Source organism: Etheostoma spectabile, chromosome 8 (genome assembly GCF_008692095.1).
Source record: "Etheostoma spectabile isolate EspeVRDwgs_2016 chromosome 8, UIUC_Espe_1.0, whole genome shotgun sequence".
Taxonomy (NCBI): Eukaryota; Metazoa; Chordata; class Actinopteri; order Perciformes; family Percidae; genus Etheostoma; species Etheostoma spectabile.
Window position 1 is genome coordinate 23,201,906 of NC_045740.1, and position 288,358 is coordinate 23,490,263.

At 40.3% G+C, this 288,358-nt stretch overlaps 7 protein-coding genes, 4 long non-coding RNA genes and 8 pseudogenes across 15 annotated transcripts; 15 read left to right on the plus strand and 4 right to left on the minus strand.

Annotated features, from left to right (window-relative positions):
* The first annotated feature begins 17,164 nt into the window (after nucleotides 1-17,164).
* LOC116694430 (cytochrome P450 2F2) lies at nucleotides 17,165-31,130 on the plus strand. Its single transcript, XM_032524163.1, has 11 exons — nucleotides 17,165-17,341; nucleotides 20,828-20,987; nucleotides 22,534-22,686; nucleotides 23,051-23,211; nucleotides 24,921-24,989; nucleotides 25,244-25,348; nucleotides 25,531-25,669; nucleotides 27,248-27,333; nucleotides 27,671-27,772; nucleotides 28,868-29,009; nucleotides 30,101-31,130. The coding sequence occupies exons 1-11, from the start codon at nucleotides 17,180-17,182 to the stop codon at nucleotides 30,286-30,288; spliced, it is 1,467 nt and encodes a 488-aa protein (XP_032380054.1). The 5' UTR covers nucleotides 17,165-17,179; the 3' UTR covers nucleotides 30,289-31,130.
* A 9,956-nt stretch (nucleotides 31,131-41,086) lies between these two features.
* On the plus strand, nucleotides 41,087-51,417 carry psme3ip1 (proteasome activator subunit 3 interacting protein 1). Of its 3 annotated transcripts, XR_004333149.1 has the most exons (7): nucleotides 41,087-41,145; nucleotides 43,814-43,935; nucleotides 46,715-46,854; nucleotides 47,355-47,434; nucleotides 49,981-50,187; nucleotides 50,805-51,060; nucleotides 51,308-51,417. XR_004333149.1 is itself a non-coding variant. In XM_032524170.1 (6 exons), the coding sequence occupies exons 2-6, from the start codon at nucleotides 43,819-43,821 to the stop codon at nucleotides 50,807-50,809; spliced, it is 549 nt and encodes a 182-aa protein (XP_032380061.1). In that variant the 5' UTR covers nucleotides 41,087-41,145; nucleotides 43,814-43,818; the 3' UTR covers nucleotides 50,810-51,317. The 3 variants fall into 3 exon arrangements, 2 of the variants coding, with proteins under 2 accessions (XP_032380061.1, XP_032380060.1); XM_032524170.1 differs by having other exon boundaries at nucleotides 50,805-51,317; XM_032524169.1 differs by lacking the exons at nucleotides 50,805-51,060; nucleotides 51,308-51,417 and having other exon boundaries at nucleotides 49,981-50,289.
* Nucleotides 51,418-54,549: 3,132 nt separating this feature from the next.
* Nucleotides 54,550-126,597, minus strand: cpne2 (copine II). 2 transcript variants are annotated; one of them, XM_032524148.1, is made up of 17 exons: nucleotides 126,331-126,593; nucleotides 125,758-125,816; nucleotides 113,004-113,204; nucleotides 97,844-98,023; nucleotides 97,477-97,551; nucleotides 97,097-97,168; nucleotides 95,914-95,997; nucleotides 95,610-95,699; nucleotides 94,343-94,441; nucleotides 91,939-92,025; nucleotides 90,327-90,386; nucleotides 74,813-74,946; nucleotides 73,985-74,039; nucleotides 73,460-73,511; nucleotides 66,751-66,884; nucleotides 59,496-59,732; nucleotides 54,550-55,943 (listed from the first exon to the last, which is right to left on the minus strand). In XM_032524148.1, exons 3-17 carry the CDS (start codon nucleotides 113,178-113,180, stop codon nucleotides 55,836-55,838), a joined length of 1,644 nt encoding a protein of 547 aa, XP_032380039.1. In that variant the 5' UTR covers nucleotides 113,181-113,204; nucleotides 125,758-125,816; nucleotides 126,331-126,593; the 3' UTR covers nucleotides 54,550-55,835. The 2 variants fall into 2 exon arrangements, with proteins under 2 accessions (XP_032380039.1, XP_032380038.1); XM_032524147.1 differs by lacking the exon at nucleotides 125,758-125,816 and having other exon boundaries at nucleotides 126,331-126,597.
* LOC116694457 (uncharacterized) lies at nucleotides 57,901-69,298 on the plus strand. Its single transcript, XR_004333164.1, has 3 exons — nucleotides 57,901-57,913; nucleotides 65,170-65,175; nucleotides 69,189-69,298. It is a non-coding gene; the product is annotated as an uncharacterized LOC116694457 (long non-coding RNA).
* Nucleotides 126,598-128,177: 1,580 nt separating the features above from the next.
* On the minus strand, nucleotides 128,178-179,979 carry nlrc5 (NLR family, CARD domain containing 5). Of its 2 annotated transcripts, XM_032524130.1 has the most exons (54): nucleotides 179,628-179,979; nucleotides 176,422-176,771; nucleotides 172,317-172,406; nucleotides 169,284-169,469; nucleotides 168,897-169,049; nucleotides 168,302-168,435; nucleotides 167,166-167,481; nucleotides 164,802-165,258; nucleotides 164,277-164,400; nucleotides 162,180-162,310; nucleotides 158,927-159,158; nucleotides 158,592-158,833; nucleotides 155,360-155,443; nucleotides 154,507-154,590; nucleotides 154,212-154,295; nucleotides 154,003-154,092; nucleotides 153,847-153,897; nucleotides 153,710-153,739; nucleotides 153,410-153,493; nucleotides 152,864-152,947; nucleotides 152,506-152,595; nucleotides 151,490-151,570; nucleotides 150,882-150,965; nucleotides 150,101-150,184; nucleotides 149,616-149,705; nucleotides 149,328-149,375; nucleotides 149,199-149,228; nucleotides 149,027-149,110; nucleotides 148,852-148,935; nucleotides 147,763-147,852; nucleotides 147,570-147,629; nucleotides 146,908-146,991; nucleotides 146,685-146,768; nucleotides 146,404-146,493; nucleotides 145,823-145,888; nucleotides 145,063-145,146; nucleotides 144,404-144,487; nucleotides 143,625-143,711; nucleotides 142,986-143,045; nucleotides 142,475-142,558; nucleotides 140,399-140,482; nucleotides 140,228-140,311; nucleotides 139,773-139,847; nucleotides 139,579-139,662; nucleotides 139,359-139,442; nucleotides 138,589-138,687; nucleotides 138,398-138,481; nucleotides 135,629-135,712; nucleotides 134,676-134,759; nucleotides 134,512-134,595; nucleotides 134,338-134,415; nucleotides 131,127-131,210; nucleotides 129,595-129,670; nucleotides 128,178-129,413 (listed from the first exon to the last, which is right to left on the minus strand). In XM_032524130.1, exons 2-54 carry the CDS (start codon nucleotides 176,753-176,755, stop codon nucleotides 129,375-129,377), a joined length of 5,661 nt encoding a protein of 1,886 aa, XP_032380021.1. In that variant the 5' UTR covers nucleotides 176,756-176,771; nucleotides 179,628-179,979; the 3' UTR covers nucleotides 128,178-129,374. The 2 variants fall into 2 exon arrangements, with proteins under 2 accessions (XP_032380021.1, XP_032380022.1); XM_032524131.1 differs by lacking the exons at nucleotides 150,882-150,965; nucleotides 151,490-151,570; nucleotides 152,506-152,595; nucleotides 152,864-152,947 and having other exon boundaries at nucleotides 179,628-179,977.
* LOC116694459 (uncharacterized) lies at nucleotides 154,274-178,537 on the plus strand. Its single transcript, XR_004333166.1, has 3 exons — nucleotides 154,274-154,285; nucleotides 168,253-168,256; nucleotides 178,425-178,537. It is a non-coding gene; the product is annotated as an uncharacterized LOC116694459 (long non-coding RNA).
* Nucleotides 179,980-185,675: 5,696 nt separating the features above from the next.
* On the plus strand, nucleotides 185,676-190,514 carry LOC116694409 (myosin heavy chain, fast skeletal muscle). The gene is made up of 20 exons (XM_032524140.1): nucleotides 185,676-185,897; nucleotides 185,973-186,116; nucleotides 186,213-186,369; nucleotides 186,457-186,484; nucleotides 186,573-186,669; nucleotides 186,776-186,868; nucleotides 186,958-187,021; nucleotides 187,103-187,201; nucleotides 187,289-187,392; nucleotides 187,530-187,668; nucleotides 187,780-187,898; nucleotides 188,081-188,230; nucleotides 188,331-188,501; nucleotides 188,592-188,892; nucleotides 189,026-189,096; nucleotides 189,198-189,285; nucleotides 189,403-189,520; nucleotides 189,599-189,722; nucleotides 190,222-190,358; nucleotides 190,448-190,514. Exons 1-20 carry the CDS (start codon nucleotides 185,691-185,693, stop codon nucleotides 190,512-190,514), a joined length of 2,478 nt encoding a protein of 825 aa, XP_032380031.1. The 5' UTR covers nucleotides 185,676-185,690.
* A 651-nt stretch (nucleotides 190,515-191,165) lies between these two features.
* On the plus strand, nucleotides 191,166-191,503 carry LOC116694455 (uncharacterized). Its single transcript, XR_004333163.1, has 2 exons — nucleotides 191,166-191,279; nucleotides 191,361-191,503. It is a non-coding gene; the product is annotated as an uncharacterized LOC116694455 (long non-coding RNA).
* Nucleotides 191,504-191,626: 123 nt separating this feature from the next.
* On the plus strand, nucleotides 191,627-192,362 carry LOC116693516 (myosin heavy chain, skeletal muscle-like; annotated as a pseudogene).
* An 878-nt stretch (nucleotides 192,363-193,240) lies between these two features.
* LOC116694422 (myosin-7-like) lies at nucleotides 193,241-201,897 on the plus strand (annotated as a pseudogene).
* Nucleotides 201,898-205,050: 3,153 nt separating this feature from the next.
* LOC116694400 (myosin heavy chain, fast skeletal muscle-like) lies at nucleotides 205,051-236,397 on the plus strand (annotated as a pseudogene).
* On the plus strand, nucleotides 210,542-218,782 carry LOC116694407 (myosin heavy chain, fast skeletal muscle-like; annotated as a pseudogene).
* On the plus strand, nucleotides 219,825-221,049 carry LOC116694439 (myosin-8). The gene is made up of 4 exons (XM_032524177.1): nucleotides 219,825-220,018; nucleotides 220,326-220,547; nucleotides 220,624-220,767; nucleotides 220,861-221,049. Exons 2-4 carry the CDS (start codon nucleotides 220,341-220,343, stop codon nucleotides 221,032-221,034), a joined length of 525 nt encoding a protein of 174 aa, XP_032380068.1. The 5' UTR covers nucleotides 219,825-220,018; nucleotides 220,326-220,340; the 3' UTR covers nucleotides 221,035-221,049.
* A 2,564-nt stretch (nucleotides 236,398-238,961) lies between the features above and the next one.
* Nucleotides 238,962-239,202, plus strand: LOC116694444 (uncharacterized). The gene is made up of 2 exons (XR_004333151.1): nucleotides 238,962-239,031; nucleotides 239,131-239,202. It is a non-coding gene; the product is annotated as an uncharacterized LOC116694444 (long non-coding RNA).
* A 628-nt stretch (nucleotides 239,203-239,830) lies between these two features.
* LOC116693517 (myosin-7-like) lies at nucleotides 239,831-240,915 on the plus strand (annotated as a pseudogene).
* Nucleotides 240,916-244,398: 3,483 nt separating this feature from the next.
* LOC116693518 (myosin heavy chain, fast skeletal muscle) lies at nucleotides 244,399-249,323 on the plus strand. Its single transcript, XM_032522495.1, has 4 exons — nucleotides 244,399-244,486; nucleotides 246,076-246,281; nucleotides 246,395-246,468; nucleotides 249,305-249,323. The coding sequence occupies exons 1-4, from the start codon at nucleotides 244,399-244,401 to the stop codon at nucleotides 249,321-249,323; spliced, it is 387 nt and encodes a 128-aa protein (XP_032378386.1).
* A 2,686-nt stretch (nucleotides 249,324-252,009) lies between these two features.
* Nucleotides 252,010-270,568, plus strand: LOC116693519 (myosin heavy chain, fast skeletal muscle-like; annotated as a pseudogene).
* A 15,760-nt stretch (nucleotides 270,569-286,328) lies between these two features.
* On the minus strand, nucleotides 286,329-287,013 carry LOC116693521 (myosin-7-like; annotated as a pseudogene).
* A 65-nt stretch (nucleotides 287,014-287,078) lies between these two features.
* The window catches only part of LOC116693522 (myosin heavy chain, fast skeletal muscle-like), a 7,354-nt pseudogene continuing 6,074 nt past the window's right edge, over nucleotides 287,079-288,358 (minus strand).

Genomic DNA, 288,358 nt, shown 5'->3' on the forward strand with positions numbered 1-288,358 from the left:
ACTAGAATAGCGAGAAAAACAGCAATAGATGTCAAACAAGCAGTGATAAGATTCTTCCATTTGCCAAAAAAGGTTGTCATCCACCCCTCCAATGGATTTGATACACCTGAGGCGTCATGCATCTCCTGGGAAAGGCTCGAAGTTGGTTCAAAGCCCTGGTGACCTTCCCATCCGGGGCAGTGTTGTTAGGGATGACCGTACAGCACATCTCTCCGAACATGGAACAGACTCCTCCTTTTTCAGCCAACAGCATGTCCAGCGCCATCCTATTCTGGAGCGCCATGAGGGACGTTGGGGCCATCTGCTCGGCCAGGCCTTCGATGGCATCCCTAGTTGCATTGCTCAAGCGTAAAACATTATAATGCACAAAATTTATCCTATCTACATTTTTGCTGGGAGTGACGGGGAAGATGGCTGAAAGCAGTGGTATACTCTCAAATCCTGCGGCTATTTGATCTGCCAATTTGTATTCATTCGGGACACCCCTAGGAACTCCTATGCTGTCTATATAGGTTGGGGTTCCCGCCCATGGATCAAAAGCCGGGCCTTGCATACTACGGGCCCTGCGCCTTCTCTTTACGGTCAGTTGCACAGCCTTATGGTGGGTATAGTGGACTCTACTCCCCACCAAAGATATGGGCATAGCTAATCTAACCATAGCACAAACTCCTGACGTTTGATTTGGGAACTTTATCTGGGAGTACAACCTAAGACCACCACAATAGTAGAATAGTCCTATTCTAGCCACTGGGCCTAGGGCTGTTTTGTTTTGTACAGTTGTATTACACCAGTCTGGGGTATATCACCTAGTTTGATTGTGGGCTTGCTTGATCCGGTGAGATTGAAACAGTGATATCTTGCACCCTCCCCTTTATGGCGGTAAAATACCCTGGTTTTTCAAAGCCTGGGGGAAAGAGGGATGCTAGGGTAGTACAATTGCGGGAAGCTGTCTTAGAGTGTGTGAAGTTCAACATGCATGCATATCCTGCTGGGTCCTCATTAGGAAACAACGGGGCCGGGTTAGTGAACATGACTGGTCTAGCTGTGGCACAGGCCACGCACCCTTCCATGTGTTGTTCTTTGGCATTCTGTATTAGCCACCTGATCCATAAATTGTCCTGGCCTGCACCTGCTGATAACTCTAACACATCTTCCACCCTCATTTTAGAGAAGTCCTGAACTATTACGTCTTCCTCCTTCAGGGGGGGTTTTACTGTAGTCTCTGCCATGTCAGTGTCATTCTGTGTGTGCGTGAGGGGATCCAAAATATTTATCTGCAGGGGGGTTATCTGGTCACTTCCTGCTATCCATACACCTATGGCTAACATCCACACATCCTGACCGTTCCTGCTCCCAATTGCTCTATTTACTGACAGGGTTATGGGATTTTTCGTGGGGTCTGAACTATAGTCCCGCTGTATAGATAATATCTCCCATTCATCTTGTTGTACCCACCAATCTCTTTTGTCTGTCAACCTCGCCCATGGTTTCCACCCTCCTGTTGTCCAACCCGCGTCATACCAGCTGTTACAGAGACTACCTTTCACCTGTCCGGAAGCGCTCCTTTCACAGTCCTCTACCTTTTGATAGTCGTCACAGATGTACACATCTGTGTTTTTGTAGAAACTATTATACCCCCGCAGTCTATAGCCTGACACAAATCAAAGGTAAATGACGTGGTTGAGTCTCTCACATAGGGGAGAGTCAATCTGGCACCGCACCTTGGGGATGGGCCCTTAGTGTGTTGCTTCACTACTGCCCAAACTGCTCTTCTTTTCTCTCGTCTAGTTTCATTTCCTTTGTTACTGAGAGGTGGTTGGACACTACCGGGTGATTGTTCTTTGTGGTCTCGGTCCCCATACGCATGTTCCAACCCCAGAATTAATGCTGCAACTCCCACTACTACTACTACTGCTAGGACAACTGTTGTCTTTTTCCCAAACCCCATTGCCTTCCAAGTTATGGGTGTACTACGCGGGGGCTGTTCCCCGCCAAAACATCTCTTCCATCTATACATTTTGGATTGCTTTTCTAATTTCTGCCAATGGGCGGCTAGGAGGTGCGGCTGGGGCACAATGTGTCAGGTGGTGCCAAGGTGCTCCTTTTTTACCTTTAACCTGGACCGAGTGTGAAGTAACCTCCCTCACTTCGTACGGCCCGGACCACCTGGGGTCAGTCCACTTCCTCTTGTGAACTTTGACCCTGACCCAGTCGCCTACCTTGACAGGTAGTGTTGCTTCCTCCTGCGGTTTCCTGTTCGCCAACTGGACCTGCGTAGAAAGGGCTGAAACCAGAGATGTTAGCTTTTTCATATAGTCTGTCATTTCTATTTGCTGAACATCTAACATTGGCATGTGGCCTCCATCTAGTGGAGGTCCTGGCATTTTTCTCCCTGTCATTATTTCGTGTGGGGTCAAATGTGTTTCTCGTCCTTCTGAGGACCTCATAGCCATGAGGGCCAATGGGAGCGCTTCTACCCATGTTAACTTGCTTCCTGCACATGCCTTGGCTATCTTAGCCTTCAATGTCTGGTTTGCTCTTTCCACCATTCCCTGTGACTGTGGATGATAAACTGATCCGAAGGCATGAGTGATTCCCAGGGCCTGTTCTACTTCTCTTAGTAGTTTGTTGTTAAAATGTGTGCCATTATCTGACCTTATTTGCCTGGGGACCCCATACCTCGGGATGAGTTCAGTTTTGAGCCATTTCACCACTGTTTTTGCGTCCTCTTTTCTGGTGGGAATGGCTTCTACCCACCTAGAGAACCTGTCTACCATCACCAGAAGATACCTTTTTCCCCCTACCACATTTTCTGCGCCCATATCAGTATAATCTATACTGATATCTTGAAAACAAGCTGTGGGGACTGGGTACGCTCCTTTTAGTGTGGTGTATGGTTTCTGAACATTATGCTCTCCACACACCCTGCATTCCTGACAAAAATGTGTCACCATGTCCCTCAAATTGGGGTGCCACCACAGCTCAGACAGATTCAGGAGAGTCTGTTTTCTTCCTTCATGTGTTGGTCTGTGTGCCTCAGGTAGCAACATTCTGCACATCTCGGCTGATGCTGCTATCTTTCCTTGATGAGACCTCCATATCCCATCTTTGTCTTTTGTGGCGCCGCTCCGCTGCCACTGATTCCATTCATAGGCTCCTGCCTTTTTCTGCATTTCTAGAATGTCTTTAGGCTCCAGTGCCATTGGTTGTGATTCTATCTCTTTCGATAGTACCATCTGTTTTGGGGAGTGTCCTCCCGCTCTTTTGGCTGCAGAATCTGCTGCCTCGTTTCCTGCACTTACTCTTCCTTGCCCTGCGTCATGTCCTTTGCATTTCATTATGGACACCTTTAGTGGAGCGGCAATAGCCTCCACTAGCTCCATTATCTCCTTCTGATGTTTTATGGGCATTCCTGCAGAGGTGACGTATCCTCGCCTTTTCCACATGATCGCGTCCAAGTGTGCTGTTCCATGAGCATAAGCAGAGTCTGTAAAAATGTTCACTGTTCTTCCTTTGGCTAGCAGAAGGGCTGCGATCAGAGCTTTTATTTCTGCTTTCTGTGCTGACGCTGGTTGGTTTATTATTCCTGCTTCCAATGTCTGATGTGTTCCATCTGGGTGTTGTTGGACTACTGCATATGATGCTTTGTTAGTCCCATCCTTTGTTTTGTAGCAACATCCGTCTGTGTAGAGCCACATGTCAGCCGACATGTCTGGTACGTTTTCCAGATCTGACCTTATTCTGCTTTCTTGGGCTGCTTCTTCCTCGCAAACATGTGGCACTCCCTGTCTACTCATACTGTTGGCCATGTTTATTCCTTCTGATGAGTAGGTGATGTGCGGTTGGGTACAGGCAGTCTGCAGTTTTGTTCTCCTTGTGGCACTGTATGCAAATTCCTTGCTGGCCAAAAAAGCTGTGACACCATGTGTGGTGTGGATTGTTATTGGATGGCACATTACAATATGTGCTGTTTTGTCAATGGATTTTGCCAGCGCCGCTACATAGCGGGCACAGGTTGTCTGTCCTTTTTCCACTGTATCCAGCCTTGATGAGTGGTACATCAGTACATGTCTGTCTCCCCCTTTTTTCTGAAATAAAATGGCATTGAGAAAGCCATTGTTTTCAGAGAACTTCAGGCAATGTTTTCTCTGTTGTGTGAGGCCCTTTAAAGCACCACATGTCTTCAGCGTCAGTGTCAGCTTTTAGAAGGCCAGGTGTGGAGGTGGGGAGCCATTTAAATGTTAGTGCACGTTTTATCATAGGGCCCAGGGATCTGGCCTGCTGGCCAAATCCTACTGCGAGTGTGACATGCGGGGAAGAAGAGTCCCAGAGTGTGTACCAGTCTTCAGAGGAGTGCGTTAAGACCACAGAAGCAGCCACCCCTTCTTTACCACAATATATGCCTCTGCATAAGAGAAGTGGGTGCTGTCCTTGCATGTTTGTCTCCCAGTCATCTTGATATGGGGTGTCCAGGTCGTCAGCTACATGTAGAGTACAGTGTACTTGTGGGAGTGGGGACATGTAGGGGTGCAGTCTGTATATGGCTGGTTTCAGGATGTTGAATGCATGTTGAATGGAGGGTGTGTCAGGGCCTGTGGGAAGCAGGCGTAACCAATATACATATTGGTGTAGTTCTGACACTGGGGTTGGTGTGAGGGAGAGAATGGTGACTGGGGAATCAGGAGTGGATACTGGAGGAACAGGAGTGACATGAATGCCATCCACATTCATCCATATGCACAGATTCAATTTACACATAAGATCTCTTCCTAATAAATTTACTGGGCATGCAGGGGAAAGCAAAAAAGAATGTGTGTGTGTTTGTGAGTTAAATTCGGTTAACAATGGCTGTGTGAAGTGCTGTAAGATAGGGGTCCCACTGACTCCCATAACTGACTGAGTTTGAGCTGAAGGAGGGAAGTAGGTGGAATTTAGACAGGAGAACGTTGCTCCTGTGTCTGCCAGCATTACATGTGGTTTACCTTGAATAGTGAGGGTAATGAGGGGTTCTGTGGTCAGACCAAAATGAAAATCAGTGGGAGGACACCTTCATTGTGGACCCTGTTGGTCATACCATTGCTGTTGTAGGGCCTGATTAGCGGGGGACAGTGGCCATGGCTCACCGGGGTATGGTTGGGGTGAGGGATTTCTCCCTGGCCCTCTAGGGGGCTGTGCTGGGGGCTCTTGGCATTCTCTTGCATAGTGGCCTTGCTGACCACAGTTGTAGCAAAGGAAGTAGGGCTGAGAGGTCCTTCCTCCAGGCCTGGACCTAGTCATTCCTCCTCCTCTCTGAAAACCTCGCCCTCTTCCTCTTGTGGGCCAATTTTGCTGGCTCGTGTTCGCTGGCCATGGTGGTTGTGGGGGTGGTGGCCAGGAAGCTTGTGCTCTCTGTAAGAGTTGAGTGACTGCTTCCAACACTGGGGCTTCTGACTGTTGGGGGTTCTGTGAGACTGTCATTTGTTTAGCTTTGCTGGGCTTGGGCTTGTTTAATTCTTCCAGTTGTTTCTTCAACAATTGAGTTTGTAGTCTTTTAATTCATCTTCTTGTTGCTCTGCTCCTTTTTGGTGTTTTGACAGGAAATGACGCACATTCTCGCCCCATGTTGCATCGGTCATTGTTTGCAGGCCTACTACTCCTCCTAACTGTGTCTGAACTGCTGTGGGTAATCCCCCTAGTACCCCATGGCGGAACAGCGCCACTGTGGCGGCGGACTGGTCCCACGGTTCCCTCATAGCACGCTGCCAAATCTTTTTTGCTCTATCTGCATAGGCATCAAAATTTTCATCACTTAGTCTTTTAAATCATGCCATGCTGCATGATCCCCAACTGTGGGATACATGCGGTGCAGCTCAGCCCAAATGCCAGGGGTTACTGCTGATGCAGGCACTGATGCGGGAACAGTGGGTCCAGCTCCCCCTCTGGTGAGGGCAGCACTAGCTTCATCTGCTCCCATTACTCTACCCAATACTGCTCTGAGATCTCCCAAACACAGCTGCACTCCTGCTGTAAGACTATTGAAAGCTGTGAGGAAATGCTCAGCCCCTCCTGTCAGGGAGGGGAGTTTTGCACACAGAGCATCTAAGTCACCAAAACTGTAAGGGGTGTACATCAACAGTCCTCCTCCTCCTCCTACTGGGCGGAGTGGGCATTGTAGCCCCGCCTCTGGTGTGTGGCGCGTCTGCTCTTCCTCACTGAGCTCATTCACTGTTCGACGCAGCTGCTCTTGCTGCTCTTTTATCTCTCTGAACTCTTTGTTAGTCTTTCCTTATTCTAGTTGATCTTCGCAGCATAACTTCGTCAGGGTCCTCGTTGGTAAATTTACCTTTAAATGTGCCTGCTACAAAAACGTCTTGAGGACTTTGTGATCTAGATCTGGGCCTGCGTTTATGTCGTTTTTTAGTCCTTTCCCTAGAGCTAGAGCTTCTGTCTGTTTGCTCACTTTCCCTGCTGCTGTCTGACTGTTCGCTATCTTCCTTACTTCCTGAGTCTTGTGGGGTACTATGGTGAGGTGGACTGGGTCCTTTTACTGACATGTGAAAATGCTCTGGATTTTGTTGGCAAAAAGACGCTGAATATGGGGTACTAGCTTTGCTTGGGCCGGCTGGGACTGTGGCCGCTGGTTGTGGTGGAGCCGCTGCTGCTCTTCCTGACGCTGACTGTACCATTAAATTTAGATAACATTCTAAATCCTGTACGCGGCCCTCTAATGCCGGTATCAATGGGTCCTGTGGTACGTCTATTTGTAATGCATTTGGCTGTAAATGGGCAGTTACCACTGGGGCTTGGACTGTGGGTTTTGATGCCGTTGGACCTGTATACGGCGGCGGTGGAGCGGAAATTCTTAGGTTTCTTATGTCTGGATAAAAAGGGTTTGTTGGCGGGGGCGCCTCAGCGGGCAGCGGCGTTCTCTCTGCGCTAGCGTTTTATTCTGTTCAGCTTCTGTCTCAGTTTTTGGTGAACTTTTGTCATCTTGTTTTGTCAATCCCAATTGTTTCTGTATTGCATTTGTCATTTTCAACCCCACCCCATATTTCTCTTTCTGCGCTTTATACTCCTTCTGCTTTGGTTTAGTCAATTTAAACCATTTTCTTTTCTTTTCCTCCTCTGCCTGCCTTTCCGCATACTCCAACTTACTTTTTTCATACTTCACTATTTCATTCACTTTCTCCGGGGACGGCGCCCCTTCTCCCTCAATCCATCCTCCTCTCTCCCATTCTTTCACAATCTCTTTTGCTACTTTCTCCTCTCCTTTATTGCCATACTTTTTCACTGCCCCTACTAACACTTTACCATAAGGGGTCGTCATTTTACAACAAATAAGCAGTGAGAAAAAATCCAACAAGCCAAACCACAACAAAAATCACACATGCAACAACAAACAACTTTTTCATTAAGACTCCATCTAGAGCCTTTTTATGTACATCTCTATAATCTTTACAACTTAAAAAGTGACCTCTCACTCCTTTGCACAAATACACTCGCGGTGGACTCGTAATATTACAATGATAATCTGTTAACTGCAATTCTTTTTCAGGTTGTTCACACAGAACCAAGGGTGGCAATTCACAATCACTCATCTGAACTATCTGTCCTTAGCAGTCTCCTACCTCGTCAACCATCTGGACGTATTTTCCTCTGACTATTTGTCCCTTTTCCTCTCCTACCGCCACCCGTATTATTCAACAATTCTCTCACAACTCTCTAGTTGTTTTTCTCTGTTTAATCACATCACATGCCCCAACATTTCATCTGTTTATATCCCTTTAATTACAGCACATTCAATCAATACTTTTCGCTTAAAACAACACTTACGACAGTTGAAATGTGATCACATCAATTTAGTTTTCAGCCAATAACAGAATTTTGATTTTAAACAGGCTTCTGCTTACCTTTTTTTGTTGAGAGCTCTCAGTGATCACACCAACGAATCGCAGTATCGCCGCTCAGTCCCCTTCACGGGCTGCGGGATGTCAGTCCGGTGGCTGAGCTGAACCGGACCGTGGACACAATGCCAAGGTCCAGTTGGATTCTCCTGTCCAATTACGTTATCACGTCAGGGTCACCAAATTTGTTGGAGAAATCCTTCTATAAACTGACAACTGACTCCATGATGAATTAACACAGCGTTTATTCTTGTGGTCAACAGATGAAATGCGTTTCCGGGCAGTTTTACGTGCACGGACCTGATGGAAACTTGTCTAGTACAGAGGTTCCCCAAAAAGGCACTTTAACAATAGCGTGCTCAGGGTTATATTGGTTCCCCTTGTGGGGCCTGATTGGTCAGCTATACTGTTGCTGGGGCACACTCCCTGCTCTGCCTCTTCCCTCTTCCTTCTTGCCTGTCTATTATTTTCAGTTATCATTTACTTCACAAGACAGCTATGTTCACTCCCTTCTTAGTTTGTACGTCCTGTTCTCTGAGTTATCAGACCGTCCTCGAACTTCGTGCCCTTTGGCCTCACCATCCCCTCTTTGGGCTCACTGTCTTATTGAAAAAGATAGCCCCCCTTTTCCCTTCCCCCTAGCTGTACCCAGCTGCAAAGCATAATGTATAATATGTCACACATACACACACTCTTATTTAGTCTTTGGTTAATTCATATATACTTTAAGCCAGCTTTTACGTGGCCGTTCCTGAGTGCCCTGTTCATCACCACCTCAGTCATTGTATTATTTTCCCACACAAGCCACCAGCGGATAGCCTATCCAGGCTGGACTGACGGACATTACGGGCAAGTAGAACTGAAACAGTAAGGTGGACAGTCAGAGTGATTACGTCCACATTGTTTACAGGAGCTGCAGCACCTTGAAATTACACCTCACGTTTGTTTATTTTAGACGAGGGTCTTAGTTGAATACTGCTGCTTAATGCTTGGATAATGTTATTCTGAAGTGGGTTATGGTGACACTGCACTTTGAGTCTAAGTTCTGGGTTATGATATAAGCGTACTGATAAACAGTGAGGACTATAGTATATATTAAAGGGACGAAGGGTGACCCTTATAAGCCAGTAATGCAAAAATGCTCCTGCTGTGGTGGTACTCATCTGCAGAAAATTACAATTTAGATGACCTTTCTGATTTTGAATTTAATTAATTGCCCATGCATGATGTTATTTTGAATCTTGTTCTAAGTTAAGAAATGGGCTCCTCTATAAAGGTCTAGGTAAAGTTAAAGGACAGAAGATGGTGGCTATATCTCAGTAGTTTCTGCATTCACTTTTAGACTCAGTTACAGAGGAAGAGATACAGTTGATGATGTTTGGGGGGGGGGGGGGGGGCGTTCAACTGGCCAGGGACTTTGAGTTTCACGGACGTACTATTTTGTTGTTTCGTTTGAGAGTGAAGGTTGTAGAGAGCCGTCCTGTTCCTCGATGGTTACTACATTTGTGTATTTGTGTTTTATTTCTGTATTTTTTTTTTTTTTTTTTTGTCTGGGTTTCATGTAGGTACATTTACAGCACGGGGAGGCATCTGCGGCGGGGTGCAAAGCATGGTTGCACGCTTAGTCACGAACACTTTGAGATCAGACCAGAAAGGACCAGGGACAAATCAGAAAAGATGAAGAATAATGGCAGACATGATTAAAGTGATTTCATGGAATATAAGGGGGGCAAATCTTGCTATAAAAAGGAAGAAGCTTCTTTTGTATCTAAAACAGAAGAGGGCAGATATCTGCTTCCTACAGGAGACTCATTTAGATAACGAAGAGTCTACTAAATTACGAAGAGACTGGGTTGGTAAAACATTCTTTAGTGCCTATTCATCCAGACAGCGGGGCGTTAGCATTCTGATCCGTAGGAATCTCAATATTATTATACACAAACAACTCACGGACAGGGAAGGCAGGTGGGTGGCGATAGATGTAGACCTTTGTGGTATTAGGTGCTCCCTTGTTAATATTTATGCCCCTAATATAGATTGCCCAGTTTTTTTCACTGACATTTGTAACATTGTGACAAAAATGGGGAATTCATATGTAATAATTGGGGGGGATTTTAATCAGGTAAGAAACCCAGCATTGGACAAGTCAAATATCTCGAATACAAAACAGGTTCAGAAATCCCAATTAGCAATTGATACGTTGGAGGAGGAACTGGGCTTAGTCGACATCTGGAGGCTATTACACCCCCAAGATAGGGAGTATACTTTTTACTCTAACCCACATGCCACATACTCAAGGATAGATTATTTTTTAATATCGAAACAATTAGTGGGCATGACCGTGAATGCATCAATTGGTAATATTGTGTTGTCTGATCACGCACCGGTAGAAGCAGTGTTAAGTTTTAGGCCTATATCTGAAACCCCTAGAACCCGATGGAGGCTCAATACCTCTCTACTCCAAAATGAGAAGTCCCGTGACTTTATTAAAAAGGAAATTCTAGAATATTGGGAATTTAATGAAGGGTCAACTTCTAACCATAGTGTAGAGTGGGATGCATTTAAAGCCTTTTTGAGGGGTCGTCTGATACAACACTGCTCTTATTTGAAAAAACAAACTATTAGACGTGTAGATGAATTAGAGGGAAAAATTAAAGGTCTGGAAAGAGTGAATGCATCCCAGCCAAATGCTGTGGTATTTTTGCAGTTAAACAAACTTAAGTTTGAACTGGACACTATACTACAGAAGAAGGCAGAATTTGCACTGTTTCGATGCAGACAGAAGTACTATGAGCAGGGGGAGGCAGCGGGGAGATTCTTGGCCCATAGGGTAAAACAACAATATGATCGTACATTAATAACTGCAGTAGAGAATGAGAATGGGGTCTTAGTATCAGACAAGGTGGAGATTAATGAAGTGTTTACAGCATTTTACCAAAAGTTGTATACATCACAATGTACCACAGACCAGACGAACATAGATAATTTTTTGTCTCAGGTACACTTACCGACTCTGTCTGAGGAAACACAAAGGGTGATTGGGGGAGATATCTCATTGGAGGAGGTCCAACGAGCTATAAAGAGACTGAGTTCTGGGAAATCCCCTGGGGACGACGGTTTTCCGGCAGATTTTTACAAGGAGTTTTCAGACATATTAGCACCAAAGTTACTTACTGTATTTCGGGACGCCCTGAAAAGAGGGAGCATGCCTCAAAGTATGCAGACTGCTGTAATAACACTTATACATAAAAAAGGCAAGAACCCCCAACAGTGTGGAAGTTATCGCCCAGTTTCTTTGATAAATGTAGATAACAAAATATTGGCTAAGATTCTGGCTATGAGACTAGAGACACATCTACCAAGTCTGATTCACTCAGATCAAGTGGGTTTTATCAAGGGGCGTTCTTCTGCAGATAACGTTCGCAGGTTATTGCATTTGATTTGGAGGGAAAGAAATAGTACGGAACCCACGGTTGCTTTCTCCCTCGACGCCGAGAAGGCGTTCGATAGGGTAGAATGGGGATACTTATTTAGGTTTGGATTAGGCTCCATGTTTATAAATTGGGTTAAACTTCTGTACTGTGACCCAAAGGCTTCAGTATTAACAAATGGGAGGATGTCCCCTACTTTTTCCCTTTACAGGGGTACAAGGCAGGGATGCCCCCTGAGCCCACTAATCTTTGCATTGGCTCTGGAACCATTAGCCGCTGCCATCAGAGATAACGTTAATATCAAGGGCATTCATGCAGGAAAGACGGAACACAAATTGTTGTTGTACGCGGATGATGTCTTGGTGCTAACTGCAAATCCAGAGACAGCTGTCCCTCATATGTTATCACTGATTGACTCCTTCTCTCTTATCTCAGGGTATAAAGTAAATTGGGGGAAGTCGGAGGCAATGCCATTGTCTAACCTGTGTCCACCAAATATTAGGGAAAATTGGCAGTTTAAATGGCTCCCTTCAGGTCTGGTATATTTAGGCATAAAGCTTACCACAGGCTTAAAAAACATAATGTCAGAAAATCTTCTCCCACTTATTCAGAAAATTGAGAGTACATTACAGAACTGGGCCAAATTAGGGCTATCTCTGCTGGGTAAAATAAACATCCTAAAAATGGTAGTAATCCCACAAATTAATTATATCACATATTTATTACCTTTGAGTTTTCCTCCTCTGCTATTGAAAAGGTATCGCAAGACGATACATACCTTTTTATGGGCAAGCAAAAGACCTCTTTTCAACAAAACAAAATTATGGGCAGCAAGGGAGGATGGGGGTCTTAGCTTAACAAGAGTGGATTGGTTTCACTATGCCTTTTCTCTTAATCAGTTATCCAAGAGTTATATGGTAGAAAATCAAGCTCCAGGATGGGTCTCAATTGAAAAAGAGCTCGTTGAGCCTCTTCCAATACAGGCTTTTATTTCACAGACAGGGGGAGAAGTTCCGATTAGAAATCCAGTGTTGATGTTTGCGAGAGAAACTTGGAGAGTATCACACCAGGTTGTAGGGTCAAAACCTCTCTGTACCATGAAGTCATCTCTTTGGAATAACAATCTAATAAAAGTGGATAAAAAAACTCTTTATTGGAGGACTTGGGTCCAGGCAGGTATTATCTTTTTTGAGGATCTTTTCAAGGATGATATTTTTATGTCTTTTGAAGAGCTGATGGCTAAATACAAACTTCCTAAGAGAGATTTTTGGAAATATCTTCAATTGAGGAGCTGTATAATGGCAGTACAAAGGGAACACTCTCTAATCCCTCACACAGTGATACAGGAATTGTTTCAGAGCAATTTGGTGGTTAAGGGCAGGACATCCAGGTTTTACAGTCTAATGAGACAATCTCACCCTCCAATGCTTGATGGTCTCAAGAGAGTTTGGGAGGAGGATCTGCGGGTGGGGATAGCTGTGGAGACGTGGAGAGGAATTGTTGGGTCCTGGTTTAAGACATCGAGGGAAGTTCAGACACAGTTAATCACATATAGGATCCTGCATAGGAGCTACTGGACTCCCTGCAAAATGGCCAGATTGAAATTGAGGGAATCAGATATGTGTTGGCGATGTGATAGGAATAGAGGTACACTTATTCACATGTTGTACGAATGCCAAATGACTTGGAATCTTTGGGAAAATATAATAATATTGCTCAATAAAATATTCAAAATAGAGCTATCACGATGCCCTGCGCTCTGTATATTAGGGATAATAACGGAAGGGGTAAAGTTGACAGCTCAGCAAACTTTATGGTGTAGACTTGCCCTTACCACAGGCTGCAGGATTGTCCTTAGGCATTGGAAAACAAAAAACAACATCCCATTTAATGAATGGCTGGGGGAGATGACCAAGGTTGCTAATTATGAACAGCTGATTTCTAAAATGAATAATAGACAGGAAGTATTTTTGAAAGTATGGGGCCCTTACATTGACACAGTTCTGAACGATTAATCCGTGAAAGACTGAAGCTACCACTTTGTGTTTAAGAGTATGGTTCTGCCTGATCTGAATGATATGTCATGTTTTTGTGGTGTCTGATGTAGAAAAGATATGGATTATGATGGGAGGATGCTGAAAGACTGAAAGAGATGGGCGTTGCTGCCAGGTGGCCATCCGAACTGCTGATGCTTAACCTATGTGTGTGTATATATATGTATCTGTTGAAATGTACCTTTTTTTTTTTTTTTTTTTTTTTTTTTTTTTCTTTTCTTCGATGTAAAGTTGTTGCTGTAACCTGTTGGAAAGGCAATAAAAAGAAAGTTACAAAAAAAAAAGATATACAGAGAGTGTGTGGATTAAATGAAGAACAGGAACAGAAACTACAACACTATCAAGTAGTGCAGGCGTTGTAGAGTCTGACAGCGGCCGGGATGAATGACCTGCGGTACCTCTCCTTCTTACACCGGTGGTGTATCAGTCTGCTGCAGAAGGAGCTGCTCAGGGACCCCACAGTGTCATGTAGGGGGTGCGAGGTGTTGTCCATGATGGATGTCAGCTTGGCTAACATCCTCCTCTCCCCTACTTCCTCTATGGGGTCCAGAGGACAGTCCAGGACAGAGCTCGCTCTCCTGATCAGTCTATTGAGCGTGCTCCTGTCTTGGTCCGAGCTGCCCCCCCTCCAGCAGACCACAGCATAAAGGATGGCAGAGGCCACCACAGAGTCATAGAAAGTCCTGAGGAGAGTCCTGCACACTCCAAAGGACCTGAGTCTCCTCAGCAGATGGAGGCAACTCTGGCACTTTTGTAGAGTGCATTGGTGTTATCAGTCCAGTTCACTTTATTGTTTAGGTGAACACTCAGGAATCTGTAGCTCTCCACTACCTCAATGTCCAATCCCTGGATGCTCACCGGTGAGAAGTGGAATGTTTTCCTTCTGAAGTCGACGATCATCTCCTTTGTCTTGCTGGTGTTGAGCTGAAGCTGGTTGAGCTCACACCAGCTGACAAAGTCCCTGATGACCGACCTGTATTCCAGATCGTTCCCCTCAGAAACACAACCAACAACGGCTGTGTCATCGGAGAACTTCTAGATGTGGCAGTGGGTGGTGTTGTGTGTGTAGTCTGAGGTATAGAGGGTGAAAAGGAAGGGGGAGAGTACCGTACCCTGAGGGGCACCTTTGCTGCAGTGTACCACGTCAGACACACCGTGATGGAGCCTCACATACTGTGGTCTGTTGGTGAGGTAGTCCGTAGTCCATGCAGCCAGGTGTTGGTCCCCTCCGTCACTCTCCATCTTCACTTTGAGCAGCGAAGGCTGGATGGTGTTAAAAGCACTGGAGAAGTCAAAAACATGACTCTCACAGTGCTCCCGCTGTCCTCCAGGTGGAGCAGCGATCTGTGCAGCAGGTAGATTACTGCGTCGTCCACCCCAATCCCAGGCTGGTAAGCAAACTGCAGGGGGTCCAGCTGTGTGCCCACCAGGGGTCGAAGGTGACGCAGGATAATCCTCTCCATGGTCTTCATCAGGTGAGAAGTCAGGGCAACAGGCCTGAAGTGGTTTGGCTCCCTGGGGCGCGGTGACTTTGGTACCGGGACCACACAGGAGGTCTTCCACAGGGCTGGGACCTTCTCCAGGCTCAGGCTCAGCTGGAATAAGTGCCTGAACACACCACAGAGCTGGTCAGCACAGTCCCTGAGGAGACTTGGGCTGATGCCGTCTGGGCCCTGGGCCTTCCTTGCCTTGATCTTCTTCAGTTGACTTCTCACCTGATCATCTGTTATGGAGAAGGGGGTGGAGGATGACTGGGGTGTGGGGATGGTGGGAGGTGAGGGTCTCAGGGAGGGGGAGAGGGGGGTGGTAAACTGATGAGCGGGGAGAGGGGGGACGAGCGGGCTGGTGGGTTCATTGTTGATGCGGGTCGTTGAAGGTGGCAGGCTGAGGAGGGGAGGTGTGAAAGAGGGGGCTGGGGGGTGTGAAGATGGAGGCGAGGAGGCAGAGTCAATGATGCTAGACGTCATGTCTACATCATATCTGTTAAGGTTACAGGCTACAATGTTATTTTAATTTAGTTTGTGTTTAATTAAGCAGATATAGACTAGATACTTTGGAAATGAGAATGTTCTCCCAGGGAGAATGAGAGCATCAGTCGTTTGATATGTAATTGATTCAATTTGGATGGATATGATGTAGGCCATTTTGGCTAATCTATCTTTTTATTCTGGAGTGCGACATGTATTGCAATAGCATTTTAATGTGCATTTATGAGTTAAAAAATAAATGGCATTATTAACCAAATCTAATCATTCTCTGTAAAGAAATATGTGTGTGTGTGTGTGTGTGTGTGTGTGTGTGTGTGTGTGTGTGTGTGTGTACTGGATTAGATAATCAATAATGTTTTTTGCAATACGTGTGCAAGCTTGTTTAAATCCTTACCCTCCCTGTTGACACATGATGAGCTAGTATTGACAGGTTACATCACTATGGGACAGTTGAAAAGTACAAAATACCCAAAGACAGGATGAGAAACAGGTTGTGAAACAGGTCATGTAAGAAGTCATGTAAGAGTTACATGAATCATAGGTACGCGCCTCAGTGTTTTCCACAGGTTGGTGGTGGGTGGGGTAAGGTCGTCATACTGCCCAATACTAGAGCTCCTTCTATACGTGCTAGATTGTAGTGCCTTTAAGGGTATTTCTGTATTTTCTGTATTTTTCCCATGCATTACATAGTATATATGATATTATTATTATTACTCATGAATTAATATATTAAGCATTCTTTATTTTTTCCAACTAAAAGTCCAAACCTCAAAATGATTGAAAATTAATAAAAATGTAAATAAGTTAATTCTCATATTTCAGAAGCTGGAACTGAAATGTTTGGCATCTTTTTGCCTAATTGCTTAATCCGTTGTGTTTCAGCTTTATTTACTGTTGGGTATTTTTATTTGGAAAAAAACATATTTGTAAGCTGTTAGTATGTTTTGTATGTAAACGTCTTAATTTGTAAAGTAACTCAAGCTGTCAAATAATTGAAGTAGAGTTCAAAAGTACTACATTTTCCTCTGAATGAGCACAAGTAGAAATATTATGATTTGATTTAAGCTCTGTTTGGAGTTGATGAACAGGTGGGATGGCTATCCAGGTGGAAGGTGATCTGGCATCTTGTGGCGGGGGACTGGTGCAGGCTGGCAGGTTATGGCAGGTGGCAGGCCTCAGCTCAGGTTCTGGCAGGTACTGGAGGTGGAAGAGACAACGGGTGAGAATATTTTTAGCGCAATCGCCTGGAGTTTCCACATAGAGAGCAGAAAAATCTGGTGATGAGTGAGTGGAGAGCCGGTGTTCTGATACTGAGCTTGATGGTTGATAAGAGTCAGGTGTGCCATGTAAAGATTGCTGAGTCAAGCACCTGCTGAGACGCATGCGAACAGACACACACAAACACACACACATACACACAGACACACACACAGACACGCACACACACAAAGAGGAGGGGACAGGAAAAGACAGGCAGGGAAACAAACAGGAAACTGGGGAAGTCTAGAGGTCACAAAAACAGTTGTCTAGAACTCATTGATTTCTTTCACTTTTGACAAGCCATGCCATTAGCTAAATTTGCTTGTTTAAAACTAATTTAGCAATATATAAACTGAGTATAGTGTTTATAGTGGACAATTCAAACCAGACTGTTTCAACTGTGCCTCTAAAAGTGTGTGACCTGTTTCTGTTGGATGTTCCCATTCACCTTTAATACAGAGGAGCAAGGTACACAACCAGGAGGGGCCGGACTAGGAACTGAGCTACACTTTGATAGCAAGTCATTCAGCTTTCCTCTTCAGATTAGCCACATCCATTTAATCATGTTTGCCTCTATCATCCTGCTATGTCTCTGTGTTGTTTTTCTCAATCTTCTACTCAAATCCCGGAGGCCTAAGAACTTTCCACCAGGACCCCCTATTCTGCCGATACTAGGGAACATTTTGAACCTGAGCCTAGAGAACCCGCTGAAGGACTTTGAGAGGGTAAGAACAAACATTAGAATGAATGACGTGTTGCTCTTCCAATACCTGAAATTAGTAGCTACTTAAAATGCATCTACTATGGTTGAATATTTACACTTGTGGCAACTCTGCTGCTGTTCTTAAAAATACTAGTTTCAAAACTACTGTGGCACTGCACACATAAACACATGGAAAAATAACTAAAATCTTTGCACATACAATATGCTTCTGTGGGTAAAGGTTACTCACAGCAGGTTGTCTGTACAAAGTTGACTGCTTGTGCACTTGGACTATAGCCAAGCCATACAGTACAGTTATGGGGTTACTGTAGCAACAATTTTCCAAACGTGTAGAGAACAACTGTATGTGTAGACAAATCTGTAGATGCATACATGGATATTATTGGCTGAAAAGTCAATAAGACCTTTGGCAACACGGTCACTGACATTTCAACGCTTATCGGTCAACCTTTTCACCATGACTGGAAAAAAATAACAAGAAATATGAGCCCAATCAGCCCCATGGTGGCACTGTAGTTAACGCCCAAAATGCCTCACCTTTTACACTGTAAGTGCGTTTTACTGGAATTTTCTCACACATATCCAGCTCACTCTATTCTACAGAAAAAAAAACTATCTTGGACCGTAAAAGTCCCGCTATGATTATTTCTTTTGCTGATTTGCATTATGGAAAAACTGAAATATGAAACAACTTTAAACTGTACAGACTCACAAATCTCAATACATATTTAGAGAGGCTTTTATACAAACCGGATAAGGCACACGCGGACTGACATGCAGGGTAACATTCTATAATAACTTGCCAATGAATTATAAATTGATGGCTTAGTAAGCTTAAGTTAATAGTTATTTTACTGTAAACTAACAATCAAATGATCATTATTAAAGTTGATTATTTATTATATAATGCTATATTTTGTTATTTTAACAGTTTATTGTTGCCTAAATCACAACATCTTATATATTATATTAAGTATTTGTTAATGATTAAGAAATTGTTCACAACATGATTTGGATGGCTATTGGAAAGTTGCATTTGATGAATAGTATACCTTGGTAACAGTTAATTAAGACTATGTAAATCATTTATGAAGATTGAGATGGCAATTATCAGTGCACAAATAATCATCTCTTGTGTAGATTGCCAAAAAAAGATTCAATGGGGCTAAATTATTCATTGTTAGCTATATATTATGAGCATTAGTTAATTTTATAATAGCATCCAAATAATGTTTTAGATGGTTTATAAAACCATTATTAAACATTGACAAAATATTAACTATTTATGTTATACTAAACTAATAATGACACAACATAAATTATAACCTTACTAATAATTAGTAAACATTAATCATTATATCATAACAATAAAATAACAAAAGATTCCTAAACTATCAATTTACCATTTATTAACGATGGTTATTATAAAGTGTTACCAGATTCAGTTGCACAACTCTGCACACACATTTGCAAATGGTTTTGCTACAAAAATGGGACTATATACAGGCCATACACATTGGGTGTTGTCTGACATACACATCAGTAGAATACATGTGAAGTATACATTTATCTCCACTGCTGACATCTCAATACAATTTAGGTAAAAGGGGTTTTATTCATTAAGCACTTTTTATAGTACCTATAGACACTTTACAATAAAACCAGCACATTAAATACCGTAAAAAAAGAGTGAATCAGTGACACCAGCAAATAACATTAGATTAAGTGTGATATCATTTTAGGATGAAGGTTTATCAAAAGAGGTATATTTTGATAAGTGATTTGAAGATGTATGGACAGAAACTTCCAGAGGGAGGGGGCTACAATGGTGAAAATTCTGTCAACCCAGGTACGCTGCTTGGTCCTTGTGGTGTGGAGAGGGGGTTTCTGTTGGAAGAGCGGAGGTTATAGGGGAGATTGTGGCGGTGGAACAGGTCAGTGAGGTAGAAAGGAGCCCAATTCCAGAGGGCTTTGTGGATGAGGAGGAGGACTTTTAACTGAATGAGTTGGAGTACAGAAAACCAATGGAGGTCGGGGGTGAAGTGGTCACAGGAGTGGGTAAGGAGGAGGGCAGCAGAGTTTTTGATGTACTGAAGTGCCTTTAAGGCGTTTGCTGATTAATCGTAGAGGATGCTGTTGCAGTTTTTTTGTGGTGCAAGAAGGCAGTTCAGGTGATTGATTATTTGATGTGATTTTCAAAAGTGAGTTCGCTATCGGAAATTACTCTGAGGTAAGGGATGTGAGGGGATGGAGAGAGGGTGGAGTTTTCGACGGGGAGACTAAAGCTTGGGGTGTTTTTTGTGAGGGATTTGAGGTTGATGATAAACATGACAGATTTATTGTATTGACTTTGAGGAAGTTGGCTTGCATCTATGTTCGCGTATTGGTGAGGCAGTCGGTCAGAGCGGAACTGTGGTCATTGATTTGGTGAAAATGTAGATCTGGAAATCATTGGCGTAGCAGTGGTAGTGGAGACCATGTTTTCATTGATATTTCCAAGTGGCAGGATGTAGAGGATGAACCGGAGAGGACCAAGAACAGAACCTTGGGGGATGCCTTGTGACAGAGCAATGGAGGAGAGGCAGTTGTTGATGTAGATGAACTGTTGTCTGTTAAAATAGGAATGGAGCTGTCTCCCACATGTGGCGTTTAATTTCCCCGTTGTTGCATCCCCCAGAGACAGCCAATCGTGTTCCAGCGTGTGACGTGTCTTTTCCCCGTTCTTCTTTTTCTAAACCCAATCCTTCCGTTGTTGTTGCGCGTCCCCCAGAGACCACTGCCATTTCCAGCATGTGCCATTTCATTTCCCCGTTGTTGTGTTCCCCAGTATCCTTGCACATAAACAAAACAAGATGACCGTGTCCGTGTACACAACTCAATTGATTAAAAATAACGTGACCATCTCATCAACTGCCGTGAGGCCATGTTGACAATAAGCATGACAATATTTCTCGTAAAGAGAAAAAAACTTAAAAAAAAAAAACTTTTCCATCCTTTAAACAAAAATCTACCCTAGAAGTCCAGAAGTGGTGGCTTAAGTCCAGTTATCTCAATGCTTGGCATTCATAACCCAAATTTTTCTGCATGGCTACGTATCACAAGCTGTATCTAGTTAAAGCTGCTTCCTTCAGGTCGGAGGTAGTATGGAGTATGTGCAATGCAATCACTTAATTTGCATTTTGTAGTTAACGATAGTTTTATTAACTTAAACTTATTTTCTGGTTTCACTTTTTAATTTTTTTTTTACCAAATTGTCTTTTCTTAAAATTTCTTAGGGTTTTATAATTATTTTGTGTTACTCTTTTTAAATTATTTATATTTTTCTTAAACTGATGGATGAGTCTGCTTTGTCTGTCGTGCTATGCTACTAGCAAAATTTTCCATGTGAGACAATAGAGAGGGAAAGTAATATCCATTTGAAAATATGTAATATATACTGTATATATGTGTATTTTACACACTGACATGTTGTCTTGTTCTCTCCCAGCTGAGGAAGTCTTATGGAAATGTCTACAGTCTGTTCCTTGGTAGCAGACCAGCTGTAATCATCAATGGGATGAAGGCCATGAAGGAGGCCATGGTGACCAAGGGCACTGATTTTGCTGGACGACCCCAAGACCTGTTTGTCAATGACACCCAGAAGAAAGGTAGAACAGTCATGATGTGTTATAAGGCACGGAATGTATTATCAAACTTTGTTAATTAAGAAAGATAGTACATACCGTAGGACAGTAATGTAACATGTACTGTTTGCAGAGATGGGTCAAGTACCATAACTACTATCTATCTTAAAACATATGGTTTTGCACGTTTTTATTGCCATTATTGCTGTATCACAGTAAATGAAAGTGAGCTCAATCCATGGGCACATGCTGCAGCCTGCTGGGAAATAGTGGAAAGGGAACAACCTGCACCTTGGCTGGAAGGGTTCCCTTTGCCATTCTAAGAAAAACAAAGTGTGCACTAAATGATGTATGTCTTTTTATATTGTGTGAAAATCAGTAATTTTGAAGAGAATGGTGTATTATAAGATAAATATGGCAAACATAATTCATGATATGTCTTAATTTCATTTTTATTTCATAACCAATAGTTAAATACAGAAAATACAGATTACCAACACCACATAATTCAAAAGTAGGGAAACAAGCATATGTTTTTATAACCTATGTAAATTGTTGTCATCTGTTTAGCTTGCCTCTGGACCACCTATATCAGATACGGCTACAAGGGTATAGTTAATGAACAGCATTTCTCGATTGCCAGAGTAACTCGCTGAGCAAATTAAAATTGTGCTCTCGTGAGAACTTAGCCCTTCCTGTTTCAATTGAGTCTGTCAGACCTGGATTACAGTATATGAACTGTGTATGACCCTGAGCATGCCTTCTTTCAAACCCTGTGCCTCACTGTTGCATCAAAGACTCTGATTCCCAGCAATCAAGTCAAGAGTGCCGTAGAAGTTAGTGCTTGTCTGTTTTCCTACTTACAAAAAAGGTAATTAACAACAACAGTGCCAGTCATTACCCCTGCTGGACACTGAATACCTAGTCATGCCCTTTAGTCTGACATCCCCGCCATGTTCCAAGCTCTGATATTGCTGTGTATTCGTCCACCATGTCCAAGTCCTAAGAGGAGCATGTCTACCATGTCCAGTCAGTCTTACTGGAGAACTCTTTCTTCATCAAGGCTGACAAGTGTGAGTTCTACGCCTCATCTCCTTTCTGGGTTATATCGTGGCTCAATGTAATGTGCAGGCAAACCTGGCTAAGGTATTGGCAGTCACCTCCTGGCCAGTTCCAGGTGCTTTTGTTGCAAAATCATAAAATATGCAACAATTATTTTTTTCTGTAACTACTTTTCTCTCAACTTGCAACAAGCATCCCATCCGTAGGACTCGCATCACCTCCGCAGTCTGGCGGGCTTCAGGTCAAGAATAACTTACTATGGACAATGACTATGAATGGACTTAACTGATTTGAATCTTGTGTTGAATCCCTCATAGAGCTGTCTCCGGTTTGAAAGTTAAAAAAGAATATGCTGTGAAGAGTTAATAAAAAAAACAGGTTGGAAAATACATACGCTCTTGAATAGAACAGCATGCTCACACTGGACTGTGATACTTTAAAAAGATTTGACATTATATGACATGTAAGCTAATACTGTGTGCCCTTTGTGTCACTATACTATACCTAGGAGTGATTCTGGCACAGTATGGCTCTAGTTGGAGGGATCATCGTCGCTTTGCTCTGACAACCTTGAGGAACTTTGGTATGGGGAAGAATTCCATGGAGGAGAGGATTCATGGAGAGATAGATTACACCATTGACACATTGGAAAAGAGCATTGGTATGTCATCTGAGGGTCCAGCAATCTTCATGTGGATGGGAGGGTTAACTTTAATCAGGGAAATCTGAGCAGTATAAATACTCTAATATAAAAAGGCCCACCTTGATTGGTCATACATTTTCATACTATAAATTAGTTGCATTGTGCTATGTTTAATTTTCTTTTGTATTCTTGTGCAATGCAATGTTATACTTTGTGTCAACATCCTTCTGCTCATTGTCTGTTGTTTGTTTGTTTGTTGTGTGTTCACTTGTGGGTTTGGTTGTTTTGCTTTTATTGTAGAAAATGCTGCTGTAATAAGGGCATTTCCCCGCTGTGGGATGAATAAAGTATAATCTAATCTAATCTAATTATGTCTTTACAGGCAATACCTTGAATCCTCAAGTATTGTTTCATAATGCGGCCTCCAACATCATCTGCCAGGTTCTGTTTGGTACACGCTACGAGTATGATGATGAGTTCATCAAAGTTATTGTTCATTGCTTTACTGAGAATGCCAAAATATCCAATGGACCATGGGCTATGGTGAGTCAAAACATGTTTTTGCCTTACAACCTGGCTTAGAAATATCAACAAGATTAACGTTCAAATTCACAAAAGAACTGCAAAAATTAGACAAAGACACTGTAAAATTCTTGAAGCACCCCAAAGAGTAAAATGCATGCAAGGCCCAATTTTATTAGTCACGCGTATGTACAAATATATGTATATATACAGTATTTATGTATACATACATACATACATGTAAATGTAAATGTGCTGTATTTATATAGCGCTTTTCTAGTCTTAACAACTTCTCAAAGCGCTTTTTACATCATACAGGATACATTCACCATTCACACACATTCATACACTGTGGCCGAGGCTGCCATACAAGGTGCCACCTGCTCATCAGATAAACACTCACACACATTCACACACCGATGCGCAGTACCGGGGGCAACTCGGGGTTCAGTGTCTTGCTCAAGGACACTTCGACATGGTAGGCAACCGCTCTACCACTGAGCCACAGCCGCCCCATACATACAGACATACAGACCAGACATACATACATACATATATATATATATATATATATATATATATATATATATATATATAATATACATTGTACATATTTCCTAACCTCAACAGGGAGAAAAGGCTGTTTGCCAGGTGGCTTTGGTCTTTAATGATTCTCCTAGCCTTTTCTTGCAACTTCTGGTGTAAATATTTATTTGGCAGGGTAGGGCACCACTGATTGTGCGTTCAGCCAAACAAAACAGTCTTTGCAGCGCTCTCTTGCTTGGTGCCATGTTCATGCAAGGCAGTGATGTTTTCCCATCAGAACGTTCTCATTGATGGAGAGGTACAAATGCTCAGTATTTAAGGGGGTACCCAAAATTTCTTAAACAATCTGTGCTTTGCCTTTTTCACCACTGAGTCAGTATGCAGCACCCAAGTCAGACCCTTTGTAATGCGGACACCAAGGTACTTGAAGCTGTTCACCCTCTCCACCTAATACCTGTTGGTATTGAGGGGGACCAAGTTCCTTTCCAGCTTCTTCCTACCGCGACCATTTTTTTGATCTATCTGAAATTCTTAAGTAGGTTGTTGTCCTGACACCAGCAGGTCTGGTCCTCTACATCTTTCAGGTAGCCTTTTGCATTAATCAGGCCCATCACAGTTGTGAAATTAATAAACTTGATGATGGTGTTTGAGTCGAAAGTGGCTTCCCGGTTGTGTGCAAACAGGAAGTACAGCAGGGGAACACAGACTTAAAACACACTCATGGGGTGCTCCGGTGTTAAGGATTCATGAATATTGCCAATGAATGCCAATTAATATTTATGCATTGAAATTATGTATCTAAATTTTTGGCCTCCTGAATTTTCAACACCTTCTATTTTTCCAAATGTACAAATTCAGAATCAAAATATAATTTATAAAATTCAACTAATATATTTTCAACTTATTCAAATTCAAATAGGCACAATTCAGCTGCAAAATGTATGTATGTATGTATAAGATTCAGTGTTTACATCTCTTTAGGAAAAGCAATCCACGCTCCACCTCTTTCCCCATTTTTGGATTAGCCGAGAGTTAGGCAGCGTAACCCACTGCCAACAGGAGTCCCCCACTTGGAGCTTTATATTGGCTCTTCAGAAACCTATGGCTGACGTTATGGAAACGTCTTGATTATTTTATACAGGCTATGGATTTAAATGAATTAATAAATGTATCTTCTTTTACAGCTCTATGACTCCTTTCCCATTATCCGTGGCCTACCGCTGCCCTTTGCCAAGGCTTTTAAAAATGTTGAGGTATGTTAATTGGATCTAAAGATTTAATGTAAACATCCATATTAAATCATGGGAAAAGTTTAAATTGCATTAAAAAAATTGAATTAAGGATTAAACATAAAACAACGAAAATCATTAATGGTACAATGGATGTTTTTACTAAACACACACATATCCAATGACAACATTTAAAAAATAGCAAGCATTTTGACAATGGAATGGGAAAAAATTGAAATGAATACAAATTATGAATGTTGAACTTGTGTGTTTTTCAGACTTGTCAGAATCTTACAATCCGTTTGATGAAAGAGCACAAGGAGACCCGAGTCCCTGGAGAGCCTCGAGACTTTGTCGACTGCTATCTGGATGAAATGGATAAGGTGTGTGCGTGCATACTTGTGTGTGTGGTGTGTTGAGAGTTCAGCTCACCACCAAATATACACACGTGTCTACAAGCGTGTGTATTTTTCATGCCCCATAGTGTGTATTTGTGTGTATCAGGAAGGAATGATTGCATTCAAATGTCTGTTTGTATTAAAACAATCATTCTCCGTTTTTTAAGAGAGGTGATGATGGTTCTTCCTTTGAAGAAGAACAACTGAGGATGTACACTCTAGATCTTCACTTTGCTGGGACAGACACCACCTCCAACACCCTGCTTACTGGTTTCCTCTACCTTATGACCTACCCACACATACAAGGTAGCACAGGCATCTATTCATTTCATGCTCTTGAATATTTTGTATGAAAGTCATGCAAAAAAAGGCAGTGACAAGACGCAATACCAACCAGTAATACACTTCACTTTTGCTGCAAATATGGACAAAGCTCTTCAGTTATAAAAGCACAGTATTGTTTAAATCACAGCAACAGCTCAGGTGCACCATATTTCTGCAGTAAAGGCACAGTTAAGCACAAATGCGTCCCCTCTGAAATAGTTAATTAAATTGCTCGCTAATCACAATAATGCACTATGCTGTACAAATGAATTGTTGTATGTAAATATGTTCTGGAGGCTCCGCTTTCTAGCCATTCAAGGAATCAGCAGCAACCAGACCTCCCCTGGTCCCAGTGCCCGAGGCAGAATGTGTGCCAGCTCCACGAGCCTCCATTATGGAAGCTTCGTATCATGGGCTGAACATTTGATTCCTTACTTTATACACGGACCTGAGCAAATGTTCACATCCGAAAATAACCCTTGAGAACCTGTTGCTTCCAGATGGGACTAAGCTATTTAACCCTTGTGTTGTCTTTCTGTCAAAATTGAACATCAACAATTTAGTTGACGCTTTTTATCGATTTAAAAAGAAATCTTTTTCTGACATTTTTGTCCCTTTTTTCAACACTTTTGACGCTTTTTTCGACGTTTTCAACCCTAACACTGGCTTATTAACTTTAGTTTTACAGTTATTTTGTGGAATTTATGATCAATAAACCTCAGTTTTAGGAAATTATACCTAATGTTTGAGTTAGAAAAGCAGAATTTGAGAATTCTTTTGACTAAAATTAAAGGAATGCATGTTGATGGATGGACTGGAATATGTCAACTTTTACTCAATACTATTTGGAAACCACTTCATTTTTGTTTTTTCAAATGCTATAAAATTGAATAAGAGTTACCCATCAAAATCACCCAAAGAGCGTTGTGTGGACTCAATCATGTTATTTTGGGTAATTACAATTGGGTAGTTAAAAAGAACATTGATATAGGAAAAACGGGTCAATTTGACCAGAGGACAACATGAGGGTTAAATTCCAGATATTAGTACACCATCTAAAGCTGGAGTAGGTTGTCTGGTGGCTGATGCCTATTTGAACTCTCGTACCACAATGCACACACAATGGCTGCACTGAATGAAAGATGTGCACTTAACAAGATAGCTACAGTGATTCAGCCTTTTCATCTCTACATGATAAGACGACCCAATGTGTATCTAAATACAGTGACTATGACGTGGTTCAGGGACAATGCATTTGACTATGTAACAATTCAGTTTGATTCGTTGCAGCCCAATGACAGACTCCTATGACATGATAGCCAAAGAGTCTTATGGAACTTTTTTGCTAGGGGGACGACGGACAAGCCTTGTGGACCCTAACTCAAAAGCACACCAAAAAATGACTTTATTTCAGTAACAAGAGAAAATGTATTTTTTTATTTCTACAACGGAATCCAGGTTTACCATTCACCAACGCCCAGTCATGTTGTCCATCGTATCATCGTCTTCCCATTTCAATTATATCGCAAATTCTTGTTATCTCTCTGCTGTATCCGTCAGAGCGTTGTCAGCAGGAGATCGATGAGGTGTTGGAAGGGAAGGATCGGGCCAGTTTTGACGACAGACACAACATGCCTTACATGCAGGTAAATCATCAGGCATGTTTGACTTAATAATTTCACTTTTGTTTTATGTGTAAACATGGGTCTAAGTGTTAGGTAGGGGATCATTCGCAAATGTGTTAAAGTCAAACAATAAATCTGGTGAGATAATCTGTTTAGGTTGGGCTCCTTGGGGTAAATCAGTTATAATCACTGCCTTTAAACCACATTTATCATGATCTTGTTTGCCTGGTTGACAACACATTGCTGGCAGGTTCCCATGTTGCAAGTTTATTGGTCTACTTTTACACAAAAGCAATGTTTTTCATCTGCCCCAAGTCCCATAACACATAAGAACATGTTTAAATCTCTCTTGATCCAGGCGGTGATCCATGAAGTGCAGAGGATAGCCAACACTGTTCCACTCAGCGTCCCTCACTGTACTACTAAAGACACAGAGCTCATGGGATATTCCATTCCCAGGGTAAGAAGCACCTGGTAAAGTGAAAACTATAGGGAAATCACTGTACTGGATCAGCAGTAAGTGTAAGAAAAAAGTTTAGTGTCTCTCAATGTTGGGAACAGATTTCCTAGTCAGGATCAAGGAAATACATAACTAGGATAAGCCCCTCCCCTACTGCTATCTTTGTGTCAAAACACCTTTGCTACAGGAAACAACTAGAACAACCCAAAATAGCAATTTGACGCTAAACCGGCAGGTTTTGATGAAATTTTGAATCGTGAAATACGGCAGACCTGTTTTTTTTTAAGTGAACGATGGTAAAGTTTTATAAAGAATATGTTTACGGCATTTAGCCTTCTATCTAACTGGGATATTTTGGGACCGTTTGGGTGGTGAAGGCTATGGACAAAGTACACACAGCGATACACTGGTAAGAGCAAATTATGTTTAACCATGCATCTAGCTAATATACTCACGTTAGTACTCTGAACTACGTTACTACTTACATCATTTAATATTTGATGTGCCTTTTTCTTTTGTGGATTATAATTCAATTCAATTTTATTTATAGTATCAATTCATAACAAGCGTTATCTCAAGACACTTTACAGATAGAGGAGGTCTAGACCACACTCCAGAATTTACAAGGACCCAACTGTTCTAGTAGTTTCCTCCAGAGCAAGCAACAGTGCGACAGTGGCGAGGAAAAACTTCCTTTTAGGCAGAAACCTCGCTCAGACCCAGGCTCTTGGTAGGCGGTGTCTGACGGGCCGGTTGGGGTTAGAATTATAAGCATTCAACAAGACCAAGTTCCTTCCCGAGACTATTATGCAGAGCCACTGCTGCTGCGTGTGATTGGTTTTAGGAAATGCAAACAACCAAGAGAGTTTTTTTCCCGCCTATTCCAGAATGTATGTGTGGTGTAGCCAGACCTTACTCCAGAATAGATCTTCCAATGCATCGTCACTACAGATTTTCCAAACAGATATACTGTTTGTACCTTACTTTAATATTGGTAGGAAAATTGTCTTACTTGGTTTACTTAAATAAATCCTCTAACAAATGTTTTTTGCCTTCCTCTGTGCCCTTTGCTCTTTTGCTTCATTTTCTCCACAGGGCACACTGATCATCCCTAACCTGACCTCAGTGCTGAATGAGGAGGGACAATGGAAATCCCCCAATGAATTCAACCCTGAAAACTTCCTCAATGACCAGGGAGAGTTCGTTAAACCAGAGGCCTTCATGCCTTTCTCTGCAGGTATGAGCACATGACCAAAAACACTCATTATGTATCACACCTTCGGTGGCATGCAGACAGAGGGGGTTTAATCCAACCATTGTTCAGTTAGGAGACTAGTTTAAGTGAACAATTATTTAATTAACACATACACAATAGATTAGATTGGCGATTAGACCCCATTGTGACGGCATCATGTTTTAAAGGGCTTAGAGAAGCCATGAGTAGTGTAAGGTACCCTTGATGGAGTCTAGTGGAGATGGAAAGTAACAGAATACATTTACTCATGCTACTGTATTGAGGAGTTTTGTTGTGTATTTTGTATTTTTCAAGTAGTTTTTAAAATATCAATTTTTTTGTGATTAGAATGTAATCAAAAGGGGAAAATGTAACGGGAAAATTAGATTTCAGCATGATTTCATGTGTCCTTCTATAATATGCATGTGTTGATTATTCATATAATTATTCACAATGCTTTGCAGGGTGTATAACTTGTAAATCTCTCTTTGTGTGTCCTCCCTGAAGGAGAGGACAACTGTTTGTCTTTGCACTTTTCCTCCAAGGACAAATGCCACAAAGTCTAACAGAAACAATTGTCCAGAGCTAAGTTTATCATAGCAGGTCCCAGGTCGAGACCATAGCCTTTCTAAAGACACTAAAAGTTGTTCTTTTCCAGCTAAGACAGAATGACCGGTAGAGAACTTTGAAACACAAAGGGCAGATTCAAAAAGACGTAACAGCTCCAAGTCTGCCTGGGAAGATTAATTGTTATACTAAGATTAGACTGTTTTCCATGCAAGGTATTTTTCTTCTCTAGTGGAAACAGGATATAAGACGGGGATGCTACTGTTTTAATTTCAAGAGACGCTTATCACTCTGTAGCTGATGTGTGCATTGTGAAAACCGTTCTTGTCATTCAATTGTTCCCTGCAGAAAACAATTAAAACTTCACCGAAGACCAAACCTTGATTCAGTTTTGCGGCCTGTCTTTATTTTGTCACACAAACAAATTCCTCTCTTGCTGTACAAGAAACTTCCACGACAGTCTTCGTGATTGAACTTATGCTAAGCTTCATTAGATGACTTTAAAGTCATTTTTTTTTGTGTTCCAGGTCCTCGTATGTGTCTCGGAGAGGGTCTGGCTCGTATGGAGCTCTTCCTCATCATGGTGACCCTGCTGAGGAAGTTTAAGTTCATCTGGCCTGAGGATGCAGGAGAGCCAGACTACACCCCAGTCTATGGGGTCACGCTGACTCCCAAACCTTATCGCATGGAGATCCAACTCAGGGCAACACAGTGAGACTGTCTGCAGACACATGGACTGGAATTTGCTCTTTCCTTATCAGGTGCACTATTCACAGCAGTCCCTATCTAAATGCTAGCTATGACAGCTAACAACACACATAGTGAATTATGCCAGGCGTCTACATCACATCTTTTTAGGTTACAGAGTAAAATGTGCTTTTAATGTACTGTGTGTTCTATTAAGTAGATTTACTAGATACTTTTGACCTGAGACTGTCCTCCCAAGAAGAACAACAGCATCAGTTGATTCAGCAAGTACCCTAAAACAACATGTGTTTACAAGTGACAAAGCCCCCTATCGCCTGTAGAAATTATTATAAGCGCAAAGGAGGATGTCAGGTGGTGTTTTAAAGTGACCAAGTCTCCATTGCATAGGTCCGGGTGAGTGGAATGGTCAACATAACAACAGAGATCCCCTTAATCTTAATAGAACCACGGTGTTTCTGTAGCCTAAACAAAGTATTTATTTTAACCCAAACCATAATGTTTCTCTAAACCAAGATGCTGTTGTGCTTAGATTGAACCAAACCTTAACCATAGCATTGTTAAGTCCTACAAGCGATTTTATTTCCCACCAGTGATTTTTAATTTTTATAAAGAAATAGACAAATGATGTTGGCATGCGTCAAATCAGGAAAACATTTCTGAGTAGTTTGAGTAGGGCTTGGACGAAAAATGTTCTTGCTGTTCATTTTGGAGAACTTGTTGATTCCATGACATGCTTTGATATGTGTCCTTACCACCCGGCCTACCTACGTATTCAAATGACTGTGGACTCAAATAAGGGTCTTTAATAGGGATGATCCGAGTATCCGGCTGAAACGAGTATCCGGTACGGATAAAGCACTTTTGCCGAGTACAAGTATTATACGAGTAATATGAGTCAATATCCGTGCTCGGATTGAATACAACTCCTCAACTGACCGCGCAGCGTTCTGTGATAATCACAGCGCCCCCCCCCACCCCGCCTACACACACGCTCGGCTCTATCACACACACACAGAACACAGAGAAATGCGCTCTCTCTCTCTCTCTCTCTCTCTCTCTCTCTCTCTCTCTCTCTTGTCAGTCAATCGGGTCTGCGGATCTTTTCCCGTTAACGTTTAGGGTTTCTTCGCTTCAGGTTGTTTTTAACTTCGGTTTGTAGTCCTTACATAGTAACCAGTAGATTTCTGGTGAACGTGGGGTTTGTAGTCCTTACTTAGTAACCAGTAGATTTCTGGTAAACATGGGGTTTGTAGTCCTTACATAGTAACCAGTAGATTTCTGGTAAACGGGGGTTTGTAGTCCTTACATAGTAACCCGTAGATTCTCTGGTGAACGTGGGGTTTGTAGTCCTTACATCGTAACCAGTAGATTTCTGGTGAAAGTGGGGTTGTAGTCCTTACATAGTAACCAGTAGATTTCTGGTGAACGTGGGTTTCAGACATGCTGCTTGGTTTAAATGCAACTCCCGTTGCGTCTCTGCCATCGGAGATTTTTTTTTAAAATGCCCCCCCCCCGCCCCTTGCCCCCCTCTCTCTCTTTCTCTCTCTCTCTCTGTGGGCTCTCTCTTACCCCACACACACCACACACACACACCCCACATACACACACACACACACACACACACACACACATATACCTGGTGTGGAAATAAAAAAAATAAAAAGAACCAAAAACAAAAAAAATCACACTGATCATTAAAAATTAAAAGTTAAAAAAAGAAAGTTATATTGAGTATGAAAACTCTTGTTCATTACATTTACTTCATAATTGCAACTGCATGTGTTGTATTCATTGTTTTCAAAACGTTCTGTATATGGTTTGTTTGTTACCATGCCACCACCATTGATCTGAAGCTCGATGCTGTCATGTAAATAGTTTTCTAATCAGCAATAAATTAACATTTCTGATCAACTCATATCAATGCATGCTTAATAACATACCGGTTAAAGCCCCGCACATTTCAAGAAAACCCGACCCCACTTCCGGTTAAATCGGACCACTTCCGGGTTAGGCCCCACCCAGTCCGAGTACGGATCCGAATACAGATAATTCATGTGGTAAACAGATACAGATACAGATACAGATAATGCTGTACTCGCTCATCCCTAGTCTTTAATATTTTGAGCTTGTAAAATGATGTCCAGCTGTTTAATTATTTTGTACATGTGTGGAAAGGTTTTGTGTACACAGATATAATATGCAAATGTGTCAAATGTTTTGTAGCCTAAGAATTATGTTGTGCATGTGTAAATAAAAATTGTGGAAAGTTTGAGCCACAGACATACAAATTTGTTATCTGTGTGTGCGGCCCTTTAGCTACAGACTAAGCTAAAAGTTACAAGCAAAAAAATTGACCCTGAGCTGACTAGCCAATCAGCACATGGCCCACTGACCATCCAATCAGAGGAGAAGTCAAACTATCCAATCAGGGGAAAAAGGTTCTGTTTGGTTTACTTCATCCATCTGGAACATGTTGGAGTCAACACGGAGGAACAAAAATGACACGCTTTGGTAATTGATTGATTTGGGACTGATATGATGGAGGCCATTCTGGCCAATTCTTCATCTTTTTAATCTGGTGTGCCACATTAACGCAATATCATTTTAAGGAAACACAATTATGAGTTAAAAAATAAACAGCATATCAACCAAATCTTATCAGTCTTTCCATTGTGTCTCTGTGTTGTTTGATATGCTGTACGTTAAACACCAAATGCCAAGAAAAGAAGGAAATACAGCACAATTGCATTATGGAATGACTAGATGATTAGAAATACATCTCTCTGTCACAGTGGCAATGGGGATCATGCACACGGTTACAGGCAGTACGGCTGGCAGAGATGTATGGAGTGCTCCATGTACATTTTCTGTTTTTTTCCAGGGTCAATATAAGAGCGCCAGCACCACCAGGTTCAGCTTAATGGTGTACCTGGTGTAGTATTATTTACCTTCATTTAACCTGGAAAAGACGTCTCATTGAGATTAAAATATGTCTTTTTCAAGAGTGTCCTGGCCAATACAAGCAGCACAAATCGCACAAAAACACTAAAAACAAAATCACTGAATTAGCAAATCCCTACTACAATCCTAAACACATCAGACAAAACATCAACAGCCAATTAACATCCTCTAAAAAGCAACCAATGAGACCAGCTCAATAAGTTTCATGGATTTCTGTAATTTGTTCCAGGTAGAGGGACAGCAAACATCTTTCCCCCAGTTCAGTTCTATTCTTTGGAACAGACAGAAGGAAAAGATCCTGGGCGGAAAGATTGCATGTCCCAACACTGACATAGGTCGGAAGGTAGGCTTGAAGTAGACCTAAAATAGCCTTGTATAAGAAGTTATGCCAGTGTTTAAGTCTCTGTGTTGAGGGTTAGGGTTGGCTTTAACATAGTCTGGGAACCATTCACACACATTTATAGTGTTGCTTAGGCTGCCGTACAAGGCGACACCTGCTCATCAGATAAACATTCAAACACTGATGGTGCCACATCAGGAAAAACTCAGGTTTCAATGTCTTGCCAGAGGACACTTTGTTTTAGGACTGCAGAGCCAGGGAATCAAGCCACCGACCTTCTGATTGGTAAACAACAGCAGCACTGCCACCTGAGACACAGCCACCACCTTGGGAGAACCAGCTCTCAGCAGACCTAACAAAAAAGTGTTAATCCCTCCCTGACAGTAGTCACTTGCTGAGCCTGCTTCCCTCTGGATGGAGGTACAGGCAGATATGCTCACAAATGAGTGTTGGATCACCTGATTTATTCCATTCAGTCAGCTCAGAACACTGCATAGCTATACATATATATATATATATAGATATATAGATATGTCTATCTATAGATAGATATGTCTATAGATATATATATCTATATATCTATATATAGATATATGTGTGTATATAAGGAATTCCAAGCATCTACAGTACAGTAATATGTTATTCTGACTCATTTATTTGTTACCATACAGTATCAGCTTTGATTAATTGTTTGGCATGTAATCAGTGTAAACTGACTATTGCAATATGCCAAAAAAAACACCAGGGATGCTTTTCTTTCAAGTTAATAACTGTATTTTGCCTTGTAACATGAATATGAAGTACCGAATCCATGGCCACTGCGTCAAGGACCATGCCTCTGTATATGGGCGTGCTCTACCAAGTGAGCCACCCAAGCACCCTCAATAACTGGAATCTAGTCAGCCAAGTTCCCACTCAGTGAGACGCTCTGGCAAGTATGGAACCAGGGCTTAAAAAACCTCTGAACACCCACACAGGGGATTTCAGTTAAAGGTTTTGAACACTCACACAGGTGTTTTGAGTTAATCTGTCTGATTGGACCTTTTCCCAAGACTGTGTGGCTATGTATAGACTGATAGATTGACACTTTCCTGAGCCTCCTATTTTTTTTTTCTCAAATCTTTATTGTACAAAAGTTCATGTAAAAAGGTACAAACAGATGCATAGAATACACATTGCAAAACAGGAACAAAAGAAAAGCCAGTACCATAAAAAAATACATATACATTTTATAACACCAGAGCTTCATGACAGCTTTATGACATGTGTCATATAACTCAAGGTCCTAATGGCTTCTTTGTTTTTTTATTGCTGAAATTAATTAATAGTAGATGAAGATTCTAGCTCTAGAGGTCTAATCAGCCATAATAACTGAAACCCACTGTGTGGGTGTTCAGCATTACTGCAGGGTTGTTGAGAATGATAAGCCGCTGTGTGAGCACAAAGGCGTCCCGCCTTCGACAGGTTCTGCCTTCTGACCTACTTACACAGACAGGGGAAAGACATACAGGAAACACAGGGCAAAGGGGACACTAGGGACTGGAAGCTGCCCACAACACACTTCTTCCCATCAGAGCACTCAACCATAGGCGTAATTCCTCTGAATCCCCCAGTGTTGAACCCAAAGTTGCAACACACACAAGAACCATTGACTTACCTTCATTGTCACACGTGTGCAATATTGTTAAAATATAATAAATTATGTCGAACATTTCACCTGTCCTTGGTGTCTAATGTCTTCAATTATTCTTGTGTTTGTCTATTCAACCCTTATCTTGTTTTTATCGCTAATGCACCTTCAGTTAGGGCACTCACAGTTCTGTTGTACGGGTCTCTGTGCAATGCCAAAAAAGGCTTGTCTTATCTTAGGGTTGTCTTCCATGTTGGGAAACAGTCAAGTCATTCTGAGGTGTTACCAAGCTACTCTATATTTTACGTGATCCCTCCACCGTGCTCTGGGTATTCAGAAGGTGCATTTTAATGGAAGGTTGAAAACATTAGGCAGGACTGAAGATAAAGGCCTGTCCAGTATGTGACAACTTGAATACCTTTATTTTATTTAGTAGACATGTGTAGAGAAATGTGTCTTCTACACAAGTCTTTCATCTGGTTAGACTGGTTAATATCAAATGATTTAAGGAACAAGCTGACATTCCTTCACCATTTACTGCTTAGAACTAAATTCATATTTGTATAAGCTTCCTCTGTTGTCTTCCTCTAATTGCTCAAACCAAGGTGTGGTTTGAGGCATACTAAAACCTCAAAAGCTCAAGGCTGTTACATATTGATACATATGCAACTATATGTAGATTGCAGATTTATTCATAAACTAACTCATATTATATTGTTTTTTGTTTATTTTTTAAATATTTTCTCCATGTTTTGAACATGGATTATTGGGTTTTAAATTTTGACTCTACAAGTACCCTACACCAGAACGATTAAATGAAAAAAATATCTATATATATATATTTTTCTTTTACACGCTACCTGCTTTCTAATGTCATCACTCGATGGCACGGTTGGCTTGTTTGCATTTCGCATTTAATTTCAGCAACAAACTTCATGAAAAGTAGGTCGGAACTAAAGGCGCACGTTAAAAATAGCGACGGGATATTTTTACCGTTACACAAAACGCCATTGATTTGGAGCCGAGCTTGGTAAGTTTAGCTAAGTGAAACTGAAATTATTCAAAATAATGTGCAATTGTCATAAGCTGAAACTCAATTATGCTCGGTTTTGCAGCTGAAAGTATTGCTTTTCCAACATGACACGATGTTCGGCTACCGACAGCGGTGACAACAGCTAGCTTGAATGCTAATGAAGCTAACGCTTGCCTGGGGTTGCAGCACATAACGTTACTCTTATAAGAGTAGGCATATCTGCGTGTCCACTGCTGTAGCTACCACTCGAGCATCGAAACTACAGCAATAGAAATCCAGTGAGTCGGACTGGTGTACTGCAGATTTATTGCTGTTTTCTATATATCTACATTGTAAAATATAAATTGTATCATTAGCAGAATAAAAGGCTTAGCTACCTTTAGCGGCTAACGTTAATGTTGTTATCGTCGCCGTGAGTGAATCAACAGAGAAACAAACGAGAAGCCTTGGTCCCTTCTAGAAGGAACTCGCATTTGACTCGATTGTGGTCTCATTGTAAATCTGCTGTGCTGTCTTATGGTTTTCTAGAGCTGTCTTCGTGGACGAGAGGGTCTTTAAATTGCTATAATTCTAATTACTTGTGATGATTAAAGATGACCACAAGGGAGCGCCAAATCCTTACAGGTTGAGTTCAGATTAGTAGGCCTACTCTCTTGAAACACAGGTATTAAAAACATTTCAAAAATCTCACATGTGCTGTGATTATCCAGTAGTTAGTGTGTTTCCACCTCGTAAAATGTGTCAAAATGACACCACAAGTTAGCCTAGAAATCCATATTTTTGACTGTTAATCTCTGGTAAATGTGACCGGTGTTCCGGTTTAACGAGAGTCCATGTTAACTGGCGACCGTCAGCCAAAAGCGTCTGTTGTTGTCGTAGTGACGGCAGCTGTTGAAAACGGGAAGAGAATACGTAGCTGTCCGCGTGAATGCCTTTTTGTTAAGTTGTCATTAAGAAGTAACACATAACGACGTGTACGTTACCTCTCTGATTTGTCTTTGGAGTCTAGCCTGAGGAAACTTGTCCGTCGCGTTAGGAACGTGATTTGCTGTTAAGGAAAACAGGAACACAGCGTTGCTCTTCCTGTTAATGTCTAGAATACGTTTTATTAAATACACCTATTCGTCTTCAGAGCCTGTTTGAGTAAACAAATGTCACGTAGAAAAGTATTTAGCCCTTTTAAAAGTAGAAAAAAAATGAATAATGAGTAACAACTTGGATTCGAACTCGTAACTGCCGTTGTGAGAAAATATATAAGGTTCAACGGCCTTACGCAGCGCGCCATAGCATCATATCTGTTAGGCATGACTTCATATCAACTCAAACGTCACACAACGTCTCTTAAAATGAAGAGGCAGCCAGATCAACTGGTGACCACATCACACAGCGTGCAAATATCTCACAAGTCACTCTTGCTCAGAAATTGTCTTTATTTTGTTTGATTCCCACAAAATACACGCCTTGTTAGTTTGTCAATTGTAAGCACGTTCAAATCCACCTGAAACTCAAATGTCCATCTCTGACAAAACAAATAATAAATAAACATGATTTCACATACACGTGTGTGCAGGATGAATAGTAGCCTACAGTGCAAATGCAGAACAGTTAGCATGGACAGCCATCGGACAGGAGCGCAGGCAACCATACTTTAAAGTCAGTAAGTGGGATAAGGGTTATGAATTTCAACGTTTTTTTTGTAGTTCATTTCCGTCATTTGCAGCTGAGAACTGGAAGGAGTGGTGACCAAATGAGGTGTTAAGTAGCCTATAAGCTCAAGGTTGAAGCTACCAACACAAATAAGCCTATATAATTTATTTTAATGTTAGTAGCTTAAGGCTACAGTTGTCACAACTGGATCTGACTGCCTCCTGTTTTAAAGATATGATGTATGAGATAGCTGAGACTTATTATTTGTTTTGTCAGAGATGGACATTTGAGTTTCAGGTGGATTTGAACGTGCTTACAATTGACAAACATACAAGGCGTGTATTTTGTGGGAATCAAACAAAATAAAGACAATTTCTGAGCAAGAGTGACTTGTGAGATATTTGCACGCTGTGTGATGTGGTCACCAGTTGATCTGGCTGCCTCTTCATTTTAAGAGACGTTGTGTGACGTTTGAGTTGATATGAAGTCATGCCTAACAGATATGCTATGGCGCGCTGCGTAAGGCCGTTGAACCTTATATATTTCTCACAACGGCAGTGTACGAGTTCGAATCCAAGTTTTTACTCATTATTCATTTTTTTTCTACTTTTAAAAGGGCTAACCTAAATACTTTTCTACGTGACATTTGTTTACTCAAACAGGCTCTGAAGACGAATAGGTGTATTTAATAAAACGTATTCTAGACATTAACAGGAAGAGCAACGCTGTGTTCCTGTTTTCCTTAACAGCAAATCACGTTCCTAACGCGACGGACAAGTTTCCTCAGGCTAGACTCTAAAGACAAATCAGAGAGGTAACGTACACGTCGTTATGTGTTACTTTTTAATGACAACTTAACAAAAAGGCATTCACGCGGACAGCTACGTATTCTCTTCCCGTTTTCAACAGCTGCCGTCACTACGACAACAACAGACGCTTTTGGCTGACGGTCGCCAGTTAACATGGACTCTCGTTAAACCGGAACACCGGCCAGGTTCAACTAAACTATGTAAGTACACTCTTACAGAAATGGATCCAAAATGTGAAGAATATAGGCCTGGTGGCAAATATCCAGATGTTAAGTAAACGAAAATGTAAAAATTTAGTTTATAGATTTAGTTTAGTGCTCTAGTGTGCTATTATGTTTTGATCATACTCATTACATATAAACTGATTAACATTACTGGGGGGCTAATTAATATTGCAGCGTTGAATATGGTAGTAGTGTGTTATTGACCTTTCCATAGGGGCTTTGCACATGCATGTTGGAACTTTTATTTGCTGCATTTATTCAACAGATGCATCACTGAATTGCAGCCTCAGGTGGTTTTGATCGCGTTAATACTCACAGGTAAGTAAGTGTTGTACTCAGAAGCAATGGTTGTGAAGGGTACGTAGATAAATCATAAATGAATTCAATTCACAAATTGTCAGCGGGGGTCCCCTGAGAAAACCATTGAAAACAACTGCTGATGACTTTTTCAATTAGTAGTCTAGTCCAGTCTTGACATGGGTTTACACTACAGGGTTTCCTCCAGTGTTAGATAGCCCCCCCCACCAGGCCTAAGCCCCTGGGAATAATTCTTTCATGTGTCTTTAAGATGTATCTTTATACTACAGTTTCAGTGGTGTGGCTTTGTTGGAAACTTCATTAGTACTTCACAGTAGGCAAGACAAGGCAGCTTTATTTCTAGTGCACATTTCAGCAACAGGGCAATTCAAAGTGCTTTACATAAAAACGATTAAAATAATAAAAGTCACAGTGCAGTACAAGAAATGAAACAAAGAGCAGTTGAAACAAGTCAAAATAAAATATGAAAATCAAAAGTTACTTTGCAGTATGAGAAATTAAACATTAAAGAGCAGTTAAAACAGTTAAACATATAAAATAGCAGATTTTAGGCTGCGAGTATGGGACAGTCTATAGGCCGCTGCCCCACACACGTTATCGGAGCGCAATAATCATTTTGTGAAAACCCAAACTTTGTTGGCCAATAAGGTCGCTCTAAACAGGCAGAACCATACGTCTTTACACTCTCATCCATCCACCACGGGCCCCGCGGGATCATGGGACTTTGTATTTGGTTACCCATAACCAAGAGTGGAAGTACTTCTCTTTACACTACAATATAATTCAATTCAATTTTATTTATAGTATCAATTCATAACAAGAGTTATCTCAAGACGCTATACAGATAGACCACACTCCAGAATTTAAAGGACCCAACAGTTCTAGTAGTCTCCTCCAGAGCAAGCAACAGTGCGACAGTGGCGAGGAAAAACTTCCTTTTAGGCAGAAACCTCGGACAGACCCAGGCTCTTGGTAGGCGGTGTCTGACGGGCCGGTTGGAGATATATATAAAATATAGTCCTCACTATACGGCTTAGTTCAATCACGGCAAACTTTGCAAAATCCTGAACAGCTCCAACTGTTTCTTGTAGATTTTACCATAAATTTTGTCACACCCACACTGGAGAAATTCTCAGAAATATGTTTGTTTCCACAACCATAATCTTACAAATTGTTAACCGAAACATCCCAAAAGGCACCAAGTTACTCAGTTCCCCTCAATGTATGTTTCAGCCAACAATAATAATACAAAATTTCACTTTTTGTCACTTAATTGTTTAGAAATGTTCATTAGAACAGTCAAATCACTGTCTAATCAAGGCATTTAATTTTTGAATCTGACCCTTGCTGATTGTCATACAGTTTCAACAAAAATCCACTTCAGTATAAGAAATGAGCAACCATTTATAGAAAGGCAACATAAAAAAAAAAAGGTCTTCAGCGTGGATTTAAAAAGAACGAGATGGGGGCAGTTTGCGTTTTCTTACTAGGTGTAAAGAATTTTAAAATCCCCAGGTTATTTTGAAAAACTTAAAAGGGCCCAACGGAATCTGCTTTTGCTTTTTTTTTTTTTTTTATTTGCCATTTGTGGTGTGGGTCATGTAAGGAAGGGGCGGGCCACCGGGGCTTTGACCTCAGCGGGAAATTTTGTGTCGCAAGCTGCTGAATTATAGGAAGAAGAGACAGGGGAATGGAGAAAGTCAGGAAACCTGACGCCCAGGGGTAAACACATTCCTTACCACAAATCCCAAAGTGCCAACTTCAAAAAATGCTTTGCATGTGCTAATCCACGTTTTTTTGTTTCTGCTCAGAGCCCGGGGGGTTATGCCCCGGGTTCCCCTCTTTGAGCGATGCGGAGCAGAAAAAAAAGAAAAAAAGGGAGTTGAGGAGAAATTAAATTCAGTGAGTCTTTTTTCTGTTTCTTTTAACGTTAAAGGACTTTTCCCTCCCTTGTCATAGGATTGCCAGTGGCAAGTGTTATAGAGAATAAACAGTTTAAAAGGGTTTTTTTTTTAGCGTCCTTTTCAGCTAAAAAAAGGGAAAATGGGGCCATTTCACACAAAAAAAAATTTAAAGTCCTTCGCTCGTTGTTTTGCCCCTGTCAAAACTGTAAAAAAAAAAAAAAAAAAAAAATTTAATAGTGCTGCTCAGTACTGTAAATGCCGAAAACCCAGATGAATCTGCCAATTTCATTTTCATTTGAGGGGGCAGTCTCTGGCCCCCTCCTTAAAGTAGATTTCCCCCAAACCGGCCTGGGGGCCAACACAGCGTATATTAATAGGGGGGTTTAGCGAGACTGACAGAGGAAGCATTCCCGTCCTTTAGATCCATCCAGTGCAACTCATCATTTAGGCAGCGCTGATCAAATGTGACTCAAGATTATTTCCCGCCTCAAACGTTTTCATAAAGACGTTTTAGTGTAATGTTTAGCCGTAATGTAAGAAAGTTAATGACCCAGCCGCCATTTCTTTTCCTGCCTGAAAACAGACCAGGCATAGGCCCAACTTGCATGTTTTCCTCAGGTTGGTTGGTTTATTTGTAGGTCTCTCTAATTGTGTCAAGGCTCTCTCTCGTCTCACTCAGTTCATCTATTGAAATCAAAGATGAACTGAATGTTTGTAGATTTCTACACATTTGCAAATTAGTCTGGCGATGTTAGGTTAGTAGCACTTAAACAGCAAAAAATAGCTGTAAAATGTAGCTGCGCGATATGAGGAAAATAGGCTTTAACGTTCTTGAATAACGCGATTATGATACTACTAGCAATAAATAAACCGATTTAAGTGTACTCAGTTCTGCCTGTCTGCTGCTTTCAGTATTCTGCTAAAATATCCAACAATTTGCTTGTTGAATTTGAAACCAAAAAACAGAATGTTTTTTATTGAACAAATTGACCACTAAATTGAATAAAAAAAGAATGCTATTACATTTTAAGATTATTTTTTTTGGGGGGGGGTGGTTTCCCCTTATTGGACAGCGAGACAGTGGACAGACGTGAAAGGGGGAGAGAGATGGGGGACAACACGCAGCAAAGGGCCGCAGGCTGGACCTGAACCCGGGCCGCTGCAGGACCCAGCCAACATGGGGCGAGCGCTCTTACTCAGTGAGCTATAGGCCGCCCCCGCGAGTTACATTTTAAAGTGCAGACTAATCATATTTTCTTTCAACTAACACAAAATCTCTGAGTGTCTAACGCGATATGTCGCAGCCCTGATGCGTTTGTTGCGCCAGTTGACAAGATAAAAGGATGAAATGTTCACAGCCCTTATTAAATGTCTTTTGTGGCTCTTGAGGGTGCTTTCACAACAATGAGTAAGCAAACTATTGACTTGTTCTTCTGATCTGCGGCTAGTGTGCCAGAGTCTACAGTGTCACAGTCTGATGTCAGAGGTTTATGTGGCGAAAAAGGCCGAACCCACTATTTTTGAGAAGACTGGCTGGAAGAATTCAGCTGGCTGAGGTACTATAAGGAGACCAACTCCATGAACTGCGAATGTTGCAGCGGCTAGCCGACAGTGCAGGCACTTCGCAGTTAAAACACTGGTTAAACACAATCTTAGCCTCAAGCATAGAGTATGCCGTGACATGTTAATAAATGAAAAAGCAACGCCACTGCCGGTTGCAAAAGCGAGACCCACGAGTGACTCGCGGGTCCCGTTAGCCCACCTCTCTTTGCCTCACTTTGTTTACGTCTCAACCCGGTCTGCGGCGCTGTGTTGATACACCTGGGCAGGGCTGTAGTGTGTTCACTGACTACTTTGCATGATATTTAAACGTCAGTTTTGAAATTTTCCACACGCTGATGTAATGGAATGTAGGTGAGAGAGGTAGAAATGTGACAGCAGAGAGCTGAGACCGCTCCTATGAAAAAAATAGATATAGGTTGCTAAATACATAACTATTTACGAAGTAAAAACAAATAGTAGTGCTAGGTAGTTAGTTAACCTAGATACTCCCCGTTCCATTGAAGTCTAAACACCTTAGATATGTGTTATTTCAGTGTAAACAAGAAGAGACAGAGGTAGAGTCTGTACTGACAATAATAATACTTTTACAATTCTGAATGTGGATTTGTTAAGCAGCATTCAATTAAAATGTTAACTAAAATAAAACAGCACATTGTAGTTTCTGTATTTATTCCCAAAGCATTTTTCAGTAAAACAGTTAACATGGGGGGAAAAAAATTGCGTTGCATGTCCATTTGAAGTTGTGTGCCCCTACATTTTCTGTCTGTGCTCTGAATTTGTTAGTAAGGGGCTACAGTGCTCTTAGTACAAAAAGTTAGTCGGGAGCCCTGATTCATATATTGTCTTACTGGTATTTTAATAATTAATGTATCAGATGGCAGATTTGTAGCTATGACAATCCATATGCTGTCATTTCTTTATGTAGATTATTCATATCAACAGTAAATGTGTTAACATCTGTTAAAAGTAAACATGCCGGATTTTCTTTAACCATGAAGGTCTATTAGTGTGGATTTATAACAGTCTCTTATCAGTTGTTTTCTTCTTCTTCTTCTTCTTAAAATTGCCATGTGTTGAGAGCATGTTTGTTTCCATGGTGACAGGGAACATGGTAAGGGGATTGGACGAGGAGGAGACCAGCTTCCTGGACGAGGTCTCCAGGCAACAGTGCCTGGTTGAGAAGCAACGCAGGGATGAGGAGAAACAGGAACTGTTGGAATACAGAATATCCTTTTATCACATGTTGGTTTATATATAAAAAAAGCATTTTAATAATCCAGTGTCACTCTGTAGTTATTAGCCTAAATATACTAATGGGTTAGCCCCCATTTTAGTGAGCTGTGTTTCAGGTTTAAGATAAGCACTGAGATGTAGTTGAAGTCACTGCAGTTGAACTTTGTGCGTCTAGTTTATTTTCTTTATGAAATGAGAATTGGAGACTGGTATCAGTGTACTTCAGTGAGATGCATGCTGACACTTATTCACAATGTGTGTGTTTTTTGAATGTTTGCATTATATCAAAACAAGTATCAAGTCAAACAAATTCAATTCAAAGGAAACATTCAAACTGCCTCCAGAGCCAAGACAATCAAGTTTATTTCTAAAGAAGAGGCATGCCTTCAAAGCTTTTTTTAAAGGTCCAATGTGTAGGAACTTCTCCCATCTAGTGTTGAGATCATATAAATCCCAATAAACTCTCTCGCACCACTCACAGTACGTATTACAGCTACGGTAGCCTTCACGCTTCAAAAAGCCGACCTCTTGCTCTTTTCAATGTCCTTTTTTCTTTTTCTGGGCGAAGAAGAAGACTCCTGTTCCTGAAATTTGAATACGTGTGGTCCTCCATGTTTCCTTCTTCCAGCTTGTCCCTTTACCCATTGACCCATTAGCAGATTAGTGAGTTTATCATGTGACAGTGAAAACGCAAAAGGCGGAGCAATATATCCTGTATGTCCCTTATGGCGCATGAATATGGAGCGTCTGTCCCAGTTAATGCAAATGGAAAAGTAAAATTTCAAGCAATTAGGAAACACTTGAAATTGATGGTGGTGGTAAATATTCATGAAAAAGGACAAGTTGGTGAACGGGAAACACTAATTATGATAATGAACAACTAAACACGTTACATACTGGGCCTTTTATATCGAATGCAAAAATGCAATAATTAAAGGCTAAATGTGTCATTCGTAATACTTAATTACGAATAGAGATGCCTTGGTTTTGATTATAAATTAAATTAAAATGATCAAAACAAGCTTTCTATTTTAACAATCAAAATCAGAAGCAGGCTCTGCGAGCCCCCCGGTATTATTTCCTGTCTTTACCTTGACTACTTGCCCACATTTGTGCATCCAGTGTAGCTTGGATACACGACAGCTAAATACATGGGTAACATTAGCTTACTGGTAGCCACGGCAACTGCCACTGCCGGAGTCGCAGCTAACAGAGAAACAACCGAACTGAAAAATCCTCCTGCTTTTTTGCCTTCTCCGTGAGTAAGTTTTCCGATGGGACTCCATGGTGCGTTCATGTGCACCTCTTTAAATGAATGGTGCATTCGGTCGATAATTTTTGAAAAGACAATGTTTAAATCAAAAATTTAATCAAATCGTGATCTTTACATCTAAATGAATTGTGACACTCCTAGTAACAAAAAAAACACTAATGCAAATGAGGCACGATTACTTTGCCTGGGGCTGAGGTTTTTGGTTTACACCTTCCAGTTCGTATGCTATTTTGAAACAAAACATCCAAACATTTTAATACCCAAACTGATGAAGTAGCAGGTTCTGAAATTAACTTTTTTTTTTTTTTTTTTTATTCTGCCACGTTTTAAGTCTACGCGCTGAATGAAGGAATAACATTTAGACATAATTTAATGTAAACAATGTTGTCAGCTGACATGTAGAGAGAGTTCAGCTCTTCTGCAATAAGATATTGACCAACATATCTCTTGTAGCTAACAACTGTAGGAAGATCCATTCTTAATTCTGCTTACGAAGCTCTGATTGGCTGGCTTTCTCCAACTGGAGAAAGCAGCTATGAGTGGGAGCAATCACTGAACAAATCTTAGGTGTGGGCAACGGGTCACAGGTCTGGAACCAGCCTGTTTTGGTTTTGCCAAATAGCATCTGCATCATATCGCTGCATTACATAACCTCAAATTTTAGCCCACGAAAGGAGCAGAAAAGTGTTGTAAATATGTATGCATGTATTATGGACAAGCAATTTAATTCATAAACAGAACTCCTGTAATCCATAGATACTCTGCCTTACATCTCAGTGTAAATACGACACTATATGACACTCTTGCACTTTTAAATACATGTCCAGTAGTTTTGCTTGTTGTTGTGCTCTTTGTCTGCTCCCCTCTGCCACTCTCTTTTTGTCTTTGCCGACAGACAGGTTTCTGACAGACAGGTTTGTGTGCAGATGAAGAAGAGAATGGGTTGTCGTGGAAACTGTATCATAGGCTGGTAACTACGGTGACCGTTTTTATAGCAATTGCTGTGAACAAAAAGTACACGCACGCACACAGGTGCAGACCTTAGTTAATGCAGTAAAAACTCATGACTGCTCGAATGGAGCTCACGTATGCTTAATGCCCCACGTTGTGTCCATGGTTTCCCGTCCATCTGTCCCTTTTTTGTCTTGTGCTTTATCTGTGTGCGTTTCTCAGTCCAATTTTCTGTCTCTGCATCTCGACCCCGATTACATGTCTCCTGAGCTCTGTCCATCTCGTCTCTTCTTTTAGGCTTTATATCTGTGTCAGTGCTCTCTGCTTTGCTGCATTAGTGCGTTTTTAGCCCCTCAGAACTGTGTCACTTTTTCTAGCACACTGATGGAGAGATGTAATGGATACCCCTGAAGGGAGGACAGAACATACCTTGTTGACTGGACCGCTGTTGAATAGGTTGTGCATTTCTACTTGCCCATGAGCCCCACTCTTTGTTCCCTCTCCAAGGCTCCGATATGGTTTATTCACCTTAACTCGGTACTGTCACAGCGCTCTAGTGAAGCAAGTGTCCACGGAAAGCCGCAAAGAGCCGGAAAAGAAGGTGGCTGCTAAACAACCGGGGGCGGAGCAAAGGACCAGCCACCTGTCTCAGGCCCATCTATTGGCTGGAGCTGTCAAGAGGCGCAGGTAGGCACACAGATACACATCCTTTAAAGCTGCATCGGCTGATTTAGATTTTGCTCGGGGGCAGCCGAACATGCTGTGAATACAGCGCTGACCTTTTAAAGTTAATATGAAACTTGTTAGAAAGCGCTTGCCTATTTCCTCATTCAGCAAAACAAAACCACAATATCATTCATTTCAAGTTGTCTGTCAGTCTTTTGAATTAAGGTCAAATATTAACTTTCCTTAAATTGTTTTAATCTTCGTCAACTCCTGAGGGAAATATATTTATTTTTAGCTGCTAAATGCTTCACTATGTGTGTGTGTGTGTGTGTGTGTGTGTGAAGACTGAACCTCTGAGTCAAGGTATGTCTCACAAAAAATGAGCTGAAAGAGGCTGAAATGCTAAGTAGAGCTGAGTGGAACTCCCATGGGTTTGTCACTGTTACTGACCCCGTTGTTGGCATGAAAATCTTTATTAGAGCCGCTTTACATCTTCAAAATCTCTTTGTTCTCTTACCCAGTTCCTCCCAGTCGTCAGACAGCAGTAAGAAGCAGAGGTTAACAACTACAGCAACGACAGGAAACGGAGCCAGACACACAGGTGGGCTGCAGCCTGGGGCCCATATATCAGGAGGAATGTCTGTCTGAAGAGAAATTGAGTAGTGGACTTTCTTGACAATTCCTGGAATTGCTAAATGATAGACCCACCCATCCAACCCAAAAACGCTCGTACTCCGCTCACTGCTTGTGATTGAATGGTGCATACATTGCTTCCAAGGAGTGTGCGTTTTTGTTCTACATGCAGAGCTGGAATTACTTTTATAATTGGACAGGACCAGGGCCTGAAATTAACACCCGGCCACCTGGCAAATGTGGGTGAATTTTGCAATTGGCGGGTAACACTGTCATTCTACCTGCCACATCGGCAGGTAGCCTATGAGAATTGAGTGATTCAGATGCGTAACTATTGGTAAGCAGGGTACACCGTTGCTTACGGGCCCGGACCAATCAGGGGCCCAAATCACTGGAAGACATTGACAGCCGGGGACCCCAATCGCATGAGAATGGGTCAAATTAATTTCCTTGTTTCTGATCTAAATACGAGACGTGTGTGACTCGAACATCTCACATTTTCCAACAAAACGTAGAGCAAAAGATAGCAAACAAAACCTGTCGGACGTCCTGCCAACCTGCATGCATTTTAACATCAATGTACGCTGTAACGGTTTTTCACTATAAAGTTTCTGTGAGTTGCTGTTGTTTCAGTCCTGTCGCCTGGCTGCAGCGGGCAGGGCTGCTGCTCCGTTCCCCCCACGACTGGCGCACACACACTCATAAACGCACATAATCACACACGTGGAAAAACTGCAGATGACACATACATTATTGTAGGTGCAATGATAAGTTAAAGTCCAATAAATACTTTATCAAACCGTATGCATATGTGTCCCAGCCCAGGATAGGAAATTATGCCTTTATGATGGATTAGCAGGGAGGCCCCCCTACTACAGCACGTGATGACGGCGCAATGTCCACAAGTAGGCTACCATGGATAAGACAGGACAGGATAGGATCATAGAGACACAGCAACTACTGTTTTTCATCTTTATGAGGCAAAAAAACTGGCTGGGAAAAAGTGACTGTGGCAGGTAGATTTTTAAATGGATCAAAAACGTTAACTTCAGGCCCTGGACAGAACGACTGACCCTCTTTTGCGAAGCGGAAGCGGTCTGCCTAGTAATGGAAACCCAAGATGGTCAGACAGATCCCAAGGGGACCCCTTTACAATGCTGAGTGTCAATTGCTTTGGTTCAAACCCTGATTGTGGTCTTAACTGTTAAGGTGGTTAAGCTATATATACTCAACAACAAAAAAGCGTCCCTTTTTTAGGACACTGTATTTTAAAGGAACACGCCAACTCATTGAGACTTTAGCTTATTCACCATATCCCGCAGAGTTACATACCCTTCTCATCTCTGTGCATGCTGTAACTCTGTCTGACCAATAGAATAGCCTAGTAAAGATCCTGCAGGTAACAGGTTCCAACTAGCTACTGCTCCCAATAAGTGACAAAATAATGCCAACATGTTCCTATTGTTAGAGAAGTCCTGTGTGTGACTTATTTAACTCTGGAGGATACGGTGAATAAGCTAAAGTCCCAATAAGTTGGCATGTTCCTTTAAAGATACTTTACGAAAATAACTTTAGAGATTTTCATTGTAAAGGGTCTAAACGATGTTTCAATGAACCATAAACAATGAATGAACATGCACCTGCAGCGGTCGAAAAGACAATAACAGCTTGCAGACGGTAGGCAATGAAGGTCCCAGTTACAGTGGCTTGCATGCTGAAGTTGATTAAAAAGAATAATAAAAAAAAAATCTTTTTGAAATTTGTCTTTAATGCCTTAATTCAAAAACATCAGGAAAATCCAACCTTATAAGAACACCAATTTTCTTTGTGAATGAATAATGTAATAAATAAATGTTCTTCCTTTAAAATACAGGGGGCATAAGTATACACACCCCTATGTTAAATTCCCATAGAGGCAGGCACAGTTTTATTTTTAAAGGCCATGGATCCAGTATACTATGCATCCTGATAAAGTTCCCTTGGCCTTTGGAATTAATATAGCCCCACATCATCTCATACCCTTCACCATACCTAGAGATAGGCAGGGGGAACTTTCCATAAGATCATCTCTCAATGCAAATCATACCAGCTATTAAGCTAACTGAAATAACACCAGCCCAGTCTCTAGGTATGGTGAAGGGTATGTGATGATATGGGGTTATTTTAAGTATCCAGCTGCACTCTGGTCTTCCTGTATGTGATTGTCTGCCTGGTTTGAATACGCTCCGTCTCTTGCAAGACATAGAGGAGACGCCGAAACTATCCCTACAGCACTCAGGAAGCGCAAACGCTACACGCCCGGAATGCACAGACAGATTGGATAACATGGGCGCCAAAATAAAAATAGACTTTACACAGTAACACTTAACACAGTAAAAAACATGTATATTGTATTTTTTCTTTTTTTTCTTGGTTACATAATTCACAGTTTCCTACCCTCCAAATTGAAATAGCCTTAGACAGGGATGTCTGCACGTACACCCCCTGAATCTCACCGTGTGTTGTGCTGTTCAGAACAGGAGCATGGAGCAGGAGGAGAACCAGGGGGAGCTGAAGATCAACAAACAATCCCCAACCTGACAGCCAAGGCCCCCCCAGCTGCCCTGGGCTCCGGTCAAGGCGTGTTACACCTGCCGTCAGCGGCCGTGTGCGTCGGCGTTTTACCAGGACTCTGGGTTTATTCCGGCAGCAGCGACTCTGACAGCAGTTCGGACAGCGAAGGTAGCGTGGACGCAATCATGTTGCCGTACCCCCGGCACAGTAGGGCCTACAGATAGACATAAGACAGACAGACAGACACACACACACACACACACACACACCACACACACACACACACAATATATATATACAAAAATGCACTAAGTGAGTCCTTGTACACGTGTACGGACATTCACATAAACCTTTTTGCGTTCTCTCTCTTTTGAATCTGAGATTACCAGGCAACGTGAAGTTTGCATGCCTTCAGAATGGCTAGCAAAGAGAAAAGTTATCCACACACAAAACACACACACACACACACACACACAACAGAGCCAACAGAAGTGTACCTAAAAAGTACATGTTTAGTAGTTGCTTTCCCTATTAGGTATAACACTGGCAGCACACACACCCAGAAAAAAAGGTCAGTATTCCTGTTGTTTTCACAGCTGTGAGTTGAACTGTTGCTCTTTGTCATCAAAGTTCAGCCGAGTAATATAATCTTAAGAACCAGTACATTAAGACCAATTTAAATTCTACTCTGAACTAAATCTGTGTATCTATTTGTGATTTTCTGCTATTGTGGCACTCAAACATGATACCTCGACCCTTCCTTCCCTCAATCACATCTCACGCAGTTTAAGCCGAGCAACCAATCCCGCGCTGCCTACCCCGACGACATCCTCCCCCCCACACCCAACCCTACTCCCAACCCCAGGCACAGTGACTGCAAGCTGTGCGATTGGCTAAGGGAACAGTGATTGACAGCTGTGGAGCAAGGAAGAGACTGCTTTAGACTGTGTCAAATAATTTGCACCTTTTAGCTAGCAGCAGCAGAGGAGAGAGAGCCGGGGCAGGACACACTTCGCTCTCCGTTTGGTTTAAATGCAAAGCGTGAGTGGTTTAAAAACATGTTTTTATCAGTGTGATGTAATGTGTTTCCTCATCAGTGGTTTGTTTTAAGGTTCTGGAACGATGCTGGACTGCTTTTTTGGTCAAAGTCTGATTAGAGAGAAATAAAGAGCTTCCCTTGTACTGTGTGTGTATGTGTGTGGAACTTTTTTGTTAACATCGGGGACTTTTTATGGATTTAAAATATTATGTTGCATTAAATCAGCCTGTTTTTGTCTCCCTTCCTAAGGTCAATGATTTGCTTGTGTTAATGTCTGTATCTCACCACTCATCACAGGTATGGTGTGTGGATATGGATTATGAATTAGAGGTAAACGTACCCAGTACTTAACAAGAAAAGCTAAACTTATAAAAAAAACAAATTGTCAGAACTCCTTATCCCTATCCTTTAAATTAAGTTAATTTAAAATACTGTAATAAATAAATAAAAATACTTGGTACAACCGCTAGTGGTTCTGCATGCACATGGTGAAACCTTTGGTTTTTAGCATCGACTAAAAGGAATACTTGACTGATTTACACTCCTGTAACGTTGTCAGACTCCTGATTCTACAGCTGCGACCAAAATATAAAGCTTTTATTGACCACTGCAATTTTGTGGATGTGTGTATTTTCATTAAACGTGCATAAAGAAGATTTGAGAAAATAAAGACTCCATAAAAAAAAACAGGTGTGAACGATGAAACTGTAATAAAGACGTGGAACGCTCTGCCAGGTTTTTGGGGGTTAAAGATCTGAAGATGTGGTTTATAGTCAGACCTACGTGGGCCATGAAATTTGTAAAATTGGACTAGATCAAAACTAATTTGGGTAATTGGATTCGGGGATGTGTTCACAGCTTGGCAGGAGAACATTGCGTCAGGAGCTGAGCTTAGTAAGCTGATAGAAAACCAGCGTGGTAATCAAGGTGAGATATCATCAAAATGTGCTGAACTCTGTCTTTAACCATAAGCAGCGCAATGCTCGTAATTGTTTTTGTTAGGAAACAAGTCTGTGTAGGAGCTCGTTGCTCCATGTAGCCTCAAGTGCCTCCAAGTCTTGGTAAACAGTGATGATGAGAGTGGGAGATAATGTCAGCTTTTGTTCCTGGTAACAAGCGTTTCAGTTTGTTGGTGTAGCTGTGAAAAGTGGTTGCCATGACAATAAGTCATGTAATAGTTGTCCTGGGTCCCAGACCCTGTGAGTGCTCAGTATTACTTTGGGCCGTTACATTAGGAGACCCACATACGCAGAGCTCTGGGTTTTACTCATACATATTTCCTGATATCAAGAAAAGGCTCATAGGCCGATACTAAACCTAAGGAGGTGTATCTGAAGGTCCTCTCATTTTAGATCAGCATCCTTCGGCCTATCACTCCAGGAGAGTGGTTCACCTCTATAGACCTCAGGGACACCTACTTTCATTTTCTTATTCACCCAGAACTGAAAGTTTCTCCAATTTGCCTTTTTAGGTCAAGCATGTCAGGTCATTTCTATCCTACTGTTAGGCCTGTCCCTGGCTAAGATGCATGAGGGCAGCCTTCACCATAATTAATCACCAGGCCTGAGGGGAGTAAAGACGTACCCTTTTCTCAACAACTGGCTTGTCTGCGCCTCCTCATTCCAGGAGGTACATCTTACGGGCATGTCGGTGAATCGGGAAAAAGCTCGCTTTATCGATAGACTGTCTAAGAAATGGACGGTGTGATGCCGTTGTTTTGAACGGAGACCAGTGAAGGATATTGGAAGCAGTTTTCTGGTGATAGCTGAGCGTTACTGCGCAGCCTCCAACTGAGTTTGACAACATAGATGTGACGTGGGTAACCTGTCTGAAAGTTGTAAGTCTTCTGGTAGCTGTGCCAAGAGAACTCTCAATCATTCATAATCAGCAGAGACGGAGAGCGTAGGTATATGTTAGGAGATAACATAAGCACAGGCTAATTATTGCTAACTAAAATGCTATTTAACATTAGTAATTAAACCTAAAAAGCTAATGTAAGTCGAAACTGCCTGCAAGCTTATCCTGTACTGTTCGGTAATTCCTTTACGATGCAACAGAAAGACGTGTAGTATTAGTCTATTGCTACAAAAACGTCTAATACGAAGCCATAACATGAGCTACAAGGTATTTGAGCTGTCATGGGGCTAGCCTATGCCTTTATTTAAGCCGGTGGTAGAATGTCTTATAATGCTAAGCTAACCTTGGTAGCAAGGGACGGTTAGCGTGAGCATTATCATTAGCATGTGGGCTTAAATCAGTGAAAACATGGCTTGTTTTATTTTATTTCAGTTCATTTAAGTACTAGTCGAAAGACTATAAATTATGGTTGGATAAATACAACACATACACAGTTAATTTCAAGTAATTTATTTTAGTTTAGTTGATTTACCCAAGGTTTCATTCACCTGTTCTCATCTTCAAGCAGGGATCGGGGTCAAAGTGGCCAACAGGATATCTTACTGGGTCTGGAGTAATTTATAGAGGGGAAGATCTGGAATGGTCCAAGTGTCAGCCGGTACAGAGGGGTGTACAGAAGCCATAGAGTTCTGTTTTGAGAAGCTTGTTCAGCATGTCACATTTAATTTTTGATGTTATAGATACGGTGTATTAATGTAGCCAGGAATATTTGGGAATGGTTTATGAACACAATGGTGTTTGATTGATTTCCAGTTAACTTTGGTGTGTCTTGTAGGAGGGGCTTCTGCTATAAAGGAAGGAGGCAGAGGCTCCTCTGGAAGAACAGCGTTGGCCTGGAAGGGTGAAGGTCCTAGGGCTCGATAGTCAGGGCCTAATATAGCCTTTGATCTTTTTTATAATATAAGTTTGTGATGATAATTATTTGAATAGTTAGTATTTAGTTTTCGTGTTTTTTTTTTATTTTTTAAAGTTTTTATGTATTTTTGCAATAAGTCACCCTTGCAATACTGAACTTCCACGTGTTTGATAAAGAAATAAATCGAAGCACCAGGTGAATAACTCCTGAATTCATGCCCCCTTCCACCATGGGGCTAAATATTACAGGAGCCTTTTTACATTGTCGTGTTTCTTTAGAAATGAAGAATGGAAAAATAGAGTCTTTAAATGCTTCAGATGTAAAGTTATTCACTGTGAATGTGGCGCCAAAATCAATGGCAGTCAATGGAATGCTAACAGCAGGTGATGGCTTGTTAGCATCAAAATGGCGCCACAGGAGGTATGCTTTGTTGAGGCGGGCTTACCCCCTTGGCTTTATCTCACACAGCAGACCACTTTCAGCGGCACGTCTCTGGATTCTGTCTCAACGCGGTGCACCTGACTGTGCAGCGGCTGGAGAGGATTCAGGCCCCTCGGGTAGTCAAATGATTTGGGATTGGTACGGGGAAGCCCAGGTAGGTACCTGTTCCCCTCAGAGGTCACAGCTTATGGTCCCCTGTAGGTATGTCATGATACCAGGCAATTTGTAATGGTCTTTGTGGTGCGCTGCTCTCATATGTACAGAGACGGAGGACATGTGACATTTCCTTCAGTTTATTAACCTGAGTGTGGACATAGACACAACTTTATAAAATGAATAGCAACACATTTAGTACAAAGATTCACAGCAATACACAGTAGGATAATTACACAAATCAGCACTGCATAAAAGTAAACATTTGCTTATCAGAACATGAACAGCATCATATAAATATACATTCGATATATATGCATATCAGAAACTCCTCTTCTGCTTCCAATCATTCAAACTGTGACAGTAACAGCCTTCTTTGACACGTCTTTCTTTGCCATAGAACACTTTCTTCCCTTTCAGTGGAATTTCATTAAAATATTTACAAACTCTGATACATAATTTAAAAAATAAACAGAAACGTGCGGTTTGTGATCATCGGCATCAGTTTGTAAACGGTGAGTAGATATTGGCAACATGCAGGATGAACTGAATTCATTAGAAATACAAGGATTTTGCAAAATCTAGGAAAATGGCTCTGTATTTAGCAGCCTAATACAGTCCACACACAGTATCCCACATCTGTCTTGGGTTAGTGCTACAGCTGCCACTAAGGCCTCACCCTCCTCTGGTCCTGTTCTCTTGAATCAAATCAGCATAGACCGGTGATCAAAACGTCAAAATCCCCCCCCCCCCCCCCATGCCGGAGGAGGGGTGAAGAAATAGTGCTCTGTTCAGGCTTAGTCTGAGTCTGCCACACATGAACACAAAAGCAAACCTTCAACTGATCTGCTACCTGAAGAGGATCCATACAACAACGGGACGGGATTCAACCACTGATATACGATATGTCAGCTGAGAAGGGACTTTACACCAAGGAGTTGTACCCATCACATGGTATCAATCACTAGACACACATGCAAGAAGCAACAAAAAAACTACATCCCGATAAATCTGGATATTTTTCATGTCTCTAAAAATAAAAATTAAATAAAAAGGCCAGTGTTTTACCTGCATATTCATATACATCCATATCATTTTCAGACATCTGCCTTCACTGTAGACATGCTAGGTTCTTTACACATCATTATTATGGTTCTCAAGCTTTAAGAAACAGAGAAAAATCACTTCTGATGGATTCACACTGGATACTGACAAAACATTCTCTAACCAGTAACAGCTTTGCAAATATAATGGCAGGGATATCTTCAATGTTTTTTTTTTGTTTTTTTTGTCCACATCTCATGTTTGTTCACAGCTGATGTACACACTTTCCTGTCTTGTTTGCCGCGAACGGGAAGAGAGGTTTCGATGAGCTATTGTACAGCGTGCTGGCTCTCATCTTTGGCCGTCTCATTTTGCCGTCGTGTTGGTGGGCGGTAGGTTCCGCTGTTTAAAGTACTGGGTGACTTGCTGAGGCAGCTCAGCCAGGACCGACTTGGCAAGCGTCTCCTTGGGTGCCTAAGAGAGAAAAGGAGCAAGAGAGCACATTTATGCATAAATGCGGAGCAAAACGAAGGATGGAAAAAGGTAAGATTAGTGGTGATAGTGGTCTATTTCCACACTGGCCCTGGTATCTGCACGTCCAGGGCACCAGTGCTGGCTGATGGTTGCATATGGTTTATGGACACCTATTTCCACATGTGCAACTAATGTAATGCGGAAACACTGTTAGCTACGCAGGTTTTTCAGGGACACCTGATCTGTAGCCCCGCCTTAGCTCTGCAGCTCTGATTGGCGTGCCGTATGTAGCCGAGCTCGGCCTATGGATGTAGTTTTAGTGAGTCAGGGACAGCAGCACTGAGTGGTGCCAACTTAGGGTCTGTGTCACTAGATTTGGCGACTTTTCAGAGACCCTTGTTTTTGGTTTTTGGTTTTTTAAAACGACAAGCAACATATGTATCTGGTGACTTTCAGTAGAAAGTACCCCCCCGCCACTTTGAGTGGTTGGATTAGAACAGTAGAAAGGCACTCTATAAATCCAGTATCTGTTCATTCTCCTTTTCAAGATTTGTTCTTATTGTTTAACCAATTCTTTTAAAGCTAATAAATGTCATTCCCCTCTCTCCCCTAACATGTCTTCATCTGTCCGGTCAAAATAAAGGCCGGAAATGCCCAAAGAAATAATCTTAAAATGTAATGAATTCTATTACAACAATTGCTACTAACGTTCACAGTGTAATAATGTAATAATTGTATGTATGTGTATTTTTATAGTATTTCATTGATATTCTGTGTTATGTGACTGATGTACATGTGCTGCTGTAACACCATAATTTCCCATTTTTTGGGGCTCAATAAATATCTATCTGTCTGTCTGTCTGTCTGTCTGTCTATCTATCTATCTATCTATCTATCTATCTATCTATCTAATCACCACCAGCAGCTCTATAAAGATAATAATTTATAGTAATATCTACCCTGCCAACAAAGTGGCCATTATTACGTTTCCTCTGTCTCAGCTTCATTAGCAGGATTCCCCTGTATCTGTTTTCGCTGCTACATTCCACTAACACACATATCAGACACACTCAGAGACACAGATTAGACTCATCACGCCACGCACCAATTGTAAATTAGGGAAGAGTGCTTTTAACTTGTACCCTCCTGACAGATTGAACTGGCTACAGGATTCTCTCAAATTAGAACAACTTGTTTCCATTGGGACGTTCAAGAAGATGCTTGGAAATGTGTTGCAAGGAGTGAACCTCTATGCACGCGCGCCTGCTCTACCAACTGAGCTAACCCAGCCACAGGACTGCTCTTGTTTTCAAAAACCCTCTTAACCAATTGTTTATGTATTCTTTACATATTGTAATTTTGGTATTGTTTGGTGATCAGATTATTTAATTGTACTGCCATTTTTTAAAGATGTTTTTATTTCCTTTTATTTGGGCTGTAATCAGGGCGTCATTGGAAAAGAGTGCTTGCTCTCAATGGCCCTCCCTGAATGAATAAAGGTTATAATAATAATATCTCCTTCTTCCTCTTTATTATGTCTGTTGCTGTCTCTTACCCTCCCACCAATAAACTGGAACAAAGCCAGCAAACGCTGTGTTCCTCCCACCACAGAGGAAGTCAGCTCCTCCACCACCAGCCCACGCACACACACACAAAATATATATAAGAATATATAATAATGAACAAAAATGCACAAAGTAAGTCCTGTGTGTATGGACACTCACGTCAAACCTGGTACATGAGCTGTATGTAATCAACACACACGGTCCCAGAGACCACCAGGCAGCTCTCTTCATCAAGCAGAGCCTGTATAGTATGTGTGTTGTGTGTAAGCAGCTACAGTCTGAGAAGCAGCAGGCGGCCATTGAATAACACGTTCACATTCAGACAGATTGACATCATGTCACAGGTAAAGCCTCTACCGCAGAACTGAGACGGAGTCAAAGTGGCACCGCAAATCACAGCAGCAAGTCGAAACATTCGCTCACGTGGCATCTCACCAAATGGTGACTGAAAGGTGTCAAACTTCACCGGGAGCTGTTTAGCTGTTAAACATTGTGGATGACTCAGCAGAAACTGTAAATAGACATATTTGTTCTAACTATTCATGTTTCAACATAGTCCACTGAGGACATTCCACAGCTGTAAATTAACATAGTACTTCATTAGTGTAAAGTTTTTAAAATACTCCTGTCAAAGGACAAAAGTGTTTTTCATTGTGTGATGTTATTTTATTTTGCATGGTTTTATTTGGATGTTTTAAGTTAGTTTTTACTGTATTGTGTAGTTTTTCAAAAGTAATGCTTTTTCCTATTGCCCTTAAATTGCTCCTATGGGGGACAATGGACCTGGGAAGCAGCACCACGGCTGCCCGTGGTCCAAGGTGAGGACCAGGTGCGTGCAGTCTTGCATTGCCAGACCTTCCTCCACAGTGCTGCGGAGGAGGGTCTGGCTAGTCTACACTGCATTCTGGGATGGAAGAAAAACGTGCTCTGGTTAACTGGCATTTCTTTAAACCAATCACAATGGTCTGGGCCGGTGCTAAGCGTGGGACTGAGCAACGGCGCCGCTGCAAAATAGCCTCAAGAAGGAACGTGTTTTGGTGGAACATGTGTACATTCAAAGGTTGTTTCAGTCGTGCAACTAAAATCTCAGATTGGACAGACAGTCTAGCTAGCTGTCTGGATTTACCCTGCAGAGATCTGAGGAGCAGTTAACCATAGTCCTCAGAAATCCACCGGAGTTTAAAATGACAAAACACAAAGGCGGAATTTCCGGCGCCACCTGAACAATCCCAGAAATTCAACTTTGTTGATATAGTGTGTGTGGTCAGCGTACTTACGGATGTACCATGACCAGGACGCCTATTGTGGAAAAAAGAGGAAAAGCACAGAGACACAATCCCAGGCCCCTCGACTCACAGCATTCAGCATGTGAGCTTGCCGGCTGGTGAAGTTCCCTGGGCGAGTGCTTTGAGGACAGTCGGACAAGCTGGGAAGAGTGTAGCGGCATCGGAAGGAGCGCCGCAGGGGAACAGCAGCAGGATGTCATTACAATACAACCTTCTTCAAGCTAAGTCCCCGCTCTACACTTTCCACCAAATTGTTTTCAGAAGATCCCTTCTTTTTAATTAAACCTTTTTACCCGTGCTGTGTTTTTATAACTGAAGCGACACCCTTGTTTGTTAATCCCAGGCTGCAGCTGTTGGCAGGACATGGGATGTCGCCAGAACTAAAAATACACTGTATATGAATACATTTTCTGTAAAGTTTTTACCTTGGTTGATGTTTTTTAACTCCGCTCACCCCTGATTTTAAGACGCTGTGCAGCCTTTTTTACAGATTGCTAGGCTCTTTTGAACCTAGGTGGCAATGTCGCTTTATTTTGTCGTTTTAATTTTTTCAATTTTAATTTGCCACACTTGTACTTTAGTTAATTCATCAGATTTTTGGATGTCAACGACTAAACGTACTTGACACTAATCAAAATGGTCATCGTCAATTCCATGTCAACCCCCCCCCCCCCCGCCAGTTTTCTGAGAGCAATACTCACATTTCGGAAATCCCTGAAAGGGACGAACTGCACAATGTCCCGAACAGCCTCCTCTCCTGTGTTGGACCTTAAAACGCTGGCGTCTCCATCTAAGAACTCCATGGCAGCGAAGTCTGCGTTGCCCACGCCAATAATGATGATGGACATGGGTAGCTTCGAAGCCTGTACGATGGCATCCCGAGTCTCGTCCATATCGCTGATGACACCATCCGTTATGATGAGGAGAGTGAAGTACTGCTGCAGAGGGGAAGAGGGATGGTGGAAGGGAAGTTATTGAGAGAGAAATGACAAATCCCATTTTCATGTGGTATCACTGATAAATCTTGAATCTCTTCCAAAGTCACTTGAACAGAAATCTGCATCAAGAAAAAAGACTGAGACAATCAGTTGCAATCATTATGATTATGCTGTCAATAATGCTGAGCAAAGTGACATAATGTTGTGGAGGCGGACAAGTAGGGCTAGGACAAAGACCGAGACCAGGGATAAATAAAAATATGGAAATTTCAGAGAGTGTTAGGTGTGACAGTGAAAAGGAGACAGGAAATAATTTAAGAAGGAGACAGAGAGCTGGACGACACTGCATGACAGAGAGAAAAATAGAAAACAGAATGAAAGCTTTTCTGCGTCACAGCAAGTTGGGCTCCATTCACATAACAGAGCACGCCATCTGTTCCTGGAAAAACATGATGGAAGAAAACAAAAAGAATAAAAAGAATCCACAGATGAACAAGTATAGATGAAAAATGAAAGGAAGAACAAATGATGAATAATTTGCATAGAATCAGAAGGGAAAGCATCAGGTCCTGTAGCAGTTGGAATCCATACATGTTGAAGTTTCTTGTTTTTCTAAAAATGTAACCATAATGAATGCATGGAGAGCACACAGAAATGTGTGTCTGTATAAAGTGGAAAATACAGAATGTTTCATGGCCAGGTCACAAGATGTACTGTGCAGAAAAATGGCACTCATCTTGTCTTATGTCTTATATCTCCTTCTTATTTACTAAACACAAACATAATACAAATGAGTAAAAAAAAGCTCTAAAAGCTGTCTATTAAAGTTGTAGTGCGTAGTTTTGGACTCCCCCGTGAGGAATTCTAAGTAATGACAACAACGCTGTCGGTGGGTGCATCCACACGATGATACCAGCCTTCCGTGATCATGCAACATTACGTTGCAGATAAATAAAAATTCAAATAAATAAATAAAAATAAAATTCAACGCTAGTTGCAGAGACTTTAACAAAGGAAAATCTTGAAGTATTGGGTTTCTTTCCTTTAGTCCAAACCATTCTAAAAGGCGCTACACTTAGTCAAATGAAAACATAATAAAGTGCAAAATGAAAGCACAATATTTTTTGGAGAATAAAGAAGATACTTTCAGAATAAGGTACATATATGTCAACTAAAGAAAATGTTTCTTCAAGTGTAAAAGTTTCTTTACAGTAGTAGGCCTACCATGCCATAGACAGTAAAAAGTGCTAAACAGTGACAGCGCACACTTGTATACCCCAACACACACACACACACACACACACACACACACACACACACACACACACACCACGGCCGTATGTAAGGCTGCCAAGAGTCCAATTGTCCGTTATATAGTGAAATGTCCGGCCAATGAAAGTCTCCAAGCAGCGGCTTAAATCCAAACCCAGTCCAGATAAAAGATATTACAACAGTGTTTTTCACCAGCTCCTCCATTTTCTCTTTTAGCCATGTTTACCCAAGATGACGATGTTGCAGCTCATGGCTCTAAATGTTTGCAGGTAGATTGCGTCATCAACATACATTATGGTGATAGTGCAATATAATTAAAATCTCTATCATAGGCCAATTTTGTATTGTTTATGTTGCATATCGTTCCTGTCGCCCATTACTAATAGTCAGACTGAGAAAGACTGAGACAGCTGTGTGGAGCTGATAGTCTTAATTAGCTTTGTAGCAACTCAATTGACAATAGCTTGAATGTAACGGACGTTCATTAATATCAAAAGGTTACGCACTGAAGCTTTAAAATACGTACATAAATGCTAGCATACCCCACATGCTACCCAATTTACCCCATAGCACCATTAAAAGTGAATCTCTGGCACCGCCACTGTAGTACGGGCCAGTGTTGGCAGAGTAAGAGGACAAAACATTTTATTGAGTTCTGTTTATAGTTATTATAGTTTATAGTTATTATAGTTTAAAAAGAAGTGTGTTTTACGACGCGTTAACAAGGCAATTAAGCTTGTATTTTCAGAAGGTGTTATGTTAAATAAGTAAAAATAGTATACAAATATTTCCTTTTGTCCTTTTTTTTTTTTTTTACATTTTATGAGAATTTACTACATTCAAGAAGGTTTGAAAAAATAGATACTACCCAAGCCTAGCAAACAGTATTTGTTCGGAGATCAGATTGTTTCTAAATTTTATTCACATTGTCTAACCTATTAATTGACTTTTTTTAATGATAGCCACTTTGGGCAGCAATGACCTGCTATGACATGAACTACTACCACTTTTTAGTCACTGTTCCATTTTCTTTGTTGTGATTGTTATTGCCACTGTGCATCACACCCCCAACCGGCACCGTCAGACACCGCCTACCGAGAGACTGGGTCTGACCGAGGTTTCTTCCTAAAAGGGAGGTTTTCCTCGCCACTGCGCATTGTCGCACTGTCGTACCATGCTTGCTCTTGGGGAATTGTTGGGACTTTATAAATTAGAGATCTGAAAAGTGTCTCGAGATAACTGTTGTTATGATTTGAATCTATAAATAAAATTGAATTTAATAGAATCAAATTCAATTCCATTCAATGAGCTAAGGACACATATTTTATGTCACATGTTTATTTTAAAACTGTTAAGGCTAACATGTTACCAAACACTAACCAATAGACATGGAGCAGCATTAGCAATAATTTATTGACGTTTTTACATTTAACTTATGTTTCAAGTCCAATATTCGCTATTATTTAACTGTGTCTTGATCCCCAAAAACTCATGTGGTCTTTTGACCTATTGATGATTAATGAAATTGGATTAGTGCAGCTTTAAAGAAACTGTTGTTATCAGCACCAAAACCAACACCAGAGGCCTGTACCACATGGTGAGATTAGTGGGTTAGCCAGATATTTTTGGGCTTAACTTGGTTTTTCCAGTATCCCAAAACCTACTCTTTTATCCTGGGGAAATCACCATGGTAACATATTCTATCCTGAGCAAGTTAACTTCAGGGGTGTGTTGCACGAAAGTAGAATAAATATATCCAGGATGAGTGAAAAAGCGCAGCTTGACTTAGTGTGAACTGCTCATCGCGGCTTAATCGGTTGCACGTTTGCAGAGCGAGGATGAACAGGTGGAGCTATGTTTAAACACGTTTATTTATTTGGGATCAGACGGCAGCTGATTTGACACGTGAGACTCCAGGATTAATCTTAGCCTGGCTGTTAGCCTGCTCTGGACCAGGCTAGCCGCAAAGAATAAATCTCCATGGTTACTTGGCTGGGTTTAATTCAATCTGGTTTCGTGCAACCGAGTCAAAGCTAAATCCATCCAGGATAACTTGAATGTCCCGGCTTAATCCCTTATCCTAGTTTCGTGCAACAGGCCCCTGGTTTTGTGTAACCAAGTCAAAGCTAAATGAATCCAGGATAACTTGAATATCCCGACTTAATCCCTTATCTTGTTTTTATGCAACAGATCTGCAGATGTTCAGATCAAAATGTGTCAAAAACCTGCCTATAGGTTTTAAGTAGGTGTAACAAAGCAAATATTTTTATGTATCAGTAAATACATTTTGGGATGGTTGGGGTATGGCTGGCCGTGAGTTTTTGTTCTGTTTACTATTTTCTCTTTGGGTTTTTTCTACTGTTAGTTTCTCTGTTGGCCCTGCCTTGTTTGTCTCTACTGTGTCCTTTTTTCCTCTCCTGCCTGCTGCTAACAGCTGATCGCACACACCTGATAATCATCCCATCATCACCGTCTCCCGCCGCTCACACCTGCCTCCCATCTACAATCAAGATCTTCTCTTCAGACCATTGTCGCTTGAATGTTGCTCCAGTCACCCTGGTGAAACTCACAGCAAGCTTTCTAAACGCTTGATTACCAGGGGATGTGGTGCTCAGAAAATCTACTATCGAAATTATTACTAGGGTTGTGTTTTTTAAAACCTGTTTTGCTATAGTTGCAGCACAGGGGGAAAGTAGTTTTAATACACTGATCTGAGCTGAGAATCACCTCAAAAAATTGCTTGGTTTCATAGTTTAGTCAGACACTTAAAGAATTGACCATTTATGGCAAAATGGTTTTACAGTTAGATTTGGCAGACCTAATCCCTCAACGCATTTAGTACATGAACAATACATCTTAGTTAAATCAACAACATGAACTACCATGTAAGGAGGTTGGGGTGGTGATGGGAGATGCAGCAGCAAACGTAGGCATGAGCGGGATCTATGGAGTAAACTGTGAAAGAGTTGGGTTATAACACACACACACACACACACATACATACACACGGAGGGCTCTGAAGCTCTCTTTAATGTGCTGTCAGTAGCGCTCATTAGATCAATCATTATCACACATACACACACAAACTGCTGTCCTGCAGCCTGTGTGTGTGCCTGTAACAGGAGTGTATTCTTACAGTCTGCAGTCACAGGTTTACTTATTATTTAAAGGAACAGGAACACTGAGGCAGAGCAACAGCCAATCTGTGCATCCTACAACCTCCCCCCCCTCCACACAACACACACACACACACACACACACACAACACACCCCAACACACACACCACACACACACACACAACACACACACACACACACACACACACACACACACACACACACACAACACACAGGAGGCTCTGAAGCCTGTCTCTTAATGTGCTAACAGCAGCGCTCATTAGAGAATCATTATCACACATACAGACAGGGTCACTTACACACTGGGACACGCACAAACTGCACTGGCCTGCAGCCTGTGTGTGTGTGTGTGTGTGTGTGTGTGTGTGTGTGTGTGTGTGTTTTAGTATGTCAGTAACAGGAGTGTGTTCTTGCAGTCCCAGGTTCTCTTATTATCTAAAGGAACAGGAACACTGAGCAACAGCCGATCTGTGCAGCCTACAACCTACCCACCCACTTACCCCCCCCCTCCACAGACACACACACACCAAACATACCACACACACTAGTCTAACTACTACCCCAGTATGTGGTCCACACTTCTGCGGCAGCTGTCACATCTCATTTTCTGTCACTCCTATGTTCCACCCCTGTTTGAACTCACTGTAATATGAAACAAGAAAATGGCCTGCAACTATATCCTTACAGAAACAAAAGGATTCTGGCACAAAACAGACTAACGAGTACAATCCTTTGTGTATTTTGCTTGTGTATTTGTTCTCCACAGGGTGACAAGATACAATTAGGGACAAAAAGCACCATGGTGGCATAATGATACCCAGCTACTGCACTCTCTCCAGATTTAGGCAGGCAACATGCCACTGAATACATATAAGACAGGGACATCTTTGTTGAACGTATGTAGATCGGAAGCTCCTGTGAGGTGTCACACAGTTGTAATTTTTTTAGTTTGAATGATCCCAGTGGGAACATGATGTTGAGCTTCACAGGTAATGTAACCCAAGTCTTGCTGCCCTACAGACGTCAGCAACATGTGCGAGACCTGATTTTGTGCCCAAACTCGTCTTGTTGAAAATGTAGTCAAGTGTTTCTTGTTTTTTAAAGGATAGTTCGTTTTTTGTTATAAACTGACTTCTTTTTTTGCATTGCTAGCTCTGAATTAGAAACATGCAATTGGAAATTAAAATAGATTAACTGGCATTACATGATTCTGCTCCGGCACCTTTGGGCCTTACTGGAGTTGAAATCTAGGACCTTAGACCGTGCTAACCCCTGCTGCCTCACACTCAACAAGTCTGTGGCTCAAATGCAAATACTTATCTTATTTGGGTCCCCAAGTGACAGATTTAGAAGCTGTGTTAGAGCAGCAGCAGTGATTGCACATGTAGTTGTGGTGTGAATAGTATCTATGCTCTCCTCACTCTCCTCTTTGATAAAGCTTATAGGTAGGGAGCGAGGAGTTGCAGCATTCGCCTCGACCGGCACAGGGAGGGTGTATAGCTACAGACACAGCACCCCTTCTCTTCTCAGCTTCTCTTTTCACAGACGTCAGACTCATCTATCAACCCTTATAGAACTGGCTTGCCACTGTTCATCACACCCCCAACCGACATTGTCAGACATTGCCTACCAAGAGCCTGAGTCTGTCCAAGGTTTCTCCCTAAAAAGAAGTTTTTCCTCGCCACTGTTGCACTAAATGTTTGTTCTTGGGGGAATTACTGCAATTGTTAGGTCCTTCTAAGTTATAGAGTGTGTTCTACACCTACTCTATCTGTAAAGTGTCTTGAGATAACTCTTGTTATGATCTGATTCTGTAAATAAAACTGAATTGAATTATGCAGCCAAAACAAATAATGTTCATTTGAGACTTAATTTTAATGAGAGCACTACACACCAGGGAGGTGCACGTACGGGATATTGTTGCAACTGCCTGTATGCCCTGATTGGCTTTTCTGCCCCTCTGAAAGAGCTTAAATTAACTTTTATTTCTTTTAAAATTTTTTTTTTTGCTGTCGTGGCTTCATTTTTAGGATAATACGCCAATCAGTACTAAAATTAAATCAAATTTAAATTGCTGTATCATCCTATCTTGTCCTCAGCAATGCCCTCTGCCCCCAGTCACGTGACTTTGTTTATATTCGCACACATGGAGCACTGCAAATGAAAGAGGGAAAGCCAAGCCCTCCTGCCTTCACGTAAGTTTTAAAAGTTATGGAGATTATGACAAATGCCCTGTGAATAGTAACAAAAAACACCCACTTGAGTTTTGAATAACGTGCAGCTTCAGCTTGTAACATTTGCATCACGTCGCGCATCATTGCCTTAGCTATAGTAACGTAAAATGATACTTATCGAGGTGATACTTATTAGCTACACGTTATGGGCAGGTGTGTCCTGACGGATTTCAATTGATTGCTGGCTGCCTTTAGGCATGGAGTTGTAGTGGTTACTGTTTGTAATGGAAACTGGAATACAGTCTGCAATATTTGTTAATGTTTTACATACTGCATTATCTCCTGTTTCTCACCATTCTTGTCTGCAATGTACAGATTAAACTGAAAAATAATTAAAACATAAAAAGTCAGATAAGTAACATGTTGCCACCTACCGCTGCATTCTCTTGTTGAAGTGCCTGGGCAGCAAAACGTGCTACGTGGCTGATGATTGGAGCAAAGTTAGTTGGGCCGTAGAAACGAATGTGAGGGAGACAGGCAGAGTAGGCCTGGGCAATACCCTCCACACCTACACAGAGAGAGAGAAAGAAAGAATTCAAAGTCCAACAAACCTTAAATTGAAAGATGGGTAAGAGGTGGTGAGGGCAGGAGAGAGACAGCAAAAAGAGGAGGAAAAGAGGTTTGTAATGGGGGGGAAATGACGATGGGCCATGTATATGAAAAAGTGTCTTTTACCCATATCTCCCAGCTGAAGTGAGACATTTTCAACTCCATGCCAGAAGCTCATGAAGATGATAGTTTCTCATCAGCAGTGTTATTTCAGACACAGATCAGCTAAATACAACCAGACAATTAAATGTGTCAATGAGTTTATTTGTTGAACACTTGCCTCAGTCCCCAAAATGTCGTCTCTTTCAAAATAGTTTAGGACCTATAGTTTCCAGACGGTTCAGTAAACGTTAGCGTCCTTAGCACAGAGAGTACTGACCAGGCTGGCTGCTAGCTGGCTGGGGGCTGACTGTGGATGTGTACCCGGGGCTGTAATAATAGTGGATGGCTGATAGCTGGCTGGGGGCTGACTGTGGATGTGTCCCCGGGGCTGTAATGATAGTGGATGGCTGCTAGCTGGCTGGGGGATGACTGTGGATGTGTCCCCGGTGCGGGGCTGTAATAATAGTGGATGGCTGATAGCTGGCTGGAGGCTGACTGTGGATGTGTCCCCGGGGCTGTAAAGATAGTGGATGGCTGCTAGCTGGCTGGGGGCTGACTGTGGATGTGTCCCCGGGGCTGTAATGATAGTGGATGGCTGCTAGCTGGCTGGGTGCTGACTGTGGATGTGTCCCCAGGGCTGTAATGATAGTGGATGGCTGCTAGCTGGCTGGGGGCTGACTGTGGATGTGTCCCCGGGGCTGTAATGATAGTGGATGGCTGCTAGCTGGCTGGGGGCTGACTGTGGATGTGTCCTCTGGGCTGTTGTCAGCTCTCATCCCAACTGAAGCCTTGCAGCGCCAGTGGGGCGTGTTGTTGATTTAACTAAGATGTATTGTTCATGTACTAAATGCGTTGAGGGATTAGGTCTGCCAAATCTAACTGTAAAACCATTTTGCCATAAATGGTCAATTCTTTAAGTGTCTGACTAAACTATGAAACCAAGCAATTTTTTGAGGTGATTCTCAGCTCAGATCAGTGTATTAAAACTACTTTCCCCTGTGCTGCAACTATAGCAAAACAGGTTTTAAAAAACACAACCCTAGTAATAATTTCGATAGTAGATTTTCTGATCACCACATCCCCTGGTAATCAAGCGTTTAGAAAGCTTGCTGTGAGTTTCACCAGGGTGACTGGAGCAACATTCAAGCGACAATGGTCTGAAGAGAAGATCTTGATTGTAGATGGGAGGCAGGTGTGAGCGGCGGGAGACGGTGATGATGGGATGATTATCAGGTGTGTGCGATCAGTGGGGCAGGCAGACAGGGGTGTGCTAGTTAGCTAGCTGGCTAAATTACCATTAGATTAGTTGTCTATATATACAGTTAACGTTACTGATGAATTCCTGAGTTAGCCCAGAGTTGTTAACCGTGGTCAAAACAATCATACTGAAAATAACTGAGCGTGTTGAACAATGTCGTAATCTTATGTTACTCACCAAGAATTACATTAGCATTAGCTTCTTGTTAACCAGCACCTTTAGGAACCAAAGCAACTTTCCTCTTTGTTCCCCCTACAGGTTGGGAACGGAGTTGTCCATTACTGTTACCATTACCAGTATTCTTATGTCTCATCCCAACAAGTTAATGAACCACTGAAATGATTTTGAAAACATTATTTTAAGGTACAAAAGAATCTTTGGTGTTGGATTGATCAATATCAAAAAATAAGGTATCTGTTGTATAATTGTGTTGCAAAGTGGGACAAAACAATGCCATGTGGCAGAAAAAAAGTTGTATTACGTTTACTGAGGTGTCAATATGGCCAAAATAACCACTATTTCTCCTGTATTTGTCAGAAAATCAAACATTGTCACATCTGGATTAACAATATCATCAGGAGGAGTAAAAAGCCCGTCGAATTTCACTGCTTTCTTCAAGATGACACGTAGAAATGATTTAAAAGAAAAAATGTAGTTTATTGGAGAATGCACTTTGACAGCATTTTTCCTCTCCACTTTACACATTAATTTGATTTGATCATTAATTTAATGATCAAATAAGGTAGTGTATCCAAACTTACCTCAATTATAACTTGTCTCCTGCTAATAAGTACTACAACACTTACTTTAAAAAAATAAGTTAAATAAATATGTTTATTGTATCTCTTTTCGTTGTTGTAATTTGTAGACGTCCCTAAGCACTCTTACTGCCAGTGGCAGTAGTAGCAGAGAGCAGAAGCCAGCAGGCAAGTGTTATTCAAATAAACTCCTGCTGTACTTACAAACTTTCAAATGCATTGTTTTATGAGTACGTAACCTATTTGTACTACTGTAGAAGTAATTTACGAGATACACAGTTGGTTCCAATAGCACCTGCACTTAGGTATTCAGCTGGATACGCTCGACCAATGTTAGACCCAGGTGAAAAAAGCTTCTGGGTGGTTGTTTGGCTCGAGGTCGTGGTGCAAAGGACCCTAGGGTGAACCTACTCCCAACCAAGGCGATGTGATGTTGAACAGCATGTGCCGATGACACTTAACCCAAATGCCCCAGCAGCAGCACAAGACAGGAGAGACAGAAGAGCTGCATCGTCTAAAGTGAGGGAATCTTGGTCTAATGTTAGACTACACTGCAAAAATTTCACCACTCAATCATAACCTCATGATTCAGAGAGAGTAAGCCCAAAACATCGGAAAGTATGTTTTTGTGACATTTCTTTATTTACATTTTGTCAAAAAAAAAAATCAATAGCAAACTTTGTTCTCCTCGGCTGTGAACCGCTGCTGGCGTGCCCCCTGGATGAATTTTAAAGGGAATGTGAAATAACACTCTGGTTTATTGTGTGTTACGCCCAAACCACACCTATTACTAATGCTACTTCAGACCAACCCATTTTAGATTGGCGTCGGGTGTAAGAGTCATTTATCCCGCGAGTATAATAGCAACAGCGCCTGAGATCCGCCCACAAAGCTACTTGTGTTTGATACTAACATTTCAGATTGTTAAAATAGGGCCCAAAGCGCCTACAGCAGAGATCTTAGCTTCAGGGCACCCTCATTGATTTCATGCAGCCGGCCATTTGAGCAACATCGCTCTTTCTTGTAAAAACACAGCACACGGCACAAGCTTTGTGTTCATGCAAGTGAGCTGTAGTTCTGACTCCCGGCCACTTGCTGTCAATGTTGCAACCATATTGAAAGCTAAATGGTCAATTCACAGGTGTTTGGGCTGACCACAGACTGACTGACAACTAGCGATGTGTTTTGTTGACAGGTCAACATAACGTTGTCCATAGCCAAGAGACAAGTTGATGATAAACACAGACTTTCAGAGGAAGTGGGAGATGGATTATTTTTTGTTGAGTTTAGGGGCCATGCCTATGGCGTCATCTGCGAAAAGATTGCCATGTTGAAGGAAAACAATGTGAAGCAGCATTATTCAACTAAGCATGCACTGGAGTATGGTAAATACCAGAAAGAAGAGCAAATGGGCTGCACAGCTAAAGTAAGGGCTATCCAAGTAAGCCAATGCAGAGTTGAGAACTAGTTTTGTGGTGAGTGGAGTGATTGTCAAAGCGAGAAAGCCGTTTACTGAAGGCATGTTTATATAAAAATGCCGGCTAGAAGTTGCAAGTATCATCTGTCCAGAAGAAAAATTCTAACTTCAGCTACATCAGCATTTCAGACAACACAGTTGAATGCTGAGCTATCAGATGATATTTATGATCAGCTGTGTGACAAAGGAAAAACTTTCAGCGCATATTCTGTGGCTCTGGACAAGAGCACCCCCATAAATGATAATGCTCAACTTGCCATTTCTGTTTGTGGACAAGCAGTTTCAAGTGAATTTCTTTGGGTGAAAACAATGCAAGGCCGTACCACAGTTAAAGATGTTCATGCTGGTTTGTCAAGGAAGTCGCTCCTAGGAATAACAGATGGCGCACCATCAATGATCGGGAGGAGAAACGCAGCGGTAACACTTAATTACTTGCTGAATAAATTGGAAGAAGGAGCAGATATCATCAGTAGTATCCATCAGCAAGTACCGTGCAGCACACACAGTTTGAGAATTTGATGTCTTGTCATTGTCAAATACATAAATTACATCTGATTCTTGTACTCCCAATTTAGACAAACCTTGTAAAAAGTGTAGGTGAAGTGTGAAGGTGTTATTTACTCAGGCTCAGTAAGACACTTATAGAGGAGTACAGCACCTGCTGCTCTCACATGATCTGGAGATGGCATTTTTTTTTTTTTTTCCCAGGGTGTCTTGCATTCTTGTTAAAAGTAAAGACTATTCCAGTTTTTATTGCAATGAGGTTTTAGCTCTTTCTCTGTAGTGTTCCATGTATTTCCACAAAGTCACAATGGAATTGTAGCCTTATGTCAAAATGTTTGTAGAGAAAATGGGACTATATTCTACTATCATTTTAATTGAACTTTATTGTGTTTCAGTGTCTCACACAGTGGTGGCAACCTTTTCGCTGTTGCAATACTAGTCATGTTTTATAAGGGCATGACAGGATATCTATAGACAAATTAGAGAATATTTCTCATCTTCATAAGGAAAGAAAATGCTTAGTAACTCCTATCTTTTAATACTGCTTGTTGGCAGAGGATGTGGGTCCCGGCCACAAAATAGCCAACAATATAAGTATAAACAAGCAAACAGTGTTTTCAGCAGATGTTATTAAAAATGGAATAGTCTGTATGCCGATGGTTCAGATGGTTCTTGTTATTAGCTAAGTAAAGTTTGTTTGTAACAATATCCCATTCAGTGTTGCAATGGGCTTCACTGACCCAGCCCAAGTTTCTATCAATATGTTGGACAATATTACCTTTTTGGGATCTGCATATATATTGGCCAATAAGTAAAAAGATATTATCGTTCAGAAAAGCCAAAGAGTTCTTTGAGGTATTTAAAGATCAGTGAGAACACAACATACTCATACGTTTATGTACACTACAAACTAGGGCTGCTCGGAAAAATCTATCATCACGATTCTTTTGGTCAATATTAAAATCACGACTATTTAACAGAAATACTAATTTTTGGAGAGATGTTGCAATTACTGAATTTAAAAAAAACTGTGAAACAGTTAAACAAAACAGCTTGACCTGTGAAATTCCCCTTAATACTTTTCCTGTTTGAACTTTTTTCATTCAGAACACAAGACAAAAAAAGAGTTATGTGCAATTTAATGTGCAAATTAAAAAAAACTCAATTACTCTGTTTTTGTAATTGTTAAGAGTAATTGCGATTAAAATCGATTAATTGCACAGCACTAATAAAAACTACAGTTTGTTCCAAATGTAAAATGTCCCGTTACTACATTTGTTGTTCAAAAATGAAGGAGATCCTTATCCGATTGTGATTAATGCATTTGCCTCAAAAATACAGTATTGGTCAGGCTAAACGGATTGATACAATAAAATAAAAAATAAATTGAGACATGAGGTAAAAATGTGAATATACAGTTGTGCTCATAAGTTTACATACCCATGCTTAAGTTGACTAAAAAGAGGAATAACAATCATGTTTTGGAAATTTATCTTAATGCCTTTAATTATAAAAATTTGGTAAAATCCAACCTTTAAAGACACCAATTTTCTTTGAGAATGAATAATGTATTGTAAATAAATAAATGTTCTTCTTTAAAATAAAGGGGGCATAAGTATTCACACCCCTATGTTAAATTCCCATAGAGGCAGGCAAATTTATTTTTAAAGGCCAGCTATTTCATGGATCCAGGATACTATACATCCTGATAAAGTTCCCTTGGCCTTTGGAATTAAATTAACCCCACATCATCACATACCCTTCATCATACATAGAGATTGGCATGGGGTACTTTCCATAAAATCATCTCTTTATTAGGATGCATAGTATCCAGGATACTATGCACTGTGATAAGTTCCCTTGGCCTTTGGAATTAAAATAGCCCCATATTATCACATACCCTTCACCATACATAGAGATAGGCATGGGGAACTTTCCATAAAATCCTCTCTCAATGCAAATCAAACCAGCTATTAGTCTAACTGAAATAAAACCATGCCAATCTCTATGTATGATAAAGGGTATGTGATGATATGGGGTTATTTTAATTCCAAAGGCCAAGGGAACTTTATCAGGATGCATAGTATCCTGGATCCATGAAATAGCTGGCCTTTAATAATAAAAACCTGCCTGCCTCTATGGGAATTTCACATAGGGGTATGTATACGTATGACCCCTGTATTTTAAGGAAGAACATTTATTTACAATCCATTATTCATTTACAAAGAAAATTGGTGTCCTTAAAGGTAGGATTTTACCTCATTTTTTAAATTAAGGCATTAAGATGAATTTTCAAAACATGATTTTTTTATTCCTCTTTTTAGTCAACTTAAGTATGGGTATGTAAACTTATGAGCACAACTGTATCATGAACATTTATTAAAGGTAAAAGCAGGGTCATCAGTGGCATCTGGGACTGCTGCACAGTTACTCACCTGAACAGAATGGGTTGGTGGGGTTAAAGTTGATGGCAAACTCGTGTGATACCTGAGCAGACAAGAAACAAAGACAATAAACTTTATATTCTTCAATCACTACAATGTAAAATAATGTTGAGAATTACTGTCCATTTCTCCCACACTTTCTCCCTCCCACCCTCTCTCTCTCCCTCTGTGTACCGCTCTCTCTCCTTTGTCCTTTTCATCAGCTCAGTGCCATGGCAACACAGATGGGTTGACAGTTGCGTAATCATGTGAATATGCATGTATAATGCTAACAGTTTTATCAATGTGTGTGTGTGTGTGTGTGTGTGTGTGTGTGTGTGTGTGTGTGTGTAATATAGGCTCGCTTTAACTGTAAGTTTGCATATGAGAACCCGCTCTCCTCATTTTTTAACACACACACACACACACACACACACACACACACACACACACACACACACACACACACACACACACACACACACACACACACACACACACACACACACACACACACACACACACACCTACACCTACCTTCCAGTCTGGTGGGAGTTGGGCTCCAAATCCCAGGGCAGGAAACATTTTGTCCCTGAGGAGCACAACAACACATTGGAACATTAGTTAAACCTTCTTCAATTTTTTTCAATCAAATTCTACAAGCTGGATTTAGCAGAGGAAATCCTGTTACATTTTAACAAAAAAAACACATTTAAATCCATTTGTAGAGAAACTAACAGAGAGCTGGCAATTACGCAATATTTTAAAATGCCTTCTGTCTTAGAGTAGAAGCACCAGGATACACAAACAATCTGACATTTTCCTTTTGACCAGCAGTGATTTTCACCACACTTTAGAGTAACTGTTGACAGAAAAGAAAAATATTACATTATCTTACAAATGCCATGTAGATCTATTAATGATTGGATGCCTTTACGCTGGCAATCTTTACAACAGTAAAAGAATAGATAGTTATGTGTGTTTTATTGACACCCATTATAAAGCTTACACAGTGGTTCTTGGGTATGATGGGATTAAGATGAATATTAGGGAATTTATAAACCAGGTTTTAGCCACAAGTACATAGAAATTACAAAAACTAACCATTTTGTTGTCACTGTTAAATTTGCAAAATGTTAAAATGATTTCACTTTGTTTGTAGAGACACTCTGCATCCTCATTGTTTCTCATATGGTCAGAAGTCTAGCTCGTCTTACGCTGTAAGTATTTAAGTGGTCTACTGCTTGTATTCTGCCCCTTCCCCCAAAAATGCAGTTTACAACCATCGGACCATGTAAGTGAAGTCAACTATTTCAAGATAACTGTAGTCCTAATAACAAGTGCAACAGCCAATAGGATACTCACGTATCATAGTCCTGTATGATTTGTCCCACAGCTAAAATGGCAGCAAGATACTCGTTGCTGCCCAGTGGGTTAATGTAGTGGAGGGAGGACGGCTCTCGAGGGTTCCCATTAGATGCTGTGAAGTCTATACCAACCTATGGAAATACAGAGAAGTGACAAAGTAGAGGCCATTTTAGAAACCTGCAGCTCTTTTACATTAGTGATATTTTGAGATACTGTAATTGATGTGGGTTGCTAGCTGTTTCCTTTAATTCCATCTCCACTGAAACAGAATCACCTACAATAATGGAATGAAAAAAAGGTTAATATAGACAGCAGCAGCAATCGAAAAAACAGGAATTGTTGAATCTCTTTTGACAATAAAAATATCCAAGAAGGACCCCCCGTTTTGTTTTTCTTCGGTGCAGATTACTCTGATAACCTGATAATCTTAAAGGCAAAATTATTCATCTGGCAACTACACAAGCTGTGCGTTTTAATATGTTTATTCTGATTAACTCTACTGTGCATCTGCTAAATGTGGAATTTAATGTTAGCTCTTAATATGACACATGCCGCTCTCCTTGGTGCCTCAATTACTTAGCTGGAGCCATTGGTGGTTTAGCTATGTTTTCACTAATCGCTGCCTCCAGCTGCTTCTTGTTTGCCCTCGTCAGGCCAGGATAAAAAGAGCCACGCAGACAAAGGCAAGTAAGTCTGTGTTTGCCACTGAAGCTAACTGCATCAATCTTCATGGGAACTTGAGGTGTCCTGTCCCCTCCTTGCCCCACTGCACCGGTGAGCCCCTCTACTGCACCTCGCCTACCCAGCTAAATTCCCCAAGACCTAGCCCAACCCTGCACACTAGCCAAAACACGGGAGCCATGCTGCTGTACTCTTTATGCTTCTGTACAAGAAAAAATAACGAAACCACCTTAGTGGGTTGATTCTGGTCCATTCTTGTCTTCCCACAACATATGATTAAAGTTTTGAAAAACAACTCCATGATAACTTAGATGTCGCTGAAAACATAAAATGTCTGTTATGGGTCCATAATAAAACACAATACAATGTTAACACTTACCATTTTTACCAATCTGACTGAACGCAAACAATCACAGTTTTTATTGTTGCCTTTTAGTGGCATTATACAATGTTGAAACTGGAGTTGCTGGTACTCTAAGTGTTAGAAACTGTGTCTGAGTCGGAACATGATACCTTGGATTAAGAGAAACATTGACAGTGAGAAATATGCACCTCTCACATACCTTGTGCAAGAGCTAATTGCTATGCTATGATTTAATTGAAATTGTGATTCACTTTTCAACTCCACAATGCGTCTTGTTGTTCTTTTTGTATATGATGTGATATGAACAGAAAAATAAAGCAATAGGCCTACTATAAAATGGCCTCTCACTAAAAGAAGAAGCATCTTTTTTTCTCCTGAAAGGCAGGACACACATAATCTAACATATTGTCTTTTTGCCCTAAAGTTATTTTCATCACATTTGAAATTGTTGAAAGAGAAAAAGAATCTTACATTATCTTACAAATGCCATATAAATATGAATTATTAGTGGTCTTCAGTATGTTTAATGTGATACAAACTTAGACCTTTTACTCATAAAATATATTTACTGGGTTTATACCTTCCAACATATCAAAACCATTGTAATTTTAAAACTATAAGGTCCCCAAGCAAGGAATTATTGTCATCTGAGGACAGATAAAGAAACATACTACATCTTACATCAGTGTCCCTGAAAACACACAGAGACATATGTTCAACACAGAAGACCACAGAGTGACAATGCGTTGATATATAGTATATACAAATATGAACACAGATGCTTTAGACACATGTACCCAAACTACAAAGACACACACACACACACACAGCCTAATATGAGATTAAGAGTGACAAGCTATTCCTCAGGCGGTGAATAACAGTTTGTGTGTTGACAAGAATCCGACCCAGAAACTCTGCCTCCCGCCTATCGGCTTAAAGATAGTCTAATGCATCTCCTTCTTTCTCTCTTTGTTTGGAGTGTTATAAAACAACAATATGCTGGTTCAATGGAGTCAGCGACCAAGGAAAGAGAAAATTGAGAAGTAGGAAGTGAGAGCAAAGATGGTCGAGGTACAAGAGAGGAAATTGGGTGAATGAGGTAAATAATGTAATGAGAGATAGGACACAGCATAAAGAGCAACCCACTAAAATTAAATTGTGGCTCTAATTGGATATATACACAGTGGGGCTCGAAGGTTTGGGCACCCTAGGTAAAAATTTGTATTAATGTGCATAAAGAAGCCAAGAAAAGATGGAAAATCACAGATGAAAACGCTTCTTGTAGCCAGCCAAGAGTCTTTGAATTCTTGTTTGAGGTATCTTCGCCCATTCGTCCTTCCAAAAGTCCTCCAGTTCTTTGAGATTTCTGGGCTGTCTGTCACGCACTGCTCTTTTAAGGTCTATCCATAGATTTTCAATTATGCTGAGGTCAGGAGATTGTGAAGGCCATGGCAAAACCTTCAGTTTACGCCTCTTGATGTAATCCACCGTGGATTTTGAGGTGTGTTTAGGATCATTATCCATTTGTAGAAGCCATCCTCTCTTCAACTTCAGCTCTTTCATAGATGGCATCAAGTTAAAGTCCGAAATTTGCTAAAATTTTATTGAATCCATTATTCCTTCTACTCGTGAAATGTTCCCTGTGCCACTGGCTGCAATACAACCCCAAAGCATGATTGATCCCCCCTCCCCATGCTTGACAGTTGGACAGAGGTTCTTTTCATTAAATTCTGTGCCCTTTCTTCTCCAAACATACCTTTGCTCATTCTGGCCCAAAAGTTCTATTTTAACCTCATCAGTCCACAGAACTTGTTCCCACAATGCATCAGGCTTGTCTATATGTTAATTTGCAAACTTCAAACGCTGATTTTTGTGGCGAGGATGTAGAAGAGGTTTTCTTCTGCTGAAGACCATATTTGTACAAGTATCTCTTTATAGTGGAATGGTGTAGCACAACTCCAGTGTCTCCAGGTCTTTCTGGATAGATCGTGTAGTCAAACGTGGGTTTGGACTTGCTTTTCTCACAATCCTGCGAGCTGTTCTGTCTGATATTTTTCTTGGTCTTCCAGATCTTGCTTTAACTTCCACTGTTCCTGATGACTGCCATTTCTTAATTACATTCCGAACAGAGGATATTGGCATCTGAAAACGCTTTGCTATCTTCTTCTAGCCTTCTCCTGCTTTGTGAGCGTGTCAACTATTTTCAGTTTCAGTTTTCTAGACAACTGCTTAGAAGAACCCATGGTGCTGATTGTTGGGGTGAGGTCAGATGAGTCTGGGCATTTAAAACCTTAAGATTGACATCACCTGGTCTTTGCAGATGATGATTACGAACAATCCATGACACTGTCAGGTCTCAGCTTTCCAAAGGGGGCGGTACATGCTATAAACTCTGCAGGGTGCCCAAACTTTTGCAGATGCCATTTTTTTGTTTTCTGTTATTTTGAAAGTGTAAATTATGGAAATAAAATCTTTTTGTGACATATTGTAAGAATGTCTAATCTGTCATTTGATGCCTTTTGGAAATGTTTCCATCTTTTCTTTGCTTCTTTATGCACATTAAAACAAAACTTATTGCCCAAACTGTGTGTGTGTGTGTGTGTGTGTGTGTGTGTGTGTATGTGTGTGTGTACTGTATGTGTGTATATATATATATATATATATATATATATATATATATATATATATATATATATATATACAGTATATATAATCTCATTGGACTATTTAAATTACCAAATTAATCACAAAACAATTTTGTATTGGAAAATTAGTTTTTTCCAGATCCCTAACAATGTACTGTGAGCAGGCCTGCATACATGCTAGTATACAACCCATGAATGTGTACACTGCTATGGAGGACGTTGTTTATATCAGCGATGTTCATTTTGCAGTCCCGGTATCCATTCATTTTGTGTTATTATGAACCTATAAAATATATATGCCCAAACTGACAGTCGATGGCACCCAAACTATTAAAGCATTTTTCATTCCGTGCCTTCTCCAGGTGACAAATATCATTAGTTTGATGGCGGTGAATTTGATGACAGTGGGAGATGACACCATTCTGTTTCTAACTTATGCCTTGCCCCAAGCTATTAGTAATTGCTAGCACGCAAGTAGACTAAACTCAACATGACAAACACACAGTTTCAACAAGCAAGAGCAAAGATTTAAGATGAACGGGGCAACAGAGCGGGATTGCTTTACTGTATATTTCAGTGCAGCAATGTGGCAGAAAACATCTGTGACTGTAAAAATTAGTGGGATTCCACTACTGGCAACTTATTGTCAATTGATTGACATAGTGACATTTACATTGGAGTTTTCACAGCTCTTTCTTGTTGAGTATAAGCCAATTCTCCCGCCAGGACGTTGCATACTTATTTGCAGTTAAACACCCAGAGAGATGGATGGAGGGAAGTGTTGATGGATGAGTATGTGAGAGCCTGTTAGAGCATCTACTGGAGTTACTATGTCTCACTCTGCCCACTGACATCTAGAAGCTGCTGTCCACTGTCATACTTTAACTGTAGGAAAGTTTATTTATAGTAGGGCTGCACAATATGAGGAAAATATGCAAAAACATTGTTGAATATTGCAATAACTATATTACTTGCGATAAATAAACAGATATTAAAGTGTACTCAGTTCTGCTGCTTTCAGTATTCTGCTAAAATGCAAGATAAATTTAAAACAAATGAAAGGAATTCATTTCCAACATTCTTTTATTGAACAAACTGAACAATGAATTGAATTAAAAAAAGCACCACTAAAAAAAAAGTGACAGTTACATTTTAAAGTAAATTATTCTGCTGATATTTTCTTTAACACAAACAAATCTCTGAGTGTTTTTTGGGATATGTCTATTGATGACAATATTGTGCAGCCCTAATTGTTTATTGTGTCCTTCATGACATGTTCTATGCAACACATAACAACCACTGCTGTTGACATCTGTATCTATCTCAAAAACTCAATATGGTACAAGCTATTTATTGTATATTTCCCCAGCACTTCCACAACATAAATACTAGTTAATTCAATTTTCTGTTTTACATTGGTGTTATACTGCTAATGACACACTTCTTGAACAGATTACATGGTTACATACACAGGTTAGCTCAAAAGGCATAATCTCTCCCTTATGTGGTAGGCTTTTAATATGAAACATCTGCAGGAAATGAGTTGATAGAAAGTAGCTTCACACTGATAAAAAAAATGAAGCAGAAGTGACTGAAATCAAATAAGTGAAGACCAACTGCTCACAACAGACACAAAAAAAATGATCACAATCATTAATCTGAGGCTGAAATATCCAGACGTTTATTTTCTGGAATTGGTCAAGTTCCAAAAAAAATTGATGCTACAATTCCCATAATGCAACTCAACTCAAACTCGCATTAGTTAGCCCCTTCTTGCCCTCTAAATGCCCATATCTTTGTAATGCAATTTGTAACTTTAAAAACATATCACAATTCACCACGGTCGGCCGTTGTGTGCAGTGACAGTATAATGCTGATTCATTCATGGCATTACTTTGTCATAAGGTCGTGTGACGTTAGATCATAACCTAGAAAAATCTTGCAGAACAGGCTGCATTTGTCTGCTTGATGATCACGACAAAAGTAACAAATATCAAGCCCATTTATCTAGTTTAAGAAAGTCATTAGTTACATTATTGGTTACTGCCAAAGGTAGTGGAATTACGTCTTACAAACTGGTTTTAACTGATAAAATCTGTCCACATCTTTAGCTGTGAAGATGCTCTCTGTGTTCTCATTCATGAAAGGTTTGTGTTCTACATTAATCCCCAGGGAAAGGGGCAAAATGCTCTACACTGAATAGTATCAACCATAAGTTATTGATAATAGGGTAATTCAGTTGAAAAGAGTCTTTACACAAACAGCCCATCAGCAGTAACAGGCTGTGTGTAACTGAGAGAGTTGCTCTCTCTTCCTGCTCCCACAGCCGTGGGGAGAGACTTTCCCTTCTTAGAGATTAGGATTAGAGCCATACTAAGTCTGATTGAACACTGCAAAACAGCTCTTCTGGCCTGCTTGTGTGTGTGTGTGTGTGTGTGTTTGTGTTTGTATGTAAAATGTGTGTCTATGTGAGAATATGTGTGCTTGTGCATGTCTAAATCAGTAAGTATGCATAAGCAGGGACGGTGCAGGTTTGAAGGTATAGTGTGTGTGTGTGTGTGTGTGTGTGTGTGTGAGAGAGAGAGACACAGTATAAGTATTGTACAGAGTGCAGAGGTACATGCGATAAAATGTATGTATGAAGAAGATACTGTGTTTGGATTTGTGTGTGTGTGTGTGTGTGTGTGTGTGTGTGGTGTGTGTGTGGTGTGTGTGTGTGTGTGTGTGTGTGCGTGTGTGCCAAAGTCATGGTTTGGGAGTTTACATGTAAATTAGTCATTGTATGAAAGCATGAGTGTGACGAGGATATTATATATTTGTGCTCACATGTATGTATGCAAATGAGTTTGTAAGCAGAAGAGAGGAAGTATCTGTGTTAAGACAGAATTAGGTGTGTGTGTGTGTGTGCATCAGTGAAAGTGCTGCAGGTCTGTGACAAAAGGCAAAGATTAGGAGGGAGCAGGGAGGATTTAAGAGTTCCCATTCCGCTTTAAATTTGCTCATCTAACCACCACTAGATAAGGCAAATGTACCCATTGCGGTTAAATTATGCTCATTACAAATGAGCGAGGTCCTGAGTGAAGAATTTATTAAAATACTTACATCTGTCAATAATTACCATTTGCAAATTCCAAAAATTGTAATATTTCTATTTCACCACAGTATGTTCCACGTTTGCCTCTTTAGCAACATCCTGATACACACAGAGCACTTAACTATGTCCATGGCTGAGAGCTGCACAACACTGTCCAACCTTTTACTGAAGCACTCCTCATTCACCTCAGTCATCCAAAAGAGAGCAGACTGGATGTAGTCTGAGTCCTAACACCCATAAACTTTAAAGCACATCTGGAAAAGTCAAAACTTCCCACTCTGGTTTTTAACTGGCCATCAAGAGCTGATCAGAGCATATACAAGAGGAATTACTACTACATCAGATCTTCAGCAATTAGGTGGGATACTAAATCCTGTCTAGTTAAAACTTGGCTGCAATTGGCAGATAGGCAGTTTACAATAACGTATCAGGCATATTTACCATTTAAAAACTCTGTGGGTCAATGATTTCAAACTGAGGTAGACCAATAGTGAACTAGCTTGCAACTAACAATTTTCCTGGCTAAAATAACTTCATCAGCTTAAGATAACTAACTAACTAGCTAATAAAGATAACGTTACCTCCAATACTTGATAAATATTTGATCGTTAAAAATACTTTCTTTAGGTCACATTTTAATGTTCAGCCCATTTAACAATACAGGGGAAAAAGCTTAAAGAATGAGGACTATCTTATGAGTTTGGTAAAAAAAAGTTTTTTAAAGATGATTTTTTGGGCATTTTAGGCCTTTAATTGACAGGACAGTCGAAGATGTGAAAGGGGAGAGAGAGGGGGAGTGACATGCAGCAAAGGGCCGCAGGCCGGATTTGAACCCGGGCCGGCTGCGTCGAGGAGTAAACCTCTATACATGGGCACCCGCTCTACAAACTGAGCTATCCGGGTGCCCCTGAGTTTGGTAAATTTAATGCTAACCAGGTAACATTGCCTTGGCTTACTGGCGTGTAAATGTTACTCTGAACTCAGTGCATCCAGAACCTGCTTCCATACAGTGGGGATACTACATAGTGGTTATGTCAGTCGTGAACAGGTTGTTTCTATAACGTAACCTGTAGCCCCACATACTTAAGTAGCTAATTAGTTGATGATTTGCTTTGTTTCCTTGTAGCACTGAGTTTGCAGCTTGCATTAAGGAAGATAAACTAGGGTTGTCATCATCCATTGGTGATAGCTGGTCACGATGGAGAGCTACACCCCCCACCCTGTCAGACACACGCTAATCCTAGTTGCGGGCGCTGGACGGGAAATTGACAACTGGGTCTGTCTTAAACTAGCAAAGACACTTGCGTCACACTTTGCACAGTGCAAGATAGGGCCCCTTAACTGGAAGCTACTTTTTTTTCCCCCTTACGTGCAACCTATTTGTGAAAAAGACCATCGCTTTGACGCTTTGAGCTTACTGGATTGGCTGTAGTGATACATTCTCTCTCTCTCCCTGTCAGTTGTAGCTCGCTCTACCTGCTAGTAAGTAAGTAAGTAAGTAAGTAAGATTTATTTATATAGCACCTTTCACAGATAAAAATCACAAAGTGCTTCACAGTAAAATGAGTACAATATAATGCAATAGACACTTAAAAACAAATGGAAAACATAAGAACAAAACCATAAAAAACCCCACGTCTAACTAAAAGCCTGTTTGAACAGCAGCGTCTTGAGTTGCTTTTTAAAAGAATCAAAAGAATTAATACACCGTAAAAATGTTGGCAATGCATTCCACAGCCGAGGTGCCACTGCTTGGAATGAACGATCCCCTCTGGATTTAAAATGAGTGTGGGGAACAAACTAACAATCTCTGACCTGATGACCTCAGACTACGGATCGGAGTATGAAGCTGAATCAACTCAGAGATGTAGTAAGGAACTTGACCATGCAGGGCTCTAAAAGTAAGAACCAGGATTTTAAATTGAATTCTATATGGACTGGTAACCAGTGAAGTGCTGCTAAAACAGGTGTGATGTGTGCTCTTTTCTTAATGTGAGTTAAAAGCCTTGCAGCAGAGTTCTGAACAGCCTGGAGACGGTAAAGTCCTTCTTGCTCAAACAAGTAAAAAGACTGTTACAGTAATCTAAGCGAGAGGAAATAAAAGCATGATGATCATCTCTAACTCACCATTTGACACCAGTGCTCTTAATTTGGATATATTCCTTAGTTGGAAGAAACAGTTTCTGACTAATTGCTTTGAGTGGTACTCTAAGGACATCGCTGAATCAAAAACAACACCTAAGCTCCTGAGCCTCGGCTGGACAGACGAGCCTAAGTCAGCAATGTGTTGTTTAATAAGAGGGATTTTACTCTCAGGGGCAATAATCAGCGTTTCTGTTTTATCTGAGTTCAGAAGTAGGAAGTTGTCACATAACCACTGTTTAATACTAGTCAAGCAGTTAGTTAAGGAAGACAATTTATGGAACTCAGTTTCCTTGAACGAGCAGTAAAGTTGAATATCATCCGCATACAGATGGTACGATATGTCACTGAAATGACTAATTATCTGTCCTAGAGGGAGTATATACAAGAGGAACAGGATGGGTCCTAAGACAGAACCCTGAGGTACCCCACATGACAACCCTGCAGTTTCAGACATGATCTGGTTTACAAAAACACTAAAACTTCTACCAGAAAGATAGGATGAAAACCATTTTAAAACTGATCCAGACATCCCAACCAGATCACGAAGTCTATTTATCATAATATTATGATCAACAGAGTCAAAAGCAGATGAAAGGTCCAAGAGAACCAGAACTGTGAATTCTTTAGAATCAGCTGACATCAGAATATCACTAGAAACTTTAAGTAGTGCAGTTTCTGTGGAATGCTTTTTACGAAAACCAGACTGGAATTTGTCAAACAGCTCGTTGTTCTCTAAGAAAAGGGTTAGTTGTTCTGCTACAACTTTTTCTAGAATTTTGACATGAATGGAAGTTTGGATATCGGCCTGTAGCTCTTAGGTTGTAAAGGATCCAGGCTGGGCTTTTTAAGTACAGGCTTAACAACAGCATGTTTAAAAAAACAAGGAACGACACCAGTTAAAAGTGAGGTATTGAGCATTTCCACAATACTAGGGCCAATAGAATCAAATGCTTGTACAAATAGCACAGTAGGGAGAACATCCATAGGACAAGACGTGGGTTTCAATGTATGTAGCAGAGAAGTGATGTCCTGTAATGTCACAGGTTTAAAATACGACCAAGAATGAGCAGAAGACAAATCACATGTAAAGTTCTGAGTAAGTGATGGTGGGATGTTTGTCCTAACATCTCTGATCTTACTTACAAAGAAATGGAGAAATTCATTACAGTCTGATTTAGTGGATACAGTTGCTTGAGGGGCAGAAGGAGAAACTATTGCATTTATAGTGTCAAACAAGATTTTAGGATTTTGCTTGTTTGAGGATATAAGCTGAGAAAAGAAGCGAGTTCTCGCATTTCTTAGCATCTCATGTAAGGTAGCCATTAGTTCTCTCAGATGAAGCCTATGAACCTCGAGTTTAGAAGATTTCCATAGACGTTCAACTTTTCTACAATTTCTCCTAAAACTCTGGATAGTTTCATCAACCCAAGGACAGGGTTTTTTATGGGAGACGATGTTTAATTTCACTGGTGCCACTATATCTAAAAGTGCTAAGCACTGATTATTAAAAGACTGGATAAAAACATCAACATCACTGCCTCCCATCAGTGAACAAGGATCAAACAAGGCAGAGAACCTCTCAACAGCATCATGGGGAATAATTTGCCTTCGGGCCCTAATTCCCAGGGGCTGAGGATCCAGAGGAAAGTTAATGTCAAAGAACACACAGCTAGGATCACTCACATGAACATCTTCTACCCGAGCATTTACTATATCAAGACCAAGAGAGAAGACAAGGTCTAGGGTATGACCCTAATGTGTGTAGGTCCTGTAACATGCTGAGTAAAATTAAAAGAGTCAGTGAGGGATAAGAGATCCGTAGCTGTGTTACACGCAATATCATCAATGTGCAGGTTAAAGTCCCCAATAATTAGGACCCTCTCCAGTTTGATGATCGATGATAAAAAGTCAGTAAAATCTGTAAGAAAAACACCAGCCGGGCCTGGAGGACGGTAAATTAACACACAATACAATGTGTTAAAAACACCAACTTTGAGCATCTGAGATTCAAAAGAGGAAAAACTTTCAGAGTTTATAGCTCTACATGTGAATCTGTCACGATGCACAACAGCAAGCCCACCACCACGGCGTGCCATGCACGTAATGTTGGACACAGCGGTCTCGAGAAAAGGCGTTAACGTGGAACGCTATCCCACTTCTCCCTTCATTGGACTAAGTTTGTCGACATTATTGTGTGTGTGCATCAATATGTCTGATGTGAGGACAATGTTATGTAGGATTTATGAATTTACGTCAGCAACAGAAGGCCAATTCACGAGGGTGCTTTTTTTATGTGAGCTAATATTGTGCATCTGTTCATGTGCCCTGCAAGAGTTTCTGTTCATTGAATTATTCAATAAATATATTCAGTGAAAATAAAACCGAGAATGTAGTTTAATCTCAGTAATGATGGTATATTAGGTTATTACTGTTGCTCTATTAAAGGCAAACGTTCCACTGTGCTGTCATTAAGCAGATCACCGAGCCCTGATTGAGAATAAACTTTCCAGCACCGTAGTTAAGTGAAAGTAGGTCAAGTTGTAATTTACTGCCCCTACCAGCAGGCAGGAGCATAGCCATGTAATACTGTCCATTTACGGAGGGCATTTAAATGTATGTTTAAATGTATGATGACAATATCATCGTCCATTGCGATGTTTTACTGTAAACATCGTCAACTGCCAATTTAGGGGACATCGCCCAACGCTAAGATAAACACAACATTTATTTCACTCCTTATAATTTTGCTCTAGAGTTCTTGGTTTTAATACGTCTAGATAGACACCCATCTCCAAACTCTTTAAATGTTGTCTATCACTCTTACTACATCACCATGTACACTGCTTCAACATTGGGAGAAATCCAAAGCTTGACTGACCTGCCAATTGCAAAAGTATAAATCAACAGTGGCTATTTAATTTTTTTTATACCTTTATTTTTACAGGGGAGGTTCACTGAGAGGAAGCCCCTCTTTTGCCCTGATCACATTCACACAGTTACACATTCATCCCTGGAAGCTGCCCAGTACAACCACAGTCTGATCTGCTGGCCACTGAGCAGCTCCACTGGAGCGGTTGGGGTTAAGGGCCTTGCTCAAGGGCACCTCAGTGGTGGTAATGAGGGAGAGATCTTTCACTTTCCCCACCCAGATGTTATCCTGTCGGTCTGGGGATTGAACTGACGAAATCCTGGTCACCAGTTCGGTTCTCTAACCTTTAGGCCACCACTGCCCTAATTGGTCAATTATTTTTTTGTTTGCATTACAAATTTAAAAATCTCAAAAATGTCGTCACATGATAGTCACTATATAGAAAGTTGTCTTCACTGACAAAAACCTACATACAGAGAAACATGCATTATACCGTTCTGCTTTAATGCTCTTTTTCCATGCTTCCATGCTCAATTTACCAAAGTCACTTTCATAATGATGCAAACATTGTCATCAACAGCTCAACGTAACACTATGGCAATACCATGTGCTCTTTGCTTTAAAACTTAATTTACAACAATAAGATAAGGTGAAAATAACAGGCTGACAGCGCATGGGGGTGCTCCTTAACAATGCCCTACATTTAAGAGAAGATTTAGCAGCTTTATGCCCCCAGGAGTAACAGAACACATCCTCGGACACCAGTGGTGGGAATAACAGCGTTATAAATAACAGCGTTACTTTTTTTCAGTATCAAGTAATCCAACTGATTACTCTTCATATCTCACCGTTACTGCCAAAAAATGCGGCACGTTACTATAATTGAAGCTGTTTTTTTCATCAGACCAACTAGATCTCTGAGCCGAGAGGCAAACTTTTTTTCTTCCTTGGTTAGTGGGCAGTGCACGAGACAAGCGCATAAATGCTGATGATTGGCTGAGGTTGAGTAAAATTTCATGGTAAGCCAATCAGAGGTAGAGTTGGGCGGGTGTTCAAAAGCACGCATAGTCGGACACAACGAACAACACAAGCGAGTCAGTCAACGAGAGACAGGTACGGTTATGAAATCAAGGGGACAGGTAACTTTCCTGCAAAAAATTTCCCACCGTGGTCAAAACATAGGGGAGACACTTTGTTTTGCTCACTCTCTAGAGTGGCCACTCGCTCTGAAGCTAATCGTTGTCACTTTCTCACTTCTCCCTCACTCTATCTCTCACACACACACACACACATACACACGCCGGCTCACAAACACCAGCGCACAAGTATAAACGTCAGGTCACTTACGTTATAGACAGAGTGTATATATTTGTTAATCATTTTTGCTATAGTGCTAACAAGCATTATTTTTTTTGCCCAGTTGTCCTTTGGCCTGTTGAGGCCATGTATTTTAAGTTCCATTACATGTAAATTGGGGAACGGTGGCAGGAAGCAATGCCGGTGTCGTACAGACATCGTGGCAGAGACTAAGACACCAAAGATGTTGAAGGACACAGCTAAGAAGAGTAAAGGAGAGAGTGGCCGAGCAAGAGGCCATCGGACTAGAGTACATCACAGATTGGTTGTTGTGTAGAGCTTCACGAAAGAAAAGGCTGCAAGTTGGCGAGTTGGCCAGGTGGACTAGTAAGTAATATTTGCTGGCTTGCTCTGTCTTATTGCACTTGCTTGATGTTTGGCTATGTTAGCAAAGTGTAACGCTGTAAATTCAGCGGTATACAAGTGAATGCACAAATTACAAATCACAAAAATTCTAATCTTATGCAATGTTGCTTTAAATGGTATTTTACTGTGGAAATAAAAGTCCCATTATAATTTTACATTAAGTCGGTTTCAGTGACATGATGGTCTGGATTCAGTGCTGTTCAGAATATGCAACAGAATAAAGCTTAAAGGAGAATTCCGGTCGATTCCAACACGTAGCTCTGTTGTTTGTAAATTTGGGGTGCTGTCAGTAGAGAGAAAAACAAAACCAATCGGTGCAGCCTACACCATGTTATCCCCCTGCTAGAACTAGCACCCAACAGGCTTAAATTGGGCAAGTATTCAACGTGTTTTTAGCCTCTAAACATGTTGAAAATGTCATTAAACGCGCCTACCCATGTGCAGTGGTTCTTTCCCAGTGAACACAGTGAATCTGACTGCAGTAGATGTGAAAGAAATGCATGAAAGTTGTCCTAATTCAGCTGTGTTTATTTCCTGTGTTGAGACGGCAACTAGAGAGCTTAGGGACCTTCTACAAACTACAACACAGAAAAAGAGATGAAACAAAAAAATGTAGGCTATTAATTTAATGATTAAATAAGGTAGTGTATCCAAACTTATCTCAATTATAACTTGTCTCCTGCTAGTTACTTAGTTAGGTTTGTTACTTGCCCTGTTGATGCCTGTTGGGTGCTAACTCTAGCAGGAGGACAACACGGTGTAGGCAGCACTGATTGTTTAGTTTTTTTCTCCTCTGACAGCACTCTAAATTTACAAAAAGCAGAGCTACGTGTTGGAATTGACTGGAATTCTCCTTTAAGTTATACTTTCTGCACCTTCAATTTTATGTTCTTCTATAATACACAGAATAAATGTCTTAATTGGTTATAATAACCACTTCAAAATGAAATTAATAGAATGGGCTAAAACAATAGTTCTTAGTGTACTATAATTGCTCCACTACATTTTAGCTTTCATTCATTCATTGTTTTACTAAACATCACATTGTAAAATACAAGGAGGTGAACAGGTGTCTGAACCCAGAACACACTTGATCACAAAAGAAATCAAGCATGTAACAGACTACATGATAACAGACTATTATCTGCTGCATCTGGAGCCCGGTTCTAGCTCACAAAGCTGGGAAATTGTTGTAGAGATAGAGAAGAGAAAAAAAAATGGACACTGTGTATGTATAGCTGGCACAGAGTGTGTGTATATGTGTGTGTGTGTGCTCTGATTGTATATGCGCTGTAAGTATGCATTTTTCTTAATGTGCATGTGGTTTTAGAATGTGTATATATTTGTGTGTAGTGTGTGTTACAGTAACAGTGAGCCTGTCTGAATGATCCTGAGATTTATCAGCAGGTCAGCTGTATTTGTTGGACAAATACGCCCCAGAAAATAATAAAACAACTCTGTGTGTGTGTGTGTGTTTGTGTGTTGTGTGTGTGTGTGTGTGTGTGTGTGTGTGTGTGTGTGTGTGTGTGTGTGTGTGTGTGTGTGTGTTTGATTGGCTAATACAAAACAGAACGTGGCAATTTTCTCTCCCTCTCTCTGGTAAAATATCCCTCTTTCTATCTCTTTCTTTGCCTGTCTATCCCCATATCTGAATGTGACAGTTACTTTTGATTCACCATTTTAAAATCTGCATGTCTTGCATTTACCTGTTTTTCCCTGTTCTGCCCTCCTGTTTTCACAATTCAACAAAAGTACCCACATTTCAATGTTTCACAATACACCGATACTCTTCTCCACTCAACTCATTTCTTCTGACGTCACACTTTTCCTCTGCATGTAAGTGAACGCCATCTAACCATAACCCCGGGAGATGAAATTAAAGAGTCTAAGTGTTTTCCATCTGTTTTCGAGACAAAAGCATGCGACTACATGTATCTCATTACCACATCATTGCAGAAGCAGAAAAACAGGCAAGCTAATATTAAACTCACCGTAAACATGAGCTGGCATCCTCCCAGTATGTAATCCAGAAAAGTGTAGTCTCTTGTAATCTAGCAAGACAAGAATCAAAGGGCAAAGTACGAAACCATCAGCTGGAGAAGAGAGTATTGATTTATTGAGAAGAGTAGGAATGCTAAACATTGCATGTACTGTACACCAGACCACATTAGAACGTATAAATCTCACCATTACATACTGTTCAATCTGCTACACATAAGAACACACACTGTTGTTACTCTTTTACTTAAGTTAGTTTCTGACTAATTAAGTCTTAGTTCATTCTAACACCTAGACAATGCAGTACACAACCTAACTAAACACAGCACACTGTTAAAAAATATATTCTGTAACTCTTTTCATAATTGCATCATTTTTTTAAGAACACAGACCGTTGTTACTCTTTTACTTAAGTTACCGTTTATGACTAATTCTGACTGTATACTTAATCATTGTTCATTCTAACACCTAGACTATGAAGTGCACAACCTAACTAAACACAGCACACTGTAAAAATATATTCTGTAACTCTTTTCATAATTGCATAATTGTTTTAAAATGACAAAACAGCCCATGCTTTTCTGTTTCAACGTACCCCCAAATTGAGCACCAATTATTATCTTGTTTGAACAAAATTTCCACTTCAATTCCAATGAATATTAGCATGGATTTTTCTGTCATTAGTCTAATCCTTGCCGTCAGCCAAATATAATTGCATGTGCTATATGTGTGTGTGTGTGTGTGTGTGTGTGTGTGTGTGTGTGTGTGTGTTTGGTGTGTGTGTGTGTGTGGTGTGTACATGTCTGTACAAAGGCTTATTCGTGATTGTGCGCATTATAAAGAGGAAGAAAGAAAATAATTAATTATGAAAGCTTGTCATTATATGCACACAGCTTTAATGTCATTCCAATAGGCATCTAAAGACTGTGACAGTGTTCCAGCTTCATGTGTCTTCTGTGGAGCTCAAAGCTACCATGCTAATTTGTTATTCAGGGGGAGTTATGGACACCCAGTAAGACGTGTGTCAGTTGATCAAAACCACAATGGTTCAATCAAATGTTCCATTGAGTCGAGGGGTAAGATGGGTCATTGTGAGGTGGCAAGACGTGCAGAGATTTTTTTGACAGTCAAGTCAGTTATTTCTTTCTCTCTCCTCCAGCTCAACATTTGAATGGATATAATTTATTCTATTGGTATTCTGAATGATAATTCATCTTCAACACTGAATCTAGGATTGACAATTAGTCAATTAAATGATCAGTCGATCGACAGAGCACGAGTCTGCAACTAAAACGGAAAGCTTGAAACTGCAACAGTCTGTTTTTGTAGTCACTCTACTTTTAATCTAAAAACATCAGTGTATCTCACAGTTTTATTTATCATAAACGACACATTATTAATGCAGCGGTATAATAACTGTCCTAAGACCAATGCAAAAACTCGATTAGGAGAGATGCAAGGAGATTACGTGGGAAATGTCCTTTACATGTGATTCCACAGGTCTATGTGCCAGGCTAATTATAGCCTAACAGTAAGAACCCAACCATTATCATTTAGACGCAAGCATCCAATCATCCATTCAATCATCCATCCATCTTTCCTCACCTTACATAACTTTACTATGATAATGCCAGAGTTTTTATAACTCTTCTTCTTCTTCTGTTTCTTGGGGTTGATGCAGTCAAACTCCACCTGAAGAGACAGAAATACAATTGGAGAGAAAATAGTCAATGACAAGGATCAAAAGGGAAATCGGGGAGAAATTGGTAATAGCAGAGATGACAGCACAGTTGTAAAGAGTGCAAGTTGGTGGAATGGGGGGAAATGCACACAAGACTGTGACTTGGATCTGCAGGTATTCCACACGCCGCCTACAGTTAACATGGAGATGTATTATAAGCAAACTATGCTTCAGTGGTATAGTATACAGTTTATATGACAACCTACACATATATGGAAAAGATAAAAATACTTTATATTAAAAACACTTAATGCATTAATTTTATGTGATGAGCATGAAGATGAAAGACAAATTAAACTTAGCACTATCTTTGATACTGTAAGTCACACCAACACACATTATATAGCAATGTGGTTCATTAAAAGAAACATTTGAAACATGCACACACATACAACGCACGCATGCACGCACAAACACACACACACACACACACTCCACAGGCCTTGAATCAGCTGGTGATTCATATGACAGGTAGCTCTAAATGCCTTGTCGTGTTACTAGGGCTCAGCTAAAGGTTGTTTTACATCTCAAAAGCACCTTTCATTTTCTCATCCTTCTTTTCACGTCTCTTTCTCCATCCCCCATCTTTTCATTTTCTGTGTATGTGTGTGTGTGTGTGTGTGTGTGTGTGTGTGTGTGTGTGTGTTGTGAGTCCACATCATTTCCACACATGAAGAGACTCAGTGGGAGAACAAGTCATGAGGCTGCTTTGGCACACGCACACACACACACACACACACACACACACACACACACACAGTTTCACAAATGAACCCTCACTTACGCACATGCACATGCACACACACACACACACACATATACACACACACACACACACACACACACACACACACACACAAATGCAAACACACACTGAGCTACTAATGAATGAACAGTTTTCTGATCCCTGTCTCTTTACATCTTTAGCAGACCAGAAATGCAAAAGTGAAAAGAATAAATCTGAATAGTATCTATTCATTAGCAGCTCAGACTTAAGACCCAACCTGTCCTTGATGGCCATAATGTGTGAATGCAGCAATGCAAATCAATGCATATTCCTGCTTCCTTGGGTTGTGGCAAATTCTGTATAACTAAAAGGTAAAATAAAACTACTATCCATTGGCTAATGACAGAGCCTGATTCTCATTTATTTTTGTGCAAGATCAGATAAGTGCCCTTTAAATTTAGAAAATAAATGTTTCAAAATATATGATGTAGTGGTTTAAATCCCGGTCATGACCCTTGTACTGTCGCTGTTCACATTCCCTCTCTGTCCCAAATTATCTTATTTTTGTTACTGAAAAAAAGATATTACTAAAGATATAAGAAGTGACAGCTAAGATTTAGGTAATCCAGGATTGACTGCAATAGTACAGTTACATACAGTCACAGTCTGTCTGTGTCCCTCATATCCAGCCACTTCCCTATTCCCCATGCCCCATCATTGGTATTTTCCATCCATCAACCTGATGCCCTCAAACTTTTCTTCCTTTACCTATCACCTGACTGTCCCACCCACTGACACACCTGTTCCCACTTACCCTCATCTGTAGGGCTGGGTACCAAATTTGATGCTTTTTAGGCACTTACTAAATTTCCTATATAATATTGAGTATCAAAAATTCCTCGTCATTCAATACCAAACACTTAAGGAGTAAATCTCCTCAGCCTCAGTGAGCCAATAAGCATGCAGCATGCATCTGCCAAGATCTAATGATGGTGGTGTAGCAAGCTGTTTAAAGTTACGCGTTGCAGAGGCAGGCAGGAAAAATCTATTCACAGAGACGGGGTTCACGTACTAGCAGCTGAGAAATAAATTAAAAGATTTGTGCCGTAATGTGTTGTGTTATAATTTAATTTTTGTGTGATTTTTATAGTTGACGAACACGGTATTGGTATTGGTATCGGTACCTAAAAATAAGAACGATAACTACTACTATCTGCTCTGCTGCTCTGCCTGGCCTTCCCCATGTCCTTACCTGGATCGCATCCCCTCATCAGGTTCTTTCTGTGTACCAGTTTGTTCCCCTGTCTGTTCATCATAGTTGCCATGTGTGTTTTTTTTTTGGTCCCTTCCTAAATTGGACTTGCTTCATGTAAGCCTGTGCCTCTGTCTACCTTAGCAATAAATAACTGATCTGATCCTGTCCGCCTGCTTAGTTTGTGTTTGGGTCGAACCCTTGTCGCTTGAATTCACCCCGTAACAGATTACAGTAATTTGAACTGACAAACACACACCTAATCGCACTAATGTCAAATATGTTTTACCTCCACTGAGTTCTGGGCTTCACTCATCTTGGCAACAGTGGTTTGAAACTCTCCTATGAAGTCGTGGCCTCCATCATTATCATAGTCGTAACACAGGACCTGTCATTGTGTAGAACACATTACATCATTCCATCACCTTTTCAATTTTCAAAAGTGGTAATGTAAAACCTCTCTATTCTAAGATGTTAACTTTTAACAAAATTACTAATTGGTTACATTTTATATGGACAGTAACACTTTGTGGACTTGGACTTAAACAATTTTGTAAATTGCATTGTGGTCCAGACTTTGTGATTATGACAAAACATCATCAAAACAACATGATCAAACTTGTGTGCAATACCAACGGTTAGGCCTGCACGATTAATCGCTATAAAATTGTGAACTCAATTCACCCTGTTCACGATTAAAAAAATGTTTTTTAATGACTTCACACAATCACACATTACACACTACTTTGTTCTATGAGTTTTAAACGTAGACTGTATAAATTAGGTGTTAAAGGTCCCATAACATGGTGCTTTTTGGATGTTTTTATATAGACCTTAGTGGTCCCCTAATATCAAATCTGAAGTCTCTTTCTCAAAATTCAGCCTTGGTGCAGAATTACAGCCACAATGAGCTTTCCTTAGGACGTGCCAACTGCCACTTTGCTTGTTTAAAAGCCATGATGTCCCTCTCTTTATCATGGGTGGACCAAATTCTCTAGGCGAGCAAAGTAGAGAAAGGGGAGGTGACCTTGCACCTTATGACCTCATAAGGGGCAAGATTTCAGATCGAACCATCTGAGCGTTCATTTTCTCAAAGGCAGAGAAGGATACCCAGGGCTTGGTTTACACCTATTGACATTTCTAGCCACCGGGGGGGCATAGGCAGCCTGGGGGGATGTATATTAATGTTAAAAACCTTGTAAAGTGAAATTGTCATGCCGTGGGACCTTTAAAGTGCGCCCAAGCGCTGCAATGCTCTCCCTTCTCTTCACTGAAGCCACTATGTTGACAGGCTTGTGGTGATGCACTATGTGCTATAGGTGCAAAAAAAATCTATGTTTGGTACTGCCATGGTTAAAAAAATTGTGGCAGAGAATCGTGAGATCAATTCTAAGCTAAAAAAATCGTGATTCATATTTTTACCCCGAAACGTGCAGGCCTACTAACGCATGCTACATCCTGTTCTTCTTTGATTTGCCAATCTGGACTGCTAACATTTAATGAAATAAAAATGGGGACATCACACGAGTTTTGTAACAGATGATACTCTCACTAACCTTGATGTTTCTGTCCACATCTCCATTGCAGAGAGAAATAAGCGGCACAGTAAAAGGTTTCCATGCTGGATCTAAAGTGTTCTTTATGACCTGAATTCACAGACATAAAAGAAAGGCACGTAATCATGGAATTACACAGCAGCAGATAGAAAATGCAGTTACAGCCACAGTAGAATTACCTACACTCAGGGCTGTACACTTATTGTTAAAGTGTGTAAGACCTGGTTTAGCTGACAATGACCACTCATGGTTGACAACTTTGACAGTTAGATGAAGGAGCTTTTATTCCCTACCGATGACTCACCTCGGTCCTGTGCACCAGCATCCATTTGCCGTCTTCTCCTTGTTTGTGAAACTCCAGGTAGGGGTCTGACTTCCCAAAAAAGTCCTGCATAGAACAGAGAATTTGTTTTGTTTTATGCTTAATTCTCCTCTCCTTAGCCAAACTGCAACACATGATTTTACTGTATGTGTGTGTATATATAGCTTATAAAATAGCTTAAAAATGAATAAACATCCTATTGCAGAGAGGAGTCTTTTCTTTTTGTTTAATTCATTAAACAAATTAATTAAAAGATGTTCCTGCAATGGCTGTGCTTTGTGTTTACTACGGTGGTTTAACTAGAGGGTGCACAGCAGGCACACATCAGTATTAGTTCAAATCATAATTCAAGCTGTGCTGTTTCTCAACCTGCTGCCACTCTTCCTTTCACTACACACCAGCGGCTACTTCATACTGGAGGTCCAAGATTGAAAATAAAACATTGAAATAATAAAAGTAAATAGAAATTGTGCATGGTTTTAATTTCCACGTATCTGTGCAAAGGCAACAACTACACTACTATGTTTTAGTTTAAAATGGAATATCTATTGCCACGTTTACACCTCGCGTCCTCGCTACTCTGGGATTTTCAAGAGCCCCTAAAACGACATTAGAAAACACTGCTGCCCACGGTTTGGTTTGAAAAGTCCCGGGTTGCTTTGTGGTCTCACAATTTTCAGTAACCGTTCCACCTCGTGATTGTTCCAAGCAAATAAATCCCTGGTCTTGCTTGTCGCCATTGTTTTTTCTTCATTTTCAATTTATTATTTGCAACCGCAGAGTAAAGATAGACAATCTGCTTCCTGCTGGACGTACAGTACATACCCAGTGTATACAAAAGGTCATGTGATATGCAGAGATTAGTTTTGCTACAGGAGCTAAAACTAAAACTAAAATTATGCAGTCACACCTCTCAGACATAATAACACAACGTTTTTACAGTGAGGTTGTGCATAAATATTATATTATATATACTACAGAAAAATATAAATAAATCAATCAATTGTATTTGACACATGTATGGGGTACAATTCCAGTAAAATATTGCCCCAGCCACTCCTTAACATGTGCATGAATTATCATGAAGCTGTGTGTGTGTGTGTGTGTGTGTGTGTGTGTGTGTGTGTGTGTGTGTGTGTGTGTGTGTGTGTGTCAAACTGCCTACCTTCTTATCCAGTTTACGCCCACTCAGGGTCAAAGTGATGATTCTGTTGTCAGACAGCTCCTGAGCTGTTATCTAAAATAACATTAGAGCACAACATTAGCTGCAGCAAAGGTACTGGCAACATCAGCTGGAACGGCAGCAATAATAACATTGATCAATAACGTTACTGTCATCATCATCAACAATAGCAAACATGCCATTTTAGTAAACAAAAGCGACTGCATCCACATGATCAACAACCTTTGATAATACGATACATTGTGTGTGTGTGTGTGTGTGTGTGTGTGTGTGTGTCAATATAAGAGACAGAAAGAAAGTTTAAGATACAGACAGAGAGAGAGAGAGAGAGAGAGAGAGAGAGAGACAGTACTGAATATTACCGTAATGGATCCTTTGCCAGCTGGCTTTCCATTGGCTAAGATCAATGGTCTGTGAAGTTTCTTATTGGACACAATCTAATGGACAATTTAAGAGAGACACACAGGACAGGAATCAATTAAGATAAAACAATAAACTAAAGAAATGTAGGTTTGACTGAAAATCTTTATTCTAGCCTATCCTACTTAAAAATGCAAAGGTGTTTCCAACTTTGAGAAATCACTGTTTGAACTGATCAAGGGTAAAACCGGAAATTCATAGAACAAAAAAAATAGGTAGGTGACATAAAGTCAATACATTTTATGGCAACTTATCATTCTATTAAATACAGAAGTAACTTTGAACATAAAAGGACCTATCAATCCATACCACTCCCAGTGTGCAAATGAATTCTCCCAGGAAGTCATGCTCGTAGAGCTGAGTGGCACACTTGTCTTCATCGAACATGGCGAAGCGAAGCTTCTGTATCTCCTCAAAGTGGTAGTCCACTTGAAACTTTACTCCGAACACTGGGTTCAAGTTGTTCACAGCTGTTTCAGTGCGGCCGAGCTAAAAGACAAGAAAAGAGGAGAGAAAATAATTGTACTTCCAGTGGAACAGAAAGGTTCACTGAAAAGGCAGGTGTCAGTTCTTCAGTTTTAACTTTTAAAGGTCCTACGTGTAACTTAGTAATTTTGTATGGCCAATGGGCGAACGTGTTGTAACGTAAATTAAAAAATGAGAACTTCCCTGACTTTCGGTTGCCTATAACAGCCTGTGGACTGTTTCTATAAAAGAATTGGGATGTATTTTTTGGGAACATCCAAAGGATGTGATGTTACGCGTGCTCCTGAATCCATTGCCTTTCTTCAGCTCCTGTACAGAGGGAACAGTGTGCAGTAATAGCTATTAACGTCAATAAACAACCAGCACCCAGTATTAAGTATGAAGTAGATTGGATGAATGGTTTTTGAAATATTTAAAAGACACACACACACACACAAAGGGTCCTTGATGTATAGTTAGATTCATCCTGATGAAAATCCAACAGGTGTTGACAACAGCACAAATATGTGGGTCTAAAAAAAGGCCTGAAAAATCTATGCTAAAATAACAATTATGAAAAGATTATAGATTATTTAAACTCAAAAACGTAATTTTCCTTGTTCTCTATTTTTCCTAGCTGGATCTAGCTTTAAGGTAATACAAGTATAGAATTCTGATGTCCTATAAAAATAGCCCGGACAGCGAACAGACAGATCACAGACAGAGTGTGTGAGTGTCTCTAAGAGCACTGTGGGAGTCATGTAATTTGCTCCGGGTCCTCTAAACCGGGTTGTTGGCTGACTTATACTCACTGGCTGTGCTACTCTCCAGTCTGACTCACCATGACCGTACTGCATATGGTGTTTATCCACCATTATACAAGGTCACTATACTGTGCGTGTAGTCTGTCACCACTTCAGATTTTAAGGGCATATAAAAGGCATTTTTGAATGGTCATTGGACTGATGAACCTGAGATGGCAACCATAATATGCCAACACTCTGGGACTGAATTACATCTGTCCTCCTGGTGATTAACAAGATCTAAACAAAGCACTTTACTTTCTCTGTTGTCATATTCTATGACAGTGTTGGGTGATGTGCCGTTTCACTTTTTGGAGATGAAGTGTTGCTACATTTAAAGTAACTATATGCACATTTTTTATGTTTCTGAAGCTCTGGCATTTTTCACACAACGGTCTTAAATGACCTGTAACATCAAACGAGTCTTACAGTAAAGGTAACGCTATTTGTTGCAGTTATGGCTGATACTGGGGCAGGACCATCACAGGAAAGAAGGAATTTAAACGAAGAACAATTAAAAGCTACAAGGGAAAGGGAAACAAAATGGCAACAACGTGAGTAAACTTCGGTCGGGCTAACAACAGATGGAGATAATGACAGGATTGTAATTGATTCAAATCAAACCCCAAATTGGTCCTCAGATACGTAACATATATATTTTATTCATGAAAATAACTTTACAATGTGGTTTTATGTTAGCAGCCAACATATAATTATGTCTGCCTTCCATTTAGCGAGGTTTTCCCTTAACTCTGTGATTGTGTTTGCTTAGGATTTTCTTTTCCCTTGTCCCACTGTAACGTTACTTGTGTAAAGCATCCGTAGGTTTCATAAAATGCACTACATGAATCTAAGTTATTATAACGTTGGCTGCCTAATAAAACTCTTAATAGTTTGGCTCATGACACAGTGACAGTGATACCTGGTTTGTTTAACAAGACATTCAAAGTAGGCTAAGTTACCGATGTAACACTTGAAATGCAATGATGACTTTGTAAATTATCCTCTTATTGTAAATGAATGATTTTCTGTCTGAGAAAAAGATTCATCTCAACTGTATGACAGTGGGTACAGTGGGCAATACAGCACCGTGAAGACCTTTACCACGGCAAGTGTGGTGAAAACACTACCGCGTTTGTCCAAAGCAACCGCTAGAATCAACACAAACTGAAAGTTACATTAGGTACTTTAGGTGAGATGTTTTGAACTAATGCACACAGAAGAAAGTGTTATTAGTTAGTTTTGCTATGACCACCACACTTATTGGTCCTTTTAGAGGTGTGGCACTAATAATGGCAATGTTGGTCAGTCAGTTTGTCTGTTGGTTCACCACTATGCCAAAACATCTTAATAAATACTGGATGGATTGCCATTGTGACAACTTGGAAAATAGCAAGTTTGGACCCAAAATTCAGAGTTTAGAGACGAGGAGGAAGCAGGCACATTTTGAAGATTTATTAAGTCAAAACCAATAACAGAAGGTGTCTTGAGGCATACATGCAACAGGTAAAAAAGAACCAGCACAAAATCCAATACACTGGGAAAACTAGAAACTTAAAAAAACAGGAAGCTACAACACTAAGAGAGACGATGATCTTACACTAGACAAAGGGAGCACCACAAAGCAACGAGGGACAGGTGAAATAAGGGCTGATAAACACATCAGGGCGGACAATCACAAAGGCGGGAAACATACAAGATAGGAAGTCAAACAAGACTAGACACAGGAGAAATGACACTTCAAAATAAAACAGCAAACAGACTTAACAAAAACTCAGGATAATGACAGTGGTAACGAGACGACTGGTAACACAGAGGCAGGCAGACGAGGGGCGGCTGTGGATCAGGTGGTAGACTGGTTGCCTGCCAGTCGGAAGGTTGCTGCTTTGTGAATTGCTCCAGATGCAGCGCCATCAATGTGTATATGTGTGTGAATCTTTATCCGATGACCAGGTGGCACCTGTTGAGGGAAAAACTCAGGAGCAGCTCAACTCATTTCACATGAATAAGATTCAGGAGATTTTGTTGACTTACACAGAAGCACTTAATGAACACTTAATTAAGGAGACATTTAAGCAGGCAGGCAAATGTGTTGTTGTGCAGTGCCCTCCCAACTTTTTGAAGTTTCTGTCTTCCTGAAGGTGTATTTAAACTCATGCTGGAGGCATTACTCTTAGCTGAACCTTCAAGGAAAACAAAGATATTGCAGTCGCCTAAACACAGATGCTAAAGCCTAGATTTCTCTCTCTGAACACCAGATGTTGTAGTTAAGATCAAAATGAAGACAGAGTTTGAAGATGGGTGTGGTCCAAGCAAGGGCATCGTAAGCAGGGGGGTAGAAAGTAGGGAAGGGGCCATTGGCCCCCCTACTTTACAGCCCTGGTCTGATTTGGCGGTGCAGCTGGTGTGATACCATTGCAAGATGGTCTCTAGTTTGTCAGTGTTTTCACTTTGAGTAAGTAGCTCTGGGTCTTACTGTGTGGAGTTTGTATGTTCTCATGTTTGTGTTGCTTTCCTCCAGGTGCTCTGGTTTCCTCCACCATCAAAAAACTTGTACTAGGTTCTCCAGCCAGTGCCCTTGACCAAGGCATTTGCTCAGATATAGAATTGGTCCCCGGGCGCTGTAAATTGCTGCCCACTGCTCCCTTGAGGGAAGGGTTAAATTCAGAGAATAATTTTTGCTACATGTACTGTATGTCTATGTGACAATAAAGTACCTAAAGTACCTTTATAGCAGTATTAAATAAATGTAGAGACACAAGGTACCTCTATAAAAAATATATTTATTTAACATATATATTTAACAGAGCATAATGAATGTTTTTATCTAAAATATCATAGATGTCTCTGACTGTACACATTGTTATTACTAAAGAATTGAGAAGAGACAGGCTGCAGACCTACTTCAGAAGGGGCAATGGTTTTAACTTTAACAGTGCTTACAGCACTTATCCATGTGTCTCACGCATGGGAAGAGAGCAGAGGAGTGTGGCTGCACTTTGTGGCTTAAAACTGATATTTCTGGGGCATCATGGCAGCCCAGCAGGCTCAAGTACATGTTTCAGATTTGTGCCACTGTTGATTTGAACCTGGCTCATCGGGCTATGGAAATGACTCAGACCCTTGTAGTACTTCATCTATTAATGTTTACTATTAGACAAAGAAATAAGCCAACAAAAAAGGATTCTGAATTTTTCCACTAAGATACACTAATGATGCGATAATAATAATACGAACAGCTGGAGCTAAAATGTTTCGATAACAAGATTGTCTTAACGCTGTGGTCCAAAGTAGAAACTATAACACATTTCCCATTGTTTGTAGGTGTTTGTTAATTGCCATTTCTTTTGGGTTGGCTTGTGTTGACTGTTAAGTTGTTTGACTGCTCAAGGACCTAGGGTTTGAAACATAACTACTCAAAACTATCTGAAACTTTATAAAGGGTCACGTTACAGGCTGACCTGGGCCCCGTAGGAGTCCATGGTGCTGCTCACATGTCCAGTGGCTCAGCTCCCTGCATCACTGACTCTCCCCACTCTCCCTAACAGGAGACCTGCGCTGTGTCTCAGATTGCGGTCTTCTGTACTTACGCTTGCTATTTTCAGTGCATTTACTCTGACAAAGTATGGCCAAATGCAGTTTACTACAAACAACCGGACGTTGCTGTCAAAACGGTCACAATGATGAGTGGGGAACACTCCTTACCCGGATGCCCTCAACGATTGCCATCTTTGCTACAGAACTTAGGCCAAGACCACCAACATATTTTCAAACTAATGAAAATGTCTAGCCCATTATGTATAGGAATGGCAAAGTATGCTAAAATCGTATAGTCTCACCCCACTATCAAACGTTATAATTCATACACAAATAGTCCGAGGCCTAACTCAGTTATTTGTGCTAAACAAAGTCACTAAAACAGCGACATTGTGACAGTTGCATGATCAGCACCAAGGACAGCCCTACACATAAAACAATGTGGCTACGTTCAGACTGCAGGCCTTAATGCTCAATTGCGATTTATTGCCAGATTATTTTGACTGACTGTTCACATAATTTTTTTTAATGTGGCCTGCATCAGACTAAAGTATGGATATTTGAATAGATTAGTTAAATCAGCATACGACATAAACACGGTTCTGGGGACAGTTTTGGTGAAGGACCTTGACATTTAGCTAACTTTCCTTAGATGGTCCATTTAAATATGTATAATAAAGCAGAAATATAATCCTGCATGATTTTAAAGTTTATAAATAGAATGAAGGAATGGGTTGGTACTTGTCAATGTGCCTAGGTATTTTAATATTTCTTCTATGTTTTCTTGTGATTATTTTTATCTGTAACCTTTTATGTTGCTATCTTGGACCAGGTCACCCTTTTAAACCAGATCATAACGACAACTGGTTCAAGATGGGCTGAAAAAATACAATAAAAAAACAATCCTAACATGGTTTAGTATCACAAAGATTGCTCCAACAAATGACATTACAAGGCTACATAAGGCTGCACTGAAGATTTGATTTTAAACCCCACAGATTTTAGCACTCCTACTGTACTTGGTAAACCCTCACATTGAATGTGAGTTCTCACTTGCAGTGTTACAGGCGTATATGTGTCCTTACACATGTTAAGATTGTTATGGGGATTTACAAAAACATCTAAGGAATTTTGAAAATAGCTAAAGCAGTCTGCAAACTGGGTGCCATATCATAGCTGAGATCTATATTTCTGTATACCTTTCATGTTCCTTTATAGCCTCTATCACACCAGTTTAAGCTGCTATCATAATTTGCCATCATAGTTTCCTCCATTATCCACCTTCTTTCATTCTCCTCTTGTTCAGTCTAACTTCTTTTTCGGTCTGTCGCTCAAACATGTTCTCATCTCTGTCTTCCTCTTCTCCTTCTCAAGCCTCTCTTTCTCTTGCTTGTTTTCCCCTCACCTTCTCTTTCACTGCACTCTTTCCTCATCCCCCTCTCTGACACCTCCTCGCACTTACCCTCTCTCTCTTTCCCCCTGATGGACCCAGCTGCTTCTCACACATCTATCTCACAAGACAGCCAAAGATAGACAGAAAGTGGGACGGAGAGACAGAGAGGGGAAGACTGAGGACAAAAATGAGAAAGACATGTGGAGAAACGAGGAGAGAGAAAACAAAACTAACAGTAGGGGGATCAGAGAAAGTGAGAAAGCCGGGGTGTGAGAGAGAGAGAGAGAGAGAGAGAGAGGTGAATAACAGCCAAGAAAAGGTTCGAGCCTCATTTTGCCTCCTCCATCGTTCCCTCACTCCAAGAGCACTAAGCTTTTGTTTCCCTTCCCGTTGCCATAGTTACCGTTGGCAATTTCACATCAGAGCCACATGCCCTGCTGACCGACAACTAGCTACAACCCGAGGCACTCGCCTACACAAACACACACACACACACACACACACACACACACACCACACACACACACACACACACCATACATACACACACAGACACACGTACACACACACAAAAACGCCAGTTTGCTCTGTTGATCAGCTGTTAGCTACTGAAAAGCCTTGAGGGAGCAGCCTACACACACCAAAACTTCATCACTATGTTCCTCTTCAGCAGCTTTAACTTGGCACAAATCTTTTTATTTTTCTACATCATGAACATGCTGTATATTATACATTCAAATCAAGGAAATGGAACACAAAGTACAAAGTGCCTGGACTGAACTGAACTGCTGATTGATGTATCAAATCTACAGCATAGTAAGTGTCATTTACATTAATATAATCAACTCTGGTTTAGGTTGTGACTGTGCTCAATAATTTAGATTCATAACTAATCATTTTTGTTATAGTCTATCTTATCCTGTGCAGGGTTGTCATAGACTGGAGCCAGTCCCAGCCCCCTTTGAGTTAGAAGGTGGGCTACACCGTTAGTAGGTTGTTAGTCTTTCACAGGAATAAATTAGCTCTCACAATCACAAAATGACATTTGTTCGTCCATGCAAAATAGGCAATATCGGAAGCTTGGTGACATAGTGACATTTTAGGGTTAATTGGTTTACTGCTGTTGGGTTACTGCTGTAGCTGGTGAGCTTTTAATGACATGGATTGTCTCTGATGACATTATGTCTTACATGGATTCAAGGTTTTCTAAACAAAACGTATCAAAAGATGGAGCAAATCCGACCTTTCGTGAGTTGGGGAGGGCAATGTTCCATGACACATAACAACATATACAGTGAAAAAAGGGTATTTTACAAGAACTTTGAAAGTACCATGAGGCTTACCAGTTTCAAATGAAGGCAACGGCTGTGTTGTTTTTCTGACAACACGTGCAGTGGTTAGTTTGTGTCTTCTTCTGCACACTGTTGGACGTCCCGGTGTTGGAACCCTCTTCAGTGAAATACAGCCACCCTGTACACTGTTGGCCTATGAGCATTTTAACCCTGTTTAACCCAGCTACTAGTTAACGTTAGGCTAACGTTTCCTGCTGCCAAGTGTACTGTTAACTAGTGTCATGCTTCGGTTGCCTGCAACGTTCGTCTCAGAGCGTCAGACAGCAGCACAGGCATTTCAGTGGCACCAAAATGAGGCTCCGAAAATCGCATTGCTATTCAGTCCAGTTGTTTAGGCACCGGTGCCGTATTAGCACCGAGTTTCGGTACCCAGCCTTAATATTAACAGCCTCCTTTGTAGAACAGTTTCTACTCTGATAGAGGAGGTTAAATAAAAGTGAATAGTGCAACATACCTAATGAGCGACGATAGCTTTCTCCATTTTGGACCCTCCGGCTCTCTGTCTCTCTGAAAATGGCTTGTTAATTTCACCGCCTCAAACGGATCAACTAATATATTGGAATGAATTGATTTTGCTGTGAAATTTCACTGCTTCAAATCCTGATGTGAACCCTTACCCCATCATACAGGCCTTTAACCTGTATGTCTTTGGACTGTAGCAGCAATTACTTAGAAGAAGCCCAGGCAGAGAGGAAATGCAAACTCCACACAGAGAGGTCGCAGCTAGCCACTAGACAGAATCTTTAAACCCAGCACCTTCTTGTTAACCAATGAGACACTGTGCTGCCCAGAAATTAATAATACTGTATGTTGAAAGAAAGATTTAGGGTTCCCACACTAATAACAATTTACTTTTCATTATTTAAAAAAGCATTGAATTTTGGAGGAAATGCATGTTCACTCAGTTATTCAAAAATTGTAATGACTGCAAAACTCATAATTCAGCATTTTGCTAAACACTTATGCTATTGAATTATTGCACATATACCGGTTTCCTTTGCCTTTTTCTGGTCCTGTATTCCATATTAACTGGAATGTCAAGTTTTTCTTTTTTTTTTAACAAGTGTGTTTGTTCATTTTTAGAGAAGATAATCACACTACAAAAAATAATACAGGTGCAAATCAGAACTGACACAGAAAGGCTCATCTTCAATTACATAAAAAAACATGACAGGGTTGTAACATGCGATAGTTGGCAAAGTAGATCAACATAAAAGATCCTTAAAATCACCTGTGGTCCAAAAGTTAACCTATCCCGGAGTTGGCCTGAAGAGAGAAGCCCTTCAAATAAAACTAAGCAAAGACAAGCAGACATATACTTAATACATAGCAATACTCATTTGTTGATGGTTGACATTTACAGAGAACATGCCTCCAATGCTTTCCTCCCCTGTAAAAACACCATAAAAGATCTCCACATATTGTCAAAAACAAGATATATACCCTTTAACTTAAAAGTAAGTTTTTCCAGTGCAAGACAGTCTGACAGTCCTGTAAGCCAGACATTAACACTTGGTTTGTTAGTGGATTTCCAGGATTTAGCTATGGTATATTTAGCTTGTAAGATGCAGAAAGTAATCATAGATTTGTTTGCCTTAGTGAGATTATGATTCACAGGAAAAATGCCCAAGACACACAGTTTGGCGTCTAATAATAGACTTATATCTGTGACATGTAAAGTCATATCCATCACTTCCATCCAAAAAGCCTGGATTTGTGGGCAGTCCCATAGGCAGTGATATCATGTGCCCTTTCTACCAGATTTGTAGCATGTATCAGGATTATTAGGGCTGAATTTATTTAACTGAGTTGGTGTTATATAAGTTCTCATTATCCGCTTAGTAATTTAAAATGGGTATTTATTGTTTGTCTTTGAGATTTTAAGCAAATCTTCTGCCAGTCCTCAGTTGAGATAGCAGATTAAATCTTCACACCATGCCTTTTACTCTCTGCGGAGACCTTTGATCCCCCCACGATTATTGCATAAAAACTTGACGTCAATCCCCTCTCAGGGTGTTGCTTTGTTGCTATTTCGTCAACACAGCTATGAGTAGGTAGAGATAAAGATTTCTTTATTTTAAATGTATAGCTTCTTATCTGCAGGTATTTAAAAAAAAATGTTTTGGTTGGATGTCATACTTTTGTCTCAAATCTTCAAACGACATGAGAATTTTGTTGTTAAATAAATCTGCAATTTTACTTAGGCCTTTGTCTGTCCAAGATTTGAAGCCCAAATCTTGTTTGCCAGGAGTAAAAGCGCTGTTACCCCAGATTGGTGTAAATAGAGATACCACAGGTATCTCACCAATATGTTTATGAACCTCATAGCATAATCAAGTTTTTAACAAAGAGATTATGTGTTAATCCTTTAGTCCTTTTAATTTAACTGAATATAAATATGAGTTGAGTGGTAGAGGAGATGTCATGTTTCTTTCCAAACTCATCCAGGAACGTGGCTTTTCTTGTGAGAACCAACAAGAGGCAGTAGTAAGTTGGGCAGCCCAATAGTACCATTTGAGGTTTGGGAGTTTCAAGCCTCCTCCATCATAGGGGAGATAAAGCAAAGAGAAGCGAAGTCTAGCCCGTCTGCTGTTCCAAATGAAATTCCAAACTATGCTTTTCATCTTTGAAAAAAAATGAATTGGAGGACCAAGAGGAATGGAATGAAAGAGGTAAAGAAATTTGCGGAAAAACATTCATTTTAAGTGTATTGATACGCCCTATCATGGAAATTGGTAAGGTGGACCATCTATTAATAGATTCAGAAACTGATTCTATTACTGGATTATAATTTGCCTCTACTAAATCATCAATTTTAGGGGTAATTCTAATACCAAAATAAATGAAGCTATCTCTAACTATTTTGAATGGTGTTTGAATTGTGGGGATTTACTCTTTCACAATACTTAAGGAAAAGAATAGCAGATTTGTATTCCTTAATTTTGTAACCAGAAAGCTTACTAAAAGAAGTAGTGGTCTCAAACCACCAAAGTGATGTAGCAAATGTTCTAGGTGGGATAAAAAAAAATCCCACTATCATTCGCGAATAGGCCTACTTTGTTGTCAGTCTCTTTTATTTAATGACAGTAACATTTTGATTACTCCTAATTGCAATAGCTAAGGGCTCAATTGCCAACACAAACAGAAGAGGTGAAAGGGGACATCCTTGATATAGTATTGTTAGTTAATACTGATGCAACCGAATTATTTTATAAGTTTGTTCTTAAAATTTTTATAGATGTCGATAGGCAGCCCATCCGGGCCAGGGGCCTTTCCCCCTTTCATTTTGTCAATTGCTTCAGAAATTTTGGCTGATGTGATAGGGAAATCTAAATCAGCTTTAGCTACTTCACTAAGTGAAGGGAGTGTTAACTGATCAAGATAACCTGTTATATTTTGCTTATAGAATTGCTAATTTTCAATGTTTTTCTCTATTTGTTATCACCAGTTATTCCTAATTCAAGTTCCTTTATATCCCTTTCCAGCTTCAATATCTCTAGATATTATTTATGTGATTTATTTCTTGTGTATCCCATCATTTGACCCCTAATAAAAGCTTTGAAAGCTTCCCATCTTATTGAGGCAGATGTTTCTGTTGTGTTCCACTGAAAATAGTCATCAATAATTTTCCAATCATAGCCAAGAAATTTGGGATTTTGTAACCACTGTGGCTTTAGGCGCCCAAGGGAAGACCCTGGACAACCAAAAAAGCTGAGTAATTAAGCAGAAGTAGAGGAAGGTCAGAAATGACTTGTATATACAACTACTAACATTAGGAGCAAGCGATCTGGACAGATGAAAGTATTCAATGCGACTGTAAGTATTATGTGTAGCTGAATGACAAGAGAACTCTTTTTTGCAGGGTTTTCCACGCTCCAAATATTAATTAGGTTAAGTTCCTGCATAAACTGATGAATTAATTTCCTGCCTCTTGCATGAGTTAGATCTATGCCTGAAGAGCGCTCAAGTTTTGGGTCCAGGGTGCAGTTAAAATCACCCCCAATTATTATGACACCCTGTAGAGAAGAAATTTGCAAAACTACATTATTATAAAAGTTTGGGTCGTCATAATTAGGATCACATAGATTCACAAGAATCAAGTCTTTGTCTATTAACGAGGCTTGTATAATAATGAATCTGCCCGCTGGATCCAAAACAGTCTTTTGTTTACGAAGAGGAATCGACTTATGAACAAGCACTGCAATTCCCCTGGCATGTGATGAAAAAGAGCATGTGATTACTTGACCTGGCCATCTTTTCTTTAAACGGCCTGTTTCATTCGAAAGCAGGTGTGTTTCTTGTAAGAAAACTGGTTTTGGATGATATTGCTTGAGCCTTTTCATAACCTGTTTCACTTTAACTAGTTTCCTTAGGTCTCTAACATTCCAGGAGATTATCTTAAGGTCTAAATTTCTATCTGTTTATTAACACTGTGATTATGGCATGGCCCTGTTGATAACATTTTGCCTTTCCTGTAAAAAAAAATGCACCTTAAATTTCAACAAAGAGAACATAAAAACACTCATAACAACACAAAAAAACTCGTAACCCTTCCCGCCCCTGTGAACTGATTTACACAGATACCTCTCCTCATTTGTAGCAACTTCGTTATGCTCACTGATCCTTTAAAAGGAGCTAGCAAAATGAATAAGCAACAATACGTTCTCACAAACTATATAGGTAAATCGCTCCGACCCTGTAAATAATGATATATCATCCAGCTCTCCCTTGTGTCAAATGTGCAACATGTAAACATCCAAATCAGATTTGCTTGTGTTCAGGAGCATTGTGGCAATGCTCTTAGTTGTCCCTCCAAGTAGTATAGGTGTGTTTAATATTGTGTATTCTTGTGATTGCTTAGCATTCATGATGCCGGTCGTTGGTCACCCGTCTTTCTACTGACGAACCCGCTGAATGAAGACTTCCACCTCTTCTGGCGTGTGGAACAGGTGTCTGCTGCCCTCGTGAAAGATCCTCATCTTTGCTGGAAATGTAAGTCCAAAGTCCAGGTCTAATTCCCGGAGCTTCTGCTTCACACCGTTATGTTGTCTCCGTTATTTCTGTACCTCCACAGACAGGTCTGGAAAGAACATGACTGGGTGCTCCCAATACATCACTTTTCCTTTTCGTTGAGCTGCTCTCATTACTTGAACCTTGCCATGATAGTTAAGAAACTTAATGATAAGTGTGTGTGTGTGGTGGGGGGGCGGGGGGGCTCAGACCCTGTCGTCCGGGCAGCCGGTTATAGCCGATAATAACGGGACTTGGAAACGTGTCCGGTTCGAGGATCTCCGGCAGCCAGGTTTGAAGGAATGCTATTACTTCAGTTTTCTCGGGCAACCAATCAGCTGTAGGTTAAATTTTCGGTGTCTGTTTTTGAGGTCGTCGAGTTTTAATGTTAGCTCTTGAATTTTCTGTTGAAGGACTTTTCCTTGTCAGTTAGCGCTGAAATGTCATCTTCAGCTTTGCTAATGCGGGGTTCTGCCGACGTTAGCCTCTCTTAAAAAGCACCAATTGCTTCTTTTATCTCTTGGTTAGACGAGACGACCTCACACAGCTGAACAGAGAAGTCAGCTCTCAATAAATGAGAGCCGACTCAAAATGTTAGCCCCCTCGGCTAGGTGGCCTGCCTTAGCATCTTCTGAGTCTACCTCGCCATCCACCGAGGTGTGGTCCATGCTACCATCGTCGTTGTCATTGCCACCCGTTGCTGTTGTGATCTGGTTGGCAGTTTCTCTTTCTAGGCATTTTTATTCACAACATGAACAATAAGCAATTATTAAATTAAACTAGTTGGTTGAGTGCTAAATAGGGCATACAGGATCGGAGGTCAAAAACCTGCCGCCTCTCAGGTAGACGCCATAACCGGAAGTCCAACTGGAATGTCAAGTTTACTACCTACCATGTTACGGATAATCTCCATACATGTAATACATAAATTCAAAGCTGGAGCTGAAAATATTCAAGCACTCTGTGTGGTATTCAGAAGTGAATAAATCAGAATTAAAAAAAATACATAATGAACAAAATAACAAGGTTTAACTGTGAAATCTAAAGACACATTTTGTGCCGAAATTTTTACAAACCTAATCTATGTTAACATATCTGTAGGCAACAGGAAAAGATTATGGTATTAGAAACGTTCTGGTCTCTGTTTGTAGTCTGAGGAGTATTGACCAATCACGTTTGAGCGGCCTTTGAGGTGGAATGCAATGGCCTGGTCTGACAACCATTTAGCTTTGATTATTTATTTATTTAATTTTTTTATACTCTGCATTCATATGCAGATAATTATAGAGATGTTGTCCCTCAACTCCAGCTCCATTATCGCGTCTCAAGTTGGTAATTGGGCCTGGCGCATGAAAGAGGTAGTCTTGGCCCCAAAAATCCATTATCCATTATTTGGATATCTGCTGAACCCCAGAAATATTGGCTGTTGGCCCCAGAAGCTAAATTGCCATCAGACCAATAGCCAATGAGTTCTGATTCGTTTAAACCATAGACTATATCATTTTAAATCGTCAAATGTCTTATTAGTTGTCTTGTATATATGCAATAAACTAATTTTGACCCATGATGGATCCTACTTGCGGAACCTTATATCACTAACTTGGCATTCATAATAGAGCCTTTAACCGAGACTATGCAGTGCCAGAACAACGTTAAAAGAACACTCACAAATGCTGCCACATCCTACTGGGCTCAGCATGCCAGGGCTCATGCCAGATGGTCAAGACATCATGAGTTTGGATCTGGCTCACAATATATACTGTCTGCAAAGCAACATAGACAACAAAGAAAATCCTCTGTTCGTTCTTTGCTAGAAGAGCCAGCATGGCGGACGTGGCCTTAAAAGCACTTTAACTTTTCCATCCTCCCTTCAGTCTTCTGTTTATTTCTGCCTCCCTTTTATTGTCCTCTTCTGTCCACCTCCCTAGAGTTAAAATAAACAGCATGGAGAAGCACCAGAAATGGGTTTGACTCTTCATGATTCGAACGCTAACATATTATCTCTGTGTTCAGCCTTTTCTCCTCAATCTGCCATTTTCTTACCCACTGATTTCTCTCCTGTTTCCACCTGTTGCATGAAAACAAATGGCTCTTCTTTTCTCCTGTCCCTTTCTCCAGTGCAGGGATGGGCAACTGGCGGCCCCCGGGCTGCATGTGGCCCTCGTCCTCACTCAGTAAAGCCCGCAAATCAATTTCCAAATTAGAATTTTTGGTGTTGAGAGCAAGCAGCCCAATACATTACAATTGTAATTATATACTGTCCACTGTTAGAGGGCGCTCCCTTTAAAGGCAAGGGGTTTGTTGCCAAGCAACTGCGGACTCGTCAGGTCTTGACCGGCAATGACACACGGCGCGAAGAAAGGCATAAGCGTCCAAAAAAGAAAACTGGACCAAGAGAATCGTGTCTTCCAGGCAAGATGTGATATAAGATTCATTTTTTTATGGAATTCAAAAGCAAACCAATGTGCTTAGTGTGCCCGGAAACAAAATCTGAAAATCGTTGTACCATTATTGAATGTTGATTTTTGTCATTGCAATGAAATAAATGTGTACCACTAAGTAATGTGGATGTTTTGTTGCTGTGTTAAGTTCATTAAAATAACAGAAGCACTACTAAATCCATTTGAATATGAAAAATAGAGACGCTGAAAAAATAAACGTTGATTACCGGTATATATTTAGTTGTTTTCAGTCATTTAGTAGCTTTACTAGTAGCTAATGGAATGATAAGGGTTACAGTATCCTACTGGTGGTAAACAGTCACAATCTGGCCCTCAGGTAGTGATGATTAACATTTTGTGGCCCTTTCTATAATCAATGATACCCATCCGTGCTCAATTATATCTCCTCCTCCACTTCTCTCTCCATCTGCCAGTTTTTCTCCTATCCCATAATCCCTCTATCCTTACCTCCACCCAGTTTCCATCCACCTCATGGAAGAGAACACAGAAGGGGTCCGACTTGGAGGCTACATCTCGGTCCAGCAGGCTGGTTGCGGTGACGGACAACTCCACCCGAGTTATGCAGTGTTGAGGTGCGACACTACGTGCCTGGCCTTCGGTAGCCGAGCCTAGAGTGTATGCCATGGTCTGAGGTCACAATGAATTACCCTGGAGGAAAGAAAACAGAGAAATAAATAGAATAAACTTCAGTTTCATACATGCCCACACACTGGCTGTGTCTTGGCACTTGGTGCTAAGAGCTACAATGTGAACATTCTCATGTTTAACAGGAACAATGTTCATTATGTCCACCATCTGAGTTTAGTGTGTTAGCAAACTAATATATGCTAATTTTTAGTATTAAGCACAAGGTTTTGCATGTATTTGGTCATAAACACAAGTATTGGATTAGCTGTAACAATTATTTTCATTGGTGAAACTTTTGTCTATTTAACATCACAGTAAACAAGGAAAATGGCCATCACAATGTCCTAGAGCTTAAGATTATGTCATATAATGCTTTGTTTTGTGTGACCAACAGCCCCAAACACAAACATATTCACTTTACTTCTATGTTAGGAATATAGGCTGCACACTCTCAAATTTATGAACCTGGAACCATCAGATTTGGCATTGTTGCTTGAAAAATGATTAATTGATTATAAAAATACTTGGCAATTCATTTGCTTTTGATCAGTTAGTTGACTGATCGTTAAAGCTCTATGTTGGACATGTGATATATTTGACCTGATGATGGCGCTGGTTCAAGTGACATGAGAGCTGATAACCAGGGACACGTTCAATCTCAAAACGGTTTGCACCGTTTTGCTACAGTTTCCGTGTTGAACGACATGTTTCCTTAAAACAGAGTGAAACGGTGTGCAATCGGCTTTGTGTATGTTTTCTCTCATTTGGGGGGTGTATCAGAGTTACCAAATCAGCAGCAATGTGTATGTGAACTTGAGGTAATTAAAATGCTGATCACATGCAGTTGGCACTCCCGTTTCAGTTTAAAAGGCAACTATTGTATAGCATTTTTAGGATAGGCCCAATACTTTGTCGCAGCCTCTGCTGCTGTTTTAGTAGTTGCAGCTGGAGCTACTGCAACTGAGTATGTCACAGCACTTTATACCGTTAAAAACAAAGAATTATGAAACAAATGCTACACAAAAATACTACATAAAAGGACATTTCCCAGCAAAGTGACCCACAATTGGGGAGAAATTACCAGTATTGGCCACCAAGATTACAGCTATCTCAAGTTAGCATGCAGTTACCTAAGTTATAAGGTTAACATTAGATTGTGATGAAAAGAACCAGCACTTTCTACAGTCAAAACTCGCAGACAAAGGCTTCAATACCAAACACTACCCAATCGGTTTGTTTCAGCAGTAATGCAACCAGAAATTGGGGAGAATTCAACAAATTGGCAGCCAAGATGATATCTTTTACTGCTGCTAGCATATAGCTACTATAGTTAGCAGTGGACACCAATAGAATTTAGCAGAATTTTCTATAGTAAAAAATTCAACCAAATACTACATAACCTGAAATGTTTCAGAAGTAATGCAACCAAAAATTGGGGAGCCAAGATGACATCTTTTACTGCCGTTAGCATGTGGCTACATGGGACAATGTTAACACTGCACAGTAGCTTAATAAACCCTCTACTCCTGCCTACCTGGAGCAGATGACCAATCATAGAAGACCAGTTTAGAGTTAAAGTAAAACTTAAAAGTAAGAGTAAAACTTAAACGAGAGTAGAAAATACTGTTGAAACCGGAGCATTCAGAACAGTTGGAAATCAGGGGATTTCTTTAAAATACGTTTACCTCATTATTTGGAAAATTATAACATTAAAAATATGACACAAAATAGAGAAAAGCATGAAATGTCCACTTTAAATAAATATTTTGCTACATTTTGTAGGGGCTGAACATGCCATCTCTCTCTCTCTCTCTCTCTCTCTTGTTTATTTCCTGTTATATTTAAAGCTTTATTGCAGACACAGGTCCATATTACATATCATACAGTACTAAAAGTATAAAAAGGAGATACAAACACACAAAACAATTTCATATTCGCCTATAGCATATACAGCCTATTGCACCAATGTTGTATTAATCTTGAAGTGTATCTATAACACCTTTTTAGAGGACTGACTTAGGCTTCAATTATATAGGCTTATAATTATATAATTATATTCTCTGACTTGTCCAGACAACACATAAAACTAAACATCAGTTGTCTTAAGAGTGTCTTACAGGTTGGCACTCTAGTGGACACAAGCAGCTGACTGGCACTGTGCGACCTAGGGACACGAAGCTGCAGCTTCATTGCATCGTTGTATGCTACCTTGAGCTTCTGCATGCTCTTTTTCTTACAGTTAGACCACAGTTGAGCAGTATATTTTCTCCGGATTTCACTTAGCGCCACCAAAGATGCTTATGATTGGTTTTGAAGAAATGTCAATAAAACAGAGCACATTTTTTCTCCCATCCCGGAATGCTGTGTGGACTCGCCAGACACCCCGGCTGCAGCGCTGCTGTGAAGCAAGGTGTGGCTGACTAATGTTTAAGATGTCTTAACATGAATCCAACACATTATTAGCAAATATAAACCTATTTGTGAAAAAGAACACATTGATGATAGGCTTAGTGACCTATAGGTAAGGCAGTCACTAAGGTAGCCATCTACAGACACATGTAATCCAAAGGAATCATTGCACATTTAACATCCAAACATGATATATCAAATCTTGCCTACACTAATTTTAATAGCTTAGTATTCTATGCAGTAAAAGGTATGTAGAAAGGATTATTCTAGGCCCAGTTCAATATGCAACTTCATTTATTCATAACACGAGCATACTGTCTCCCAATGGTAATCCTAAAGCTGTTGACGCCAAAACCTTCTGAACCAACTCCGCTTGGAATGATTTACTGCAGCTGCAAACCACCTGGACCTGCTATTAAGACCACATCATGTCTCTTTTAGCGTGCCATTATATAAAGCCCATTTACACTTTGTGTGTAGGAGAGTGTAGCAGCACTACGTGTTTGAGTGCATCACAGGTGCATGGATAGCAGTATGATACACAAACTAGCCAAACTCCAGGCAGCCATAGGCCTGGCAGTCTTGATAAGGTGTTTGGGTGGAGGCTTACTACTGACCCTGCTGAAGACGTTCACAGCCAGTCACAGTTCACATCCACACCTGAGTCCCCTCTTTGCTGGAGGACAGAGCATAAGAGAGAGAGGAGGCTAAGTGTAAGTGACTGACGAGCAACACAGCACGGAGGCTGTTTCCTACTTGTTAATAGCAGATTGAGCTCTGCACATTAGGTCTAATTACACGTCATGACTGCCATATTCGTGCCAATGGCCAAATAGAAATGAAGCTTCTAGACTGTAACCAGTAATCATTTCGAGATGTGGTCATTTAAATTGAAAAAAAAAAAAAAACAACCCCCAAAACATCTTTTTGAAATTTCAAAAAAAACACTAAAGCAGAAACTCTAGCGTTAATAAATTATGAACTGGAACCAAGATTTGGCATTGTTGCTGGAAAAAATGATTAATTGATTACTAAAAATACTTGGCAATTATTTGCTTTGATCGCGTAGTGGACGGATCGTTAAAGCTATTGTTGGACATGTGATGATTTTGACCTGATGATGCGTGGTTCATTGTGACCTGAGAGCTGAATAACCAGGAACAGTTCAATCTCAAAACGGTTTGCACGCTTTTGCTACAGTTTCAGTGTGAACGAAGTTTCCTTAAACAGAGTGAAAAACGTTGTGCATGGCTTTGTGTATGTTCCGTCTCTCAGTTGGGGGGGGTATCAGAGTTAAAAAATCAGCAGCTAATGGGATGTGAACTGAAGGTACTCGTAATCAATGTGATCCACATGCAGTGTTGGCACTCCAGTTTCAGTTTAAAAGGCACTATTGTATAGAATTTTGGATGAGGACCCACTCTTTGTCGCAGCCCTCTGCTGCTGTTTTAGTAGTTGCAGCTGGAGCTTACTGACAACGGGAGTAATGTCACAGCAATTGCTATCGTTAAAAACAAAGAAGTAGAAACAAAGCTACACAAAAATACTACATTAAAAGGACATTACACGCAAAGTGACCCACAATTGGTGCAGAAATTACCAGTATTGGCCACCAAGATTACAGCTATCTAAGTAGCATGCAGTTACCCCAAGTATAAGGTAACATTAGATTGTGGATGAAAAAAACCAGCACTTCTCTACAGTCAAAACTCCCGCCAGGAACCAAAGGCCTTCATACCAAACATCCCAAGCGGTTGTTGCAGGCAGCTAATGCAACCAGAAATTGGGGAAGATTTCAACAAAGGCAGCCAAGCTGAATCTTTTACTGCTGCTAGCATATAGCTACTATAGTTAGCATGGACACCCAATAGAATTTAGCAGACAGAATTGTATAGTAAACCAACCTTCAACCAAATACTAACTACACACCTCGAAAGTTTCACGAAGTAATGGCAACCGAAATTGGGGAGCAAGATGAATCTGTTACTGCCCGTTAGCCTGTGGCTACAATGGGACAATGTTAACAATGCACAGTTTAGCTTATAAACCCTCTAATTCTGCCCTACCTGGAGCAGAGCGAGGACCAATCATAGGGCAAGGACAGTTAGGTTTAAAGTAAAACCTAAAAGTAAAGAGTACAAAACTTAAACGAGAGTAGAACAAATACTGTTGAAGCGGAGCCCGGTCAGCACAGGTGGAAATCAGGGGGATTCTTTAAAATAGTTACCTCATTATCTTGGAAAATTACTACATTAAAAAATCTGACACTAAAATAGAGAAACGCATGAATTGTCCACTTACTTTAAATAAAATCTTTTGCTACATTTTGTAGGGGGGCTAAAAATGCAATCTACCTCTCTCTCTCATCTCCCTCTCTTGTTTATGTCCTGTTACTATTTAACATCTTAAGCTTTATTGCAGACCAGGTCCATAGTACCTATTACAGTACTAAAGTATAAAAAAGGAGAACAAACACCAAAACAATTTCATATTAGCCTTCCCCATAGCATTAGCAGCCATTGCAACCAATGTTGTATTAACTCTTGAAGGTATCGCTAACAACATTTTTAGAGGACTGACTTAGGCTTAATTATATCGGCTTATAATTATATAATTATATTCTTGACTTGTCCAGACACACCATAATAAAACTAAACATCAGTTGTCTCTTACCGTCAGTCAGAAGAGGAGATGAGAGATTCAGCCGCCCTGTTGGGACTAAAAAAATGGCTTGCAACTGATGTACGTACACTTCTCTGAAGTTCTGTTCAGGAAAATTTAAACATTTTTCGGGGCGACGCGCAGCACATCTTGTTTAAAGCAGATAGACTTTCCTTAACAAGCCAGAGCGTAAAGTGTTCACTCTAATTCGCTTACTTTCTGGTACACATCTGCTCCCTCTGCCTTAGGCACCAAAACAAAAGGAGCCACACCAAAGGCGGCACGAGTGATACCAGCACAGCCCACGCCTGGCCGACTGTGAAAGCATTGATCCATGGGAGAACCAAGAGAGCAGAGACACGAACCTCCACTCCCTGTCTCACACGTACAGCACCCCTCAACCTCCCAACCCGAAACCTTATGAGGATTCATCACTGTCATACTGATTGTCTCACACACCCTTTCCCTTATTTCCCCATCAATTATCGCAACCCCTTCCCTACCCCACCAGGCTCAACCAAGGGCAAAAGTAGAAAACGCCAAGAACCCAATACCAGGAGGTCATGGAAACTACTTCCCCCCGGATGATAAGGACGCTTGATGTGCAAATCTGGCAAGCACTATCTGTATGTGAGGGCCTCTGGCGCAGGACTAGTGATACTAATGACTCTTTTCAGACAAGACCGGGACTGTGGATTCACTTCTTCCTCACTTGGTTGGAGAGGTTAATAGGAAAACGATGGTGAAGAAGAACTTCCTTCGCAAAACTTAGGCAAAATTAGCATCAATTCCTCGTCAGCTACAGCTGTCCCAAAAAGGAAAAACACATAAAACTAGACTTACTAAACGTCCGGTCTTTGGCAGCCGAAAATCATTTTAATCAATGAGTTAGTACTAAGACAATCTAGATTTTATGTTTTAACTGAAACCTGGTTAACCTTAATAACAGCGCGCTGTTCTCATCGAGCTCAGCTCCCTAACTTCAGTTATTATGAGGAGAAATAGGTGAAGAAGAAAGCGAGGTCGGACAACAGGCGCCATTTGTTTCATGATCAGTCCACTGTAAGCAATTGTTATGGAAATTGTTTCTTTTTAATATGTTTCTTCAATTTAAGTCTTCCTCAGCGATGTTTTCTAAAAATACACGGCCACCTAAAAAATTGTTGCAACCGTCATTGATGCCATTCACTGACCTGTTGTACTATATCGGCATTAACTTTATGTTGTAATTCATTGCTGGTGATTTTAACATTCAGTTGACAGCCCCAGGACAGGGTGACCAAAGAGCTTGTGTGTTTTGAGACTATATGCGAATGATCAGGCATGTGACGGAGCCCCCACCAATAAGGGGCAACACTCCCGGACTTGATTGTCTCCAAAGGTATGAACATTTCCAAGGTTTGTGGTGACGGCGTTGCTCCTCAGAATCATTCCTGTGTTTTCTTTAACGGAACTATATCTATGCCCAAAAGTGTCCAAACAAAGATAATACAAAAAGGTATATCACGAAAAACACAGTGACACAATTGATCCAGCTTTTCTCCTCCACACCAGCATCTAGGGATCAGTCAGTGAGCGTAGATAATTTCAAACTGTAAAATACAAATGTTATTGATGCAATTGCTCCACTACGGTTCAAGTTGTAGCTGTACAGAAAGATCTCCTGGAGAAATGTCATTACGGTGCGAAACAGAAAAAAGGAGAGTGTAGGAAGCGAACGAAGGTGGCGAAAAAACAAACCTTCCGGTGCCATTTAACTCCTTAAAGAGAGACTTGCATTTTAATGGACAAACGGAGGATGCAAAAGGTCCTTGTTCTGATATTATCTCTAGGAAAATAATAATTCCCGTGTTGTTTGCTACTGTTGATAGGCTTAACAAACCCTCAGTACAGTAGCATCGGAACTTTTATTACAAGGCCTGCAATGACTTGCCTCCCTTCTTCAAAAGACAAAATTCAAAAGCTTAAACAACCACAGTCAGTTCGCCTCCATATCAATCCAGGATATGGTGTTGTTCACACAGTGTTCAAGCTCAAACTAACATAGTTCCAATATGACTAGAATAGTCACCTCACGACAAACCATACAAACCTGCGAGGACATTTTAGTCAACCCTCTCGAAACCCTAGACTGTTGCGTTGATGGTCTAATCAAAGGGACTTTCAAATAATGTTTCACCAAGGTTTTGACTTCTGATCTTTACGATTGTGAACCATCTCTCTTTAGGATCTTTACACAGGCCCTGAAAACCTGCAGTAAGCAAGGGCACTCTTAAAAAAGAACAACCCTAGACAAGTCACTAAGGGAGCAAATATAGGCCAATATCAAACCTCAGCCGTTTTAAGTAACCAATCATTGACAAAAAGTAGTCCATTCAACAACTCAAACCATTTCTTGTGCACTAAGCAACCAGTGTTGATACCTTTCAGGCGGTTTCGACAACACCAACAGACTGAAACGGGCGCTTGTCAAAGTTCTTTAATGACTACCACCTAACACCAAGCTAATGGCATAATCCCATCTTATGTATTCTGATCTCAGTGCTCATTGGACACGGTCGACACGACATACCTAATAGACCGATTGGTTGGGGAAAACCTGGTTGGTCCTTTCTCGGCTCAGTCACTAAACTGGTGAATCCTACCTAAACGAATAGGAGATTACTTTGTGTTCGAGGTAATTAGCATATGACGCGTAACAATATGAAGTGCGGAGTTCCGCAAGGACTCATTCTTGGGGGCACCCCCCTCTTGTTTAAACTCTACATGCTTCCACTGGCGAGATTATGGAGAACCACAAAAACTAATTCCCTAGTTATGCGGAGACCACCACAATTTAATATATCAACCTTATCGCATGGGACTATAGTCCAATACAAAAACTGACTAAGGCAATCGACAATAAGGCGGGATGTGCCAGGAACTTTTGAAATTACATGAAGGAAATAAACTGAGGTGTTGTTTTTGGATGCAAGAGAGGAACGATTTAAAAGTCTGCGCTCAGCTCAAACAACACAATGTTAAAACAACAGACAAGCCAGAATCTTGGTGTGTCATGGACTCAGACCTGAACTTTAACAGCACATTAAGACAATTAACCAAAGCTAGCCCTACCTAACACCTTCGCAATCTATCAAGGGTTAAAGAATTAGCGGGCTAAACAGGATTTGGGAAAAACTTGTCATGCCTTTCTCTTCAGTAGACTTGACCACTGTATACGGGCGTCTTTTACAGGGCTCCTTAAACAAATCAATCAGGACAGCTGCAGCTGCTCCGAAAGCTGCTGCTCGAGTCCCTCACTAAGGCCCAAGAGACGGGATCACATTCACTCCAGTTCTGAAGTTTTACACTGGCTTCCGTGTCTCAAAGAACTGATTGTAAAAGCTACTCTTGTATTTAATAAATCACTCTTAACGGTTTTGAGGTACCAAAATATATTGCTGATTGCTACTCTACACTATGAAACAACCAGACATCTCAGAGGTCATTGGGACAGGTCTGCTTCTGTATCCAGAGTAGAGAATCAACAGGGTGAAGCAGCTTGCCGTTTTCTCATGCTCCTCATATCTGGAAAGAAACTCAGAAACCTGTAGATCCGCTGCTTACTCTCAGTTCTTTTAAACAAGGCCCTGAAGACCTTTCGAGTTGGATGCTGCCTTTCTTTAAATGAATTAATCTTCTTTTTTAAAATTATTATCTGCACTGTACGTTTATGATTTGTGTGTTATGGTATCTTTGTTTAACGGTCTATTCATGTGTTTTACCGGTTTTTACTGCTTGTTGTGATTTTTAACTGTTTTACTTGTGTTCTCTCATCTGTTACTGATCCTTTGTGTCAAAGCACTTTGAAATTGCATTGTTGCTGAAATGTGTCTATTACAAATACAAGCGGCTTGCCTTGCCTGCCTTAAGAGTTTCTTACCGGCTTGGGCACTCTAGTGGGACACCAAGCAGCGACTGGCACTGTGAGACTAGGTCGCCACACGAAGCTGGCAGCTGCAGTGCACGTGGTATTGCTCCTTGAGCTTCTGCATGCTCTTTTTCTACAGTTAGACCACCCAGTTGAGCAGCAGTATAACGGCGGGTGTGTGATGCTAGGTTCTTAAACATTGAGCCTCACAGAAAACAGAGCGCATAGAAAACCCTCTATAGCCGTTAGCTGAGAATAAATTTGACATCGCTGCGGTAGAAGGTCTTTGTCAATTCCGTCCAGTCCCAGTGGCTATGCCATGACCTAAAAAAATATTTCGTTTCCTTCACACAGCAATGAGGATATATGACAAACAAACTATAAGGTTGGAAAAGCTTGATTCATGTCCTCAATCGCTACTAACTCATCCTTATTGTGGCTTTTCTTAGGGCATACTTTATGTCTATAATCAAGGCCCATACTGCCCTGAAACACACCTCAGCATTGCTGAGCCCAGCATACATGGGAACAGATCAGGACAGATTGTCTGCATACGTAAGATGATTAACAACAGTGTGCCCAAAATAAAGTCGGTTTTAACCCTTATTCAGCTGATTTGATCATCATCCTATACACATTCAATACAATAGGACAAAAATACCTCTCTGAACTGTTAATATAATTAAGCGTTAAATATGCTACAAAAAAAAAAACAAATAAGCGTACCGATGTGTTTCTTAGAACTTATCTGCTGCTATTGAAACTTGCCATGATAAATAACCTGAACAAAAATATAAAAAATAATTCTGGTAATGGGGTTCAGGAGGGAATTACTGTACCACTGTTGTGTTGAACAATGAATAAATGAATAAACAAAGACATGTCAAAGACATAATTTACCACAATCTCTGGGAAATGAACTGTCCTGTTCCATTCACAGCAATGGCTGCTCTCCAGGATAATATGTACAAACTGTAGTTACTCGTTAGGGGTCTTGTGTAACCCTTCACAGGAGGCAAGCGTGTTACGTTTATCTTACACTGACAGCCGACAAAATCCTAATCTAGAAACACCACTGCAGAGAAAAAAAGGAGATGCTGGCAACACACGGGTGTCCAAATCTGTTGCCAGGCAGTGTGCCATTTCTCTTCAGGATTCAGTGGGTTTAGAGCCGCGCAGGTTTGAAATGCGACGTTAAATTTCAGGTTATGTGCAATGTTATTTCTGTTAGGAGGGATAACCTACAATAAATGGATAACCAACAAACGAAGGGAAATGTAATTAAGTACTGTGTAAAAAATCTGTGACATCACAATTACAATATTTCTCCTGGGGTTTTACAGCTTAAAAATACTTCAGTTTAATTAGACTAATGACACAGATACTGTTTGGCTAGAAATACCCACTGAGGAAGAATTAAACACACAAGCAGAATGTTAGGCCACCTTGGCCATTAAGGTGGACCCTGGTGTAGGTCATGGCCGCCCTCAGGAAACCCCAACAATATCCAGAATTATGTAAACATATAACAAAGATCACACACACATACACACGTACACACAAACACAGATCAAAGCCCTCACAGAACCTCCAAAATGGAGAAGTATCAGCAAGGAGAAAGGCATGAAGAGAAAACACACATACAGTATATAAACACTTTGATTGTAATAACAACTACCTCGTGTTGTTCTCAGTAATAACTTGTGTCACATATGGAATAATTTCCTAGAGGCTTTAAGGACAGATAAACAACACACCACCTTGTGTCCATAAAGGCGGTTTTGTTCTCAGAGCGGCAAGCTAAAAGGATGCTGTCAGTTGCTAAGATACTAATGTGTCATAAGCAGCGTGCTCCTCCCGGTCTGCTCCTGTGATGTCATACTAGTAGTAGTGATGTACTGAAAATACCAGTGTAAAATGTACAATCATTTACTCAGTCATTCATGGGGGGTGGACGGTTGTTTTGACTGGATACTTACTTATTTATTCATTGTTCCTGGATGATGAATGGATGAAATAATTAAAGATTACACTTCCTTTTCCCAAGCGCATAAAAATTCAAAGACAAAAGATGTCTGTTAGCACCCATTTAGACACCACCCAATTCTCACATGATGCTGCATAATGGTCAAGAATGAGTTTCAGAGCTTCAAGGGAGAAAAACAGTGTCTACCGTTAAAGTCAGAGATCTTGGACAGGGAGTCCAGGACTCCCTGGGGGTCCTCAGAGTTAGTGCAGGAAGGTGAGGCAACCTATGTGTTTAAAGGGTGTGTCATGCCAAACAACAAGCCACGTTTTGACTTGCATTTTGAATATTTTAGGTCATAGATGCTGTTTGTGTGTGTGGTAATTGTGAATGAAAGCTACCTCCTATGTCAGCTCTAGCAGACACAGAAATAAGACGGCGAAATCAGGCCAATTACAACAGCTGGTCAGTCTGAAGTCATGTTGCTGAGCTCCTTATTATTCATCGAGTACCAGTGAGCTGGTAAAGGATGTGATAACAGGCTCTCCTTGGGAGCTGTGTGCAATCAGAGTCAAGCAGCTTAGCCCTTGTGCCAATATCTAAGGAGAAATGGCAAAATGGAAGCCCCGAGTTATTCCTGCAGGGTTTTCTATACAAGACTAGAATGGGTTTGAAACAAGGTAAACAAGGCCAACTTTTCACCAAAAAATGGTAGGAGAGAACTTCAAGATATTACCACAAAGTAATGAATCTTGTGGGCAGGGCACTTAAGTTTTGAAATCTATACTACTGAAGTTCCCCAAGTCAGGATTGATCCATGCCTACGGAAGTTTCTCCGGATTCATTAGCCCACACCAAAGATGCCTTAGGACTGGGTTTGACAGAAATGTCAACTTAAAACGAGCCATTCTTTTTATCCAATCCAGGAATGCCTGTGTGGACTCGCCAGCACACACCGGCTGCCAGCGTGCTGTGAAGCAAGAGTTGTGCGAAGAATGTTTAAAGATGCGATACACATGAATCAAAAAATTAGTAGCAAATAATAAAACCTATTTGTGAAACAACGCACACATTGAGAGAGGCTTAGTGTGACCATAGGTAAGGCAGTCATTAGGTAGCCGATCTACAGACCAACAATGTCAGACAAAGGAATCATGGAACATTTAACATCCAAACCACATGATATATCCACAAATCTGCCTAAACTAATTTTATAGCTAGTATTCTATGCAGTTAAAGGTATGTAGAAAGGAGTATCTAGGCCAGTTCAATTAGCAACTTCCATTGATTCATAAACCCACGAGATACTGTCTCCCAATGGCTAATCCTCTCAAACAATGTTGAGCCCAAAAACCTTCTGAACCAACGTACCTGGGAATGCTTGTCTGCAGCTGCAAACCACCCTGGACGTACCTTACAGACCACATCATTGTCTTCTTAGCGTGCCATTATATAAAGCCCCATTTACACTTTGTGTGTAGGAGCAGTGAGCGCACTACGTGTTGAGTCGCACACAGGTGAATGGATAGCAGTAGGATAACCAAACTAGCCAAACTCCAGGCCAGCCACTAGGCCCCTGGCAGTCTTGATAAGGTTGTTTGGGGGGGTTTTGGAGGATTACTACTGACCCTGCTGAAGACGTTCACAGCCAGTCACAGTTCACATCCACACCTGAGTCCCCTCTTTGCTGGAGGACAGAGAAGAAGAGATGCGAGGACGGCAAGTGGAAGTGATCTGGACGAGAAACACAAGCACGGAGGCTGTTTCCTACTTGTTAATAGCAGATTGAGCTCTGCACATTAGGTCTAATTACACGTCATGACTGCCATATTCGTGCCAAAGTGGCCAAATAGAAATGAAGTTTAGACTGTAAACAGTAATCATTTCGAGATGTGTCAATTTAAATTGAACATGAAATTTAAAAAAAACACTAAAGCAGAAACTCTCTCGTTAATACTCAGAAACGGGTGCGCGCGCACTTCTGTATGTTTCCTTTGATGTTTACCCAGCAAAGCAGTTCAGTAAAATGTCACATCCTTGCAACATCTTATAACCTTTCTAATGAGCAGACTGACTGTAGCCAACATTTCTGTTGCGGAGTCATTTGTTGAAAGCTGAGCGCGTCTAAGCAACACCACTCACCACCTAACTGTTAAATCTCTACAAAGAGGGGAAAATAGGAAAACTGATGTCACGCTCACCTCAGTAAATTACGTCCAACTTCTTTGCCGCTTTTCAGTTAAGATTTGTTTTAATTACCGCGCTCAGTAAGGAGAAATTAAATCCCCCAAAGCTTTTTTTTCTACCAAAGACTGAACATTGAAGTTGCTGTTGCCATTTTTATGCCGAGTATCCTGAAAGGCGCAACAGTGTGTTGTCGTAAATCATCCTCGTAGCCACCTGGACCCTGTTCTCTTCTAGCTGCACTGATGGAGCGAGCTCCGTCAAGCTAACTGGACTCCCTTAAGACCGGAAGTACCACGAGTTCCCCTTACAAAATAAAAGCGTCGCTATCAATATGTGTCAAACAAATGAAAGCGCTTGCGTCTCAAGTTTTTTTTATTTATTTTTTTTAAATACCAAACTATCAGAACCAGATGTAGTTTTAGTATCACCGGCAGACTTGACACTCACATACACACGCTTTGTGCAATTATTGTATATTAAGGTGTTATTTGTTGACCAGCATAATACCCTAAATTACAGTAGGCTAGCCTGTTGTTTCTGTACTAGGCTATAGTATGGCAAAATTTGGTATTGAAAGCATATTGTTCCACTGGCACCCTCTCGTGGTGAAAACATGTATTACGACCCAAAGTTTGTTCATTACTTCAACACATTGCAGTTGCATTATACATGTACACAAACAAATCCCAAAACAGGCCTACCCCTTATGCCCGGAATAGCCCCTCTTAGTGTTACATTATTTCATATTATAGTTTGATTATGATTATTGTTTATGTTTGATGTTGGTGGAGCTGATTTATATAGCCTACTTTAAACTGCTCACATATATTTTACGTTAAAAAAATGATATATTATATTATTATATAAAACTATAGCTGTCACATAAATGTAGTGGATTAAAAAGTACACCATGTCCTTCCATCTACTTCAAAATTGTACAGTAGGCCTACTTGAGTAGATTACGGTACTTAATTTTACCACTGTACAAAACAGTGCCACAACAAACACTGCTTATTCAAATGGACATAAGGAGAATGTGCGTAGTTTAATTAAGACAGTGATAAAGACAGAACAGAACAGTTTTAATAGAGCCTAATATTCAGCCATGAAACATCAGGATTGCTGTGGGTAGTGTGTTATGTCTTGTTTATGTGCATCTGTGAATGAGGAGGGGAGCTTAAACTGCAACACCATCAGTATTAACCACAAGAGGGTGCCAGACCAACGTGAAGGAATGGGAGTCATGTGACTCTATGACCAAAATTCTAGCCTGACAAACCAGACCAACAACAAGATGTTGACTCTGGCTGCAAATTACATTTGCTGCTGCTAGGGTGCGTCTAGATTACTAGACTACCAGTATTCATGACTGACAGGCACAGCTGCTCTTGTTGGCATTAGTCCAAATGAAATAAGAGAGGGTCATAAAGACGCTTTGTGCAAGCTGTGTGGAAAGAAATGGGACTCATGTACTCCAGAAGCTAGATTAACTTGACACATCATCTTAAAAAAACAGCAAAATATGCGGCTATTAATAATCCACTCTTAGTAATGTAAGCATGATAATGTGTGTATGTGGAAATAGTTTTGTATGACATATTGTATTTGAGATTTAACAGGAATACATTTTCATGTTATAGAAATGTTTATTTAGGTAAAGTTTAAAAAGTTTAGTGGCAAGTTGTTGAAAGAAAGAAATAAAGAGAGAAATTAGAGAACACAAATGTAGGAAATGTAAGCAAAGGACACAACTCAAAGTAGTCTTTTTATATCTCAATTGACATCTTAGTGCAAGTCAGTGCAAGAAAAAATACAAGGATAGAGGCAATGTCATGTGAGGAGTCAAACTTGATCACAAACCTTAACAGATGAGCTACAGTGCCACAGGGCAGCCCTGTGTGTGCTCATTAAAATCCAGTGTCTTTGTAGACAACCTTTGAATAGTTTAAATTTAAACAAATCATAAATAATGAATACAAAAGAAACACGTAGAGGAATGGATAAGGAAATAAGGTGATCGTGTGTCAGAATGAGAGCATCACTGTAGCATTATCAGCACGATAAGATACTAGAATCTATTATTCTCAAAGTTTATGGTGTTTCACAATTCTTGTTCAATAGAAACAGCATAGGCTATAATTCACTTGTGTAAACAAACAACTTGTGTAAGCTTTCCATGAAAACAGCAGAAAGCAATATGCAAACTAGATAGAGACCACAACCTATAATGTCCATTCTTCCTGTTAGTTCATGAGTTATTGTGTTTTCACTAATGTGGCCTCTAATTATTGTAAACACATTACGGTGCAAAGTGACTCAGTGTATCAGCGTTAAATATAGTAAGTATTTTCTCACATGAAAGAATGTCATGGCATTGTGGGATAGCGGAGCCAATAGTGACAGTATTAAGTACTAAGATCCATCAGTCTCCTGTCACATAAATCATATTTACCTTTGCCGCTTTGGACAAACACAGTAATGTTTTTACACTGTGATGGGTCACAGCTTTCTTTTACACCAAAAAAGCCTGTGTTAGTATCCAGCTATTTGAGCCAGGTAAAAGGAAGCCAGAGTTTCTTTGTATAGGCCTTATTGATATGTAATATGTCAATTTCATTCATTAAATAACTTTACAATACGTAATGTGGTTATTTGTCAGTCGCTGACATATAATAACCTTCCACTTCCGTTTAGCGAGGAGGTTTCCCCTTTACTCTGTTTGTGTTGGCTTAGTATTTTCTATTCACATTGTCCCCTAGAGAGGCTCTTGTTGTTACATGGAGATCCTACCCCGGGTCCCCTTTCCTTTTTCCCAACCCCTTTGGGGGGACTTTAAAAAAACGTAAATTTTTCTTGGTATTTTAAATTTTTTGGGGCATTTCCCCTTTTCTCCCCCTTTATTTTAAACACTGGCTGGGGAGCTTGGGTTTCCCCCCTTTATGATTTTGATGAACTGGGATATTCTTTTTCCCCCGGCGCTTACAAACCGTCCAACAATAAAGGACACATTTTGTGGATGAGAAATTTAGCCTCTTTCCCTCAAAGATCCTCTGGGGCCTCACTGAGGGAGACTTTGTTTCTCCACAGCCTGAAAAGCACAGTGGTGCAACATTTAATATTTTTTAAAATTTTTCAATATTTAAAAAAGAGCCAAAAAATACGCTGATTTTAAATAAAAAGCACGATGTATTTAAGCTGATAAACAAAATCTACCCGGGGCCTGTAAGACCCAAAACCCTTGGGCCCAGAGACACCATGGGAGCAAGTTTACCTGTGACTGCAGACCCAGACCGGGCGTAAGGCTCTAACCAGGGGCCTTTCCCCTCCAAAAACACTCCTGTTAGACTTTCCCGACTGGGAAAATAAACAATACACACCAAAAAACAAACCGTTTATCCCCCCCAATTTTGAGTTGTGTGGGCAAATAAAGTCAACTAAAAAGGGAAAAAAAATTAAATACCAGTTTTTTCAAACCCGGACCTTTGTTTTGTGTGTGTGTAAATGACTGAGGGAACGCAATTTTTAAAAGGGTCCCGTATTAAGCGGGAAAAATTAACAGACTGGGGGTGCAAAATCGAAACCCCGTGGGGCCCTTACACGTCCCGGTTTTTTGGGCCCCTGAAAGGGGTTTTTTTTTTGTCATTAAAAAAAAGGGTCCGATTGCAAGATTATGGGAAGGGGTCCCTTCTGAGTAGACCTTTTTTTGACTTCCTTTTAAACCTGCTGTTTATCCAAAATAGCTCTGCGTTCGCTAGCACTAAAAACCCCCAGACTCGATTTAAAAAAAAACAATACTTTGGCGGGTAAACCCAAAAATATTTTCACTTTAAATCTTAAACTATGTAAAATTTCTGTATTTTTTAGCCTTTTTTTATCTTAAACAACGCCAAAGCCTTTCACTACAGTACATTTACCATCCACACGTGGCCGGGGGGGGCCGTACAAAATGCCACCCGCTCGTCAGATAAACATTCACCACATTCACACTCGTGCGCAGCCCGGCAAAATCGGGGTTCGTGTCTTTCCCAAAGGGCACTTTGACAATGACTGTAGGGGGGATCGAACCACCAAACCCCCCGATCGCAGCAACCGCTCTACCCTGAGCCACAGCCGCTATTGTTTTTTTCCCCCAACTAAGTTGGGATGGGTTTGGAAAATGAAAGAGACCCAAAACGGTGTTTCATAGTTTTTTTTTTTTTCTTTCGACTTTGAATGAAGTGTATTTTACAAGTCTAAAATGACTGTTCATTTACATGGAGTGTGGTGGCTTTAGCAAATGCAATTCCGCAGATGTTTTTAAGTTTAAAAAAAGGATTGTTCTCTTTAACAGAAGAGCCGACCACCTTAGAAATGTTTTCCTTAATTTTGGCTGACACTTATATTAATCTGAGCCTGTCAGTGGCAAAACAAGCACTGTTGTGAAGGTAAATATAAGCTGGACATTATTGCCCCATTAACTTACATTGTAGCTTGTTTCACTGCTGCCGACTGCAGCGACCTTGTTTAATACTGGAGCGACGTCAAAGAATGTTGTTACCATCGTTCACTTAGACACAAAAACATAGGAAAGCCCAGGTTGCAAAAAATAGTTGTTACCCTTTAAATTTAAATTTAAACCCACAGGAGCACATTTTATTGATTTCAGTAAAGACTACAAAAAAAAAACAAAGGGGAAAAAGGAATAAAGATAAAATAAATGTATGCTATAGGAAAACACCTGAAATAAAAAAGAAATTCAAAATAAAAAAAGACAAAACTTACAGTGTGTGTGTGTGTGTGTGTGTGTGTTTGTGCATTTTCACAAACTCACTCTATTCTGTTCAGCTTCTGACAGAGAGGTATAACTCTGGCCAGCTCCACTGCCACTTCATCACCACAATTATTCCATCCCAGACTAGAAATTAGAATTTGGAAAAACAATCAATCAAACATGTAGATCAGGGCTAAAAACACAGAGATTCTAAAACAGAATCGATCATGTTTGTGTCCCATGTACAGTGGCAAGAAAAAGAAAAGGAACCCTTTGGAATTTCCCATATTCATGCACAATTCAACCATATAATATGGTCTGATCTGAAACAGCGTTACTTATATTGTAATAGACAACAATAAACTACTAACATTCATTTAATAATTTTCAGAACTGGCATACCTATTAAATAATCTCAATACAAAAAATAGGACATAGTATGTGAGCCCTTTCACAAATGTTCTTTAACCCTTGCGTTGTCTTTCCGTCAACCATGAAAAAAAACCGTTTAGGTCACTTTTTTTCAAAATTATCATATGTTGTTCTTACATTTTGTCACTTTTTTCAATGTTGTGGGTGCTTTTTTGAGTTTTATTAATATTTTTGAGGTTGACATTTTCAGCGCTTATTTTGACGGCCCATTTTTTGTGACAAATGTTTTTGTTTGGTGTTTTACTGAAAACGGATCAAATTTGACCCGAGGACAACACAAGGGTTAAAAAATGGTTGTATAGTGGTTAGTTGTGCATTGTTCTGTACAAAACACATTAAACTGATTACAGACTCTTCAGATGAAGCAAAATGGAAAAATCTAGTTTTTTAAAAAGTGAAAGAGAACCAGTCTTAGGCAGTGTTCTTAGTTAGCGAGGGTAGGAGCTAGGGAGCATTTTTGTTGTTGTAGATTATCTGTATCGGAACTATATTTGCCTGATAACTAATAAAGTTAATTCATTAAAAGTGTGCCGCTCTGTGTCTGTCCCTCTGCTTTGGCTTCACTCCCACTGAGTCTGACATAAAGCCCCGCCCACAACACTCTCTCACTATCTTTTACTGGGTATTATTAGAAAGTTTCAAGTTTATTAAATAACTGCTTAAAGAATTTTCAAAAAGTTTGGTGTTAGAGTTTGTAACATTCCAAAATCTTAATTTTGACATCAAGATTAAAATGAACACTGTAAATGCAAACCTGTTTCAAATTGCATACCAGTTCCGAATATCAGTTATTTGTATCTTTAATGACTCTCCTAGCCTTTTTCTGGCTACGCAGCCTACATTATACTGAAAGTAAAGTAAAATGGAGTAGGAATTATCATCCTCTGTAGTCCGTTTGCTGCCCCTGGCCGTGCCTGAACACACGTTACTCATTCAGAAAACATTGCACTCAAAGATGTAAGGAAGTTTCAGAGTAGCTGTCAGTCATCTGATGTAAAATTGAAGTTTCCTCGAAACAAGGTGAAACGTTTTTTTTTTTAAGATATACTGTAAGAATTACCGTAATCACCCCCGCCACCTCTAGAATTTCCTGGAAGGGGAAATACCCCCCCCTTCAGGAGAGGAATGTGAAAACACCTCTCAAGTGACAAACTTTGCCCAGATACTCTTGGGATACTATGGATGGGGGGGAGAAGGGGGGGGGGGGGGGGGGGGGGGGATATCCTGATATTTTTCTGTAGCAATACAAGGATGCAAAGTATCATTCTTTTAATATATAAGTGTTGGTCAGTTTGTCTGCTTGACAATCCCATTTTGCAGCAACATTTTTTGTTGTTGCAAAAAAGTGATAAATGTATCTTTTTAGATATTACAAAACATTTTGAAACAGAGAATGGCATGGTGTTATTTCAGTTAGCATAATAGTTGGTATGATTTGCATTGAGAGATGATCTTATGTGTGGTGAAGGGTATGTGGAACTTGATCAGGATGCATAGTATCCTGGATCCATAAAAATAACTGGCCTTTAAAAATAAAACTCTGCCTGCTTCTATGGGAATTTAACAGAGGGGTGTGTATATTTATGCCCCCTGTATTTTAACATGGGGGGGGGGTGTACTTATGCCCCCTGTATTTTAAGGAAGAACAGTTATTTATTTACAATACATTATTCATTCACAAAGAAAACTGGTGTTGTTGAAAGGTTGAATTTTCCTAAAATTAAGATCAATTTTCAAAAGATGTTTTTTTATTTCTTATTTTAATCAACTTTAGCATTGGGGTGTAAACTTTCTCAAGCCATTGTATATATGTTGCATGTTACACTTCCACTGTTTAGAAACTAAAGTCCACTCCATTTTTCCTTTTCAGTTTCCGTGGTCACATCTGCTTCTTCTTCTCCTCTGAGAAAACAAGCCTGTATTGCATTGTGGTATATGAGAGTAAAATGTAGGGTACATCATATGTACACTCAAATTAGCAGTGCATTGTGGGTATTTTAAAGTGGAAAATATAGTGAATAGTGAAAATCTGACTTCTGAGTCCAAATGGAACATATAACTTCAACACAACGAATCTTGTGTTATAGATAGATACCTTTATTGTCATTATACATGTACAATACACATGTTATTACTCTGGTAGACTGCACAAATCACCTTTATGGTTTTTTTTTTAAAGATATGAAGAAATACTCAGGTGGTGCCTGTAAAATATGTCTTCATCATTAATTGCTGCCAATGAATGATATAATCATTTATAATCTAGGTTCTGTCCGAGGTTTCTGCCTGTTTAAAGGAAGTATTTTTGCCTTGTCGCACCAATTCATTATCTTGTGAGAATTGTTGGGTCTCTGTAATTTATAGTGTCGTCTAAACTAAAGATGTTCCGATACCAGTATCGGAAAAGCCTCCGATACTTCCTAAAATACTGGTATCGGGAAGTACTGGAGTTTATGCACCGATCAGATACCACATAATTTAGCCAGGAAGAAGTTTATAAAAGTAGTTAAATCATCTTCTTTTCCATTATGATTTGCTGTCAAACTGGATAACAAAAGTTCTATTGTGTTAATTGTCTGATTTTGTTTGTTTGTATGTTTCACAAAAAGTTTTACGTCAGCCCCACGCCAAACAACAAAAACAGAAATCATATCACATCCATGCAGTAATAGTAGTATACAGCTGTTAAAACAATCAAATATGCAAGTTCCAGTATCGGAATCGGTATCAGTATCAGGAAGCAAAAAAGTCTAGACCCACTCTGACGGTAAAGGGTCCAGAGCTCATGTCTGTTATGACTTGACACTGTAAATAAACTGTAAATTGAACAGAATCTTACCCCACATCCTGTATGAGGGGACAGTGGGCCAGACTGGCAGCTACAGCACACAGCTCTGAAGTCCCAATAGAGGTCAGACTGTCGGACCATACAAGAAAAAGAAACATACCTCAACAAATCTAGTCATCAATCAGGACTGTGACTCTCAAAACAGCAGAAGCTTAAGAGTCTTACTGAATCTTGGTGAGGTTCTTCATGCACGTTATTGCTTTGGACAGACTCACTGACCCTTCATGTCCAATCCTGTTCTCTGAAATACTAGAAAAACTCACATTTACATAAAGAATATGGAAGTGTGATAAATGTCAATAAGAAGTATGAATGTGTGTGGGACCTACTCCAACACAGTGATGTGCGTCAGTGATGGTAGAACCTGGGCCATCCTGGCAGCAGTGAGATCCCCGAGACTGTTACTGGACAGACTGGGACAAAGCATTAGGTTGATGTTTTATTTGTGTGCTGGTATAAATATGCAAACTAAAACATATTTCATTCATATTCTTCTCTTTAACCGAAATACACACAATACAAATGATAAAATATTGGAGGGGTGGGTGGGGGGAAAAACGATACAGCATAGTATCGCTATATTTTCCATTGCAATACTGTTGCTACTGTGTACTATTACTATGTACAGTATGTGTTGGTCAGTTTGTCTGCTTGACAATCCCATTTTGCAGCAATAAAAGCGAATTGAAACAGAGAAATGTATCTTTAAAGCAGATGTTGACAACGTTTCCTCGTGGGGACATCATTTAAAATTTGGAAAAATTTGAAGTTGGAAAAAAAGGGTAATAAATTGCAATATATCGCAGCATATTGCAATATGTTTGAAATCGCAATAATATCGTATCGTGACATAAGCATAGTGATGATATCGTTTTGTGAGACCTCTGGTGATTGCCACCCCTACAATAATACACCTGAAAAGTTTAGCAAAGAACACAATTGAAATTGAAGACTAGAAATGATTACATGTGGTAATAAAAAGTGTTCATTGCACAAAAATGTTACATAGCTTAAGGTAGAGCTTAGCTGAAATAAGTGCATCTCTTTTCCAGGGTAGCAAACTTCCAAGTGGTTGATTTGCAGTCTTTAACAATGAAGACAAACGCTTCAACACTAGTGTGTCTTAATCACAGTCCCCTTTGTTTCTTTTGAGTGTTATTTAGCGTCTTTAGCCATGCGAACAAGCAGTGCAAATGTTGTGCAGTGTAGAATATTTCACCTCTTAGAAGGTCTTTCACAGGAATGATTCAAATATATAAATAAATTGTCATTGTGTCCTTACTGCAGCTCTTCCAGGTGACTACAGCTCTTCAAAGCTTCAAGTAGCTTTTCTCCTGATTGGTCGCTGATCAGGTTTTTCGATAGACTGGAAGACAGGCAGACAGACATAAACCCACATCATATAAACGTAAAAAAATAAATAAATAAAAACTAGTTGTGTAGTGTTTTTTTTTTTTATACTACCACTGGATGGTGCCAAAATCAGAAGCACTGAAGCGATTTGCAACCATAACACACAAGGAATACACACAATTTTAGTCTGAATCGATCCATTGGCGTGGCTCTCAGATCTTTCATTTCACTTTCTGACTCTCGTAATAACTTTAAATATTTTATTGCTTTATGTACATCAATTTGTGGCAGCGCTTTAAACAGCTGCGGCCCTGAAGCAAAACTGCATTTCGTTGCACTGTACCTGTACATGTGTAATGACAATAAAGTTGAATCTGATCTAATCTAATCCAATCTAATTAGGCATGGGCCTGTATGATAACCATCAGGGAAAAATATCACGGTTTGGCGGTATTGCGGTATTGTAATTACAACTTTAAGATGTATTATTTTGAAATGCCTGGGTTTTTCTTTCCATTGAACAGAATATATTTTATATTTTTATTTTAACCCACTGCTCACTGGCAGGGAGGGGGATTTCTGAACTGCACTTTCTTTTCTTGATGACTCATGAAAAACAGCCGGTCCATGACTAACCTCCGTGTGCTTTTTAATGTATTTTATATTTTCTGTCTTCTCTGCGAAGCAAGGGGCTGAAGGGCAAAATGAACTATATACCATATAAGTAAAATGTAATATTATTACACATAGTACAACAACAACACCATGTGTCATAAATAAATAAAAACAGCAACACCTAAGGAAGGCCACACTGCTGCTGTCAGTCCCACACTTGAAAAGGAAGAACCTGCTGCCAACGTAAGCAGCTGTTCCCCATTAAGAAGGTGGTGACAGTTAATAAAATGGCGGGTATTTATTGAGTGATCATTTCACACAGGCATAGTCATGCAGTGGGGTCCATGGTCGTTACATCCAGCTTAACTGTATTCCTGAGTGAAGCCAAAAATAGCAAAGCGACAGATTTATCATTGAAAATAGAGGTTTTTGGCCTTTTTGCTTCTATTGTATTTAGCAAAGTTGTATTTAACTTTCAGACTAGTCAAAAGACAACAACTGAAATACAAATGTAGGTGTTTCATTTACTCCAGTACACTTTGTCTATTTGCACCTGTAGATTTCTCCTAAACGGTTAGTGTTACACAATGCCTAATTTGCATATTTAAACATAAAATAAAGAGGCTGTTTTCTTAAAGTATGAATGTTTTCATACTCTGAGGCAAAAATCTCCACTTCAGCAACACTTAAATACACCAAACTTTCCAGATAAATTCCCATCAATATTCTGAAGGTTTTCAAAGATGCATCATTCATTTATTCATTCATATCCTGATTTGTAAAACATTTTACTCCTATAAACATAGTAGAACTATACAGTATATATATGTATGTATGTATGTATATATATATATATATGTATATATATATATTCTTTGACAGTATTTCCTTTTTTATGTATGAAGTAATGAAAGTCATGTATTCCTAAATAATAATAAAAATATATTTTATCTATATAGAGCTTTTAAAAGAACTCAAAGACACTAAAATAAAACTAGTACATTAAAGGGTAATTCTTTTTTTTTTCTCTCAACCTGGACCCCATTTCCCCATGCATCTTTGATTAATAGACTGATTTTAAAAAGTCAAGACTGATAATGTTATCAGACACTTTTAGTAACAATCTGACCCTGTCAGTAGCAAAAACAAAATCACTTTCAGTGGACAAAAGTCAAAGGTGCACAATTCCCCCTTAAGGTTACATTGTAGCTCGGTTCGCATCGCCCATCACTGCAATCTCGCTCAATACTGGACCATATTCAAAGATTTCTGGTCACATCTGTCTATTAGACACAAATTCATGGGTAAATGGGGTTGAAAAAAAAACAAAATTACACTTTAAGCACTAAATTAAAAAATAAAAGCACCCAATTGCCCTTTCTTTTTTCAATAATGTTAAGGGGAGACTTAACTCACTACAGGTGAATAGGGTACACTTTTTAACATCAACAACATAAAACTTCCTTTAGTCTAATATTGTTTTGTGTTAGAGGTTTTCTAAAATTTTGTTTTTGAAATATGCAAATGATTCTTTATCTTATCAAATATGTGCTAGTTTGCATACATTTTCAGAACATTGGATAAAAGCCAGGGTCAAAAGCTTTTACAAAGAGAATTTCAGATATCTCTTTTTATCACATGTCTTGTCTCTAGTCTACCGGCTGCATGAACAGTTCACACCAAACACAAAGCCAAGTGTAAGAAAGATTGCTCACGCAACACACACAAAGGCTCAGCAGTCATTGGAAATCATACAATAATTACCTGCAGCATTAGAATAACATGAATGATGAATATGTGTAAAATATGAAGGAAAGATCGCACACAAGCTGGCCTGTTGACAATGTGGGGGTTGTAGGGGTTAAATGACACTGACTAACTGATAATTAATAAAACAATACACAATATATATAATTTGAATAAATAAAATCAGAACATACACAACAACATACAAGAAAGACAAATGTTTTTGACATGTAAAACATTAAAAAATAATCTGTTATCAAAGTCCAGACAGTACTGTAAGTGCCTACTAGTGTTTGTCTACCCTTTCTTTTTTTACAAATAGGAACTTCCTGCCTACCTGATCTTCCTGAGTTCCGTCCACATAGGAAGGAGTCTGGTCAGCTGCTCTATTCCTCTATCAGCCATCCTCCAGCTGTCCAGCCTGACAAAACAAGAGAAAGAACCCATCCAAGATCACTGATGGCCACATTTCTTTCATTGCAGACAGAAATTAGGTCAACCACATTTGTTTATGTGCAGCATGCTCACTCGATGTCCTCCATTCGTGTGAGTCCCTCCATAGCAGCTAGGAGATCTAGCAAACCGTTTGCTTTTGACGGGCCCATCACTGTATCAATCTTATTTAGCCTGGCACACACACAATGCACAAACAAAGGGTCAAATTTAATGTTCAACCAGGCATCAAATCCTCTGTGAAATTCTTATATTGGCCCCGACCTTGCGGTGGATATCTCTCATGTGAGGAGGATTTATTTCCATGTAAGTATGATATCTATTCATATGCTATGCAAACATTATTAACATCTGCCATGAAAGTTCTGCCCTTGCAGCTCATCAGTGAAAAACACATTACATCCTAGCACTATGAGAGAGGGAATGGTAAATTCCCAAGGGGAGGGAATGGAATCATGGGATCTGACCTCCCCCTTCATTTATGTAAGGTTCCTGTAGAGCTGATGACAGGCTGGTATGATGAGCTGCAGCAGCAGTGGGTGCAATTTGAGCAGTGAAAGTGAGCAGCAGCTTTGGCAGTTACTGTGAGTGCAACTCATAAATAGAGCAGATGATTAAAGTGTTATAGGATATGTGTAAGTTAAATTCATCAGTGTGACTGTTGCAGTAATGCAGATGTACTGTAAAGACTCCTGCCTGAAATAACTTGGCAGTTTTAGCTTCATATGTAAAATACATACTTACAACTACATAATTGGCAGCAATAAACAGGGCGCACATGATACTAAGTAAGTCTTCAGATTCAATAATGAGACTGCTATAGTAGACCAGATCGTGTTTCTTACTTGAGACTGCGTATAGAGTTGATATTCCTTAGTGCTTGTCCCAGGCACACACTGCTCTCTGCATTCAGCTGTAGGGAGTCCAGACTTGGGGTGCACACAGAAACACAAAACACACACACATACACACACACACACACATTGTAGCAGCCACTTCATATGTATTCAGTCATTTTGCACACACAAACATTCATTTGCATGTGTGTGTGGATGTGTCTCTTACCAAAGACCTTCCAGACTGACACATAGTTGCAGTGCTGTGACGAGCTGCAACCCTGCAGCCGCTGACCACCTACAATGAGACAGACTAGAGAAGAAAAGGCACATTTTACACCACTTCCACATTATCGGCATTATTTTCTCTTACATGTTGGTGATTGGTTTGTGAAAAATATTAATATTCTGTTAAATGCTTACTTGAGCGATTTTAGACGGGGACACATTTGGGTCATAGTCTGGGCTGCTGTGTCACTAATCACATGACCTGATAGGCTGGGACAGTAAAAATAAAGAATTGATTTCAACTTATCATCATGCTGGCTGTCTGCTTAAATCCAAGCCATGTTATGCAGTGCTTGGTCTCACATTGCCAGACCCTGCTCCACAGTGTGGCATATGAGCATGGAACATGGAACATGTGCACATAGAGAGGCAAGCTCTGGAATTCAAACAGCTGTTGAGTACTTGATGAGAATTTTACTCAAAAATATATATTTATATACTGTATATAGTATAATTTGTTGGTTCTTGCTCAGAGGATGTTTCCTGAATTGACCGGAGTTTAGAATGCCAACGCAAATAAAAGGAAGAAGGTGAGGGACATCCGGCCGAAAATAAGGGACATAAAACGTGTTTGTGTATATGTTGCTCACTTTAAGCACTTAATGCCTGCAACCTGCAGCAAGGCCTCTGAGAGCTTCTCAACCACCGTCACACAAGCCTCTTTGGAACCAATACTGTAGAAAACAAAAATACCTGCTTGTCATGCTAGAACTTTGAAACAGGCATTAGTAAAAGAGTCAAATGTGAAGTAAAGCTCTCACCTGAGACAAGTGAGATTTGGTAGCGAGGGCAGGACAGAACAGAGAAACTCAGCTCCTTCTACACCCAGGCTGTTGTGGGAGAAGCTGTGAATAACGAGAACAGACTGGATTTATTAGGGGTCCAAGCCCGAGAGGACTGGGAAGCACGGTAGCAAAGCTATGCGGTTCACACAGCAGGGCTGTGGAACCCTATTATTCTTCTCTTCTATTATTTTTCTCCGCAAAAAACTCCCTCTACAGCCTAAACGGTACATGTTGGCAGTGTGCCATTTTCAGGACTGGTCCAAAACTCCGAAAAGACCTCAGACGCAACAATTGACCCACTTCCACCCCTAGGTGGCGGTATAACAGAAATAGCCCTAACACATAAATAGCCCTATAACTCCCAAACGTATATCGGACATTTAAAAACCATATATCCATCAGCTGATCTAACTGAATCTCGTGATATAGGCCACGCCCATTTCCGCCTTGACTTTTATGCCTGAAAAATCACGATTTTTCGAACTCCTCCTAGAATGTGCAATTGATCTGCATGAAACTTGGCACATAGCATCTCCAGACTGACCTGACAAAAAGTTGTTAAAAGAATTTTTATAGAATAAAAATTGTGCATATTACGCACAAACACATTTTTGTTGCTAACTATGAAAACACCAACTTTGCCATATCTCAGCCAAAATAAATGCTGTCAAAGCCAAACTTTAGATTATTCCTTGTTATGACCCTCTGAGGCTCTAAAACAAATTTCACAAACATTGGCCACTAGGGGGCGCTACAAATACAAAAAGTTTATATCTCACGAACAACTCATCCTATTTTTACAATATTTGATGGGTAGCATCTAGGACCACTCCTGAGGCACCCCTTACAGTGGGCGTGGCCTATAGGACCTAGTTTGGATTAACCACTTGCACATAAATAAATTATGGGAAATTAACACCTGATTTACCAAATATTACACATGTGGACCACTAGGTGGCGCTACAATGACGTCAAACGTGTTTTTGCCTATAAGTCCCACATTATACACACATTAAAAATCTTTACATCCACGTGTTCACTGGATCGAGTCACCTGATACAAGCCCATTTCTGCTCAAAGTTCTTTTTGCAATATTGCGCTAAGCACAAAACTAACTTATCGTCCTAGGCCGTGCAACAGATATGCACAAAACTTGTTATGTGGCATCTCTAGTTAGCCGTGACAACCAAACAACACATTTGACAACCAAACTAATTTTCTCTAGCAAGCCACAAAACACATATCATATTATATCTCAACCAAATGAAATGTTATCAACAAAGATCTTGAAGGCAGTGTTTAACATGCCTCCCCGATGCTCTGTTTCAAATTTGGCGAAGATTGGCCTTTAGGGGTCGTTATAATCCACGTTTATTGGTTTTGTCTAAAAACTCAATGCATTTCAATGGGAAAAATGCAATATCTCTGCCACAGTATATGCCATCAACACCAAACCTGTGATGATTATTTGGCATGCTGCTGGGAGGCTCTGTACCAATTGTGGTAAATATAAGCCATTAGGAGGCGCTATAATCAACGTAAACCATTTTGGTCCATCCCTTCTGAGTGGGTTGTATATGACGCCAAATGACACTTCTTATTCATAACTTTGTAACTTAATAATATACTAATAGAAACATAGTGTCTTTTGGAGCTAAAAGCTAACAGTTGCCCCTGTTGTTTCACTGGATGACTCCCTATATATAGAACTGTGTGTGGCATTGCTGTGTGGTCCTGCAACCTTTTTAACATTCAAGTGACCTCAGGGATTTTTGCAATGGCACTGTACCGCCAACCTCGCGGCTCACACCTCTTGATAATTTCTGACGTTTGCCTCCCCACGTAACGCCTTGGGTTCCGCTTTCACGCACTCCACCAGTTTGCCGATGCTGACTCGCGTCGGGAAGACTGGCGCAATGAGGCTTGGACCCCGGTCATAACTGCTTGCAGTTCTAGTTTCTCTTTGTTTATTCCATTTTGTTTTACAAATAAGTCTCCCTTGCATACTACCTTCTGCATATTATATTCATAAAGAAAATTTAGAGTACTAACTCCAGCTCTGTCAGTGAAGGACACCTCGAGATGATGCTCGTCATAGATGCAAGCTGGTACCCCTCTACTGCACAGTCCACGAGGCTGGAAGAGAGAAGAGGAGAAGAGAAGAGAGGAGAGGAGAGGAGAGGTTATTTAAGTAATTTGCTAGCATTTTGTTTCCTGCGGTTGTCCGCTGCTTGCACAGAAACATGCATTGATAAAATGTTTATGTGTACAGCACAACCTAACCTACAGTTTAACATTTTATAGATATTGTTCACTTCAATTAATATACAATATAATTATTGTTCATGTCTCTGACCTCCTCCAAACATGTACAAGATGTCTCTTACTTCCTACTGAACAGTTCATTCTCAGCGTTTGTGTACATACATTTTCACACTTCACAAGATGCATGGTTTATAGAGTCATAGATCATACTTCAGGAAAGGTCAAGTGAAGCAACATTAAGCTTTTTGGAGTGGAGGCGGACTTTATTTAAATAAAATATGCAACCTGAATATATTACCTGACTGAGGTTATTTCAGTGGACTTCATCAAAGACAGGTGTAGAGTGTTGTTGTGAACCCTGCAAAGTAAAAGCATACAGTGATGTTACACATAATAACAAACGTGTTTCAGTGCAAAACCTGGAACCTGGAATTTATCACCAGATGTTCACCATCTGTGTAAACCCTGAAAACGCCCATTTCTGCACCGAATCGTCCCCAGGTTGCGCAAAGGTTCAACTCTTCCACACTATGTTGTCATTCAGTTTAGAAACAGGAAGGAGTAGTACAGCGCATCAGCCGCCGCAGAAAACAAGTAATGTTGTCTAATCCCTTTCAAATCATTTATCAGTCCGCTACTGACATCTGCTCACTGATCAACCTCACTACAAACAGCAGTTTTCCTTGAATTAGGGTGGCACCTAAATCATGGTTGCAGCTGTTACTCTGGTCCTGCTCCGAATCCTGCTATGCCATGCCCTGCTAAGTCCTGCTATACCCTGCAGTGCCCAGCTACGCCATGAACAGCTACAACCACTATTTCCAGTAATAGTTGCATTATCTTTATTGTGACTATTATTACCTTCTGCCTACCAAGTGTGTGCGTTTGTGTGTGTGTGTGTGTGTGTGTGTACATGCATGCATTTGCATTAGCTCACCTGATAGTGTGTATGTTGCTGCTGAGGCCCAGACAGCGACACACCAAACTAACAGCTTCCTCAGATCTGATCCAACGTTCCTCAATACTGACAAGAGAGAGACAGAGCAGCAGTTCATTCAACTGTTTGGACAGAAACGTGGCGATGTGTTTTCCCAAGACAAAAAGAAAAAACAATATGGATTGTATGGTAAGAAAAGGAAAGCTAAAAAATAAAGATCTAAGCTTAAGTTACCCACATTTCACTGCTACAGAAGGAATACTGACACAACTAATTCCCAGGTAATAAGTCACTGGTGTTGAAGCGGAAGAAACAAGCGACAAGCAAAATGTTTCTACACAACGGCATAGGCTCCATCTACTGTGTTCCTTCTTTCCTAATCTTGCTTTGCCAGACCTTCCTCCACGGCGCTGAGGGGGAGAGTCTGGCTAGTCGTCACAGCTTCTGGGATGAAAGAAAAACGTGCTCTGGTTTTTTGGCATTTCTTTAAACAAATCACAATTGTCTTGAGCGCCGAACAGAGCCATGGTGCTTCTGCAAAATAGCCTCGGGAAGGAACTTGTTTTGGTAAGTTTGAGAGTCAAGCTCCAGGCTTTGTAGCTAGATTCAGTAACTTTTCAGATCCCCTCAATGACTTGTTTTAGTCGTGCTATAGAAAACTCAGATTGGACTAGCTAGCTGTCTGGATTTACCCTGCAAACCCGGTAGTCATCATAAATTGACCGGACTTTAAAATGCAACTCAGAAGTGGAACGTCGTGGATATAGACTACTTCTTACCTGACACTGAATCCCCTCTGACTGCTGTTCAACAGTTTCACAAAGTCTTCAATGCAATCCGACTGCAGCAAATTGTTCTTGAATCTGTGGACCAACCAGTAATTAAATAAACACTGGACGACTTGAGACACTTTAATCAGTAGATGTCCTTCTGAGCGATTTCTATTCATATATACTCACATTAAATTAGTCAAGAAAAACATAAAAAATGCATTAACAACTATACTTTCTCAGTCTTTTCAATCAAAAATAAATATAATAATAGTCTGTTTAAATCTGGTTAAAAATGGTAATTATTCAGGAGTTTTGAGAGGGTTTCATGAGACAAAGAATTTTCATAGAAATTTCAGTTTACAGGAAAGTCCTAGATTTTTTTAAATTGTTTTTTGATTATAATAACTTAAGCATTGGTAAAAGAAAGGAACTGTGTTTGATGTTCCATGCTTATTTAAAGAAAAACAGTTATTGCTGGCATTTCATATGCATATGTCATCCTTGCATAGGAATATGGAGCAGTTTTGATGGTGTCTCATGTTATAATGCTCCATGACATGTTTATCTGTTACATAGTGAATAGTCAATCTTGAACTTTAACCTAACATGTTCAGCCCTAACGAGAGCTACAGTATAAGATGGTCTGAAGATGGAGGTGTACTTACTCCAGTTTGGTGAGACTGGGACAGGTAGAGACAATCTCTGCTAATCTGACCAGATAGTCACGTTCCAAACTACTCTCTCTGACACTGTCAAGGCAGCAGAAAAAGGTGAGGGGGGAGAAAAGAACAAACAAAGAATAACTCAATACAAGAGGACTTTTCAAAGGTACAGTACTACCTAACTGATGAATGCAATAGGCACTGAAACTTTTGAACTACCTAGTCACACAGCAAAAAGAGAGACCTACAGCTGTCTGTTAAGAATGCTAAAAATCAAACTGTGGTGTTGCTCTCACATATTGTAGCATTAGTTGTGCCACTATGAGATGATAACACATGGGGATCATTTTTGCTTGTTTTTGCTTGTTATTGCTAACTCCAGCCAGGGTTAGTTAACTAACTATGTAGCTGACTGAATATTTCCCTAAATTTAAGACAAACATCCCAAATTTGACCAAAATAAACAAAATGCCAATCCAGTCTAGCAGCAGAAGCCCCCCCCCCACCCTTTAACCACACACACAAATATTGTTGACATGGTTTTGCACAAATGTTGATATAATATTTTATTGTCTGCATCCTAAAAATTGTGTATATGTACCTGTTGTACTATGTGCTTTAGCAATTCTAAATGTCTATACGGTCATGTATAATGAAGCCTCTTTGAATTTGAATTTATTTTCCACTTCTGTTTGTTTCCATCGGTCAATGCCTGCTACTGTATGAGCTGCTAGTTACTAGTACTCTTGTTATTTTGTCCTACCTCAGCGTTTTTACACAACCTTCACATTGTGTAAACCAGACGAGACACTTTTCCTCTGCTCCCAAACTAGCAGCAGACATCAGAAGAATGAGTCCATGGACAAAGAGACCAACAGGGAAAAGGACTCTGTTAATTATGCCAGTTTTTCATGCTTTCAACAATTGGTTAAATTGTAGGGGTGGGAATCACTAGAGGCCTCACAACACAATATCATCACGATACTTATGTCATATGACGATATAATTGCGATTTTAAATATATTGCAATATTCTGCGATAATACCTTTTTTTTTCCCAATTCCACATTATGTCCCCAAGAGGAAACTTTGTCAACATCTGTTTCATCTAAAGAGATACATTTCTCTGTTTCACTTCCATTGTATTGCTTGCAAAATGGGATTGTCAAGCAGATAAACTGACCACTACATATATAGAAAAAGATCGACACATGTCTGTGTATCGATACAGTCGTGCCACGGAAAACATCATGAAAGTGTTCTGCATGGATTTTTCCACCACCCATATTAATTTGCCATTATTGTTGGCCCTTTGGTCATTCATTTCCACAATGCTCAGCCTTACCTGACTTCGACACCGGAGACGCTGTTACACATGCACAGTGTGCTGGCCACATCCAACAACCCCTGCTGGCTCAGACCGTTGTTGCTCAAACTATGGATGAAGACATATCAGTGACTAGGAAAGTATCATTCTATGTTTAACCTATTCTATTTGATAATATATGTGACCTATATTTTTATTTAAATATGCCTAATTTATTAAATACTTTATTTACTCTGTATAATTTTGAAGTATTCTACACAAAAGAACAGGCTGAGCTGCATGTCTTCATAATATCTTACTTCACATAGCTGGTGATTTTGAGCTTTTGTAGAGAATCCAGGAAACACTTAACTCCTTCATCTTCCAGTCGGTTGCTTGATAAACTGCAGTCAAAGGAAAGAATAACTATGCATCCATACCAATATTGTGTTAATAAGTAGTGGTCCCGATAAGTGTGTTCAGTATATGGGTGTTCACTATGACTGTATAAGGAAGAAGACGGGGTGTGTTTGTGGCTCATACTCCAGGTCAGACAGATGGGGACCCTGCTGTAGGATCTCGAGCAGCCTTTCCAAGTGTTCACCGTTCAGGTTACAACGAGTTAACCTGTGAGCACACACAGACAGTCAAACAGAGAGAGAGAGACAGACCGACAACACATAGACAGTTATGGTGTGTTCACACTTTTCTTTTTGCTGATAAAGAACTTCAAAAAAGTACTTCAAACTGACATTAATAATTAATTACTTTTAGTTCTTAATTTATCAATGTCTTCTTTTTGGCGACTCACAGTGGTTGACATGTGTGCTGCTCTAAAAAGTTGTATATTTTTTCAGTTTTAACAGTGTTTGTAATTTAACATTAAAATAAAAATAAAAATAAAAGAGGGAACATGTTCTCAACTTATTCACAGTTTGAAAAATTGTAAAATTCCTGCCAAGTTCCATCTTCATTAATGGTAGACAGCACTTTCTAACAGTGCTGGCAGTTTAATGATCATTTTTTTTACTGAACCACATTCAACGGCAGTCAGACTTAAAGAGAAACTAGAAGTAGTTAGATTTGATCTTGTATACAGTTTGTACAATGACTGCTTGGATAAGAGAGGTTTGATTGAGCATTCTGAAAAGCAAACACCCACCAAGTGTTTGTACTTCTACCAGTAGACAAAACAAATCACCAACCTGCAGCTGGCTTGTTCGGTTTTCACACTGGCAAAATGAATGAAGGATTCAATCTGAGGCCTGAAGAAGAGTTAGAAGCAGTATTTAAAGTTATTGCAGGGGCATCCTGTATTTAATATAATTACTCATATTAAGTTTAGCCAATGAACACACTGCCTGGATACAGAAAAGGGCATTAAAAAAAAAATCCTACGCAATCTCCACTGATGTGACTCGCTGACTGACAGTCAAACATCTGACCAACATCAAGGCTCCAGCTGTGGATGTGATGCTGTGGCTGACACTGGGGAAGAAGAAGTTAGGGTTGATTCATATTAAATAAGAAAGTGGTAATTGATACTATTACAACAAATATTTGCTGGGTTCAAAACAAGCAGCAACCTTGGTGTTGTACTCACTGCAGCAGATTTCAACGTCATTATAATTGTTGTACCTATTTATTTCTGGACTCTTCTCTGTGTGTATGCAACCTATATCTATAGAACAACATTTGCACAACAGGAGTCATTTCTGGACATTGCCATATTAATATGTTTCTAAATCTAACACACATACATGAAAACTCAGGTGTGTTGTATCCTACGCTGAGTTAGAAATGATCATACATGCCTTTGTTTCTTTGCGTTTGGATTACAGTAATTAGAGTCCGACCGATGCCGATACAAATATTTGGTTATTTAAGAATCCGATATTCTGATATATCGGGCGATATATATTAAAAAAATAATAATAATCCAGGAACGCGTAACAAAACATAAACAGATTTATTTTTGAGTTCACACTAAAATAATAGGAAAATAATTTGTTTTATTGTCACAACAAAACATCAAAATATAAGTTTTCATAAAAAAATGTTTACTGTTCGTGAATAGCAAAGAGTGAAAGTCAACGTTTCCTTTCTATCTAGTGACAGTGACCATGTCGTTAGTTCAGATTAGCACTGGTAAACTTATCTAGATCTAGGAATAGAAGGCATCATGTTCTCTCCTTTTTATTTGAGAAAAACGCAGAATTTTAAAATACATCCATATGGAAGCTTTTTAAGTAAGGAGCCGGTATACAGTAAATTCCATTTTATTCTTATTTTTCTAACTTCTGTGCTAAAGCAGATAATTTCTTTACTGTATGCCTAGGTTTCTTCTCTTTTAATGTGTTTTTTTTAATACTTTTTCTATAGCCTTGTTGGAGGGAGCCTGAGAACAAGAATCTTCTTGCCAACGACTCCTCCGCTGTAATTGTAATTGTCCACACTCATTAATTCATGCGTGTGTGTACGTCTTACTTGAGTCTCTGCAGTGATGCCATCTTTGGCAGAATCTTCACCAGACTCTCAATAGCCTTGTCTGGCAATGAGCTGTGAGACAAACTGAGACAACATAGAAGTATATTACCGTCTACCCGTTCGGTCAAAATGAAATAATAACGTGTGGATATACAATCAAAACAATCAAACTTACTCTAACTCAAAATGGGAGCGACACAGGACCAATCGTCCACAGATTCGGTTTGTGTCTGATGGCATGAGGCTGCTGTTGTTTATCCTGCAGCATTAAAGAGGATGGTTACTTTGTCTAAGTAATGACCGTCCACTGTGTGCATTTCCTTTAAACTCTTTATTACTTACTATACCTGAACATCTTTAGCTGCATTTTGTCATCCCTACAAAAAGAGCACAGAATGAGCTCATTAGTTGACACATTAAAATGCAGACGGAGGTATCCAGGTGTGGGGAGAATTTCACAGATGCAGCTTTTCTACCTTTTGTCAGGGCCGAACTTCAGAATCACCTGGTCTCTGTCTCCATGACTGTAAAACCAACAAGATGCTATCAGATAAACAATCTGCACATGTTAACACCGATACGTAGTTAACAAACCACTGTCTCCCCAATCAATCTATACCAATTCCTATGGCATTTATACTTGTACTTTATAAGCAGCTGTTGTAGTTCTGACTAGCAGCTCACCACATTGGGGAAACACATGCTCAATCTGTTGCTGCTCTAATAAAAATCATTAAAAGCCAAAGCAGTACAACAAAGAATACCTGATGTGAATTTGTGTTAAGTTGTCATGGGAGGACAATGCACCAGCCAGCATTACCACTCCTTCCATGCCAATCCCATTGTTACTGACACTGAAAAACACACACAAACAATGAGCCACGGAGAAGGACTTTACTTAGCTCTATAAAAGCCATTTATAATGAGTAATGGCCCGGGGTAACCAAGGGGAAGGACTATATTTATCTCTAAACAAAGCATTTATAACGAGTGATACCCCGAGGTAAACACAGTAGCTGCCAGCGCTGACTCATTTTGTTTGGAGGCTGTTTGATGAGAAATTACCAGGCATGCTTTTGCCAGATAACCAATATTAGATCAGCTCGGTGTGACACAACACAAAACCAAATTGCATATCATAAAAAAAACAACTTATATGGGGATTTACTATAAAGTTCACCAGTAAAGTTTCTGATGTTTTTTAATTGTTTTGTATTTATCTTTTATTGTCATTGTGTGTGAGTCTTACTTTACTTCCTGGATGTTACTAAGACGAGGCAGGATGTCCAACACTTTCTTCAATCCTTTGTTGCCTAAAGAGTTATTGGACAGACTGAGAAACAAGAATGTTGGATTAAAAATAATGTCAGAGACAAGAAAGGGCACAACATTGGTAGCTGCCAACATAAACTGCTCATAAGATCATAAAAATAACATTGCATTATGATTTATGGCCACATTTGAATTTGCCATGCCGGCACATGTTTGTTTTTTCCCAAAGTTGATTTCAACATAGTGTGCATATATCCATTCATTCATTTAACCTTTATTTATACTCAATAGATCATTGAGGGGCGAGCGTCATTTACACTGACATTGATTCAAATTACACAGACAAAAACAGAACGAAAACACAGAAAACACCATCATAAGAAGAATAGAAAGACAATAAAACTTGATAAGATACTTGATTCAAAAAATGATTAGATAAATAAATTATAGCTAGATAATAAGAATGCTAAAGAAAGCAATTACAAGTAAAATTTGTTTAAAGGTTTAAAACCAGATTTCAAATTTTCCCAAAAGACTAAGCCAACAAAGTTGTTTTTAAGGAACTCAGGTGCACTAAAGTTAAAAGCAGTTTTTCCATGTTCAGACCGAGCTTGTGGAACATAAAACAAAAGCCAACGATCATCATTATATCTACTTCTACTGCTAAATGTTCACAGACTGTCAACAGTGATTTTGCTTTAGCATACAAGGAAAAAGGATAAGTGAGTGGTTTTTAATTATGTTTTTGTGTATCTTACTCCAGCAAAGTGAGATCAGAAGAGGCTCCCAAACTCCTCCACACTCTGTCCAGATGAGTAGGCAGCAGACAACAGCAGCTGAGACTGAGAGAAGCAACAGTTTCAGGATTGCCACCATCATCGACAGTATTACTAATATTCAGTGATATATAGTTATAAGATAAAGTTCCACTTAACGGAAAAATGTTTTGCCTCTCCTGGATGTTTGAGCTCCACTGAGATAAACGGTGTACAGTATGTGCAGAGTTTTGAATGTTGAAGAGAGAACATGTCTCTGTGTTCACCTTGAATCTGAGTTTTACACCTTTACGTACAAGTAGTTTTGGAACCAACCATTATCAAGTATTCTAATTCTGTAACTGAATGATCTCTGCAGTAAATCTTAGCCCAGAATCCTGTTGCAACACGATGCTTTCACAGTGCTGTTTTGTTAGAAGTTGTTACAGTGTGTCTGGATTATACTTCAACATTTTCTGCTTTCACATGCTCTCTTCCGTTGCAATATACTGACACTCTTGTCATTTCAGATACTGCTGCTCCCTCCTGCAGTAACCTTTGAATCCCACCATTTCCCATCCCCTGACAACCCCTCCCACCTGATTACATACCAGAGCACTTTAGATGTTTCATTTGCCGGTTTTTCTTTGCCTCCAGGAAACAATATGGACACCTGGAAAGGACTCTGTAGTCTGAAACATTAAAAAAGAAATACAGTTACATGGCAGTGGGGACAACATTATTTAAAAATTAGTAATCTATGTGGCTTATTATTATTAAACAATATATGAGTATTTGTAAAAAATATAACAAATCAGAATGCAGTAGAAAAACTGCTATTTAAATGTTGCTGATTATTGGTGGTAAGTGTTGCAGAAGAATGACATGATGGTCCCAGTATATTTAAAGGTGTATGCACGTGTGCATTTAGAGCACTAGCGCAGTGCCGTTTGGAGCGCTTGCATGTCCAGATTGGACTGATTGCCTTGTTCCTAGTATGTCTATTCCTACAGCTTTATCAAGAATGGTTCAATCAGTTGCGGTCCAGCTGAAGCTTATCTAGAGATTCGACAAGTTCCTTTTTTTTGCCTAGCCGACATACACCCAGGTAGCATTGTGGCCCAAGTGGGAGAAGCAGGGAGCCCGGCTCAGCCTGCTGGGGAAGCCAGTACAACACGCACAACGGCTAGAGAAATGTACACAACAGCCGGCAACAAAACAACGTGCTGGAGCGCCCAAGACCCTGGGCCATCATCTAACGTGTTTGTGTATTTTTTTGGCATACCAGTAGCCCACTGAGAAAACATGCTTGGGGTTGCCGTCCTTATTTCCAAGGTGTCAATCACTGACGCTTGGTCAGAGACTGTCAGCGTCTGATACTGACGCAAAAGGCATACTTTAGCGTCTGCACCGGGCATAGCATGATGACGAGCATGATGACGTAGTGTGAACAGCAACAACGATAACAAGTAGTATTAAAGTCCAAGTGTAAGGAGGCAGGTTGGGCGGGGGTCGGTCGAACAACACAGGACTTTCACCCAGGAGACCGGGTTTTGTTGCAGAACTGTTGAACCCGGAGATTCCTCGATTTATACAGATGTAATACATATTACAAGTGTGTCTGTACCTGATATGAAGCTCCACCACGGCAGGACATTTATACAGCAGAGCAGTCAGAATCATCAAACTCTCCACCGAAGACAAGCTGTCATTCACACTGAGAAAAGACATCTGTATGTAAACAAACTGCTGCTGCTCAATTCTTACAGATGCTGAACACTGTTTTTTTGTCTTGTCTATCCTTAAGCAATATGAACTAAATAGTGTATTAAATGTCTTCATCCTACTTTCTGGGTAAAACTGAGTGTAACAATATACCATATAGAAAAAGTATTATGGTAAAAAACAATCATATGCAGAATGCATGTAGTTTTATACCACTCTTGTGCTTTGTGTTCAGTAGTTTGCTACGTATCCAGTCTTACATGATCTTTTTGGTGACGTTGAACTTTGGCAAAAAGTCAGTCAGTGTCCTCAGAGTTTCAACATCTAAATGGCCTCCAGACATACTAGAATGTAAACACGCACACACATGCACGAACGCGCACGCACAACACACACCACACACACACACACACACACACACACACACACACACACACACACACACACAGAACTTAATTTGCATTGGATTTGAATAGCTATGTTATTTGCATCATCAGTGAAAGAACAATGTTGTTCGTTTGACCCAATCGGGTACGCAGACAGAATGTCCACTCTGACCAGCAGAGCCAAATTATAGTGCTGATGAAAATATGCAAAATGTCAGAACCGAGTTCTGATAGCAATTGGACAGGCGATACTTACACTTACTGTTTTTATTTGTAAAGTTAGCTAAACCAGGATTACACAATAGGTCAGTACGTGGCTACTAATTATTGTGTTTAGTACTGCATTATTTTGTTTTGGTATGTTCATGTATCATTGGGGGTATCCTAAATTTAAAAAGAAGTGTATTTAGAGTTACTCACTCCAGGACCGACAAGGCAGGGCACCGTGCCAGTGACTTTGCAACTTTTTGCATCTTAGGCTTGCTCCATGTCTGGTTCAACAAGCTAAAAAACAAATTGCAGTGCAAGATCACAACCACAATTGTATCAAATTCAAATTAATCGGCACATTAATTAAACTTTAATCAGATTCAGTTGTTAAAAAAGGGCAAGGTACAAGCGCCTTGTTTAAAGGAAGAAACTTCAAGGAAACTGGCTATGTTAGTAAAGATCTGGAAAGTGGTCAACATTTGATAAGAGTGTTATCATCTAATGCCTTACCTGATTGTTGGTTCAGATTTAGTTATATGGCTGCAGAGGGGAATACATAACAACATTTCAGTATGTGCATTATTCATCAAGGATGTTATTCACTGACATTGAAAAACTGGTAATTATGTCCATCCATTAAAACTCACCGGTTCAAATCGGAATTTTGGAAGAAAGTTACGGTCAATTCCTTCTTCCCACTGCAAAAACAAAACAAAAATCCATACTGTATAACAGTTATATATAACAAGTTTTGAAAGTCTGATAGTGAGTGGAAAATGACCCAAAATGTGGTGTGGTCATACTCTGCATTAAGGTGCTGGATGTTAAAGCATGAAGACATTTTCCCAATGAGATAGTCCACTGCTTCCAGAGAGCTGTTGTTTCGACCCAGCCTGCAAGGTGAACAGGCACAAACACTGAACTTTTATGCAAAGAATCAGCTAATAATCAGCTAAATCTGAATATTGGTTTTGTTTTTTAAAAAATCGTCTAGTTAGAAGTATGTACTTACCTTACCAGGACCAGTCTTGATGGTTTGGTAAAAATATCAGCTATGTGTTTGATTCCTCCGTCTTTCAGATTGTTGTCACTCAGACTGCAACACAAAAATAAAAGCGTGGTGTTAAAGTTTACACCTGCACCCAAAATATTTCACCATCATATTAGCTACCAGGAGTTAGTAACCCCATTTAGAAAGAAACACAACAATCCGTTCCCACATTTCCAAAGAACTGGGGAACTCTAATGAAGCTGTCAGAGGACATGTTATTTGCTGCAACAGGGAAATTATGTCCTAGCAAATATACTTGATTTCTGTGATGTTTGGACAGTTCTGTAGAGTGGAGGCCAAACTAGCTGCTCCTGTGGTAGTCAGACTGGCGCCACAAAACCTTGGGAAGACAAAGACAAAATCAGCCAATCAACATTGTTGGGTTGTTTGATTAATTCTACTACATTCTGGTGCATTCCTTGCAGTATTTCAAAGAGAATTACATTGATCTGTGAGTACACTCTGGAGAAGGCAGGGCTGGTAGCTATTTCCAATATACACTTTTGTACATGATGTTTGAAATGGTCTTTACACCCGACAGCAATAAATAACTTATGGGCTCTGAAAAAGGAGCGAAAAAGATTCGTCAGCTGTTGCTGCTATAATCCTGCTGAAATGCCTACTAATCACTGCCTCGTGGTCCGCTTAGAAAGAACCAATGAAAGAACCAATGAAATGCCTCCTTGCCCCGCTGCGGGTACTCTACCCCTCCCATGTACGAGCCTGAACTCAAAGCGCGTTGTCACCACTGGAGTAACTGTAGGTCTACTGGAGAATAGAGGACAAAATTGAGCAAAAGTTGCTACAACTTAGACATACACTTGCTATAAGGAGTATGTTGGTCCTTAATTTCGCTCTGCTCTGAAGCCGCGACGCAGCGGTCCTCGTGCACGTCTGTGTGTGGGTCTGAGCCCCGAGGGCACGGGGAGGGGTCAGACCGAGCCCCCGAGGAGATGCTACTTTCAGATTTTACTAGCTTTTTAAACATTACCAACCATGCCTTTAAACCACTCCACTTGTGCTAACCTAGATAGAAATTAAAGAGTGATTCCAAAAACTGTGGAAAGTAAATAGACTAGGAAGAAGACAAGAAGAAATTTGAATCTTACTCTAGTTTTTTCAGCGTTGTGAATTTTGGCAGAATGGAGGACAACTTCTTTGCAAACTTGTCGCCATACTTGCGGCTGCGAAAACTGAAGGCACACAAATAGTGAGATGGAACATTAATGAAAGAAACCTACATGTTGGATTGGAATCTGAGATCCAAAGACCCCCCCTTAAATATTTCAAATGTGTTAAGCAAACAAAAGAAAAAATGTCAGGGTAAAATTAACAAAAAGATTTAATCTGCTGGTTATGAACTGCTGGTTATGAACTTATACTACTACTACATACTACTACTTATACTACTACTACAAAGTTGCCAAGTTGCCATACAATGCCATTCCATTTATTGTACAATTGTTGGTTATAAATATGCAAAATCATGGGCTGGGCATTGCAATACAGCCCAAAGAAATCTTTCGGCTGAGTTTCAAGTCACAAGATATACAGCTAGGTATTTTCTACAAAGTGGGCTAAATGTTCAGTTGAAAGCTCAAAGCCACAATGTGAGATGTCACACACGCTTTTTTTAAAACAGACCATGATTAAAATAATATGCAAAAAAACGGGTTTCATTTCCTGTTTAAAAATATTCATAATGAATCATAATCCTTTGGGTTCATTGTGACGGAAATCTGGATGTCATCCGCATAATTTTGGTAAGATCTGTTGTTGTTTTTCAAAATGTGAGCTAGCATATAGCATGCGCACATAGATGTTGAAGGGGGCTGGACCAAGAATGGAACATTGGGGAACTCCACATGGCATTGCCATTAGTTCAGATTTGTAAGGTCCAACTGACACAAAATATAGTCTCTATCCTGCAGATAGGAATCAAACCAGTTAAGGGCTGTGCCAGTGAATCAGACCTCGTATTCTAGTCTGTCCAGCAGTGTCTTGGGGTCCACTGTATCAAACGCAGCACTGAGATCCAGCAGAACTAAGACACTGATTTTTCCATTCTGTGTATTTATTTTAACAGATGTCATTCAGTACTTCCGTAAGAGCAGTATCAGTGCTGTGATAAGATGGAAATCCATATTGGAATACATCAAAACAGATATTTAGTGGCAGGAAGGTGCTGAGTTGATTGAAAACAGTCTTTTCTATGATTGTCCTAGAAATGGGAGATTGAACATGGGCCTGTAATTCTGCATTTTTCTATGTTTCTAAAAAGACTTGAACACTGATGTCTTCAATGTTTTTTGGAAGCAGCCTGTGAGAAGAGAAGTATTCACTATTTCCAGGAGGTCTGATGCCATGCAGTTAAAAAACATTTTTCAAGAAGCGTGTGGGAAGAATATCAAGACAGCAGGAGGAAGAACTTAATTTAAATATGATCTTCTCCAGGGTGCAATGGTTGATTGGATTAAAATTCTATCAAGTAGATAGAATTGTTTTTATGAGGGAATGACATGGACCATTTGCCTGATATGGAGGCACTGACAGCTTGTCTAATTTCTTGGATTTTGTCTGTAAAAAAGGAGGCAAAGTTGTCCACTGATTCGGCAGAGAGGAGTTCAGGTGCTACAAATAAAGCGAGTGCTTTATTGCTATTTATGGTAATGATGTCTGAGAAAAAAAATTGTCTCGCATTTCTTAGAAGGCCTACTGTGTTATAAGTGCAAAGACTATCTTTATAAATCTCAAAATGAATATGGAGATTTGATTTTTGCCAGCTACATTTCGCTTTTGAACATTTTCTTTTCTGAAACTTTGACGGTGTGACATTTCTCCATGGTGCTTTTAATAAAAATCCCAAATAACTTTGAGCTTCGCAGGGGCAAGAACATCAATAACATTTCTAGTTTTGGAGCTAAAATGATCCACCAAATCATCAACAGACTTTGAATAGAGTGCAGGAGTGGCAGAGAAAGTTTTTTTCAGTGATTTACCGCTTATGATTATTTTTGTTTGTATCTTAGTGCAGACACTGATTGTTATTTTAAAGAATACACAGGAGTAGTCAGAGAGGGCAACATCAGTAACCACAACACTAGAAATAGTGAGACCTTTTGTTATTACTAGTTCAAGAGTGTGACCCTTCTTATGTGTGGACTCTGACACATGACACACAAAGCTATCAAGAATAAAAGTTAATTCCATAGCACTGCAGTCATGGGGGGTTGCAACATGGATGTTGAAATAACCGACGATAAGTATGCAGTCAAAGTCAACACAGCTGAAAGTAGTTCAGCAAAGTCATTGAAAGAATTTGCAGAATATTTTGGTGGCCGTAGATATTTAAGAACAAAGCTTGACAGGAGGAAATTAACTGAAGAGCCACATAATCAAAAGAAGAATATTTTTTAATTGAAAAGCATTGTTAAATAAAACAGCTAATCCACCACCTCCTTTCTTTTTGCACTCTAAATTCTAATTCTAACAAAGACCTAGACCAAGTTAAAAACATAAAGTCAAGATAATATAAATAGGCCTTTTAAATTGCATTTTTTGCAGCTTAGTATATGTCCTGGCCAGTTTTTCTTTTGTCTCCTGGGTTTACTGTTTATTGTATAATGTTTGAGTTCAATTACACATGTAAGTGTTCACAGTATCTGTGAGTTGGTCTGATAAAATATTCATTAAAGTTGCCATTGCCATCTTTTTGATCTTGAGTCCAGGCTACTGTATGTCTACCCATAACCAACCACAGGAACACAGCAGGACACTAAGAGCTTCAGTCAGATTCACAGTATGTGGAACAGATGGCCAATCCACTGTGGAATGTTGAAGGGAAAGCAGTAGCTCTTTCCAGAGCCACTTAACTAAGCTTAACAGATTTCAGACTCTTGACCGCTGAACGGCGTTCACCTCATTGTACCATTTCCATGTACAACTGCAGTTTCCCATGACACCTGGCAACAAAAGTAGTACACTGTAATTTCCCATTTTGGGATAAATAAATATCTATCTATCTATCCATCTATCTAGTTCTTCGCCCTACGTGCCCACGAGCTAGGTGCTCGCATTTTGACTGTGCACACATGACTGATGATCTCCAATGGAAGAGAAAATCACCCAAGGGTGAATAAAATTATGTAATGTAGAGCAGTTTTTGCTTCTTTAACAAAAATTTCAATTTTTTATTTTGTAAAGAAAAGCAATTAGACAACTGCGCATGTGTGTGTGTGTGTGTGTGTGTGTGTGTGTGTGTGTGTGTGTGTGTGTGGTGTGTGTGTGTGGTGGTGTTATGTATGTTATGTTTTGCTTGTGTGAGTATTTGTGTGGACCTACCTGAGGTAGTGAATGAACTGACAACTGGGCAGGACATCTAAACACTCCAACTCCATTGAGCATGCTCTGAAGTCCAATCCAATGCCATTATCACCTACTGAGTTAACTACAAAAGCCAGAGCATCAATATCATTAGGTAATAGCGTGATGTTGCGCAGCTCCAAGGTAGGTCTCGTACCCACAACCTGCTTAGCTAGTTGGTTGTCCTGGCTCTCCTGGACACAGTGGCAAAGATCCAATATCTAGGAAGAAATAATGAGTAAAAATGGGGGGAGAAAGGGTAAAAAGGTACTTATACATATATTTGTCCAAATTCTCTTTAGTTCATATTCTACCTTTGGTCCAGTTAGGGTGTTGCTGTGACACAGGTTTTTTAGTAGTTTCAAAACAAGGGTTTGTCGTTTTTGGACCCAACTTTGGCCTCCTGTTCCACCAGAGGTCCTGGCTAATTGAACCAAGGCTGCAGTGCAGTGGGGGGAAGCCAGACCACATACATACAGGTGAAGAGAGTCAGTAAAGACCGTCCTCTGGTCTGACTTGGTCGTCCAGCGAGTTCTCAGACTAAATCTGAGAGAGCAATAAGGAAGAAGAAAGAGCAAAGTCAATTTTGTATTTGGGCTAAGATCAAGGTACACACACCTCCTTTATGTTTCTGTGAAGAGGAGAGGAGAATTCCTGGCCTCTCCAGCCAAATGAGAACAAGAATTCACATGATGTTAAGTAAGGCATACTTCCTATGTCTTGCTTTGACTAGTGATTACCACATGACAATGACATAAGCTGGCATAAAAAAGATATTTATCTCTTACCTATTTTTTAGGTTCTTCTAAGTTTGCAGGTTTTGCTGTTTATATGGATGTTGTAAATGGAGTCTTTGGGCACTTTAACAACAGAGGAGGGAAAACAAACGTTCACATGGCCTTTTTAGAAATGAGCCAAGATGAGTAGACATAAAGTCATACAGACTAACAGGAAGCTCATCGATTAGACATTTTGGCCAGTGACTTTAATTTTTCTTATGTGTATATTTAAGTTCTCTGGTGTCAGACGTTACAAAGAAATAACTGATTATAAGCATGATTTGTATTAATAGACTAATAATCAACCACATGTTAAGTCCTAGAAGAGCACCTGGAAAATGCAGGCCTGAAATCTGTAAACAAAAGTTTAGCCTTAATGAAGAATAATTTCCAGGCCTTTTATATGTACAGTAAATATGTTTTTATGTTGGTTTGATCTGATTATCCAATCCATACTGACTCTTTTTCGGTAGCCGTCTCTGTCAGCTGTCAGACTGAGTGGACGGTGGCTGTCTGACCAGCCTGACAGACAGCAGAAGTTAACCAAAACTTAAATAGTTTTGTTGGCTCCATGGGAAGAAATCAACAGAAGAAAATGCTCTACTGGTGCTTTAGTGGTAAAAAAAAAAGAAATTATTGTTAAAAGTTTTAATAATCATTTCAATTCTCCCCTTTTTTTGTGCTCCAAAAATGTATCCAATCCGTGACTCAAAGCTGTGATCCCATGTGCTTTGTCATGGTTTGGATATTTAAGAGGGACAGGAAATAATCTTGCAAGCCATTCTCACATTGATTCATTATTAAAATGGGTGGTATAGTTACATAAGAAATTAAAAAATGTTTAAAACATGGAAACTGTATTATTGTCAATTTTGGCAAACAAAAACTGATGCCTGGTTGCCAAGCTGGCAACCGCTTTAAAAAGTTGGCGTAGTGCTGAAAAGCGTTGATTAAATAAAGTGCAGAGTTTAAGTAATTCAGTTAATCTTGCTGACATGTCTTTCAGTTGACTGGTGAAGTACACTCAACAACACAGAGAAAGGTATTAGGCATCAAGAAAAAAAGACTGTTGATATAATTTAATATGTGGCTATAAACAAGAAGGCTTTTAGTGGGTAACAGTGGTTGCCACCTGCTATGTGACGTCTGATGTGTCAGTGCCCCCGCCCCACCCCCTCGTGGCCTTCTGAGCCTTCACTACTGTGATTGGTCCATTTGCGTTGTGCTTGCATCTGTGAATTCCTGGCCTCCTTTTAGAGAGAAAGTACATATCATGTCATGCTCAGTTTACAAGGATCATCTTGTTCCAGGTTATTCCTGGTATGTTCCTGGTGGAGTGTTACATTATGTGCTGAAATTCAATAGTACTCTGCACCTTGTGTAATTATTCAGATGAATTCATTGAACAAGTACCTCTGGCCCACTAATGATTATGTTGAGATTTGAGACACATGTTTAGAGTAGTATCTAAGCTTACACATTAAAGCACATTGTGCTTCTCCTCTAGGGGGTGCCACAAATAAAAAAAGGTTTATATGTTCTAATTGGCTGCATTGATTTGGACAAACTAGACTCACACAATATAAGGTCATGAGTCAGTTAATGCATTCAATTTGGTTATGTTTGTGAATTGCTAATGATTAATTTTGCTTATAGCAACTACTATAGACATTTCCAATCCCAAATTCAAAAACCTAAATAAATCACCCGTACGTCCTACACACACAGCTGCTTCTTCATCCAAATTCAAACTGAGAAATTCCGTTTAGCATCAGCTTTTAAAACATACTCCACAACTCTCATACAATATGGGTTTTAGTCAATGTTTCAATGACATTCGTACTAATTGGAAAAGTTCTTCTACACGATTAACCAGACAATCCAGCATAGCGCCAGCTTTTCAAGCTTTCAAACTAGTTTCCTTCTTCTTTCTACCAGGAAATGCGTGAAAAGAAACAAAACTTTGCACATCGGTCCGGTCCAATGCCAACCTTCCTCAACTGGCTTTGTGGGCTTGCAGTCTTGACGGTGGCAGAAACAATCAGTTGTACATACTAGCATTTAGTAACTTTCACTAAAATCAAAGTCCAAGTGAGCAAAAATGTTCACACGCTTTGAGCTGTCATGAATTATTAAAAACATCACCATCTCTGTTTATTAAAAACTGTGAAACTAATTAAACTAACTCCTTCCACATATTTTGCTCAATTGACATCAAGCTCACTACAGTGCATCTTCAGACTGCCGTCCACAAACAATCAGCCAGATTTTTGAATCATCAAAAATTGTAAAACATATGTATCAGGCTTGTGTGGTAAAATCACCAGTCAACTTTCAAGAAGTTACAGGCCGTATAAAAAACCCTTTGCATGTCATTTTTTGTGTTCATAACACGGCACTCTGCACACCTGATGTGATTGGTAACACTGACATTTACATTTAAATAACAAAGGTTTGACTTTTCTATTTAATACTGTAGGTTGCCTGATCTAAGACGCAATTGGAACTTATTGCTGCGATCAAAACTTTTTGTAAAGCCTTTTGGCAATTGAGCTGCTTCCTTCGGTTGGGCGAGGAAACGTTTGAACCCAGGATTGACCCTTAAGACGGCACTTATAATTGATTCCATGCACAGTACGTATAATTAGCACAGTTATCTGGTTACTGCAACTGTCTTTAGAAAGGCCACATGATCAACAGCTCCATAGAGGAAGACCGCAATCACCTTGAAACATATAACCATGTTGCCCTCCAGCACCATTTGGCTTCTCTGAATCCAGTTCCCTACCTCTTCTTGAGCTGCATGTCACTAACATCAGTACTGGTCATAATTCTGAGTGCAGCCAAAAACTCCTGTATTGTCAGATGAATGAAGCGGTAGAAGTTGACAAGAATCCCATCCTCACGTCTGAGCTCCACCTGACAGGAAGATATGGAAAAACACATTTTATATTATGTCACTAATTAGACTAACTGTCTTCAGCTACACCTGGGAGGCTTTAACACTAGAACTGCCATAGTAGGGATGGAGCGATCATCGTCCCTTATCGTCCCTAGCCAACTATCGGCCCTCACCGATTATCAGGCTGTTTTTTTGGCAGTTTGCAGATTATCTGTATCTGCATTTGTTTGCCTGATAACCGATAAAGTTAATTACTTAATTGTACAGCTCTGTGTCTGTCCCTCTGCTTTGACTTCACTTACCACTGAGTCTGACTTAATGTCTTTTACTGGGTATTATGTTGAAAGTTTCTAATTTATTAAACAACTGCTTACAGTATTTTAACAAAGATTTGTGTTATGTTGCAAAATCTTAATTTTGACTTAAAGATTTTCCAAAAAAAAATGACTGCATCATTGTTATTGCTATGTTTCCCTCCTGCCCTGACTTTTCCTGAATTCTGCCCATTAATCTTAATAATATATATAAACAATTAAAAAATCAAACCGAGGAGTTTGTGTGTTGTTTTAAAAAAACAAACACCTCCCTTCATTTACCAGGAGCAGAGGCAGTTGGTGCTCTCCACTGCCTTTTCCCCCCTTAGCCAAATTGATGCATTTGCATGATGGCTGCACAACGCATTGAAAGAATAAACGGAACAAAGAAAGTCATTTGCATGCCAATATTAACTCACTTGCACTTGTAATCACACTGAGTTATGTAGGCCCATAGTATTCATCCTTATATATGTGTAAAATAGCAGAAATGAAAGTTAAACTTTCATCACCCATATTTGTTTTGTATCAAAAAAAAAATTATATTTACTGTTTGATTACAATGTTTCAGCAATTGTTTTCATGTCTTACACTGCAGGTTATGCGCTACTATTTATTTATTGCGGGAGTTGCTCATTAAAAACATCTGAGATTTTGTGTTGACTGAACTGAACAACACAGTGCAAATGACTGTTACTGCATTGAGTGGTAGGGCAAAAATACTGTTTCTAAAAAAAAACTGGTTCAAACTGTCAGATAAGCTACCTGGCTGTATTTAGAGTTTAAGTGGATGTGTCCTTGCTGCTTTAAAGATTAATGCAGAGCCATAGAAATGGATGATGCTTTAAGTGCGCATTAAACGATACAGATGCACTTGGGCATCGGACTTGCTGTTTTAGTACCCCTAAAATGCGTGGAGGTGCTAGTGTTAATGGTCATTGTAAATGTAAATGTGCTGTATTTATATAGCGCTTTTCCAGTCTTAACAACTGCTCAAAGGGCTTTTACATCTACAGGATACATTCACCATTCACACACTGTGGCCGGGGCTGCCGTACAAGGTGCCACCTGCTCATCAGATAAACATTCACATACATTCATACTCCAATGCGCAGCCACCACCCACAATTAATTTGTAAAGACAAATTAATTGTGCGGTAAATAAAAGTTGAGGTTCTTTTCATCTTTAGCAGTCGAGATGAAGTTTTGGTTAGATAGGTCATTTTATGAACATGTAAGATGATGTGTGTAGCAGTATTATATGGTGTGTTTGTGTGACGATGTGATAGCAGAGAGGTGAATATATTACATTTTATGATATCATCAACAAAGTTATTATAACTCATCCTCTGGAAACCACAAATGTCTGCCATACCTTGAACATTTCTTGCATGGATAAAAATGACACCAATTTTAAAATGTTGCATGGTGGTTATCAAATTGGCAACAGAACTCAAACCTCAAACATGTTTTTTTACTACTTTAGCCACAATCCTTCCCACGCTTCTCCTGTTGTATTGGAAAATCATTCATGCTACAGACTAGTGTAGATATTCCAACCATGGGTACATGAGGTATAACCCCACCACCACAACCACCCACAGTACTACTGCACTTTAATGTCAGATACGCATAGAACATAGACACATGCTCTGCAGTAAAGTCTGACCTGTGCGAGGAGCCCTGTCCTGACTGAAAACTCCAAAACATCCTGAGAGATGTCTTCTTCCATGAAGAGGATCTTGCTTTCCTCTAAGCCTTTCCAGGCCAGCTGACTCAGCTCACACACAAAACTGCACAAAGAGACACAAAACATTTCCTGCATTGGTATGTTACATAATCAAAGATAATGTGAAAGTGAAAACTGGGGGAAATTATCTATTCCTCTGCACTAAAATTATTTTGGATATATTTTTATGTTTATGTGTACGTGTTTTTTATGTTATATTTGTGTGCTATCGTGTTCTTATTGAGCTGCACCATCTTATGTAAAATCTTTAAATCATTGAATGGATTTTCCTGGATTACTTCTCCTTCTGTGTAAAATACTAAAATGGACGTAATATCGAGGGATCAAGCTCTGATTTTACCTTGTCAATCACATTAATTAAAATTCTTCACTGGTTATGTATGGTATTAGTGGTGCGGGATGGTGTTAATATGTGTAGTGCTCTACTTAGCCTTCACCCTTCACCTCTGTGGTGTGGTCTTTGGCTCATCAGGGCATCCTCTTGTATTAGGGTCACGGTTCAGAAAGGCACCAAGAATAGTGAGATAGACCTGGGTGAGGGTGGAGGGTATCTGGCCTCTACCATTTGTGCCGTCCATCATTGTGTCTTCACCCCACGTTCTTCCTCCCCCTTGATCTCTGCTTTGTGCATAACTCTCTCCTATACTGCCCTCTTCTCCTCTTCCTCCTTCTGCAATCTGTACTCCTTTTTCTTGTTTTTCTCTCGCTTTTCTCCTTCTGCCACTTCCTGTTTCTTCCGGTATCTGCGTCCCTCGTTGGTCTTCCCCTTTCAGCAGTAAATGCTCCAGACAGATGCAGCAGATGTTGCAGAGTGCAGGGAGGGATGACATGGCAAGTAGGTGTCGACTGGAAAGAAGGAGATCTGTGGCCTGCACCCCAATAGCTTTGGTTGCTGAGTGACCTTTAAAATTGAGGTGTAAATTAGTTTAAGCCCATTGAAATTAAAGGTAGACCCACACAGATTTTTTCACCTGCCTGATCAGAACTGCGTGGGCTTGTTCACACTGGGCTTGATTCACATATCCCTGACTTCCCTGCTAGTTTTACTGCACCTCATTTAATTTCATTTTGAACCTTTATTCTCTACTTATTATTACTCTGGGCCCATTGAGGGAGACCCTCATTTTCAATGGGGCCGAGTACACAGCAAATAGACCATAACATTCAAATTACATCAGATAAAAACATTTTAAACAATAAAATAGGGCAGACCCAAGAATATACTCAGAATTCACTCATTAAGGCCTAAAATTGACTAACTGATGGGGGAGGGACCAATTTTAAGGTGTTTTGTGCTGCATTCCAGGAACATGGAGCGGCAAAGTCTGAGTATGAGGGACCTCAAGTAAAAGCCATTCATTGGAATGAGTGGAAAATTGATTGACATGGAATTAACAACATGGAAATGCAATGGAGGAAGTACTTTACCGATGAAAACCAACCAATGACCATTTCGTCTCATCTCAAGATGTGTCTAACCAGTCTTATCACACAAGAGTGTTATAACTTGGGGCGGCCTCTAGCTCACCCAGTAAGAGTGTGCACCCTATGTAGGCTGAGTCCTCTGCATTGGCCTGGGTTTGAATTTAACCTGCGGCCCTTTGCTGCGTGTCACCCCCTCTCTTTCTTTCCCCCTTTCCTGTCTATCCACTGTCACTATCAAATAAAGCAAAAAATAATCTTACAAAAGAGTGTTATAACTTGTATCTGTTATAAATCTGTGAGCAGAATGTTACACCAAATGAAGGGGTTTTAACATTGAATTATGCAGCATTCCTATAAATCACATCTCCATGATCTAAAACAGGCAAGAGAGTAGCTTCCATAATTGTTTTCCTGCAAGATATAAGAAAGAAGGATTTGTTTCTGTACAAGAAACCAACCTTTCTGGTGCAGCTTGCAGGCAGCTTGCACCTGTATTGATTCTTGTTATGACACAAAGTTTAGTGATCTTCTGTCATACCCAGCATACTGTAGCTCATCCCAACTTCACACTAGGCAGAGGTCAATTGGAATAACTTAAAACACGTGTGGATGTGCAACGTCAACTTCAAAATGGAGTAGTACCTCTGGAGTCTTAAAAAAGGGTACACCCAAAAATGTGGTGTTGCACACAAAATACAATTCAATGGAGCCAACTGAGGTGGTTTGGGCATCTGGTAAGGCCCGGCCGCCTCAATAGAGAGGTGTTCCAGCATACATAGTACACATACAACATAGTGGTCACAATGGCAAGTACAGTTTGTGGAAATCCTCTTTAATGTCACTATGTTTTAAAGTGACTTGATAATGATAAATGCAAGTAAAAGCAAGTTTCCTCAATTCAAAAAAAGTGTTGAACACAAACCAAGTGACCCAAATAACAGCAATTACCACTATACCACCAACTATAAAACTACATGTAGTATACAGATGTATACAGAATCAGGCAACAGTAGGTCAAACTAAGGGCGCCACAGTAAAACAGTGATTGGAAACCTTCTGAGGATAAGGATAAGTGGTTATGGATGGCTGGATGGATGAATGGGTGGATGGATGGATGGATGGATGGATGGATGGGCAGGCTGATCAACAGAAGACACACGCTGCATTTCAGCTCTATGAACCAAACTTAACATTGAAATTATGCAAATAACCAGTGTTCACGTCATTCACGTGGTGCCATTCGTGCCATTTACGTTTCATTTTAATTTCGTGACTGTCTGAGTTTGGGTCCTTTCCTTGATGACACTCTCCCTTATCCCCTTTGTGACACTATGCAGAATAACACATATCTCAATGCAAATATAGAAGGATGCATATTTTTACCTTTAATTTGAAAGAAGTTGTCCACATACTCCTTGATCTCGTGGTATTCCCACCCTTGTAGCTGCCCAACTTTATCCGATATGCCTTCAAAATCCATGACATCGCGTGCACGACAGGTGACCACCACAGTACATCCTGGAAGAAGACGGCGATTTAACAGCCCTGAGATGAGGTCTGCAACAGGCAGAGGCTGTTCTGGGTCCATAAGCTCTGTCTGCACCTCTTGTCTGGTGAGTTTGCTGGAAAACTCTTCATAGCCATCCAGCACCCAACAGCTTTGCTCTGGATTGGAAAGTAGGTAATCCACAATGGCGCTCTGCTCAGAACACAGGACATGAGGAATGTAAGAATGACAACAGTAATGTATTCGTTCACCTAGTTGAACTTAATCCTTTGAACTCTACAATAGAAAAGGTCTGAGGTATGTTTGCTTGTTGTGATGTCAATTTCTTGAAGTATCTTAAAATGCCTCATATCCCTAAAATCAGTACAACCTAACCTAAAAGGCTAGGAAAGTCAATAAACCACAACAATTAGTTAAAGTATTACAATGGTGTCATTAAACAAACAGATGTGTTTTCATCAAATTTTACTAAATGAACACACATAACATATTGATACAACCGATTTGTAAATGTAGAAACATGAACTAAATATTCTTCAACACTCTAAAAGCTATTTAAACTCTGTACATTTTACAATTTTTGAGATTTACAAATTTTTAGGAGCAGATTGTAAAGGCGGGACTTTTGTTCTCTAAGGGTTAAAGACATATACTAGTCGCGTTTGCTAAATATTCCTACAAACCACTGGTTTAAATTATAGCTCACGGGTGGGCATGTTCGGTGGCAATATTATTAAATTTTACTCTCTACAGTCTCTTTACACAAGTCCTTTGACCAGGGCCGGCAATTGCTATAGGGCGTCAAATTAGTTTTTACCATTGTAAACGTGTGGCACTAATATTGCCCCTTATGACCTTCCAATAAACCAGAGAGCAGTCTGAACATTGATTTCAGTAAAGTAGTGTAGCTGTTATTCTAAACGTATCTGCTGTTTAAAGTGCTACTTTAAAATGTTACATCAGAAAAGTCCTGATTTATGAAGCCGCTGTTTTAGTATTGCTACTTACGTACCTTTTCATCGTTGCCCCCTTCCAGAGGGAGGTAGTGTCGGAATAGCAGCTCAGACAGGGAAAGAGGGTGGGATAGTATGTTGAGCTGACGAAACTCTTGCAGGACAAACAGGTAGGATGAAGGGATAGGCCCTGCATGAAATAAGAGTGAGGGAGAAACAATGAGAAAACAGAATTTACACAACATGAGAGTATGAAACAAGCAGAGTATAGGAACAGTTAAAGGGAAACAGCTTGAGGCTAAATAAATCAAATCAAGCCGAAAAAAGCTAAATCTCCCACTGAAGTGTAGGGGGATGAGATGCATTGTGGGAAATATCATGCCAGGTTTTTTATTAATTTTTTTTTTTAACTCTCAACTTTTTGATCCAAGACAAGAATTAAATATCTCTCATTTTGACTGCTGATCTAAAAATAAACCAATCACTGCAGAACTTTTCAATTTTCTGACAAGAGAGTCAATTTGCCTGAGTTTTCAAGCATCCCCACTGCCTCAAAATTCCCTTACAACAATCCAACAGATTTACACAGAACATCCGTCTGAATGACTATTTATTTTAAAAAACTATTGAATGAAGAGAAAGATTTAAACTTACGTCCATGTGCCCACTGCTGTCCTAAACAAGACATCAGCAGAGTTTTTCCAGATCCAGCCTGGCCAACGAGAACTGTCACCTTCCCAGCACATCCCTGGAGGAAGGTCTCCAATGTTACTTTGGAATCCATGTACCCATAATCCCCATCAGGCTCTAATTTGGTGAAAAACATGTTTAGTTATTATATTGCAGTCTTTAATTATGCATAAGTGTTTTGGTATGGTAGGCCCGAGTGGCACTATATCCACGGTGTTGGAAGGGGACTTCTGGCATATTTTGTTGTGCATGATCAAAAAACACCCCTCCACCCCCTTTCTTTTTTATCACACCCTCAATATATATTTAGCAAATTCCTGATTTACAATTAGAGGAAATGGTTATGCTAACCTGGTGTTCTGCCCCCTTTGTCTGACGATCCAGGGGTTTGATCAGGTCTGTCCCTGCCTCTGTTCGCTGTTCTTAGTCTGACCCACACATTCTCAGGCTGGACCTCCCTCACCAGGCGCTCACTGAGTCGCTCCCACCTTCTCTGCAGTAAACGCATAACTGCAGCAATGTAGTTCTCCCAGTGATCTGTGGGTAGAATACATTATAAAACACATTATTTGTAGAGGACAGTATGTGTGAGCTGCACCCCACAGGGCAGAAGGTCCCTTATATCTAATTGCAGTTTCAACAGACAATTTCCTGTTCATATGGTTTTGGATATGTCATGTTTGCTGTTTTACAGCCACAGTAGAATGACACGATATTTGGGGGAAATGCTTTTTGCACGTAAAAGATTTATTGGTAACACTTTGTAACTTATATATAACTTTATGATGGGGTCCAAGCTTCATGGTGGCAGTTGCCCCAGACGCTAGTCCCCCTGGCAAACTGAGAAGAGCACTAAAGTGGGAACCAAAACTAAAGGTTACACATCAGGAAATGTCCACAGGTGTGAGCCGCCGGTTCTGCGGTACATTGCCGTTGCACATATCCCATTGACTGAGTAAAAGGGCCAAAACTGGTCTACACTGACCCCCTAATGGCCGATCTTAGAGCGGCATTCCGAACGACTATCACAAGTTTTGTAGTGTGGCATATGCCTAATGTTTGGTATGTGAGGTCCATAAACCATTCTACAGCTACACTGTACATTTTGAGTTGCATCCAACTTGTTGAATCCAAACCTGGGTTACATAGGCCACGCCCACTTTAACGAATTAGTACCCCACTGTAAGGGTGGCCTCAGGAGTGGCCCTTGATGGTAAAATTTTTTATAAAAAGTCAGATGAGCCGTTAACGAGACATAAACGATTTATGAGTGGGCCCCCTAGTGGCCAATTTTAAAATTGAAAAATTTGTTTTGGAGCACCACAGGGACATGGCAAACCAGAATCTAAAGTTTTGCTTCGAGAGCATTCATTTTGGTTATGATATGGCAAAGTTTGGGTTTTTGTAGCTAGCTACAGAAATTATTGAATGAGATGGATTTTGATAAAAAAAATTTAAGTCGGTGTGGAGATGCTATGTACCAAGTTTCATGCAGATAGGTTGCACGGTCTAGGAGGAGTTCGAAATAGTAGGTTTACAATAAATCTAAATTTTTCGCATATAGGCGTGGCCTATATCAGGAGAGTCAGCTGAATTGAGAGAGCGCGTGGATATGTGTATTTTTAATGTGCGATGTACAGTTTGGGAGTTATAATGCCAAACACGTTTTTTTCTGCTATAGCACCATCTAATGATGGAAGTGGTTGATTTTTTTATTCCAAGGTCCTTGCGGGGATCTGGAACAGTCCTGAAAATGGCAACCCCCCATGTGTGGTTTATGCATTGCAAACGCGGTTTCCAACCCCCTCGTGCTTGGACCCCTAATAAGTGCATAAATAATCATGTATAACTTCATTTATGAAAAAAACATGGATTCATTTATGTAGTACTCAAACTAGTACTACTAACTAGTGTACAAGGATTAATAGTATCTCATGCATGACTTAATGCAGGAACATATTCTTAATTACTGTATCAATTAAGGTATTCTAATCATCATGATTATTGATTTACTAATGATGTTTATGTCTTCTTCATTGGCAAATCTGTAGTTAAAGTGACAGGCTAAACCACATGAATTGTAGTGTTGTCATCATGATTAACTAAACATAATTTTTTCATTATTTCTTAATGTTTGTGGCCCTTTAAAAAAAGTGCTGACCTGGTCCATCTTTAACATTAATAAAAAAGGATATGAATACTGGTGGCACTCAACTAAATGTATTAGGATATAAAGGAGTCAGTTGGCAAAATTATACTGAAGTCACTTAATTTACACTTAATACAGTATACTGTAGATGTATGTTTATAGTGGCTTTATTTACATAACAACATAAGGCATCTTAACAGTAATGCCTGAGAACAATGCTCACCCAAGTAAGATATTTATGAATTAGATTTTTTACTAAGTGTCTATACACTGAAAATATCTTGATGAAGTACAAAATTATGATTTCATTTTTATTTGTTATTTTTAATACAATATTGTCTAAATAAACAGAAACGCTGATTTATTTGAGGTGTCACGAATCTTATTTATCAATGCTAAAAATGGACCAGGTTAGCACTTTACTGGAAGGGCCACAAACATGATGAAGTAATGAGGAAGTAATGTTTAGTTAACCGTGATTACAACACATCAATTCAGGTTTTTTAGCCTGTCACTTTAACTACCGATATATCAAAAGTGAACACATAAACATCATTAGCAGCTTTCAGTTTCTATGCTCCTCATATCTGGAACAAACTCCCAGAGACCTGCAGATCCGCTGCTACTCTCAGTTCTTTTAAATCAAGGCTGAAGACCTTTCTTTTTGATGCTGCCTTTCTTTAAATGACTGCTCATTTCTTTAAATTTCTAATGCTGCACTGTAACTTTTATTCTTGTGTTTTATGTGTCCTAATGTTTTTATTTTGTTTTTAAGTGTCTGTTCAAGCGTTTTATCGGTTTTTAATGCTTATGATTTTTAACTGTTTGTACTTGTGTTTTATCTGTTTAACTGATTTTATGTAAAGCACTTTGAATTGCCCTGTTGCTGAAATGTGCTATACAAATGAAGCAAAATACCTTAATTGATGCATTAATTAACGTATTGTGCCTGCATTAAGTCATGCATGAGATACTTTTCATCTGTGTACATTACTGATGGTTCATGAAGTACTACATGAATGAATTCATGCTATTTCATGGATGAATTCATGATAATCCATGTACCCTCATTGTAAAGGGTTACTGATTTTATTTATTACAGTGCTGAACCTGCCACCCTGTATGCAGTTCTCTTAATAAATCCATTGACTTTAACGGTTAGATGGCCATTTGCTAGGTTAGTTCATACAGTAGCTGCAATGTAACAAGGCTGAAGCATTATGTATATGTTCTACCAATCCGTGGCCGTTTGATGAGCTGCTGCTCTGAAGGCGGCGATGACGACTTCCCATCCGTTCCACAGGGACTGGAATTTTCGGAAACATCTAACGTATAGAAAAACACAAACAAACCATAAAGTACATACAAAAATACACTAGTTCTAAGAAATATCCTAAAGAATAATGCTATCACGAATTTTGTACATGTTGCATACAATTTTAGGCTTTGACTTTAAGTTTCTTTCTAAATAATCTAGAGATTGAAAAAAAAAAAAATCAAAGGAAATGCCGGGGATTCCCAAAGATAAACAAAAGTCATAAGATTTACTGATGATATGCTGATCATTGCTGCTTCTCCCCACAACTGCCTTTCACTTTCACTTTCCATTTCAGTTTGTCAATACGGCTAGCTTTACTTTGGTGGGGTGCTTTGATATAAACCAAATAAATATAATGATTTTAACATCTAAAATACAGACCACTGAATCACTTGCCTAATTGTATTTCATTTGTGTATTTCAATCTTCCAAGTGAGCCAGTAAGCCTTTCATTTTGAAAGCTGCTTTTGCAAATACATAACAGCAGAAAAACGTCAAGTGTGTAGTGGAGAAGCAGGTAGCTTCGAATTTACAATGTAAAGTGTTGCTTATTTAAATCATTGGATGTATGGCAAGATGTGCATGCAAGAACATGGACACCTGGAGACATTACATACATAGACATAGAAACACACAATCATACATAAACACTCATCAAAAAAGAAACACCCCTTTTCAGGACACTGTATGTAAAAGATACTTTTGTAAAAATCTAAATAACTTTAGAGATCTTCATTGTAAAGGGTTTAAACAATGTTTTCCATGCTTGTTCAATGAACCATAAAATGTTAAAAAGACAATAACAGCTAGAGAACTTTTTCCGCTTCAGTCTCCCTATGGTTGGAAGTGGACCTGTCCCCTTGTGTCTCATTGGAACTACAGATCCGCTAACCGATCTGGCAAACTTGCATAGTGCGGTTATAGCCGGTAGAGAGCCGCAAAGTGAAACAAAAAGTTATCTAGTGTTGCTTTAAGGGCGGTAGGCAATCAGGTCACAGTTATAAGAAAATTAGGAAAGTAAAGAGACACTTCTACTGACTCTGAAAAACACCAAAAGAAAGACCCCCAGGGTCCTTGTTAATGTGAACGTGCCTTAGGCATGGTACAAGGAGGCATGAGGACAGCTGACGTGGCCAGGGCAATACACTGCAATGCCCCTACTGTAAGACGCCTAAGACATCGCTTCAGGGAGACAGGAAGCACAGCTGATTGTCCTCACAGTGGCAGACCACATGTAACAACACCTGCATAGGATCGGTACATCCAAATATCACACCTGTGGGACAGGTACAGGATGGCAGAGATGGCAAAAGTACTCAATGCCAATACTCAAGTAGAAGTACAGATAATTGTGTTAAGAAAATACTCTGGTAAAAGTAGAATTACTGATTTAACTTTACTTTACTCAAGTAAAAGTAACAAAGTACAGGCTTGGAAATTTACTTAAAGTATAAAAGTAAAAGTAGCCTTGCTAAGGACAGAGCTACCTGGACCAGACAGATGTTACTAGAGAGACGCTGAGAAACTTCAGTGGACATGGAGAAAAGGCTCTTTATTCATTATTCTTGATATGCCATTGCCTACATTTTAAATGGCTGTCTGCCATTAGGCCTAAAACATGTAGCCTGTTTATTGTGAGAGAGACTGGGACTCCAGGTTAATAAGATTCTGACCGAGAAGCAAGATATGAATTCAGGTGTGATTTTGTGAGAAGTCTTTGTATGTTCAATTCAATTTCAATTCAATTTTATTTATAGTATCAATTCATAACAAGAGTTATCTCAAGACACTATACAGATAGACCACACTCCAGAATTTACAAGGACCCAACAGTTCTAGTAGTTTCCTCCAGAGCAAGCAACAGTGCGACAGTGGCGAGGAAAAACTTCCTTTTAGGCAGAAACCTCGGTTCCCATCCAATTAGATAAAACTTGGTATTGGTAACTCCAGTGAAATTATTTTAAAGTTAGTGAGGACTAGATTAGGTAGGGGTAAAATGGAGAAATGGGATTCAGCCTAGGACTGGATTGAGATCTGATTCTGGTTTCCAACTTGCCCCAGGTGTATCTGTTAAAACACGGACGGAGACAACTTCTCTCTGTTGATGCTTCATTACAATCAAGCATCAGTATAAACATGGGGGGGGGGGGGGGGGGGGTAGCTCTGCTTTGGCTGTGTTTGTGTGGTAATAAAAGCAATAAATAACATTGTAAAGGCTACCATACACAATACATAGGAATCATTTATGCTAGTAAATAATAACAAACCCACTATTAATTACATTATCTTAATGAGCAAGGGCGTTCAACAATTGCCACTATATCAAATCAACAGCCAGGTGTAACATAGGTAACAAGTGTAACCTGGGTAACAGGTGTAACCTAGCTAACAGGTGTAACATAGCTAACAGGTGTAACCTGGGTAACAGCTAACAGGGGAAGAATACAAACAAGCTAGTCTCATGTCTGTGAAAATTGTTCAGTTTGTGTCTTCGTTAAATATTTTAATGTTCATGCAAATATTTGCCTTTGTTAAGTTTTTTTTTTTTTTCAATTGAACCTTTATTTAGCCAGGAAGTCCCTGGTTTGCTTAAAATGTAACAGCAAAAGAAAGTGAAAGGATGGTTCTTTTTTTGCTGAGTAGATACACATATTTTCTCACACACACAGAGACAGACATTAACAAACGTTAACTACATGTAGCTACGTCTCTTAGAGACAGTGGTTCTGCGGTTTCAAATTGGATGGCAACTAGTCTGCAGCATTTTGTCTGCAGCATTTTACTAGTATGAGTAAGTAAGAACCACTTATTCGTTTTTTCTACTCCATACTGCGTGTGCCCAATTCAGCAATAAACCATTTGGGGTTCAGTAGTGTTTTTCAGTCACAGCTTAATCAGAGCACACCACTTATACAGTTATTAATTGTAGGTTGTCCACAAATCAGCCACAAATGAGATCGCCTTATTTAACTCAAATGAGCGACCATGCACACACAGGATACAGTGGATTATATATTCCAAAAGTAAAAGTACACAGACTAGGCCAAATATTTCTGTTCAAACTGGTTACACCTACATTTTATTTGGATCAGGCTCTTTTTTGTTTATTGTGAAATAAAGACTGCTTAACTGCAGCACTGGTAAATTACTTAGTTACACAATGGTGAAATGCATAGGTGCTTTCCATAACACACTTTTGTTACAACCAACAGAGTGGTGCAGCCCAATTCATTTCCTGCCCTGTAATTTTTGATAGATTACCGTTTAATACACATGCATATTAAATTATTATTATTATTATAGTTTCTATACATTTCTCCCTTGAACTGACTGTTTTTAATATATTGAGCAGTCTGTTCTTACAGAATGCTGTATAAATAGCATGCCTATCTGTTAAGTAATTTTGTTTGGTAACACAATGTTCTTTTATGGCCTTTGGCGTATCATTTTACGCCATGTATGGTAGTTGCATTGGGCTTCCACCTGTTCCATCTGCATCAACCAGGCCCCAAGCGCAACTGTGGAAGTGCACTTGGGGTTTCCACCAGAAAACGGTAGTTCTTGTCCTGGAAGTACATATGTATCTGTACGTTTTGTTAAGTGAGTGTAAACTAAAATGTTGAGCTGTTACACATTATACCTGCTACACCTCAGCATGTAAGCATTGTAACTGTGAGCATGTTACCTTACAGTGTAGATGCGCCTAGACACTAGACTGTAAATATTAAAATGGCACTCTGTAATTTAAATACAGGTTACTTAGTATAATTTCAAAGTCTGTAAGGTATACAACTATTTATATTTATATAGATATAGAATGAATATGTATATTACTATTTGTACTTATTTCTATATGCTGCTATAAGCTAAATGGATTGCTGCCAATCCAAATTTGTTTGTGTTAAACGTGCAATGACAATAAAGCATCTTATTATTCTCAAATTGAAACATATTAGCAATCAGTATAAAATATAAATAAGATTATCAACTAATCAACATTCATAGCATTATTTCATACTCACTATTTGCATATCCAGCCACTGACATAAGCCTCGTCTCCAGGCGCATGGGGATGCCCTCACATAAGATACACATGCTCTGAAGGAAGTTGCAGCAATCTGCATGGTTGGCCACCCTCAAGTACTCCAACATGGCTTTGATATGTTCGGTTACTGCTGCTGGAGAACAGCTACTGGGGTCCATGTTGATGTTCCGACGAGCATCACTGGGCATTATTTGGCACAACTTTGTTAGGATCGCGGGTGACTGACTGCTTAGGACTTGGAGCATTTCTGAGAATTCCTGAGCCAAGATGGAGTTCACATTAAGGTTGTCAGGTTCAGCCTCCTCATCCATGGTCAGACTCCATCAGCTGTAGGGGTAGGGGTGGGGGTGTGGGGGGGGGGGAATCCATTTACATACTGGATGTATTGTGACAATTTCTAAAATCGATTATTTTCCCCAGAATCAACTTTTTTTTTACTTTGTTTTTACCAATAATTCATTTATATTTATGAATATATTTAATATATTTATGGATTCATTTCTAGAAATGTGTTATGATATATTGTTTCTAGAAGTGTATTATTAGCCCCAACGGTGCCTTGCACTGAAAATGTGAAGGAACCTATTGTTTTTGTAAGGATTATTTTTACGAGTCCTTGGTCGCATTTTTGAGGGGGCTAGAATGCACAAAAACTCACAAAACTTTGCACATGCATCAAGCCTCATAAACACTTTGATATTTTAAGGGTTTCGGGAATAGGCGCGCAAAAATGGCTCGCTAGTGCCCTCTACAATATTTAAAAAATTGAGCCCCTGCAGTACGTTTAACGTAGACTAACAAAACTTGGTAAACATACTGTATGTAGCATGTCAAGTCCTACAAGACAGCTCCGTAGAGCCATATCCTTAACCCAACAGGAGGTCGGCCATTTTGAATTGAAAGCTCAAAATTTGTACGATTTGTCATTTCCACATGTCGTACTTTAACAAACTCCTTCTAGAGATTTCATCCGACCAACTTCAAATTTGGTCTGTGCCATCTTAAGACATTAAAGATGAAATGTTATTAAAATAAAAAGAGTCCAACCCTAAAGACATCTAAATGCTGATATTTACACAAAGTCATAGCGCCCCCTAGTGGCAACAGGAAGTATGGCTAAAAATCAAGGTGGTATACTTTAACAAACTCCTCCTAGAGATTTTATCTAATGGACTTCAAATTTAGTCTGTCCCATCTCAACACCTTAAAGATGAAAGTTATTAAAAGAAAAACTTTTCGTCACACAGCGTGGGCGTGGCGTGGCAGCCATTTTGAGCATTTATCGATGCACAAAGAAGTTGTTGTAACTTTTGAGTTTATTGTCATATCTGCCCAAAATTTCACAAGTTTTACAAGGGTCCAGGCCTGAGGACATCTACAGGCCGAAATAGACTTTTGGTCATAGCGCCCCCCCCCCGCTGGAAACAGGAAATCCACCTTACATGACAAACATCATCCGATTTACATGAAACTTATGTCTGGTAGGGGTGGGTGGATCGATCTAAATATCGATAGTATCGATGCCAACGCTGGTATTGGTATTTGATCAATAACTGTAATTGAATCGATATTTTAATTTAGATATCTCTCCTCTACGTTCACTATACTTTGCTTGTGTCTTCCACCTTCCTGAGCAAACGCCGCTTTCACATCTTGGCCCACATTGCTCCTCCTCCCCCACCTGCTCCTCTGCTGTGATTCGTTGTTGTGTCGTCACGTGACTCACTGACACAACGCGCAGAGGAGCAGCAACTCGCTGTATTCATTCTACAGTGCCTAATAACTAATAATTTTGTGCACTTCAATACATTAATAAAAAAATATTGCCTAAAGAATTGATCATTCATTCACCTCAGAATTAATGAAATGCTCTCCCCTACACAAAAGTATTGTTTTAAGTAAAAAGTATCGTATTGGTATCAGTATCGGCAATACGGACCCTATATGTACTTGGTATCGGATCGATACCAAATTTTGCAGTATCGCCCACCACTAATGTCTGGTCCACATGTGATATTGAACCCCCCCTTTATACTTTAACCATGCCCATGTACTCAGGCCACGCCCCCTTTATGGCTTTTGAACCGTTTAAGGTAGAGGTATCTTGTGTGAGGAATCATAGAATTCAGCAGAGTCACTTTTTAATTTTTAATGGTTTGACCTGCCCCTATGTTTAGCCACGCCCCTTTCTATCATTAATGATCCGTTTGATGTAGACTATTGTGTGAGGTATCACTGATAATTCCTTTTTAATTGGTGACTGTTTGCCCCCCCCCCCATGCTTAAGCCACGCCCCCTTTAATAACTAATGACCCATTTCTTGTGAACTATTTTAAGTTCCCTTTTTATTGGTGAAGATTTGTAGTGTCTGAGTGAAACATGCACGGTTGCAAGGAGCGGCGTTCGCCATTAAACCCGACGCTCGCAGGGGAACGAGGGCCCGTCTAACGCTGCTTGCAGCTGTAATTTAGCTTTTGTTGTTGTTAAAGAAGGAAATGAAAATTGCAGTCCACTATCGAATCGCAATACTTCTAAAATCGCAATTGACAAAAATTGCAATTCAAAACAAATCTGCACCCATGTATCGTGAAAGAATCGCAAACCTAACCTGAGGAAACAAAACTCAGAACTGAAATAACATTTTTACATGTGGCCCTAATCCTCTTCCATACATATCTCCTTGGTGCTTTGTGCTATCGTTTGTTCAATGACGTTGAGACTACTATTGACGCATTGTGTAAATTCAATTCAAATTTGGCTATAATCGGTTAATTATTGATAATAAACAGACAATTGAGATAGTTGTGCTTACTTCATTCAGCGAAATCCTATTTTCATGTCAGACATGAGACAAAAGGCTGATTTTGTTTGTTTTTTAATGTGGATAACTCAAGCGCTCAAACTATGCTTCATACTTTCGTTTTGGACGGACCTTAGGCTTCTCTTGCCTTCAGTGTGAAGGAAAAAACCCACAACGTCAGAAAGTGCTCTGTTATTCGTGATATCTTCAGCCTGTCCTGAAATAATGTAAAAGGTCATTTAAGGTAAGGAGCATCGCAGTGTTCCTTTTATCTTCTATCCGCTGCCCTGCAGTACAGACTCAGGACAGGACAGGTACGCCTGCAGGTCTGCAGTTCATATTCGTTTAAAAAGTGGCTAAAAATGATAAATATAAGCACTCACCAATGTCTGTTGTCGTAGCATGCGTCTCACTGCAGCCAGGGTATCTATTATTTTAAAACGAAACCAAGGGCAGGGTACTGTTTTGGTTTCGTTTTTGCACAACAACTGCGATTCAGTTGATTGGGTCAAGACAGTCATGGAAGGGACCGACAGGTGCGATGGAAGGATAGGTGACGTGCCTGTTTATTTCAATGAGAATTATGGATTATGGTGGGGAGCGGCATTTCGGTAGGAGACATGTCCGTCAGGTGGGGCTCCTGGATAGTTCACCTGGTAGAACGTGCGCCTCACGCGCAAAGGCTCAGTCTTTGTCACAGTGCATTTGCTGCATGTCGTTCCCCCTCTCTCTCTATCGAATGCCGTTTTAGTCTTAAATTAATTAATAAATACATACATGCATCAATAAATATGACTTTGAAATACATCATGAAATAAATAGATGAGGCAATAAATACATAAATAAATTTCAAATTAATCAATTAATTAATTAAATATATTAAAAGGTTTAACTTATATATATACATTTCCTCTCTATTTCCAGTTCTTGTCAGGATCCTGCTGTGACTGACTTTTGTGGCCATTTTGTGTGTTGTGTTTAGTGCTCATTGCTGTCTTCCATGTGCTCTGTGGTTACCTGTCATGTGTCTTTGTCTCCGCCCTTCTCCTTATATGGTCTGCACTTCCTGTCTTGGTAGTGTCCCTCCAGTTCTGCTCCCACCTGTTCCCTTTTGTGTCGTTAGATTCCCTCCGTTTGTGCTATCACTTGTACCTCGTTACTGTCTTGTCCAATCCTGTCTTTCGGTTAATGGGTTTGTGTATTTCTACACTCTGTTCCTTTTTCTCCTGTCGGTTCCTCTCTCTGTTTGTTCCTGAGAGTCTTGTTCATTTTTAGGTTTGTAGTTGTGAGTTTCTAAGTTGTAGAGTCAAAATAAAGTGTGTTTGTTCTGCACATTTGCCTGACAGAGTCTTGTATTTGGGTCCTCCTGCTGAAACCGTGACAGAATGAACCGACCAAAGTATGTATCCAGCAGACTCTGATTTCCACATGGATAAACTAAGCCAGGTGGAGTACACCCTCAGCAGGCTTAATACAGAATTTATGAGATCCACAGATTTGTAGCACCGGCATGCCATTTGTTCTCTTATGAAACCCTGGAGGTGCTGGGAATGGCTGCCTTAGCCGGTGAGCGCTCTAATCTGGACAGAAATCTGCAGTCCCTCCTTGTTCCCGCCAGTGACTCTGTTTGTTAGGCTGCTAGCTTCCAGACTGACTCTGTCCCTGCATCTACTGACTTCAGGCCTGTGTGCCAAGGGCTTAGGATGGAGCTGCTTCACCTCCAGCCAGCCACTCCAAGTCCAGAACCCCAGCCTGAGGAGCTCTTGTCTCCTGGTCCTACTACTATCCAGGTCTCACAGGAGTCTCCATTCTCCTGAACACGGTTGGCTATCAAACCAGCTGGAAAGAGGCAAAGTTCTAAGAAACGGCGAGGTCCTCCGTTGCATCTTGTGCTCGCAGCAGTCTGTTCCTGTTCCCGGCGCCACGCCTGCACCCCAGCAGGGTAATACCGTCCAGCGATAGCCCAGCTTCTCCTCTCACCTATGCCCGAGTCGGCCCAGGCCCTGCCTGAGTCGGATCCCTCAATCTCAGTCTCTGTGTGTCTGTCTTCACCCTTATCTACCCCAGGTCATGAGTGTTTGTCTGAGTGTCCTTCAACCCCCGTTTGTGAACGTCTGTCCCTGTCTGACCTTACCTCTGTCCCCACCTTATTACTTCCAAGAATTCTTCAATATGTCTCAAAATAGTACCTGCTGATGAACCATGTTGATCAATTTGATCTCCTAATGATGGCATGCCATCTTGGAGTCCACCAATGTGTTCTGTTATGTCCGCACTCTCACTTTTCCATACTGGCATTAGGAAATAAAAGTCCACAGAAATAAATAAACAAATGTGGATTTATGAAATAAGTCTCCAGAAATAAATAAAAGTGGACTTATGAAATAAAAGTACCATGAAATAATTAAAAGTAAGACATTTTAATATATTTGTTATTGATTCATTTGAATATTTACATTTATTTATTATATAATGATGATTTTAAAGGCTTATTATTCATTTATTTAATATTGAATAAAATGGCATTCCATATCTCTCTCTCCTTTTACATCTTCAGCTATCCTATATATGGTAATTAAGGCCCAAAAAAACTTTTAAAAGGTGTTAGGTGTTGAGCCAAGTTTTGCATCCCTGCCATGTATTGGCATCCACTCGGGAAGCAACAATCTATTCTGCCAAATAATGCCTGCCAAAAATTGCATCCACCTCAAAGGCAGCAACCAAACTGCTACTGAGTCTAGTAAAACATTACTGACATTTAAATTTATACTTAAATGTGTGTGGGTTATGTCCTACATTTGACTCATGTTTAATTTACTTTGCTGTCAACGTTTATATACAGGTATAACTGTCAAGTAGGCTATGACATTAATTACTTACAGTTAGGTGCAAAAACCTATACGTATTATATAATGGGCAGACACATGGCCAAGCACTGGCTGGCAATCTGCCATGTCTTGTACCGTCTTGCTTAAGAGTCCCATCCAACCCAGATCCACTACAGGACGTTTAGGAGACTCTTGACTTATTGAGTTGTGGATCAAATGGTGCCGCTATTCATTATGAATTTATCCACCCATGTTAATACATACTGCCCTTCTGTGAGCTGTCCCTTTTATGGTCTTTCTTTTGACATACACAGGTTAAACCATGAATAGTCAAAGTGTTCCACATTATGCTATCTCACTCTGGTACTGCTACTAGTCAGCAGACTGGCTTTTTTCAGAAGCTTCAACAACTGGCTTGTGCTTCAAATGTCTGCCCCCACCACACCAGGCAACCCCTGGCCTCTTCCGTCTCAGGACTTTCCCACCTATCGAATTACATTGAGTTGGCGCAATGCAGCACACAAAATGCTAGACGAGGTATTAAAAGAACCCGTAAAAACAAACATTAAGATTATTACAAAACTGATTGATTCATGGGCTTGCTCTGCACGCTGGCCAAGCAAGACAGTACATTTCTTTTATTTGCCCCTTAGAGGGAAACAACTAGGAGCCACCATATATTTTAATTAATTAGCTAATTTTGTCAGTTAAGAATGTGTGATTAAAAGGTCACTTGTTTGAATGCAGTAATTATTTCCATCATCATCATGTTTGGTGAGCAGAAATTATAACAAAAACAAAATAGTAGCTTTGATCATTTTTTTTCCTTCAAAGTAGCCTAAATAGCATGGCTCTGACATCTGACCAAGTGAGGTAAACTCTGGAAGGGGGAGTGCTTTGCTGTGAGACATCCATCAGCTGTTTGCTCACCGCAACCACCTTGGTGGGCAAACAGTCTTCTGAACATAAAATAATCTTAAACATTTTATGAAAAACAGGACTAAGAAGCATTGTAGGAACCCATACCTGAAACATTTGAATCATTGATTGAATATGTGTGTGTGAGAGATTTTATTACACAAAACATTTAGTGAAATCTTAGAAGAGATGCATGATGTATATCACTGTAGAGTTCCTTACATTTGACGTGACTCACGTTAACTATTTCACCATTTTCTCTCTCGGCTAACATGCAGTAGAGTAGCTTGTGTAAATTGTACATTTGCATGAAAATTACATTTTGAAAATTAGTTTTGGGCATTTTGATCATTCCCAGAACAGACAAACATATTTTCAATCAGTTCTATTTGCATATCAATAGTCCATTAATAGACAATTTGTGACATCCAGGGCAAATCAAAAAAGGATGGGAATGTTTTCTGGTAACACTTACTGTACAGTATGTTTCCTAATGTTTAAAGCCATATTCCGTTTTGGTCAAAGTATTCTTTTGCTTAATTGATAAACAGTCAACAAATCCAGGGCAGGCTTGGCACCCTCCCACTTTGATGACACATTCACTTCTCTCACCTTCACACAGCAACATTTGAAACCACTCAAATTACGAGATGGAGCTTGACAGAGGGGCCCCTAACAAATGTGGCTCACAGAAGATAGCATATGCTCTATATCACACCCCAAGTTCACTGGCAACTGGCTCACTCTGACCGCTTAATCCTAATCATTCTATAAAGTAGACTGAATCTCCTTTAAAAAGACATGTCGGAGCCTGAAAGAATTTAAATTACATGTCTACATTGACGTTTCTGTAAAATCATGTTAAGTTAGTTTAGAAGAAGCAATAATAAATGAGTAATTGTAAAAATATAATAATTACATCTAAATAAAATGTTGCTTCCTTAGTGATTAAAAATGATACATAGTAAGCCATATCTGGGTATGTTTACATATGCACACTAAGGATTGCCATAATAATCTCCATAATAATCCAATTCACATGACTGAAAAGAGTCAAAAGTAACAATTATTTGCTCTTTTGTCTTGCATTTTCAGAAAGGTTGCCAACATTACATCATGTCAAAACAAGTACCAAAACCACTGTTGATGTAATCTATATGTAAAATAATCTCACTTTGTCTTCTCTTCTCCCTTCCGCACAACCAGGTTTATAAGGAGTCCAAAAATTATCAAACAAGTGCAAGCACAAAATAATTTACGACCATAATGTTTATCTACCTTTCATGCATTTGCTGTCTGTCAGATAACAAACTTTAGATTCGTCATATATATTTAAAATCTCACATTATAGTCTCAAATTAAAGGTCAATCAATCAATCATAAAAAGGGAATCATCTTTAAATGTGTCAACACCATCATTTCCTTTATTATAATCTTTAATCCAAAAATTAAATATGTACGGTAAATGTGAATGTTTTAAAATAACTCAAAAGCTGCTTACTTAGGATAGGGATTCTACCAGATATAGAACCAACAAAAAATGCGTCAAGACTCAGCTGTCATCCTTACCATGTTTGGCATGTAAGTCTGCTTCAACCTTTGCTTTGCAAGCACACCGGACTGAATATAAGGGGTCCATGTGGGTGCCTTAGACAGTGTGGTGGAGGGCCAGTGTAGTTCCAGCTTGTGGTGAGGTGGTCTACTACTATACATCGTACCATTTAGATTTATGAATTTATATACATGTTGTCAATATATTAGTTAATAGTTTGAAAGTTAGTTTATGAAATATGTTATGTAACAATGAATGTATGTCACAAGATGAAATTTGTGTATATATATATATATATATTTACATATCTTTACAATGTAATATGTGTCAACAGAGTTTTCCATTAATTTAAGTTTGTTTACTGTACTGACTCACCCATGATGTTTTCAATAGGATTGTGGAGTGCAACATTCTTTTTACAAGGGGAAAGGCTAAGGTATGTACAACTTTTAATATAAGTATTTCTGTGTTTGATCCGTGACCTTAGGTGTTTTGCATCCAATTAGGACAAAACTCAAAAATGACGATTAGTTTTAATTGACAACAATCAGCCAAGTCAAGTCAGTGTCATTTATATGACCTAATATCACAAATTTGTCTTGAGGGCCTTTACAACCTGTACAGAATACAAGACTCTCTGTCCTCAGACTTCCAATTTGGACCCCTTTAATGGGGGAAAAGCGGAAGAAACCTCAGGAAGAGAAACTGAGCATGAATATCTCTCCCTGGACAGGGAGATATGCAACAGATGTTGTGTGTAAATTATAGAGCAATGTATTGAAATTACAGCCTAGACAATCTGTCTGACGGTCTGAAAGGCTGTAACTAAGATTTTTGATGTTTAGTACAACACCAGGAACTTAGGAACTGTTCAATGATATGAACAGAAACCATCATTCTAAGATTGCTATTGTTTGACTTACTGACTTGTGATGATGCCTAGAACTCAATTTGATAGGTATATGTTAATTATGTCATTGAACTCCATTACATACATTCTGAGCTACTGAAGACATCAGTCTGAAGACATTAGTTTTAATGTCTAAATATATATATATATATATATATATATATATATGTGTATATATATGTATACAAATATATTTTTACTCTTATGTGTAATTACTTCACAGAAGTAAACCACCACCATGAGTACGGACGCGGAGATGGCCATTTATGGCAAAGCTGCCATTTACCTTCGTAAGCCAGAGAAGGAGAGAATTGAGGCTCAAAGTGCACCATTTGATGCCAAGAGTGCCTGCTACGTGGCTGATGTCAAGGAGCTGTACTTGAAGGCAAAAATCCTCAAGAAAGATGGTGACAAAGTCACCGTCGAAGTCCTGAACACTAAGGAGGTTAGTATCAGGATGTCGGACTCAACCAGCAACTCAATATGATCAGTTCTCATTGTGACAAATGTCCTCTTCCAGGAGAGGACAGTAAAAGAATGTGACGTCCATCCAATGAACCCTCCCAAGTATGACAAGATTGAGGACATGGCCATGATGACCCATCTCAATGAAGCCTCTGTGCTGTATAACCTCAAAGAGCGTTATGCAGCATGGATGATCTACGTAAGACAATCTGCCTAATGACAAAAGAGAACTATTCCAAATGGCTGTACTTGTAGGAAAGAGAGTTAACTATTGAATCTCTATGATCACTTTCAGACCTACTCTGGGTTGTTCTGTGCCACTGTGAACCCCTACAAGTGGCTCCCAGTGTATGATGCTGAATGTGTAAGTGCCTATAGAGGCAAGAAGCGTATGGAGGCTCCACCCCACATCTTCTCTGTCTCTGACAACGCTTTTCAGTTCATGCTTACTGGTAAGTTATTACCATAACAATTCATCAGTATAAAGGGGTTTCTGTTGCAGTAAAACATAGTTAATTATTTTGTTTTTGTTATAACAGATAGGGAGAACCAGTCTGTCTTGATCACGTGAGTTTTTTACATTTACATTATTTGACTTTGTTTAATATAGTCAAATATCTTGATCAAGTTTTCATAAGTCTGTGTCTATACCTAGTGGAGAATCTGGTGCTGGAAAGACTGTGAACACCAAGCGTGTCATCCAGTACTTTGCTACAATCTCAGTTGGTGGACCGAAGAAGGACGACGCAAAGGTATGTTACTGTATGATTACAATTCAGGGTTCTTCTGCTATATAATATTTTTCAAGGGGGAAAAATAAAGTAATTTTCAGACTTTAATTCTAAACCTTGGTTATAGGGTTCATTGGAGGATCAGATTATTGCAGCCAATCCCCTGCTGGAGGCCTATGGTAACGCCAAAACTATTAGGAATGACAACTCTTCTCGTTTTGTAAGTATGAAACAATTGCTACACATGAAAGAAGTCTCGTTACAGATTGCCAATATGAAGAGACATTAAAAATCCTTTGTTCCAAACAGGGTAAATTCATCAGAATCCATTTCGGCACAACTGGCAAACTGGCTAGTGCTGATATTGAGACATGTAAGTAATAAAACTCATAGTACATACAAATGACTGTGATTGAGAATTGGCCAGACTGTAATTTATTGACAATATTTGTAGATCTGCTGGAGAAGTCTAGAGTGACATACCAGCTTTCTGATGAGAGAGGCTACCACATCTTCTTCCAGATGATGACCGGCCACATCCCTGCTATACTTGGTAAGCAGATTGAGAGAATGCACATTGTTTAACCTGTTTTCATATGAAACAAATGTTCTGACATTTCCTCCCTTTTTTAATCTCCAGATATGGCCCTCATCACCACCAACCCCTACGACTTCCCCATGTGTAGCATGGGTCAGATCACTGTGGCCAGCATTGATGACAAAGTTGAGCTGGAAGCCACTGATGTGAGTGATTTTTGCTTTCAAATATGTAAATATATCATAATATGTAAATTTAAAAAATCATAAATATATCAAAGCTGTTTTTTTAAGTGGATTTTTGTAAAGTGATTGTGATGTGTGTGGACCTCTTTTGAATTCAGAATGCCATTGATATCCTGGGCTTCACCAATGAAGAGAAGGTGAGCATCTACAGGATGACTGGTGCTGTGCTTCACCATGGTAACATGAAGTTCAAGCAGAAGCAGCGTGAGGAGCAGGCTGAGCCTGATGGCACAGAGGGTGAGTATGGAAGGCCAGCTCAGAGTGAATAGCTTGGGAAAACAGTTATACAGTTCCTAATCACACTAGATTCTGTTTACATCATGACGGAAATCTCTGAACTATTTTCAGAGGCTGACAAGGTTGCTTACTTGCTGGGTCTGAACTCCGCTGACATGCTCAAGGCTCTGTGCTATCCCAGAGTGAAGGTCGGAAATGAGTTTGTCACCAAGGGACAGACTGTACCTCAGGTAAATGAGATAAACTGGTATCACTTCTGTTTAATTTACATGTAGTACATGTGTATTTATGTTTTGACGTTTCTTTCAATTTTGGATTATTTTGTGTCATTATTTTCATTAGATTCATTCCATCGTTTTACAAGATGGTTGACAGTTAATTTTAAACAAATCTCATCCTTGTTTTTATTCAGGTGATGAATGCAGTGCCTGCCCTGGCCAAGTCTATCTATGAGAGGATGTTCTTGTGGATGGTTCTCCGTATCAACCAGAGTTTGGACACTAAACAAGCAAGACAGTTCTATATTGGTGTCCTGGATATTGCTGGTTTTGAAATATTTGATGTAAGCTTCATTTTAAACAATTTAGAAGCTGATATGTTTCATGACAGAATCATTCACATTGCCCTGCAAGAGATTATTCTAATCATTTGTCCCCTCACAGTTCAACACCTTGGAGCAGCTGTGCATCAACTTCACCAATGAGAAACTGCAACAGTTTTTCAACCACACCATGTTTGTCCTGGAGCAAGAGGAGTACAAGAAGGAGGGTATTGTCTGGGATTTCATTGACTTTGGCATGGACTTGGCTGCCTGCATTGAGCTCATTGAAAAGGTAATCACTTCCTTTGGTAATTATATATGATTGTTCTTAATTTGACTTAATTTATCACTTAATGACGTACTTCTTCACACTTTTTTTAAGCCCATGGGTATCTTCTCCATCCTTGAAGAGGAGTGCATGTTCCCCAAGGCAACAGACACGTCCTTCAAGAACAAGCTGTATGACCAGCATCTTGGCAAAAACAAAGCATTTGAGAAGCCCAAACCTGCCAAAGGCAAGATTGAGGCCCACTTCTCCCTGGTGCACTACGCCGGTACCGTGGACTACAATATCACTGGCTGGCTGGACAAGAACAAGGATCCACTGAATGAGTCCGTCGTTCAGCTGTACCAGAAATCCCCAGTGAAACTGCTGGCTGTTCTGTATCCTCCCGTTGTTGAGGGTATGATAGTAACTACAGTAAACTAAAACACATTTTAAGGTTATACAGTATATTTTTAACTAACTATAGCATGTGTTCATGTAAATATTATGTCATATTCTAACACAACATGTCTATTTAAAAACATTTATAGAAACTGGTGGTGGAAAGAAGGGTGGCAAGAAGAAGGGTGGTTCTATGCAGACTGTGTCTTCACAGTTTAGGGTAAGGTTTCATATTGCAAACTTATATTATATACAGTATCTCACGTTATGCTCAAACTCACAGTTATATGCATGATATAACTCACCATTTTAAATCTACAGGAGAACTTGGGCAAGCTGATGACTAACTTGAGGAGCACCCATCCTCACTTTGTGCGCTGCCTGATTCCCAATGAGTCAAAAACTCCCGGTACACAGAAAAATGAATCTTAAGACATTATTTGAGGAGTGCTTTATTTTGTTGGTATGGTTTACTTAATTTGAACTATTTATTCAAAGAAGTATTTAAGAAATGTATTTTGTACAGGTCTGATGGAGAACTTCCTGGTCATCCACCAGCTCAGGTGTAACGGTGTGCTGGAGGGTATCAGAATCTGCAGAAAGGGTTTCCCCAGCAGAATCCTCTACGCTGACTTCAAGCAGAGGTATCAATGGATATTTAAAGAATTTTCATAAATAATTAAAGGTAAATGCTTACACTGACCATTAACTCTCATAAAAAGGTACAAGGTGCTGAATGCCAGTGTCATCCCCGAGGGCCAGTTCATTGACAACAAGAAGGCTTCAGAGAAGCTGCTTGGGTCAATTGATGTTAATCATGATGAGTACAAATTTGGACACACCAAGGTAAGACCCTTGATTGCATTTATATACTTTAGTGGTTTCCATTAATGGTCAGTGCATTTTGTCTGTTAAACAAAATGAGGATCTTACAAAAGTCTTACACAATTGTATGTATTGTAATGGGATATTAGGCCACTGAACAGTAAAGGATAGAAATAGAGAAAATTGCACCACCATGTGGACATTAATAAAGTAGGTTAGATTTTGTGTTGTGCACTAAGTGATAGAAAAAAAAGAATAGTAAAAGTGCCCATGCTGGATTGAAGTTTTCTAGAAAAAAGAACAGCTGCCATCAGCCATTTAGAATAATTTAGTTAACTGTCTACAATATGCTGCTACATATCCTGATCCTAATGAAGATAAAAAAAGTAGTAGTTCTTAATAATATAAGACATTCATATAATTGTTTTGGGTGCATGCTCTCGGAGTCATTTTCTGGTTTAATGTTTAGAATGATGTATAGTGCAGACAGGAAGTCAATTTCTATTTTCTCTTTGGTCAGGTGTTCTTCAAGGCCGGTCTGCTGGGTGTCCTGGAGGAGATGAGAGATGAGAAACTGGCAACTCTGGTCACCATGACTCAGGCTTTGTGCCGTGGTTACCTCATGAGAAGAGAGTTTGTGAAGATGACAGAGAGGAGGCATGTTGAAAACAACAATTTTGAGTGCACAGCCATGGAATGAATAATAAGTAATAACTTTGTCCCTAACAGCAACTTCTTTTCAACAGGGATGCTATATATACCATTCAGTACAATGTCCGCTCATTCATGAATGTCAAACACTGGCCATGGTAAAGGGGTGTACTACAAGATCAGCCTCTGCTGAAGAGTGCTGAAATGAGAAGGAGCTGGCAATATGAAGGAGAACTATGAAAAGATGAAAACTGACTTGGCCGCTGCCCTCCCAAAGAAGAAGAACTGGAGGAGAAGATGGTGTCCTTCTGCAGGAGAAAATGACCTGCACTGCAAGTGCATTGAAAGTACACATCAGGGGAAACAGTTCTACTTTTCATGTTTTTAATGTTAATTTTCTAATGTCTATTTTTGGAAAATTAACTAGGAACAGAGAATCTGAATGATGCTGAAGAGAGATGTAGGACTTATCAAGAAAAGATTCGCTGGAGGCCAAACTCAAAGAGAAACTGAGAGATGGAGGAATGAAGAAGAAATCAATGCTGAGCTAAACTGCCAAAAAGAGAAAGCTGGAGGATGAATGCTCTGAGCTCAAGAAGGATATTGACGACCTGGAGCTTACCTTGGCAAAGTGGAAAAAGAGAAACATGCCACAGAAAACCCAAGGTTCGTAAATAATAATCTGTCCATCAATCAATTAAAATTATAATGATGAAAATTTGAAGACAAAGATCTTTTTGCACACTTAGGTGAAGAACCTGACTGAGGAGATGCCTCTCAGGATGAGAGCATTGCTAAGCTGCCCAAAGGGAAAAAAAAGCCCTTCAGGAGGCTCTCAGCAGACTCTTGATGACCTGCAGGCAGAGGAAGACAAAGTCAACACTCTGACCAAGGCCCAAGACCAAGCTTGAGCAGCAAGTGGATGATGTAATTACAAAGTCGCTTGGATTGGAAAAGCAGATTATCTTCTTGAATGTGAGGGTTTAAAAAACCTTGTCTATTTCTCAGCTTGAGGGTTCCTCTGGAGCAAGAGAAAAGCTTCGTATGGCCCTTAGAGAGCCAAGAGAAAGCTTGAGGGGGATCTGAAACTGGCTCAGGAATCCTCATGGATTTTGAGAATGCAAGCAGCAGTCTGATGAGAAATAAAAAAGTAATGTAATTTTTGAATTTGCACACCATTCTTTTAAAAATTGTGGTCGCTGATGAACTCTATGTATTCTCTATAATTCTCACAGGAAGGACTTTGAAATCAGTCAGCTCCTTAGCAAAATGAGATGACAGTCACTGGGTGCTCAGCTTCGAAAAAGATAAAGAGCCCCAGGGACATATTGCTTTTCGCTAACATTTCTGCATTTTTTTTCCAATTTTGTGTATTAAAAGGGAAAAGTTGACTGAAAGACATCACATCTATATTCAACAGGCTCGTATGGGGAAAACTGGAGGAGGAGATTGAGGCTGAGCGTGCTGCTCGTGCCAAGGTTGAAAGCAGAGAGCTGACCTCTCCAGGGAACTTGAGGAGAATCAGTGAGAGCTGGAGGAGGCCGTGGAGCCACTGCTGCTCAGATTGAGATGAACAAGAAGCGTGAAGCCGAGTTCCAGAAGCTCCGTCGTGATTTGAGGAGTCCACTCTGCAGCATGAGCCATGCTGCTGCTCTTCGCAAGAAGCGGGCTGACAGCTTTGCTGAGCTGGGAGGGGCAGATCGACAACCTCCAGCGTGGTAAAGCGAAGTTTGAGAAGGAAAAGAGTGAATACAAGATGGAGATTGAGACCTCTCCAGCAACATGGAGAATGTTGCTAAACCAAAGGTACACAATACATTACATTTTTATTTTATTACCCAAATTGTTAAAAATGGGTTAATATTATGAATGAAATCTGATCATTGATCTCATCTCTTTTTACTCATTAGGGAAATCTTGAAAAGATGTGCCGTACTCTTGAGGACCAACTCAGCGAACAAAGACCAAGAATGATGAAATATCCGTCAAATCAATGACTCAAATGCACAAAAGCACGTTCTCTGACAGAAAATGGTATCTAAAACTTTTAAACTGAATGATCTGTTGTCTATATTATTAAGAAACGTGACAAAACTAATGTATCGGACATCTTTCACACAAGGTGATTTTTCAGCCGTCAAATTGAGAGAAAGAAGCTCTTGTCTCCCAGCGACCAGAGGCACAGGCCTTCACACAGCAGATTGAGGAGCTGAAAAGACAGATTGAAGAGGAGGTTAAGGTAAGAAACTTTTAAAGTGAGGGGTGTTTTTGGTATTATTAGTTTGGGATTCAGGAATGTTTTAAATTCAATCATATGTCTTTCACCAGGCCAAGAAGGGCTCTTGCCCAGGGACTCCCAGTCAGCCCGCCATGACTGTGATCTGCTGAGGGGAGCATTTGAGGAGGAGCAGAGGCCAAGGCTGAGCTGCAGCGTGGAATGTCCAAGGCCAACAGTGAGGTGGCTCGTGGAGAACAAAGGGTATGAAACGATGCTATCCAGCGCACTGAGGAGCTTGAGGAACCAATGAGTTACATTCAAACAACTCAATGCCAGTTCAAAGTGTGCATTATTTAACTTAAATACATACTTGCATTTAAAACAAATATTCTAAACAGGTCCTATGTACATATAGGTTCTGAAACTATGTAATGATTTGTATTTTATTAATTTAAAATAGTAAAAAAGTAGTTTCAGTGAAAAAACAATCCTAATTTTTTCAAACAGGAAAAAGCTGGCTCAGCGTCTTCAGGAGGCTGAGGAGCAAATTGAGGCAGTGAATTTAAAGGTTTCTTCTCTTTGGAAACTAAACAGAGGCTCCAGAGTGAGGTGGAGGAACCCCATGGTTTATGTGGAGAGGGCCAATGGGCTGGCTGCCAACTTGACAAGAAGCAGAGGAACTTGACAAGGTAGCATTGTTTACTTTGTGTGACCAAGCCATACAAACAATGAACGATATATTTATTTGGGTTCCTGTTGCTAAATAACCAACTCAATTGTATTAATGGTGTTATACAGGTGTTGGCAGAGTGGAAACAGAAGTATGAGGAGGGTCAGGCAGAGCTTGAGGGAGCACAGAAGGAGGCTCGTTCTCTCAGCACTGAGCTGTTCAAGATGAAGAACTCTTATGAGGAATCTCTGGATCAGCTGGAGACCATGAAGCGTGAAAACAAGAACCTGCAACGTGAGTTCTACATTATCTAACAGTTACATTTTATTCAACACTTGTATTTCTAACATTGTATTCAGTTGTGTTTAAACAAAGTGTTTTTATTTTACATTGTAAGGCTTAACAATATAAAACACATGTGTCTCTCTGCAGAGGAGATCTCAGATCTGACTGAACAGATTGGTGAGACTGGCAAGAGCATCCATGAGCTGGAGAAGTCCAAGAAACAGGTGGAGACTGAGAAGGCTGAGATTCAGACAGCTCTCGAAGAGGCTGAGGTACATTCTTCTTCAGGGAAATCTTTTCAACAAAAAAAATCTTAATCACAGAGAAAAACAAAAAAAAGGGTTTTTAAAGGCAAATATTAATTCTTTGATACATAGGGAACTCTGGAACACGAGGGGTCAAGATCCTGCGTGTCCACTGGGGCTCAACCAATTAAAGGGGGGGGGTGGACAGGAAGCTGGCTGAGAAAGATGAGGAGATGGAGCCCCGATCCAAAAGGAACAGCCAGAGGGGGAGGGCTCCATGCAGAGCACCTGGTTCTGAGGTCAGGAGCAGGAACGATGCCCCGAAATCAAGAAGAAGATGGAGGAGACCTGAATAGATGGAGATTCAGCTGAGCCCTGCCAATCGCCAGGCTGCTGAGTCCAGAACACTGAGGAATGTGCAGCGCAACTGAAGTATTTTTAGACACCGAGCTTTTTGCACAGCTAGGATCAGTGCCGGGACATTGAGGCATTAATTTGAAACTTTCCTGTATTGTTTCACTAGGATGCACAACGCACCTTGATGATGCTGTCAGAGGCCCCAGGATGACTTCAAGGAACAAGCGGGTATGGTGGATCGTAGAAACGGTTTTATGGTTAGCTGAAATTGAGGAACTTAGAGCTGCTCTGGACAGACGGGGAGAAAGTCGCAAAATTGCCGACAGGAGCTGGGGACCTAGTGAGCGTGTTGGACTTCTGCCCCTCTCAGGGGAACAAGCTAACTTTCTTCAGTAAATTTAAAAATCAAATGACAATTAAATAACCTGAATGTTGGCATGTATGACTAAAGTGCCTAAATCTTTTTGGCCTTTAGAACACAAGCTTCGAACTCCAAGAAGAAGCTTGAGTCTGACCTGGTCCAGGTCCAGAGTGAAGTGGATGACACTGTTCAGGAAGCAAGGAATGCAGAGGAAAAGGCCAAGAAGGCCATCACTGATGTAGGTTTACATTTCATTTGTTCTTACTTTCACTCCAATATGATCAAGATTTTACTGATTAACATTTTATGCTGTCTCTTTCCAGGCTGCTATGATGGCTGAGGAGCTGAAGAAGGAGCAGGATACCAGCGCTCACCTGGAGAGGATGAAGAAGAACCTGGAGGTCGCTGTTAAGGACCTGCAGCACCGCCTGGATGAGGCTGAGAACCTGGCCATGAAGGGTGGCAAAAAGCAGCTCCAGAAACTGGAGTCTAGGGTAAGAAAGCCATTTGAAGAATTTGCACAACTTTAGCAAGACTTCTGGAAACGAAAGACACATATTTATTTTCTTGTTTTTCCAGGTGCGTGAACTGGAGGCAGAGGTTGAGGCTGAGCAGAGACGCGGAGCAGATGCTATTAAGGGTGTCCGCAAATATGAGAGGAGGGTGAAGGAGCTCACCTATCAGGTATAGTCACTTTGATAGTCCATGTATTGTACAAAAATGATCTAATATATTTACCATAATTAAAAATACACATGCAAATCTATATTGCCTATTACAGACTGAGGAAGACAAGAAAAACGTTACCAGACTGCAGGATCTGGTTGACAAATTGCAGCTGAAGGTGAAGGCCTACAAGAGGCAGGCTGAGGAGGCGGTAAGGACAAAATATACATTTTCAACACTGAAAGTTTGACAATATATCAGTTATTTTAATGTACAGTAGTACTATGGCTCTTTTTGAACATTTACATTTTTTTTGTCTTGTACTTCAGGAAGAGCAGGCCAACACTCATCTGTCCAAGTGCAGGAAGGTGCAGCATGAGCTGGAGGAGGCTGAGGAGCGCGCTGACATCGCAGAGTCCCAGGTCAACAAGTTGAGGGCAAAGAGCCGTGACTCTGGCAAGGTAAAATATATGTCAGTTTAGGGAAAAATAACCAACAAAGCAATTATTCTTTGATGTACACTATATCTCAATATGGTCGAGCATATTCTTTACAGTTGTATATTCACCTTATAAAGCATTTGGGTTAAACACTAACAATAATAACGATTTTATGTAGACTTCTTTCTTCAAGAGCTGACACTATAAGGTTAATCCCAATAGCGGTGAAGATTTTCCCAGCACTTGTGTCCAGCACGGGCCTCAAACACGTCTGCAGATACAGTATGTAACATCAGTGGATCTTCTGTTCATCTCACAGTTTTTTCTTCAGCATTAGCAGAATGAAGACTTCTACTATCAGAGGTGTTCACCTCTGCCGGCTGCTAGACCGGCTACATCCCGCTGGAGGACCTCCACTCTTGCTGTGAGTCCGGCCTTGGCCCTGTCACACCAATCCTGCCTCGGCCTTTTCATGCCAAGGCGGTGCTCTCCTCCCAGCCCTCTTGCCCGCTCTGCAACCACCTGCCCTCTAAAGAGCTAAAATGGCGGCGGACACCGCTCTGGGGCTTCAGGTTGACAGTGAGGGAGATGGCAGCTGGGCAGACAACACAACTCAACTCCCCCGGAAGATGGTTCTCTCTCCTGTTTTCCCTCTTCCCCCCTGGGATGACTGAACCTTGAGACTGAGATCGACGCCCTCCCTCTACGGCTCTCCCAGTCTCCAGAATGGCCAGGGGCATCAGCGCGCCAATCTTCCGGAAGCCGGAAACCGGAAGATCGGTGATCACACACCTCCGTCCTCCAGAGACAATTATGTGCACGTTACTGACCGCTCCTACCAGTGTGCAGCCCAGGGCCTTATGGCACAAAATACCATAACCTTGTTAGTCTCTGCTGTGTCAGCCATGGCCACCACACCAGAGGTGCTCCCCCCGGAGCTTGCCACAGAGACTGGCAAGGCTATGACCATAATCATCACACTGACGGCAGTATCCATTGTGGCGTTGTCTCGGATTATGGCGTTGCAGACTGTGGCCCAGCAAAACATCAGGCTCCACGTGTCACAGCTACCCGCGGAGGTGAGACATGGGCCCCATAGCTCCCAATGGACTATTTGGGCCCTGCCTATAGATGGCCACATCCCATGTGAGCCAAGCAAACAAAGAAGCCAAGAGACTACGGAGGCTCGGTTCATGCTGGCAACATGAGAACCGTCCCAAGTCTCATAGTCTGCCACTCGTTGGCCCCTGAATGTTTTCCAAATGCATGGAGACGGCACTTCTGCCGTTACGCAAAAAAGGCATCTTAGTCCTTTTTTATATAGGATCCAAGACAAGGCTGTGCTTCACACCTTGAAAACTGTGTGGCACCATCAGACACTGGGCTTTGCAATAAACTGGCAAAATAGCTCGCTGGCCCCTGCACAGACAATAGTTTATCTGGGTGTGGACATAGATTCGTCCATGAGAGCCAGACTGTCAGCGCCAAGGCTAGACGCACTGAGTTCACTGCTGTCACGCATCACACCTCGCTCAACAATGTCTGTCATGCGCCTCCTGGACATGATGTCTGCGAGCCATGTGGCAGTCCCCCTGGGTCTCCTCCACATTAGAAAGATTCAGAGATGGTTCCATTACTTAGACCTCAACCCAATTTACCATAAGTGGCGGATGCTGACCATTCCTCCCTCTCTTCAGTCGTATTTGGAGTTTCCCTGGGCAGAGCGTACACAGACGCCACTCCCACACATAAATTGCTTGGCGCTATCCAGTGCTGTAGGTGTTGACGCACTTCGCCCCAGTGACAGTAAGGAAGCATGTTGTCGTATGAACAAACAACATTACAGCAGTGGCATTTGGTCAGTAGATTTATTTATTTGATTAGGACAATGTAAATATAATTGACATTTCTTTCCTAGTTACCTAGCATGCATGTCTTTATGGGGGGAAGAAACCAGAGCACCCGGAGGAAACCCACGCAAACACGGGTAGAACATACAACATACTCCACACAGAAAGGCCCGGAATTAATTGGATTCAAATCCAGAACCTTCTTGCTGTGAGGCAGAAGTGTTAACCACAAAGCCACCATGCTGCGGTTTGGGAGAGAAAGGGTGGATCTGTTTGCATCACGAGAGAACACAGAGTGCGCACTGTGGTTCTCCTTGAACACACGAGACAATCCACCTCTCGTCGTCAACGCCTTTTCTCACCAACCCTGGCCCAGAGCGACCCCATATGCTTTTCCCCCGGTCTCACTGATCCCTCGCCTCTTGGACGCATCCAGGAAGAGCTCTTGTCAGTTATTCTGGTGACACCAGAGTGCACAAGTGCATCCCGGTTCCTGACTCTGATTGAGTTACTGGCGAGGCCTGCCTGGCAACTGCTGTGGCGAAAGGACGCGTTGTCACTGTCACAACGGCGCAATATCATGATTAACAATTATCACCAACAATGCACTTCCACAACCATGAGTTAGGCCTCACAATCAAGTAGTAGGCCAATTCATAATCATGACACGGTTGTTTTTTAATCAAACAATAAAATTATGTATTATTTGATACCGGGAACTATCCCCTTATCGTGGTGGAGAGGATTTTGTGTCCCAATGGACCTGAGGGCTGTGTTGTCTGGAGCTTTCTGCTCTTGGTGGGTGTCCCATGGCAAAGTGGTCTCAGGGGAGGGGCCAGACAAAGAATGGTTCAAAGATCCTAGGAAAAAGCAAGGAAGGGATTGAGGGAACCCTGCCCGGATGAAGCCCGGGGCCCCCATCTGGAGCAAGGCCCAGACGGTGGGATAAATAGCAAGCGCCTGGTGGCCGGGTTTGCCATGGAGCCCGGCCGGGCACAGCCCGAAAAAGCTACGTGGCACTTCTCTCTCCAGCCCATGTGCCCACCACCTGTGGGAAGAACCATTGGGGTCGGGTGCGCTGCCACATGGGTGGCAGTGAAGATCAGGGGCTTCGACAGACCAGACCCGGACAGCAGAGGCTTGCTTTTGGGACGTGGAATGTCACCTCTCTCTGGGGGAATGAGCCGGAACTTGTGCGGTAGGTGGAGCGCTACCAGTTAGTTTTGGTGGGGCTTACCTCTACGCACAGTCTCGGTTCTGGAACCATACTCCTAGATAGGGGTTGGACGCTGTCCTACTCCGGAGTTGCCCAGGGTGTGAAGCACCGGGCGGGTGTGGGGATACTCACAAGCCCCGGTTTAGCGCCGCAGCGTTTGAGTTCACCCTGGTGGACGAGAGGGTTGCCTTCCTACGCCTGCGGGTGATGTGGGGGAAAACTCTGACTGTTGTTTGTGCATATGCACCAAACAAGAGTTCGGAGTATTCAGCCTTCTTGGAGACCTTGAATGGAGTCCTGTATGGGGCTCCAGTAGGGGACTGGATAGTTCTGCCGGGGAACTTCAACACGCACATGGGTGATGGTGGAGACACTTGGAGAGGCGTGATTGGGAGGAACGGCCTCCCTGATCTAAACCAGAGTGGTTGTCTGTTGTTGGACTTCTTTGCTAGTCATGGATTATTCATAACACCATGTTTGAACATAGGGATGCTCATAAGTGTACGTGGTACCAGAGCACCTTAGGCCAAAGGTCAATGATCGATTTTATAATCATTTCATGAGGCCGTATGTATTGGACACTCGGGTGAAGAGAGGGGCAGAGCTGTCAACTGATCACCTTCTGGTGGTGAGTTGGGTCAGGGGGAAGGGGAAGACTCTGGACAGACCTGGTAAGCCCAAACGGGTAGTGCGGGTAAATTGGGAATGTCTGGAGGAGGCCCCTGTCCAACAGACTTTCAACTCTCACCTCCGGCGGAGCTTTTTTTGCATCCCTGTGGAGGCTGGAGGCATTGAACCTGAGAGGACAATGTTCAAAGTTTCCATTGCTGAAGCTGTGGTGGGGAGCTGTGGAGCTCTTAGGGTCTTAGGTGCCTCAAGGAACGGTAACCCACGAAAACCCTGGTGGACACTGGTGGTCAGGAAAGCCGTCCAACTGAAAGAGTCTTTCCGGGATAAGTTATCCCAGAGGACTCCAGAGGCAGGTGCAAGGCACCGATGGGCCCGAAGGGCTGCAGCCTCTGCCGTGACAGAGGCAAAGCAGCGGGTGTGGGAGAAGACATAGAGAAGGACTTTCGGTCGGCACCAAGATGCTTCTGGAAAACCATTCACCACCTCAGGAGGGGGAAGCAAGGAATCATCCATGCTGTGTACAGTAAGGATGGGATGTTCTTGACCTCAACTGAGGAGGTAATAGAGCGGTGGAAGGAGTACTTTGAGGAACTCCTAAATCCAGCTGACACATTCTCTGTGGTAGAGGCAGAGCTGGAGGATGATGGGGGATTGTTGTCAATTTCCCTGATGGAAGTTGCTAAGTTAGTTAAACAACTCCACAGTGGCAAAGCCCCAGGGATTGATGAGATTCGTCCAGAAATGCTGAAAGCTCTGGGTGTGGAGGGGCTGTTTTGGCTGACACGCCTCTTTAACATTGCGTGGAAGTCTGGGACAGTGCCTAAGGAGTGGCAGACCGGGTTGGTTCCACTCTTCAAAAACTTCTCCGCTTCCCCGGTAAAGTCTACTCCAAGGTGCTGAAAAGGAGGGTTTGGCAGATAGTTGAACCTTGGATTGAAGAGAAACAATGCAGATTCCGTCGTGGTCGTGGAACAACGGATTAGATCTTTACTCTCGCAAGGATCTTGGATGGAGCCTGGGAGTATGCCCAACCAGTCTACAAGTGTTTTGTGGATCTGGAGAAGGCGTATGACTGGGTCCCCCGGGAGACACTGTGGGAGTCCGGGTTCTCAGCAGTAAGTCGGATTCATTCCAGGTGAGGGTTGGCCTCCGCCAGGGCTGCACTTTGTCACCAATCCTGTTTGTAATATTATGGACAGGATATTGAGGCGTAGTCAGGGTGGGGAGGGGTTGCAGTTCAGTGGGCTCAGGATCTCATCGCTGCTTTTTGCAGATGATGTGGTCCTGATGGCATCATCGGTCTGTGACCTTCAGCACTCACTGGATTGGTTTGCAGCCGAGTGTGAAGCGGCTGGGATGAGGATCAGCACCTCTAAATCTGAGACCATGGTTCTCAGCAGGAAACCGATAGTGTGCTTTCTTCAGCTAGGGAGTGAGTCCTTACCCTAAGTGAAGGAGTTTAAATACCTTGGGGTCTTGTTTGCGAGTGTGGGGACCATGGAGCAGGAGATTGGTCGTAGAATCGGAGCAGCGGGTGCGGTGTTACATTCCATTTATCGCACCATTGGGACAAAAAGGGAGCTGAGCCAGAAGGCAAAGCTCTTGATCTACCGGTCAGTTTTCATTCCTACCCTCACCCATGGTCATGAAGGCTGGGTTATGACCAAAAGACCAAGATCCAGGGTACAAGTGGCCAAAATGGGTTTCCTCAAGAGGGTGGCTGGCGTCTCCATTAGAGATAGGGTGAGAAGCTCAGTCATCCGAGAGGAGCTCGGAGTAGAGCCGCTGCTCCTTCACGTCGCTCCTGGGTGCCTACCTAGGGAGGTGTTTCAGGCACGTCCAGCTGTGAGGAGAACTTGGGAAAGACCCAGGACTAGGTGGAGAGATTATATCTCCAACCTGGCCTGGGAACGCCTCGGGATCCCCCAGTCGGAACTGGGTAATGTGTCTCAGGAAAGGGAAATGTGGGGTCCCCTGCTGGAGCTGCTGCCCCCGCGACACTACCGGATAAGCGGATGAAAATAGATAGATGGATGGATGGATGGACATCTTGAGACACTGGGTGTCCTCAAGACACTTGAGGAGAGGTGTTGGTCTATGTCCCGCTTGTGGACACTGCGTCACAGATGACATTGACTACATCAGCTCTTAGAGGGCGATGCCTATAAAATACAGAATGATAGTTACGAATTGTAACTCCAGATTCTAGGAGTATAGGTATAGCCCTCTAAGACTGGGCCGCCGTCTCCACATTGGCCAAAATTGGTTGAAGAAAAATGATGAACAACGGGTCCGCTCATGTTATATACAGTATCTGTGGACGTAGTTGAGGCCCGTGCTGGACGCAATGGCGAGAAAGGAAATCTAAACAACTGAGCATTTACAAAGGGATTAAACCAATACCGTCAGTTCTTAGAGAGCTGTGCCTCTAAGTATCATTCTATTGATCACAATTAACTATCAATCACAATTATTGCTTCTTCAAACTCACACAAACCATTTGTGTTTTTTACAGGGTAAAGAAGCTGCAGAGTAAAAAAACAGTTTCGCTGTGTTGAATCATATAATATGAAACAATTCATGCTGAAACAATAAAGGATAAATTGTTGATATTAAATTCTGTCTGTAATACTTTCATCTCTTTGCTTCTCTCAAAGGTAGTTGTAAGATTTGAATAATATTTTTGGGACATGAAAAATGCTATAAACATCCCCAAAATTTGAGGTGAAGGTGAACAATATGGGCAGTTAAGAAAACAAGGAGGTAAAAGCAATTGTGTTTTCCTAATCCTGGAAAACAGGCACAAAAAACAATAATTAATTATCTAATCAAAGATGAGCTCTCACTTGTGCACAATCTTTGGAGGCCACACGCACAATTTAGACAACAGAATAATCTCTGGACTCCTAGTAATTAGCTCACAAAACCAAAAATTGTCCCAATATAGGGTTTCCGCAGGTTTTCCAAGTCAAATTTGACTCCAGACGTTTTTATGACCATTATGAATGAAATTGAAGACCAATATCACGACAAAAAAACAAAACAAAAACGGCAGTTGTCAGTCGGTAAACATCACATGAACATAAATGAAAATTTAAAGTAGAAATTTTCAGAGTGTTTTTCACACTGCAAGTTCCAACACTATTGACTGTGACATTTGAAAATGATATTGCCCAGCAACTGGAACGAGGTTGACATTCAAGGTGCAGAGCCAAAATTGGTCATGCAGATATATCTGCAGAGTCAGTTAAAGTGTTAATAGTGTATGAGTGTGGATACCACAGCCATATCTCTTACACCTAATCACCAATAGAAGTTATTTGTTTTCATTATTTAATTCTTGTAAAACTACCTACATAACTTAAACAGTACTGCTCAAAAATGAACTTTTTTTTAAAGCATTTTGACTCATTTCACAATGAGGATTTAAAAAAGGTAAATATATATAATCAAACAAACAATCCATAAGATAAATTAAAGTTACCTATTTTAAGTAGGGGTTATCACAAATTCAAGATGTGCCTTTTGCTGATGGAAACTTGAAACATAATATGAATGTACTAGCAACAGGTGTTGCTCACGTAAGCAACAGCTGTCATCCTAACCATATTTGCCATGTGTCCCAAATTTAACTTCTGTTTTCTAAGCAAAACCCATTCAATGTAAGGATTTAAATTTAAATCTGTGGTAGAAAAAACACTTTCTTATTACTTTGGACTGTATGTTGTCTGGAGCACTAAACAGTTCTTCCTACAAAAGCTACAGTTAGGTGTGCACAACAACTTCTAACTAATGTTACATTCATTATACATATTCAATTAGTTATTTAGTATGTGTGGATTGTTTAACTAATTGCAAGCTGTATGGCTCTAGCTCAAACTGCTTTTACATCAAACTAAGGTGTTCCATTAACTGTTTAAACTGTTAATTTCTTATGTTGTGCAACTCAGTAAATAAAGATAATATTGGAATTAACATAAGTAACCCACCACCATGGGAAGAGTCAGTCAACAGGTGGAGGACAGAGTGAGGTTGCAGCTTTTGATTCCAGTGAGTGCATTCACTGTCTGGATGTGGCTGAGGAGTAAATAGTGGCAAGAAGTGTATTCATAAATGAATAGATTTTGTTTACACTGATATGTAACACAAAACATAAAACAAAACCATTTACCACTGAATAAATGTCAAACATGCAAATCTGCAAATACCATAAACTGAAGAAAAAGATTACCAGGCTAAAGAATATGATAGTTAGCACCCGGTGAAGGTCTATAAGAGAATGATGAAGGAGCATTTAGAGCATGCTCTTGAAAAAATGAATAAAAAATTGCTAGACTCAACTTACAAACTTGACAGATCTGGATCCGCTGGTATTTTGACAATTATGGGCAGGGAAAGGTTGAGAAATCTACACTACTTGTACCAACTTCTTGAAATGAACGAATTGGGAAAGACAGCAGCTGAAAAGCCAATTCTGGTTCAAGGGCTGTTTTTAATAATTTCATGGTCTTACAGTATATGACTGTAATTTTCAGCACATTGTTTCTACTGTAAATTTATATTGGAGCAATATAAATACAACAAACCAAACTACTCCTTAAAATAATAGTTGGCTGTTACTTCAAGAAGTACAAGTATGCATGCTGTTTTTGTATGGCATACATACTATTAATTATTTTAACTCCCATCAAGTGGCAAAAGTGTAATGTATGCCTTACACAGTTAAGATCTAACACCAGTAACGTTTTAAATAATGGAGGAAGAAACTTGTGATCATTTTCCCAATATCAAAACATTGTGGGGTGTCCTGGCATCATAGCCTAGCCTAACCTAATGTTTAATGTTGCCATTGAAACATTTAAATCTCCCTAATTTGCTTAGAATGATGATGATGAATAATGCCAGTTGCAATGTATTCCAATGACCCTATGTCACAAAAAGAAAGTAAGTCTAAATATAGCAAAATAGTTCCCAATGTCTCAAATCATTCCTGCAGCAGAATCCATTACATTTGTGAATTTGTTTAGATTAGCATGTTTTACAGTTGTGTTCTTGTATTGTTTGGGCCTGGTTGGCCAAGTAATAATAAACATGATTATTACTTGTAAAATCAAAGTAAAATGATATCATGTAATGAATGACCTTCCCTCAGCCTACCTGTGGGGTAGAGATAACATATCAAAACTGAATGTGTTGCTCAAGTTTGCATTTTTTTATTTTATTATTACTAATAGTTAATATAATTAATTATTAAATTCAAAGTTACACATTGCCTTAATTTTTATAATCAAATAGATTTGGAATGCTAGATGTCTAGATGTATTATTTACCAGACACAAATTAAGTTGCATAGCATCTCACATTTCAGTCGTGCTGTATGCATGACTGAAATGTGAGATGCTATGCAACTTAATTCAGATGTAAAGCATTCTGTGAAACAATTTGGAGAAGCCTCATAAAACTGTTTAAAAGATTACGTGGGGAAAAAAATATTTATATATATATATATATATATGTTTATATATATGCACGCCTGTCCTGTCCCCTTTCTGTTATGTCGATATGTCGTGAAAGACAAATCAGTTTCTCAAAAGCAATCAAGTAATATTTAGAAAGGGAAAAGGAAAACTGGCCTTAATGGCTAAAATCCAAAACACAAAATATGTTCTTGGAACACCTGTTCTACCGATGTCTGCTGCCCACACCACATTTGGCATGTTTCCATGTATAGCTGTGCTGTGTAAGCAAGGCATACTGCATATAAGGAGTCAGGACAGGATGAAGCAGAGTGTGGTCAAAGAGCCTTGGAGGAGCCTTCAGCTTGTGGTAAGTGTATCTTGCATCTCCTTTGAACATTTCAGTGTATTACTTAGTTTAAAATATTAATTGTCAACGTATTTGAGGAACAAACTTTGCTGTCATACTTTCACCAACTGAACATATGTGATCCGCTCTCAACAGGATTGTGGAATATATCAGAATTTTGAAAGACAGTGGGTCAGGTATGAACATTTTTCAAATATCCTAAATTTGTATACATCTTTTCCAAAATATTTTATTAAGAGTTTTATAATCTGATTTTGTCAAAAGCTAAAATAATTGAATACGCTAAGGTGAACTCAACAGGTAATGCAAATAAATCAATTTGATAGGGATATAGGGTAGAGTAACTGTAATTCTTGGCTGTTAAGTCACATGGCTTAAAGACAGTTTAAAAAAAGATTTGAATAAAACTGTTATTTATAATTACCTCACTGAAATAAACTGCCACAATGAGTATGGACGCAGAAATGGCCATTTATGGCAAAGCTATAACTTCTGAGCTACTGAAGACATCAGTCTTAAAAAATAGTTTTAATGTCTAAATATAAAATGTTTACTCTTATGCGTAATCACAGAAGTAAACCGCCACCATGAGTACGGACGCGGAGATGGCCATTTATGGCAAAGCTGCCATTTACCTTCGTAAGCCAGAAAAGGAGAGAATTGAGGCTCAAAGTAAACCATTTGATGCCAAGAGTGCCTGCTACGTGGCCGATGTCAAGGAGCTGTACTTGAAGGCAAAAATCCTCAAGAAAGATGGTGACAAAGTCACCGTCGAAGTCCTGGACACTAAGGAGGTTAGTATCATGTTGTCAGATTCAACTAGGAGAATCAATATGATCAGTTCTCATTGTGATAAATATCCTGTTCCAGGAGAGGACAGTGAAAGAATGTGACGTCCATCCAATGAACCCTCCCAAGTATGACAAGATTGAGGACATGGCCATGATGACCCATCTCAATGAAGCCTCTGTGCTGTATAACCTCAAAGAGCGTTATGCAGCATGGATGATCTACGTAAGACAATCTGCCTAATGAAAAAAGAGAACTATTCCAAATAGCTGTACTTAAAGGAAAGAGAGTTAACTATTGAATCTTTTTGATTACTTTCAGACCTACTCTGGGTTGTTCTGTGCCACTGTGAACCCCTACAAGTGGCTCCCAGTGTATGATGCTGAATGTGTGAGTGCCTATAGAGGCAAGAAGCGTATGGAGGCTCCACCCCACATCTTCTCTGTCTCTGACAACGCTTTTCAGTTCATGCTTACTGGTAAGTCCTAGCCAAAACAATGTGGAATTTATCAACATATGACATTTCGGTTGCAATAAAACATAATTAATATAATATATATTGTTTTTGCTTTAACAGATAGGGAGAACCAGTCTGTCTTGATCACGTGAGTCTGTTATATTTACATTTGTTGACTTTGTTTAGAAAGCATAGTAAAATATCTTGATCAAGTTCTCATAAGTCTGTGTCTATACCTAGTGGAGAATCTGGTGCTGGAAAGACTGTGAACACCAAGCGTGTCATCCAGTACTTTGCAACAATCTCAGTTGGTGGCCCGAAGAAGGACGACGCAAAGGTATGTTACTGTATGATTACAATTCAGGGTTCCCCCAATTGGGGGGGGGAGATAAAGTCTTTTTCTGACTATAAATCTTAACCTGGATTATAGGGGTCACTGGAGGATCAGATTATTGCAGCCAATCCCCTGCTGGAGGCCTATGGTAACGCCAAAACTATTAGGAACGACAACTCTTCTCGTTTTGTAAGTATGGAACAATTTCTACACATGAAAGAGGTCTCGTTACAGATTGCCGTTGTAGAGTGACATTAAAAATCCTTTGTTCCAAACAGGGTAAATTCATCAGAATCCATTTTGGCGCAACTGGCAAACTGGCTAGTGCTGATATTGAGACATGTAAGTAATAAAACTCATAGTATATATAGACAACTGGAATTGAGAATTGGCCAGACTGTAATTCATTAACAATATTTGTAGATCTGCTGGAGAAGTCTAGAGTGACATACCAGCTTTCAGATGAAAGAGGCTACCACATCTTCTTCCAGATGATGACCGGCCACAAGCCAGAGCTTCTTGGTAAGCAGACTGAGATGTTGCACATTGTTTAGCCTCCTTGTTTTGAAATAAAACAAAGATTCTGACATTTTACCCCTTTTTCTGATCTTCAGATATGGCACTTATCACCACCAACCCCTACGACTTCCCCATGTGTAGCATGGGTCAGATCACTGTGGCCAGCATTGATGACAAAGTTGAGCTGGAAGCCACTGATGTGAGTGATCTTCACTTAAAAAAATCATTAAAGATATCAACATTGAAATGCTCTTTTAAGTGCATTTTTCTAAAGTGATCTTGTTTTGTGTGGGCCTCTTTTTAACTCAGAATGCCATTGATATCCTGGGCTTCAGCAGTGAAGAAAAAGTGAGCATCTACAAGTTAACTGGTGCTGTGCTTCACCATGGTAACATGAAGTTCAAGCAGAAGCAGCGTGAGGAGCAGGCTGAGCCTGATGGCACAGAGGGTGAGTATGGAATGTCAGCTCAGAGTGAATAGCTTGGAAACAACAGTAAGGAAGTTCTTAATCACACTGGTGTCTGTTTACACATCATAATGGAAATCTATGAACCATTTTCAGAGGCTGACAAGGTTGCTTACTTGCTGGGTCTGAACTCCGCTGACATGCTCAAGGCCCTGTGCTATCCCAGAGTGAAGGTCGGAAATGAGTATGTTACCAAGGGACAGACTGTACCTCAGGTAAACATGAACTGTCAACTATTTAAACAGATTAGTTATGTTAGTTTTACTAAATGTAAAAAAAAAAGTTAATTAGAAAATACTAATGCAATGGAAATTATTTAATACTTACCATGACTTTTACAAACTGAATGCGAAATGTAAAAAATCTAGGCCCATCTTGGGTTTGTTTGATATTTGGTATTTGGGGGCTTTCCCCATTGAAAAATTTAACTATCAAAACTTTTTAAAAAAAACGTTGACTGCTTCAAAACAACCCTTTTTTCCGCCCTGTTATTTAGGTGATAATGCGTGACCCCCCTGGCCAGGGCTATCTATAGGGAGTTTTGTGGAGGGTCGTTCGTTTTAAACCAGATGTGGGACATAAACAAAAAGCAGTACTACATGGTGGCCGGATAGGGTTTTTGAATTTTTTAGAAAGTTTAATTTTAAATAATCAGAACCCCCTTTTTTGACAAAAATTCTTTTTCCCTACAAAGTTTAAAATAGAATTGTCCCACCAGTTAAAAAATTGGGCAGCTGTGCTAAAACTTCCCAATAAAAAACTGCAACTTTTTTTCAACCACCAGGTTGCCGGACAAGGGGAGTAAAAGAAGGGGGTATTGTTGGGTTTTCTTGATTTTGGCAGGACTTGGGCCTGCTTGAGCTTTTTAAAAAGGAATACTTATTTGGTAATTATATTGATTTTTTAAAATTTCATAAGTACAACAATTACACATTTTTCTTCAATTTTTTCAAGCCCGGGGTATCTTCCCCACCCTTAAAAGGGGAGTGCATTTCCCGGGCCCACGACACACCTTAAAGAACAAGTTTAGCCAGCCTTGGCAAATAAGGTTTTTGGAAGCCTAAGCCCCCAAAAAAAGGCAAAGAGGCCCCTTTTTCCCCCGGTGAATTTTTTGGGGTCCGTGGACTACAAATCACTGGCTTAAAAAGAACAAGGATCCAGAAGACCCGTGTTCAGCTCACATGAAAATCCTCATAAAAAGTGGGGTATCTGCCCTCCGGGTTTTTGAGGGATGATAAAAACTGCGTAAACTAAAACTATTTTTTGGTTTTATACTTTATCTTTCTATTGAATTTGTGGGTAAAATTTTGGGTACTTTCTAAAAAAAATGTTTTGTAAAAACAGAAACGGTGGAAAGAAGGGGAGGAAGAAGAGGGGGGGTTCAGGCAACTGTGTTTCACATTTTGGGTAGGTTCACTTTAAAAATCCCTTAAATAGTATTCTTTTATCCAAACTCAAGTTTTAATGTTTTAAAAAACCCCCCCTTTTGGTCTAAGGAGAATTGGGCAAGTGATGACAAACTTGAGGAGCACCCCACCTCACTTTGTGCGCGCCGTTTCCCCAATGGTCAAAAACCCGGAATAGAAAAAAATTTCAAGAATTCTTTAGGTGATTTTTTTTGTTCCCATGGTTACTTAATTATAAGCCTAATTTTTTTCAAAAAAATTTTTAAGAAAGTATTTGAACAGGTCGATGGAAACTCCTGGTCACCCACCAGTGGTGAAAGGGGGTTTGCTGGAGGGTAAAGAATCTGCGAAAATTTTCCCCAAAAACCCTAGCTGACTTAAAGGAGTTAAAGGGGATATTTGAATAAAAGTTAATAAACATTAAAAAAAAATTCCCCACATTGAGATTAACTCTTTAAAAAAAAAGGTAAAAGGGTTTTAATGCCATTTATCCCCGGGGGCCGTTCATTGACAACGAAGGTTTCAGGAGCGCGGGGTCTTTTGATGTTTCATTTTAGACAAATTGGGACACAAAAAGGGTAAACTTTTTCTTCCTTTTTTTACTGAAATAAGCCAAGGAGGTTGGGTTTCATCCGTGTCATGCTTTTTTTTTTGTAAGGGGTAAGTCTGAAACATAAAGATTATTTTAAAAAATTTATGTGTTTGTAATGTGGTCCCAAGGAACTGTGATGTTTTTTTTAGAAAGAGCACCGCGTGGCCATTTAAAAAAAATTTTCCTTAGAACCCCTGACCAGTGGGTGGGTGAAAAAATTTTGTTTAAAAGATGTAAAGTTTTCACATGGGACTTCACCTTTTATTTTTATTTGTTTTTGCCGGTTTTCTTCAAGGGGGGTTGCTGGGTGCCCGGAGGAAAAAAGTGAAAAATGGCAATCTTCACCATGACTCGGCTTTGTCCGGGGTTACTCATAAAAGATTTTAAAATGATGGAGAAGGCATTTGAAAACAGCTCTTCGAACAATGGATGAAAAAGCACTAAAAAAAATTTGCCATACGGTCTTCTGTCCTAGGGAACCATAATTTTCCATTTAGTACAATTCGCTCATTCTAAAGTCAAAAACGGCCATGGTGAAGGGTTTCTACAAGATAAGCCTTGCTAAAAGGGGCAAAATGAGAAGGACTGGCAAAAAAAGAGAACATGAAAAAATGAAAAAGACTTGGCCCCTGCCCCCAAAAGAAGGAACGGAGGGGGAAGTGGGTCCCTTTGCGGAGAAAAGACCCGCAGCTGCAAGTAGCATCGTAAGTAACTTTTTAAAAGAAGTTCTTTTCATGTTTTTCAAAGTGAGTAAAATCTTTTTATCATTTTTAATAGGAAACAGAAAAACTGAAGTGCTGAAAAGAGAGTGAGGGGCTTTCGAGCAAGTTTAGCGAGGCCAAAACCCAAAAAGGGGAAAAGAGAGGGCGGAGGATGAAGAAGAAATCATGCGACTCCTGCCAAAAAGAAAAAGCGGAGATAATGCCTGAGCTCAAGAAGGATATTGATGACCTGAGCTTACCTTGGCCAAAGTGGAAAAAGAGAAACATGCCACAGAGAACAAGGTTCGTAAATAATAATCTGTCATCAGATCAATTAGAATTATGATGATGACCATTTGAGGACAAGATCTTTCTTGCACACTTAGGTGAAGAACCTGACTGAGGAGATGGCCTCTCAGGATGAGAGCATTGCTAAGCTGACAAAGGAAAAGAAAGCCCTTCAGGAGGCTCATCAGCAGACTCTTGATGACCTGCAGGCAGAGGAAGACAAAGTCAACACTCTGACCAAGGCCAAGACCAAGCTTGAGCAGCAAGTGGATGATGTAAGTTTACAAAGTCTATTGGATTGACAAAGCAACATTATTCTTCTTGAATGTGATGGTTTAAAATTCTTGTTATTTCTTAGCTTGAGGGTTCTCTGGAGCAAGAGAAGAAGCTCCGTATGGACCTTGAGAGAGCCAAGAGAAAGCTTGAGGGTGATCTGAAACTGGCTCAGGAATCCATCATGGATCTTGAGAATGACAAGCAGCAGTCTGATGAGAAGATCAAAAAGTAATGTAATTTTTGAATTTGCACAACTATTCTTTTAGAGATTCTAGTCCACTGCATAAACTCTACGTACTTCATCTATAATTTTCACAGGAAGGACTTTGAAATCAGTCAGCTGCTTAGCAAGATTGAAGATGAGCAGTCACTGGGTGCTCAACTTCAGAAGAAGATCAAGGAGCTCCAGGTGACAGATGCTTTATAAAAAACATTCCTGCAAATGTTTCCAATTTGTGTTTTAAAAATAAGCATGGATTGAAAGAAAATGAATCTATATTCAACAGGCTCGTATTGAGGAACTGGAGGAGGAGATTGAGGCTGAGCGTGCTGCTCGTGCCAAGGTTGAGAAGCAGAGAGCTGACCTCTCCAGGGAACTTGAGGAGATCAGTGAGAGGCTGGAGGAGGCTGGTGGAGCCACTGCTGCTCAAATTGAGATGAACAAGAAGCGTGAAGCCGAGTTCCAGAAGCTCCGTCGTGATCTTGAGGAGTCCACTCTGCAGCATGAAGCCACTGCTGCTGCTCTTCGCAAGAAACAGGCTGACAGCGTTGCTGAGCTGGGAGAGCAGATCGACAACCTCCAGCGTGTAAAGCAGAAGCTTGAGAAGGAAAAGAGCGAATACAAGATGGAGATTGATGACCTCTCCAGCAACATGGAGAATGTTGCTAAAGCAAAGGTGCACAATACATAACATGCTATTATATTACCCATTAGTAAAATAGGTAAATACAATGAATAAAATGTCATCAATGAACGCACCTCTCTTTTCCTCAGGGAAATCTTGAAAAGATGTGCCGTACTCTTGAGGACCAACTTAGCGAACTGAAGACCAAGAATGATGAAAATGTCCGTCAAATCAATGACACAAATGCACAGAAAGCCCGTCTCCTGACAGAAAATGGTATCTCTAAGCTATCAGTGAATGATTTGTTGTGTATGTTTTTAAAAAAAAGTGACACAAACTAATGCATCGTGACATATTTCACCAAAGGTGAGTTCAGCCGTCAAGTTGAAGAGAAAGAAGCTCTTGTCTCCCAGCTGACCAGAGGCAAACAGGCATTCACACAGCAGATTGAGGAGCTGAAAAGACAGATTGAAGAGGAGGTTAAGGTAAGAAACTGTTAAGTGAGTGTGTACTGGTATTAATACTTTGGGATTCAGGAATGTTGTAAATTCAACCATATGTCTTACACCAGGCCAAGAATGCTCTTGCCCATGGACTGCAATCAGCCCGCCATGACTGTGATCTGCTGAGGGAGCAGTTTGAGGAGGAGCAAGAGGCCAAGGCTGAGCTGCAGCGTGGAATGTCCAAGGCCAACAGTGAGGTGGCTCAGTGGAGAACTAAGTATGAAACTGATGCTATCCAGCGCACTGAGGAGCTTGAGGAATCCAAGTGAGTTACATTCAAACAACTCAATGGCCAGTTCAGAAATGTAGCATTTTAGCATAACTCAACTGCATCACTTGAATAAATATTTGCATTAAATAGATTTAGAAATACATAATTTACTGGGCACCTGGGTAGCTCATCTGGTAGAACATGTGCCCATATGTAGAGGTTTACTCTATGACGCAGTGGCTGCGGGTTTGACTCTGACCTGCAACCTTTTGCTGCATGTCCTTCCCCCTTTCTCTCTCCCTTTTGATGTCTTTAGCTGTCTTTTTAGGCCTTTTATGAAAATAAAGCCCTAAAAAAACAAAACTTAAATCTGTCGTTAGTACGTATATCTGCAGTAAAAACATTTTACTTAGGCTTCCCGTGACTTCATAATTTTTTAATGGAGAACAAATCTTACCTTTTTTAAACAGGAAAAAGCTGGCTCAGCGTCTTCAGGAGGCTGAGGAGCAGATTGAGGCAGTAAATTCCAAGTGTGCTTCTCTTGAGAAAACCAAACAGAGGCTGCAGAGTGAGGTGGAGGACCTCATGATTGATGTGGAGAGGGCCAATGGGCTGGCTGCCAACCTGGACAAGAAGCAGAGGAACTTTGACAAGGTAGCATTGTTTACTTTGTGTGGCCAAGCCATACAACAATGAAAGATATATGTCTTCATATAATGTCTTCATAATGGTGTTATTCAGGTGTTGGCAGAGTGGAAACAGAAGTTCGAGGAGGGTCAAGCAGAACTCGAGGGAGCGCAGAAGGAGACTCGTTCTCTCAGCACTGAGCTGTTCAAGATGAAGAACTCCTATGAGGAATCTCTGGATCAGCTGGAGACCATGAAGCGTGAAAACAAGAACCTGCAACGTGAGTTCTACATTATATAACAGTTACATTGTATTTAACATATGTTTCTTACATTTTATTCAACATGTGTTGGAAGAAAGTGTTTTTATTTTACTTTGTAAGCCTTAACCATATGAAACACATGTATCCATCTGCAGAGGAGATCTCAGATCTGACTGAACAGATTGGTGAGACCGGCAAGAGCATCCATGAGCTGGAAAAGTCCAAGAAGCAGGTGGAGACTGAGAAGGCTGAGATCCAGACAGCTCTAGAGGAGGCTGAGGTAAATCATGGGTAAACATATATTCTTTTTTTAAAGGTATGAAGGCAAAAAATAATACTTTATTCTTTTCTATAATCAGGGAACTCTGGAACACGAGGAGTCCAAGATCCTGCGTGTCCAGCTGGAGCTCAACCAGATTAAGGGTGAGGTGGACAGGAAGTTGGCAGAGAAAGATGAGGAGATGGAGCAGATCAAGAGGAACAGTCAGAGGGTGATTGACTCCATGCAGAGCACTTTGGATTCTGAGGTCAGGAGCAGAAACGATGCCCTGAGAATCAAGAAGAAGATGGAGGGAGACCTGAATGAGATGGAGATTCAGCTGAGCCATGCCAATCGCCAGGCTGCTGAGTCCCAGAAGCAGCTGAGGAATGTGCAAGCGCAACTGAAGGTATTGTTAGACACTGAGCTGTTGCACAGACTAGGATCAGTGCAGGTACATTGAGGCATTCATGTGAGTATTGTCCTGATATTGTTTCACTAGGATGCACAACTGCACCTTGATGATGCTATCAGAGCACAGGAAGACTTTAAGGAACAAGCTGCTATGGTGGATCGCAGAAACGGTTTGATGGTAGCTGAAATTGAGGAACTTAGAGCTGCTCTGGAACAGACGGAGAGAAGTCGCAAAATCGCCGAGCAGGAGCTGGTGGACGCTAGTGAGCGTGTTGGACTTCTGCACTCTCAGGTGAACAAGCCTAATCTTTTCTTTAATAATAAGAATAAATCTCAAGACAATTTAAAATCAGGCATGTGATGACTAAAGGGCCAAAATCTTTTTTTGCCTTTTAGAACACAAGCCTTCTGAACTCCAAGAAGAAGCTTGAGTCTGACCTGGTCCAGGTCCAGAGTGAAGTGGATGACACTGTTCAGGAAGCAAGAAATGCAGAGGAAAAGGCCAAAAAGGCCATCACTGATGTAGGTGTACATTTTATCTGTTCTTACTTTTTTTTTTTTAAACTACTATTTTTTTTATTTTTTTTGTGACTGTTATTGCCACTCAGACACCGCCTACCAAGAACCTGGGTCTGTCCGAGGTTTCTGCCTAAAGGGCAGTTTTTCCTCGCCACTGTCGCACTGTTGCTTGCTCTGTAGGAAACTACTAGAACTGTTGGGTCCTTGTAAGTTCTGGAGTGTGGTCTAGACCTACTCTATCTGTAAAGTTTCTTGAGATAAAGCTTGTTATGAATTGATACTATAAATAAAATTGAATTGAATTGAATTACTTTCACTTACTTTTTTAAATATATTTGTAATTAACATTTTATGCTGTCTCTTTCTAGGCTGCTATGATGGCTGAGGAGCTGAAGAAGGAGCAGGATACCAGTGCTCACCTGGAGAGGATGAAGAAGAACCTGGAGGTTGCTGTTAAGGACTTGCAGCACCGCCTGGATGAGGCTGAGAACCTGGCCATGAAGGGTGGCAAGAAGCAGCTCCAGAAACTGGAGTCCAGGGTAAGAAAGTCACCTTAAGAATTTGCACAACTGAAGAAATACTTACGGAAAACAAAGATGGATTCTTATTAGTGTCTTGTTTTTTGAAGGTGCGCGAACTGGAGGCAGAGGTTGAGGCTGAGCAGAGACGTGGGGCAGATGCCATTAAGGGTGTCCGCAAATATGAGAGGAGGGTGAAGGAGCTCACCTATCAGGTACAGTCACTTTGATAGTAAACATTTAGTACAAAAATGATCTAATTTATTTAACATTAAAAATACACATGCAAATCTATATTGCCTATTACAGACTGAGGAGGACAAGAAAAACGTTACCAGGCTGCAGGATCTGGTTGACAAATTGCAGCTGAAGGTGAAGGCCTACAAGAGGCAGGCTGAGGAAGCGGTAAGGACAATATTTTATAATCATAATAATAAATGTAAGTTTCCTGTTATAGCACCTTTTATCTAAGTATAAAGCATGGAATCTCTGTGTGTTTCTTAATTTGTCCTACGCATATCTCAGAAACTGTTAATCCGGTCTTCTTCCCACTTGGCGGGTACATTGCTGGGTACCCAATGACATGCCTAATTACGACTTGAGACCCGTGCAATGTTAATAAACAAAGACCACTCCATGCGGTGAAAGGGTTTCAGGGCTCTGGAGAGGTCTGAGTCAGCATGTATTCAGCAGCGGAATTACGGAGACTATTACTATTTGGAAATTAATACCTCCACTAAATGTAATTCACCTTTTGTTTCTGACCACAGACAGCGGCTATTTTAGTTTTATTATATTCTATCTTTGGGTGGACAACCCATTGACTTTTAATATTACTATTTAGTGTACAGTATCTAAGTGCACATTTTTATGTTGCTTTTTGTTCAGCAACCCAACTCATAAAATTGTAATGTTAACTATTGGCCAAAATGTGTTACGATGTGGAATAAAGGAGGACCCAAACGCAGAGTAGGGGAGAGATTGAATATGCTTTTATTAACAAAACAAAGTCCAGAAAACACAGGATCCAGCGGAAGCACAAAAAGTCCCCAAAAACAAAATCCAAGACAAAAAATGGCCAAAGGTCAAGGAAAAATAAAAAGGATGGCAAAAAACTGTGAATGGGAAAACCAAACACAGAAAACTCACAGGGAAGACCAGGAACAACTCACGTGGAAGACACGCAGACAGGACAAAGATAACACGGCACAACCAATGACGTGGACTGGACAAGAGGATCTGACAAGAGACAAGGGAAGGACAGACATTAAATACACAAGGTAATAAGGTAACGAGAGGCAGGTGACCAGAGGGCAGGGAAGCAGGTGGAAAACATCAGGTAATCACAAGTGTGGGAAGACACAGGAAGTAAAACTAAAGACAGGACGAGACAAAAACTCGACTTCAAAATAAAACAGGAAACAGAACATACAGATACTCAGGAGAACACGAGATAACACAAGACGGGGAGAATACAAGACCAAACACAAGACAGGACAACAGAACCAAAAAGCGGGAAAAGAACCCAAAACCAAAACCCCAAACCACAACAAAATGCACATTAATGTGACAGTTTTTTCTCATAACTTGCTATTTTCTGCAGCGGTAGCTGACAGGTGGACCGAATAAATAGTAATTCATTTAAACTGAATCGTAACTTGGCTTGAAACGGGCGGAGGAGATTGACAGAAACTAGGCACTTAGTTTGGTTTCTTTTAGCCTGCTTGCCATTGCTCTGTGAAATGACGGTCAAGGAGAGAATGTGCCGCATTAAGCTGTTTCCCAGGAACGGACGATAGAGAGTGAGAGAGTGAAAGAGAGGAGAGAGAAAGATGCGTGCAATCAGCTGTTTCTCAGGGAGAGAGAGTGAGAGAGAATGTGCAGCAATCAGCTGTTTCTCCACATGAGAGAGAGAGAGAGAGATATGTTGCAAACAGCTATCTCTTCCCCTCACCCTGCCCCCTGCTAGGTAAAAACAAATTACCCCATGACAAGATAGATTTCAGCAGTGGCTGAAAGGTGGCCAATCAGATATCAGGGAAGACCAGGGCCCACTGGCCACCCCCTCCCTTTTCTTCTGACTGTTTATGCTGGTTATATTAATGTTACGACCGAACCCTTCTTCATTTACCTGGAGTCAACGAGCCCAAGCGGACATCCTGCAAAAACAGGCCACTCTGCCATTGCAACTTGTGTAAGTTTACTAACTTATGATACTAACACCGGCAAAATATCTACTAAAAACTGTGTATTTGTTTTTAAGAAAAAATAATATATTTTGTAAGTACAATTAATATTTGCAATGTAAACAGTAATAATTCTCTGTCAGATAAATGTATATTTCTCTGTCAAATAAATGTAATAGTATCAATATGTTCCGCTGAAGTAGAATTATTACAGGAAGTCAGTAGTATACAGTTTCGTTGCATGTTTTCTAAGTGCTTTAGGGGCCTTTTTCTAAGTCATGTCTGGGTACGAAGTTAGAATAGTAACATATTCTATATTTTTCATTTCTAAACATCATTAAACATCTATGGCTGTTTTGGGCCCTTTTAGTTTGAGGACCCAGACAGTTGCCTTACTGGCGTAATGACTGCTCTAGTATTTTTTCTTGTGACCCAGTGTATTTCACAATTTCATTAGGACCCAAGAAAGAGCAGTGTGGATTAGGAAGTTGATTGTATAAGAGGTTCTCGAAAAAGCAGCAAGCAGCAATATCACAGGCCAAGAACCATAATACCAAGTAATCGGCCTCTTCCGAAAGTCATATTTTGAGCAAGCATTGTGCTGGTACAAGACATCAAGGCATCAAAAAGTGCTTGAAAACAAAGGAAATTACTTCACATGAAATAAGCACAAAAATAGGGAATCAATGTTAAAAAAGAACATGAATAGAATGCCATAGAATGTAAAAATAGGATGATAATAAAACCCACCTGACAAAAACAAGATGACATGAGATCAAAATAGAATAAATTGAATGTATAATGTAAAATAGAAGTTAAACCCACTGAAAAATAATGAAATAAAAGTTAAGACACCAACACCATCACTCACTCTGACCAATGGTGGAACTTCTTCACTCCATGACAGAGTGACAAAGTTTCAGCATCCTACAGTCCAATCAAAAACACTGAAAGCTTGCGAGATTTATTGCACACACAGTAGACCGTTGGTATTTTAGGAGATTCAAAAATGTCAATCTCTATGGTTTTTCAGGAGGAGCAGGCCAACACTCATCTGTCCAAGTGCAGGAAGGTGCAGCATGAGCTGGAGGAGGCTGAGGAGCGCGCTGACATCGCAGAGTCCCAGGTCAACAAGTTGAGAGCTAAGAGCCGTGACTCTGGCAAGGTAAATATTCTCGTCCGGTTTATAAAAAAATTAATCAATTGGAATTCCTGCTACTTCATTTTATGTCAAGCAATACTTAAGTTATGACTAAAAAAAGCATTACCATTATTGCCTAAAGCTTGATGAAATAAACGACAAAACTAAACTTTTAGGATTAAAAGATTTATTATAACTTGTATGATGTGTTTGTAGGTGCATATGCACTGTAATGTATTGTTTTATTTTTTCCAGGGAAAAGAGGCAGCTGAGTAAATCACTTCGGTTGACGGCACTTTCTAATCATATAATATGATGTGAAATAAAACAATAAAATAGTTTTTGATTTTAAATTGCATTGTCTGTGTTATTGATGTAACCATGTCCTCTGAGAACAAATGTGAGATTTGGAGCATTTGTGATACAGCTTAACAAATTTCTACAATATGGTTTGGAATGGCTGGCTACAATATAATTCAAATCAAGAACAATTTTGGATTCCTCAGGAGAAGTTGGAGAAACTGTTTGAGGAGAAGGGAATAGGGGTATGACTACTGTCACTTTACTCCCCACTTGAAAAATGTTCGTGAGCATGTACAAAAAGGGGCTCAATTCAAGAAAGGTTTTTGTTTAGAAGCTTTCTTTAGAGGCTGACGCTTTTGAATAAGCGAGTTCAATGAACTCTGGCATTCAAGAAAGGCAGTGCTCACCTTCTGCCCTGATCAAAATGCAAACAGCTAAAGAATGTGAAGAGTGGACTTATGTGTTTGATAGAAATGTTTATCATCAAATCACGTACATACTTTAAAGATTAATCAACCTTAAGATTCTGAGATCACTTCTTCTATCAGATAAGAAAGGGGAGTTGCCTAGACAGAGGACTTACTGAAATTGTTCAAAGAACCTTTGTTTTTAAATGTTTGATCTTTTTTTCCTTATTGATAGTGGCTTTACATTACTGATTAGTGCCGTGGTTGTTTAGTGGTATGGCCTCATGCTGCATAAAAACTGCATTAAAATCTCAATGACATGTTATGTAGATTGTATGATCGCAATAAGACTGTCAATTTAAAATTATGACAAAATGTAACAACTACAAAATATATTTATAATTTAATTAATAAACTTTAAGAAACCCATACAGGAAAAAGAAGAGTATTTTCAACCTTATGTAAAATGAAGAGGGTGTTCAAGAGCCTAAAATAAACTTTAATGGAAGTAACAAGTAAGCAAAAATCAAGACCTGGCCATACAAAGTGAAACCTGAAACATCACGTGATATTTTCAAGATCTTTTTATAAGTCTGCCTATCTGCCTTACCACATTTGGTATGCATACCACATTTAACTTCTGCTGTGTCATGAAAACCTGATTCAATATAAAGGCTATTTGTGGACACAGAGTGATACCAAAGACCAGGGAGTTCCTGCTTGTGGTTAAACAATGCTCTTTTAAGCATGATATCATTTTCATTTGTTCTTTGTTTAAGTACTAAATTATAACTTTTATTAAGAATTATTATTCATAATTGTTTTTACACCTAAAAAACTGTTTTGAACAGGTTGGTGTACTGTGAAGAGAGGGGTCAGGAAGGCCCCATTTTTAAATGTTAATTTCTTTTAATTTGGCAACATGTGAAAACTAGTTCATTCACGAGGTCAAAAATTTTTTACCCAAAAAAGTTAAAATAACAAAAACAATAGGTTAAATGATTCTCAGTAAAAAAATAAGTGGAAAAAGATTGGTAAATTGAATCAAAACCCACCTGAATATACGCAGACATGATTTCAGTTCAGATATGTTTACTATTCAGCAGAATTTCAAGTTTAAGTGTTGTTTAATTGCTTGGCATTGCAAACATTACTCTAAAATGGCAGATTCTTTCAAATCTAACAGACATCAGCCGGCACAATGAGTACAGATGCAGAAATGGCCATTTATGGCAAAGCTGCCATTTACCTTCGTAAGCCAGAAAGGGAAAGACTTGAGGCTCAAAGTGCACCATTTGATGCCAAGAGTGCCTGCTACGTGGCCGATGTCAAGGAGCTGTACTTGAAGGCAAAAATCCTCAAGAAAGATGGTGGCAAAGTCACCGTTGAAGTCCTGGACACTAAGGAGGTTAGTATCATGAAGTCACAGTCAACTGGCAGAATCAATATGATCAGTTCTCATTGTGTCTAATGTTCTGTTCCAGGAGAGGACAGTGAAAGAATCTGACATCAATCCAATGAACCCTCCCAAGTATGACAAGATTGAGGACATGGCCATGATGACCCATCTCAATGAAGCCTCTGTGCTGTATAACCTAAAAGAACGTTATGCAGCATGGATGATCTACGTAAGACAATCTGCCTAATGACAAAAGAACTATTACAAATGGCTGTAGTTGTAGAAAGAGAGTTAACTGTTGAATCTCTATGATTACTTTCAGACCTACTCTGGGTTGTTCTGTGCCACTGTGAACCCCTACAAGTGGCTCCCAGTGTATGATTCTGAATGTGTGGGTGCCTATAGAGGCAAGAAGCGTATGGAGGCTCCACCCCACATCTTCTCTGTCTCTGACAATGCTTATCAGTTCATGCTTACTGGTAAGTCATTGCCATAACAATGTAGAATTTATTAGTAATTAAAGTTTCTGTAAAACAAGAAAAAAAGTTGTATTATATTATTTTGTTTCTCATTCAACAGATAGGGAGAACCAGTCTGTCCTGATCACGTGAGTTTGTTCCATTTAGATTTTTTGACTTTGTTTAACATACTCAAATATCTTGGTCAAATTCTGACAAGGTCTATGTCTATACCTAGTGGAGAATCTGGTGCTGGAAAGACTGTGAACACCAAGCGTGTCATCCAGTACTTTGCAACAATCGCAGTTGGTGGACCAAAGAGGGACATGTCAAAGGTATGTTACTGTGTAATAAGTACAATTTGGTGTTCTTCCTGTATAGAAAATTTCTCCATGAGAAAAAAATAAAGTAATTTTCTAATAGCAATTCTAAACCTGGATTATAGGGGTCACTGGAGGATCAGATTATTGCAGCCAATCCCCTGCTGGAGGCCTATGGTAACGCCAAAACTATTAGGAATGACAACTCTTCTCGTTTTGTAAGTATGGAACAATTTCTACACATGAAAGAGGTCTCGTTACAGATTGCAAATGTGAAGGGACATTAAAAATCCTTTGTTCCAAACAGGGTAAATTCATCAGAATCCATTTCGGCACAACTGGCAAACTGGCTAGTGCTGATATTGAGACATGTAAGTAATAATATTCATAGCACATATACAAATGACGGGAATTAAAAATTGGCCAGCATGTGATTTATAAACAATATTTGTAGATCTGCTGGAGAAGTCTAGAGTGACATTCCAGCTTCCTGATGAAAGAGGTACCACATCTTCTATCAGATGATGACTGCACACATACCGGAGCTGATTGGTAAGCAGACTGAGATATTGCACATTAAACCTACTTATTTTCATACAAAACAGATGTTCTGACATATTGACCTTTTTATTTTCAGATATGGCCCTCATCACCACCAACCCCTACGACTTCCCCATGTGTAGCATGGGTCAGATCACTGTGGCCAGCATTGATGACAAAGTTGAGCTGGAAGCCACTGATGTAAGTGATCACTTCAAATACATCAACATCAAAACTGCTCTTTAAGTGTAATTTCTAAAGTGAATATGTTATGTGTGGGCCACTTTTGAATTCAGAATGCCATTGATATCCTGGGCTTCATTAATGAAGAGAAGGTGAGCATCTACAAGTTAACTGGTGCTGTGCTTCACCATGGTAATATGAAGTTCAAGCAGAAGCAGCGTGAGGAGCAGGCTGAGCCTGATGGCACAGAGGGTGAGTGTTTAATGTCAGCTCAGAGTGAATAGCTTGTGATCAACAGTAATGAAGATCTTAATCTCACTGGTGTCTGTTTACATCATGATGGAAATTCTTGAACTATTTTCAGAGGCTGACAAGGTTGCTTACTTGCTGGGTCTGAATTCCGCTGACATGCTCAAGGCTCTGTGCTATCCCAGAGTGAAGGTTGGAAATGAGTATGTCACCAAGGGACAGACTGTACCTCAGGTAAATATGAATTATCAATATCCTAAAATAAACATATTAGTAATGTTAGATCTTTTAAAATATTGTAGCCAATGGCTTATTGGGAAATAGAAATACAATGGCAGTGTATCTATTACAACTTTTGGTGAGTTTTATTCATTGACTGCTAAATTCATAATGTAGAATAAGTGAAGAACCATGTCAGATGTTATATTTTCAGATATATCACATCAATTTCACCCTTGACACTGCATTTTCGTGGCTCCTGAGCAATACACCTTCCATGTCATGGTTGCATGCTCTAGCAATGCTGGGGTATATAGTGATTTGCTAACAGCTAGCTGTTTGGGACAAGGCTATTTCCAGGAAGAAAAGTTTTCATTCCATAAGTTACATTGCTGTTGCCTAAATGTTTGAATCTGCCGCAATGTATCATCTTAGGTCTCCCTTTTTTCTCCTGTTTTCTGACTATACTGTAGAGAGCAACAGAGAGTGAGCTGTAACCAGCATGCTGTTCAGCAGTTTAACAGTTAATAAGGGTCCCCTCTCAATTGATTACTGAGTAGAGCATGCGCAGGACTGTTTTCTTAATCCCATCCTGCCTGTCCCGGCTGGATTACTGACCATTATGGCCTGCTCCTGCAATATATGTTCTACTCCCACCCGCACCAGTAAACATTCTGACCAGGGATGAACTTAGTACTTTAATAATTTCCAAAGTACTGCACTATAAAGGTTTAAGATACTTGTACGTTACTTGAGTATTGCTATTTTAGGATACTTTATACTTACTGTAAAGTACACGCTCCTATATCAAAGAGAACAATATTGTACTCTTTACTCCACTCCACTTTATTTGACAGCTAATTATATAAAAATATAATTAACTAAAATGATATTATAGATGAAGCTACCCAGCAGTATATCAAATAATTACCAACTGCAACATAAAAGTGAATAACATGTAGACTGTTTTTGCAATGTAGTGTTACTTAAAAATAATTATTAATACTTATACATTCTTAAAAAATTAATACTTCTTCCACCGCTAATTTTGACCATGCATAGATGGATAGTGTCTTAAAATGGTCTCTTTACATGTAGGCTTCTGAACAATGCAGAGATTTGCATGGACCGTTCACAAAATGTGCACCAAGTTGGACAATGCAAACCATTGGATCTGCGAAGTAAATCTGATGAACAGTTTTCCAAACAGAGTTCATACGCATTTCAACCAATACTTTCCCATGACTTTTTCATTAGTTTTCCATGAGTTTTCGGCAAATTTCCATATGTATTCCTGAAAATCTTAGTCAACATTACACAATAAGAATAAAAATCTGTGTTTACGTTCATCCTCCTCAGAGGTTTAATAATAAAATGAATGACAATGTATGTGGCTCGTAGTGGAATTCGAAATATTGATTATTAAAAGATCTCATGACGTTTCCAAAACTTTTTTTTTTCTTTTCAAAAACTCTTCCAGGCCTGGAATTAGCATTTTTAAAATCCCATAACTTTTCCAGTTTTTTTTCATAACGTATGAACACTGTGTGAGGAACAAACAGAAAGACAAAAAACAGATAGACGTAGATTTCTTGCATTATAGTTGCATTAGACGTAGCTGAGATTACCAGTAATCCATGATTCTATGGTTGACTGATTTTAATCAAATTATTCAGGTGATGAACTCAGTGACTGCCCTGGCCAAGGCTATCTATGAGAGGATGTTCTTGTGGATGGTTGTTCGTATTAACCAGATGTTGGACACTAAACAAGCAAGACAGTTCTACATTGGTGTCCTGGACATTGCTGGCTTTGAAATCTTTGATGTAAGCATTATTTTAAACAATTCAGGAGCCCACTTTTCATGACAGAATCCTTATTTCCTACAAGAAATTAAACTGATGATTGCCCCCTCACAGTTCAACACCTTGGAACAGCTGTGCATCAACTTCACCAATGAGAAACTGCAACAGTTTTTCAACCACACCATGTTTGTCCTGGAGCAAGAGGAGTACAAGAAGGAGGGTATTGTCTGGGAGTTCATTGACTTTGGCATGGACTTGGCTGCCTGCATTGAGCTCATTGAAAAGGTAATCAATTAATTTAGTGATAATATATAACTAGTGCAGTGCCCGTTCAAAACATGCCTGTTTGGAATGGGCTGATTGCTTGGCCTTCTGTATTGCTGCTTTTAGCTTCCTCCAGAACCACTATATTTTAAAATAATTTATTGTATACTACTGCCTTACTGTGTACTCATCATTAAGAGGAAAACACTGCACTAGGGGCGGCTGTGGCTCAGTGGTAGAGCGGTTGCCTGCCAATCGGAAAGTTGGTGGTTCGATCACCGCCCCTGCAGTCATTGTCGAAGTGTCCTTGGGCAAGACACTGAACCCCAAGTTGCCCCCGGTGCTGCGCATCGGAGTGTGAATGTTTATCTGATGAGCAGGTGGCACCTTGTACGGCAGCCCGGGCCACAGTGTGTGTGAATGGTGAATGTTTCCTGTAGATGTAAAAGCGCTTTGAGCAGTTGTTAAGACTGGAAAAGCGCTATATAAATACAGAACATTTACTACTACATTTACCTGACAGAGAACATTGCGGATTCAGTTTTAGACGGATGATTACTTTTTGGCTTGACACCGGTAGCTGTTGAATTGAAATCAATGAGCCTTGTGGCAATGTAGCAACTCCTGGGCCAGCTACTCTACTGCACGTGAGGGTGCTGTACTGCGCTTGTGTGTAGGTAGATTGTTCTTAATTTGACTTGACGTGTCACTAAATGACATACTTCTTCCTACTTTTTTTAAGCCCATGGGCATCTTCTCCATCCTTGAAGAGGAGTGCATGTTCCCCAAGGCCACAGACACATCCTTCAAGAACAAGCTGTATGACCAGCATCTTGGCAAAACTAAAGCATTTGAGAAGCCTAAGCCCGCCAAAGGCAAGGCTGAGGCCCACTTCTCCCTGGTGCACTACGCCGGTACCGTGGACTACAATATCAATGGCTGGCTGGAAAAGAACAAGGATCCACTGAATGACTCCGTCTGTCAGCTGTACCAGAAATCTCCAGTGAAACTGCTTTCTATCTGCTTTCCTCTTATTGTTGAGGGTATGATAGTAATTACCGTAAACTAAAACATATTTTTAGGTTATACTGTATATTTTTAACTAACTTGAGCATGTGTAAATGTATATTTTATTTGTCATTCTAAAAAACATGCCTACTTAAAACTATCAACAGATACTACCAAGAAAGGAGGCAAGAAGAAGGGTGGTTCTATGCAGACTGTGTCATCACAGTTTAGGGTAAGAAGCTTTAACATTTTATGTATAATGTATCATTTACTGTATATATATCAGTTTACGCTCAAATTCACAATTGTAACAGGTCATAATAAGTATATTTGATCTACAGGAGAACTTGGGCAAGCTGATGACTAACTTGAGGAGCACCCATCCTCACTTTGTGCGCTGCCTGATTCCCAATGAATCAAAGACTCCAGGTACATAGAGAATATAATTCTTTGAGGAGTGGTTTTGTTTTGTTAATATTGTTAATAAATTGTTTGTGTTGAATTAACAAAGACTAATCACTGAAAGAAGTAATTAAGAAATGTATTTTGTACAGGTCTGATGGAGAACTTCCTGGTCATCCACCAACTCAGGTGTAACGGTGTGCTGGAGGGTATCAGAATCTGCAGAAAAGGTTTCCCCAGCAGAATCCTCTATGCTGACTTCAAGCAGAGGTACCAATGGATTTTTAAGAAAACAATTGATACAGATTATTAAAAGAAAATGCTCACACTGACCATTAACTCTCCTATATAAACAGGTACAAGGTGCTGAATGCCAGTGTCATCCCCGAGGGCCAGTTTATTGACAACAAGAAGGCTTCAGAGAAGCTGCTTGGGTCAATTGATGTTAATCATGAAGAGTACAAATTCGGACACACCAAGGTAAATACCACACTTTCCTTATTTTACTGTAGAAACTGACCAAGGAGATTAGGTTGTTCAGTCCAGTTTTTTCTGTTAACAGTAACTGTATAATATCTGCTAATATATTAACGCAGAATATCTAGAAACTACTTGTGTGATTGTAGAGTTTGGTGCCGAGAAACAAGTGATTTATTGTTATTTTAGAGCCAGAACAGCCAGCATGTGGCCATTTATAAATCATCTTTGCCTTAAAACCTCTGAACCATCTGGGGTAGGTGACATTTTTTAGTCTTTTGTTTAACAGGTTGTAAAGTAGTATCTGAGCTCATCCTACATTCATTTTTAAATTTTGCTTAAATAGGTGTTCTTCAAGGCCGGTCTACTGGGTGTCCTTGAGGAAATGAGAGATGAAAAACTGGCAACTCTGGTAACCATGACTCAGGGTTTGTGCCGTGGTTTCCTCATGAGAAAGGAGTTTATGAAGATGATGGAGAGAAGGCATGTTGAAAACAGCTCATTCTGAATCATGTTATCAGTCATCAAGACCAATATTGTCCATAACAGCTATTTGTTGTCTGCAGGGAAGCCATATATACCATTGAATACAATATCCGCTCATTCATGAATGTCAAACACTGGCCATGGATGAAGGTGTACTACAAGATTAAGCCTCTGCTGAAGACTGCTGAAACTGAGAAGGAGCTGGCAAATATGAAAGAGAACTATGATAAGATGAAAATTGACTTGGCTGCTGCCCTGGCCAAGAAGAAGGAACTGGAGGAGAAGATGGTGTCCCTTCTGCAGGAAAAGAACGACTTGCAGCTGCAAGTAGCATCTGTAAGTAAACTTTTAACAGACAGTTCTGCTTTTTCATGTTTGATTTGTTTATGGTGGTTGTGTTAACACTTAATTTCTATTATTATAAAAATGTATTAGGAATCAGAGAATCTGAATGATGCTGAAGAGAGATGTGAGGGACTTATCAAGAGTAAGATTCAGATGGAGGCCAAACTCAAAGAGACAAGTGAGAGACTAGAAGATGAAGAGGAAAGCAATGCTGAGCTCACTGCCAAGAAGAGAAAGCTGGAGGATGAATGCTCTGAGCTCAAGAAGGATATTGATGACCTGGAGCTTACCTTGGCCAAAGTGGAAAAAGAGAAACATGCCACAGAGAATAAGGTTCCTAAATAATAATCTGTCCATCAGATCAGTTAAAATTCTGATGTGGACCATTTGAATACAAGATCTTTCTTGCACACTTAGGTGAAGAACCTGACTGAGGAGATGGCCTCTCAAGATGAGAGCATTGCTAAGCTGACCAAGGAAAAGAAAGCCCTTCAGGAGGCTCATCAGCAGACTCTTGATGACCTGCAGGCAGAGGAAGACAAAGTCAATACTCTGACCAAGGCCAAGACCAAGCTTGAGCAGCAAGTGGATGATGTAAGTTTACAAAGTCTCTTGGACTGGCAAAGCAAGACTCTTCTTGAATGTGATAATTAAAAACTCATCCTATTTCTTAGCTTGAAGGTTCTCTGGAGCAAGAGAAGAAGCTCCGTATGGACCTTGAGAGAGCCAAGAGAAAGCTTGAGGGTGATCTGAAAATGGCCCAAGAATCCATCATGGATCTTGAGAATGAGAAGCAGCAGTCTGATGAGAAGATCAAAAAGTAAACGTTTTTAAATTTATACAAGAGCTCTATGAAAAAGAAATTGTGGTCAACTGTATTAACTCATTAACTCTGTACTATATAAATCTCACAGAAAGGACTTTGAAATCAGTCAGCTCCTTAGCAAAGTTGAAGACGAGCAGTCACTGGGTGCTCAGCTTCAGAAAAAGATCAAGGAGCTCCAGGTGACATTGTGTTAAAACATTTCTGGATGTGTTTCCAATTTTAGGTATTAAAAGTTAAAGTTGACTAAAAGACATCACATCTATATTCCACAGGCTCGTATTGAGGAACTGGAGGAGGAGATTGAGGCTGAGCGTGCTGCTCGTGCCAAGGTTGAGAAGCAGAGAGCTGACCTCTCCAGGGAACTTGAGGAGATCAGTGAGAGGCTGGAGGAGGCTGGTGGAGCCACTGCTGCTCAGATTGAGATGAACAAGAAGCGTGAAGCCGAGTTCCAGAAGCTCCGTCGTGATCTTGAGGAGTCCACTCTGCAGCATGAAGCAACTGCTGCTGCTCTTCGCAAGAAGCAGGCTGACAGCGTTGCTGAGCTGGGAGAGCAGATCGACAACCTCCAGCGTGTAAAGCAGAAGCTTGAGAAGGAAAAGAGTGAATACAGGATGGAGATTGATGACCTCTCCAGCAACATGGAGAATGTTGCTAAAGCAAAGGTACACAATGCATTACATGCTATGTTATTACCCAAAGAGGTATACTTATTTTGGTAATAAATTATGTAATTAATATTAAAGATAAATCCTTACTAAATCCTCTTTACTTATCTCATACTCTTTTAATTAGGGAAATCTTGAAAAGATGTGCCGTACTCTTGAGGACCAACTTAGTGAACTGAAGACCAAAAATGATGAAAATGTCCGTCAAATCAATGACACAAGTGCACAGAGAGCACGTCTCCTGACAGAAAATGGTATCTACAAGCTATCAGTTAATGATCTGTTGTGTATGTTATTAAGAAACGTGACAAAAACATGTAATAATAATAAATAATGCATCATGACATCTTTCACACAAGGTGAGTTCAGCCGTCAAGTTGAAGAGAAAGAAGCTCTTGTCTCCCAGCTGACCAGAGGCAAACAGGCATACACACAGCAGATTGAGGAGCTGAAAAGACATATTGAAGAGGAGGTTAAGGTAAGAAACTGTTGGTGTGTATTTGTATTATTCGTTCGGGATTCAGGAATTTCATAAATTCAATCATATGTCTTACACCAGGCCAAGAATGCTCTTGCCCATGGACTGCAATCAGCCCGCCATGACTGTGATCTGCTGAGGGAGCAGTTTGAGGAGGAGCAAGAGGCCAAGGCTGAGCTGCAGCGTGGAATGTCCAAGGCCAACAGTGAGGTGGCTCAGTGGAGAGCTAAGTATGAAACTGATGCTATCCAGCGCACTGAGGAGCTTGAGGAATCCAAGTGAGTAACATTCAAACAATTGAAGTGTAGTATTTTAGCATAAGTCAACTGACAATTCCTTGCTACTTATACTTAAATACCAACCAAAAAAAAACAAATAAACATACAGTTTTGTTTTTTTTGTTTGACATTGTAATTTGGAACAAACATTTACCTGTTCTGCCTTTATATGTTCATTCAGATCCTTAAAAACAGGTTGTGACCATAATGGCTCAAATATAAGACTAAGCAAATTATAAATGTATCCTCTTTTTCCAACGATTTCTATTTTGAAATATACTCACTATACTAAGAATATTAAGGCTTTAAAAAAACACAATGCAACATTCCCTGTGTGGGCATAACACCAGTGTTACAGCTGTGGGCTAAATTCAAAAATAACATTTATTGTGGTGAAGACATAGCCGTCTAGTCCTTAACTTGAATATGAGCTCCACCTTCTGAGATGCAATTTCTTACAATGTTTTGTTATGTATGTCTTATAAGTATTTTCCTATTTGTTACATAATATGTTAAGAACTCATGTTTTAGATTCTTGTTACCAAGGTTTCAGGTAACTTCATAGTTTATAGTGGGAAACAAATCTTACCTACAGGAAAAAGCTGGCTCAGCGTCTTCAGGAGGCTGAGGAGCAGATTGAGGCAGTGAATTCCAAGTGTGCTTCTCTTGAGAAAACCAAACAGAGGCTCCAGAGTGAGGTGGAGGACCTCATGATTGATGTGGAAAGGGCCAATGGGCTGGCTGCCAACCTGGACAAGAAGCAGAGGAACTTTGACAAGGTAGCATTGTTTACTTTGTGTGGCCAAGCCATACAAAAAATACTATGTATATATAATTTAATATGATATATCATATTGCTACATAACCAATTGAACTGTATTAATGGTGTTATTCAGGGGTAAGAGCAGAGGAACTTTGACACAGAAGCATTGTTAACTTTGTGTGGCCAAGCCATACAAACAATGACAGTCATATTTATTTTTTCCCACATTTCTGTATTAATGGTGTTATTCAGGTGTTGGCAGAGTGGAAACAGAAGTATGAGGAGGGTCAGGCAGAGCTCGAAGGAGCACAGAAGGAGGCTCGCTCTCTCAGCACTGAGCTGTTCAAGATGAAGAACTCTTATGAGGAATCTCTGGATCAGCTGGAGACCATGAAGCGTGAAAACAAGAACCTGCAACGTGAGTTCTACATTATGTAGCAGTTGCATTGTATATAACAGGTGTAAGAATAAAGTGGATATACTTCAAATTTTAAGGCTGAACAATATAAAACACATGCATCTCTCTGCAGAGGAGATCTCAGATCTGACTGAACAGATTGGTGAGACTAGCAAGAGCATCCATGAGCTGGAGAAGACCAAGAAGCAGGTGGAGACTGAGAAGGCTGAGATCCAGACAGCTCTTGAAGAGGCTGAGGTACTTTTTTCTGAGAATATATTCTGAGAAAACTCCCAATCATGGAGAAAGGTTTAAAGGCAGAGATCAACATTTAATTCTTTGATATCATCAGGGAACTCTGGAACACGAGGAGTCTAAGATCCTGCGTGTCCAGCTGGAGCTCAACCAGATTAAGGGTGAGGTGGACAGGAAGCTGGCAGAGAAAGATGAGGAGATGGAGCAGATCAAGAGGAACAGCCAGAGGGTGATTGACTCCATGCAGAGCAATCTGGATTCTGAGGTCAGGAGCAGGAACGATGCCCTGAGAATCAAGAAGAAGATGGAGGGAGACCTGAATGAGATGGAGATTCAGCTGAGCCACGCCAATCGCCAGGCTGCTGAGTCCCAGAAGCAGCTGAGGAATGTGCAGGCGCAACTGAAGGTATTGTTAGGCACCGAGCTGTTACCAGAGATGGCAAAAGTACTCACTTCCCGTACTCAAGTAGAAGAACTGATTTAACTTATTTACTCAAATAAAAGTAACTGTACAGGCCAAGTACAGGCTTGGAAATTTACTTAAAGTACAAAAGTAAAAGAAGCTTTGCGAATGACGATGATTTTTTAGAGTGCAAGCTGAGAAACTTCAGTAGACATCGAAAAAGCCTCTTTATATGCCATTGGCTACAAATTAAATGGATGTCTGCCAATAGGCCTACAACATCACATATATGATTATTGTGACAAGGACTGGGACTCCAGGTTAATACGATTCTGACTGAGTAGCAAGGTATGAATTCAGTTTTGATTCTGTGAGCATTCACAGATCCAGTTTATCTTTTTTGATCTACCCCTTAACATTTAAACAAATCTACATGCATGTGGGTGTTGTCAAATATGGCTTCTGAAAAAAATAAAGGTTAAAATATGAATTACTAAACAGACATTAATTAAGAAGTTACCTATATTTTAGAATTACGCAGTACATTCACAAGAAGTCATTCTTGATGCATAGTCTACTACCACAAACATCTCTCTCAGATAAAGACAAGGATGAAAGACAAGTCCTTGTAAATTCTGGAGTGTGGTCTAGACCTGCTCTATCTGTAAAGTGTCTTGAGATAACGCTTGTTATGAATTGATACTATAAATGAATTGAATCGAAATTGAAATTGGATGATTGGGAATCTGTTGAGTTGTCTTGTAGTGGCGCATCAAGTGCAACGCACAGTAGCCTACTGTATTGACAATTAGATTGAATTCGGTAGTGATAACTCAAACAATAGTAATGGTAACTCCAGTGAAATTATTTGGAACTTCTTAGTGAGGACTAAATTAGGACTATATTTAAAGCTCATTCTGGTTTCCAACTTTGCCCCAGGTGTGTCTGTTAACACACGGATGGAAACAATTTCTCTATTTTGATGATTTATTAAATCAAGCAACAGTGCTAACATGGCCGTGGGTAGCTCTGCTATGGGTGTGCGTGTGTAGTTCTGCAAAGAAATAAATGACATTGTTAAGGCTACCATACGCAATGCATAGGAATCATGTATGTTAGTAAATAATAAACCCACTATTTATTCCGTTATCTTAATGCAGTGTAACTACTGTAGCATGTAAATAATGCACCTAAAATACAAACATGAGCAAGGGCGTTCAACAATTGCCATTATGAATCAACAGCCAGGTGCAACCTAGCTGACAGGTTTAGAACACAAACAACATCACTAGCTAACTTACTTTAAATGTGCCAGAACTACAGACCACCACAAAAACAGGCTTAATGAACTGTCAACATAAGTTATACAACTTACAGTTCTCAAGGACTCAAACACACAATGTCAACTGATTATCCTGCGGACAGCTAGTCTCTTTTTCTTTTCTCTCACTTTTTTCTCTGCGTGCCGTGCGCGCCCGCTAGTGGTGTGATATGTGTGTCCGCACTATTCTCCGACATGACGACCTTTTGTACAAAACTAAAGTAACGAGCCAATTTTGTAAAATGTAAGGAATAGAAAGTACCAATATTAAAAAATATCAGAAAAATCTACTTAATTCAATTCAATTTTATTTATAGTATCAATTCATAACAAGAGTTATCTCAAGACACTTTACAGATAGAGTAGGTCTAGACCACACTCCAGAATTTACAAGGACCCAACAGTTCTAGTAGTTTCCTCCAGAGCAAGCAACAGTGCGACAGTGGCGAGGAAAAACTTCCTTTTAGGCAGAAACCTGGGACAGACCCAGGCTCTTGGTAGGCGGCGTCTGACGGGCCGGTTGGGGTTAGTGGAAATAACAAAAATAGAAAAAATAGTAGTTTGTAGCAGTTCTTTGTAATAGTTCAGAGTGTAGCAGATGAACCTAGCACCGCAGAACGTGTAGCGGGACCATGGCGACAGCTGCTACCATGATTTTGGAGCATCCCTGATCCGAGGGAACATGCTGGGGAAAAAAGAACATAAGGACTTTGGGGAATGACTCCCCAGAGCTAGGTTAGTAACACGCATTTCTGCGACATGGATGCACATAAATGAAAAGATAGGAAGATAGAGGAGAGAGGAACTCAGTGTGTCAAAGGAAGTCCCCAGCTGTCTAAAACTATTATAGCAAAACCAAGAGAGACAGGGTAAAGAGAGGAGCCTGGTCAGGCTAGAACTCTCCCCAACCGGATCGGTCTGTATGCCAAGTCTCCCTTTAGTTTTATTAAATGCTTGATTATATGGTAGATAAATCTGACAACTATGACGAGAAGCAGGTGGGCCGAATTAGGCGGACGCTGCCACTCCTTACTCCCTAACAATATTCAATTCTTTGCCCTAACTATAAGCTTTATCAAAGCATAACCAAGAGAGACAGGGTAAAGAGAGGGGCCTGGTCAGGCTAGAACTCTCCCCAACTGGATCGGGCTGTATGCCAAGTCTCCCTTTAGTTTATTATATGCTTGATTATATGATAGATAAATCAGACAACTATGACGATAAGCAGGTGGGCCGTGTTAGGCGGACGCTGGCGACTCCTCACTCCCTAACAATATTCAATTGATGCCCTAACAATAAGCTTATCAAAGAGGAAAGTCTTAAGCCCACTCTTAATATGGAGACGGTGTCTGCCTCCCGAACCCCAACTGGAACCTGGTTCCACAGGAGAGGAGCCTGATAACTGAACGTTCTGGCTCCCGTTCTACTTTAGAGACTCGAGGAACCACAAGTAACCTGCATTCTGGGAGCGTAGTGCTCTTGTAGGGTTGTAAGGTACTATGAGCTCTTTAAGATAAGATGGTGCCTGACCATGAAGAGCTTTGTAGGTGAGAAGAAGGATTTTAAATTCTATTCTAGATCTTACAGGAAGCCAATGCAGAGAAGCTAAAACAGGAGAGATGTGGTCTCTTTTCCTGGTTCCTGTCAGAACACATGTTGCAGCATTCTGGATCAGCTGTAGAGTCTTTATGGATTTTTTCGAGCAGCTTGATAACAAAGAATTGCAGTAATCCAGTCTAGAAGTAACAAATGCATGGACTAGTTTTTCTGCATCATTTTTAGACAGGATATTCCTGATTTTTGCAATATTACATAGGTGAAAAAAGGCAATCCTTGAAATTTGCTGTATGTGGGAATTAAAGGACATGTCCTGATCAAAGATAACTCCAAGATTCCTCACAGTGGTGCTGGAGGCCAGGGTGATGCCATCCAGAGTAACTATCTCTTTTGATAGTGCGTCACGGAGATGCTTGGGCCCCAGAGCAATAACTTCAGTTTTATCTGAGTTTAACATTAGAAAATTACAGGTCATCCAGGTTTTAATATCCTGAAGTTCAGTAACAAAGTATTTGTACTTTGTTACTTCCCATCTCTGGTTGTTACACAGAGTTGTTGCAGAGACCATGGGCAGTGTAGGTACATTTTGGCATTTATTTAACTTTACTGATGTTTTGTTTACTAGGATGCACAACTGCACCTTGATGATGCTATCAGAGCCCAGGAGGAGTTCAAGGAACAAGCTGCTATGGTGGATCGCAGGAACGGTCTGATGGTAGCTGAAATTGAGGAACTTAGAGTTGCTCTGGAACAGACAGAGAGAAGTCGCAAAACTGCAGAGCAGGAGCTGGTGGACGCCAGTGAGCGTGTTGGACTTCTGCACTCTCAGGTGAACAAGCCTAATCTTTTCTTCAATAATTCAAAAATCTAATGACAATTCAAATAACATGTGAAAATATGTCATATGATGACTTACGTGCCAAAATCTCTTTTTGCCTTTTAGAACACAAGCCTTCTGAACTCCAAGAAGAAGCTTGAGGCTGACCTGGTCCAAGTCCAGAGTGAAGTGGATGACACTGTTCAGGAAGCGAGGAATGCAGAAGAGAAGGCCAAGAAGGCCATCACTGATGTAGGTTTAAATTGCATTTCTTCTTACTTTTTCAAATTTTCCAAGATGTTTTTAATTAATATTGTATTCCTTCTCCTCTAGGCTGCTATGATGGCTGAGGAGCTGAAGAAGGAGCAGGATACCAGCTCCCACCTGGAAAGGATGAAGAAGAACCTGGAGGTCACTGTTAAGGACCTGCAGCACCGCCTGGATGAGGCTGAGAACCTGGCCATGAAGGGTGGCAAGAAGCAGCTCCAGAAACTGGAGTCCAGGGTAAGAAAACCATTTTAAGAAATTGCAGAGCTAAAGCAAGACTTTTGAAGGAAGAAATGGGTACTTACTGCCTTATTATTCATTGAAGGTGCGTGAACTGGAGGCAGAGGTTGATGCTGAGCAGAGACGCGGAGCAGATGCCATTAAGGGTGTTCGCAAATATGAGAGGAGGGTAAAGGAGCTCACCTATCAGGTAAAGTCACTTTGATAGTTAACATACAAATCAATTTAACATTCTTGACAAAAAATATTTATTCATTTTAATTTTAATTTTTAACAGACTGAGGAAGACAAGAAAAACGTTACCAGGCTCCAGGATCTAGTTGACAAGTTGCAGCTTAAAGTCAAGGCCTACAAGAGGCAGGCTGAGGAGGCGGTAAGGACAATATATAGATTTACACTGAAAGCTTCATACTGTGGCAGATTTATTTCAAGCAAAGAATACCTTTGGTCTTATAGGAGATTCAAAAATGTCAATCTCTGTGGTTTTTCAGGAGGAGCAGGCCAACACTCATCTGTCCAAGTGCAGGAAGGTGCAGCATGAGCTGGAGGAGGCTGAGGAGCGCGCTGACATCGCAGAGTCCCAGGTCAACAAGTTGAGAGCGAAGAGCCGTGACTCTGGCAAGGTAAATATATACACATCAGCTTTATGAAAATGTAACTAAATGAATTTCCTCCAACTCTAATTTATTTCTTAACTGAAAAAAATTACCATAAGCCTAATATAATTAATGACAGACAAAACGTTTACAGAGTGTGAGGTTTACAGTATGTAGGCGCGTAACCACTGTATGTATTAATTGTTTTATTTCTTCCAGGGGAAAGAAGCAGCTGAGTAAAGCACTTCAGCTAATGGGCTGTTTCTAATCATACAATATGATGTGAAATATACCACATTAAAGTAGTTTTAAATTGCATTGTCTGTTATTTTTGCACAACCATGCCCTCTGAGATTTAGATAATGTACACGGCTAAAACATAATTCTATAACCTTTATTGGAATGGCTGGCGACATCATTAAAGTACACTGCAAATTGTTTTTTTATTTTGTAGGGTGGGGACTGTTTTAAATTCAAAAGTGGGGGTGACCCACTGGTAGAAAGAGCACCCAATACAGTGCTGTGTCCTTGGCAGTGGCCTGGGTTTGAATTCAACTCTCTACCCCCTTTCCTATCTACAATAATATATAATATAAAAAAGGCCAATATTATATATATATATATATATATATATATACATAGATATATACACAGTATATATATAATGAGGTCTCTAGTATGTAAGTGTGGCCCTAACGTGCAATAGGGTGGTTGATAAATATGCAGTTAAAATAATATTTTGTAAAACAGTTTCTGAAGAAAAGATTTACACATTTATGTGAATTCAGATTTTTGAGAAAATTTAAGGGGTCAATAGTTTTGTAAATTGTCCTTGTTTTTTGAACATTATACTGAACTAAATGTGTACATTGTGTGTACATGTGTACATTTACACTGAATGTGTAAATGTGTTCTACAGCGTGACAAAAAAAAGAGAAAAAGTCTTCAAAAATAATTAAACATTACAGAAAATATAGAATAACACTATTTTTTCACATGACTTGGACTAAAATTGTTTCAATAAATGCGAGATAGAATTCTTTCCAAACTGTTTCAAATTAAATATACAAATTATGCAAACTTTATGAGGAGTGATGTCTTTATCTTGCTATTATTCACGATATGAACAGACACGTTTGGTTCTTTTATGTGTGTCACACTATAAGATATTATGTCACACTGAAAGACAGGAATGAAAATTATTGCATTAAAGAAGAAAGACATTTTTTATTTTTATGAAAAAACTAATATCAATATCAACCGTGTCAAACAAAATATTTAACAAGCACTTTGACTCCTTGATGGTACCTTAATGACTTTAAATCTTTAATTTATGTGTCTATTTAATTTAATTTTTAATCACAATTTCAAGAATTGTTCCTAATCAGATGCTTATACTAACTCTAAGGTGGACCACCTTAGAGTTAGTAGAAAAGCATTTACTGATTGACATCATCATTAAACCAATCAACCAGTTGGGAGTCAAGGAGAAAGGTGTACTGTCTCTGGTTCAGATATGAGACTAATTATCTCCTGCCGTGAAGAGTAAATGTAGTCAGGGTTGTCCAACCAGACAAATCTGGTTCTTCTCACCTTTCTTGATCATGCAATTGATTTGTATCTCATCTCCATAATTACCAAGATCTGGCCAACATATGGCTTGCCATCATATTGCACAATCACAATTTTTTCTTTTGTGCACTCATCTTATTCCTGGAAGGAGTCACGCAATTCAATTTGGTGCTGAGTGGCAGCATTGTCTCCAATCAGTGTATATATATCAGAGTATTTCCATAATAAAAACTTTAGGGTTTTGTGGTTTTGATAACCCTTGGGGCCCTGTCTTGGACCCAGTGCGGCGCGAAGCCCAACATAAGTGTCTTTGCTAAATTAAGGCCGTTGAGCACCCACGTCATTTAAATAGCTAATGCACCTGCGTCCATGGTCTGCTCTTACGTGGAGGTGTGTTCAGGTGCCTTCAATTGCAATAAAAAAGGAACGCTCTGTTGAGTTCAATGATACCTCACACAATAGTGAACAAGAAAAGGTTGTTATTAAAAAGGGGCGTGGCTTACGCATATGGGGCGGGGCTGTTGGCGCTAAGGCCCTAAATATGGTGCAAATCCACAATCACAATAGCAATGCGCCAAGATACAAACGCGCCTGGCTTTTAAAGGGAATAGGAGATGACACTCTGATTGGTTTATTGCATGTTACGCCCAAAACACGCCAATGAATAATTAAGACACAAAGTAAGCTACGACCCTTTTGAACCATGAGCCCTGGTGCATAGACCCTTTTTTCCGCTGTGCTTCACACCGTGCACTTAGATCATTAAATGAGGCCCTATTGATTATTCCTGTGTCAAAAAGATTGAGAAATCATTTTATCAAAAGTTTTAATGTTCAACTCTTTGATCCATTTAAAATGAACGCTTGTTTGCGTTTTGGTCTCAACCATGGATCGCAATAAGATTCTTACCCTTACCAGTAACACTTTACAATAATAATAATAATACCTACTCTATCAAGCATTACTTAAGTATACTTAATTCCCATTTATAGAGCACTGTTCCCTTACTTATAAACATTAGTATGTAATTCATAAACACAGTTACAAATGTTTTCTTCTTAATTAGTAACCACGTCTAAATTGTGTATTATGATTGTATTGTCCTACTTTAGGAATGATGGAATCACCCTTTCTAAATTAGGAATTACATCATTTACAAACCAATTATGGATCTATGGATGGTTCACAAGTTGATTTAGAAAGTGTAAGTAAATTAATAAACAATTTATGTTATGACTAACGTAAGGAGCACCCATCCTCACTTTGTGTGCTCCATGATTCCTAATGAGTCAAAGACTCCAGGTCGATAGAGAACATAATTTAAAGAGATTATTTGAAGTGACGTTTAGTTCGTTAATATGGTTTACTTTATTTGGTACTTAAGAAATGTATTTTTTACAGGTCTGATGGAGAACTTCCTGGTCATCCACCAGCTCAGGTGTAACGGTGTGCCGGAGGGTATCAGTATCTGCAGAAAAGGTTTCCCCAGCAGAATCATCTATGCTGACCTCAAGCACAGGTATCAATGAATATTTGTTTACAAGTTTGATAATGATTATTAAAAGAAAATGCTCACAATGACCATTAACTATCTCATACAACTCAATATATAAGGTATGAATGCCAGTGTCATCCCCGAGCGCCAGTTCATTGACAACAAAAAGGCTTCAGAGAAGCTTCTTGGGTCAATTGATGTAAACCATGATGATTACAAATTTGTACACACCAAGGTAAACACCTGGCTTTCATATTTCAATGACGAATAATGACCAAGGTTAGGTTGTTCAGTACAGTGTTCATGTTTTTCTGTTAATTACATATTATATACCAAGCAGAATATCTAAAAACAATTTATGTGATTATAGAGTTTTGTGCCAGGGGATATATTGTTAGTATAGAGGCAGAGAAACCTCCATGTGGACATTTATAAAACACCTTTGACATAAAACCCTTGAACCATGGTAGGTAAAAATCTTTTTAGTTTTTGCTTTACAGAGTGTGAAGTATTCCCTGTCTGAGTTCATTCTAAATTTATTTTTATTTTTTGCTTAAACAGGTGTTCTTCAAGGCCAGTCTGCTGGGTGTCCTTGATTTAGGATTTATGCCGTGGATACCTCATGAGAAGATAGTTCGTGAAGATGATGGAGAGGAGGAATGTTGAAAACAGCTCATCAAATCAATAACAATAGTGTCCATAAAAGCTACTTCTTGTCCTCAGGGAAGCCATATATACCATCCAGTACATCATCTGCTCAGCCGCAAGTAGCTTCTGTAAGACAGACAGTTGTGCATTTTCATGCATCTTAAAGTGTATGTGCTAACATCACCATCTGTTCTCAGATGCCACAGAGAACAAGGTTCGTAAATAATAATCTTTCCATTAGATCAGTTAAAATTATAATGATGATCATATAATGATGATGCTAAAACACAACAATTAGGTTAAGAACCTGACTGATGAGATGGTCTATCAGGATGAGACCAAGGAAAAGAAAGCCTTTCAGGAGGTTCATCAGCAGACTCTTCTCTGGAGCAAGAGAAGAAGCTCCGTATGGACCTTGAGAGAACCAAGAGAAAGCTTGAGGGTGATCTGAAACTGGCCCAGGAATCCATCAAGGATCTTGAGAAGGACAGCAGGAGTCGGATGAGAAGATTTGTATAACCATTCTTTTAACAATTTTGGTCAACTACATGAACTCTATGTATATCATCTATACTAAGACTTTGAAAAGCAATCAGCTGCGTAGCAAGATAGATGATGAGCAGTCATTGGGTGCTCAGCTTCAGAAGAAGATCAAGGAGCTCCAGGTGATATATCGCAATACACTAAACATTTCTGCAAACGTTTCAAATTTTGTGTATTAAAAGGGAAAGTTGACTGAAAGACATCACATCTATATTCAACAGGCTCGTATTGAGGAACTAGAGGAGGAGACTGAGGCTGAGCGTGCTGCTCGTGCCAAGGTTGAGAAGCAGAGAGCTGACCTCTCCAGGGAACTTGAGGAGATCAGTGAGAGGCTGGAAGAGGCCGGTGGAGCCACTGCTGCTCAGATTGAGATGAACAAGAAGCGTGAAAAGCAGGAGCTTGAGAAGGAAAAGAGGGAATGCAAGATGGAGATTAAGGACCTCTCCAGCAACATGGAGAATGTTGCTAAAGCAAAAGGTACATAATGCATTACATGCCATTTTATTGCCCAAATTAGTATAGTTAAAAAAATACTTAATAAAAAAGATAAATCCTGATCACTGATCTCATCTCTATTTACTCGTTAGGGAAATCTTGAAAAGATGTGCCGTAATCTTGAGGACCAACTAAGCAAACTGAAGACCAAGAATTATGTAAATGCCGGTCAAATCAATGACTCAAGTGCACCGGAGCATGTCTTCTGACAGAATATGGCATTTATGTTAACAGTTAATGATCTGTTGTGTAGGTTATTGAAAGGTAACTGTAACTGTAATTGTAGGTTATCTTTCACACAAGGTGAGTTCAGCCGTAGAGTTGAAGAGAAAGAAGCTATTGTCTCCCAGCTGACCAGAGACAAACAGGGATTCACACAGAAGATTGAGGAGCTGAAAAGACAGATTGAAGAGGAAGTTAAGGTAAGAAACTGTTAAATGAGTGTCTACTGTTATTAGGCCTGTAACAAGATGCAATATGAAACCGATACTGTGCAACACTCAGACATATCTGAAAATAAATTCATATAAAATCAAGTCTTTTGGCTTCTGGATTTTTTTCTGTAGTAAGCTGAGACATGTTGCTATGGAGAGAGGAGATCAGTGTGTCAAAGGAAGTGTCGCCTGGCAGTTCAAAACTATTACAGCATAACTAAGCCTGGTTGGGCTGTACTGCACTACCTCTCTCTAGTTTTATTATATTATTGATTATATGGTAAATTAATCTGACGACTATGAAGAGAAGCAGAGAAGAGAATTGGTGCCGTGTCTGCAGCTAAACACTCTCCCCGGCCGTTTGAGGCAAACGCTGAAACACCTCACTCCCTAACTATAAGCTTTTTCAAAGAGGAGGGTTTTAACTTAACTCTTAAATGTGGTGACAATGTCTGCCTCCAAAACCCAGACCAGAAGCTGATTCCACAGTAGTATTCTTCTAATTCTACTTTTAGAGACTCTAGGAACCACAAGTACCTCTTAATTCTGGGAGCACAGTGCTCTAGTGGGACAATAAGGCACTAAGAGCTCTTCAACATTTGCTTCGTAGGACAGGAAGAAATTAAAACCAATCCTGAATTTTACAGGAAGCCAATGCAGAGAAGCTAATACAGGAGAAATATGATCTCTTTTCTTAGTTCTTGTCAGAACACGCGCTGCAGCATTCTAGGTCAGCTGGAGAGTCTTATGGAATTTATTTGAGCATCCTGCTAATGAAGAATTACAGTAGTCCAGCCTGGAAGTAACAAATGCATGGACCGGTTTTTCAGAATAGTTTTGAGACAGGATATTCCAAATTTTAGCAATGTTACGTAGATGAAAAAGGCTGTTCTTGAGGTTTTTTTTAAGTGGGAATTAAAAGATACATCCTGATCAAAATGACTCCTATGTTTCTGACAGTAGTGCTAGAGGCCAGGACAATACCACCCAGAGTAGCTATATCCCAGGATAATTAAGTTTGGAAGTGTCATCTGCATAACAATGAAAGTTAATTGAGTATTTCCTAATAATATTGCCTAGAGGAAGCATATATAAGAAGAATATAATTGGTCCAAGCACTGAGCCCTGTGGAACGCCATGGCTATAGTATTTATTGTTAACATTATTGAGATTGATCAGATAAATATGAATTACACAAACTTAGTGTGATTCCTTTAATGCCAAATTATTGTTCCAGTCTCTGTAACAGTATGGGACGGTCAATGGTGTTGAATGCAACACTAAGATCTAGTAAAACACAAAGTACAGAGACAAGTCCTTTGTCTGTAGCAGTTAGGTCAATAGTCATTTTCACCAGTGCCGTCTCTGTGCTTTGATGCTTTCTAAAATCTGACTGAAAGTCCTCAAATAAACTATAGCTATGTAGAAAATCACATCCGTGATTAGCGACTACCTTCTCAAGGATCTTGGAGAGAAAGGAAAAATCAGATATAGATCTATAGTTCGCTAAGACTTCAAGATCGAGGGAGGATTTTTTCAGGAAAGGTTTTAAATGGCCGTGGTACATAACTTGTTAATAGAGAGATATTGATCATATCCAGTAATGGAGTGTTAACCACGTGTAACGCTTCTTTAAGTAGCCTTGTTGGAATGGGGTCTAAGAGACAGGTAGATGGCTAGCTGAAAAGACCTTTGACATTAATTGTTGAAGGTCTTTAGGACAGAAGCAGTCTAAGTATATATCAGGTCTGGTCGTTCTTTGTTTGAAATTGAGGGCAAAAGGTGATGAATTTTTTCTCTGTTACGGAAGGTTGGTGAATGGCGGAACCAAAATGCAGAGGCGGAAACTGAGGATAGTTACAGGCCCCCCGGGCCGAAGATAGTTGTCGGGTCAGTTGAGGATGGGTTAGCCAACAGGGTCAGAAGTCTGGGAGCAGGAGTCTCTGTTGCACTGAACAAAGGCAAAGTATCCAAGGTGCCGGGAGACGACACAGTCCCTGAGGTGCCTGACCAAGGCAAAATCTCTGGGACAATGGTCACCGTAGACTCTGGGAGAGCAGTCAGCGTAGAATCTGGGCGGCTGGATGTTAGCTGAGGTTATGGGAGGCTGCACGTCAGCTAAAACTCTGGGAGGCTACACGTCAGCTGTGACTCTGGGAGGCTGCACGTCAGCTCTGGGAGGCTGCACGTCGGGTGAGACTCTGGGAGGCTGCACGTCAGCTGAGGAACAGGGGCAATGGCCACTCGAGAACTGGGGAGCATGAAGGCGATATCCCTTTGGCGGCAAAGCACAAAGGCGATACCCCTCTGGCGGATGAGCACGAAGGCGATACCCCTCTGGCAGCTGAGCACGAAGGCAATACCCCTCTGGCGGCCAAGCACAAAGGTGATACCCCTATGGAGACTGTTGGCAAAGGCGATACCCCACTGGCCGCTGTCTGCAAAGGCAATCCACCACTGGTGGCCATTTGCAAAGGTGATACCCCTCTGGAGGCTGTCGAAAAATCCCTTCTAGAGCCCGGCAGCGAAGGCGAGGCCCATCTGGAGGCTGGAGGCGAGGGCGAGGCCCATCTGGAGACTGAGGCCCCTCTGGCGCCCGAGCAAGTCGACCAAGGGTGAAGTCCTCCAAAGGCCGGGTAGGCGAAGGGTCAAGAGGGCTGAAGACGGGCAATGGCTCAGCTGGGCTGAAGACAGGCAACGGCTTAGCTTGGCTGAAGACAGGCGATGGCTCAGGTGACAGGAACAGAAGTCAGTGGGTCCACCAACCAGGCTAAGCAGGTCAGGAGTCCGTCAGACCACTGAGAAAACACAGAGAGCAGGAGTCGGTTGGACCACCGACAAAACACAGAGTGCGGTCAGCATAGACTCTGAGTGGCAGGACGTCAGCTAAGTTTCTGGTTTTCTGGATGTCAACTGAGGTTCTGGATGCCTGGACGTCAGCTGAGACTCTCCGCTGGACAACAGAGGCGCCGGTCCACTGGACAACACAGGCTCTGGACAGCCTGCCAGCAAAGTAGCCAACGTAACGAGAGGTTGTGCACGCCATCAGGGAGCATGCTGACCACATCCCCTCTTAAGACCTCCACGGCTCCCAGAAAATATAGCCAGACGGGTACCTTCATAGGACTGCTGGTGGTCAGGGGTACTCACTGTCCATGTTTCAGGCTCGTTGCAAACTGGCGAGGGAGATAGCTGGGTGACTAAAATAAACCCAGAAGTCAAAGTCCAAGCAGGATGAGCAACAGGCAGGCCGGGAATTATAGGGGCGTTGTTGGATTTAACAGGCTCGGAAATTAAGCCTGTAACCAAGTCTGGAATTGAGTCCTTCAACCAGGGCTTTTCAGAAACCATATTACGGCCCATCAACAAAATCGACACCTTCTGGTACTCCCGGTCAGTCTTCCTTCACACGGCATTGAGCTCGATAAGATCAGAGTAAGTCACAAAGTTCATCTGACATGGACTGTGCAGGTTCCATCTTCCAGGAAACGTGGAGCAGCAAAAAAAGGAAAAACAAAACAGCGAACCTACGGAAAAACAAAGTCTCTCTGCTGGATCCAAATGGTCAGGTCATTCTGTTAAAGAAGGTTGGTGAATGATGGGCCCAAAATGCAGAGGCGGAAACTGAAGATAGTTCCAATGATTTAATAAAAAAAACTCCAAAATGCATAAAAAACCTAGGAGTCCAGGAAACAAGCAGGCAGAAATGGGTAACCAAAAAATAAAGTCCAAGTAAAAACAAAAAACACAGGAACACTAACACAAACCAAGAAGACTAACAAAACAGCTATCCACACAGGAGACAAACAAACACAGTAACACTACAATGATCTGACAACGGACAGGGGGAACACAATGACTAAATACAGAGGGTAACGAGGTAACAAGAGGCAGGTGACACAAGAACTGGAAAACTAAGGCAGGAAGTAAAAAAAAAAAGACAGCGCAGAAAACAAGACTATCGCAATGAAACAAGGAACAAAACATATATAAGACAAGACCACAAATAACAATCACAAGACAAAACAGAAAAGCTAAGGCTTAGAAATTAAGACAGGAAAACAGACTACCATAATAAGACAAGACAAAACACCCAAAGCATAACCATCTGTAATTGTTATAATTTCATCATTAAAGAAGCTCATAAAGTCGTCACTACTCAGAGCTATAGATCTGTCAGCCTGGCTACAGTGCTGAAAAGAAAAATCACAACTTTTTATGCAACTGTCTCCTGCGACTTCTTCGCAACAAAAATACAAAAATCATTGCAACTTTTATCGCAATTTTTTACAAAAGCTCCCTCAACATCCGGCATTTTGGGCCGCAACAATCTAAAAAAAAGGCTGCGTAATCCTGGAAGGACTGATGATATAATAATTACATTGTATTCACTGTCTTCAACACGTTACAATAAAGTGTATATAGTTTTATGTTTTAAAGCTGAACTATATAAAACAAATTTATCTCTGCAGTGGAGATCTCAAATCTGACTAAACATATTGGTGAGACTGGCAAGAGCATCCATGAGCTGGAGAAGTCCAAGAAGCAAGTGAAGACTGAGAAGGCTGAGATCCAGAAAGCTCTCAAAGAGGCTGAGGTACTTTTTTTCTGAGGAAATCTTCTGAGAAAAATCCAAATCATGTAGAAATATACTTTGAAAGGTTTGAGGGCAGAGATCAACATTTAATTCTTTGATATCATCAGGGAACTCTGGAACACAAGGAGTCTAAGCTCCTGCACAACTGCACCTCAATCATGCTGTCACAGCACAGGAGGAGTTCAAGGAACAAGCTGCTATGGTGGATCGCAGGAACGGTCTGATGGTAGTCAAAATCGAGTACCTTAGAGGTGCTCTGGAACAGATGGAGAAAAGTCGAAAAATAGCTGAACAAGAGCTGGTGGACGCCGGTGAGCGTGTTGGACTTCTGCACTCTCAAGTGAACAAGCCAAATCATTACTTCAATGATTGAAAAAAATGTAAAAACATTTTAAATAACACATTAAATCAAGCATGTGATGAATAAAGTGCCTAAATCTGTTTGCCTTTTAGAGCACAAGCCTTCTGAACTACAAGAAAAAGCTTGAGTCTGACCTGGTCCACATTGCAGAGTCCCAGGTCAACAAGTTAGAGAAGAGCCATGACTCCGGATGTCAGCTTTATGAAAATGTAACCAAATAAAATTCCTCCTACTATAATTAATGTCACGCAATATAAAAAAAAGTTAAGCCTCATATAATTAACAACAGACAAAACCTTTTACAGAGTATGATGTGAACAGTAACTGTGTATCCACTGTACAGTATATTATGATATTGTTATTTTTTCAAAGGAAAAGAGGCAGCTGCGTAAAGAAGTTCAGCTGACAGGCTGTTTTTAATCATATGATGTTAAATATAGCAAAATAAAAGTTTTTGATTTAAAATTGCATTGTCTGTGTTCTTTCGATCTGTATCCTCGGACAGAGAGCCAATTTGAAATTTGTGATGCAGCTAATCAATAGTGTTTATGGCAATGGCTGGCTACAACATATACTACACTGCAAACTTGTTTTTATTCATAGGGTGGGGGCGGTTTTAAAGTGAATAATAACCAAGAATATATACCTGTTGTAACCCTCCAGAACATTTGAGATGTGTGGTATGAAAAACTTGTGTGCCCCAAATCTGCATTTATGGGCCATTTGAGAGGACAGCCAAGACATTCCAAAAGAACTTAATTATCAAGAATGAAAAGCACTTTTCTATCCCTCAGGAGAAGTTGGACAAACTGAAGAGAACGGAAAAGGGGTTCGCAGTATGAGAAAAATAAATTGTTTTTTGAACATTAAAGCACGTAAACTTGTCCTAGTACAGACATAAAATAAAGTATGAACCTGAAAACGCTATAGAATAGTTGCCCTTCAAAGAAATGCCAACGAACCACAGAACATTTTTCTCCCATCATGGAATGCTGTGAACTGCCAACCTGAAGCAGCTGAAGCAGTTTACTTTGCCAGAAATCAGCTGTCCATATATTTGATGTGTCTGAAAGTGCTCCTAGCAGTGCTCCTAGTACAACCCTAATAGGCTACAAGTTGACCAATTAAAAAGTAGGTGATACTCCGCATCCCAAGCAACAAGTTTATCTGTGGATTGAGATGTAAAAATGAACATTGGGATTAATAGTAGCTGGGTTGTGGGTGAAATAACGTATAATTAATGAGGATCATATTACGGAAAGGAAGGTCGTAGAAGGAAAGGGTTGTGACTGCCATTGCCACTACAATACAATAGATGCAGCAATGTAAAAAGTTTTCTCATTTCAACCCCCTATTCTCAAATTGGGATACACTAGCTCTGGGGAGTCATTACCCGGAGTCCTTATGTTCTTTTTTCCCCAGCATGTTCCCTCGGATCAGGGATGCTCCAAAATCATGGTAGCAGCTGTCGCCATGGTCCCGCTACACGTTCTGCGATGCCAGGTTCATCTGCTACACTCTGCGGTGCCCAGCTACATCCTGCTGTGCCTTGTAATGCCGCACAGTGCCCTGCTATGCCATGAACTACTACAAAGAACTGTTACAAACTACTATTTTTTCTATTTTTGTTATTTCCACTAACCCCAACCGGCCCGTCAGACACCGCCTACCAAGAGCCTGGGTCTGTCCGAGGTTTCTGCCTAAAAGGAAGTTTTTCCTCGCCACTGCGGCACTGTTGCTTGCTCTGGAGGAAACTACTACAACTGTTGGGTCCTTGTAAATTCTGGAGTGTGGTCTAGACCTACTCTATCTGTAAAGTGTCTTGAGATAACTCTTGTTATGAATTGATACTATAAATAAAATTAAATTGAAATTGAATTGAAACTTTGATGTCTTTGTGCCAGATGTCACTTTGAATTTTCACCAGTATTGCTAAAGAAGAACTTGAGTTATGGTCAATTCCCTGCTAACTCCCGCCCTTTGAACCATTTCTTTAATTGATGGTGTCCATGTTTTTACACAAATCTTGCTCATTTATAGTAGAAATGTGTACTGTATGTCAGTCCAGCAATGCTGCATACTTATTTTGGCTTTGAAATAATCAAAATTACCAAGTCATTTCTTATAACTTTTTTTATGCAAATTGTCAAAAGAATATCATGTAGGACAAATATGGCCAAGAAGGCTTTTTTTTTAAGCACATTGAGCTGGACTTATGTGACAAATCTCAAATCAATTAGACTCATCGTGTGAGGGATGCAGGCTTGCAACATGAAACTTTACTCAAAGTATCACCAGAGGCTCTACACATGAACTGTTGCATTGAGAACATTGTTGTTTTCCCAGTCGCCATCCATCTCGCCAGTCAAAAACAGATGGAGGAGGACAGTAAAGATGAAAAGCTCCTAAAGCTAAGTTCCACATAAGTTCCGGATAATTTGTTGTTTTGTCGTTAGTAAAAGACAATATTGACCTTCTAGCTGAAAAAGGAGCCTCATATAAGAATGACATTTCCTCCTATGGAGTCCGTTCATTTGCATTTGGAGATCACCTATTTTTGATTGGGAAAGAGTTGCTCAAAACCTCTCTATTTAGTAAACTCTGTGAACACAATGTTCTTAATGCTCGAGTTTATGTGTAGAGCCCCTGGTGATACTTTGAGCAAAGTTTCCTGTTTGTCAACCCTTCTTAGAGTTATAAAAAAAGCTATTTTGAGGCTAGCATAAAAGTGCCCCTAGCTTTTCCATTCAAATAGGCCATTTGACCAAAAAACAAGAATACAGTAAATCTTAAAAGTGGCCCTTTTGTCCTAAATATGCTTTTAATTGAAAGTTTGACTCTGGGACATTCACAAAAAGACCCTAGGTTGCATTTTGGCGAGAGCTACACTGTAAGTGACAGTGCCACCATAAGGCCAAATGGCATCATATTGTATGGGAAGTTTAGCACGTCTCTTCCAGTTATTGTGAATTTTTATGTTGTTTATGTCGTTGTTGTTCCAGATCACGCAAGTTTGATTAAATGCACATTAAAGCATAGAATGCTAAATATGCCATGCCCACATGCACCAATCAATATGACACTTCAGATCCTGGTTAATACTCGCCTCCGACCATCCATCCACCCACTGGGTTTTGCGGTAATATTTGAGGTATTTCTTGGAGCCCACTATGGGTTGAGCTCAAAATCCTTGACCAGGCCTATTACTCAAGACATACTGAAGACACGTTACAATTGTTGATGATTTGCTGCTAAGCCCTGCAGGGGGTCTTTCATTGATGGTGTCCATGTTTTTTGACCAATCTTGTTCATTTATGGTGGAAATAAGTATCTTAGATCCCCAAGAGCGTTTTTGGTGTTGATAGAATCAAAACTGACAAAGTTTGACATTAGACCAAAAACCCATTGTTGTGGACCTTTATGGTTAAAGAGGCTTTTCTGTAGAGCACATTGAGCTGTGTATGTGTGATCATTTTAAAGTCAATTGGACTTTGGGTGAGCAAAAACAAGTTTTTAAGCCTTAATTATAGTGCCACCATGTGGCCAATTGGGCTTATATTTCTTGGAATCTAATGCACATAATTTTTCAGTCAATGGGACAAGTTTTGCGTTTAAGCTCATTCCAGCTCACACAAAAGACAACAAATAAAAACTAGAACTAGAAGTAGTTACGATGGGCTCCAAGCCTCCTCGGCAACAACACAAGAACTCTGTGAATGTAGAACCCAGAGTGCAATGAAGGTGAGTAAAACGTCAGGAAATATAGTAAGTAAGTAGTTTTTAAATATTGGTCTATATGGTCACGTCCATCTGGAGATCCTGTGTGCCAAGTTTCGTGCAGATCAGACGCATGGCCTAAGAGGAATTTGAAAAAATAATAATGCATGCAAAATGCATTACAATTGAGTTCCCAGCACCGCTGATACTGGGATCCGCATTGCCTTGTCTACGTAGGATCCCAGCCCCCTCAGGCTCGGACCCATCATAACAAACCAGAGCAAAAACAAAAAGGTTCTACTATATCCCTTTGGGGGTTTTTACCCTATTTAAAGTTGCAAGAAGCGATGAACGGACCGTCACACCCCTGCCAAATGCACGGCCATGTCGACCAGCGTCTCGCCAGCTTGACAGTCAACATGGCCATGCATTTGCGCGATAATCGAACAGTGCGCAGAGTGCGGGGTAATTGGATATTATGTATTGTAACTACTTCCTGTTTCATGGCTAAAAGCACAAAAAGTCTTATTTATTTATTTGACCTATTGTTATTTTTAATTGTTTCTTTTTTTGTTTTTTCTGTAATTTGTTTTTTCCTTCTCTCCCCACCATAACTCTTTGTTACCGTCTGTTCTATATTCAATTCAATTCAATTCAATTTTATTTATAGTATCAATTCATAACAAGAGTTATCTCAAGACACTTTACAGCTAGACCACACTCCAGAATTTACAAGGACCCAACAGTTCTAATAGTTTCCTCCAGAGCAAGCAACAGTGCGACAGTGGCGAGGAAAAACTTCCTTTTAGGCAGAAACCTCGGTCAGACCCAGGCTCTTGGTAGGCGGTGTCTGACAGTGGTATATACCACTATGTTTTGTTTCCCTAGTCATTGTTTGATGGTATTTGTTGGCACATGTTTGTTCTGTCTTTTTCTATATCACCAATAAAATAATTTGAAAAAAAAGGCTGCCACTCTGTTAGTTAATACAAACTAAACATGCATTGTGTTGTGTTTCCATATGAAGTGTGGACCAAACATTGCAAATTTCAAGTAATTTGGATGTTTGTCAAATGAGGCTCATGAAGCCGGTTTGTGCCATATGGATATAATCTGTAAATTTGTTTGTTTGTTTACCTTGTTCAACTTTGTTGTTTTTAGCCATGTGTATTGTTGTGTATGTACATTAAGAGCAACAAAAAGCCAGAGGCAAATTCCCTGTACAGTATGTGTTCAAACTCACTTGGCCATTCAAACTGACTCTGATTCTGAAACAGGCAGAGGAGCCAGTATTATCAGGCAGCTGCTGTGTCTGTAGCAATTTTTTTGAAGGGAGAGTTTAACTATTACTGTCTAAGGCATGTTGCAATGTAGTGTGGTTATGAAGGTCACTGACCATAGCGGGACCTGTCTCAATTTACACAGCAAGCTGGAAATTAAACATCAGCAACGAGTGCAACCAGATGACTGCCAAATCGTCATTGGATCTTACACTCAATGCTGCACACTGTGCGTGTGTGTTAGTGTGATAGAAGATCAAAGGAATGGAAAGAAAAGTGACCTTAAATGACAGCAAAACACAATCAAGACACACACTAGTTCTCATCTACAAAAGTTATTAATAATTACAACTTTTTAATTTGATATGAGATTCATTTAGATAAATCACAAAGCAAGTAATGAATAAGATTTTTTTATTGCTTGCCAGTCCTATTTTAAACTGTTTTTTAATTGGTTAAATCAAGGGGTTGATCGAGAGCCTATAATAAACTTTAATTACAGTTCTGAGTAAGCAAAAATCAAATCAAGGCCTGGCCATATCCACAGAAATCTGAAACAGGATATTTAATCACAACAAATATCTGCCTATCTGTGATACCAAATTTGGTATGCTAACCACATTTAACTTTTGGGGTGTCATCAAAAAATGATTTAATATAAAGCCTACTTGGATACAGTGTGTGACACAGAAACCTGGGAGTTCCTGCGGCTATGTTCTTGTAAGCTTTCCATCATTCAGAACATTTGAGTGCATCTTGTTTGACACCTACCGGACCTTTTGCGAAGGATTGGTGATTACTGTTGACAGAGAGGTCAGGTAAGGACAACTTCTAAATATTAACTAATTTTATAAGCATTTAGTACATGTGCAAAAGGTCTCACTTAATGAATGTCTGCAGTAATTCATCTACAAATTTTGACAAAACTAAACAATGGATTAATATTTATTCTTAGTAAGAACCTAATCTGAAAAGGATTGAGTGACTTTGTGAGTCTAAGCCTATTGTTTCAGGGTAGATGTTTCCTTTGCAGCAGAATTTTAAGTGTTGTTTAAGACAGACAGACAGACAGATCTTTAATGTCATTGAATATTTTTACACAACTAAACTTAGTTGGAGCAATCCAGTTTGCAGTTTAGAAATAAATAAAACAAAATATGCACACTTACACACCTCTCTCATGCACATGACCTCATAAATATTACCCGTACAATAAATAAATACTCACATAACCCATGATAAAAATGAGCAGTGAACACAAACGTTTGATTACATCAACTTAAAAACTCCAAGATGGCACTTACTTTGTTATTATCTAACAGAAATACGCCGCCAAAATGAGTACGGACGCAGAGATGGCCACTTATGGCAAAGCTGCCATTTACCTTCGTAAGCCAGAAAGGGAGAGAATTGAGGCTCAAAGTGCACCATTTGATGCCAAGAGTGCCTGCTACGTGGCCGATGTCAAGGAGCTGTACTTGAAGGCAAAAATCCTCAAGAAAGATGGTGACAAAGTCACTGTCGAAACCCTGATATCTAAGGAGGTTAGTATCAAATAATCAGAGTGAACTAGGAATATCAAGATGATCAGTTCTCATTGTGACAAATGTCCTGTTCCAGGAGAGGGTAGTGAAAGAAGCTGACGTCTATCCAATGAACCCTCCCAAGTATGACAAGATTGAGGACATGGCCATGATGACCCATCTCAATGAAGCCTCTGTGCTGTATAACCTCAAAGAGCGTTATGCAGCATGGATGATCTACGTAAGACAATCTGCCTAATGAAAAGAACTATTGCAAATGGCTATACTTGTAGAAAAAAAGAATTAACTGTTGAATCTTTGTGATTAATTTCAGACCTACTCTGGGTTGTTCTGTGCCACTGTGAACCCTTACAAGTGGCTCCCAGTGTATGATGCTGAATGTGTAGCCGCCTATAGAGGCAAGAAGCGTATGGAGGCTCCACCCCACATCTTCTCTGTCTCTGACAATGCTTTTCAGTTCATGCAAACTGGTAAGTTACAACCATAACAATGTGGAATATATGAGTATATGACTTATTTATATATTCAGAAGATTAGACAAACAGTCATATCAAGTCATAACATATCAATGTCACTCCATATCAAGTCCAGGATATGTGTTGTCACAGTGTTCAGGCAAAACTAGTTCCAATATGGCACAATTTCATACCATCAACTATAAAAACCTGGATGACATTGTACAAGATCTGAAAACCTCCTTGCCTTTATTTTCTCCCAAACGGGTGTTTTCAAAAATGTTTTGAATTGTTTGGCTCCCGATCTTTTACAGATTGTGAACACGTCTCTTCTTTCAGGTATCTTCCCACATGCCCTGACAACTGCAGTGATCAAGCCACTCTTAAAAAAGAACAATCTTGACACGTCAGTAATGAGCAACCATAGGCCAATATCAAACCTTCCGTTTTTAAGTATAATCATTGAAAAAGCGTTTTTTTCAACAACTCAACAATTTCTTTTCACTAAACAACAGTTTTGATACTATTCAGTCGGGTTTCCAAGCACACCACAGCATGGAGAGGGCTCTTGTCAAAGTCTTTAATGACATACACCTTAATACAGATAGCAAAATTTCAGTCTTGGTATTACTCGATCTACTTGTGCTGCATTTGACACGATCAACCATGACATATTACTAGATTGGCTGTAAAACTGGGTTGGCCTTTCTGGCTCAGTGCTAAACTAATTTGAATCCTACTTAAAGAATAGGGACAACTTTGTGTCTATAGGCAACTATGCATCTGAGCATACAAATATGACGTGTGGAGTTCCCAAGGCTCTTTTCTGGGGCCTCTTCTGTTTAACATCTACATGCTTCCATTGGCTCAGATTATGAAAAACAAACAAATAAATTACCGTTGTTATGCAGATGACACACAAATGTATATAACCTTATCGCCTGGGGACTATAGTCCAATACAAAAACTGACTAAGTGCATTGAACAAATGAAAGACTAGATATGCCAGAACTTTCTTAAATTAAATGAAGGAAAAACTGGTTGTTTTTGGAGCAAAAGAGGAACGATTAAAAGTCTGCGCTCAGCAGAAATGAAAAAAAATAAATCAGACAGCTGCTGCTGAATGAGAACACTGCTGCTCAAGTCCTCCATAAAACCAAGAGAGTTGATCAGTAAAGATCTTACACTGGCTTCCTGTGCCTCAAAGAATTGATTTCAAAATACTTTTGCTAGTTTATCAATCACTAAACAGTTAAAGGGCCAAAATACATTTCTGATCTTTAACTACACTACGAACCACCCAGACCTCTCGGGGCATCTGGGACAGATCTGCTTTCTGTCCCCAGAGTAAAGACTAAACAAGGGGAAGCAGCGTTCGTTTCTATGCTCGTCATATCTGGAACAAACTCTCTGAAAAACTGCAGATCTGCTGCAACTCTCAGTTCTTTTAAATCAAGCCTTAAGACCTTTCATTTTGATGTTGCCTTTCTTTAAATGCTTGCTCATTTCTGTGTTTGTCTGCACTGTAACTTTTATTCTTGTGTTTTATCCGGGTTTTTTTTTTAATTGTTTTTATGTAAAGCATTATGAATTGCCCTGTTGCTGAAATGTTCTAAATAATTTAAGCTGCCTTTTCTTTTCTGTTGCAGTAAAACATAGTTAATTATTTTTGTTTTTGCTTTATCAGATAGGGAGAACCAGTCTGTCTTGATCACGTAAGTTTGTTACATTTACATTTGTAAATTTTTTTAACATAGTCAAATATCTTGGTTGATTTCCTAAAAGTCTATCAAGTTCAAGTTGATCAAGTTCTCATAAGTTTGTGTCTATACCTAGTGGAGAATCTGGTGCTGGAAAGACTGTGAACACCAAGCGTGTCATCCAGTATTTTGCAACAATCGCAGTTGGTGGACCGAAGAAGGACGACTCAAAGGTATGTTACTGTATGATTACATTTCAGTTCTTTGTCAATTATTTTTCCAGGGTAAAAAATGAAGTAATTTCTTGACTGTAATTCTTAACCTGGATTTTAGGGGTCACTGGAGGATCAGATTATTGCAGCCAATCCCCTGCTGGAGGCCTATGGTAACGCCAAAACTATTAGGAATGATAACTCTTCTCGTTTTGTAAGTAGGGAACAATTTCTGCACAATAGAGGTCTTGTCAGAGATTCCCATTGTAGAGGGACATTAAAAATCTTTTGTTCCAAACAGGGTAAATTTATCAGAATCCATTTCGGCGCAACTGGCAAACTGGCAAGTGCTGATATTGAGACATGTAAGTAATAAAACTCATAGTACAAACAAACGACTGGGATTGAGAATTGGCCAGACTGTAATTTATGATCAATCTTTGTAGATCTGCTGGAGAAGTCTAGAGTGACATACCAGCTTTCTGATGAAAGAGGCTACCACATCTTCTTCCAGATGATGACCGGCCACATACCTGAGCTGATTGGTAAGCAGATAGGTGTTGCACATTGGTTAACCTCTTTTCCTATGAAAAAAATGTTCTGGCATTTCCACTCTTTTTGTGATCTCCAGATTTGGCACTCATCACCACCAACCCCTACGACTTCCCCATGTGTAGCATGGGTCAGATCACTGTGGCCAGCATTGATGACAAAGTTGAGCTGGAAGCCACTGACGTGAGTGATCTTCACTTCAGAATATTTAAAAACATATTTTTGCTTTAAATGCAATTTCAAGTGAACGCTTTGTGTGGTCAACTTTTTAAATTCAGAACGCTATTGATATCCTGGGCTTCACTCATGAAGAGAAGTTGGCCATCTACAAGTTAACTGGTGCTGTGCTCCACCATGGCAACATGAAGTTCAAGCAGAAGCAGCGTGAGGAGCAGGCTGAGCCTGATGGCACAGAGGGTGAGCATTGAATGTCAGCTCAAACTGAATAGCTCGAGTTTCTTAATAACACTGGTGTCATGGGCGAGGGAAGTTTGAGGACCCAAAATCAGAGAGTCGGCAGGAGAAAGTTCGAGCTTGAGTACACAAAGTACACACCAACAAAAATAAACCCGAATGCAGAGGGCAAAAACTTCTTTCAGAATGTTCAGAAAACAAGAACAGGGAATGGAAAAAACAAAGTAGTCCAAAAACCAGGATCTAAAGAAAAGGAAAATCCAGGGAGCACTGAACTTGACTTAAACTGACACATCGAGATACTACAGAAAACAATATGATCTGAACAAGGACAAAGGGAAGACAAAGACTAAATACACAGGGTAACAAGGTAACATGAGGCAGGTGACACAAGGGCTGGGAAACAGGATAACAACAACAGGCAATCACAGGGGTGGGCAAACCAAAAGACAGGAAGTAAAACAAAACACAACAAGACAGAACACAGGACCGTCAAAACAAAACTGGAAACAGAGCAAAATATAAAACAAGACTGATGAACAGACTACCACAACTACTCAAGACATAAAACAAAATACAAGACCAGAAACAGAATAAAATACAAAAACGAAAGCAACAAAATACCGAATCCATAACAACTGGTGTAAGTTTATATCATGACGGAAATCTCTGAACTATTTTCAGAGGCTGACAAGGTCGCTTACTTGCTTGGTCTGAACTCCGCTGACATGCTCAAGGCTCTGTGCTATCCCAGAGTGAAGGTTGGAAATGAGTATGTCACCAAGGGACAGACTGTACCTCAGGTAAATATGAATTATCAATATCCTACAATTTAAAAAACAGATCAGATGTTAGTTTAACTAAATTAATGTAGCAAATGATTTATTGGAAATTACAATACAAAGGCAGTTTAATATATTGCAACTTTAAGAGTTGGACACAATAAATGCTTAATACATGATGTAGAATAAGTCTAGGACCCTCTTAGATTTGTATTATTAGATCTTTTATATTATTTATCTCACCAGTAAGGTGCCCGTTCAGGCAGATTGCTTAGCCTGTGGTATTGGTGCTTGTAGCTTTCTCGAGAATCCCTCATACAATCAACTTAAACACTTAAACTCACACTGCGCTTTCTTGGGTCTTGGGCAATACACCTGTCATGACAAAGTTGTGTCACATACCCAAACCAAGGCTTCTCATGGTCAGAAACACTTTTGAAATGCACTGGTTTAGGGGGTAAAACATCAAGAGCAAGCTTTACCATTAGGCAAGTTAGGGAACTGCCTGTGGGCCTAAAGTAAAAGGGCCACAAACAGCTATAGACGTATTATGATGTTCATCTATGAAAATTATAGGATATGTTACAATAATAAATCATTGTACCAGAAAATAACTTACAAAACTTAAAAATATGCAACTCAACTACAGTGTCCTAGTTCAGAGGAAAACGTACGGTTACATATCCCCGACAGAGAAATGTTACTGGTTACATTGCACATTAAGATTGTTCCTCACAAAATTATTCATCATTACGCTATGCAGCATCATTTTGTAAGTATGTAAGTACATTCTGCTGATAATTCCTTAGTCTTTTCTTTAAGTAGACATCGGAATGCAGGACTTGTGCTGTGTGTAGTGATAAAAAAGTTTACTTTGGAAAAAAAGATTTTGACTAGGCCTAGTTCTAACACTGCCAACACATTGCCAGTTACAAAAAAGCTGAAAAGTAAAGGATGCTGGTTTTGTTTTAGTTTAGTTTAGTGATTACTCCTTGCGTTCACACTGCTCTCCTTGGTAAAATCATTCTACTATGTCAAGTAATCCCATCTGCCTGTCAGTGACATTTGCGGATGTGAGTGACAGGGTACCGGCCATTCTTATTATATATCCATGGTACAGGTAGTTGCAGAACTGGACCTTGGGTTAGCTTGTCTGAGGAGGCAGTTGCCAGGTGGAAGAAAGGATTTGCCGAACAAAATATGGTGCCTGGCTTTTATTTAATATCTATTTTCGGCAAAAATTATTATTAACATCATGTACGCTATTTTATTGAGTTTTCTCTTACTCAAATCCTTTTACAAGTGTGTAACATCTTTCGCATATTTGAGTCACCACATTCAAATGGAAAACCTGACAGACTGACTCACTCACACAGATTCCTGCCTTTACTAAAAAGATTTGATGAAATAACAGAAATCAATACCAATGATTTTACATAAAGGTCAAATCACATGCTTGTTATTATTTCAGGTGATGAACTCTGTGACAGCCCTGGCCAAGGCTATCTATGAGAGGATGTTCTTGTGGATGGTCGTTCGTATTAATCAGATGTTGGACACTAAACAAGCAAGACAGTTCTACATTGGTGTCCTGGATATTGCTGGTTTTGAAATCTTTGATGTATGCTTCATTTCCAATAATTCAGAAGCTGCCACTTTTCATGACAGAATCAATCGTATTGCCCTGTGAGAGATCAGATTGATTATTTGTCTCCTCACAGTTCAACACCTTGGAACAGCTGTGCATCAACTTCACCAATGAGAAACTGCAACAGTTTTTCAACCACACCATGTTTGTCCTGGAACAAGAGGAGTACAAGAAGGAGGGTATTATCTGGGAGTTCATTGACTTTGGCATGGACTTGGCTGCCTGCATTGAGCTCATTGAAAAGGTAATAAGTTGGAGATTATATACAATAGTTCCTAATTTGAATAGTTGAATTAATCACTAATGACATACTTCTTCTCACTTTTTTAAAGCCCATGGGTATCTTCTCCATCCTTGAAGAGGAGTGCATGTTCCCCAAGGCCACAGACACATCCTTCAAGAACAAGCTGTATGACCAGCATCTTGGAAAAACTAAAGCATTTGAGAAGCCTAAACCCCCCAAGAAAGGCAAGATTGAGGCCCATTTTTCCCTGGTGCACTACGCCGGTACCGTGGACTACAATATCGCTGGCTGGCTGGAAAAGAACAAGGATCCACTGAATGACTCCGTCTGTCAGCTGTACCAGAAATCTCCAGTGAAACTGCTGGCTCTCTGCTTTCCTGCTGTTGTTGAGGGTATGATAGTAACTACAGTAGAGCCCAACCAATATATTTTCAGTCTAATATCAGTTAGACAGCATTGGCATTCATGATGGCCAAATATTTTCTTAATTTTGTATTTTTATACATTTGATTTATCAAAACTTTAATATATTTTGATGTTCCTCTGTTCTGTTGTGACAACAAAACAAATTATATTTTTTAGTGGGAACTCATAAATAACTACAAATAACTAATATTAGGGAAATCTGTTATGTTACGTGTTTCTGTATTATTATTTTTTAAATATTTATCAATATCAATATATCGTAATATCGGATTTTTGAATAACCAAATATTTGTACCAGTATCAGCCTTTAAAATCCTTTAGTGGTCGGGCTCTAAACTGCTGTAAACTACTACATGTGTTTAGGCTATACTGTATATGTTAAAGTAACTGTGACAATTGTTAATGTACAACTTATTTGTCATCCTGACAAAACATGTCAAATGTGAACAGATGCTTCCAAGAAGGGAGGCAAGAAGAAGGGTGGTTCTATGCAGACTGTGTCTTCACAGTTTAGGGTAATGTTGCAAAATTATCTTACATACAGTATTTAGGTATATATCTCTCTGTTTATGTTCAAACTCACAATTGGTACATATCATGGGACTCCCCATTTTGGATCTACAGGAGAACTTGGGCAAGCTGATGACTAACTTGAGGAGCACCCATCCTCACTTTGTGCGCTGCCTGATTCCCAATGAGTCAAAGACTCCAGGTACATAGAGAATATATTCTCAAGAAATTTGTTGAGGAGTGGTTTTGTTTTGTCATTAAGTGCTTCTTGAACTAAGACTATTTATTCAAATAAGTAATTAAGAAATATATTTTGTACAGGTCTGATGGAGAACTTCCTGGTCATCCACCAGCTCAGGTGTAACGGTGTGCTGGAGGGTATCAGAATCTGCAGAAAAGGTTTCCCCAGCAGAATCCTCTATGCTGACTTCAAGCAGAGGTGTTAAAAAATATTTTAATATCATTTTGATACAGCATATTAAAAAGGAAATGATCGCACTGACCATTATCTCTCATAAAAAAAGGTACAAGGTGCTGAATGCCAGTGTCATCCCCGAGGGCCAGTTCATTGACAACAAGAAGGCTTCAGAGAAGCTGCTTGGGTCAATTGATGTTCCTCATGATGAGTACAAATTCGGACACACAAAGGTAAACACCTTGCTCTCTTATTTTACTTTAGAATAATGACCAAAGAGGTTATAGTGCATAGTTCAGTTTGTTTGCTTGTTTTTCAGCTAATTATATATTAATAAACTTTATTTCAGACCCAGGGGGATCCATATCAGAATAAGAACATATACAAACACAAAAATACAAAATACACAAAAATAAAATTAAAATAAAGCCTTCCACAATGTTCAGTGTCTAGTATACAGACATGTTCGCCAATGGTTCCACAATCTGGAGGAGAATCTGACAGAACTACGTACAGGGTTCGCCAAAACAGAGATGATGTCATTTTCTGACTCAGACACCCTACACATAAATCTATACATCAGGTTACATAAAACAGCAGAGCAGGTAGGTACCCCAACGCTGCCAAACATATGGCTTGCACTGGAGTTTCTTGGAGCATTCAGCAGCAGCCTCATGCTGTCATTATAAGCCACTGTAAGTTTTCTAATGCTGCCTTGCTTGTATCGACACCACAAGTAGGCCGTATACAAAGGTGTACAATACGCTCTAAAAAGTGATATTTTCACAGGTACAGAGCACATGCTAAACTTACGACCCAGCATGTTCGCTTGAGCATACAGCTTCCGACGCTGCCTATAGATATCCTTATCATCAGAAAGGTATTTGCAATAATATGGCCCAAAATATGTAATCTCAGTGCACACCATAAGTGCAGAGCCAGACAGATAGAAGTCAGGAAGGTTGCCTGTCGTCTCTCACTTCTGATAATCATAATCTTACTCTTTTTAGCATTGTATTTATATCAAATCCACACCATACTGTGTGCATACCCTTAGAAGCTGTTGGAGACCAGCACTATATGGGCTGAAGATGACCAAATCATCTGCATACATAAGCTGGTTAATTAGTAAGTCACCAACCCTACAGCCTGTACCACATTCATTTAAAATCAAAGACAACTCATTCATACATATTAAACAGAAAAGGAGACAGAATTCCTCCCTGGCGAACACCATTGGTCACTTGGAAGGGAACAGACATTACATTCCCCCATCTTACTCTCATAGTCTGATGCGAGTACCAATACACCAAGATTCTAGTTATAAAACCGGGACCCCACTTTTACACAATTTAAAAATAATTTCTCATGATTAACACGATCAAATGCTTAGAAGCATCAATGAAGCATAAGAACATTGTGGAATTTTGTCTATTTATTATCTAAAATTTCTTTAATGCAAAAATACAGAAATCAGTACCATGCTTCCGTTTAAAACCAAATTGGTTATCAATAGACAGGACATACCTCTCAAGTCTACACAATATAACTGTCTCCAGCACTTTTGGGCATAACACTGGCCAGAGCTATTGGCCTGTAATTATCTGAGCAGTTCAGCTCCCCACTTTATCTTTAATACTGGTACCAGCACAACAGAGAGCATAGAATCAGGTAACTCTCCATGAACAAGGAAACCTGGTAGCACATAGCCAGCAGAGGACACAGTTTCTTACTGGCAAATTTAAGATGTTCAGCTGTAATATCATCCAGGCCACAGGCCTTATTATCTCTTAACTTCAGTATTGCTTCATGGACTTCAACGGGAGTGACAGCAACATCATCATTAAACCTACATTATTCACTACAAACATATTACTTTTACACAGTTAACAGTTCATAATATTGCTTTCGCCACAGCTGTGAAATTTCATTAGACCCCCTCACACCATCTATATTAGAAGGGAGAGAGTTTTACATTATTAACAGTTTTTATTTCTTTCCAGAAGTCCTTAACATTATTTTTTTGCAGCTTCCATGCCAGTGAATCCAAACCTCATAGTGTTTTCATTTCTTTAATATAGCGAAGTGCATATTTAAATCTAGCATTAGTGCATTCTTGTTTTCAAACAGGGGGCCATGCTGCTTTTGCCTGGGCTCGGCCCATTTTTTAAAAGCATTTCGAGCTCTGAATGGAGCTCCTCTACATGATCCTTCCAACCTGGTTTAGCATTGCACACTTTTGTCCTATATTTATAAAGAGGCCTGCTTGAGATACTAAGAGACCCCACAATAGCATCATACAGGATACATAAATCCTCACAGTGTTGTACATTCTTACAGTTCATATCCCGACACAATAAGGCATCTTTTGGGGCCTTGATATCACCCAGCAAGGCATCAGATGAGTTGATATATTCATTAAAATCTTTCTCTGACAATTTTGACCAACTTATTTTTTCTACATTAATGCCATTATCCACAGGCAGCAACACCGGTAAGTTGTCTGTGTTCAACACCATTAGGAAGGGTATATGGTCTGTAGTAGCCAAATCATAATCAATCTCCATCATATCAATGGAGTCATGGGCATCCAGTGTACAAAGACAGTGGTCTAGCCAGGAAGTAGTGTGCCAAGCCTCGCTGATATAAGTATAACTCTCATTTGGCAATAGTAACTTGCTAGATAAAACCAGTCCACTGTCTGTACAAAACTGCGTTAAATGATTACCAAATAAGGAGTTGGCATCAGTTACATCCGCATTCATGTCACCAACAACATAGATGCAGGTAGAAGAATGGTCCTGTATAAAAAACATAATAAATCCCAACCTACTGAGGTACTCATCCTCATTTTGTATGCACTCAAATGGCGTATATACATTCAAAATGATCATCTTCCTATCATTACAACACAGCTCAAGCCCAATAGCCCAGTCAACTCCCAGTCTTATAACATTAACCAACTGGTCATATTTTTTATTCCACATTGTGGCTACCCCTCCTGGAATTCGCCCCCGGACAACTTTTGCACACAAATCAGTTGTTGATTCACCCGCCCCATGAAAATCCCTGTGTATAGAGTTTAGTCCTTCCAGGTCTTGTTTTGCCAGGAACGTCTCCTGGACACACAGAATGTCACATCTCTCCATCAATTTGTCCACAACAACACGGCGTGATTTATCACTATCACTGTGGCCAACACGAAGTCCACGCGCATTATAAGACACGACACAGATGTTCATATGGCCTAGGTTAATTCATCACATAGCAGCAACTATGCAGCTGGCTCTCGTGTGGCGCTGCAGGTGTACCATGGCCATCCAACTTATCCCCCCGGCCCTCATTAAAAACCTTGGGCCACGGGCCTCATAATAGCGGCGAACATATGTCCCATCAGGCCAGAGTTTTGGATCGTACATATCAGCAACATTGTTACATTCAGCAGTGATGTGAAAGGAGCCGTACCTGCTGCGGGCCGACTCGATCTTTCGACACGTCACTGTTCCATTCTCCAATTTTCCAGATAAATAGCAACGTAGGGTGTCTGCATCCAAAGTGGGGGAAAACTTAGTGGCAAACACATTCACCAACTTTGTTTTCACCACTCCAATGTTGCTCTCCGTACCAGTTCCAATTATTCCAACATTCCTCTGTTCACGTTTTGAGTGAGCTTGTTTGTTGTGAGGTTTTTGTGGCACAGATACTTTAAGGGACCCCGACTTTTTGCGACCTTCTTTCCCAACAACGCTCCACTGTGAGGTCTGTGATCTTGGCGATGTTGCTACATCCAGGAGCTCCTGTTGTTGAGCGGAACCCTCCAGCACCTTCGCCCCTCCGCGTGAGGTGCTGGCGACCTCGGGGTGCAAGCCTAGACGATAATTCCCAGCGGGATTCGTTGTTGACTCCTCCTGTCGATCAAGGCCTGCTAGCCCCGGCACCCCTTCTTGCGTGGTGTCGGCAGTCCTAGGGTCACAGTCCGATATGCGGCGCGTCTCCACCGCTGTCACTCTACGATCAATGTTCGCAACAATTGCCCCTAAATTCTCACTTAATTCTGTCTGCATTTCCACAGCCCTCCTCAAGCCAGAAACTTCTTGGCTCAGCTGCTCCACTCGGCTAAGCAACGCCGAGGCGTCCATATTGCCAAACCCGACAGGTGGCAGCTCATCCAGATAATGTGAAACAAACCGCGGAATACTTTCGCCGCACTCATTCAGAACCTTCAGACAGGCCTTAATATTATTCACGTCCTTCTGCGGGCCTTTGTGCCCGATACAGCGTAACGTGGTATTCGGGCACACATCAAACAAGAGCCGCTTCGATTCCTCAATCCACTCAGATGAAAAATTGTTTGCTGCCAACAAAACAATTTCATCATGGCTAAGTGTCTTCATTTTAACCACAATAAAGTTTAACAATTCATCTTCCACTATCACCTTCCCGTTATCAGTTTTGTAGATTGCTGGTTTTGTACGGGGGCAACCTGAGCCTCCACCAGCGGCACCTACCGCCGCCGCCGCCATATTCCTATATGTATTATATATGTTAATAATAAAAGCTAAATATCTCTAAACCACTTAAGTGATTGTAGAGTTTGGTGCCAAGGAATAAGTGAATAGAGCCAGAGCAGCCTGCATGTGGCCATTATTAAAACACCTTCACCTTGAAAGCCCTGAACCATTTGGGGTAGGTGAAAATGTGTTTTGATTTACAGTGTGTGAAATATACACTGAGTTCATCCTAAGATCATTTTAATTTTGTGTTTGATCAGGTGTTCTTCAAGGCCGGTCTGCTGGGTGTCCTGGAGGAGATGAGAGATGAGAAACTGTCATCTCTTGTCACCATGACTCAGGCTTTGGCCCGTGGCTATGTCATGAGAAAGGAGTTTGTGAAGATGACAGAGAGGAGGCATGTTGAAAACAGCTCATTCTGAATCCTGGTAATAAAAATCAACAACAACAACATCAACAACAATGTTTACAACAGCTACTTCTTGTCTGTAGGGAAGCCATATATACCATCCAGTACAACATCCGCTCATTCATGAATGTCAAACATTGGCCATGGATGAAGGTGTACTACAAGATCAAGCCTCTGCTGAAGACTGCTGAAACTGAGAAGGAGCTGGCAAATATGAAGGAGAACTATGATAAGATGAAAACTGACTTGGCCGCTGCCCTGGCCAAGAAGAAGGAACTGGAGGAGAAGATGGTGTCCCTTCTGCAGGAGAAGAACGACCTGCAGCTGCAAGTAGCATCTGTAAGTACACATCAGAAAATTGTGCTTTTCCTGTTTTTTAAAGTTGATGTTCTAACATCTGTTTTTATAAAAAAAAATTAACAAGGAATCAGAGAATCTGAATGATGCTGAAGAGAGATGTGAGGGACTTATCAAGAGTAAGATTCAGATGGAGGCCAAACTCAAAGAGACAAGTGAGAGACTGGAGGATGAAGAGGAAATCAATGCTGAGCTCACTGCCAAGAAGAGAAAGCTAGAGGATGAATGCTCTGAGCTCAAGAAGGATATTGATGACCTGGAGCTTACCTTGGCCAAAGTGGAAAAAGAGAAACATGCCACAGAGAACAAGGTTTGCATAATAACTTCCATAGTCAATTAATTAGAATGATAAAAAACGACAAAATCTTTCTTCAAAACTTAGGGAAAACCCGACGGAGGAGATGGGCCCCTAGGAGGAGCATTTTGCGCCAAGGGAAAAAAACCCTTCGGAAGCTCATCAGCAGACTCTTGTGACCTCAGGCGAGGGGACAAAAATCAACACTTGCCAAGGAAGACCCCCGTTTAGCCAATGGTGATGAATTTAAAATCGCTTGGGTTGGCAAAGCAGATTTTACTTGAATAATAGTGTTAATATTAAAACACTATTATTTTTACTTGAGGGTTTTTTGGAGAAAAGAAGAAAGCTCCTATGGACCCTTAGAGAGCCAAAGAAAACTGAGGGTGTCTGAAAAGGGCCCGGAAACCTCGGATCTTTAAATGAAAGCACAGTCTATGAAGATCAAAAAATAAAAATTTTGAAATTTTACACAGGAACATTTTTTTAAAAAAGTGTGGTAAACTGCTGCACTATTGTACTTTTTCTAAATTCTCAAGGAAAAACTTTGAAAACAGGGGCAGCTCCTTTAAAAGTTGAGTGACAGTCACTGGTGCTCATTTTAGAAGAAATCAAGGGGCTCCGTACATTTTGGTTTTGAAAAAACATTTCGGTTTCAATTTTTTGATTAAAAGGGGAAAAATTTAGAAACATCACTCTAATTCAAAAGGGCCCTATTTAGGAAAATGGAGGAGAGATTTTAGGCTGGCGTGCTGCTGGCCAAGGTTTAAAGCAGAGAGCGACCTCCCAGGGGAAATTGAGGGATCAGGAAGGCTTAGGGGTGGGGAGCCACTTTGGGGTCAATTTGGGTGAACAAAAGCGTTAAGCCCCTTTTCCCAAAACCCTGAGATTTGAGGGTCCACTCTGCACATGAACCACGGGTTGCTCTTGCAAGAAGCATGCAGCGTTTCGAGTTGGGGGGAGAGCGCAACCCCCGGGGTAAACAGAAGCTTAGAAAGGAAAAAATTAATCAAAATGAGATTGAGCCCCTCCCGAAAAAGGAAATGTTGCTAAACAAAGGGACACAATACGTACAGCATTTTATTATGAATTAAAAGTAAAAAAAAAAAAAATACTAATTTTAATACAATTGATCACTGATCCCCATTTTATTTCTCTTTAGGGAATCTGAAAAAAGTCCATCTTGGACCAAATCAGCGAAACTGAAGACCAAGAATGATGAAAATTCCGTAAATCAAGACAAAGTGCCAGGGCACGTCTTTTACAGAAAAAGGTACTACAAATTATCATAATATCTGTTTTGTGCGTTATTAGAAAGGGGGAAAAAACTACGATTGTGAATCTTTTACACAAGGTGTTTTTAGCCCTATTTTAAGAAAAGAGCTCTTTTCTCCCAGCGACTAGAGGGAAACAGGCTTACACAGCGATTAGGAGCTAAAAAGACATATTGAGGGGGAGGGTTTAAGTATACCTGTTTAGTAAGGGGGTGTATTGGGATTATTTGTTTTTGGGGTTCAAAATTTTTAAATTAAAACATATTTTTCACCAGGGCCAAAATGCTCTTGCCCATGGCACAATCACCCCCATGCTGTATCTCTAGGGGCAGTTTTTGGGGGAGCAAAAGGCCAAGGTGAGCTCGCGTGGAATTCCCAAAGGGAAATGAGGTGGCTCAGTGGGAAAACTAAGTAAAAAACTGATGCTACCACGCACTGAGGGGCTTTAGGAAACCAAGTGAGCAAAATTCAAAAAACTCAAAGACTCAAATTTGAGGCAAACATTTTATAGCTAGCATAGCTAGCTATCTTAAAATCTAGCTATAAATAATACTAGCTGATTATAAATTGAACAACCCCCTTTCAAAATCGTGTTATTTTGAAATAATTGCTACTTTAAGAATATTAAGGCTTGAGACTAACAATGCAACACATAATACAAGAACTCACGCTGCAGAGTATTGTTACTAAGGCTTTATAGTTTTCAGTTCAAAACAAATTTTACCTTTTCAAAAGGAAAAAGCTGGCTCAGCGTCTTCAGGAGGCTGAGGAGCAGATTGAGGCAGTGAATTCCAAGTGTGCTTCTCTTGAGAAAACCAAACAGAGGCTCCAGAGTGAGGTGGAAGACCTCATGATTGATGTGGAGAGGGCCAATGGGCTGGCTGCCAACCTGGACAAGAAGCAGAGGAACTTTGACAAGGTAGCATTGTTGACTTTGCGTGGCCAAGCAATACATACAATGAAAGATATTTATTTTCCTCATCTGGCTACATAACCAATCATGTTATTCAGGTGTTGGCAGAGTGGAAACAGAAGTATGAGGAGGGTCAGGCAGAGCTTGAGGGAGCACAGAAGGAGACTCGTTCTCTCAGCACTGAGCTGTTCAAGATGAAGAACTCTTATGAGGAATCTCTGGATCAGCTGGAGACCATGAAGCGTGAAAACAAGAACCTGCAACGTAAGTTCTACATTATCTAACAGTTACGTTGTATTTAACATATGTTTCTTACATTATATTCAACATGTGTTGGAATAAAGCGTTTAGATTTTACATTGGACGGCTTAACAATATAAAACACATGTATCTTTCTGCAGAGGAGATCTCAGACCTGACTGAACAGATTGGTGAGACTGGCAAGAGCATCCATGAGCTGGAGAAGTCCAAGAAGCAGGTGGAGACCGAAAAGACTGAGATCCAGACAGCTCTCGAGGAGGCTGAGGTACGTTTATGTCTATGGACATCTTCTGAGAAAAATCCCAATCATGGACAAAGGTTTAAAGGCAGAGATCAACATTTAATTCTTTGATATCATCAGGGAACTCTGGAACACGAAGAGTCTAAGATCCTGCGTGTCCAGCTGGAGCTCAACCAGATTAAGGGTGAGGTGGACAGGAAGCTGGCAGAGAAAGATGAGGAGATGGAGCAGATCAAGAGGAACAGCCAGAGGGTGATTGACTCCATGCAGAGTAATCTGGATTCTGAGGTCAGGAGCAGGAACGATGCCCTGAGAATCAAGAAGAAAATGGAGGGAGACCTGAATGAGATGGAGATTCAGCTGAGCCACGCCAATCGCCAGGCTGCTGAGTCCCAGAAGCAGCTGAGGAATGTGCAGGCGCAACTGAAGGTATTGTTAGACACCAAGGTGTTGCACCAACTAGAATCAGGGCAGGTACATTGTGGCATTCATTTGAATACTTTCCTGATATTGTTTTACTAGGATGCACAACTGCACCTTGATGATGCTGTCAGAGCACAGGAGGAGTTTAAGGAACAAGCTGCTATGGTGGATCGCAGAAATGGTCTGATGGTAGCTGAAATTGAGGAACTTAGAGCTGCTCTGGAACAGACGGAGAGAAGTCGCAAAACTGCTGAGCAGGAGCTGGTGGATGCCAGTGAGCGTGTTGGACTTCTGCATTCTCAGGTGAACAAGCCCAATAATTTCTTCAATAATTCAAAAACATCTAATGACATTTTAAAAACATGAAAATCAGGCATGAAAATGTGATGACTAAAGTGCCTAAATCTTTGTTTGCCTTTTAGAACACAAGCCTTCTGAACTCCAAGAAGAAGCTTGAGTCTGACCTGGTCCAGGTCCAGAGTGAAGTGGATGACACTGTTCAGGAAGCGAGGAATGCAGAGGAGAAGGCTAAGAAGGCCATCACTGATGTAGGTTAACATTTCATTTGTTAATACTTTTCCTTTACTAATGTTTTTTTTTTAAGATTAATCTAATCAACATTGAATGCTGTCTCTTCTAGGCTGCTATGATGGCTGAGGAGCTTAAGAAGGAGCAGGATACCAGCTCCCACCTGGAGAGGATGAAGAAGAACCTGGAGGTCACTGTTAAGGACCTGCAGCACCGCCTGGATGAGGCTGAGAACCTGGCCATGAAAGGTGGCAAGAAGCAGCTCCAGAAACTTGAGTCCAGGGTAAGAATGAAAGAAATAATTTCCAGAGCTGAACTTTACTTTTTAAATTAAAAAAAGTTGTATTCTAATTGCCTCATTGTTCATTGAAGGTGCGTGAACTGGAGGCAGAGGTTGAGGCTGAGCAGAGACGTGGAGGAGATGCCATTAAGGGTGTCCGTAAATATGAGAGGAGGGTGAAGGAGCTCACCTATCAGGTACAGTCACTTTGATAGTTAACACACAAATCAATTTAACATACTAATTACAAAAAAACATTTATTTACTTTGAAATAAACTTCAACAGACTGAGGAGGACAAGAAAAACGTTACCAGGCTGCAGGATCTAGTTGACAAGTTGCAGCTTAAAGTCAAGGCCTACAAGAGGCAGGCTGAGGAGGCGGTAAGGACAATATATAGATGTACACTGACATCTTGACAATGTGGCAGATTTATTTCTTTTCAATCGACGATTACCTTTGGTATTTTAGGAGATTCAAAAATATCAATCTCAAATCTCTATGGTTTTTCAGGAGGAGCAGGCCAACACTCATCTGTCCAAGTGCAGGAAGGTGCAGCATGAGCTGGAGGAGGCTGAGGAGCGCGCTGACATCGCAGAGTCCCAGGTCAACAAGTTGAGAGCAAAGAGCCGTGACTCTGGCAAGGTAAACATACCAATAAAGTGTTAAGCGTAAATTTAATTAAAAAAATGTTATTACAGAAATAATCTTTCAGTTAGATTTGTTTGAAATAAAGTTGATTAAACTTTTTTTATATTTGTGTTTTTAGGGTAAAGAGGCAGCTGAATAAAGAAAACAGCTGATCAGCTGTTTCTAATCATATAATATGATGCGAGATGTGCTGTAAAAATAAATGGTTTCCTTGTCACAGTTAAATTACTGTTTGCCTACTTCTTTTCATTGCATTGTTTCCCCCAAAATGATTTGTTAGACTTGGCTTTCCAGTAAAAACAATTGCATAAGTAATATATGACCCAGCTGACCAAGCTTTATCAACAAAAGTCCACAAATTTGATTTGAATGGTTGGCTACATGGCCTTAATAACTGGCACTAATCAGATTTACAGTAACAACTGCTTAAATCTATGTTCAAGTGACATTTTCCAATATCAGTGTTTCCCACACATAGCCTAAGTTGTGGCAGTGCACCACAAAATCAACACCAGCCACCACACATTGTGTTTTCTTATTATTATTTTAACGCTATTTAAAACACACATTCGTTCAGCAGCAATTCCTTTCTATGCTCTCCTCTGTCTCTGTCTCACTCTACACACACACAAAGCCCCTCCCCTCCTTGCACCCAGTGTCTATTGCCATGAAAACAGTGTTGCCAACTTAGCAACGTTGTTGCTAGATTTAGCAATTTTTTTAGACCTCCTTCGTGACTTTTTTCCCCCACAGAAACGACTTGCGACAAATCTGGCAAAAAGACAACGACTTTCACTAAAAAAGTTGCCAGTGTTGTCCAGCGAGCACACAAGGTATTTCTCTCCTGTGGCCGCCAAAACAGTCCCCTCTCTCTAAATCTGTTTTGTGAGGAGCAGCCCCTCCCCTCCCTGTGTGCGTATGCAGGTTGAAAGGGGAGAAGGGACAAGGAGCAGGGGCGGGTGCGTAGGAGAGACAACAAGAGAAAGACGCAGCTGAGCTGGCGGGCCCTTGTTGAGAATTATTTATCAATCTTTTTTTCCTCCCTTTGTAGAATTTCTTTTTTACTTCAAAGATAGACTACCTAAGGAATAATAAGGTAAAATAAATTCCTGTATTGAATTTGTGATTATTTGTCTAAAGATTTCTATTTCTTTTGATCTACCTTGCTGACACAAACACTAAGCTTATTGCAAATGATTGCATAATGACATCAAACATATGCAAATAAGCGTATGATGCCCGTGAACATACCCACCCAAATAAAATACTTAAAAGTCATGGGGGCCACAGGCCAGCACGACTGACAGGTTAGTCAAAAGGTACACAAATCCGATGTTGGAGATGCAGAGCCCTGCCATGGTGGACACCGGTGGTTAGGGAAGCCGTCCGACTGAAGAAGAGTCTTTCTGGGATGTGCTATTCTGGAGGGATCCAGAGGCAGTTGCAAGGTACCGAAGGGCCGCAGCCTCTGCCGTGACAGAGGCAAAGCAGCGGGTGTGGGAGAAGTTCAGAGAAGACATGGAGAAGGACTTTAGATCAGCAAGGTGCTTCTGGAAAACCGTTCGCAACTTCAGGAGGGGGAAGCAGGGAACCATCCAAGCTTTGTACAGTAAGGGCTGCGCTTTGTCACCAATCCTGTTTGTAGTATTTATGGACAGGATATCGAGGCGTAGTCGGGGTGGGGATGGGTTGCAGTCTGGTGGGCTCAGGATCTCATCGCTGCTTTTTGCAGATGATGTGGTCCTGACAGCATCATCGGCTTGTGACCTTCAGCACTCACTGCATTGGTTTGCAGCAGAGTGTGAAGCGGCTGGGATGAGGATCAGCACCTCTAAATCTGAGGCCATGGTTCTCAGCAGGAAACTGATGGAGTGCCTTCTTCAGGTAGGGAATGAGTCCTTGCCCCAAGTGATGGAGTTTAAATACCTTGGAGTCTTGTTCACGAGTGAGGGGACAATGGAGCGGGAGATTGGTCAGAGAATTGGCTCAGCGGGTGCGGTATTACATTCAATTTGTTGCCCCGTTGTGACAAAAAGAGAGCTGAGCAAGAAGGCAAAGCTCTCAGTCTACCGGACCGAAATGGGTTTCCCCAGGTGGGTGGCTGGCATCTCCCTTAGACATAGCGTGAGAAGCACAGTCATTCGTGAGGAGCTCAAAGTAGAGCCGCTGCTCCTTCGGGACGAAAAGAGCAGGTTGAGGTGGTTCGGGGATCTGACAAGGATGCCTCCTGGGTGCCTCCCTATGGAGGTGTTTTAGGCATGTACAGCTGGAAGGAGGCCTCAGGGAAGACCCAGGACTAGGTGGAGGGATTATATCTCCAAGGGACCATCTACAAACTACAACACAGAAAAGAGATTTAACAAAAACATTGCTGGCTATCAATTGAATGATTAAAGAAGGTATTGTCTCCAAACTTACCTCAATTGTAATAAGTTGTACTACAGCACTAACTTAAAAAAAATAAGCATATGCTTATTTTTGAAAATATGTTTGTATCTCTTTTCGGTGTTGTAGTTTGTCTCATACACAGATACCACAATATGGTCACACATGGTACAAAGGTCGTCACGGTGAGAGCTTATGTTACGATTTACATCAGAACACAAAATTGCATCCTTGGGCAGAGATATATTGCTCATAAGTACATCAGTTCTTCTGCAGTAGTCATCAGTGACCTTAGACCAATCCAGTTTAGCCTTACAAGCCCCATTAACCTCCTGAGACATCCCAGGTAGGCTAGCACAGTCAAGTAACGTAATAAAAGGAATGTGATTGGATGCCCCATACACAATCTCTATTGAGCTCAGGCTAGAATGCACATGAGAAGTACTGATACAGTGGTCTAGCCATGATGTGGTGAGCCAGGCCTCATTTATGCAGGTAAAAGCCTTTGGTTGGATAGTATAAAATTCTTATCATCACAGAACTGTAGCAAATGCCTAGCAAATAGCAAACTCCAGTCTGAAATATCAGCATTCATTTCTCCCACCATATTTAACACTTGTGGGATGGTTATCAGAAATAAAAGTGTATGAAAGCCAAGTATTCATCTTCATTTTGATATGACTCATATGGTGTATAAACATTCAGGATAGTAAACTCCTTATTGTTAATAGCTATCTGGACAGCAGTACACTAGTCAACTTCCAACCTGATGACGCTAATCACAGAGTCCAGTTTTTCGTGCCAAAGGAAAGCCACACCTCCTGCAATCAGTCCTCTTACTATTCCCATAGATAGGTCTGTAGTGGACTGACCAGCCACATAAAAACCCTCACAAAAGGCGTTCAGTTTCCCCAAATCTTGTTTTAATGAAAAGGTTTCTTGTAAACATAAAATGTCACAGTTTTACAGCAGTTTATGACCCAACCTGCATGCAGTTTAGTTGGGCAGTGCAGTTGTACCAGCATTCTGTGTACTTATCCCAGGAACAGGTCTAGCTGTGCTAGCCCCCCCATTAGTCCCATTTTGCATGGCTTATAATATCGCCTCACCACAGATTTTGCCACCGCTCCAACAGGGTTATCACAGGGTTGTGTGGAGAAACTGCCGGCTGTCACATCGACAGCGAGCACCTCACCATTCCCTCCTGTCGCATTATCCTTACCGCAGGCAACTCCAGCGTGACTCATTACAGCCAGGTCGCAAGTCAGCTCCAGCCACAGCAATTCTGCTGTCTATGGTCGCAGTCACAGAACCCAAGTCAGATATGAGCCTGAAGTTTAACTGATTGTCTCAGAGTGCAGACCTCACTGTACAAATGCTCCATCTTGCTGAGCAGGTTAGACACATCCAGATTGTTAAACGTCACAGGCGGTAACTCGTCCAAGTAGTGAGAGACACAATGGGGGAAGTTTTCTCCACACTCGTTTAACACTCTTAAGCAACTTTTGATGTTATCAGTATCCTTCTGGCTGCCTTTATAGATCACGCATCGTTGCCTGATTTCAGGACAAAGTTTGAACAATGCTTTTTTGGAAGTCTCTATCCACACTGAGTCAAATGTGTTTGCGACTAAAAGGACAAGCCATCCTGAGTCATAATTTTAATTTTCACTGCGAGAAAATTAAGGAACTCATCCTCAACAATAACTTGGTCATCAACAGTCCTGTAGATTGTAGGTTTTTTTTTTTTTTTTTTCAAAATTATTTTTTGGGCATTTTAGGCCTTTAATTGATAGGACAGTTCAAGACATGAAAGGGGAGAGAGAGGGGGAGTGACATGCAGCAAAGGGCCGCAGGCTGGATTCGAACCCGGACCGGCTGCATCGAGGAGTGAATCTCTATACATGGGCACCCGCTCTACCAACTGAGATATCTGGGTGCCCAGATTGTAGGTTTTTAATCAAGGCCGGTGATTGAATCCAGGACCTGCAGAGCCCTGATCATCACCATCTGCCATGTTTGGTGTGCTCTAATGTTAGATCCTTATCATGCACAATAACCTCATGGTTCCCCCCCTTGTCTAGACCGTTCTATCTGGGAAACCAGACATAGGCGCTGATTTATGTTTTCCTCAGTGGGTGCACGCCCTTTGGAAAAAAAAGGTAGTCAAAAAATGTTTGCATTTTAGACGGCTGACACGAACACACAAGATTCTCATTTCAATAATAAAGCCGTAAATCTTTCAACTCAGGATAGGATTGGAGATGAAAAGTTTAACTGACACATAATCGTGATCAGCTTAGTGGGTGCTCAGTATTAGCGTCGCACCCACGGTAATGGCGCCTATGCCCAGCAACCCGTTCAACCCAGAGCCGAACTGTCCACTGCTCCCCCCCTCCCTTTTTTCCTTCTCACACAGCTTCTCTGTACACGCACAATACCTTCTCGGCAAGCGGGGGCGCCAGTTTGCCAATTGTTAGACATGTGTGACATTGTCACGTTGCTTCAAAAGACAACTGAGAAAGACTGAACACATACAAAATGCCCCCAAAAAGAAAATTCAGCAGATTAGCAACAAATGAAAGGTACTAAAATATGCAGCCGAAAACGGTAATCGAGCAGCAGAAAGAAAGGTTGGAGTGAGTGAAAAACTTGCAAGGGACTTGCCAAAAAGTTACTCTTACTGCAATGAAGAAAACAAAGAAAGCTAATTGCGGGCTGAAAGCGCTAGGGAACAGGTCCACAGATGGGTGCTTGAACAACATGCTGCCGGAAGAGGCTTGTCAACGGTGCAGTTATGTCTCCAAGCCCTGGTAGTTGTTCTGTGTGCTATTCAGTCCCCCCAGGATTATGCGATATCGCCAATTCAACCAATCACCGCAACTTTGTTGCGACCTGCAATTTTGACCTATCCCTGCAACTTTTCAGCAAATTTGACCAATAACCATGCCAGACTTTGTATCAGTATGTGACTCTGAGAGCCAATGACGAAGCGGGAGTGAGAACAGGTTGACGTCACCAAATTAATTTAATTGTTTTTGGTATAAAGACGAAGCGCGTGTGACTCGAATAGCTCATATTCACCAACAAAACATACAGCAAAATACCGTGCAAAACATTTCAGACCGTCCTGCCAACCTGTAAACATTAACATCAATGTGCGCTGTAACAAGTTTTCACTCAGATGTCGCTGAAAGTCACTGTTTCAATCCTGTCGGCTTTCTGCAGCGGGCGGGGCTGCTGAGTTCCCCCTGCGACTGACACACACACGGTGGATGCAGGAAAAATCGTTGAGATGAGAAGTACAGGATGACCTAAATTGAGGACAGCTTCTCTCGTTAAGTGCAATAATAAGTTAAAGTCCAATAAGTCCTTTGTCAAACCGTATAAATGTGTGTCCCAGCCAAGGCCAGGATAGGAAATTAACTAACAATGTAAAGATCAAAAAGCCACTGACAGACATGTTCAAATCATTCAATAAATTATTTTTTGTCATCAATTCACCAGCTATTTTCATTTGCAGCATCCTCAGCCTTCTTAGTAAGGTTAATAGGAAAACTCAGCCTACAGTCATTTTATTCTTCTCAAAACAGGTTTCCTTTTTATTCTTAATTTAAAAAAAATATATTTTTATTTTAACTCTGCAAAAAAAACTTTCTGTCTCCCGCAACTTCATTGCAACAAACATACAAAAACCATTGCAACATTTTTTACAATATCAAAAAAAGGCAGCGAAATCCTGGAGGGACTAAACAGTGAATTATTTATTTTTTTCTCTTTCTTTTGATGGTGGTGTCTAAAAACCTTTTATCTGTTAACATAGGTAAGCTCATATACCATGCTTATTCCTAACTGTTATCCTGTACAAGTTTTCAAAATTACGATGTTAGCGTACAGTACAGAGGGAGACAGTCTTAATGGCTGCTGTACTAGCAATTTCTGGAGAAAGCGTGGGTCTTGTCTTCAATGGTAATGTATTTGCTAAACTGTTTGTAATGTTTATGCATATTATTAGTTAAGATTTATGTGCCCAATGTTAAAATACATATGCTGTGCTGAGATTTGATTTGAGCTCATAGTATGACTGTATATTGCTGTAGTCTGATCTAAACGTAAGGAGATGGCGCAGCGCTGTTTTTTGTGTTCTTTTCTGAACCTGTTGCAGAGAGAGAAACCGTGAACCTGTAGCTCTGAAAGAAAATGGAAATAATATCTTGAACAGTGAAGTATTGTTTTTTTTTTTCTGATGGTGGCGTCTGAAAACGTTTTATCTGTTAACATAGCTGTACTGTGGGACTGTGTGGCGGACTGTGAGCGAGACAGCGCGGGTGTGACGGAGGACAGGTGTGTTTCCACTCTGGCTGCCATGGCGGGAGAGAGCGTGGTGGACAGCGGGCTGGGCTCTGAACTTCAAGCCTGAGTTTGGAATTCCAATTCTACTATCTCATCAATGAGGTCTTTCCCTCCGGTAGATTTGGAGGATTGTGTCTGATACATTTTTTCTTTCTTTTAAACTGGCCTCAAACTGGTACTGGGTTGAGCACAACTAAATTAGAGGGACAGTTGCTGTAGCAAAACTTAAACATGTAGTCTCTGGCCAGAACATATGTTATTGTTACATGACAATGGGAGTGTTATATTCATTGTTGGACATCTTCAATACTATAATTTCTTTCTTGAAAACAGTTACAGTGCGGTTGTGTTTTAATTTCTCTGTGTGAAGTAATTAATCATCTACAGCCAAAGACTAATTAGTTATTAAGTGTCTGTGCATTGGATATCTATCTTATCTTATCTTTATCTCTCAAACCAGGACATTGCTAAAAGTATTTAAGTAGAGATCCCAGACCTTGAGGTGTTTTTGCAGGTAATGTTGGAGGCTGATTAGAACTTGGTTACAATACCATCACAAACTAACTACACTAATACACCTGACAGACTTCACAAGTTTCTCCAATCCCCTCTTAAGGTGATTGGCAGAGCTATCATGGCTAATTGTAATAGATGTGGTAATGATGGGCTTGTTTTGTCTACATTGTCCTTTTGAAATAAGATGGGTAGTTTTTATCCAATTCCAAAAATAACATCAACAATTTGTGATGTACTTACCAGTCTTCGTGGTTTATGCCATCGCTGCTCAGTTTCTGTGCAGCTCAGGACAGGCGGTGCTGCTTTCAGTTACAACAAAGAGTACTTGGTGGTCTGATCCAGTAGTGCAACACTGTGGTTGCTGAGAGCAGTTCCAGCCACACAGGAGCACTCAGCCACAGCTATTTGAATTGGTGAGCTGTTCTCAAAAGTAATCTATGAATAAATCATGATCATTAGATAACTATAAAAAAAACACTAAAAGGTGAGAACAAGCTATTATTTAGCTCATTATGTTTTGCAAGTAAACTCTTATTTTTTCTTGTGTTCTTAATAAAAAAAATAAAAAGTGTAAATAGGAAAAGTATTAAACCAAATTTCAGGTTTTTTTTACTGCTGATTTATTTAACTTTTTTCACAGTTTTTAAATTCCAATGATTGCAACATATTTCCAGAAGTCAGCGAGTAATTGTGTTAATAAAATAAACAAATAAATTGTGATTATATTTTTTTTCCATAATCGAGCAGCACTAGTATGATTCATTTGGCTACCAGAACAACCAGAACAAATAACCTGCCTCAGTAATCGCTTAAAAATATTTTCTTGGTATTATGATACAGTTAGAACAACAGTGTCAGTAAAGCGTTCAACAGGTTAGCATAGTCGAGATTGAGGGTACAAAATCAGCTCTTACCTAACACTGACTAAGTTAACCATCATGAACAGGCCTACTTAAACTTATTACTTACGCAAACTTATGCTCCAAAGAACAGGAGCAGTAACAACCAGTTTCTGGGGTGTCCATGAAAGTATAGTTCAGGTTTTATTATTGTTATTCTACATCCACATCACCAACTACTGCCACAAACAAACTATAGCCATTACGATTAGTCGGCGGTTGCGCTACTTGTCTATAGTTTTCTGAACCAATACATTACAACACAAACCAAAAAGAAATACTCAAACCACTATTCAGTAGGCCCATCTCTGACAATCTCATACTAATCCTAACTTGAAGAATGTCTAAAGATAGGGTCCATACCGTCCAATTTAAAACAAATCTAAAATATCTAGCTACAGGACTAAATGTTAGCAACATAGCTACTGTCAAACAATGTGAAAGTGTTTGCGGTCAATTTCAAACTTACCTTCATAGCTGTCAATAAAACTAGAAAGGTACATCTTGTACTCCTTTTCCCGTTTACTCCGGGGGGCAGAGCATCCCTTTCAGACGAGTCTGTGGACGTCAGATATGGTCAGCTTGGGCAGGTCGTGGAGACATCTGGTGTAAAATGTCGTCATCTTACCGGAAGTGTACACCCACGCACTTGAGGGAGTGGAAGTACAACGGAAGTAGAGTCTTGCACCGAGCATATTGGTAAGGATAGTAGGAAAACTCAGCCTTGAGTGATTTTATTCTACTCAAAACAGGTTTCCTTTTTAACGCACTACACACTACATTGTTTGCTTACTCAGTGTGAAACAGTAGCCATTTAAATTTACTTTGTAAATGTTAGAGAACTTTATTGAAGAATTTTTTACCATGCTTGAATCTTTTCCACAATGGAGTTTAGTTTTCAACAGTATTTTGTTTTAAAAGAAAACAAAAGTGTTATAGTTTTGGCTATTTATTTAACTTAGGTATTTTGTTATTAACCGGCACAGATAATATCTTTGGTGTTCAGTTTTTCAAATGTTATTTAATAAAAATTAATATTTTTTTCCTCCACCATAGCAATTAGAAATGCCACGTCACGTCATGCCACCAACCACCTGTGTGAAACAAATCTTTTTGCAGTGTCTCTCTCTGCAGTGCCATGTTGTAAATTCAGATGGATTCTGATTGGCTGTCTGTATTTCTATTGTTCATCAATGCTCTGAAAATTATCCCAACGATATCATTCACCATTGTTTTTGTTGTTGTGGTAAACTAGTGTACTACATATAGTTATCGTTATAGTTATTGTTCTTAGTGTGGAGGGCCCTTAACACTGTTACATGTGTTTTCCAGAACTTGTGGGTCCTCAAGACTTCAGCTGTCAGTCATGGCTGTAGCCTTTCCGCAAAAAATCTGGACCTGGTGGGTATTGACGGACGGCGGAGCACAGAGCCGACACAGCGGAGCCGATCCGTTACACATCCTGTGGAAATTGAGCCTGCCTCATGTAGGCCTTGACTTTGAAATGCAACTTGTCAACTAGACCCTGCAGCCTGGTAACATTGTTATTGTCATCCTCAGGCTAGTTAAGTATATTGTTAAATAAATAAATGTAGCCTAAATTGTTTCCCCTTTCATTTTTTAACTATAAGCCTTTTCACATATCTAGCTAATGATTGTATTCGGGCCCCAGTGGACTTTTTTGTATTTAAGCTTTTTTAAAGTTATTTGTTTATTTAATTATTATCTGTTCTAACTTTTCCAATGTTTAAGACACAGATATTGTACTAATTAATTATTATGGCCCAAAATAAAGTCAAATTCCAATTTTTTTTTTATTGAAAAATGTTATATTTTCTTAAAAGGAAGCACCCCTAAAAGCCCCCACCAAACATGTGCACCTAAATCTTCCACAGACCTAGGGAAAACACTGTAATGTTAAGTTGATTTGTATGACAACTATCAAAGTGACTGTACCTGATAAGGTTAGCGCCTTCACCCTCCTCTCATATTTGCGAACACCCTTAATGGCATCTGCTCCGTGTCTCTGCTCAGCCTCCAGTTTATGTACCTTGAAAAAACAAGACACTAATTAAGTCTCCTTTATTACAGTTCAGCTCTGCAAATTCTTTCTTGCTTTCTTACCCTGGACTCAAGTTGCTTCTTGCAACCCTTCATGGCCAGGTTCTCAGCCTCATCCAGGCGGGGCCGCAGGTCCTTAACAGTGACCTCCAGGTTCTTCTTCATCCTCTCCAGGTGGGAGCTGGTATCCTGCTCCTTCTTCAGTTACTCCACCATTATAGCAGCCTAGAAGAGGAAAATTGTGTTGAAAAAAATATATATATATATAGTTAACGTTAGAAAAACGTTATAATATATAGGTAAAAAGTTATAGATACTGCGGCTAGTAAAATGTTATCATTACCGTAACGTTACCTGCAACTGGGTCTTGCCACCTAATCCTTCATGTCGGTGAGTAAGTGAAGACTGGCAGTTAAATATGGCGTTCTTTGCGCGAACAGCCCGGAGCTGACTTCATTATCATTGAATACAATAACAGTTAAATGAACTCATTTGAACGTAGCTTTCATTAATGTTGACGTTAACCATGCAGTGGGAATCCCATTTCACCCTATAACCTTAACTTCATGTTACAGCCTCTGCCTAAGTTAGTTTATGGATGCAACATTGACATAAATAAAAATATGGGCTGTATCCATCAACCAACCCGTTAGCTATGACCAAAGGACAAACTTGAACAAGTAGCTAGCTAGCTAACACCTAACTAACTTTAGCTTACCAAACGCTGATAGAAAGAATTCTGTTCTTCCACTTTAACCTTTGGGCCCCCTAGCCACTTTGCCATAGCCATAAATTATTAGTTAACAACAGAAACGCAAAAAAATCTAGTTTAACCCACGGCTGTAACAGTCGAATGTGCGAGCTAACCGTCAGCCAAAACAAGTTTCTTCTTTTTCTGCTTTTCCTTTCCGGTGTTCCTACTGGTTTTTCCACCTACTGGTTTCCTAGCCTGTCCAGATGTCGTGTAAACCTATCAACGGCTACCCACGTTGACAGATTCGCTATATATTTACAGGGCTGCCAACTTTTCCAAAAACCTTGGAGTGAGATTTGGGGGGGGCCAACCCATATTTTGCCGCGTACAAAGCAATTTCTTTTGGTCTTTATCCTTTAGGGTTTAAATTGGGATTTGGTATATGTGGGTGGATGGGGGACTCCCTAGGGGGGTTTGGGGGTATGCCCCCCCAGGAAAAAAATTTGAAAAATAAACCATTAAATGGCACTTTCTGGAGAGTTTTTTTGCAAAAAAAATGGAGAAATCAAGTCTTACATGATATGTGCAAAACTGTAGGGTTAGGAGCCTTTGTGTTGTTGTATCAACAGGTTTTAGGGCATTCAGCATTTACATTATTAACTTCTTATAATATAAGAACTGACCCACACAATGTGCCAAACATAATGAACCACATGAAGAGACAGTAGCATATGTCAGCAACAGCTGAGAAGATTTGGGTCTGTGGTGAACAGGTCCAGGGGTCCCTGGTGTAGGGACCAGGGACCCAAAGTTAAATTAATGTTGAGGGATCAACTTAGACCACTGAAATTCTAAAGAATGAGAACCACTAAGTTACATAAATTCTAATCCTTTAACCTTTGTGCCAAGGCTCAGTAATGTTTGGCCCTCATCCTCTGTGCCCCACTTACTGTTTTTACTTTTTTGTGAAAATAAAGACTATTTGTTCATTTTAAAAAACATCAAATTAATTATTTACAGTTACATTTAGAGATGCACAGAGGTTAGAGATGCACAATAGTGGCCCAACGTTGCAGTATCGTGTATATATTATATATATATATATATATATATATATATATTATAGTATATATAGGCTAGTATAGCTCAGGTGTGTTTCACCAGATTTCTGCTCATATTTACAACTTTGTGCACATAACTCCTCCCATCTCTGTTGTCCGAGATGTGGAGAGTTGTAATACAGTCTGCTGTGCATGTCATTCCTCCGCTGATATGGTGGATCTCATTCAGACCGTCTGACAGACGCAGAGGCCCATTTGGGTCTCTGGTCTCTGACAGAGTTTAGAGGTGTCCGTACGCTGCTCTTTATCGGAGGTCTACGCATGGATGCAACGCGTCACTGCCCCCAGCAGAGCGAGTCCACTACAATGAACTGAAGTTGCTACACTACCAGCCGCGCTGCTCACCTCCATCTTTACAGAGAGAGTGGACACGAAGCGACGGACGGTCTGTAATACTCAGAGCTCATACCTGAAGCGCCGGACGGGTCTGTAATACTCAGAGCACATACCTGAAGCCGGGGAAATGCACCTGGGATGGCTCGTGAAAAAAATGTTCTCATTTTGCGACAATTTGAAAATTCCACAGACAGGGAGCGCTCTTGAACCCCCTCACAGTCTCTGAAAGCACAACTAGTCGATCACAAGTGGCTCAACGGGTAAAAACATAGATAAACTCATTTTTCATAAATTTGACCGACCGGGTTGACACTTCAGCGTGAGAAATCGGGGGTGTGGCGTGTGCGCGTGTGAAACCTGTCAAATGCGTGTGTCTCACGGCCAATGCGTGAGAGTTGGCAGCCCTGAATTATTTATAAACATTTTACTGGCCTTTGCATGTTGCACCTCAACATAAACTGTGGCTACTGAACTGAACCGAATATCTGAGCACTACATTACTGCAACATTTCACCGCAGGTGTGTTTTAAAAGAAATCAGGATGCTCCTTGTCGCTCTGGATTAAAACCCTCCTCAGCAAAAATAACAGCTAACAAGACCACCTCGCTATCCACTAAACTATCAACAATTGCATTATTTTCCAGGACATTACTTTGTTTTTGTTACTAGTAGGCCATGAATCACTGTTTATCTGAATACTCCAAAACAACAGGTTACCTTGATTTAGGCTTAAAAACATAAATAGATCATGCCCTATAACCTTCTGCTACACCTTGCGCTAACCGTATGCTAGGATTTGCCATAAATTATACCAGGCAGCACACGGATTCTGAAACGATGGGTCTGAAGCAACTGGTTACCCTGGGCTGGAAACACATGATCTTGAGGCTCTGAAACATAACTACTATAACTACAATAAGCTCCTTGGATTTATGCAAAGAAGCAATATTTCTATTGACATGGCTCACATGCTTACATCTACGTTTCTAAAGTTATACAACGCCATGTTTACGACAGAAGACAAGTGGAGAGAAATATTTGACTCCTGCTTTTTATTTTATGACATTACCATGTTCGCAAATATTCCCACACACCGTCTTCCAACCTCATTTATCTTGCAATCACATAAGCATACCGAGTTTGTTCTGAATTGGTCTGAAACAACTTGCAACGGTGCACTCTTACGACGAGTGTTGAAAACAACGTTCCCATTTCATCTTACACCAATTTCAAAACTGATTTTCTGATATCTGGGTACATAGGTGACACAATACCTTATAGGCTACAACAAAAACAATTCAAAAAGTTGGGCACATACTATTTTCAAATTTACTAAACAAAACTTTGTATTGTAGCTAGTGGTTTCAAATACCTATCTTCCGTTGTAAAGATAACGTTGTAGGCTATTGGCCTTTAAGCCTACATCTGCTTCTTTTCATAAACACAGGGAACTTGTTATTGTAGCTGTTTGAGAGCCTCAAGATCATGTGTTTCCAGCCCATGGTAACCAGTTGTTTCAGACCCATTGTTTCAGAATTTCTGTGCTGCCTGGTGTAATGTATGACAAATCCTTGCACATGGATAGCGCAAAGGTGTAGCAGAAGGTTATAGGGCATGATCTATTTATGTTTTTAAGCCTAAATCAAGGTAACCTGTTGTTTTGGAGTACTCAGATATACAGTGATTCATGGCCTATGACTGAGAAAAAAACAAAGTAGCCTAATGTCCTGGAAGTTGATGTGGTTATTGATAGTATAGTGGATAGCAAAGCTGAGGAGCGTTCAAATCCAGCACGACAAGGATCATCCTAATTTCTTTTACATTCACATTTTCACGCGGTAGAATGTTGTAGTAATATAGTGCGAAAATATTCAGTTCAGTACAGTTATATTGATGTGTCACATGCAAAGGCCAGTAAAATGTTTATAAATAAGTAGCGAATCTGTCAACGTGGGTAGCCATTGATAGGTTTACACGGCATCTGGATAGGCTTGGAAACCAGTAGGTGGAAAAACCAGAAGGCACATAACACCGGCAAACTAGCTAGACACTAGTGCACTGCTGCTTCCCACTGGTGCCCGCTTTTATTCCTTCTCTTTTTTGTCTTCTTAGAGTTATTATGGCGGCGTTTAGCAAACAAGACAACAGCCAGATAAATATAGGGGTGTGGTGGTAATTTCCAAAGTGAGGGGGACACCGATTATTTAGGAGTGTCACTCCCCGATGTGAGTTGAGTGCAGATTTGAGTCACGCATGCTCAGATTTAAACGGTTTAAGCCATACCCGATGAGAGTTGAGTCAGACTGGTCGATTGCAGATGTGAGTTGCGCATGCTCGAATTTAAACAGTTTAGGGCATAGCGTGTCATTCTGGTATTTGTGAAATCCATGAAATAATAATCTTTTCTCTCATTACAAACAATAACAGAAGATGTAAATCGTTTCAAAAACGTTTTAGCTATCTATGATTGTTTGATTGCTTATGTTAGCTCAAAAGCCATTCAAGTGACAGCCTTTGTTGTTTTTGATTGCTAGCTTGTAGCTATGCTAAGCTAGCAGTCATTTCAAACACGTTTTAGCTATCTATGGTTGTTTGATTGCTAACGTTAGCTCAAAACACCATTCAAGTTACAACCCTATTGTGTTTGATTGCTAACTTGTAGCCAGCAGTTAACAAACTTCGTAAAGCAGGTACAGTTTTACTATAATGGTGACATTACAGAAGTGTCTTGTTAGCATCTTGTATGTTACTTGTTGCAAAGTGACGCATGCGCAACTCACATCTTCACTCGTCACCGAGTAGCCTACATTTAATTCATGATTGATGGAAACACCAAGCTAAATCTTTGGCTGCAGTAGCCCAAGTTTGGTGGCCTCTGGCACATTCTAATGCCAATATTCCATCTAATATGCTGATCTTAATTATTGCATTTAATAGCCTACATTTTCCTCCCTATATTTTTGGTATATATTTTATTATATATTATTTTATTATTGCCTTTATCTATATGAGTCTATTAATCAACTGATGCAACCTGAGTAAAGTGCACACTCTCCTACTTATGGTGCGTTCAAATCAACAACAAAGGTGTTGTAAGTGTGGGGGACAGAGTGCACTGTCATGGAAAGTGTGGGGACATGTCTCATACCCTGTGTCTTCTAAACCCATATGATAGGTCTATATATATATATATATATATATATATATATATATATATATATCACTCACTCAAGACCAAGACCAAGGCCACTCAAGACAATGCTTGTATTTCCAACTAACCACTAACTGATTTTATAATTCATGATTTAATATTGAAACAAACATGTAGCACAGTGGCTTAGTTAATTAATTAACTATATGTGGCTGGCTGTCTTAGTGAATACCTTACCTATAGGCCAGTAAGCTTATCATCGGTGGGGATTTATATTTGCTAATAATATGGTGGATTTATCAACTTTTGAAAAAACTTAACATTAACTTGGAGGCCCCCCTACATTGACTCTGAGTACCCCCTGTTCAAGACCCCTGCCTTAGACATATTGACTTCTGATTTCTGGATGGTCTGACACTTATATTTTGAGAAAAATAATACAAGAAAAAAGCAGCCAGACAGCAATTTAACAATGTGACATGGAAAATGTTTATTTTTACAGCATATCTCACATCATATTATATGATTAGAAACAGCTGATTAGGTAGTTTTCTTTATTCAGCTACCTCTTTACCCTAAAAAAAATAAAAAGGTTTGATCAACTTAATTTCAAACATATCTAACTGACAGTAACTTTCAGTCTGATAAATGTTTTGATTAAATTAAAGTTAAAATTTGAATTGTATGTTTACCTTGCCAGAGTCACGGCTCTTCGCTCTCAACTTGTTGACCTGGGACTCTGCGATGTCAGCGCGCTCCTCAGCCTCCTCCAGCTCATGCTGCACCTTCCTGCACTTGGACAGATGAGAATTGGCCTGCTCCTCCTGAAAAACCATAGAGATTGACATTTTTGAATCTCCTAAAATACCAAAGGTAATTTTCAATTGAAAATAAATCTGCCACAGTATGAAGCTGTCAGTGTAAATCTATATATTGTCCTTACCGCCTCCTCGCCTGCCTCTTGTGGGCCTTGCTTTAAGCTGAAACTTGTCAACTAGATCCTGCACTGGCAACATTTTTCTTGTCCTCCTCAGTCGGGTTGAAGTTTATTTAAAATTAAATACATGTTTTTGGTAATTACCCATGTTAAGTTGTTTACATGTTAACTATCAAAGTGACTGTACCTGATAGGTGAGCCCCTTCCCCCTCCTTCATATTTGCGGACACCTAATGGCATCTCCCCCAAACGTCTCTGCTCAGCCTCAACCTCTGCCTCCAGTTCAAACCTTCAATGAACAATAAGCATTAGAATACAAATTTTTTTAATTTAAAAAGTAAAGTTCGCTCTGGAAATTATTTCTTTCTTTCTTACCCTGGACTCCAGTTTCTGGAGCTGCTTCTTGCCACCCTTTGGCCAGGTTCTCAGCCTCATCCAGGCGGTGCTGCAGGTCCTTAACAGTGACCTCCAGGTTCTTCTTCATCCTCTCCAGGTGGGAGCTGGTATCCTGCTCCTTCTTCAGCTCCTCAGCCATCATAGCAGCCTAGATGAGACAGCAAATATTGTTGATCAAAAAAATCTTGATAAAATAGATACCCACACTATTAGAACAATGCACTATAGGCATTGTGCAAAATATTTCTTCTATCAATTTGGAATTATTGATGCTTCCAGCACCATAACAAAGAATAAGCCAGGTGGAGCAAGGGTCATCCTGCTTTTAAGCAACATTCTGTAACTTCATTTTTTTGGCACCCTTTCAGTTTCAAAGTGCAATTTACTCACTGCTGTCGTAAATATGGATAGCTGTACACCTGCACTTGTAATTACTGTTATTAGCACCCCCCATTTATCTTAAATTGGTCACTCCGCATCTGTCGTAGAGGCTGCTGAACCTGGATCTGTTGCCTGCTCACCCTGGAACCCCCCCCTTTTATCCAACAAAAAACAACAACTTTGGTTTGGAACGAATGAAATGTACACCTACATCAGTGATGGCCTTCTTGGCCTTCTCCTCTGCATTTCTTGCTTCCTGAACAGTGTCATCCACTTCACTCTGGACCTGGACCAGGTCAGATTCAAGCTTCTTCTTGGGAATTCAGAGGCTTGTGTTCAAAAGGCAAAATTTTTAGGCACTTAGTCATCACATCCCTGATTTTTCAGTTTTTTAAAATGTCATTAGATTTTGAATTTTTGAAGAAAAGATTAGGCTTGTTCACCTGAGAGTGCAGAAGTCCAACACCCCCACTGGCACCCACCAGCTCCTGCTCAGCAGTTTTTGCGACTTCTCTCCGTCTTTTTCAGAGCAGCTCTAATTTCCTAAATTTTCAGCTACCATCAGACCGTTTCTACGATCCACCATGCAGCTTGTTCCTTGACCTCCTCCTGTGCTCTGACAGCATCATCAAGGTGCAGTTGTGCACCCTAGTGAAACAATACAAGAAAGTTTTCAAATGAATGTCACAATGTACTGCACTGATCCTAGTTGGTGCAAACAGCTCGGTGTCTAAAAATCCCTTTCAGTGTGGCCTCCACTTTCCTCAGCTGCTTCTGGGCTCAGCA

Bases quoted from the DNA above. Each gene is read 5' to 3' on its own strand.
- LOC116694430 (XM_032524163.1), top strand. From the start codon at position 17,180: ATGTTTGCCTCTATCATCCTGCTATGTCTCTGTGTTGTTTTTCTCAAT. The intron at 23,212-24,920 runs GTGAGTCAAAAC...CTTCTTTTACAG, and splicing joins CCAATGGACCATGGGCTATG to CTCTATGACTCCTTTCCCAT. The intron at 27,334-27,670 runs GTAAATCATCAG...CTCTTGATCCAG, and splicing joins ACAACATGCCTTACATGCAG to GCGGTGATCCATGAAGTGCA.
- psme3ip1 (XM_032524169.1), top strand. From the start codon at position 43,819: ATGGTAAGGGGATTGGACGAGGAGGAGACCAGCTTCCTGGACGAGGTC. The intron at 46,855-47,354 runs GTAGGCACACAG...TCTCTTACCCAG, and splicing joins GGAGCTGTCAAGAGGCGCAG to TTCCTCCCAGTCGTCAGACA. The intron at 47,435-49,980 runs GTGGGCTGCAGC...TGTGCTGTTCAG, and splicing joins AAACGGAGCCAGACACACAG to AACAGGAGCATGGAGCAGGA.
- cpne2 (XM_032524147.1), bottom strand. From the start codon at position 113,180: ATGGCATACACTCTAGGCTCGGCTACCGAAGGCCAGGCACGTAGTGTC. The intron at 97,552-97,843 runs GTATGGATTGAT...ATTGTCCATTAG, and splicing joins TCATTTGCACACTGGGAGTG to ATTGTGTCCAATAAGAAACT. The intron at 55,944-59,495 runs GTGAGTATTGCT...TTTCTCTCTTAG, and splicing joins CTTTCAGGGATTTCCGAAAT to GCACCCAAGGAGACGCTTGC.
- nlrc5 (XM_032524130.1), bottom strand. From the start codon at position 176,755: ATGGATGAGGAGGCTGAACCTGACAACCTTAATGTGAACTCCATCTTG. The intron at 167,482-168,301 runs GTACGTAAGTAG...TGTTCTGAGCAG, and splicing joins AAGGGGGCAACGATGAAAAG to AGCGCCATTGTGGATTACCT. The intron at 139,663-139,772 runs GTAAGCATTTAA...TTTCTTCTCTAG, and splicing joins CCCCGTCTAAAATCGCTCAA to TCTGTCTCATTGTAGGTGGT.
- LOC116694409 (XM_032524140.1), top strand. From the start codon at position 185,691: ATGAGTACGGACGCGGAGATGGCCATTTATGGCAAAGCTGCCATTTAC. The intron at 185,898-185,972 runs GTTAGTATCAGG...GTCCTCTTCCAG, and splicing joins AAGTCCTGAACACTAAGGAG to GAGAGGACAGTAAAAGAATG. The intron at 188,231-188,330 runs GTAAGCTTCATT...GTCCCCTCACAG, and splicing joins CTGGTTTTGAAATATTTGAT to TTCAACACCTTGGAGCAGCT.
- LOC116694439 (XM_032524177.1), top strand. From the start codon at position 220,341: ATGAGTACAGATGCAGAAATGGCCATTTATGGCAAAGCTGCCATTTAC. The intron at 220,548-220,623 runs GTTAGTATCATG...GTTCTGTTCCAG, and splicing joins AAGTCCTGGACACTAAGGAG to GAGAGGACAGTGAAAGAATC. The intron at 220,768-220,860 runs GTAAGACAATCT...GATTACTTTCAG, and splicing joins ATGCAGCATGGATGATCTAC to ACCTACTCTGGGTTGTTCTG.
- LOC116693518 (XM_032522495.1), top strand. From the start codon at position 244,399: ATGCTGACCACATCCCCTCTTAAGACCTCCACGGCTCCCAGAAAATAT. The intron at 244,487-246,075 runs GTACTCACTGTC...AAGGAGTCTAAG, and splicing joins AGGACTGCTGGTGGTCAGGG to CTCCTGCACAACTGCACCTC. The intron at 246,282-246,394 runs GTGAACAAGCCA...TTTGCCTTTTAG, and splicing joins TTGGACTTCTGCACTCTCAA to AGCACAAGCCTTCTGAACTA.